This window comes from Rattus norvegicus, chromosome 5, assembly GCF_021556685.1.
Source record: "Rattus norvegicus strain SHRSP/BbbUtx chromosome 5, alternate assembly SHRSP_T2T, whole genome shotgun sequence".
In the NCBI taxonomy this organism is placed as follows: Eukaryota; Metazoa; Chordata; class Mammalia; order Rodentia; family Muridae; genus Rattus; species Rattus norvegicus.
The window spans coordinates 33,557,852-33,814,644 of NC_141538.1; the positions used below are offsets into that span (position 1 = coordinate 33,557,852).

Genomic DNA, 256,793 nt, shown 5'->3' on the forward strand with positions numbered 1-256,793 from the left:
AGGGAAATTACACCCTAGAAAAAGCAAGAAAGCAATTTTCTTTAAACTAACCCAAAAGAATATAGCCACAGAAACATAATTCCACCTCAAACAACAAATAATAAGAAATAACTATCATTTGTCCCTAATATCTCATAGACTAACAGACTGGGTACATAAAGAGGAGCCAGCATTTTGTTGTGTACAGGAAACACACTTCACTGACAAAGACAGACACTTCCTCAGGGTAATAGCCTGGAAAACAATTTTCCAAGCAAATCGCCCCAAGGTAAAAGTAGCTATTCTAATGTCAAATAAAATCTACTTTCAACCAAAGTTACCAAAAAAGATGGGGAAGAACACTACATACGCATCAAATGAAAAATCTCCCAAGATGAACTCTCAATTCTGAATATCTATGCTCCAAATGCAAGGGAAACTACATTTATAAAAGAAACTTTACTAAAGCTCAAAGAACACATTGCGATACACACAATGATAGTGGGAGATTTTCACACCCCACTCTCATCAATGGACAGATCATGGAAACAGAAACTAACCAGAGACACAGTGAAGCTAAAAGAAGTTATGAATCAAATGGATTTAACAGATATTCATAGACCATTTCATTCTAAAACAAAATACCTTTTCAGCACCTCATGGTACCTTCTCCAAAACTGACCATATAATCTTAGGTCACAAAACAGGCCTCAGTAGATATACGATGATAGAAATAATCCCATGTATCCTATCAGATCACCCAGATTAAGGCTGGTCTTCAATAACAACAAAAACTACAGAAAGCCCATATACACATGGACGCTGAATAATGCTCTACTCAATGATAGCTTGGTCATTTTTAGAATTTAATGAAAATGAAGACACAACATATCTCAAGTGGTACTAAGAGGAAAATTTATAGGTCTGAGTGCCTCCAAAAATAAACTGGAGGGAGCATATACTAGCATCTTGACAGCACACTTGAAAGCGCTAGAACATAAAGAAGCAAATACACCCAAGAGGAGTAGGTGGCACGAAATAACCAACTTCAGGGGTGAAGTCAAGCAATTAGAAAGAATAGGAACTATTCAAAGAATCAGCGAAACCAGGAGCTGGGTCTTTGAGAAAATCAACAAATATATTAACCCTTTACCAAACTCAGGAAAGGTCACAGAGACAATATCTAAATTAACAAAATCCGAAATGAAAAGGGAGACATAACAGCAGAAACCAAGGAAATTCGAAATATTATTAGATTCTACTACAGTAGCCTATACTCAACAAAACTGGAAAAATCTCAATGAAGTGGACAAGTTTCTAGATAGATAACAGGTACCAAAGTTAAATTAGAATCAGATAAACCATCTAAGCAGTCCCAAAAGCCCTAAAGAAATAGAAGTAGTCCTTAAAAGTCTCCCCATCAAAAAAAGGCCAAGGACCACATGGATTTCATGTAGAATTCCATCAGACCTTCATAGAAGACCTCATACCAATGCTGTCCAAACTATTCCATTACATAGAAACAGAAGGAGCACTACCGAATTCCTTCTATGAAGCCACAATTACTCTTATACCTAAACCACACAAAGACCCAACAAAGAAGGAGAACTTCAGACCAATTTCCCTTATGAATATCGATGCAATAATACTCAATAAAATTCTCCCAAAACAAATCCAAGAACACATCAAAATGATCATCCATCATGATCAAGTAGGCTTCATCCTAGGTATACATGAATGGTTCACTATACAAAAATCCATCAAGGTAATCCACTGTGTAAACAAAATCAAAGGAAAAAAAAACACATGGTCATCTCATTAGATGCTGAGAAAGCATTTGACAAAGTTCAACATCCCTTCCTGTTAAAAGTTTGGAAAGATCAGGAATTCAAGGCCCATACCTAAGCAATAAAAAGCAAACCTGTAGCCAATACCAAACTAAAGGAGGGAAAGTTGAAGCAATCCCACTAAACTCAGGGACAAGACAAGATTGTCTACTTTCTCCCTGCATATTTAATATAGTAGTTGAAGTCCTGGCGAGAGCAATTAGACAACAAAATGAGGTGAAAGGGATACAAATTGGAAAGGAAGAAGTATCACTATTTGCAGATGCTGTGATAGTATACTTAAGTGACCCCAAAAATTACACCAGAGAACCCCCACAGATATTTTCATCAACTTTGCTGGATATGAAATTAACTCAAACAAGTCAGTAGCCTTTCTCTACTCAAAGGATAAACAGGCTGAGAAAGAAATTAGGAAAATGACATCCTTAGCAATAGTCATAAATATAAAACACCTTGTTGTGACTCTAATCAAGCATGTGAATGATCTGTATGACAAGAACTTCGAGTCTCTGAAGAAAGAATCTGAATATCTCAGAAGATGGAAAGACCTCCCATGCTCATAGATTGACAGGGTTAATATATTAATTATGGCCATCTTGCTGAAAGCAAACTACAGAATCTTTGCATTCCCCATGAAAATTCCAACTCAATTCTTCATAGAGTTAGAGCAATTTGAAAGTTCATTTGGGATAACAAAAAACTATTCTCAATAAAAGATCTTCTGTAGAAACCACAATCCCTAACTTCCAGCTGTATTACAGAGCAATAGTGATTAAAAACTGTATGGTATTGGTACAGAGATAGACAAATGGATCAATGGAATGGAATTGAAGACCCAGAAATGAACCCACACACGTATGGTCACTTGATCTTTGACAAAGGGGCCAAAACCATCCAGTGGGGGAAAAATATCATTTTCAACAAATGCTGTTTGTTCAACTGGTGTTCAGCATTTACAAGAATGCAAATTGATCCCCTGTTATCACCTTGTACAAGCTCAAGTCCAGGTGGATCAAGGACCTACTCAAAACCCAACACACTGAAACTCACAGAAGTGAAAGTGGGAAAGAGTCTCGATCACATGGGCACAGGAAGAAACTTCCTGAACAGAACACCATGGGCTTATGCTCTAAGATCAAGAATTGACAAATGGAATGTCATAAAATTACAAAGATTCTATAAGGCAAAGGACACTGTGAATAGGAGAAAACGGCAACCAACAGATTGAAAAAGATCCTTACCAATCCTACTTCTGATAGAGGGCTAGTATGCAGTATATACAAAGAACTCAAGAAGTTAGATTTAAGAGAATCAAATAACCCTTTCAAAAATTGGGCTACAGAGCTAATCAGAATTTCAGCAGAGGAATCTGAAATGACTGAGAAGCAGCAAAGGAAATCTTCAACATCCTTAGTCATCAGGGAAATGCAAATCAAATCAATGCTGAGATTCCACCTCAAGTCAGTCAGAATGCCTAAGATCAAAACCTCAGGTGACAGCAGATGCTGGCAATGATGTGGAGAAAGAGGAACACTCCTCCACTGTTGGTGGCATGACCACTTCCAATGAAGTGAGTCTGGCAGTTCCTCAGAAAATTGGTCATAGCTATCTGTATTTGAGGACCTAGCTATACCCCTCCTGGGCATATATCCAAAAGATGCTCCAATGTACACAACAAGGACACGTGCTCTACTATGTTTGTAGCAGCCTTATTTATAATAGCCAGAAGCTGGAAAGAACCCAGATGTCCTTCAACAGAGGAATGGATACAGAAAATGTGGTACATCTACACAATGGAATATTACTCAGCTATCAAAAACAACAACTTCATGAAATTCATAGACAAATGGATGGAACTAGAAAATATCATCCTGAGTGAGGTAACCCAGTCACAAAAACAAAACAAAACAAAACAAAACAGGGTATGCACTCACTGATAAGTGGATATTAGCCCAAAATTTTGAAATACTCAAGATACAATTCACAAATCACATGTATCTCAAGAAGGACGATGAAAGTTTGGATGCTTCTGTCATTCTTAGAACGTGGAAGCAAAGTATTCATAGGATAAAATTCAGAGACAAAGTTTGGAGCAGAGACTGAAGCAGAAACACCACCTACGACTGTCCTACCTGGGGATCCGCCCCATACACAGTCACCAAAACCAGATACTATTTTGTGTGCCAAGAAGTGCATGCTGACAGGAGCCTGATGTAGCTGTCTTCTGAGAGGCTGTGCCAGAGCCTGATGCTTGCAGCCAACCTTTTGACTGAACGTGGTCCCCTATGGATGAGTTACAGAAAGGAGTGTAGGAGCTGAGCTGGTTTGCTGCCTTATAAGTAGAACAAGAATATCAACCAACCAGACCCCTCAGACCTCCCTGGGACTAAACCACCATCCCAAGACTACACTACATGTGGCTCCAGCCACATATGTAGCAAAGGACGGCCTTGTCGGGCATCACTGGGAGGAGAGGCTCTTTGATCCTGTGACGGCTCAACGCTCCAGTGTAGGGCAATGTCAGGGCTGGCAACTAGAAAGGAATGGGTTAGTGGGTGGGGGAGCACCTTCATAGAAGCAGGGCAAGGGTGATGGGATAGCTGGTTTCTGGAAGGGAAACTGGGAAAGGGGATAACATTTGAAATTGAAATAAAAAGTCCAATAATGAAAAAGAAAATCTGAAAAAACCTTAATAAATAAAAAATATAAATGAATAAAACCAAAAAAATCTTCATCATTTGACCCAGTCACAACATAAACAATATAATACTTGCCTTTTGATCTGCTTTAGGGAAAGTATATGTCTGTACTCTAAACACTAAGGAAAAAATAACAAAGCGTTACTTCTGGATGATGAGCGAGAAATGATGTAAACATTTTTATATACTTTAATAGTTGAGAATTTCAAATTTTTAAAATTTGGATCCGTATCCAGTCAGTAACTATGGCATGAACTTACCAACATGTGCTAACTTTCATCTAGGTTTTTATACCTATTAAAGCTTGGTATTAATTGCCACAAATCTGCCACGAATTCTAAATTGCTAGACTGTGTGCCCTATATATCACTTCTTTTTGTGTGTGCAGCATACTTCTCTGTGCCCAGTGAGCCTGGGATTGATTGCAAAGATCGACTCCTAGTGCCTAGTCAGCAAAGAACTCTATTGCCCCCTGCTGCTCATCGTGCTAAAGATCCCATTTGTTCATAGAGGGGAACATGAACTTTTGATATTTTCTTTTATAAAGTATTTGAGAGAGAGAGAGAGAGAGAGAGAGAGAGAGAGAGAGAGAGAGAGAGAGAGAGAGAGAGAGAGAGAGAGAGTGTGTGTGTGTTCATGTGTCATGGTGCATGTGATGGGGTCAGAGGACAACTTTTGGAAGTCATTGGTCAGTGGACCTGCTCATGAGATCCGAGCCATCTTACCACTCCTGATTAGGTTCTTCTGAACATCTTTTGTGAACATATCTGTTATTTTAGGAGAAAAGTAAAGAATTTAATAATGACACGGCCAAATACTGTTCTAGCATCTCAAAATATGCTGTGTATTTACAGGAGCAAAGGAGGGGAACATGCTCCTTTCAGTTTTACAGAGACATGCTCTCCCAGAGTCCTTCAAAGGCTGATTTTAAGTCAATCTTCACTCAAAGCAATCACTATGTTTCTGGATTGCTCTTTTTAAAATACTGCACACCAGATTGATCCCCCACCCCACCCCAGTGCGTGTGAATATTTATATATGTGTGTTTATGTATTTGTATGTGTGTATATATATGTAAGTGCACACATTAAATGTTCACCACACCCATGAGATTCTGAAGAAGTTAAGCTGTTGAAAACCACTAAGTATTGTCCCAGTTGGCATCAGTCTGTCTGTTTTCAAAGCTCACCTGTTTTCTGCTGTTTGAGAGTTTACTGTGCTTCATGTTCTAGATAATGACTTTTGGGTCAAGGGGTTGGGGATTTTGCTCAGTGGTAGAGTACTTGCCTAGCAAGCGCAAGGCCGGGAGTTCGGTCTCCAGCTCCGAAAAAAAAAGAAAAAAAATGACTTTTGGGTCTTATGTCCTCTTTTATCAAAATTAATGGGAATGTTTATCAAAAATAGCTTATCCAATATAATAAAGCTCAAGAATCTATGATTTTCAAATATATAATCACATCAAATTTAAATCATTTATTTAACATATATTTTCTTTTAATAACTAACAAATAATGGAAAGACTGAGTCTATAGTTATATAAAATAAATATGCAAATAAAACATTTACTGACATAAAAATGAATTTTATTTTGAAACACAAAGATTTACCATTTATTAAACTGATGAAAGTGAGTTTCATATTAATGAGATGGATGTGCTTACTTTACATAAAAATTAAAACTTGAATATTTGATAATGCATGACACAGAGCACCAACATTTTCAGCCGATAATGTCTATAACTGTCAATACCGACAACAGAATGCTGCTTTGCAGAAATACATAGTAAAACATGGCAGAAATATGTTTAGAGTCATTTCAAAACTCTCCAATTTTAAAAAATATTGGTGTGTGTGTGTGTGTGTGTGTGCAGGAGTGTATCACAGAATGGTGTCAGGTGTCTTGCTCTCTCACTCTCCACCTTATCCCTTTCAGAAAGGGTCTCTCACTCAATATGGAATTTGTATATTTTGTTCAGCTGGCTGGCCAGCAAGTGCCAGCAATGAATGCTTCTATCCCCTCCCCTACTCCCCTCCCCCCAGTGCCCCAGTGCCCCAGTGCCCCAGTGCCCCAGTGCCCCAGTGCCCCAGTGCCCCAGTGCCCCAGTGTCCCAGTGTAGGGGTAAAGGAACACTTGTCAACTCCTGGCTTCTATGTGACTCCCAAGGATCTAAACTTGGGCACTTATGTTTACAAAATCCACTAAGTCACCTCAGCAGCCTGAGAATAATCTTCTCTACAACTCTATTCAGCAACTCAGAACTTAAAATAAAAAAAATTATACTGCAATATAATTAAACATACATTTATTGTATGCACGTTCCCTAGCTATTGTATACATAAGAGCAGAAAACTTTTATATTACTTTTATGGGTATGTGTTTGTGTGTAGGTATGTGTATCTTAGTGCCTGTGTTTGGCCAGAAGTGTCAGATAAGAAGCTGAAGTTACAGGCAATTGCGAATCACCTGCCGTGGGTGGTGCGGACTGAACCCAGGTCTTCTGCAAGAGCAGTACATGTTAACTGCTGAACTGTCTCTCCAGTTCCCCAAAGCAGAACACTTTTAAGGGCAGTAAAAGAACTACAATCCAAAGCATACAACAATCTAGATCATTGACACGTGTGGCTTTAGGGCATGCAGAGTGCGGAGTTTACATGGCCGTGCTCAGAACTGAGGCTACCAGACGCACCTCAGATAAATGCTTCATTGTGAAAGAATTCTTGGTCATTGTGCATTCAAAATCCTTTTGCTGTTGCCAATTGTTATTCAATTAAATGAGTAATATTTTTATTGCTCCCAAATTTCAATGATTCAGGTACCGTGGCTTTCTTCTGAAATGTGCAAGTCTTTCTTAAAGTTTCTTAAACTGGTCTATTTTTCTTAATTCTCCAATATTCAATGCTTATGAAATACATGTGTGCATAATGCTTATGCAATACTAGTGTCCATTTTCTATATAATTTTTGATATTACATACTAAACGTCCCATTAAAATCTCATCTGTGTAAGTCTCAGCTTAACTCATTTACTTTCCCAAGCCTCCCTCTTGTAGTCCATACATGTATACATATATTTCATACTGCTGACTCAGTTCATCCTGGGTCAGAAACCCAAGACGTCCTTTCCTGTCCAAACTGCCAACAAACTGTACTATTTCTCCCTCAGGATCTCTCTCTCTCCTTCTCTCTATAACTAGATAACATATACTATTCATATATGTAATATTAAATATAATACATATCTTTCATCCTTAATGCAGACCTATTTCTTCCTGTAGCGTTGGTAAATGTCTACAAATGGCCTATGTTTCTGTGTCTGACACTACCCACACCTACCCTCTGTACCACCGTTAGATCGATCTTTTAAATAATCAAGTTTGATCTTGTCATTTGCCTGAAAGCCGTAAAAATGTCACTTAAGAGATCCACCTTTAAATAAAGGCTCAGAATCTGATTTTAATCACCTCTTGTTAAGTTTTCCTCTTTGTCCATCTCTGCTTACTCTGCACTAAAAGTATTGCCTTCTTTGTATTTTCATTTTTCTTCCAGGTAACCGAAACAACGGAGGTATTACCTTCCCAGAAAAAACTTTTGCATAGGCCTGAGCGTCATGTGAACCATCTTTCTACTGTACTCCTGAATGTTCTCTTCCAGTGCTTTGTGCCCATTTGTATTAAGTCCTGTGAGGGCTGTCTGTATCCTGCCATCGCCCTGTGTCTGTTTCTCCGTCTCTTTGTCTCTGTCTCTCTCCCTCTGCTCCCCACCCCTCCCCTCCCCTCCCCTCCCCTCCTCTCTCTCTCTCTCTCTCTCTCTCTCTCTCTCTCTCTCTCTCTCTCACACACACACACACACACACACACACACACACACACACACACACACAGTCTTCCATCACAGGCATATGGACATCCTGAGGTGAAGGCGACAGTGAAAAAACCTCACAAGAGAAAGAAGATGGGAAGAATGGATTTGGATTCAAATTGACTTTCATTAGCTAATTTTCATCCTTTCATCTGCGAAGTGTAATATTATCAACTGAGATGTGGAATCACCTAGGCAACAAACCTCTGGGTATGTCTGTGAGGGAGTTTCTAGCCTGGGTTGAGGCTGAGAAAAGCCTGCAGGACTGAATGAACAGTGCGAAGCGAGCTGGTATTCACCTCTGCTTCTTAGGACCAGCAGCCTCATGCTCTTGCCACACCTTCACCATCTTAGACTATACCCTCGACCTGTGAGCCAAAACTGACCCTCCCGTTAGTTTTTCGTGGTGTTTTTTGTTTGTATTTTGGACACAGCATCAGAAAAGAAAGTAATATAGTGAAAATGTGTATTCCTGATGGCTGAACACCATTTTCCCACCATCATCCTAGTGGACAACTGGAATCCACCAGACCAATGAGGTAGAGCTGCTACCAACAGTCCCTTACAACAGGAAAACAAAGGATTTGGGTGCCTGCTCCGGAGCTTGGGTCACAGACAGGGCTTTCCTCAGACCCAGCCTCTCCCACTGCGTCTGCCTCCCTCACAGAGGCGGGCTGGCTCCCACCCCTCCGCTCCACCGCACAGCGCAGACCGTCTGCCCAGAGGTCCCGCGAGGAGTGTGGACTGAGGACCTCCGAGCCTGAGGCGGTTCTCGAGGGCGCCCCATCGAGGGCGAGCTCGCCCGTCCGCACCCGCGGGACGTCGCAGCTCCCCGTGCGCGCGCCGCGCTCAGCGCCCCGCAGCCCCTGGACCGGGCGCGCGCCGCCGGTTTAACGGTCCTGCCCTCGGGGCCCCGCCCGCCCAGGCCCGCGCCCGCGCCCCGCCCCCAGCCGGCTGCCGCGGCGACCCAGGCCGCGAGGCGACGCGCGGCGGGAGCCGTTCCCCGACGGCAGCCGGGCGCTCGGCCGCCGTGTCTGGGCTGAGCGCCGCGACGCCGCGCCGGAAACCCTCCTGGGTCTTGAGGCGGTAGGTGAGGGGAGGCCGCCCGCACAGCCGGGGCACCGGGTGGGCTGCGGGACCGCGGGGGAGCGGGCAGGAGGGGCGGAGGCAGGGAAGCCTCGGCTGCCTCTCTCTTGCCCGCTCGCCCGCAGGTGCCCACCAGTGCCCGCCACTGAGACTGTCCCCACTGACGCCACGCACACCTGTTGCCTGGGCAGCTTGTCTCAGCGAAGCCTTAAATTGTGTCTTTTACTGAAAGATGCTCAAAAAAGAAAAACAACGAACCAAACCAAACCCCTCTTTTAGCCCCCCTCTCCAGGCTTTTTAGAGAAGGTACGAACACTGTGATGCTACGTTTAGCTGTTGGGTAGTTTTTTTTTTAAACCAAATAGGCCAATTAGATTTATGGAATATATATATCTATGCGTTTTCACTATCTAATAATGGATTCTGGAGCCGTTCATTTATATTTTGTTACTTTTTTGGCTACTTTTTCAGGACAGGATTTTTTTGTTTTTGTTTTTTGTTTGTTTCTTAATAAGCCGCGTTCGGTTTTAAGGAATACTTTGAAGTGTAGAATTTTTGAAGTAGGAAATTGAACTTTAATCTTAACGGGTTTTCATATGAGAAATATACAGAAGGTAAATAAAAGGGATCCTTTAAAAAATGTACTAGAACCCTGTATAACTTATTTCGGTAGCGTTGGGAGTAGACTCCAGGACTTCACAGATCCTAGGGAAGCATCTTACCACTGAGTTACATCCTTAGCCTCAAAAAGCCAAGAATTTTAAAGGGATATGTTAAATTTTGTACTCAGTGTATCCAGCCCTGCCTGGCCTCTCATTCACTCTGATGCTGAGGATGAGTTTGAATTCCCAAGTGCTGTGATTTTAGATGTGAGCCATCATACCAGGTTTTATGCAGTTCTGGGGATCCAACCCAGGGCTTCATACGTGATAGGCAAGTAATATACCATTTGAGCCACACACCCAGCCCTATATCTCTTCAACTCCACATTATGCTTAGTATGAAGAAAACATGGCATACTCTAATATTCTAAGAAAAAAATATAAATTTTGGAAATGGAAAATGTTAGCATCCCCATTTTTTCCACTGAGACTTTAACTTATAAATGTCTCCTAGTTAATTTCTCATCAATACATAAAATACTTGCATGTAAAGTGGAGTCAAACGTCTGAATAAAGAAATGACTTCAGAGATGGGTGAATTTTGTAGTCCAATCCTCACTTCTTAGGTAACAACGTAGAATTGGGTTTCTGAATCTCATGGTTCTTATCTGTAAGGTGGGACTAATGACTTTGAACAGTTCACGTAAAGCTCTGTGTTAAATGAAGTAACATTTGCAAGGTATTAGGATGTAGTAACAGCTAAAAATGGTGTTTTAATTTAAAGCATCTATGCTCAGTCAGTATGGACTGCATACAAATTATTCAACTTATGTGCTTATTTTACTAAATTTTAGAAAATTCTAGTTAGTTTGTGATTTCAGAATGAATGAGAACAACTTCTGCAAAACAGAAAAGGAACCTGGGATAGTTAGTATTGGTATATAAGGAATAGCAACTTCAAGGTTCCCGACTAATGTCCCTAAAGGTAGTTTACTGATTTCACTCGGGAGCAGCTTCTCCTTCAAGAGAATGCATTTTTGAAACTTGAAAGAAACTTTAGCAACCATTTGAATATATTTTGAAATGTTATGCTAAATGGCCTTAAAAAAAATCTAGGTCACAAACTGTATTTGCCTCTTAAAAGACAGCTTTCTCATGGGTCTGCCCGTGCTATTCAGCGTGATCAGTGAGTGAGATTCTGTTTCTTATGCAAGTCCTGTCTTTTATAAAGCTTTTAAGCTCCCAGATGAAACAGGCATTAAAATCTGAAGTGATTTTATTCACAGACTTAGTAGTTCAGCTAAGCCTCTATTAATTTTTAACTAAATGGAGTCTTCACTTGATCAGCATCTTTTAGCTCAGTTTGATATGATTACTTGTAAATACTTAACCCTTTAATTAACAAAATGATGAGAGTGTACTGTGCAGTGTGATTTCTAACTCATTTCCTGCAGTGTCAGAGTTTCTGTGCAAGCAGCATTTACTTTGCAGAGAAAACATATTAAAAAGTATGTGTGGAATGTATTTTTTTTTAAATTTTTTTGACTGCTATGAGTTAATAATGTGGGGAGACCTAGGTGTTCCCTTTCCTACTGCCAACTGAAAGGTAGGTGTCACTAAAAGGCTTTCCTTTTATGTTTATTGTTTTGTCAAATCTGTAACTCCCCAGCTCTTGGAATCCCCTGGGTTGAATAGTGTGGATTTGCCTTGCTCAGCAGCTGGAAGAGACTTCAGTCCACAGCTCAGTTTCAGCTGAGCCATGGAAAACAAGGAACTGTGTGCCAAGGTCTTCTATTCTTTTGCACTCCCATTCACTAGTGCATATGTGAAACAGGGTGGAAAGTTACTGTGTGGTGTTATGAGAGTCCTCATCAGAATGGTTAGGATAAACATTAGGTAAAGAAACATATATTATCAAAAATTCACAACAGAGGGCTTTTGATAATTTTTTAAAAATATTCCACATAGAAAATAGTATATAGTTTTTTGCTTCCTGTTAAGTCACTGTTGTGTTATTAACAAATACAATGTTGACTTGTCAGCTGTGTAGCAGTTCTCAAAACAGTGGGCTTCAACACCTTTGGCAAACACTTGTCTTCAAAAATATTGACATTATGATGAAAACAGTAGCAAAACAACAGTTATGAAATAGCAACAAAAATAGTTTTATAGTTGAGAGTCACCACAACTTGTACTAAAGGGTCAGAACCTTAGGAAGGTTGAGAACCACTGTTTAGATGGTTAATTGTTTCATTAAAACTATTAGTTAGTAGACATAAGAAAGCAAGGTAGATACTGAGAGGTGTACTGGTTGGCTTATCCCCACATTTCAGGAAAAATTGACTCTGAGGTTAGTGGGCACAACTGACTTGGAGGGATTATCTGCATTATTGTGATGTTAGAATTTTGTATCCCAGGGACTTGTAAATAAGAGAAAGCATTTTGGAACAAAACAGTGGGTAGTAATCATAGGTATACTTGAGGAAATGTAAATAGGGCTTACAATTTGCTTAAGGTCATAATTACTTTTAGATGACCAGTATATAAAGCTAAGCAAGGTCCTACTTTTGTCTTATTTTGACACACCTAGAATTTAGGAGGCTGTGCACCATGAATTTAGTTATAATGAGAAAGTCTTAGACTTACTTGGCTTGCTTAGTAAAACTATGTTGTAGATAGCAGGGTGAAAAGACAATTGAAGTCTAGATTTTTGTGATCTCAGCCAATTAATGGTATATTCAAATAAGCATTTACCGTATTTACATGATATATTTCAGCAAAAGGAATAGATGAATACAGTGGGAGCTAATGGGAAAGGAAGGTAAGGAAAGTGGGCTTGTTTCACTTTTGACTACTTATTAGAACATAGACAGCTTTTAAAACACTGCTTTGCTTTAAGCCATGTGTTAAGCATCAAGGATACTCTGTAAGGAAATAGCAGCACCTTGACTTTGGTCTGGAAAGACGAATAACCCTGCGAGATAAGAGTAACAGGGAGGGAAAGCATCTAGAGGCATAGCTGGATTTCTGTCCTGGTGAAACAGAGTAACAGCCATTCAACAACCTCCTGAATCTCCATGATCGAGGAGGCCTTGTTCACGTTCCATGCATCCTGAAAGGGTGAACTGGAATTGATTAGCTGGTGGCGGACTGGGAGTGGAGGAGCCCTTGGAGGGGAATAGAGCATTGTATCCCTGAACATGTGTATGACATTCTCAAAGACTAAACGGAAACTTTAGTTAACAGGTAGATGCAGTGTGTAATAAGTACTACATCAGAACAGGTAGCAGGGCTGCTTTGGGAAAATAGGAAAAGGCTTCTTACCAGGAAATTGTGGGATGCTTAGAAGGTTGACGCCACAGTTAGACTCTAGAGCAGTGGTTCTGAACCTTCCTAATGCTGCAGCCCTTTAATACAGTTCCTCGGGTTGTGATGACCCCCAAGCACAAATTATTTCGTTGCTGCTTCATAACTGTAATTTTGCTACTGTTAAGAATTGTAAATATCTGAGATGCAGGATATTTGATATGTGACCTTTGTGAAAGGGTCATTCTACTATCACAAGGGGCGCGTAACCCACCACTTGAGAACCACTGTTCTACATAAAGTATTGTCTCTAGCATGGGTAAAGCCTAGCTATCATTTCAGTTTGTTGACCTTAGGTCATGACACTGTTTCTCCACACTTAACTATAAAATGAGAATGACAGATTACCTTTTACTGTATTGTGTAATAGCAGTATTCTAAGTGATTTATGTAAGTTATATTTGTATTTAAAGCAAACCTAGAAGGTAAGATGGTTATTATCTACTGTCTATAGCTAGGTTAGATGTATGGTATAAATCTAGGCATGCTTACATAAAAATGGTTAATTTTGAGTCATGGGCCAAGTACCCCATGATAACTTTGAATTTAACTAGGTGGCCCAATGTGGTCTCTAATTTGCAATCTTCCTGCCTTAGCTTTCTGAGTGGTAGGTTACTATGCTTGTTCTGTGAGTGTCCTCAGTTACAGAGTTGTTTGTAATAATAATGTGTACGTCAGTGGTTTATTGTACATGCTATGGATATAAACACTTTCTATTATTATTAAGACCTGGACCTGGTGGGCAGTATTTTTGTTTTATTTTGGTAGGTGCTAGGGACTTAACCTAAATCCTTGCATACAGGAGAGAATATTACCCTTGTGGTATATTTTAAGGTATTTTTAAGTGTTTTATTTCTCAGACAGGATCTTGCTTAGTTGCTTAGGTTGGCCTTAGAATTCTCCTGCCTCACCGTCCAACAGGTAGTGATTACAGTAGGCCTTCAGGCCTGGACCGCTAGTCATGCATTCATGTTTTTATAGCTTGCTTGTATATAAAGGGACCTCAGTTCAAAAGATGCCAATATTTATTTACTTGCTCAAAGAATAGCTTGTTTTATCCACTTTTTATTTTGTAGGGGATATTGAGTGAATAAATGTTTTTTCATTAAGAAAAAACTGTTTTTCACTTTTGTCTAGAATGGAAGAAAAAGTTATAGTACTCTACAGTTTCCTCTAAGTGTCAGAATGTGCACCTATTCTAGGTGTCCCAAGGTGGGGAGCATTCATATCTGTTTAAAAGATGGTCAAGGGGTAGTGGGAAAATTGATGAAAATGTGTGAGATATCTTTTGGAAGAAAAATGGATAGGAATCAGAGTGACTAAAACTGAAGGTATGTTTAATAAAGGGGTATTTAAGGGAGTTGGTAATGACGTTAAGGAATTCAGGAAGAAGATTTTTGATACTGCAGTACTTAAACTCATTTTGGAGGTGTTTGGTTGATGTCCCAATGATAATGTAGAAATCACAAGAGCAGTAGATGATGAGGAAAGCAGGACTAGAGTTTAGGACATAAAGGCTAAAGGCACATTACATCACCACATGCCTGTGGGTAGCTGGAGACATGAACACAGAAGACCAAAGCGCAATTTAATCATCCATGATTCACCATTAAAGAACAGGAGCGGGTCGATAAAGTGGTTAGAAGACGCAGCAGTACCTTAAAGCTGGACTGTATAACTGTGGTGTAAGCAATATAGAAGTTGGTTGTTGAATATTTTAAATGGGTTTCATTTCTGTTTCCACTTAAATACTTTCAAATGAGTATTGTGCTTGTTCGCATATATACAAAGGTATAAACACTCTTAATTATTTTGCCTAAAAGATAAAAATGTGTTTTTCCTTATTAAAGTATGGAACCTCAAGGTCTTTATGACAATGGAAACAAAAAAATTGATTGGCAAACCGCTTCAACCAGCAAGACCTGTTCGTCATCTCTCTTCTCCTCCAGGTAAATGACGGAGTATTTAATTCTTTTAAGTATTAACTTATTAACAGCTAATTAGTCTTTTATAAAGTAATTATTTGAGGTGGATTTTAAAAGGAGTAATAAAAGTTAATGATGTCTTCTGGTGGAGAGGTTATTAGGTCATAAGTTTTACTGACCAGGCACGGAAGAGGGAGGGTAAGTCGAAAGTAGCTGGTTTTTGCTTTTTTTTTTTTTCAGTGTTTCTTTGTATAGTTAACTAGTCTCTGGTCAAAGTGACAGCCTTCCAATAAGTTATTTTTACCTTGTGATTCTTGTTAGTGAATAGTAGAATTAGTCTTGTGAAACACACAGAGCAGCAACAGTCTTAGCAACAGTGCCTGGAGTTACTGTGTTGGACATGGAATGCCAGCAGGAGTTATAGATGTGCCCGAGCAAGTGTTCCAGAAGTCTAAATAACACTGACTATGTAAAAGTAAGCCTGGCCTCATGGCTCAGGCCTGTAATCCAACTGCTCAAAAGTTAAGGCGAGAAGATTGCAGTCAAGGTTTATTCGGGCCATAGAGACAGTTCAAATCTAAATGGGTAATTTATGATAACCATGATGGGACTTCTGGGACCAACATGGCAGAAAGAGAGAAGTGTTTCCTGCAAGTTGTGCTCTGACCTATACATGTATGTGTGTATATACATACACATATATATACACATACATATATATATATACACACACATACATACATTCATGTACATGCACACACTAAATAGACTAATAACATTAAAAATACAAACTGGCTAGAGATATAACTCAGAATAATGCTTGCCTGACACAGGCAAGGTCCTGGGTTCATTCCCTGCTCAACCCCGCTCCCAATTTTAAATAGTTTTCTTTCTTTTTACAAACCTGTGCTTTGGACACAACCTTGTAATATATGACTCCTTATTGCCCCAGTGACTTCTGTGGTGTAAATTCAGTGGGACACATAAAAACTACCTTAAAATACCTTCAGTCTAATCTGCCCCATTGACTTAATGGACTGGTTAATAAAGGAAAAACATGCTCCTTTTATTTCTATAAAAATGAAGTAGAAAATGTAGACATACTACCACCCTCTTCCAACCTGGTTCCTAAGGAAAATCATCCGTACTTAGTCATGTTCCCTTTCAACATCGTCCTCTGTGCCTTAGCAGTGACAGGGAACTTAATGGCTCTTCCTGGAGCACAGCTTTGGACCCCATGTGCAGGTGCTGCATCCTCTGTGTACTGGAAAGTGTTGAGAGGCAGAGCTTCAGGTTATCACAGGGTGAATGATGGGAAGCCATGGGCAGCTTCTGTCTGCAGTCTCCCCATCCCCATTTTGCAGATTCTCCTGACCCCTTCCCTTCAAGGCTGTGCTGTGAACAGGAAGGATCACAGGGTGCCGGATCTCTAACAGAAGTAGAACGCATTTAAGATGCAGACAGTGAGTCTGAGGCTTGGTAGATAGAAAGCTAACATACACAAATCAGTCAATTTAGGCTTTCTGAGCACAGCTCTGTACTTTGCACAACTCAGGTCCCCAGAAGAGTTTTCTTTTTCCTCAAATGCAGATTAAATATTTACTTGCTTTATGAATACTTCCCGGTACCCCCAACCAAATATGGCACCTCAGTGATTTCTCTGAAGCTCACAGTAAGTAGTTTACTGTGTGGAATTATACAATAGTTACTACTTGTAAGCTCGTGTTTTCCACCACAAACTCTTGTCATGTTTATTTGCCCATCTCTTAATCAGCTGGATGTCAGAACATTGAGTAAATACTTGTCGAATAATGAACCATCATAAAGTTTGTAACAGTGTCAAAGATGTAACAAACACAGATGCTTTTTAAACTGTGGGATGTCATTTATTGTGTGTGTGAATATTTAAAATAAACTTCCCCTCTCGTAACAGGACCAGTGTTCCCTTTCAACTTTCAGAATGAATATCCATGCAACACTCAGTGCTTACAAAGTGGAGTTGGCAGAGTAAGTCTTAGATATTATAGCAGATTGGGCCAGGAAGCAGCTTGGTGGTACAGTACATACAGTACATGCTTATCAGTGTGTGCGTGTGCGTGTGTGTGTGTGTGTGTGTGTGTGTGATATGTACACACACATTATAGACTGTAAAATGACATTGCTAGGTGGCTGTCCGCATGACCTTATGTTCAGTGCATTCTACATTAAAACATGTTGATTATTTTATCCATATATTAAGGATTGCATGCCACCTACATATTTCTAACTCCGCATTTTAAAATGTAAGCATTTTCCTATATTTGTTTAAAAATTTAAAAACAAAAGTCTGACAATTCAAAAATCTTGTTTATCTTCCTAAAATTATTTTCCTTTTCTTCCTACCCTTCTCAGAGCTGACTATTCTGGTTATTATTTTTCTTTGTTTTAAATTTAACATTTTTCCTATCATAGAAGTATTTTAACTGCTTTTTTAGTTTTTTTTTACATTATGTTAAAAAATTAAATACATTGTGATCCTTAGTGCAATTTTTTTCTAGGCTATGGCCCTTCCCAAGTGACAACTTATTTCCTAATAGTCGTCGTAGTAGTAGTTGTTCTCATGAAGATACTTCCAGAAAGAAGCCATGGGTGATATTAATGTTAGCATCATTAGCAGCCTAGGCAACTGTTTAATAAACAGAGCAGCTGTGGGCAGCTAAGGGAGAGAGATACCTCAGCTTCCATGACCATAGAACATTTTCTTTTGCTAGAAAGACAGATGTTTCAATTTTATAGTGAAGGTTAGAATGAGTCTCTACCGCATTTTCACTGTTTTGAGTGTGAAAGGCTCTTTGTGGTAAGCACAGACAGCAGCAGTGTACAGGAGGAGAACTACTGTGTTAAACAGTGCTCTTCCTTCAGGGTATTATCAGCTGAGGGGAGCTATCTGTGGACTGCATGGGGCTCTGTTACCTTAGCGGGGGTTATATCCTGTTATCAGAGGTAACATTTTTTCCTTGCTGAGTGTTTATAAATGTTATCTTTTGTTGTTTTTCATTGTTTTCTCTGTGCATGAGAACTGGGATGTCTCCTCATGGGTTGTGTTTGACCCATGTAGTTTTATACCTGTGAGTGTGTGTTTTACAGCCCACCGAGTTTAGTTAGTGTTGCTTGCATGTGTGGGACGTGGGGTTGCTTACTGGGTCATGAACACCTTTCCAGAAGCTAAGCCTCCAAAGGGAAATAACTTCCTCTCTTTCAGCTACCATTGGTTGCTAATCTTGTCTAGGACCACTCTGCAAGCCATTCTAGAATGTTGAAGGGCTCAGTCTTGTGCAGGTCTTGTACAGATAACCATAGTTTCTGTGAGTTCATGTGTACACCATATCTGGAAGAAAGTATTTCATAATACTCCTTGCCATCACAGTCTCTTGTCCTGTTCACCCCCTCTTGGAGGATATTCCCAGAGTCTTGAGGTGCAGGGAAAATACTGGTGTCCCAGTTAGGGCCAGGAAGTCAACATTCATTTTGTCCAGTGATGACTCACTGAGTTAACTACCCCCCATTGTACCAGAATGTGCTTAGTTAAGTGCGTACCAGTCACGCCACTGTTTCACTAATGATGACTTCTTGACCGGCATGTCCTATTACATAGCTATGCAGTGTTTGTGCCTGGGCAAGACCGAGGAGGAGAGGAATGCTTCTGTGCAGTGCTATTAGGGGTGAAGACACAAATATTTAGAAAGTAGTTGAACAGGTCCATGTATGTCCAAAGCAACAGTAGTAAATTATCCCTGTAGAGCACGCTACTTCACAGGCCATGGTTCAGCCAGGTTTATAATAGCAGGTATGAATTCTCTCCTGTGAAGTGGGCCTGAAGTCTTATGAGCTTAGTTAACTATGCAGTATGCATGCCACTTTTCACTACGGGTCGCGTCTTGACTGGCAGGTCACTATTATCTAGCATACAGGATTTTATCAGTGGGTAAGACCACTGATGATTAGTTCCACAGTAGTCTGTATACTATCTTTTGGCACTTTAAAAAGCTAGCCAGTGGGAGTTATTAGTTTAGCTCCAGCTTGATGTTTGTGTTCTGCAACCTGATGTGAGGTTTCAGTAGGGCCGTACTATCTACTTATTCTGGATAACCAAGGACGATGGCAATAATTGTATTGTTTAGGGAAACTCTGGGGCTCCCCTGTGCAGCCCCTCATAGGGAGATGTGAGCTGATTGACTTGGAACTCTGTTTCCCTCTGTAGCCCAGGCTGCTCTTGAACTCAAAACCCTCGAAGCTCTGCTACCTGAGTGCGGGGAGTGTAAGTGTGTAGCAGGAGACCAGCTGTCTGTTGTTCATGTTAAAAAGCAAACTTTTCATTATGGCTTATCGTCAGCTTCAAGTATGCCTTGATATTTCAGGCCTTAGAAAAATATCTCTGGGTAGTAAAGAAAAAGTTACATAAGCATTTCAAACCCAGTTTAAAACTGCATTTTCTTCCTCAACAGTGTAAGACGAATGGAATGCAAGCCTTTTCTCAAGGTCTCAATGAGCAGCAGCAACACCAGTCTCCAGTTAAAAAAGGTACACTTCTGCCCAAGTCCCCACTTCAGTCACAGAGCCTCAGAGGTCGCGTAAGGGTCACTCTCTTTGCTCTTTGCCTGCGGAAGAATTGCATTATCTTTTTAGGTTTAGTTTTTGGTATTAACAATTATGTTGGTTTTTGTGCACCAAAGGAGACACTAGAATAACAGTGGTTCCAATGAGATGGGAGGTTATTTACACATTTTATCAAATTTCATTGTGGTGGTCTCTTTTTTGATTTAATGTGTTTGTGTTCTCCCCCAACCCTTCTCTCCCTTCATTTTGAGTGCTAACCCTTGTCAGGTACTGGATACCAGGTTTTCTGGTATTTTCCCTGGGCTGGAACATTTTTTTCTCACTTTCTACTTTCAGTGCTCAGCGTTTAATTCGATTGTGTCTGACTCGTGTTTTCTATTTCTTTGTATTTTAGGATTAGATGTAAAAAACAAGTGTCGGCTTTTAAGAATATTTGCCCGTTTCCTTTAGAGTTTGATACTTTTATAACTTTTGGGGTTTTGATCAATTTTTAGTTAGTTTATGGATATAGTGGGAGATTAGAGTCCAGTTTCATTCTTTTTCATGTAGCTATTCAGTATTAAAAACACCTTTTCCTCATTGAATAGCTTTGGAACCTTCATTGGAATTGGGTGTCTTGGGTGTTAACCTTTACCTGTGAACTCTCGGTTCTAATCCTTTATCCTATATCTTTACCCTATGCTGGTACTCCATGCTGGATACTGCTGCTTTGTAGTAAGTTGTCATATTTGGAAGTAGGAACCATCTAACACGGTTGTTTTTCAGGGTAGTTTAGGCTGTCTGGGGCTCATTGACATTCTGTGGTCTCTGTTGGATCAGATTCTATATTTGTGTAACAGGCTTTTAAAATCTTGGTAGATCATTTGGGAGGGATATTACCACTTTGAAATACTGTGCGTTTGTAGCAGGGCAGTGGTGGTTCATGTCTTTAATCCCAGCACTGGGGAGGCAGAGGCAGGACTATCTCTTCGAGTTCTAGGTCAGCCTAGTCTACAGAGTGAGTTCCAGGATAGCTAGGACCACACAGAGACCCTTGTCTCAAAAACTAAAAAAGAAAGAAAAACAACCAAGGAAACAAACAGGACCACCATGTGTTTGTTTCAGCTGCTATCTTTTGTCCTGTTTATCAAACAGCTTAGCATTTACTGGGATTATAAAGCTGAAAGAAAGCTGCTCCTGCCCGTGATCTACTTGTCATTCCGTGCATGAAGAGCTTGGGCATTCCACACTTGAATCTTTTCTGTAATATCACTAGAGATTTCCCTTGATGGCCACATTGTCACCTTTTCATTTCCTGTCTCTTTGCTCAGTACATTCTTCAGAAGATTTAAGAAGAAGGGTTTTAAATAGATGATTTTTTTTGAGTTTGTTTGAAAATAGCTCTATTTCACTTTCACACTTGACTAAATAGAAAGTTTTAGTTGAAGATGAGCTCTCAAACATGCACTCTTTAATAAGGTAGACAAAATTTGAGCTATTCTCAGTTTACATGAACAACTAGAAAAGACAGATCTGTAGAAACAAACCAGACAAAAGGAGGATTTTCTCTTTGTGAAAACTTAGGGCCTTCCAATGTGGAGTATGTTTGTGCATTTCTCTGGTAGTTTTTCTCCATTCCATTTTCCTCCTAATTCCTTTTCTAAAGCTCTTACTAGATTTTGTTGGCTCTCTAGATTTTGTTTATTCTTAGTCATTCTCTACTGTTTGAACCAACCCTCCACCCTGCCTTGTTAATAGCTCTCTTTTATTTTTATTTTTTTCCTGTGATTACGCCATCCGCAGTTTGAAGTTGCTAATCCGTAGTTCTCAGCCACTAGCCATTCCCATCACAGAAAGCTTCCCAGTGCCTCTTTTTACACAGCCCTGTCAGCAAACAGCAGCTGTGCAGTCTCTTCCTCCCATCTTATTATCCAAATTTAAATTCCTCTTGTCTCACATATAGCCATTCCTTAGGAGCTTTACCCAGAGATGCACTTTAGATATTATAGAAGTCACATTTGTAGGTGTGTGACTTGTACCCTAGGTAAATTGCAAAACTGTGTAAGCATCCCTACATCCACCATAAAGCACACTCACTTGTCACACACTTGCCTCTGTGCCCACAGTCTTCCCATACTCAACTTCAGGTAGATAATAATAATCGCTGTTGTTCTCTAGTGTGATTTTTTTTTCTTGAAAAGTAGTTGACAGGAATTCTATTGTATGGCTATACATCTTATTTATTCTTTTTTCCTTTTGCCTTAAACTTTTGATTATTGTTGTTATTTATTGTTCATATAAAAGAAGTTACAGGTTTTTTGTTTTTTTTTTTAATTTCACTGGGGTAGAAGCTGGACTGATAGACCATAGAAGAGACCTTGTAGTTAGATGAATCTGTGAAATCCAGTTGCTTGGCATTCATCATTATTATTATTTTAGTTATTTAGTTTATTTAGTTATTATTTCTGATAAAATCTAATTTTCAAATAGACCCATTAAAGAAAGTTTAACCCATGTCCAAACATTTGTATATCCATTTCATCCATGTTAAATGTTGGTAGAAAGTTGCTCATCCTACCTTTTATATCTGTAGAATCTCTGGTAAGAACTCTACTATTCTTTCAGACACTGGTCATTTGTAGATTTTTTTGTTCATTTATATACTTAGATATTATTAAATTTTGTTTTTATTCTTGGAGAACCAGCTTTGTCTTTAATTATTTATGTTGTTCTTTGGTGATTGTAAATTTCCTTCTCTTACTTTACATTTAGTTTGTTCCATCTGCCCACCCCTAGCATTTTAGTATAGCTTATTAGGTCATTATTGCATATATTTATTTTCTTACTGGTACAGTTATGTGGGATTTGTCTACAACAAACCTGTTGTTGAGATTCATTTCTCAGTATAATGGTAAGAGTTGAGAGGTGTTTAAAATGGTTTAATGTCAGTCTCTCTAACATGTTCACGCCTCCTATGCTTGCATACTTCCTTGGATGTTAAGATGCAGCCAACCCTCCCTCCCTCCCTCCCTTCTTCCCTTCCTTCCTTCCTCCCTCCTGCCCTCCCTCCCTCCCTCCCTCCCTTCCCCCTCCCTCCCTCCCTCCCTCCCTTCCTTCCTACTTTCCTACATGCCATGGTGTTTGGATTTTCCAGCCACTAGAATTCTGAGCTTCTTTTCTTTCTGTATCACCTAATTGTTACAAGAACACAGAAACAGCAGAACATTTCTTTACATACATATGATTTGTATTCTGTACAATGTGCTTTGATCATATTCACGTTCCTCTCTGAACTCCTCCTACGTCCACCCTCATTCACTAATGAATATAATTCTGTGACCCTTTACTTTTTAAAACCCATTAGGACAAATTTATGGTACCCAAATATTCTTGGATATGTAGAATTCCCCTGTACTGTGGCCAATGTATCAGTAGCTACTCTCTGAGAAAACTGACTCTCCCTCTCCCATCAATTGCCAAGAGCTCCTTAGCTAACGAAGGGACTTCCTCCTCAGCTCCCCTTCCCATGCTGGGATTAGTTTGGCTGGAGCTTGCATAGGTCTTGTACATGTTGTCCTAACCGCTCTGAGTTCATATCATCCTTTCTGCTCTTCTGTGGCTAGGAGACTCTTTCCCCATAGTCACCTCAACCTCTGACTTTTACATTCATTCTGCTTCCTCCTTTTCAGTGATCTCCGAGACTTTGGAAGAGGGGGTGGAGTATATCTGTTCCACTTAGGGCTGTTCATTCTGCAGTCTCTGATTCAATATACCATGGCCAGTTGCGATTCTCTGTGTTCAGCATCATCTACAGTGAATAGATGGAGATTGAGAAATGAATTTATCCCAGCCATCGGCAGCCTGTTTAGCACTATGTTCACTTGGCAGAATAAAAGTAGTAGCATTGGGCATGGCCCTTTGGAATTGGATAACCAATTGGGATGTTCCTCTCTGGGAAGTCTATTTCTCCAGCTCTCAGCATTTCTTCTGTACTAGTAGTTCTTTGTCTAGGGCCAAAGCCTTTCCTTTATCAATGTTAGCATGTCTAATGGTATTGTCCTTCAACTTTTTAAAGGAGTGGTTTCTCTGTTATGGCTTATGACTTGTAGTCTTGGGATGATAATTGTGCCAAGAAGACGGCACTTCATCTTGTAGAACAGGCCTTCAATGCAATCTTAACATGATTTTTATCTCCCATTACGTTTATGGCACTATGGCACAGAAGGCATGTCTTGTCATCACTGTGTGTCCCAAGGTTTAGTGTCAGGTAGTGTTCACAGCACCATCTGGCACTAGGAATCCTAGCCAGTAGACTGAAGCTTCTAGATCATTCCAGCTTGATTACTCCATGTTCTATGACTGAAGTATGTGGTATGTTCAGCAGTAGGGTTGTCCAAAACTTTTGATGTAATAAGGAATTGTTCTCATTGAAGCAATGCTAAAGCCATATTCTATACATTTTAGAAAGATTTATGAATTTTAAATTTATGTATGTGATTTTTTTTCTGAGTATGTGTATGTGGACCAAAGGTGTACCTGATGCCTGTGGAAGCAAGAAGAGGTCAGATTCCCAGGAACTGGAATTGCAATTAATTGGGTGCCACCAAGTGGGTTCTGGGAATTGAACTCAGGTCCTCTGAAAGAGGAGCAAGGCTCTCAACCTTTGAGCCAGCTTTCCAGCCCCACGCTATACATTTTGAATGCTGTGTTTGAATTGTTTAATTAATTTTAATTCCCTTATTATTGTATCTTATGAATGTTTAATGAAATATATGATTTGAGTTCTTAGATATTTGAGATTTTCTAGGTATTATAGGTGTATAATTTAATTTTATTAAATAATGTATTTTATATGATTTAAAGTCTTTCATTTATTAAGATTTGGTTTTGGTCTATATATAATTGCTATCTGTATATTATAACAGGTATATTAAAAATGAACTTGTGTTTTGTAGGTGTGATCTCTATAATAACTAGTTAGATAAAATATTTCAAAATGCTACTTTTTGTGTTTAATTTTCTTAGTTTTGGAAGGAGAGTTTTATAATATTGTTGTCTAATTTCCCCAATTTACTTCCGTTAACATTGTTTAATGTCTTTTAAAATATCTATTACACAAAACATTAAAAATTATCTTTTTGCCTGACCGAGAAGGTAGCCATGTCAGTTTTCTTATTTCTAATCTTGCTGTGATAGATTTTATATATATATATATATATATATATATATATATATATATATATATATATTATACAAGTATTTGTGTTGAATATGTCCTTTGCAGGCAGAACAGTGTTTGGATGTTTTTTTAAACCTAGAGTCAACTTGTATCCATTTATGGAATGCATTACAAAGGAGTCAGAGGACTATGGCCTTTGGGTCAAATGTTTGTTTTAGAAGCAAAATTGTTTGAAACAGAGCCACACTCTTCATTTATGTATCATCTGTGGTGCTTTTGTGCTATGATGCAGAATCAAATATTGTAACAGATTGTAGGACTCGATCATCTCAAATATTCTCTAGGTGGCCCTTCATATGAGAAGTTTGCTTGTTTTATTAGGCTATTCACAGTTGATGTGATTGTGGATATTAGTTGACCTATTATTTTATTGCTTGTTTCTGTTGATAACAAATGAATTTTTATTCCATTTTATCTTTCTTGCATACTTATAGATGGTTTTGTGTTTTTTATTTTTATTTCTTTTTTTTTTTTCGGAGCTGAGGACCGAACCCAGGCCTCGTGCTTGCTAGGCAAGCGCTCTACCACTGAGCTAAATCCCCAGCCCCTATTTTTATTTCTTGAATGGATTCCTAGTTACCATTTCTTTTCTGAGTATAATCTAGGGACTACAATACCCAACTTTTTACTTGTTTTTAATATTGTACCATTTCAAGCCTATGGTGACGTGATATGTTCCTACATGCAGGTCACTCTACCTATACCTTAGAAACACACATGACTGCATTCGTACTTGAGCAGTGACACACATTTAATTTGCTGCCATGTAGAGGAAACAGCAGGAGTCTGCGAACTTTGCTGGCTGTTCTCCTTTCCTTTGAGCTTCCATTTGGAAGGGAAAAGTTTGCATCTTGGATCATTTCTCTTCTCCTTGAATGACTTCCTTTTAACATTTCTTGCTGATCATATCTGCTGGTAAATTCATTTAGTTTCCCTTATTAGAGAGTGTTAGTAGTGTTTACCCCTTCACCGATAAGGAGTTCCTCAATTCTTTTCTCTTGGTTCCTTTAGAATATTGAAACCATTGCCTTCAGCCTCAGCATATTGTCAGTTCTGGTGCAGTGATTGGATGTTTCTGAGGAGAAATTGGCAGTATTTCAATAGTTAGTTGCCGTAAAGATAGGGACCCTGTTTTGGATCTCCTGACTATCATAGATTCTCAACTTTCCTAAATCTGAATAGTATTGTTTTATAATTATGTTTAAATTTTAATATCTACAGAGAGAATTAAATACAGCAGAGATTTCTTGTTGAAGCTTTCAAGTGTTTCCATCTGCAGAAAAAAACCAGACTTTCTGCCTGATCATCCCATTGTACTTCAGAAACCAGTGAGTGTTCCTCACTTCCTTATTGCAAAATTGTATTCAGGTATTTGTCTTCAATGTTTTAACTTTATTATTATTATTATTATTATTATTATTATTATTATTATAAGAAACTCTGTATCATAAGGTAGTGATAGGAAAAAGATCTAAATGTACACATAAAATAAATAATAAAATAATCTACTCAAGAAATAGGACAGAATTTTGATTGTGATTTTCTGAATGCAAAACTCTTCTGATGGTAGATTATGAAAGTATCATCCTGCAATCTAAAAGTTCTATCTTAGTTTTCACCTAACTTCTACAATCTACCTGGAATTTATTTTATAACATATTATGAAGTGGGAATTGCTTTAATTTTTTAAGTATAGATATCTAGTCATCCTACCAATATTTAAAGAACGGATAGTGCCCTGACACCTTGAAGAAAAGTGTGCTTGACCATTTATTCTGTTTAATTAGTCTTTTTAAACAGGATATTCCTGCTATCTTTTTGCCATTGATATTTTCATGCCAAACCACCAAGTATATCAAAGCAGACACAGTAATATGTACTACACTTTGCTAGATGCTTATAGGTGAGGACATGGGTGTCCATACCATACTTGAGTTTAAGTTGTTGCTCTATTGTATATTGCTATTTCAAGCTTGGAAAGTGACTTACCTTGAACCTTAATTTTTGCAATTGAAGATAATGATGATTTCTGTGTGGTTAGTATTAAACTAAATAACATATTAAAATATAAATAATGTATCTATCAGTCATTCTGCATTCACTGACATCTGTTCTTTTTGGTCTCTAATAATCCTGGCTTTTTTTTTCAGTCTGCATCTTTCCTTTTTTTCTTTATCCAGTCATTGCCCCCTGTTGTGGTTCACCCTCCCACAGTTCCTAATCCCATTCCTCCTCCTCCTTGGGTTACCTCACTCAGGATGATATTTTCTAGTTCCATCCATTTGCCTGCAAAATTCGTGAAGTTGTCAGATTAATAGCTGAGTAGAATTCCACTGTATAAACGAACCACCTTTTCTGCATCATTCTTTCACTGAGGGACAGTTGGGTTCTTTCCAGCTTCTACCTGTAACAAGGCTGCTGTGAACATAGTGGAGCACATGTCCTTGTTACATATTGGAGCATCTTGGGGATATGACCAGTATAGCTGGTTCTTTAGGCAGAACTATGTCCAATTTTCTGAGGAACCTCCAGACTGATTTCCAGAGTGGTTGTAACAGTTTGCAATCCCACCAGCAATGGAGGAGTGTTCCTCTTTCTCCACATCCTCACCAACATCTGCTGTCACCTGAGGTTTTTATCTTATCTGTTCTGATTGGTGAAGTGGAATCTCAGAGTCATTTCGATTTGTATTTCCCTGATGACTAAGGATGCTGAACACTTCTTTAGGTGCTTCTCAGCCTTTTGAGATGCGCCAGTTGAGAATGCTTTGTTTAGCTCTGTACCCATTTTTAAATTGTTTTATTTGGTTTTCTGGAGTTTAACTTCTTGAGTTCTTTGAATATATAGGATATTAGCCCTTCATTGATGTAGGATTGATAAAGATCTTTCCCAACCTGTAGGTTGCTGTTTTGTCCTATTGACCGTGCCCTTAGCCTTACAGAAATTTTCAGTTTTATAAGATCCCATTTGTCAATTGTTGATCTTAGAAAAATTTCCCATGTCGATGTGGTCAAGGTTCTTTTCCACTTTCTCTTCTATTAGATTCAATTGTATCTGGTTTATGTGGAGGTCTCGATCTATTTGGACTTGAACTTTGTACAAGGAGATAAAAATGGATCAATTTGCATTCTTCTACATTAAGACTGCCAGTTAGGCCAGCACCATTTGTTGGAAATGTCTTTTTTCTACCATATGGTTTTGGCTCTTTGTCAAATATCAAGTGATCAAATGTGTGTGGGTTTATTTATGAGTCTTCAGTTCTCTTCTATTGATCTATCTGCCTGTCTCTGTACCAATACCATACAATTTTTATGACTATTTCTCTGAAATACAGCTTGAGGTGAGGGATGGTGATTACCCTAGAAGTTCTTTTATTGTTGAGAATAGTTTTTGGTATCTTCAGTTATTTGTTATTCCAGATGAAGTTGAGAATTGCTTTTTCTATCTCTGTGAAGAATTGAGTTGGAATTTTGATGGGGATTGCATCGATTCTGTAGATTGCTTTCAGTAAGATGTCTAATTTTTACTATGTTAATCCTGCCAATCCATGAGCATGGGAAATCTTCCCATTGTCTTGAGGTTTTCTTTGATTTCTTTCTTCAGAGAATTGAAGTTCTTTTCATACAGATCTTTTATTTGCTTAGTTAGAGTCAAATCAAGATATTTTATATTTGTGACTATTGTGAAAGGTGTTGTTTCCCTAATTTTTTCTCAGCCCATCTATCCTTTGTATAGAGGAAGGATTCTGATTTGTTTGAATTTTATATCTGGGCACTTTATTGAAGTTGTTTTTAAGGTTTAGGAGTTCTCTGGTGGAATTTTTCGGTGTCCCTTAAGTATACTATCATATCATTTACAAATAGTGATATTTTGACTTCTTCCTTTCCAATTTGTATCCTTTTGTTGTCTGATTGCTTTGGCTAGGACTTCAAGTACTACATTGAATAGGTAGGGAGAGAGTGGGCAGCCTTGTCTTGTTTCTGATTTTAGTGGGATTGCTTCAAGTTTTTCTTCAATTAATTTGATGTTGGCTGTTGGTTTGCTGTATATGGCTTTTACTATGTTTAGATATGTACCTTGAATTCCTGATCTTCCCAAGACTTTTGCCATGAATGTATGTTGTATTTTGTCAAAGGCTTTCTCAGCATCTAATGAGATGATCATGTGGTTTTTTTTTCTTTTTGAGTTTGTTTATATAGTGGATTATGTTGACAGATTTCCAAATATTGAACCATCCCTGCATCCCTGGGATGAAGCCTACTTGATCTTGATGATCAAGGTTTTTTTGTACGTTCTTGGATTCGGTTTGTGAGAATTTTATTGAGTATTTTTTCATCTATATTCATAAGCAAAATTAGTCTGAAGTTCTCTTTGTTGGGTCTTTGTGTGTTTAGGTATCAGAGTAACTGTGGCTTCACAGATCAAACTGGATAGCGCTCCTTCTGTTTGTATTCTGTGGAATAGTTTGAGCAGTATTGGTATGAGGTCTTCTAGGAAGGTCTGATAGAATTCTGCACTAAAACCATCTGGCCCTGGGCTTTTTTTGGTTGGGAAACTCTTAATGACTGCTTTTATTCCCTTAGGAGTTATGAGATTGTTTAGTTTTTCTGGTCCTGATTTAACTTTAGTACCTGGTTTTGTCTGGAAAATCATCCATTCCATCTACATTTTCCAGTTTTCTTGAGTATAGGATTTTGTAGTAGGATCTGATGAGTTTTTGTATTTACTCAGTTTTTGTTGTTTTGTCTCCCTTTTCATTTCTGATTTTGTTAATTTGGATACTGTCTTTGTGCACTTTAGTTAGTTTGGCTAAGGGTTTAATCTAACTTGTTGATTTTCTCAAAAAAGAAGCTCATAGTTTTGTTGATTCTTTGTATAGTTTTTTTTTTTTTTACTTGTTTGATTTCAGCCCTGAATTTGGTTATTTCCTGCTGTCTACTCCTCATGGGTAGTGTTTGCTTCTTTTTGTTCTAGAGCTTTCAGATGTGCTGTTCAGTTGCTAATGTAGGATCTCTCCAATTTCTTAATTAAGTCACTCAGTGCTATGAATTTTGCTCTTACCAATGCTTTGGTTGCGTCCCATAAGTTTGGGTATGCTGTGTTTTCATTTTTGTTAATTTCTAAAAGGTATTTATTTCTTCCCTGACCAAGTTATCATTGAGTAGAGAGTTGTTCAGGTTTCATGAGTTTGTGTGTTTTCTGTTGTTTTGGCTGTTATTGAAGACCAGCCTTTGTCTCGGGTGATCTGATAGAACACACCAGATCAATTCAATTTTCTTGTATTTGTTGAGGCTTATTTTGTGGCCAATTATATGGTCAGTTTTGGAGAAGGTTCCAGGAGGTGCTGAGAAGAAGGTATATTGTTTTGTATTAGGAAGAAATGTTCTGTATATATATCTGTTAAATCCATTTGGTTCATAACTTCTGTTGGTTTCACTCTGTTTATTTTCTGATTTTACTATATGTCCATTGGCGAACGTCAGGTGTTGAAGTCTCCTACTATTATTGTGTGAGGTACAGTGTATACTTTGAGATTTAGTAATTTTTCTTTTACAAATATGGGAGCCCTTGCATTTGGAGCATATATGTTAAGAACTGAGAGATCATCTTGATGGATTTTTCCTTTGATAAGTATGAAATGTCTTTCCCCATCTCCTTTCATAACTTTTGGTTGAAAGTCTATTTTATTGGATATTAGAATGGCTACTCTAGATGTTTTTTTTTGGGACCATTCGCTTAGAAAATTTTGTTCTAGTCTTTTACTTTGTGGTAGTGTCTATCTTTGTCACTGAGGTATATTTCCTGTATGCAGCAAAATGCTGGGTCCTGTTTATGTATGCAGTCTGTTAGCCTATGTCTTTTTATTGGGGAATTGAGTCCACTGATGTTGCGAGATGTTCTTTCTTAATAAAGAAGCAATGGTTGCTGCTGCTTCCTGTTTTTTTTTGTTTTGTTTTGTTTTTTTGGTTGTTTTTTGTTTTGTTTTGTTTTGTTTTTTTGTTGCTGTTAGAGGTGGAATTATGTTTGTCTGGTTCACTCCTTTTTTGGTTTGTTGTGATAAGATTAATTTCTTGCTTTTTCTTGAGTGTAGTTTTCCTCCTTGTGTTGGAGTTTTACCTTATCTTTTATAGAGCTGGATTTGTGTAAAGATATTGTGTAAATTTGTTTTTGTCATGGAATATCTTGGTTTCTCCATCTATGGATCTATGGTAATTGAGAGTTTTTCTGGGTGAAGTAGCCTGGGCTGGCATTTGTGTTCTCTGAGGGTCTGTATGACATCTGCCTGGGGTCTTCTGGCTTTCCTAGTCTCTGGTGAGAAGTCTGGTGTGATTCTGATAGGTCTGCCTTTGTATGTTACTTGACATTTTTCCCTTACTGCTTTTCATATTCTTTCTTTGTTCTGTATATTTATTGATTTGATTATTATGTGACAAGAGGATTTTCTTTTCTAATCTAGTTGGTGTTCTGTAGGCTTCTTGTACATTCTATGGCCATCTCTATCTTTAGGTTCAGGAATTCTTCTATGATTTTATTTAAGATGTTTTTTGGCCCTTTGAATCTTTGTTCTCTTCAATACCTATCATCCTTAGGTTTGATCTTCTCATTGTGTCCTGAATTTCCTGTATGTTTTGGGTTAGGAGCTTTTTGAACTTTGTATTTTCTTTGACTGTTGTGTCAGTGTCTTCTATGGTATCTTCTATGCCTGAGAATCTCTCTACTATGCCTTGTATTTTGTTGGTGATATTTGCATCTGTGACTCCTGTTCTCTCTTCTAGGTTTTCTATCTTCAGCCTTATCTCTCTTTGTGATTTCTTTATTGTTTCTAATTTTTTTTCAATTTCTTCACCTGTTTGATTGTGTTCTCCTGTATTTCTTTAAGGGAGTTATTTATGTCCTCCTTAACGTCCTCTATGATCTTCATGAAATTGGATTTTAGGTCATTATCTTGCTTTTTAGGCATGTTAGTATATCTAGGGCTTGCTGTGGTGGGATATCTGGGTTCTGATGGTGCCAGTTTGCATTGGGTTCTGTTGCTTATGTTCTTTTACTTGCCTCTTGCCATCTGGTTATCCCTGGTGCTAACTGGCCTGGGTGTCTCAGACTCTGTGACTTGTGCTGTGGTAAAAATTAAAAAAGTGGCAGAACTGGTTCCTGCACATTCTCACTAGGCACAGATCCACAGAAGCCACATGCTCCAGATGTTTCTCTGCCAGCTGTTTTCATACACTGTCCCCTTGGCGGGTAAAATTAAAGCTCTAGACACTTGTAGTTTAACAATTAGATTTATATGTTAAGTACTCCACAGTACATCCACATAATAAATTCACTGCCAATTAATAAAGATAGAAGCCGCCCACCTAGACAAGATAAGATTGACCTAGACCACCCAGATCGGGATCATCTTCCTTCCTGTCTCCATCTTGATTTCTCCTGCTTCCTCCTCCTCCTCCCTCCTTCCTAGATTTTCCCCGCCTGCCCTTCCTTCTTGTCCAATGATAGGCTTCGCCTTATCTTGGACCTGCTTTGCTGCATAATGACATCATCCTACTACCTGGGTTAGAGCTGCCCTCCTTGGAAGCAGGTAGTGCTTTCTGGTGAGAGTGGGTGTCTTGTGTCCCTGGTGACTGCAGACCTTCTGAGAGGCAGATTGGCAGAGGGTGTGGGAGGGTGTCGGGTAGATGGTCTGGCCGGGGTGGAGAAGTGGACTGGAAGGAAGGTGGAGTTTGGCAGGTTGGGTAGGTCCCACGTCATCTGGCTTCTCTGCGTGTCCCAGCTGGTGTGAGGATTGGGGTGAAATTCTCATCTGTGTCCCTCGTTAGTGTAGACCCCTGGGAGGCTGTGGGCTGTGGGCTGTGGGCTGTGGGAGGTTATTGTCCAGCTGATCTGTCTCAGGTAGGGAAGCAGATCAGAAGCTTACTTTGGCATTTTTTTGATTGTTTTCAAAATCATTACTTTCTTTAGGTAAAAGTAATGATAATTTTAGGATGAGATTTGGAACATCATTCTGCTGAGAAAAGCTCCCCTGTGGCCTATAGAATACTATCATCTTTTCCCAATTTTAAATCTTGAAAATCCTTACCATTTCTGCTGTCATGCATGGGGCTGGGCCAGTAGTTCAGTGGGCTGGAGGAGTTGCAGTCATAAGGACCTCAGTTTGAATTTCCAAAACCCATATTAAAAGCTAGGTGTGGGTGTGTATGGAAATAGGAAGGTCCTTGAGGCTTGCTGACTGTCAGCCAATTCCGTGTTCAATGACACATCTTATCTCAAGAGAGTAAGGAGGAAGTCACAGAGCAGAAACCTGGCCTGCCCACTTGGTCTGTATGCATGTGTATCTGTGCTTCAGTTGGCACACACATACCAATCCCCATTGTAAGTAAATATATTCCTTTGGTTATAAGTAAACGTATTCATATTATTTCTATCAATATTCCATAATTGAAACTTCTTAGCTGCCTCCAGCCAGTTAAACATTTCTATTTTGTCTGTCGTGTATGTGTATGGAGGTGCACACTGCATATGTGTAGAGGTCAGAAAACAGCATCGCAGGGGTCACTGTTCTTCCCATCACACAGATCCTGGGAAGCAAGCTCAGGTCGTCAGGGTTAGTGGCAAGACCTTTACCCACTGAACCATCTCACTAGCCCATTAGCCATTTTTTTTGGAAATTACTTAAAAAAGGAATATTTGGCAAAGAAAAGGGTATTAGATACTTGAATTTTCTCACTTTTTTGAACGTCTAAGGGAACATATAACTTCTTGGTCTGTAAGAATAAATATATATTTCAATTATAGACAAAACACAATTGCTATTTCAGGCTTAAATAATTCATTGACACTTTATTTTGCTAATAAAAGCGTGGCACACTTATTTTGAATAAACATATTAGAATTGTTTACTTTTGCTTTATACATTAACAACATAAAACTAGGCACCACAGAAACAGAACAACCAACTTGGAATACAACTTACTATTTTTAAGAATGGATTACACAGGCTTACTGAAACACAAATGTATTTGATAGTTTCAGTCACTTTAATAGTTTCTATAGTAACATGCATTTAGATAGAAGATTCATAGTGTTTGGTTGAATAAGCTAATTTGTGAAAACAGTATTCAGTTAGACTAATTGATAAATTGTCTTTCTTCTATATTACAGGAAAACAACCAAAGTTTTAAGTAGCATTTTAAGAACAGATGAATTTGAAGATAAAGAATTATTCATTTTATATTTTGGACACCTGCCAATGAAGTGGACCTAGTAACAATAACTAATGGACTGTGACGATTCAATTTATTTTTACTTTTGATGGTTGGCTATTTGGCTTCTCATAAAAGGAGAAAGAGATATTTTAAAGTATAAAGAATTTTTCTAATCAGTTTCAGCTTTGCAGGCAGCTCCTGCAAAAATTGGGAAGGAACACTCGAAAGTAGGGATGTTGTTGGCGAAGTGGGAAGACTGTATTATAATTTGCATGCTACTTGCAATTCTTGTTTTTCACCACTTGTAATAATGGAATGGAAATGTAAGCTGTAAAGATTCTCAAATATAAAATATTTGCTACGATGTATATATGGTACAGACTTTTTGTTGCCCTTAACGTCAGTCACTAGGCCTTTTTCCCACCGACTGCACACGAACACTTGACCAGGTCATTATGATATCTAGAGAGCCCAGAATCATTCCGGTGTTCAAAATAGTTGTCTATAGCAGGGGTATGGTAGACCTTCAGAAACACGATTGATTCACTGGGTTCTTAATATGCTCTTAGGTTCATACTTACTAGCAGAGATTAACACTTTGAAAAGGTCCTTGGTGAAACAGAGGTTTAATAGTAGCTGATACTTAGTGTTGTTCATCAGACTATATGATTGAGAGTCAAGCAGTGGGAAAGTAAACTTGAAATTGTCTCTAGAAGAGGAAAAATTCAGGTTGCAAATAATTGAGGCCTAGTAAGTCTTAATTCTGTCATTCCTCATAAAGAATTTGGAGGCCTAAGCTTTTAATTCCTAGGAATTTAATGCAGTAAACTGCATGTAATGTGTAAGTAAATACAAACTCACTACTTCTATTCGTTTGTGTCTTGGGATCACGGGAAAGTCAGTCAAGGCCACTGTTCATCAGGAACTGAATGGGAAGTTCTAAAGCCAGTGCCTCTGTTTCTGCTGTGGGAATGCTTGCTGTCCAGATTAGTCCACAGTAGATGTCCCAGCTCGGCCTTTTGGTAGATTCTTGTTCGTTACTTGGATCCTCAGAGAAAGGATTTTTAATAGGAAAGAAAAAACCCTTCATTAAGCATGAATTTATTGCTTGTTTGAAAATGAGATATTTATTCTATAGCACAATTGTTGTGTGTTTATGTGTGCCTGTGTGTGTGTGTGTGCGTGTGTGTGTGTAAAAGTTGCCAGTGTCTAGCAACAATGAAATTTTACATAGATTTATGAGGACTGAATATACAAACTTCCATAAACTATTTTGAGATGGTATTCTCATCTCATAGTTATGAAATGAAATTTTCATTCTAGCTATTTCTCGAGGTTTTACAACTGTCAAAAATAGCATACTATTTTACATGTATTTTCCTTTAAGACCCAGAGCTTCATAGGCATTTGTATGAGCATACCATGGTAATAGTTGTGCGTTTATTTTCGTAGCAGAGTCTATAACAAGAGCTTATAGGGAAGAGTTGATAAGATGTATAGTTTATCTTAGTTGCCTTAGTAAAAGTTTACAAGATAGGTGTATTCAGTTGTAAACTTCTTTGCTTGTTTTAAATTTCTTTATTCAGTTGAGTTGAAGTTTTAGTTTTAAAGTACTGAATTTACAAATCTTCATTTAATTTCAAGTGTTCATTTCTAATAAGAATGGTTATTTATATGGATCATATACCAAAGCCTTCTGACATAAACTTTAATTTCCCCAAAGTAAAGCTTTCCTCTTTGCTCAATAATGTTTAGCTTATATATGAGAATTATACTTACAAATAAAGGTTTTACATCAGTAAATGTCCTAAGTTGCTATAGATTGTCCACTTGTAAAATGTCAGTTTACAACATGACACATAGGCACAGCTTCTGTAGGCTAGAGCCTAGGTTGTTTTATGCATTTATTTATGTTAATGTTAAAGGAATTATAAAGCGAATAGTTGGAGGACCATATGGATCTTATGGAAGAAGAATGTTTCTCTCACAGAAAAAATGTGTTACTGAAAAAGTCACAAAGCACAGATGTGTAATCCTTTAGAGCAGTGGGTTTCAGCCTGTGGGTTGCGACTTCTTGGGGGTAGCATAGCAGATATCCTGCATATCAGATATTTACATTATGATTCATAACAGTAGCAAGATTACAGTTATGAAGTAGCAATGAAATAATTTTATGGTTGGGGGTCAGCACAATATGAGGAAAGTATTAATGGGTCACGGCATTAGGAACATTGAGAACCACTGCTATAGAGCACATGCCAGTTTATAAACTCTGGCCTATGATATGATGTTCTAGAAGTTCTCACTGATAATTTTTACCGTAATTATCACATTTTATTACTTTATTTATAGACCATTTTTATATATTCAGATTTTGCTATAATGGTTGATTACAATGTAGCAAATCAATTCCTGCCAAATATCAAGAGTAACAACTGAGCATAGTTACAGAATAAACTTTATGTAAGTGTGCTAACAACACAGTGAACAAAAGTGTGCAACTGATTGACAACCACAGAGAACCTTCCGGTTTCCGCTGTAGATAGGAATGAACACTTGCACTTGGAACACTGAAGACATTGTGTGGGGCATCTAATTGTTGTTCAGGATCCACCATGAAGCTGAAAGAAGAAAAAAAATAATAATGAGAATATGTGGTTTTAGGCCAGGAAAGTCCAAATTGTACAGACCATTTTCTTTACCTTCAGTCTGCAGAATTGTTTTTCTCGTTTTTAATTTTAGATGCTTTCGGATATTGAGTTATTCCTGTGTAATTATACTGTGGGCTTTTGTACTTTGTTGTCTAAGACTTTTTTATTACATATGAATATGCATAATATATTCATCTTTGTAACAAGATTATAAACACTCTGATGTTGCAATCTACCTAATCCTAGCAGTCGTTAGGAAAAAACATAACCTCTACATAGGTTTTAGTCTAAGCAAATGATTGTATTATAAATATTTTTAATAAATTTAGATGTAAACATTAGAAATGTGTGCACCAATGAATATAAACACCCAAGCATAGTCAATGACAAAGAAATAGTCCCTCCTGGCAAATCTCAGTAAAAAGCAGATGGGAAGGAGTAAACTTGGTTTCGGGAGTTAAATTGCTTGCACTCGGACCTTACTTACTTTGAGTACCTTTTTCCCTTCATGGCAAGGATATTCCAGGTCTTTAGCTGAGGACTTTACACTCTTGCTGTCTGCATGGCGTCTGACGGACTTGCATGACTGTATTTCAGCACGTGTCGTTGGACTTTTGAATTTAAAGTTTCAAAGGGATAGACTTTGGTTGGTTGCTATATTTGTGTCTGAATGGTATCTGGCTTGCTTGAAATATGTCTTCTGTTTTTCTAAACATCATAGCTGCTCCTTTCAGATTTTAGACTTAAATTTGTGCAGACAGTGGTTTTGATTACATTTCTAACCGCCACTGTGGTATAACATACAAAATGCACAAAAAACTGGTCAATAACTGGTACTAGAAGTGGAATGGCCATTTCAACAATACATAATGCCTAATTCCAGATTTCGGTTCAGGAGAGCGTTCATGTAAACACATCTGAGAAACTTTAAAATAGGTTGGGATACTCCAGTGCTTTGTTTGAGGTAGCTTTTAATTTGCTAACTTTTCTTTATGTTCTGTTAAGTTCCACTTGTCATTGTTGAGATTATGTATAATAGGCAAATAAATGCAAACTGGGACAGAAATTAAATAGCATAAAGTTCAGCATCTGAGATGGTGGATGTGCTAAGACAGTGGATGGAGTAATGCTTGTATCAGCGATGGGATAGTTCATCACATCAGAAATTCACCAAAATAATGAAGCCGGACCAGCAAACTTACTAGGTTATTTCACATTTAAAGTGCTCACCATAGCATTTCTTCCACCTTCTTATTAACACAAGATCCCGTTTTTGTATTATTTTTCTACTCTATTTTTGCTCATGTATTTTCTAGCCTGGATAGACTCGAACCCAATAAGAACAAAGAGTGCTTTCACCTTTTAAAACCAGTGGGTTCAGTATTGGGAGAATTGAAAATGGATCTGATGGCAGACACAAAAATATTAATATGAGACCTTGCAGATTTGCATCTCTACTGCCCATGCACATGTGACATGGAAAGCCATCTCTTCTCAACACCCGTGCGTGTGTGACACAGAAGGTCTTCATCGCTTCTGTCGGAACAGTTTGACTCGTTCGTGTCATGTGGTACCCGTGCAGCATTAAAGACAAGCTGAGGCAAATGCTAACTGTTTCCCCACACCTTTCAACAAAGGCTTATGTAGCCGGTCATATGTGCAGCATTTATTTGAATTGTAGGCAGAGCCTATTCAGAGCAGCAAATCTAAGCTTTGCACAGTAGTTAGCCTAGTAGCTGCCTCAGTCTCTTCCCTTCAGCTGGATGCCATACTTCCCGGGCCTTCCCCAACTATGGCCACTTGAATTGTACCCTGAGTCAAACTTCAAAACTTGAGAAAACTGAACCATGTGAATGGCTTTTTTCATTTGAGGATTAAGCCAGTTATACAGTGAGAGAAACTTTACATATGTCTCCCCAGGAAACCCTGCTAGCACAGTAAAGCTGCCCTCCCTGCCTTAGACTGTGAGAATCGCTAAACAGAAAGCTATCCCATCTGGTCACCTGTCTCCTCAACCAGCTGCAGCTCCAGAATTGGTTGCCTCGCCATCCACCTGTTCCTCAGTGCACCAAAATCTACTTGTTTCAAATCCCTCCCTCTCCATTAAGACACTTCCCTCAAGTAGTGATCTTGTCCGTTCCAATTTCCTTTGCCACTGTTTGAGGCATGTCACTACCAGTGCTCCGAGGAGCCAAGGTAGTTTTGCATTCTGCTCTGATCTTATCCTGTCTGTTTAGGTTCTCCTCCCTTGAATGGCGTCCTCATTCTCCTTAATAAAACAGGCTCTTCTTCTTCTGCAGATCTTTGTAGAAAGGCGTTTCTCCAGGCCTCTCTCAGATACTCAGTTATCTGCACATGTCCCCACTTAGAATTCATCTTGGAATTCTGCAGCTGGATCTGTAGCTGGAATCTCAGCAGACTCTTGGTGTGGGTGCTTTTCTTCCCTGGCCTAGGTCATCGTCCTGCTCGGTCAGTTCCCACTCCATGATGGCTATTTCTGTCTCAGCTGTCAGTTACTTCCGATTGGAATATGTTGTTATCCATTTTAAAAAAACCTCCAAGAACTCTAACTTGCTGTTATATCTACTTAAAATACACTTCGTCTTCAAGTTGAGAAAGGTAACTTTAAGTCTATAAAGCATGTGTTGCCTCTAGTGATAACTATTTTGCGCCTTGAACTGTGTTTTATTTTTATGTAAATGTGTGCTCTTTGTAAATATGTATTTACACAGCACACATATCGACTTATGTACATATAGTTTAAATTGGATAGACAGCCTTTGTCCTTAGAAACTGTTTTTATTCTGCAGTCAGTTAGCTCCAAGCAAAATGCATAGAACTAATAGTGCCAATAACTAGGTTAAGTATCCCAGGAACCCCACAGTCACATTATTACTACATTCATTATTACTCAATAAATATATTCATAGTAACTGAGTCAGTAGGTAGATATCACATGAATTTTCTCAGTAATCATAAGCTTTTCCTAGATATTTTTTTAGACAATTTCATTCCAAACATGTCTCCTCCTGTTCTTTCTCCCACTCACAAAAATAATTTTCATAATTATCACAATAGTTTTCTAACATAATTCTAACTTTCATCCTATGATCACTTATTCCAAATTGTATTCAGCATACCAGATTGCAATAGGAGATCATTTGAATTTTTTTAATGTTTATGGGTTGACTTACACTTAAATTTTGCTAAAATTGTGGTGACCAACTAACTACCAGCACTAGGTTTAATGTAGCTAGAAATGAAAAGCCATTAAGGACAAAAGGCAATAAAATACTTCTCCCCCTCTCCATATTGGAAATAAAGGAACAGTAAAGAAGGCACCATTGATTAAGTGTGGGGGGTCATGCAATCTTATGAAACAGAGCAAACAGAAGCATGCTCCAGGAGAGTTACCAGGAACGAGCATAGTAGATGTGAGCTCTGGAGTTTCCAAGAAATCCACGTTGCTTCTTTGGAACGTCTTGCTGTAATTTGTCTGGAGGTGGCTGCAAAATGATCGCAGGTTAAGGTGGTATGTTTTTTATTTAAAACCTTCCTAAGAGAGTACAGCAGAGAGCAAATTCAGCTGGGATGTCAAGATTTGGAGTGGTTTGAACTAAATGCCCAGATAGAGTCTGCTTTTGATGTTTATTCAACTTCAATGGAATCTAAAGAGTCGTCGTTGTCATGAGAAACTTAGATAAAAGGCATTTAGGATAAGCATATAAGACGTGCTACAATGGGAGGTAGGCTAAATTCCAGGAGAGATGGACAATGAAAACAACTTGATATGTTCATATTTAAAGAATAGGACATCTAGGAACAGGAACTGTGAATTTTCCATGATTGGAGATGAGATGGGATGTAAACTATCTTTTAAAAGGCCGGAATGCTTGGAGTGGCCATCAGGGTCCCTGCCTGAGGTGCTGTGGTTGCCACTGGGTCTCCATTACTGCACAATATGTGTCAGTTATTTACCACCGGGCAAGCACTCTGCTGCACCCCAGGACTGCCCCTTGAAGCCACAAAAACATCAATGTAAGGTGAAATAGGAATCAGTTGAATTTCCCAGCCTTCGCTTACCTTTATTACCATGTTTAGCACTCCCATATTTACCACTGATTATTGGAGAGCAATATTTTCTGTACTACCTAAAACCATCAGGAATTGTTGATGTGATAGAATAAAGAGTTCCTTCATGTCATTTTAAAATTGCACACGTGTTAATTTACTAGACTGTATTAAAGCATTGGAATATTTTCAAGTGTATGAGTTGAGTTACACTTAAATTTTGCTAAAATTGTGATGACCAACTAGCTGCCAGTACTAGGTTTATTGTAGCGAGAAACAAATGGTCATTAAGGACAAAAGACAGTAAAATATTTCTTCCTCTCCACAAATTGTCAAAAAAGGAACAGGAAAGAAACCATTATTGATAAAAGTGTGGGAGATGATGAAACAAATAAGCACTAAGGACAAAATACCATAAACTACCTCACACCTCCAGTTTGAACTATGCTGGCTCCTGGTAACTCCCCTGGACCATGATCTATGTGCCCATGTGCTTTCTGCCTTCTCTCTCTCATTTTAAAAGATAGCATGATGTCCCACACTTTATCGATTTTTTTTAAAAAAATTTTTCCTCTCAAAGTTGGTTTGTAAGCTTTTCTAGTCTTTTATTCCTTTATTGGTAATGTTTTAAGGATATTTGGAAACATCTTGGCCACTGTGAATAGTTTAAATTTAAATGAAACAAAATGATATTCACTGAGTTTATAGTTCATGAAGTGTCATGCCCTATCGCTTCTCCTCCTTAAGACACCCGTGACCCTGTTGTCTTAGGGTTTTTATTGCTGTGAAGAGACACCATGACGATGGCAACTCTTATAAGGGAAAACATTTAAATGGGGTTGGTTTGCAGTTCAGAGATTTAGTTCCTTATTGACATGGTGAGAAGCATGGTGCCATGCAGACAGACATGATGCTGTAGAAAGAGCTGATAGAGAGCTACATCTTGGTCCATAGGCAGCAGAAGACCGTCTGTCACACTGGGCATAGCTTGAGCATGTAAGACAGCAAAGCCTGCCCCCACAGTGATACACTTCCTCCAACACCGCAACTCCTATTAGTGCCACTCCTATGATCCAAGCATTCAAACCTATGAGCCTCTGGGGGGCATTTATTCAAAGCACCACGTTTGTCTAATTCTGTTTCACCACGAGCATCAGTAAAATGCAAATACTCAAGGCAGGGTGAATATACAAAACTGTGAAATAAATTCTGAGGACTATAGGATTCACTGTAACAAAGGAAGGAAAGTTTTAAGATGAAGTAAACACCTCAGACCTCGCGGTGCAGGTCTGGAATCATGGCTACTCTGGGCTGAAGCAAAAGCATTTCAAATTCAAGACCTGAGTGGGCTACAGAGTAAGTGCAAGATCATTCTGGACAACTTAATGGATCTGGTTTCAAAGCATAAACTTACAAGGAAGATGGGACATAACAGTGATGGAGTGCTTATCCAGAATGCTCAATGGTTCAATCTCCAGCACCAAATAAAGCTTTTTCAACAATCTAACCATTTCATTGTGTACATCGCCACGCCCATACTCAGTAAAACAAGTAATATTTTCTTCAGAACTTACCGGTTCCACACACTGCTATTCTCCCAGAACTCATAAATCATGTAGCGAGATTCATTTGAAAGCTTCTGTATAGAGATACTGAAATAGAAAAGGCATGATTGAACCCTGGAATTAGAGAAGCAAGTGGATGGGTAGGGGAGATGACTTGGCAAAGCATAAATAGCAAGTCCTAAGATCTTCATTTTAAGCTGTCTGTTTTCTCTATGAATAATGTGGAACCAATCAAGGAAGCCTCAGGCTTCCACTGTGTACATGAGTACCCACACATGTGCTAACACACATACCATGAGCACTGCACGTGCACACACACACACATACATACACACACAAACATACACACACACAATTTCTAATCTGTATATGTAATATACAACAATGTTACCTATATGTATAAAAAACAAAGTAGCCTAAGCCAGGAAGAATATCAAATGACTTTATCATGAACTGAATAATTCAGGGTATCTATTTTGGCATACAATTTTAGTTTGAACACTTATTCAAAGTTCTTAGTTGTATATTTTGTGTTTTATAAATATCTTCATTTCTGATGCCCATGTAGGTCAGAAAAGGACATATTCCCCTGAAACTAGGGTAATTATTGTGAGCCACCATGTGGATATTTCAAATCCAACCTGGGTCCTCTAGGAGAGCAGCCAGTGCTCTTAACCACTGTGTCAGGAGCCATAATGGGACAAGCTAATAAACTAGCAGGTGATCTTCCTGAGATGGCCTGCTTCTGATTATTATATAATTGCAACAAGTTTGCCCTTACAAAGCAAGGCCATAAGGGAATTCATTTTAGGAAAAATTCCTACTATTAATATGCTTTTTCTGTTATTTTTAAACATATCTGACAATCACTAAGTAATAACCCACCCCTTTGGAGCAGATCTCTGCAGATCTGTGAAGATGTGCTGTCTTGTAGTGATGCTATATAAATAGATGACTTTAGTCAAGTCTTAATGATGACCCTATAAGAATTCCTAAAATTATATCAATGATTAGTAAGCTCTTTTACAGTTGGACTGCTATTAAGTCCTTTTCTGATAGTCAAAACTGCAATGAGAACTCTGCCAGTCTCCCAAGTGTCACCAGTTAATTGCTCTTAGTAACCAGAATTTCTCCTACTCAGAGCACATTCCAAGAGGTTGTAAAAAACTAACCAAAAGTCATAAAAAGGCAACTAATGCTTTATTTTAGGTGCTAGGAAAGAAGATAAAATATTGACTGGGTATATCTATACAAAACTTCACTAATAACTTAGTTATGGTTTTAAACCTTCGTGAACCTGTGGAGCTGTGACAGGTGATGGATGTTTAGCCAGATAATTACTCCTGATGGATATGCGTGCAAACATTCTCTGTTGTAAACTATTTCAATTTATGATTTGAGTTTTTTGTGTGAATCTGTGATGAACTTTGTAACATGTGATCATGTGCTCTAAAAGATGTATAAATATGAGGACAAAAAGAGATTTTTTTCCCTTGGGAGAATATTTTTGCCTTTCCCCGCTTAGAGTAGAATTTTTACCCTTTTTCCACTTAGGTTCTTTCTGATTTTCCCCTTAGATAACTTTCATAGGGAACTTTTTACAACTTAGTAATAAATTCTATAATTACTTTTTTAAGTGTCCCTTTTTCTTCCTTAGACTTCCTACTAGCAGGCTGAAAGTGAGGGCTGCACAGTTCCTGCAGAGATAGAACAACAGCTGTTTACTTAATCCTCTGTGGTTCAGGACGAGGTGCTAAGTGCCAGAAGCTGCAGTTTTCTGGCCTCAGAGGAACACAGAAAGCAGGTCAGCTTCAGTAGTATAGTAACTTAGATAAGTAAACTTTTTATTATACAGCAACTCTAAATATCTCGTAAGACAAAGGCTTACCCTCAGCCAACGCTCTTACCCGTCCACTGCTTCAAGGAGAATGGACAAGAGCACTGACTCCACTCTAGAGGTTCTGAGTTCAAATCCCAGAAACCACATGGTAGCTCACAACCATGTGTAGTGAGATTTGATGCCCTTTTCTGGTGTGTCTGAAGACAGTTACAATATACTTATATAATAAATAAATCTTAAAAAAAAAAAAAAGGGAACGAAGACCTCCCGGCAGCACTGAGCATCTCTCCAGCCCCCATTCAAAAATGTTACTAAGCATCTCTCATGCCAGCATTTACTAAAAATTCTTAGTTTTAAAAATATCCCGCTGATGGCAGTGTACGCATAGTAGAGGACAGCCATACAAAGCCTAGAGAAAAGATGAACAAGTAGTGAAATAGCTTAGATGAGGAAGAGACACGTCAACATCAGAACAAAGGAACAGGGACATATTCACGAGGTTCATGAGCTTGTGTAAGAAAAGACAGCCCTGAGATGCATGTCAAACAATTCTTAATGACGTCTCTTTAGTCTAATACTTCACAATGTATCTAAGGCTCTACCAATGAAATAATCAATGCAGATTTAGGATTCGCCTTTTTGTGACCACCAGGTGGCAGTAACTTCACAAAGGAATTTTAATCTATTTTCGTTTTAAAAGATCCTGCTCATGGCAGTGTGGAGCATGCATAAAAGGTATTTTGTTTCCTTTATTCTTGTAGTGTTGTATTTTTTTAAAATAGCTTTTAAAATATAATTTGGTTCCTTGGGCATGATGTGCTAATATTACTAGTTCAATTTAAGAATTTCCTGAATAAATGTTTGCTATATGGTAATAATTTATTATGACAGAGAGTTTGCAATTTTCTTACCCCAGGAATTCATGGTAAGCTTTGTGACTTTTTCCATAAACCTCCAAAGTGACTTGCAAACTGATATGCATATATATGCTTTTCTGGGAAGAGAAATCTCTAGCTTATTACTGTCTTGAAGGTGTCCCTAATGTTCAACTATAACCCAATAGTATATTGGGCAAATTTCAATTCTGTTTTCTTTAGGATAAAGGTTAAAACACACACCCTCGTATTTCAGGCCCTCATTAATTGCCTCTTGCAAACTAGTTATTGATATTAGTCATTATATTAAAAGCCCAGAAATGGTGCTTTAAAAATATTACACTTTCTGGACTAGCACAGGAAGGCCTATAAATTTGTAATTCCAGACTTTGAAAGACAGTTGGAGGAGGATCTTAAGTTTGAGGTTAACTTTGGCTAACTGGTGTGATATCCCTCAAACAGTCGTTGAAGGTATATGTCATTGGTAGACATATCCCCAGTATTGCCCTCTTAATGAAATTCACATCTCAGCACAATGCCCAAGTTTGTGAAAGACTGGGGTAGAGGATTAGGTAAGAAGGATATCATGGGGTGATAGGGTAAAGAATGTCTGAACAGAACTACCACTCATTATGTGTGCTACCTTTGAACCATTACTTAATCTCAGTTTACCCCTCTGTGAAATGGTTCTATAAGGAATGGAGGGGAGGCCCTGTTACTCTTGGCTTCCTTCCTTCTCTGAGTGCCTTAACCACCAGGGCCAAACCCGTGGGTAAAAAAAGATGTAAGAGGAGAGACACTCTCCACATTTCTACATACAGAGGTCTGTGTTTGGTCACCATATTTTATCTTTCCATTCAGATTAATGATTAATGATACTTCAGTGCACCCCATTAGTTCTTAAAGGAATCTCAAGCGTGAGTCTTAGAATACAATCCAGACATGGTTCCTGGGGCCCTGGCATTGGAAATATGAACATATCTAAATTCTAGAGTTTTGCAGCCGAGAGTAGCCTTAGAGATCACTTAGTTCTCACAACAACAACAGCAACAACAACAACAACCCTGTAGTATTTTAGGACAAGAATATGATTTAATTTGCTCACTACCTTAATGAGTAAAGATTCTGTTTCCAATGTTAGATCATAAAAATCTAACTTTTTTTTAAGGTAGGGCTGTCTTATGCTTGGTGTTGAGGCCTATTCTGAGAGCACACCGTGTATTCCATTTATCCCACTTCTGGCTCTCTTACAAAAGGTGCCGAACATTCTTAACTGCAGAGAGAGTGGGCAGCTTATACTAATATATCGTTTACAGCAACTTACATGAATGATCTGTCTGAGTTTTTCCTCCAAATATATATGTATATATATATATATATATATATATATATATATATATATATTTGTGTGTGTGTGTGTGTGTGTGTGTGTATACAAGCATGCACACCAGGGTGGGTGGTGTGTGGAAGTCAGAAAGAAGCTGTAGAAATCAGTTCTCGTACTCCACCACATAGATCTCATTAAACTCAGGTCAATGATGACAAACACCTTAGTCACCTGTTAGCCTTCATCAAAATCTTTAAAAGTACGATTGGCAGAGTGTTATAACCCAGCCTCTGTCCGACCACAGACTTCTGCATTTTTTGGTGAATACTCAGAGCGAGTTCTAATTCAGTTGCCTGAGCTTAACAAGATTATTACTGATATGACTGGAACCGGAAGGATCTTGTGTTTGTACTCTACCCCTAGTTAGCCACAAAGAGTTTGGGAATCTTTAACTCAACTATTTTTAACAAGAACTATTTTTGTCAAGAACTATTTCTTGTCAAACTATTTTTGACAAGAGAGATTAAGCATGCAGTTTTGAGTGAAGTTTGGGCAAGTTTTTATTTATTTATTTATTTTTAACACACTAGAGCTGTCTTTTTTTCTCTAAGCTGGATGCAATATATTCCTGTAATGATTCCCGTGAAACTAACTAAGAAAATGAATGCAAAATTGCTAATCTTCTAAGGCTCCACCCCATGGCAGCACTCTGTGTCTTGTGTGGTGAGGCTTAGCAAAGCATGATGGGAGATGAATCTTTGCTAATTCATGGCGCTTCACCAGCTCAGCACTCGGCAGCTGTGGAGGGTACACAGGATCACAGTGGCGGACATTAGTGGAATTTGATGATTCGTCAACACTTGGAGAACGGAACTGATTAACTTGTACATCTGAAAAGCTGAATTAAATGGGCGAAGTCTCTCCCACAGGTGTTCCACCACTGTGGTCATTTTCTGATACTCACTACATCCGTATACATCCTGACAACCCCTGCAAAATAAATTAGCTGCAGAATCTGCATGAAGTGGATAGATGAAGAACCACTAAGAAACAGCAGTGTTCAAAAAGGGGCAAGCTTGGGTGTCTCTCTTTGCCTCTGTGCACAGCAGGAATAGTTCTCCCTGATTCTGCACGATTTGCGCCAACCATCACAGATCTGCTAACTCTCTACCCCTCCCACAGAAGGTTCCTTCTCTCTGGTGCTACCTGCACCCAGGTTCCACTGCATAGGAAAATAATGTTTCAGAATCTTGAAAACTTTTGTGCCTTTTTAATGAATATAAAAGATCTAAACAATCCCTGGGAATTTGGCACAGACTTTTCTCCTATCTTTGCCAGTTCAAAAAGCGTTTACTGAGTTCAACCTTCTTCAATCGCATAGGTTCCTCCTTTTGTATTTTCAAAGCAGTTTTATTTTTAAACGAGTAGGCTTTAAAAAAACTACATACACCCCTGCCTTGGCAAATCTCTAAATCTTCTAAGAGTGAAAATGCTTTTATTTGTGCTCTTATGATCTTGATATGAAGTATATAGCAATCAAGGAAGTGCAGCATTTCCTAGTGTCTGTTACAAAGGCCATGCTGGGAGGTTGTGAGGAGTTAATGATGCTCACACCGCAGAGATGGGAGGTTAGCCAGGAAGAAGGCATTGGTGACTCCAGCTCATATTTCAGCCCTCAGTGGATGGAACATACTATATTGGGCAGTTCATACATAAACATTTCATGAGATTCGTGGGTATGTCCTAGTGTGTGTGTGTGTGTGTGTGTGTGTCTGTGTGTGTGTGTGTGTGTGTGTGTGCATGTGTGCATGCGTGCATGCATGTGTGTGTGTGTGTGTGTGTGTGTTTACTAGGGATTGAATCCAGAGCCTTATACAGCTGGGTAAACATTTTACCTCTGAGGTACATTCCTAATACTTTCTGTGTTTGAGACAAGGTCTCACTAAAATTGCCCAGGTTGGACTTAAACTCATTCTGTCATTTAGGCAGTCTCTCAACTATTTATCTTCCTGTCTTAAGTAGCTGGGACCACAGGACTGTGTGAGCAGGACTGCCTCCATGAGGTTCTTGATGATGAAAAGTGAAGTTTACGGTTAGTGAGAATTCCCAAGACACAAAGCTATGTATACCTAGCTTTAATTCCTGTTTAATTCTAGCTTTCTTCCAAGACCTGAAAGGTAGGTTTCATCATAAATAAAAATTAACTAACCATGAGAAAGAAGAGCAAAACAGAAACGTAATGCATGTGTTTTTATGAAGACAGTTGTACATCACACTAACACACCTCTGTTAATGTTTAAAGGACATTAAGGGAATGCAGTTGAAATAAAAGGAAGGGCAGATGTTGTGGAAGTTTTCTGAGCACAGGTAGGTTTGGGCCTGTTCTGTGGACTTCTGACACAGCATGAGGGACCAGCTGGGTGTATATTTATGGAGCAGCCTGGCCAGGTCTGATGCATGTTAAGAAGGAATAAACCCTGCTGGATTATTGACCGATGACTGTGTATATGGGTTTCCAGGTCTGAAGGCAGGGTAGTCATAAAGTCTAGACAAATAGCTATCATTTGACAGTGACTTGGAGGGCACTGAAAAGTTCTCATGACAGGAATTCTACCATTATTTGTGGAAAATGATTCCAGTACTGGCTTATTGGACCGGCTGTATCAAGAAACTATAGATGGATGTAGTATAGTGTGTTCTATTACTCTTTACATAACAGCTGAGAGGAAGCCATGAAGTAAAGCGAGAAAATAAATGCTGCCACTGCTTCTGTGAAATAACCAAGGTCTGAGAGCATAATTTTGGAGAGCCTTTCCATTCCCACAATGGTGGAAATGGTCATTAGTCCACAGGGCAATCAAGGCCAGACCCCCATGAGTGGAAGCCTTGTCTGGAGAGATGATTTTCAACCAGCGCTGGTTGCTGTGTGCAGAAGGGGAGATTTCAATCTATTTGAAACCTTTCTCATTCACAGTTTATTTCCATTTTATTTCCCTCAGTGTGCCAAATGATTAAATCAACTTTGGTTCAAAGATCAAACAAAATATTCTGCTTAACTCTGTAAATGTCATAACCTAGAGGGCTGGACTGCTATGTAGAATTTAACATGAGGATTTGGAAATGCTTGTATAAGGGAGGGCTACTGGTTTCTTTGAATTAATTTTATACTCTGTCAATTTGCTGAAGTTGTTTATCAGCTGAAGGAGTTCTCTGGTGGAATTTTGGGGGTCCCTTTTACGTATACTATCGTATCATCTGCGAATAGGGAAACTTTGACTTCATCCTTTCCAATTTGTATCCTCTAATTGTCTTATTGCTCTAGCTAGAACTTCAAGTCTACATTGAAGAGTACTCTGGAACCTTGCCCCTCACCTGACCTCCCTCTTTTGCAAACAGTGTAAGGCTGGTGGTGGGGGAGGGCCTGGCTTGTACTCACCGCAGGCACCCACTTTGCGCTGAAGCGCTCTCCACGTAGTGCTTCAGAGCAAGCTGGAATTCTTCCAGATCCTCTTCTGTCACAGACATCTGGCGCTGCACAAGCATGATGTGCTGAGGAGGAAAGGGAGGTTATCATCTCACAACCACATGGCTGCCATCCAGAAACTAACCGGGGAAAGATGAGACTCTTCTATACTTGAAGTGATACAGAAGCCTGAAACTATGGAGCAACAGAAGCTAAAGAAAGTGCCCTCTGCACTGAGACATTTCCTCTTTAAAAGCAAGACAGGCAACTAGAATCATGGAGGGGCTTTCAACACCACTTCTCTGTGAGGCAGAGGTAGCAGACCATAGGCACCAGTATCTTAAAAACTTCCCGAAGTGTCTCTGATGGAGCATCACTGCCCCAAAGTTACCAAGTTTTAAAAAGAAGCTCTATCATTCTCTGCATAGCTCAGCTTCTTGGATATTTTGTGACATCGGATAATGGACAACTACTACAAACTTGCCTTTTAAAAATGTGAGCTTACTGATGCATTTCTCATGCTGCACCAGTGATTAAAAAGCTATTGTGACAAGCATTAATATTAATTGGGGGTTTCTAACCTGCCTTAGATAATTCAGTTCCCACATAAAAGACAAAACTCTTATATTTATAATAAGCTTTAACAGCACTAGGGCTGGGCAACCTCTATGGCTATTTTGTTTACTTCCCTGTAAATAACCCCAGGATATGACTTGGCTACGCTCAGCTTGGGCTGCTTATTCCAACTGGACAACCCTCTTGGACAGTCCTCAGGATCCCTTACCACAAGGCATCTTCCTTTCTCTCCACCTTTTCTTTGTTGTAGTGGTCCTGCTTCAGATCCCAAGCCCAGGAACTGAAGCCTTGCCTACCTTGTCTTCTGCCCAGCTACGAGCTGTAGGCATCTTTATTGACCAATCAGGGAAAACTCGAGGAGCAAGGTTATATAGCATCACTTGGTTTATGTGAGGATCTCCTCGTTCCTGAGGGCATCCAGACCTTGGGGGCCAGTGTTTAATGTTATAATATATAGCGACAGACCAAACCTCAATGGGCTATCGTATTTTCCCCATTTACAACATGTGCTGGTCAGAGCACCGCAACCCTGTGTGATGTTTCATACCATCAACATCACCAGATCTAGAATCACCTAAGAGACATACCTCTGTGTATGGTCAGGGAAGGAATTTCTGTATTGGTTTAATTTAGCTGGTAGGATCTAACTTAACAGTAGTGGGCACCATTCTCTGAGCTGTGGTCCTCTCGTACTGAATAAAGTGAAAGCAGGCTGAGTACCAACATTTAGTCTGTGCATCCTGACTATGAATACAGTATAACCCGCTGGCCCCACATCCAGCTGGTTACTTCTCTGACATGGTGCGGTGTACGCTCAAAGGCCAACTAAATAACAAGGTCTTCCTTCCTTGAGTTGCTTTTGTCAAATATTTTGCCACAGCAACAAAGAAATTTTGCTAACATACCCATTTAATAGCTTACAAGGGGATGGCTACAAATTGCTTTCCCCAACAAATCTCATTACCATTATAACAATTATAGTTTCAAGACTTCCCTAGAGCTCTGTGTGCCTCTCAGGGAAGTATGGGTCTCAATATTAGTCCCTTTTTTCTTCTGCAAGGATTGAGAGAAAAATTCAGAAAGTATGAAGAGAAGCCTCCCAAAATTGCAAAAACAAATTTAAAGGACAACTCACAAGAATTATACGAAATATAAGCAAAACGTGCCCAATACTGTCAATCATGTAGCATAGAGACTATAGATCAACCCCTGATCCTCTGTTTCCTATTCCTTTTAATTTCTCAGTGCTTGTTAAATAGCTACCATTTGTCAAACACTGATTGTACTGTAGGAACTATGATAGGCACTAAATATATCTAGTTGTCGTGGTTTGAATAAGAATTGCCCCTATAGGCTCATGTAGAGTCATCAAGGGGAGTGGCCCCATTTGAAAGGATTAGGATTAGAAAATGTGTCTTTACTGAAATGGGTGTGACACTGTTGGAGGAAGCGTGCCACTGGGGGTGGCTTTTGACCAATCAGACTTCCCTCCTACCTTCTCCTCTCCTTCTCCCCGCACCACATATGTCACACCGCATGCAGTCAGGCTCCCTGCCTGATGATAGTGGATTAAGACTGAAACTGTAAGCAAGCCCTCAATTAAATGGTTTCTCTTTATTAAAGTTGACTTGGTCATGGTGTGTCACCTCAGCAGTAGAAGAATAACTAACATACCAACAAATGCTTTTTATTTTATGATAGTAAATACTGCATGCTGAGTTTTGAGTTGCAGTGATGGATAAAGACTTATTCTTGGGCTGGAGAGATGGCTCAGCGGTTAAGAGCACCCGACTACTCTTCTAGAGGTCCTGAGTTCAATTCCCAGCAACCACATGGTGGCTCACAACCATCTGTAAAGAGATCTGATGCCCTCTTCTGGTGTGTCTGAAGACAGCTACAGCGTACTTATATATAATAAATGAATAAATCTTTAAAAAAAAAGACTTATTCTTAGGACTACGTTCAGTAGTAGAGCACCAGTCAAGCATGCATAGATCCTAGTTCACTCCCCAATGCCTCATGCACACACACACACACACACACACACACACACACACACACACAGAGAGAGAGAGAGAGAGAGAGAGAGAGAGAGAGAGAGAGAGAGAGATCACTTCTTGTCTTTGAAGGGCTTAGAAAAATAATAAGACAAAAATCTATGTCAAGGCAATGATACTAGCTCACACAAGAAGTTGACTGTATATAAGTTTATAATAAGTCTAAGCTTTTTGAGGAAAGAGCGTTGCATTGGTAACAAAACATTAAACTCTTCAGCTGTTCTGCTCTTAGAACTATATTTGAGTCCACAAGTATACAAGAACACTCAACAGGCTATGAATATTATGTTCCTCCCCAGCTCCCCAGGAAGGAGAGGTTCTTCAGTTGGCTTTTGCAAATGATCACAGAGGTTAATGGCCCAGGAAGAGATTTTTCACAGAATCAACTGAACTGCAAGGCTATTCCAGGAATTGACACTCAGTGTCTAATCATAGAATTTCCTGGCTGAAAAGTGTCTCTCAGCTTGAATTCATTGTCGTAATCAAGCAGTAAAGGCTGTGTGCTTCTCATCCACCTACCTCATTTATGCCTTTATGGCCCAGTTTGATCTCTGTCTTTCTGTCTCTCTCTCTCTCTCTCTCTCTCTTTCCTTTTAGTTTACTTTATCTGCAATCATGTTTGTCAGACCTCCGTAGAACAATTCCTAACAAAGAGGACTTATTGATATGCACAGATCCCAGATTGTGAGCTAAGATTATTGCTGTGAAGAGACACTATGACCGAGGCAACTCTTAAAATGGCTGGCTTAGAGTTTCAGAGGTTCAGTCCACTATCATGATGGCAGGAAGCATGGCAGCCTTCAGGCCGACATGGTGCTGGAGGAGGAGCTGAGAGGTCTACATCTTGATCTGAAGGTAGCCAGAAGGAGACTGTCTTCTGCAGGCAGCCATGAGGAGGCTCTCTTCTACACTGGGCATAACCCGAGCATAGGAAATCTCAAAACCTACTCTACACAGTGACATCGTTCATCCTATAAGGCCACATCTACTCCAACAAGACAACACCTCCTAATAGTGCCACTTCCCATGGGCCAAGCATATTCAAAGCACCACAGGCTGAACTATAGACAGCGTTAGGTCATCTCCTTTGTAGGGGGGCTGCATGTGTTGTTTTAAAAGTGCAGGTGCAGATTAGATGGTCAGACCCATGGTGCTCACTCCTTGTTTTCCAGGCACCCTCTGGGACTCTCAGTAACACCTTCTTCTGCACTTGGGTGCAACCACTTGTTGCTTTATTTTTAGTTGTAAGATTCAAACAGAACTGCTAAGTACCACATTTGGCCTAAAGTTATGAGGATATGGGCTATCATATTCTTTTGTTTGTTTGTTTCTGTTGGTAGGAGGAAGACCTAGCTTGGGAACAAGAAATAAGAGATTATGGGTGGACCCTGAATCACTGTGTGGACTTTTTACTGGAAAACACAGCATTTTAAAAATTGTATTGGAACAATCCTATAAAGTTGATGCATTTTCTCCCAATAATAGCCATCTTGAGTTCAACAATCCAACTCTCTGGGTCAGAGATCAGGAATGAAAAGGAGCAAACCTGTGACTAGCTCCCAGGATTTTGGATGAGTACTCAGCTCTTTGTATGATTCTCCCAGGAACTTGGTTTAGTATTAATAATGCAATAAAATTGATTTCCAACTATATGGACATGTTCTTTTGTAGACTTTTTGCAAGGACTTCTGGGTCAGGCATTTCTCAGGGGCTATCTTAGATAGAGGTGTGAACTCTAGACCTCTATGTACCTGTTTCTTTACAATTCTTTGAGTTTGAAAGCAATCCTTACATGACTCAGAGTATGTCAGGATGAATGCTGGAATCGGCCAGAGGCCTTCACTACTCCAGAACTACAAGCCCATTTGAATGTAACTACACCCCCCCCCCCCAAAGTCCAGGTTTTATCTCCCTCACCAGGGACCTGGTTAAGCTTTCTAACTGGCTCTGGCTACCTAAATGTTGTAGAGGTGACTGCATTACAATTTCAAATAAGGACGCAAGGAACTATTGGTTCTCTCTCTCTCTCTCTCTCTCTCTCTCTCTCTCTCTCTCTCTCGTCTCTGAGATTGTCATGTGAACAAGACTTGGCAGAGCAGGGTCAGCAAAGGTTTTCTGTAAACAAACAGCAAATATCTCAAACTTTGTGTGTTACTTGGTTGTTGTTGCAACGATTCAAATGTGATATCGTGTGACCACAGCTATAGACTACAGCAGTGATTTTCAACCTTCCTAATGCCATGGTCCTTGAATACAGTTCCTCATGTTGTGGTGACTCTCAACCACAAAATTATTTTCTCACTACTTCATAACTGTAATTTTGCTACTTATAAATCACAATGTAAATATTTGATATGCAGGAGGATATTTGATAGGTGACCCCCAAAGGGGTCACGAACTGCTGAGCTACATAAACAAATGGGGAAGGCTCAATTTTTTTAATATATTTTTTTAAAGATTTATTTTATTTATATGAGTACACTGTAACTGTCTTCAGACACACCAGAAGACGGCATTGGATCCCATTACAGATGGTTGTGAGCCACCATGTGGTTGCTGGGAATTGAACTCAGGACCTCTGGAAGAGCAGTCAGTGCTCTTAACCGCTGAGCCATCTCTCCAGCCCCAGGGAAGGCTCAATTTCAATGCAGCTTTATGCATAAAAGCGGATGATATACTGTGAATTAAGCCCACAAGGAGTAGTTCTGAATCTCTACATGTGTGAATGGCTCGCCCAACACCAGCGAAACTGATGCACAGTTGGCCTTAGACACCTAAAAGAAGCCATGAGGTCCCAAGACCCATGTCACTGATCCCATCTGAATTCCTTACCCAAAAAGTTGTGGTTGTTTCAAGTTGTGTTTACTTAGATGGCTCCTAGAATAAGCATCTACTGTTGGCCATTCTACTTAACATGTCCTGCTCATTACAATTGTACCGGGAGTATGTTCTCAGAAGTAAAATGTTTTCTTTTACATTGTAACTAAATCTTTATTTTTACCTTTTTTTTCTTTCATTTATTGAACATATTTTTTTCTTTTCTTTTCTAAATCACACAATATATCCTGATTGCAGCTTCCCTTCTCCCTGCTCCTACCAGTTTTTCCCAGTTCCTCCCCACTTCCTTTCCCATTTGCCCCCTCCTTCTGCCTCTTAGTGGAAAACAAACAGGTTTCTAAGGGATAGTAATAAAATATGACAAAATACAATGTAATAAGATACAACAAAACTATCACATTAGAATTGGACCAGGCAAACAGAAGGAAAAGAGTGCAAAGGGACAAAGCAGAGACCTTTTCATTCACATTCTTAGGAATTGCATTTAAAATGTTAAACTGGAAGCCATAGTATAAGCAGGGAGCCCTGGTGCAGACTGGTGCAGGCCCTGTGCATGCTGCCTTAATCCCTGTGAGTTCATGTGAGCTTTAACGTGTAGATTTAGGAGGCTTTTTTTTATTTTGATGTTCGCTATCCCCACTGGCTCTTCGTCTTTGTTCCCCTAGATTATTAGATCATGTCCCCTTATGAAAATGCATACTTTTTTTTATAATATCCTTTATCACATTACTGATTCTAGTTTAAAGAACTGTTCCCTTCTCATCTGCTTTCTGACAAATAGTATTCACAAATTTACTTCTGGAACTTTCACTAGACTGACACATAGATGGTCCTTCAGTTTTGTTTTTTTTTTGTTTTTGGTCAGCTGATTAAAATGAAAGATGCTTTTGCACAAAAAGTGGTCTATCATGACTGCCCTCCAAAAGACTCAACGAGCAGCTGAAAGAGTCAGATGCGGATGTTTGCACCCAACCAATGGACAGAAGCCCTGTGGTTGAATCAGGGAAAAGCTGGAAGAAGCTGAGGAGGAGGGCAACCCTGGAGAGAGACCAGCAGTCTCAACTAACCTGGATCCCCAAGATCTCTCAGACACGGGGACCACCAACCAGGCAGCATGCACCAGCTGATAAGAGGCCCCTAACACATATACAGCAGAAGAATGCCGGGTCTGCGTTCAGTCAGAGAAGATTCACCTTACCCTCAAGAGATTGGAGGCCCTGAGGAGTGGGGAGGTCTGGTGGGTGAGGTGGGGTCTAGGGGGTGGGGATATCCGAGTGGAGATGGAGGGAGGAGGTATGGAGTGTGGAACAGTCAGAGGGTGGGACAGGACGGGGATAAAATCTGGAGTGTAAAAAAAAAGATTAAATGAAATTTAAAAAAATGAAAAATGCTTTTGCTTTTAGCAAATGACTGTTAGTGAATTTTTAAAAATGAATTCCATGTATTTACTCATTCTAGAGTTGAGGTACCCTTAAAAACTCTAGAGTACTGAACAGTTGTGAAGTTTTCTTCAGTTTCTACTATCTTGCTCTCTCTCTCTCTTCTTTCTCAAGAGTCAGTTAAATACCCTTTGAATTGACTTCACTCTTACTGGCTATGAGTCCTTAAACAAGTTATTTGTTTTTCTTGTCTGGATACATAAGATTGAAATAGAGGCACTTGTATCATAAAAAACAAAAATAAACAAACCACAACAACAGCAACAAAAAAAACCCCAAACCAAATCAAACCAAAAACAAACAAAAACTGTATGAAAACAACACTAGAGTCTCGTGACCTCAGTTTTTTTTAAGCACAGAACTATTCCTGAAATGTGCTTTTCTACTCCCCTACCTGTAGCAGACAGGGGTGAGCTAACTTCAGCTGTGTTTATTCATGTGCCTCTATGGAAACACACATTTTTGCCACGTGAAACTTGTCCTTGTGATTGTGCACTTTACTCAGGTCACTCTTCTTAACTGTTAGAGTGTATAAATTGCTTGATGCTCTGAATAAACTCGCCTATTGCATGAAACTTTAGTCTGATTCAATTTTAGGCCTGCTTTCCCAGGTTCACATCACCAGCTAGAGCAGAAACCAGTACACCAATAAATAACCAACAACCAACTAAAAAAAAAAAAAAAAAACAAACCACTAAAAATACCTTACTTCTCTTACTTTGGGATGATGGGGGAAATGGGTTTTAGGATGAATGAATGAATGAATGAATGAATGAATGAATGAATGACACATCTTGGATTTATCATGATGTAATGGTTAGCTGCTCAGAAAGTTAGATACAATAATGTCTAGATTTTCTATGTTTAAATAAGCCTGCCAAATACTCTCATGATGGAAAAAAAAAACCTCTATTCTCATGATGGAAAAATTTCAAACAAACAAACGAACAAACAAAAAAAATCACCTGTTACTAAGCCACTAACTAAACACTATACATGGACTGAGCCTGGACTCTGACCTCATAGGTAGCAATGAATATCCTAGTAAGAGCACCAGTGGAAGGGGAAGCCCTGGGTCCTGCTAAGACTGAACCCCCAGTGAACTAGACTGGTGGGGGGAGGGCGGCAGTGGGGGGAGGGTTGGGAGGGGAACACCCATAAGGAAGGGGAGGGGGAGGGGGATGTTTGCCCGGAAACCGGGAAAGGGAATAACACTCGAAATGTATATAAGAAATACTCAAGTTAATAAAAAAAAAAATCACCTGTTAATCCACAGCCTTCTACTGCAGTGGTACGAAATATTAGCAATCAGGCACCTCCTCCACCAGCCCGAGGGGAACCCCCACCCCACCCCCAAACAATGTTAGCAATCAGGCACCTCCCAGGCCAGCCAAGGGGACCCTGTGACAATGTTAGCAGTCAGGCACATTTCTGGCCGTCAGGAGGGACTTGTTGACAAGACGTGTCATCACTAGCTGCCCAGAGGCAAAACATTCCCATAGTTGCCCTGTCTTAGCTCCTCCTGAGCATGCACCACGTTGCCCGATTAAACGCCACGTCCAGAATACAGCAAACACAGAGGCGTATGCCAGTAGCAAACCACTGAATTGAGAATAGGACCCCCGTTGAAGGAATCAGAGAAAGAACTGGAAGAGCTTGAAGGGGCTCGAGACCCCATATGTACAACAATGCCAAGCAACCAGAGCTTCCAGGGACTAAGCCACTACCTAAAGACTATACATGGACTGACCGTGGACTCTGACCTCATAGGTAGCAATGAATATCCTAGTAAGAGCACCAGTGGAAGGGGAAGCCCTGGGTCCTGCTAAGACTGAACCCCCAGTGAACTAGACTATGGGGGGAGGGCGGCAATGGGGGGAGGGTTGGGAGGGGAACACCCATAAGGAAGGGGAGGGGGAGGGGGATGTTTGCCCGGAAACCGGGAAAGGGAATAACACTCGAAATGTATATAAGAAATACTCAAGTTAATAAAAGAAAAAAAAAAAAAGCCGCGTTTTTCCTTCCCCTACCCCTTCTTCCTTTCCTCCTCCCAGAGGCAGCCTCTGTGTCCCCCCTCTCCACTCCCTTTAACAAACCTCCCATATGAGACCTATTGCCTCGTGTATTATTGTCAGAATCTGCTGCTTAGCTCCGTCAAGAAATCTGAGAGATACTGCATTGACAGTGCTACTAGCGTAACACTGAGTGTAAGTTCAGTGTTGAACTTCAGCAGTTCGGCTGTAAACTTAGCTCTCTCTGCACCTTATTTTGTTCAACTATGAAATGAGTCTGATAGTATAGCCCCATGTGGCTATCTTGAAGATTAATGATTTGATCTCTTAGTATTTCACAGATCCCCAGATTTAAACTAAATGCTGGAGATACCGTGATATACAAGGACTAGGTTTCAGCTTAGGTCTTTACCACAATCAACCTAGTGGTGTTTACCACATTTCTTTATGGTAACATCTGAATGCTGTCCTTCTCTGCCTCATATTCAATAATGCAATAATGCAATAAGCCACTGTCTCATATGTGCATAAAAACTTCATTTTTGCACCTTGTACATGACAAGTTATTCACACGAGCAACTAGGGCTTAATGTGAAGCATTAGGTCCTCACGAATCCAAGTTAGCCAAGCAAAAGAAGACCTTTAAGCAAAGAGCGAAGGAGCTTATTTGGGAATTGTGATTGTTCTGAAATCTCTATGAGAACCGTGTTCCTGGAGTTTAGTAACTAGTAACAAATGACAGCCTTATCTTAATGTTTTTTGCATGCCATGAAATTTTTCTTCTTATTGGAAGCAACAACTAATACTTAGGATAATAAATGCCATGGTAAATCTAGAAGAGGTGAAATGTGTCCCTTCATCCCTTAAGTTTCAATTTAGCATTGAGGTACTAGATTTTGAGGAAAGTAAGTTTTGTCTTCACAGTGTTTCTGAAAAATTGAGATGGAAACCACTCACAGGTTTAGTGTTCTCTTCAATAACTTCTTCTTCCAGGGGTTCAAGTTTCAGATCCTTCAGTCAGAGGAAGAAAAGGCAGAGAAAAAGGAAAAGATGCCAATTAGCTAACAAAATCAACCAGCATAAAACCATATGTTTTGTTCCATGGCTTATATCAAGCCCAGAGAACTTTCTTATTTGAAGGGAGATAGACCCATTCTCATTTTAAAAATTGAGCTGTTCTAATAAAGCGATATTACATCATAATTAAAAGTCCGTTCTAAGGAGCTATTTATGATATGTCCAAGTTGTTACTGCTTTCACTTCAGTGATGTCATCAGACATCAAGGGGGATGGGAGTAGAAATGCATTCAGAGGAGGGATAAAGTTAGCATGTCTAGCTTCACTGGCTACTGCCTTTATTGTGAGTATTATCACATCTTTCCCTTCCTTGGGAGGTCATTATAAATATTTGTCTACTGTAATAATGTTTTTATGTTACAGCATAAGCTTTTCTTACTAAAATTGGAGAATTGAAAAATAAATGAAAATACTATTAATATTTGTTAAAAATAAAGATTTTTAAAAATTTAAAGTTCTCTCTCTCTCTGTGTGTGTGTGTGTGTGTGTGTGTGTGCGTGTAGTCATGTGCACACCACAGTGTATGTCTTTCACACTCAGTTTTAAAGTAGCATCCTTTACACAGACTTTCTCAGACCACTCTGTTTAAGTATGTAAGCTTTGCATCTACTCACATAGCTGACTTCTGAGTTCAGCTGAAGTTCATGATCTGGCTTTTGTTTCTTAGATTCTTTCATATATTTTTGTCTGTCTTTTTAGAGACCAAGTTGATTTACCTGTTTTAAGCATCTCTGCACTGCTATCGCCAGATGTTGCCAGGTACACAGTAGGTAGCCATTGCAGAATTAAAGAGTAGCTGAATGATGGCATTCATGGGTGCTCCTGGTACCCATGGCTCTGGGTATTTGAACTGAGGCTCTCATTTTTGCATGGCGAACATTTTACAGCTATAGCCATCCCTTGGCCCTGAAAGTATTTTTGTATAGATTCATGGGTATACCTTCAGTACATCCCCATTTTCCACTATTACTTGTGGAGATGAGAAAGGGCCAAACAAAATCCCAAAAAATTGAGAGGAATCACAAATATTACTAACCTCCAACCCCTTGAATGGAATTATGTTTAGTTTATAGTCTAGGAAGGATTATCATAAATACTTAGGAGACGGGGGAAATGTATGTTCTGCCTCAGGTACATTTCCTTTTAACAGGGAGATCAAATCCAATGCTAACAACCACAGGAAACAAGGGAGTCAGCAGTGAAATGACATGCACTTAGCCATGGCTTGGCAATTGGATAGTTTTCTCTGGAAACCTAATTCAGCACAGTACAGAATAAGTCACACAAGAAAACTGAACCGTACTGCTCCACTACTCGTTAAGACAGCTCACGCTGAGCACCACACAGCTGGAGGCCCAGGCTTTCAGCAAGTCTCTCGGATGCTGCTCTCACAATAAAACCATTTCATGGGAGAAGAGAGAGACAAAAGTCCAGGAAAGAAAGGGATGTGACAACACTTTGATTTAAAACAGGGAGAAAGGTATTGCTAAAGTTTAAGCCATTTCAGGAAAAAAGAACCGTACACATTTCATACAGCAAGAAGAGACAGTTTTGCTTGGAACTTCAAAGCTCCTTCAAAAAGAGATATTTGTTCTATAAAAGAATCTACACTTATTTAACACAGGCACACTTGTCTTTCCATTGGTTTGTTTTCTTTCAAAACAGGGTCTTGTATTTCTAGGGCTTCCAAAATCAGAAAATTAATATTCATGGCCACTAGTTTTCCTTTAGTCCCAGTTGTCAATTCAGTTCTCATAAGAGGAAAGAGGAAAGTTGATAGTTTATAATTTATGTTTGCTACAGTAGGAGACCAATGTCAACGAAGACTGAGCTATCCAAGGTTGCTTCCCTCTGATTTGGCTATTCCTGTACAGAGAGAACATTGTTTCTAGCAACCTTCCCTATCTTTAGTCCTCGAGTTTTCGCCTTTGTGGTGCTAGCTGTAAGACCTGACCTGCTAGCCTGACCTCTCTTACTGGCAATTAAAGATACCTTTTTCTTTTGTACACTGAAGTTGATGCACCCAGAAAGTCAGCTGCCCAGAAAGCAGTGAGGTGCTCATGGCACCTCAAAAATGGCCTATCACTTGTCTCCCCCGTTTCTGTGAGTGCTCTCTGATGGGCTGAAATCCTCTGCCAGTTATGTCCCTTTCCCCCATACCTCTCTATCTGGTGGTGCTCTTAACTCCACTTCTAATCTCCTAAGGCTTTCATTTCCATTCACTTACTTAGTATGGCTCCATCTCTGAGTTCAGGTACACAAAGCAGAAACTGATATCATTGTCGGAGATGACTTCTTCAGCTCTCAGCCACGTCTTTTCTTGTTTTAATCTGTTTTGATCTTGATTTAACAAAGTGTGTTATCTTTCTGCATGGTTTTCTATAAAAAGAACTTATGTCTTCGTCTATAAGTTAAAAAATAATAAATGTGTCTGGTTGTTCTCCATACCAAACCCAAACATCTGTTACTTGATGCCCATCATGATCAGGCACCAATTCGCCATGTTCTCACTGCTTCCCTAAGTGAAAGACTCAGCTAAGGTTCTCCACTTGTGTGTTTTCACTGCCTTCTCCTATTGATTTCTTCTTTGTCTACTAAAACTTTACTTCAAATAAAATGTTCGTTTGTTAGTCAATCAACATTTATTCCAAAACTTTTCTTTCCCATGAATTACCTTTTCTCCTATCAATGCAGTGGTGTGAGATTGTTAGAATGATCCCCTCCCTTTCTTTCAGATGCTATCATGTGACCCTAACAACACCAACAAACAGCCTGAGTCTGGGAGGAGAGGGTGTGTCTAATGTATTAGCAAAATAGTAAAATGCTGTGACCTTCAGGGCAGCCCATAAGGCTGTGGAAAAGAACTCTGAAAACATGAGTTCAAAAAAAGATAATTTCTCAACTGTGTAAAAATGTAAGGGTGGAATAGGAATTGTATAAGGAGCTTCATAGACCTAAAGGAACAGAGGCAGCTGCACCATGAGCCAGCTTCTCAGAAAGATACTAAGGAATGAAATAAAGAGATTTAGAGAGTGGTGATCCTACCAAGCTAAGTTTACCAAGGTGGGCAGGTCTCTGAGTTCTTTTGCAATGTTAAAAAAAAAAAAAACAACAAAACGTACTTGCTGTCCTTTTTCCAAGAGTCAAGAGGCTAAGGTCAAGAGGGTTAAGAAGGAATCTGGAGGGGTTGGGGATTTAGCTCAGTGGTAGAGCGCTTGCCTAGGAAGCGCAAGGCCCTGGGTTCGGTCCCCAGCTCCGAATAAAAGAACCAAAAAAAAAAAAAAAAAAAAAAGAAGGAATCTGGAATAAATGACTGAATTGATATATAAAGATAAAAGACCAAGCTTTTGGTCTGCATGAGATGAGCCAGCATAGAGTGATAGCAGTTCATTTTTAGAATTTTTCATAGCTCATTAGAATTTTTTTTCTAACAGAATTTCTTGTTAGAATTCCCAAGAATTACTTAGAAAGTAAACATTCTTTCAGAATGTTTTCTAGCAGCAATCCAGAGAAGGCTATCTGAGGAGGGAACACAACTCTTTCGGAATGTTCCCTGGCTTATGACTTTGATCTGAAAACCCAAGAAATACTTTTAGAAATTTTCTAACAGGATTTCTGACTTGGTTGGAAAATCCAAGAATTTTTAGTAACAGCTTTTCTGACTTTGGTTGGAAAATCCATGAACTATCCAGAGAGCTTTTAGGAAAAAAATTCTAGTAAGAGAGAGCTGTCTCAAGAGAGAGCTGTCTTGAGCAGACCACAGAGCCAAGAGCTACCTACAGAGTGCTGTCTAAGGAGCCATAGCAGAACATTTGCCATAAGCTTGTAACCCACAATTTGACCTGGAGTCCTTTGTCTCACCTCTCTCAACATCCTTTCCTCAGAATCACTCTCCAAGCCAAGGCTGCTCTTTGGCACACATCTCAGAATATCTTGATTTTGTAAGCATTTCCATACGCTTCTAGAAACTTCTCAATCTTATTAATTTAGAAAGATGATTTCTATTACTTACAATTAAATTCTTAATTGGGTCATGATCATTTTAAAAGCATAATTTACACCCTTTCTGAAAAGTTGCCTTTACCCTCAAAACTGTACAAGCATAGTAACAATGTATTGTTACTATATTACTATATATTGTTACAATGTTACCACACTTGATATAAACTGAATAGCTCCACAAAACTATCTTATTTATGCCTCTTTTTGATGGTGGCACAGCTTTTAATACTGGCAGCTGGGAGGCAGAGGCAGGAAAATCTCAGGTGAATCTCTGAGTTTGAGACCAGCCTGATCTACAAAGTGAGTCCAGGGCTACACAGAGAAACCTGGTCTTGAAAACCAAACCAAACCAAACCAAACCAAACCAAACCAAACCAAACCAAACCAAACCAACCAAACCAAACCAAACCAAACCAAACCAAACCAAACCAACCAAACCAAACCAAACCAAACCAAACCACACCAAACCAAACCAAACCACATCACACCAAACCAAACCAAACCCCACCAAAATGATATGCTACTTAGAAACATCAATGTAGCTCCAAAGATGTCTTCATCATAGTCCTGATTATTAGAAAGGCTTAACACTAAAATTGTCAATTAGTATGTTGATATCTAGAAGTTGAGCGAAGAATAACCCTGCTCCCTAATTAAATTAAAAGAGTCCCAAGACCTCGCTTGTATGTCTTTATGAGATTGATTAGCATCATCCAAGCATAAGCTAAAGACTTCATTTAATTATCAGCCTTGGACCTTATTTTAAATGTAACTCTGAGTTTTCCTATTTATGTCCTATTTATTTCAATAAGCGAACAAATAACTAATCAGATAACAAGGCCTCGTAACTACCAACCAGACATCCACAGAGTCAATTAGATAATGAACGCTATTTTACCCATGAGGCAGCCATGGACGGATATTCAGGAAGTGAGGAAACTGGATCAGGACGGGGTGAAGGGAGGGAGGGGGAGGGAGGGAGGGAGAGCGGGGGAGAGGGAGGTACCTACCTTCTTTTCCAGTCTATCAATTAATTTCTGGAGTCTGTTTATCTGGGTCATCCACTGATTGTCTTCTTCTAACAATGCTTGGCAGGAAAGCACAAAGACAGAATGTTAAATTTTGAGAGTGTTGAGTGCTTAGTTATCTAAACTTCCACCCTGAAGGAAGAATACAGTGCCACTGACTTTTAAACACAGTCCTAAAAAGGAATCCCACAAGTGATTTCTAAATACTCAACTCATAGAAATCCCTGTATCATTGGCTTTGTTCACAAGCCTCTCCTGCTTCTTTAAAAAGTTTCTTTTTTAAAAAAAATATTGTGTACAATACTAGCCCAGGAAGCTCAAGAGAACAGATCTTGCTGAGCCCTTTTTATGATCTGGTAAGATCCTTTTCTTTGGAAAAAGAAGGAAAGCCATGATTCTTAACTCATCTGTAAGGCAGGGGCAGGAATAGATCAAATCAGACCCTTGATTTGGAGCTCTGATGCAAAAGAAGTGTAAGAGCAAGGTAGCTGGTACGCCCTTTCCCACTGACTAACCTGGAAATACATGGACACTTTACTCATGTCTTAAAGGTATACAGTAGAGTACAAACTGGAGCCTGTTGTTCTATATTCATGTATATGAAATATACTCACTATATATATGAATATAGTATGTATATATACTTCATACGTGAATATGTATAAATGTAGATATATATGTGCATAGATACAGATCTGTATATCTGGTACCATGTAATACATACACTGGCAACATGTCATGTGCTGTTTCAGCTCACTGAGAAGTAGGATTGCCCTCCCTCCTCATTTCAGCCCCAGCCATGTCCGTTTCAAAAGTGTCCTCCAAGGCTCCTTGTGTGGGGATGAGCAGGCTCTCTAACTGCAGCAGGGAGGAACTAGAACAACTCGAGTGTAAACACATTATGCCCTTGAGAGGTGCTAGCAGGTAAAGCATTGCCAACAAGTGTTCTTATTGTTTCCCCATGATAGAGGAGTGCCTGTAGTGAAAAAGAAAAGCCAGAACCTCAGATATGGGACGCATATCCACGAAGAGAAAGCTCAATCGTGAACTCCACTTGATGGCCTCAGCTTCCCAGTCTGATGAGCTTATCTTTAGATGTTGCTATTTGTTCTTTTACTTGGAAGCTTGGAAAAGGGAGTACTCTACTGGGACTATCCATAAGCAACTCCAGCTGGCTGCCACAACAAGGCTCCTTCAGTCAGTTTCTGTGGGACGTCATGAGAGCTCAACTTGATAATATTCTCTCTTCTATCTCCCCTCTCTGTCTGTCTCTGTCTATCTTTGTCTTTATTCTTTTACTTGTTATTTACTTGATAAGCTCATTCAATTGAAATCAAATATGGCTGTAATAGATCATTCTCTGGACTGTAGAGAAAAACACCACCTTAAACTGTGTAAACAGTGCTTGTAATAACATTGTAACTACTATTATGGAAAGATGTAACCGAAGATATTATGGTCTGAAACCTTGACTGAGCATCCTAACTTCCTATGTGCTGATGACAGCTCATTCAAGATGTCTTACAAGTGCTTGTCAAAGTTACAATCATTACTTTTTCTTCAAATGAGGGGAAAATTGAATTCACAGCTCTAAGTCTTTGCTTTAGCAGAGAAAGAAATGGAGTCAGGCCTTAAATTATAAAAGACACTTTTTCCATGTAGAAATAGCAGAGTAAATCCCATTAATCTTTAAGATTGCAAAAGTAAAGCACAGTGATTTGTATCAAAACATACTTTTATATCTGTCTTTTCAGAGGAAGAAATGCACTAACAAGTTATAAAATAAAGAAACCAAAAATATTGGCACTGCATCAAGGAAGTGGTATTAGAAATAGATGTAAAGAAAACACATTAGATACAAAACCCAGTATGTTTACTTTCAGTATATGTGCTGCCGAAGTGAGCACAATATGTTTACTTTTTAATTTGCAAATTAAGTAGCATATTTCTAAGCTGACTTATTGCCTACAAAGATTTAAGAAAAATCAAAGTCCCTGGGAACTATAGCTTCACCTATGCCTTCCCATCTAAGCACTAACCAGGTCTCATCCTACTTAGCGTCTAAGATTAAAAGTGATTGATACATTCAGGATAGCATGGCCATAACTAATTTCTACATTTTTTTCTAAAATATAATCACTTCTATCTGCCTGCCTGCCTGCCTATCTATCTATCTATCTATCTATCTATCTATCTATCTATCTATCTATCTATTATCTATCTATCTATCTATCTATCTATCTATCTATCTATCTATCTATCTTCTATCTATCTATCTATTATCTATCTATCTATCTATCTATCTATCTACCTATCTATTATCTATCTATCTATCTATCTATCTATCTATCTATCTTCTATCTATCTATCTATTATCTATCTATCTATCTACCTATCTATTATCTATCTATCTATCTATCTATCTATCTATCTATTATCTATCTATCTATCTATCTATCTATCTATCTATTATCTATCTATCTATCTATCTATCTATCTATCTATCTATCTATCTATTATCTATCTATCTATCTATTATCTATCTGTCTATTATCTATCTATCTATCTAGTATCTATCTATCTATCTATCAATCTATCCATCTATCCATCTATCTAGGCATGTATGTAAAAGCTGACAACCTGTGGGAAAGCTACGGGGTTTGACTTTCTACCATGTGGACTCTGGAGAACAGGGCATCAAGCTTGGCAGCAAACACATTTTCTCCTGGAGGCATCTCACTAGCTCTGTGCTTTCTAAATGGTTAAAATGGAAATACTACAATCTCTGTTTGGCCTTGGGAATCCAGCCCTGCCATGTTCCAGCCGTGGAAGCAGTCTGGAATCTGGTTGCTAACTCCTTGCTCTTTCTGCACAGCACCTGTGCAAGTCTTGCAGGGGCAACTATGTATAGCTCTTGCTCCAATGAGGCACATAGTTTTCCTCATAGTATGATGAGTAGGATTGGCATGACTCATTCGGCCAATGGAAAGTTTGAACTACTAACACTGTAGTTCAAATGTATTTATATAATTTTGGTCTGGCTGCTTGTACTTCTGACATTTACCAGGAGGGAAACATGTTACCCTAGGAGCACAGAACTTAGCCAAGGGCCTGGCCAATAGTGTCCAAACCACAGCCAATCATACTCATGAGGCCTACTCACGAGGAAGAGGAAAATATTTGTGGTAACTATTGAGATTTTGGGTTTCTTTGACAATAAAAATGGGCCAACAATCCATTTGATGATAGACAAATCTTTTTCTATTGTGAGCATTGATTTTTTTTCTGGGTGAGCTGGAAGAATGTGGCCACACATTCATTGTGTAAGGATTTGGGGTAGAATAAGACTGTTCAAAAGTGCACTTCAACATCTTCAGTCAAATGGAATGCGCTTAAATGTTAAACTGGTGTGTTCAAGTGCAGATGCGCTTGTATACACTCATATTTACAATAATTACCTGAATATTGGGCAAACATGAGCTGGCATATTTCAGAACAATTTATGATAACTGTAAATGTTATAGTTAACATGTAACACTCAAAGAACTACTAGTCAGAATTAGCCTGACAAGCTTCTTCAGAAGCCCCGACTATGGCTAATCCTAAGACATTCCTCGATGAGTTTATGATACAGCCCTCAGGAGACTTGGACAGGGCGAAGGTATGAGGTGGAGAAGCAAGTTCAGAACTAGGGTGCCCTACAGTGCAAGTGTCTTGGGAATTGGCTGCTGGAGTGCTTTCTGCTGTGTCCATCCCTCTGTGAACTATCGAGACACATCTGCTAGGATCTCATAGGACTGGCAAGAGGTTGCCTCCCCACTTCCTAATGCTCGGCCCCTCTTCTGTTTCACAAGTGTTTGGTAAAAGGGAAGCATTCCAGGCTTCTGTTTTTAATCTATCCACTTGATGAGGAAGAGCGTCGAAGTCTGCCTTACCTGGGCTGCTGACATTGAACTGTGGGCTGTTGGGGGAGAAACTGTTGTGTCTCTGGACTCGGCGGCTGGATCGCTTTCCAGGCCATTGAATGGACAAGACTTCTGGCTTGGATGGTCCTTGCCTGAAACAAGAGTCAACATTGAACTTTACTGTCAGAGCTTCAGTATCTTCTCCTAGGATGAGATCCTAAAGAATCAACTGCTAGGGATTCCTGGGATATTTAACGGTGACATGGGAGGAATACCGCCTGCACATATGCACTGGATAGCCGGGCTCATTGTTATTACAATATTCAGATGAAAAGATGAGAATGTTCTGGATTTTCATTATTCTTAAAATTAAGCCCAAGTAAAACTGAGTTTGTAACCTAATCTGCCTTTCTATCCTTGGCCAAGTCTTTAATAGAACTAAAATGTGTGTTTATGATGTATAGTGTTTTGCATCAATTTGAGAATGCCTATGGAGTTTTCTTTGCTTAATTAATATTTTACACTTTTGTTCCACTCTACTAAAAATTCACACATTGTAAAAAGCTAAATGACTGAATGTGCCTCCACTCCATTTTCATAGACATTTATTAGCAAGTATTTATTGTGCCACTTATCTTCCTATCAGAACTCGACATTCTTTTTTTTTTTAAATGTATTAAATGATTATGGAGAATTTTATCGGCAGTTTAATCCCAAGTTAAAAGTATCTTTACTTCTTTTTTTTTTTACTTTTTTTTTTTACTTTTTTTTTTTTATTAACTTGAGTATTTCTTATATACATTTCGAGTGTTATTCCCTTTCCCGGTATCCGGGCAAACATCCCCCTCCCCCCTCCCCTTCCTTATGGGTGTTCCCCTCCCCATCCTCCCCACACTGCCGCCCTCCCCCCAACAATCTAGTTCACTGGGGGTTCAGTCTTAGCAGGACCCAGGGCTTCCCCTTCCACTGGTGCTCTTACTAGGATATTCATTGCTACCTATGGGGTCAGAGTCCAGGGTCAGTCCATGTATAGTCTTTAGGTAGTGGCTTAGTCCCTGGAAGCTCTGGTTGCTTGGCATTGTTGTACTTTTGGGGTCTCGAGCCCCTTCAAGCTCTTCCAGTTCTTAAATCATTATATCTGCACTTTTAATTTAGGTGTTCTATTAGTGTTCCTATGTGAAATGATCAAGCTGGTGATAATACACGGAGAGGTTGTGAAGAACTTCCAAGAAGGAAGTTTAGATGAAGTGATGGAACAAAGTTTGCCTTTTTTCCTTGGTTGGCATGAAGAACATGGTTGTTGGAACTTAAACTATCTTCAGTCATGTGGCAAACGTGAGAACGGAAGACACATGCTTACAATGTGAAAAGGATAGTCTCTGAACTATCCTAGAGATGCTGCACTGGACTTAGGTTGGCCTACGAGTTCTCTAACTAGAGAAATCCCTTGAGCATCTGACCCACTTTCTATATATTTATTTTCCACTATAGGCAGTCAACTATAACACTCATTTGCCTTTGTGAGAATGAGTTCTTAATTATCTTTTACTAGCAAAGATTCTGTTAGCTTTTATCTTGCATTACTTTTCTTATGGTTGTTTCATTTGCCATAAGGTAGATTTATTACAAAGTTCTTTGTGAAATAGATGCTAGCCGAGACTTCAAATCACCATAGATGGGAGAAAAAAGGACATTCCATACAAAAAATCAAATTTACTCTTGGGCATATACCCAAAAGATGCCCCAACATATAAAAAAGACACGTGCTCCACTATGTTCATCGCAGCCTTATTTATAATAGCCAGAAGCTGGAAAGAACCCAGATGCCCTTCAACATAGGAATGGATACAGAAAATGTGGTACATCTACACAATGGAATATTACTCAGCTATCAAAAACAACGAGTTTATGAAATTCGTAGGCAAATGGTTGGAACTGGAAAATATCATCCTGAGTGAGGTAACCCAATCACAGAAAAACACACATGGTATGCACTCATTGATAAGTGGCTATTAGCCCAAATGCTTGAATTACCCTAGATCCCTAGAACAAATGAAACTCAGGACGGATGATCAAAATGTGAATGCTTCACTCCTTCTTTAAAAGGGGAACAAGAATACCCTTGGCAGGGAAGAGAGAGGCAAAGATTAAAACAGAGACTGAAGGAACACCCATTCAGAGCCTGCCCCACATGTGGCCCATACATATACAGCCACCCAATTAGACAAGATGGATGAAGCAAAGAAGTGCAGACCGACAGGAGCCGGATGTAGATCGCTCCTGAGAGACACAACCAGAATACAGCAAATACAGAGGCGAATGCCAGCAGTAAACCACTGAACTGAGAATAGGACCCCCGTTGAAGGAATCAGAGAAAGAACTGGAAGACCTTGAAGGGGCTCGAGACCCCATATGTACAACAATGCCAAGCAACCAGAGCTTCCAGGGACTAAGCCACTACCTAAAGACTATACATGGACTGACCCTGGACTCTGACCTCATAGGTAGCAATTAATATCCTAGTAAGAGCACCAGTGGAAGGGGAAGCCCTGGGTCCTGCTAAGACTGAACCCCCAGTGAACTAGACTGTTGGGGGGAGGGCGGCAATGGGGGGAGGGTTGGGAGGAGAACACCCATAAGGAAGTTTGCCCGGAAACCGGGAAAGGGAATAACACTCGAAATGTATATAAGAAATACTCAAGTTAATAAAAAAAATAAAAAAAAAATTAAAATTAAAAAAAAATCAAATTTAAGCAATACCTACTATTCCAGCCCTACAGAAGGTGCTAGAAGGAAAATTCCAACCTAAAGAGGTTAATCACAAGAAAACACAAGGAAGAAATAACCTAGGCCAGCAAAACAAAAGAAGGACAACACACGCACACACACACACACACACACACACACACACACACACACACACACACACACACCACAAAAAATAAAAGGAATCAACAAACACTGCTCATTGATATCTCTCAACATCAGTGGTCTCAATTTTCTTTCTTTCTTTTTTAGTTTGCGATTCCTGCAGGTATTTTATACATTCAAAATTAGAATTAATGACATTTTAGGTATAAATTCATTCATTTAAAATATCAGCATTAAACTCCTTATAATTATAAAACAATCTTTTTAGAATCTACATTTTTAAAAAAATTTATTTTTCTTTGATTGGATATTTTTAATTTACATTTTAAATGTTATTCCCTTTCCCAGTTTCCTGGCCATAAGCCTCCTATCACATCCCCCTTCCCTTCTTCTATGAGGGTGTTCCCTTCCCAGTTTACTCTCCTCCTTCCCACTCCCCGACATTCCCCTACACTGGGGGTTCAAACTTGGCAGGACCAAGGGCTTCTCCTTCCATTGGTGCCCAAAAAAGGCCATCCTCTGCTACATATGCAGCTGGATCCATGGGTCAGTCCATGTATAGTCTTTGGGTAGTAGTTTAGTCCCTGGGAACTCTGGGTGGTTGGCATTGTTGTTCTTATGGGGTTGCAGCCCCTTCAGCTCTTTCAATCCTTTCTCTAATTCCTCCAAATGGGGGTCCTGTTCTCAAAGAATGGATGTGAAAACAGGATCCATCTTTTTGAGGCCAAGATATATATCTTAAAATCAAGGATAGATATCATCTTCTGGTGAAGGAATAGAAAAAGATATTTGAAGCAAATAGATCTATGAAGTAAGCTATTGGAAGCCATTGTAGTCATTTTAATATCTGACAAAATAGACTTCAATCAAAACTAATCAGAAGAGATCACCAAAGGAAAAATCTACCAAGAGGACATTGCAATCCTTAACATCTATTCCCCAAACACAAGTATACACAACTTCAAAACCATCAATAAAAACAACAATAACAACAACACGAAACCAAGAAACAAACAAGACAAAAGCATCACTATAGCGAAAATCACACATTGACCTTCACAGAGATAGTGGATAACTTCAATATCCAACTCTTGCTAATAGAGTCTTATCATCATTATCCAAACAAAAAACAAAAATACGCAAGCCAGCAACCACCCCCAAAAACTGAAAAACAACAAATCCCCCAAACAACAATAGCTAAAAACAAAAACCAGCATAAAAACCCAATTGTAAACAGAAAAAATGATAGAATTCATTGTAAGCCAAATAGATCTAACAGATCTTTACAGAAAATTTCACTCAAACACACCTCATGAAACTTTCTCCAGAATTGATGACACACTTCGTCACAAAGCAAGTCTCAACACACACAAGGAATTTCAAACACTTTGCATACTATCTGACCATATATATCTTGGCCTCAAAAAGATGGATCCTGTTTTCACATCCATTCTTTGAGAAGAGAACCCCCATTTGGAGGAATTAGAGAAAGGATTGAAAGAGCTGAAGGGGCTGCAACTCCATAAGAACAACAATGCCAATCATGAGTGCATTAAAGCTGGATATCAACAACAACAGAAACATTAGAAAGTTTACAAACTCATTAAAACTAAACAACTCATTACTGAATGAAAAATTGGTCAAGACAGATATTAAAAAATTAAAGACTTTTTAGAATTGGATGAAAAAGAATATACAACTTATCCAAAGATATGGAACACAGTGAAGGTAGTTTTAAGAGGAGAATTTATAGCATTAAGAATGATTGCAAGCTGGTACAACCACTCTGGAAGTCAGTCAGGTGGTTCCTCAGAAAATTAGACATAGTACTACCCGAGGACCCAGCTATATCACTTCTGGGCATTTACCTAAAAGATGCTCCAACATATAACAAGGACACATGCTTCACTATGTTCATAGCAACCTTATTTATAATAGCCAGAAGCTGGAAAGAATCCAGATCCCCTTCAACAGAGGAATGGGTAAAAAATGTGGTACATTTATTTACACAATGGAGTACTACTCAGCTATTAAAAAACAATGACTTCATGAAATTCTTAGGTAAATGGATGGAACTAGAAAATATCATCCTGAGTGAGGTAACCCAATTACAAAAGAACACCCATGGTATGCACTCACTGATAAGTGGATATTAGCCCAAAAGCTCTAATTACTGAAGATACAATTCTCAGACCACATGAAGCTCAAGCGGAAGGAAGATCAAAGCATGGATGCTTCAGTCCTTCTTAGAAGGGAGAACAAAATACTCACAGGAGAAAATACATAGACAAAGTTTGGAGCAGACTGAAGGAAAGGCCATCCAGAGACTGCCCCACTTCTGGGATCCAATCCATATACATACAGCCACCAAACCCAGACAATATTGCTGATGCCAAGAAGTTCATACTTACAAAATCCTGATATAGCTGACCCCTGAGAGGCTCTGCCAGAGCATGACAAATACAGAGGCAGATGCTCAGAGCTAACCATTAGACTGAGAATGGGGTTCCCAATGGAAGAGTTAGAGAAAGGACTGAAATAGCTGAAGGGGTTTGCAACCCTATAGGAAGAACAACAATATCAACCAACCAGACACCCCAGAGCTTCCAGGGCCTAAACCACCAACCAAGAAGTACACCTGAAGCACCCATGGCTCTAGCCATATATGTAACAGATATGGGGAATAGATGTTAAGAATTGCACATATAATGCTTTATCTGGCATCAGTGGGAGGAGAGGCCCTTAGTCCTGTGAAGGCTTGATGCATAGTGTAGGGGAATGCCAGAGCAGGGAGGCAGGAGGGAGTAGGTGGGTGGGTAGGGGAGCACCCTCATAGAAGCAGGGGGAGGTGGATGGGATAGGGGGCTTTTGGGAGGGGAAACCTGGAAAGGGGATAACATTTGAAATGTAAATAAGGAAAATATCCAATAAAAGAAAAGAAAAAAATAGAGGGATCTTATACTAGTAACTTAACAGGATTCCTTCAAGCTCTAGAACAAAAAGAAGAAATCACAACCGAAAAGAGTAGATGGCAAGAAATAATCAAACTCAAGAGAGAAATCAATAAAACACAAACAAACAAGAAACAGTACAAAACACCAATGAAACAGTTTATTCTTCTAGAAAATTAATAAGATCAACAAACCCTTATCCAAACTAACTAAGAGATAAAGAAAAAATATCTAAATTAACAAATTTAGAAATGAAAAGGGACTCATAATAACAGGCACTAAGGAAATCCAGAGAATCTTAAGGACATACTTTGAAAACCTGTGCTCCACCAATTTGGGAAATCTTAAAAAAAAGATAATATTCTCATTAGATACCACTTACCAAAGTGAAATCAATATTAGATAAGCCATTTAAACGTACCTAAAACATCCAATGAAATAGAAACAGTAATTAAAAGGTCTAGGAATAGATGATTTTCACAAAGAATTTTATGAGGCTACAGTTTCTGATACCCAAAATCACATTAAAACCTAAGAAAAAAGAGGGCCGCAGGCCATTTAAAAAAAATGAACATAGATGCAAAAAAAATCACAATAAAGTACTTGCAAACTGAATCCAAGAACATATCAAGAAAAACATCTACTATGATCAAGTAGGTTTCTTCCCAGAATCGCAGGGATGGTTCAGCATGAGTGAGTTCATAAATGCAATCTACCACAAAACCGAACAGAAAGAGAAAACACACATGATCATTTCATTAAATGCAGAAAAGGCCTTTGACAAAATCACACACTCCTCAATGATAAAAGTTGTGGAGAGATTAGGAATACAAGGGACATAATAGCAACAGTTTACAGCAGGCCCATAGCCAACTTCAACTTAAATAGAGAAAAATACAAAGCAATCCCATCAAAATCAGGAAAAAGATAAGGTTTTCCACTTTCCATACCTACTCAATATAGTAATTAAATTCTTACCTAGAACAATAAGACAGTTGAAGGAGATCAAGGGGATACAAAATGTAAAGGTTGAAGTGAAAGTTTTTTATATATATAAAACTTTGAAGATAATAAGATTCATTAATCAATGGAATCACTTTATATCTTGAAGACCAAGATATACAGTGTACACAGTTATGGATACCTAAATTTTGATAAGGAGGCTAGAAACACACACTGGGGAAAAAAGCATGTTAAATAAATGGATCTATTCAAACAAGATGGCTGCATGTAGAAGAATCCAGACACTCATCATCCTGCAAACTTCGCTCCCAGTGCGTTACAGACCGCAATATAAAACGAGATACACTGAATCTGTTAGAAGAGAAAGTAGAGGATAACTTTGAACTCATTGGTACAGGAGAAGGCTTTATGAACAGAACACCATTAACACAGGCACCAAAACTAATAATTAATAAACGGGACTTAATGAAACTGAAAAGCTTCTGTAAAGCAAGGGTCACTGCCACTGAGACAAAGTAGCGACCTACAGAATGGGAAAACTACACATCTGATAGAGGACTAATATTTAAAATATATAAAGAACTCTAGAAACTAGATATCAACCTCCCCCACAAATAATCAAATTAAAATGGAGCTCAGATCTAAACAGAATTCTCAAAAAGAATGGCTTGGATGACTGAGAAAGACTTTAAGAAAGGTTTAACATCCTTACCATTAAAGAAATACAAGTCAAAACTACTTTGATATTTTGTCTTATACCAGTCAGACTGTCTAGGATCAATAAAACAAATGACACCCCTGCTGGCAACAATATGGAATAGGGGGAAAATTTGGCCATTTCTAGTGGGAGTGCAAACTCATACAGACATTATGGAAATCACTGGGGTGGTTTGCCAGGAAGATGGGAATCAATCTACCTCAAGGTCCAGTTGTACCACTCTTGGGCATGTACCCAAAGGATGCTTAATCCTACCTCAGAGACACTTGGTCAGTTAAGTTCATTGCTGCTCTAATCATAATACCTAGAAATTGGAAACAACCTAGATCACCCTCAAGAGAAATAGGGGTAAAGAAAATGTGGTACACTTATGCAAGGGAGCATTACTCAGTGGTTGAAAAAGAAATCATAGAATTTTAAGGTAAATGGATGGAATTAGAAAAAAATGAGTAACTGAATGAGTAACTAAGATCTAGAAAGACAAATACAGTATGTATTTGCTTATATGTGGACATTAGCTATTAAGTCTAAGCTAACTGTTGCACAGTCCAGAGAACCACAGGGGTTTACAGTAAGGGATCTGGGGTTGTAGACAGATAGATCTTCCTAAGATAAGGAAAGAGAATAGAGAGTTATAGATGAGTGGAGTTGCTGGAATAAGATGTTAAGTGGGAAGGTAGTGAGAGTTGGGTGGAGAGAGTGATAAGAGAAGGAATACAGGGAAGACAGCTAAAATTAAAGACTAGTTGAGTGGTAGCATGGATACCCAAACACTAGAAGCTTCCAATATATCTAATATATAGTAAGTATATTATATACAAGAAGGGGATCTAAATGAATTTGCCAAATAATGGGGGGCAACATAGCACCATCTGGATAGCATTTGTCACAAAATGTGATTCTAGTATTGGGATTGGGTTCCATCTAATTGAGTAGTTGGCCAAAAAGATCCAATGGAAATTTCCAAACAGCCCAGGTGGATCCCAAGACTATAGGTTGCTCTCCACAATCTGATGGGGAGGCTCCATTGCTAAAGACAACACCCAGACAACTCACTGGACATGGAAACATCAAGCTGTTGCCTATGTAGAGACCTTACTTACATGTCCTACTGTCTCTTGTAAAGGAAGATACTCTGCACTCGACCCAAAGAGAAATATCAACCCAATCACAAGATGTTTGATTTATAATGAGTTCCTGCCTACAAGAAATGCTAGGGTAAGGGTGGCACAAAGCTTGTGGGAGTAACCAACCAATCTCTGAGTGACAGATGTCTCACTCTGTGAGATGGAAACTATTTCTGGTACTGCTTCGGTGACCAAGAACCTGAAACTCGATAGTCTAGGGTCCTAAGGTAAAACCAAATTCTACTGTTCTTTAAAATAAATGATTCCTAATGACATTCTACTATTCTCATAGATCAGTGCATTTTTCAGCCATTACCAGAAGCTCCCTCCTTCATCAGATGGGAACAAATACAGAGAGACCCACAGCCAGACATTATGAGAAGACTGAGAGAATTTTCTAGACCAGATGTCTCCATCAAACCCCTCCCATCAGGCCTCAGGGAACCCCATGGAAGAGGAGGCAGAAAGAGTTTAAGAACCAGAGGAGATGGAGGACATCAAGGAAACAAAGTTCTCAAAATGAACGTGAGTAAAGCTCAGATGAACTCACAGAGACTAAGGAAGCACGCACAGGTCCTGCACTGGTCAGAAACAGGGCCTCTGCCTAAATATGAACGCTTCCAGTTTACTGTTTTTATGGGAATCTTGAGTGTGCAAACGATTGGTCTTGTGTGTGTGTGTGTGTGTGTGTGTGTGTGTGTGCCTTCTTTTGGGTTCTCTTCCTCTGATTTGTTTTTTCGTCCCATTCCAATGTGTTAGTTTTTGTTTTATTTTATTAAGAGCAAAAGATTGAGAGTGAGACAGACAGACAGACACACAGACACACACACACAGACACACACACACACACACAGAGAGAGAGAGAGAGAGAGAGAGAGAGAGAGAGAGAAAGAGAGAGAGAGAGAGCGAGCTCTGCATTCTAATTCCCAAAGCAAATCCTTTATCCTCTCCAGATGTCCTGCATTTTCCTCCCATAGAATGTCTGGGCACTTCATTGTCTGTAATATTCTGAAATGTCATATTGCATTCCTTAGTGTTAGATTATTTCTTTAAAAAATCACTACAATGAGTTCTTAGTCTAATTTACCAGGCTGAAGACTCACACTCTTGCTCTGAAAGCTTTCCTTGAATTATTCTTTTGATAATTATTCTCCCTTGTTCTTTTCCTAGAACATCTATTTTACAAACGTAAGATCTTTTAAACTTACTCTCTAGTTGCCTCATCATATATTTCCTTTCTTGCTACTTTGTAAAGATTTTATTATAATTTTATATTAAAATATTCCCTACAGAATTTCACTTTTACAATCACAAGTTTGGACGTTTGAGTCAAAGCTCCGTTATCTGTTGCAGATTCTACTTCCTTTAGTAATAAGTTTGCCTTTTGATGGGTCTAGTTCTTTTGATTTTTTTTTCTGTTCTCAGAATTGTTTTATGATGGTTAAAGAAACTACATTTTTGCTAGGATCCATTTTGGTATCTTAGAGCTGCTTGTTTCTGATGTAAGCTCCTAAAAGACAACTTGCTGACAGGCCCAACCCTTGAGCTCCATCAGCAACCACAGCTTGTTCTTGCTATGACTAACTGCTGGTTTTGGCCTCTGTAAAACTTGCATGTGCAGACATTCAAGGACTATTTTGAGGTCCATTTGACCAACTAATCTTGGCAGAGCAGAACAGCTCTTGTGGTTTCTCCTTTAAAGGTCATTTTGTCACCTGCTTTTGTACTTCATGTCTCTGATTTGGGTTAGAGACCATGGACCTGCTAGGAGTTTTAATGAATCTGGAAAACTATAATCTGGATTAAGTTCAATGGTGGTCCCAAAGTCTGTAACAGTTTCTGTTTCTTCTGGGTTTGTTTTGTGTTTGCTTTGTGCTTTCTGTTGCTCCACGACTCCCTCTACATTCCAGAGTGAGGCCTTACAAGGTTGGCATTTTTGTTTGCGTTGCCATTAGCCAAGTCACATCTTTCCATTGGAGTCTTTAAGTCTATTCATAGGTATGACTCTGCCTTTCTCTTAGATTAATCAGATCTTCCACCAATGTGTCTCCTAACTGAACATTTTGAGCCCCAATGTCTGTGATCTGGAAACGGCATACAAAGGGTGTTTAGATGTCCTGAAAGGCCTTCACTTAGCATCTCATCATCAACTTTGGACCCTGCTCCTGTTGTACTTGGTTCACATGTGTTGACTTCTGAGGTTCTCCAGACTGGAAGGCAACAATCACTGCAAACCTCTGGTGGGGATTGCCATAATACACCAGTCTCAGTTTCAGCTCGCGGCCAGTTCTATGTGGCTCCATCGACCCTCCAGCATTTCAGGGTCTTTGGTCTCACCACAGCATACATTGCTCTCACACGGTCTGTGAGCACTGCTTTCCCACAGCTTTTAAATGACTCTACATTCTTTTTTGAAGATTTCAAGTGTTTGGGTTGGGTCTGGGGTGGGGTTTCTCTTCCCTTTACTGTCTGTGTGTTCAAGCCTTCTTTATCCAGGCTTTAAAATGTCAGTTTTGAAAGCGTAGAGAACAGCAACAAAAACACTCAGATGCATCTAGTTTCCAATATTTTACTTTCCCTATGGATTTTCCTACAGCATAAGCCCTGTGCTTTGGTGACACAGCAACAGAGCTGCTTTTCTCTGATCAAGCTAGGGGATCATAAGCCATAGGGAGTGTAGGATGTCATACAGGTGAGGGTGGGTACAGGATAGAACAAGGCCTGTCATTGGACAAGAAGGAAGGATGGGCAGGAGAAAAGTTTTAGGGAGAAGGAGGAGACTGGATTGGATGGGAGACTGGAGGAGACGAGAGAGTAGCTGTGGAGAGAACATGGAAGCTGATGTTAATATTCCACTCTGTGAATTTACAAGTTGTTTTGAATATTCTTTCTTTTTTTCTTTTTTTTTCTTTTCTTTTATTTTCGGGGCTGGGGACCGAACCCAGGACCTTGTGCTTCCTAGGTAAGCGCTCTACCACTGAGCCAAATCCCTAACCCCTGTTATGAATATTCTTAAGGGATGGATATGTACAGGGCTTTGTATGTTTAGGTGGGCAATTATATCTTATCAATTGGATCAGAGGTTATTGTGTTGTGTGTTCTTTCTTGTGGAGAATTGAGTTTGGAGAGTGTGTGGCAGCAGAGACACTGGGCCGCCATGGAGTTGGGATGTGTGTTTCTGGCAAGATATCTATCTACCAGATAGATATCTTGGGGCACTGTGGTGCCAGACCCAGTGGGGGTAAAAGACAGCATTTCATTTTTTATAATTTTACAGCTACAAGGGAGTATTTGTAATTACTTGTGGGTGAAACTAAACACCTTTTCTTTCTTCTATACTGGACAATGATCAAAAAGTAAAGAAATGACTTCCAAGCCCAGAGGGAATCATTTTTATCTCTGCTTATAGAAGAAACTTGGAAGACAGATCAAACTTGAGGATTCCATTTTACAAAGGAAATCCACACACAATTGAACTGTGTTTAGGAAATGAAGCTTGTGAGAAGGAGGGTTGATGCAATAGCCCAGGGGTCCTCTCGAGGGTACCTTTCACATCACACAATCATTTCTCTTGCCACTGGCTATTAGGCTCTTTCAAAAGACAGGGAATTAAAGTGGCTCCCACTTATCCAGTTTGCCTGAGCAGATACAGAGATGGTATGAAATGCCATCCAAGAATCTCACATCTCTGACATTCTAGCTGTGTATATCCCAGTCTCTGAAATTGCCATTTTCACATGAATGGGCACAGACATTATGCTCAGCCCAGCATGTCTGACTCATTATTGCAGGATGAACGATGTTGTGTGATTCTGTTGGGGCTTCTAGAAGGAAGAGATATTTTCTCTAGATTTCATCCTTCTCAACAAGTCCGTATCCCTTGCTTTCACAAGTATTAAATTCTAAAGTAATATGGATGTTGAAGGGGAAGAAAATGGTTATGACTCTGGGGATTTTAATGAAAACTATAGCTTACAACTCTTAACTATGTAAGGTATCATTCAATTCTCTTTTGTGATATTGAAAACTGAGGAGTTTGGTAAATCCTTTACTTGGTTTTTTCCCCCACACAAATATGTACTATAGATAGCTGTTAGACTAATTCTCTTTAAGCCTTGGTTTCATTAGGTTGCTCTTTTTTAAACCTCTGACACCAACCTATCATATAATTAATTTCCAATGCATCTGGCTAGCTTTTAAGATCTTCCAGATAGCAGATGGATTGGCCTCCTCACTGTTCGCACCCTGCTGCTCTTCTGTTGGGTTCACTCCCATTCATTTGGCTCCACTTGTTTAACACATAGGCAATGTGAAGGCCCTGGCATGCAGAAATGCAAAGACTAATGGAGAAGAGTAAGTGAAAGTCTGAGCTAATTACGTAGGAATACAAGGCACAACTAGAATACTCAGTGGGAGACATGGAAGCTTTATAGGCAAAGAATTGTGAAGTATCAAAAAGAATGCTCGGAAACGCTAGCTAGATGACAGGTATCCAACATGGGGTAGGCTAGAACACACTCCTCTAATATAGAATATCATCTTGCGCCCCAGAGTTCTTCTAAAGACTCAGTTCAAGGCATCTCAGTCTAGAGAGCTTTGCCAGGGCTGTTTTAAATGATATCCTGGGACAGAACAGCCTCCCTCTTACTGTTATCCTGACACTGGTACTGGTCCTGGGACCTCTGCTCATGTTGGCCTTTGGTGACAGCAGGTAGGAAAGTGTGACCCTCAGAAAGAAGACATAGCCTTCTAGGTTAGGACTAATAAATGCTTCCTTTTGAACCACCAGAAACTTCATAACAGATATAATGGGCACTGACCCACAGTGGTCTAATTTTTCCTCCATATTTAAAAAATTAATTTATTCAGAAACTCCTGAGAGTATCTCAGAATGGCGTTGGGCTTGGATATCCCTGGATGCTGTAGTCAAATTCCATATCGCAGCATTTTTCACACTGTCAACAGACCTGTAACAGATCCCACTATTCCCACAGTTTTAGAGCTATAAATCTGGAAGTAAAAGGTTCATTAATTCTCCAATGTCTTCTATTTTTCTTAAACTCTGTATTATTTGGTTCCTTCCCATTAAACACAGCTGCTATGCAGCTTCTGAATGCAGGCACGAGTTGAAAGCAATCCTAACACAAGAAAATAATTGTTGTTCATTAAGCATTTACTGTGGGTGTGTGATGCTGGGCGAGGCCTATGCTTGCGGGAAATAACTATAGAAGGGAAAAAGAGAACCCCGAGAAACAACTTGACACCTAGGAGTTCTAATCCATGCAGGATCACAGGCCCCAAGCCTCACTCCAATACCTGGCCTAACTGGGACCCCACCCCCAGGAGCCTGAGGACACAGGTACTCCCACCCAGTCAGAGGGTTCCTTGTAATTTGTACTGGTACCTGGGGACCCCGAAGCAAGAGATAGCTAGAACCCGAGGAGTTCTGACACACTCAGGAATACAGGCTCACAGGAGGGACAGGCTGCAGAAACAGCAAGACCAGTTAATACCAGATATAGCCAGATGGCAGAGGCGAGTGCAAGAACATAAGCAACAGAAATCAAGACTACTTGCCACTATTAGAGTCCAGTTCTCAGCCTGCACCCAGTGTTGACCATGTAACACAATTCTCTGTACCTAGGTCCCGTGCGGGAGAGAGCTGGATTCGCAGAAGTGCAGACAATCTTGAGAGCACAGGTGAGACCACCACATCTGCTCACATTCCTGACCCAAGAGGAACCTGCCTGGAGTTCACTGGACAAATGAACCTAGGAGCAGTCTGGGACAGAATCCTTGGAGTTTCCCTGGGACACAGTTCTCTGTACCCAGATCCCATTGAGAGAAAACCAGTCTCCAGGAGTGCTGACACACAGGCTTACAGGAGTTTCAAGCCACTGTCAGAGACAGCAAGACCAGCTAACACCATAGATAACCAGATGGGGGGAAGCAAGGGCAAGAACCTAAGCATCAGGAACCAAGGCCACTTGGCATCATCAGAACTGAGTTCCCCCGCCAATGTAAGCCCTGCATACCCCAACATACCAGGAAAGCAATATTCTAACTTAAAATCACATGATTTTTAAATTCATGATGATGTTAGAGGACTTTAAGAAGGACATAAATAACTACCTTAAGGAAACACAGGACAACACAGGTAAACAGATAGAGCCCTTAAAGATGAAACACAAAAATCCCTTTAAGAATTGTAGGAAAAGAAATCCAAACAGGTGAAGGCATTGAGCAAAACCATCAAGGATCTAAAAATGAAAATAGAAACAATAAAGAAATCACAAAGGGAGACAACCCCAGAGATAGAAAACCTAGGAAAAACATCAGGAGTCATAGACACAAGCATTGCCAACAGAATGTAAGAGATACAAGAGAGAATCTTATGGGATGAAGATACTATAGAAAACATTGACACAACCATCAAAGAAAATGTAAAATACAAAAAGCTCCTAACCCAAAACATCTAGGAAATCTAGGACACAATGACAAGATCAAACTTAAGGATAATAGGTATAGAAGAGAGTGAAGATTCCCAATTTAAAGGGCCAGTAGATATCTTCAACAAAATTATAGAAGAAAACTTTCCTAACCTAAAGAAAGAGATGCCCATTAACATATAAGAAGCCTACAGAACTCCAAATATATTGGACCACAAAAATTCCTCTGGTCACATAATTGTTGAAACACCAAATGCACAAAACAAAGAAAGAATATTAAAAGCAGTAAGGGAAAAAGGTCAAGTAACATATAAAGGCAGACCTATCAGAATTATACCAGACTTCTCAACAGAGATTATGAAAGCCAGAAGATACTGGGCAGATGCCATGCACACCCTAAGAGAACACAAATGCCAGACCAAACTATGATATCCAGCAAAACTCTCAATTAACATAGATGGAGAAGCCAAGATATTCCATGGCAAAACTTAATTTACACAATATCTTTCCACAAATCCAGCCCTACAAAGTATAATAGATGAAAAACTTCAATACAAGGAGAGAAACTATACCCTAGAAAAAGCAAGAAAGTAATCTAATTTGAACTAACCCAGAAGAAGATATGCACACAAACATAATTTCTCCTCTAACAACACTAACAACAAGACCCAGGAAAAAACAATCATTGGTCCCTAATATCTCTCAACACCAATGGAATCAATTCCCCAATAAAAAGACATAGACTAACAGACTGAATACGTAAAGAGGACCCAGCATTTTACTGCATACAGAGAACACACTTCAATAAAAAAACAAAAAACAAAACAGACACTACCTCAGAGTAAAAGGCTGGAAAACAATTTTACAAGCTAATGGTCCAAAGAAAAAAGCTGGAGCAGCCATTCTAATATTGAATAAAATAGCTTTCAACCAATCAAAAGTTATTAAAAATAATAGGGAAGAACACTTCATATTCATCAAAGGAAAAATTCACCAAGATAAACTCTCAATCCTGAATACCTATGCTCCAAATACAAGGGCACTTACATTAATAAAGAAACCTTACTGAAGCTCAAAGCACATATTGTAACTCATACAACAATAGTGGGAGACTTCAACACCCCACTCATTAATGGACAGAACATGGAAACAGAAACAAAACAAGAGACACAGAGCAAATAACAGAAGTTATGAACCAAAGAGATTTTACAGATATCTATAGAACATTTCGTCCTAAAACAAAAGAATATACTTTTTTCTCAGCACCTCATGGTACCTTCTTTAAAATTGACCATATAATTGGTCACAAAACAGGCCTCAACAGATATAAGAAAATAGAAATAATACTATGCATCCTATGAGATCACCATGGACTAAGGTTGGTCTTCAGTACCAACAAAAACAACAGAAAGTCCACATACACATAAAAGCCTGAACAGTGCTCTACTCAATGACAACTTGGTCAAGAAAGAAGTAAAGAAAGAAATCAAAGACTTTTTAGAATTTAATGAAAATGAAGGCACAGCATATCCAAACTAATGGGATGCAATGAAAGTGGTACTAAGAGGAAAACTCATAGCTCTGAGTGCCTCCACAAAGAAACTGGAGACAGCATACATCAGCAGCTTGACAGCACACCTAAAAGCACTAAAACAAAAAGAAGTAAATACACCAAAGAGGAGAACATGGCAGGAAATAATCAAACTCAGAGCTGAAATCAACCAAGTAGAAACAAAAGAACTATACAAAGAATCAATAAAACAGGAGCTGGTTCTTTGAGAAAATCGACAAGATAGATAAACCCTTAGCTAGACTAACCAAAGGGCACACAGAGAGTATCCAAACTGACAAAATCAGAAATGAAAAGGGAGACATAACAACAGAATCTGAGTAAACTAAAAAAAATAATCAGATCCTACTACAAAAGCCTATACTCAACAAAACTGGAAAATCTGGATGAAATAGACAATTTTCTAGACAGATATGAGGTATCAAAGTTAAGTGGATCAGATAAACCATCTAAACAGTCACATATCCTCTGAAGTTATAGAAGCAGTCATTAAAAGTCTCCCAACTAAAAAAAGCCCAGGACCAGATGGGTTTAGTGCAGAATTCTATCAGACTTTCATAGAAAACCTAATACCACTACTGTCCAAACTATTTCATAAAATAGAAACAGAAGGAACACTACCCAATTCCTTCTATGAAGCCACCATTTCCTGTATACCTGAACCACACAAAGACCCAACAAAGAAAGAGAACTTAAGATCAATCTCCCTTATTAATATTATCGCAAAAGTACTCAATAAGGTTCATGCAAACCAAATCCAAGAACACACCAAAATGACCATCCATCAAGGTCAAGTTGGCCTCATCCAGCAATGCAGTGATGGTTCAATATATGGAAATCCATCAACACAATCCACTATATGAACAATCTCAAAGAAAAAAACACGTGATCATCTCATTAGATGCTGAGAAAGCATTTGACAAAATTCAACACCCATTCATTATAAAAGTCTTAGGAAGATCAGGAATTCAAGGCCCATACCTAAACATAGTAAAAGTAATATACAGCAAAACAGTAGCCAACATCAAACTAAATGGAGAGAAACTTGACACAATCCCACTAAAATCAGGGACTAGACAAGGCTGCCCACTATCTCCCTACCTATTCAATATAGTACTTGAGGTACTAGAGAGAGCAATCAGGCAACAAAAGGAGGTCAAATCAATACAAATTGGAAAGGAAGAAGTCAAAATGTCACTATTTGCAGATGATATGATAGGATACTTAAGTGACCCCAAAAATTCCACCAGAGAACACCTAAACCTGATTAACAACTTCAGCAAAGTGTCTGGGTATAAAATTAACTCAAACAAATCCTTCTTCTACTCAAAGGATAAATAGGCTAAGAAACAAAGTAGGGAAATGACAGTCTTCACAAAAGTCTCTTGTGTGACTCTAACCAAGCAAGAGAAAGATTTGTATGACAAGAACTTCAAGTCTCTGAAGAAAGAAATTGAAGAAGATCTCAGAAGTTGGAAAGATCATCCTAGACCATGGATTGACAGGATTAATATAGTAAAAATGGCCATTTTGCTAAAAGCAATCTACAGATTCAATGCAATTCCAGTCAAAAATTCCAACTCAATTCTTTATACAATTAGAAAGCTCAATTTGTAAATTCATTTGGAAAAGCAAAAATCCCAGGATATCAAAAACTATTCTCAACAATAAAAAAAACTTCTGGGGGAATCACCATACCTAACCTCCAGCTGTACTACAGAGCAATCATGATAAAAACTGCATGATATTGGTACAGAGACAGGCAGGTAGATCAGTGGAATAGAATTGAAGTCCCAGAAATGAATCTACACACGTATGGTCACTTGATCTTTGACAAAAAAACTAAAACTATCAAATGAAAAAAAAAGACAGCATTTTCACCAAAAAAAGCTGGTTCAACTGGAGGTCAGCATGGAGAAGAAAGCAAATTGATCCATTCTTATCTCATTCTACAAAGTGATCAAAATGGATGACAGACCTCCATAGAAAATGAGATACAGTGAAACTAATAGAAGAGAAAGTGGGCAAAAGCCTCGAACACATAGGCACAGGGGAAATTCTTCTGAAAAGAACACCAATGGCTTATGCTCTAAGATCAAGAATTGACGAATGGGACCTCATAAAATTGCAAAACTTCTGTAAGGCAAAGGACACTGTCAATAGGACAAAATGACAATCAGCAGATTGGGAAAAGGTTTTTACCAATCTTACATCTGATAGAGGGCTAATATCTAATATATTTAAAGAACTCAAGAAGGTAGACTCCAGAGAATCAAATAATCCTCCGAAAAACTGGGGTTCAGAGCTAAACAAAGAATGCATCTGAGGAATATCAAATGGCTGAGAAGGACCTAAAGAAATGTTCAACATCCTTAGTCATCAGGGAAATGCAAATCAAAACAACCCTGAAATACCTGGTCACACCAGTCAGAATGGCTATGATCAAAAACTCAGGTTTCAACAGATGCTAGCAAGGATGAGGAGAAAGGGGAACACTCCTCCATTGTTGCTGGGATTGCAAGTTGGTACAACCATTCTGGAAATCAGTCTGGTAGTTCCTCAGAAAATTGGACGTTGAACTGCCTGAGCATCCAGCTATAACACTCCTAGGCATACACCTAAATGATCCTCCAACATATAACAAGGACACATACTCCACTATGTTCATCGCAGCCTTATTTATAATAGTTAGAAGCTGGAAAGAACCCAGATGCCCTTCAACAGAGGAATGGATACAGAAAATGTGGTACATCTACACAATGGAATATTACTCAGCTATCAAAAACAACGACTTTATGAAATTCGTAGGCAAATGGTTGGAACTGGAAAATATCATCCTGAGTGAGGTAACCCAGTCACTAAAAACATACAAGATGTGCATTCACTGATAAGTGAACATTATCCCAAAAGCTTGGAATACTTATGAGAAATTCAGAGATCATATGAAACTCAAGAAGAAGGAAGACTAAGATATGTAAGCTTCATTCCATCTTAGAATGAAGAACAAAATGCTCATGGGAGGAAATACAGGGACAAAGAGTGGAGTAGGGCTTGAAGAAAAGGTCATCCAGAGACTGTTCTACCTGGGGATGCATCCCATATACAGCCACCAAACCTAGGTACTGTTGCTGATGCCAAGAAGTGCTTGCTGACAGGAGCCAGATATGAGCGTCTCCTGAGATGCTCTTCCAGATTCCTATTAATACAGATCTAGACGGTTGTAGCTAACCATTGGACTGAACAAGGGGAGCTTTTGCTAGAGAAAAGACTGAAGGAGCCGACAGAGTTTGCAACCCCACAGGAAGAACAACAATATCACCAACCAGACCACATCAGAGCTTCCAGGTACTAAACGACCAACTAATGAGTACACATGGAGGGGGACCTCTGACTCCAGCCACATATGTGGCAGAGGATTAAATTGTACAGCATTAATAGGATGAAAAGCCCTTGGTCCTGTGAATGCTCGTTTCCCCAATATAGGGTAATGCCAGGGCATTGTGGTTGGAATTGGTGGCTGGGAGCGTGAGCATCCTCATAGAAGTAGGGGGAAGGAGGAGGGAGTATGGGAGAGTGGGAAAAGGGGATAACATTTGAAATGTAAAAACATGAAATAGCTAAGAAAAATAAAATAAAATAAATAGAAGAAGCCTACAGAATTCCAAATAGATTGGACCAGAAAAGATATTCCTTCCATAATAATTACATAATAATTAAAACATCAAATGCACAAAACAAAGAAAGAATATTTAAAGTTGTAAGGGAATAAAGTCAAGTAACATATAAAGGCAGACTTATGAGAATTATACCAGACTTCTCAACAGAGACTCTAAACGTCATCTTGAGTATATGTCATACTGACCCTAAGAGAACAAAAATGCCAGCCCAGGCTACTATATCTAGCAAAAACGCTTAATTATTATAGATGGAGAAACCATGATATTCCACGGTGAAACCAAATTTACACAATATCTTTCCAGTAAACCAGTCCTATAGTGGATAATAGAAGGAAAAGTAGAACACAAAGAGAGAAACTACATCCAAGATAAAAACAATACATTAATTTTCTCGACACAAACCAAAAAGAAAAGAGCCACAGAAATATAATTCCACCTCTAACAACAAAAATAGCAAGACGCAACAATCATTGGTTTTTAATATCTCTCAACATCTATGGACTCAATTCCCTAAGAAAAAGACAGGCTAACAGACTGGATTTGTAAAGAGGATGTAGCATTTTGCTGCATACAGGAAAGATACCTCAGTGACAAAGATAGACACTGTCTTGGAGTAAAAGATTGGAAAAAATTTCCAAGCATATGGTCTCAAGAAATTCAACTGGAGTAGCCAGCCATTCTAATATCCAATAAAATACACTTCAAGCAAAAGTTATTGAAAGAGAAAGGGAAGGGCACTTCATAGTCACCAAAGGAAAAATCCAACAGGATGACCTCTCAATTCTGAAAATCTATTTCCCAAATACAAGGGCACCCACATTTGTAAAAGAAATGTCACTAATGCCTAAAACAAACATTGAACCTCACCCAAAAATATTGGGAGACTTCAACATCCAACTCTCACTAATGGAAACAGAAACAAAACAGAGACACAGTAAAACTAATAGAACTTATGAACCAAATGGATTTAACAGACATCTACAAAATATTCATCCTAAAACAAACAAACAAAAAATAATACCTTTTCAGCATCTCATGGTACCTTCTCAAAAGTCTACCTCAATTGGAGGTCCCGTGGATCTGTGCCTTGCTTCAACAGTGTTTGTACAGAACAGACCTGGGGACTCCCACCTTATTAGCTTCCAGCCATCTTACAAGTCTCTCCAGTCACAGCCTCCAGGACCATCTCCTTGCTGCCTTTGGCTCCTAGGACCAGTCAGCACTGTCTTCGAGGTTAGTCCCAAACTCCGGATCAGCCATGACCTCTCAGATTCGTCAGAATTATTCCACCAAAGTGGAAGCTGCCACGAATCACCTGGTCAACTTGCACCTGTGGACCTCCTACATATACCTCTCTCTGGGCTTCTTTTTTGATCCGGATAACATGGCTTTGGAGGGTGTAGGCCACTTCTTCCAGGGAATTGGCTGAGGAGAAGCACAAGGGTGCCAAGCACCTCCTCAAGTGGCAGAACCTCTCGGGGGCCATTCATTCTTCCAGGATGTGCAGACTTCATCTCAAGATGAATGGGGTAAAACCCAGGAGGCCATGGAAGCTGCCTTAGCTCTGGAGAAGAACCTGAACCAGGCCCTCTTGGATCTGCATGTCCTGGGTTCTGCCTGCACAGACCCTCGCTTGTGTGACTTCTTGGAAAGCCACTTCCTGGATAAGGAGGTGAAGCTCATTAAGAAGATAGGCAAGCACCTGGCCAATCTCTGTAAGCTGGCAGGATTACAACCAGCTCAGACAGTTGTAGCACAGGCATCTCTGGATGAATATCTCTTTGAGCGCCTCACAGTCAAGCATGACTAGGAGGCCTCTGCACCTTCAAAGGGGCTCACTCCTCTGCTTTGCACCAGCTGCCTCAGGACCTCCACCTGAATGACCCTCTAAAGCCACTAGGCAGCTTTGTAAGTTCCCTGGAGCCTCTCCTAAGTCTTGGACCAGGTAAACAGAAAAAAAATTGACCATACGATAACACAAAACAAGCCTCAACAGAGGCAAGAACATTGAATTAATCCAATGCATCCTATTGGATCACCGTAAACTGAGGCTGGTTTTCAATAACAACAAAAACACCAGAAAGTCCACATACTCATGGAAAATGAACAAATCTCTACTTAATGATAACTTTTTAGAATTTAATGAAAATGAAGACACGGCATACCCAAAATATGGGACACAATGAAAGCGGTGCTAAAAGGAAAACTCATAGCTCTGAGTGTCCTCCAAAAGAAACTGGAGAGAGCATTCACTAGCAGCTTGACAGCACACCTAAAAGCTCTAGAATAAGAAGAAACAAACACACTCAAGAGGTTTAGATAGCAGGAAATAATCAAACTCAGGGCTGGAATCAACCAAATAGAAACAAAGAGAACTATACAAAAAGTCCACTAAACTAGAACTTGGTTCTTTGAGAAAATTAACAAGATAGAAAAATCTTTAGCCAAACTAACTGGAGGGCACAGAGACAGAATCCAAATTAACAAAATCAAAAATGAAAAGAAAGACATAACAGAAACTGAGGAAATTCAAAAACTCATCAGATCCTACTACAAAAGCCTATACTCAACAAAACTGGAAAATTTAGATGAAATTGATGATTTTCTAGACAGATATGAGGTACCAAAGTTAAATGAGGACCAGATAAACTATCCCAAAACTCTTAAGGAAATAGAAGCAGTCATTAAAAGTCCCTCAATCAAAAAGGACTAGGGGCAGTTGATTTTAGTGCAGAATTCTATCAGACCTTCAAAGAAGACCTAGTACCAATACTTCTCAAACTGTTCTACAAAATAGAAACAGAAAGAACACTACCTACTTTGTTTTGTGAAATCATAGTTACTCTGATACCTAAACTACACAAATACCCACAAAAAGAGAGAACTTCACACCAATTTCCCTTATGAATATTAATGCAAAAATACTCAATAAAATCTCTCAAACTGAATCCAAGAACACATCCAAATGATTATTCACCATGATCAAGTAGGCTTCATCCCATGAAGACAGGGATAGTTCAATATATGGAAATTCACCAACATAATCCACTATATAAACAAATTTAAAAAATCCACATGATCATCTCATTAGATGCTGAGAAAGCATTTGGCAAAATATAACACCCCCTCATGTTAAAAGTCTTGGAAAGATCAGGAATTCAAAACACATACCTAAACATAATAAAAGCAATTTACAGCAAATCAACAGTCAACATTAAATTAAATGGAGAGAAACTTGAAACAATCCCACTAAAATCAGGGACAAGACAAGGCTGCCCACTCTCCTCCTATTTATTCAACATAGTGCTTGAAGTTCTAACTAGAGCAGTTAGAAAACAAAAGAATGTCAAAAAGATATAAATTGGAAAAAAACAAAGTCAAAATATCACTATTTGCAGATGATATGATAGTATAATTAATTCTACCAGAGAACTTCTACAGCTGATAAACAACTTTAGCAAAGTGGCTAGATATAAAACTAATTCAAAGAAATCAGTAGCCTTCCTCTACTCAAAGAATAGATGGGATGAGAAAGAAATTAGGGAAACAACACACTTCACAAACAGTCACAAATAATATAAAATATTTTGGGTTAACTCTAACCAAGCAAGTGACAGACCTGTATGACAATACCTTAAAGTCTCTGAAAAAAATTGAAAACCTTGGAGGATGGAAAGATCTCCTACATCTATAGACTGACAGAATTAACATAGTTAAAGTGACCATCTTATAAAAAGCAATCTACAGATTTAATGCAATCATCATTAAAATTCCAACTCAATTCTTCACAGAGATAGAAACAGCAATTCTCTACTTCACTTGGAATAACAAAAAACTCAGCATAGAGAAAAACAATGCTTAATAATAAAGGAATTTCTGCATGAATCACCATCTCTGACCTCAAGCTGTTCTACAGCGCAATAGTAATTAAAAAACACAACTGCATTGTATTGGTAGATAGACAGGTAGATCAATGGAATAGAATTGAAGACTCAGAAATGAACACACACACTTAAGTCACTTGATCTTTGATAAAGAAGCCAAAACCATCCAGTGGCACTTGCTCGACTGGCAGTCTGAATGTAAAAGTATGCAAATTGATTTATTTTTATCTCCTACAAGGCTTAAGTTCAAATGGATCAAGGATCTTCACATAAAACCAGAAATGCTGAATCAAATGGAAGAGAATTTGGAAAATAGCCTTGAACACATGGGCACAGAGGAAATTTTCCTGAACAGAACACCAATGGCTCAGGTTTGAAGATCAACTATAGACAAAGGAGACCTCATAAATTGATAAGCTTCTGTAAGGCAAAGGATGCTGTCCATAGGACAGAATAGCAATGTACAGATTATGAAAATATTTTACCAATGCTCTATCAAATAGAGGGCAAATATCCAAAATATGCAAAGAAATCAAGAAGTTATAATACAGAGAACCAAATACCCCTATTTAAAAAATGAGAAAAAGAGCTAAACAAAGAATTCTCAGCTGAGAAATCTCAAATGGCTGAGAAGTACCTAAAGATATGTTTAACATGCTTATTCATCACAGAGATGAAGAAATGTTTAACATCCTTAGTAATCAGGGAAATGCAAATTAAAATGACCCTGAGTTTCTACCTCACACCAATCAGAATGGCTAAGATCAAAAGCTCAGGTGACAGCAGATGCTGATGAGGATGTGGAGAAAGAGGAACACTCCTCCATTGTTGGTGGGATTGCACGCTGGTATAGTCACTTTAAAAATCATCCTGGCAGTTCCTCCAAAAATTGGAAATATTTCTACCTTTAGACCCAGCTATACCATTACTGGACATATACCTCAAAAAATGCTCCAACACACAAGGACACATTCTTTACTATGTTCATAGAAGCCTTATTTATAATAGCCAGAAGATGGAAACAACTCAGATGTCCCTCATCAGAAGAATGGATACAGAAAATGTGGTACATTTACACAATGAAGTATTACTCCACTATTAAAAACAATGACTTCAGGGGCACTCGAGCGGAAGGTCCCCTACACTCCAGACACCGCCCAGACCTGAAGAGACCTGGTCAACAGTTCTCTGCACCCAAATTCCATGGGAGGGAGAGCTAAACCTTCAGGGGGCAGACACACCTGGGAAGCCAGAAGAGACTACACTCTGCCCACATTTCTGAATCCAGAGGAAAACACCTAATGCCATCTGGGACCTCGGTGCACGGGGGCTCAGGGAAAAGGCTTCGCAGGCCCTCCTGGTTGCTGGCTCACAGAGAGCTCAAAAGCAGCCCCCCCACGAGCAACTTGAGAAGAGGGACCACAGGTAAGACCAACTTTTCTGCTCCAAGCAACCTGCCTGGTGGACTCAGGACACAGGCCCACAGGAACAGCTGAAGACCAGTAGACAGGAAAGACTACACGCCCGAAAGCAGAACACTCTGTGCTCATAACTGGCTGAAAGAAAACAGGAAAACAGGTCTACAGCACTCCTGACACACAGGCCTATAGGACAGTCTAGCCACTGTCTGAAATAGCAGAACAAGGTAGCACCAGAGACAACCTGATGGCGAGAGGCAAGAGCAGGAACCCAAGCAACAGAAACCAAGACTACATGGCATCATCAGAGCCCAATTCTCCCACCAAAGCAAACATGGAATATTCAAACACACCAGAAAAGCAAGATCTAGTTTCAAAATCATATTTGATCATGATGCTGGAGGACTTCAAGAAAGACATGAAGAACTCCCTTAGAGAAACACAGAAAAACATAAATAAACAAGTAGAAGCCTACAGAGAAGAATCACAAAAATCCCTGAAAGAATTCCAGGAAAACATAAATAAACAAGTAGAAGCCTACAGAGAGGAATCACAAAAATCCCTGAAAGAATTCCAGGAAAACACAATCAAACAGTTGAACGAATTAAAAATGGAAATAGAAGCAATAAAGAAACCACAAAGGGAAACAATCCTGGATATAGAAAACCAAAGCAGAAGACAAGGAGCCATAGATATAAGCATCACCAACAGAATACAAGAGATAGAAGAGAGAATCTCAGGAGCAGAAGATTCCATAGAAATCACAGACATAACGGTCAAAGATAATGTAAAATGGAAAAAGCTACTGGTCCAAAACATACAGGAAATCCAGGACTCAATGAGAAGATCAAACCTAAGGATAATAGGTATAAAAGAGAGTGAAGACTCCCAGCTCAAAGGACCAGTAAATGTGTTCAACAAAATCATAGAAGAAAACTTCCCTAACCTGAAGAAAGAGATGCCCATAGGCATACAAGAAGAATACAGAACTCCAAATAGATTGGACCAGAAAAGAAACTCCTCCCATCACATAATAGTCAAAACATCAAATGTACAAAACAAAGAGAGAAAATTAAAAGCAGTAAGGGAAAAAGGTCAAGTAACATATAAAGGCAGACGTATCAGAATCACACCAGACTTCTGAGCAGACTATGAAAGCCAGAAGATCCTGGACAGATGTCATACAGACCCTAAGAGAACACAAATGCCAGTCCAGGTTACTGTATCCTGCAAAACTCTCAAGTAATATAGATCAAGAAACCAAGATATTCCATGAGAAAACCAAATTTACACAATATCTTTCTACAAATCCAGCACAACAAAGGATAATAAATGGTAAAGCCCAATATGAGGAGGCAAGCTACACCCTAGAAGAAGCAAGAAACTAATCGTCTTGGCAACAAAACAAAGAGAAGAAAAGCACACAACCATAATCTCACATCCAAATATGAATGTAACAGGAAGCAATAATCACTATTCCTTAATATGTCTCAAATCAATGGTCTCAGTTCTCCAATAAAAAGACATAGATTAACAAACTGGATACACAACGAGGACCCTGCATTCTGCTGCCTACAGGAAACACACCTCAGAGACAAAGACAGACACTACCTCAGAGTGAAAGGCTGGAAAACAACTTTCCAAGCAAATGGTCGGAAGAAGCAAGCTGGAGTAGCCATTCTAATATCAAATAAAATCAATTTTCAACTAAAAGTCATCAAAAAAGATAAGGAAGGACACTTCATATTTATCAAAGGAAAAATCCACCAAGATGAACTCTCAATCCTAAATATCTATGCCCCAAATACAAGGGCACCTACATACATAAAAGAAACCTTACTAAAGCTCAAAGCACACATTGCACCTCACACAAAAATAGTAGGAGATTTCAATACCCCACTCTCATCAATGGACAGATCATGGAAACAGAAATTAAACAGAGACGTAGACAGACTAAGAGAAGTCATGAACCAAATGGACGTAACAGATATTTATAGAACATTCTATCCTAAAGCAAAAGGATATACCTTCTTCTCAGCTCCTCATGGTACTTTCTCCAAAATTGACCATATAATTGGTCAAAAAACGGGCCTCAACAGGTACAGAAAGATAGAAATAATCCCATGTGTGCTATCAGACCACAACAGCCTAAAACTGGTCTTCAATAACAATAAGGGAAGAAGGCCTACATATACGTGGAAGTTGAACAATGCTCTACTCAATGATAACCTGGTCAAGGAAGAAATAAAGAAAGAAATTAAAAACTTTTTAGAATTTAATGAAAATGAAGGTACAACATACCCAAACTTATGGGACACAATGAAAGCTGTGCTAAGAGGAAAACTCATAGCGCTGAGTGCCTGCAGAAAGAAACAGGAAAGAGCATATGTCAGCAGCTTGACAGCACACCTAAAAGCTCTAGAACAAAAAGAAGCAAATACACCCAGGAGGAGTAGAAGGCAGGAAATAATCAAACTCAGAGCTGAAATCAACCAAGTAGAAACAAAAAGGACCATAGAAAGAATCAAACCAAAAGTTGGTTCTTTGAGAAAATCAACAAGATAGATAAACCCTTAGCCAGACTAACGAGAGGACACAGAGAGTGTGTCCAAATTAACAAAATCAGAAATGAAAAGGGAGACATAACTACAGATTCAGAGGAAATTCAAAAAATCATCAGATCTTACTATAAAAGCCTATATTCAACAAAACTTGAAAATCTTCAGGAAATGGACAATTTCCTAGACAGACACCAGGTACCGAAGTTAAATCAGGAACAGATAAACCAGTTAAACAACCCCATAACTCCTAAGGAAATAGAAGCAGTCATTAAAGGTCTCCCAACCAAAAAGAGCCCAGGTCCAGACGGGTTTAGTGCAGAATTCTATCAGACCTTCATAGAAGACCTCATACCAATATTATCCAAACTATTCCACAAAATTGAAACAGATGGAGCACTACCGAATTCCTTCTATGAAGCCACAATTACTCTTATACCTAAACCACACAAAGACCCAACAAAGAAAGAGAACTTCAGACCAATTTCCCTTATGAATATCAACGCAAAAATACTCAATAAAATTCTGGCAAACCGAATTCAAGAGCACATCAAAACAATCATCCACCATGATCAAGTAGGCTTCATCCCAGGCATGCAGGGATGGTTTAATATATGGAAAACCATCAACGTGATCCATTATATAAACAAACTGAAAGAACAAAACCACATGATCATTTCATTAGATGCTGAGAAAGCATTTGACAAAATTCAACACCCCTTCATGATAAAAGTCCTGGAAAGAATAGGAAATCAAGGCCCATACCTAAACATAGTAAAAGCCATATACAGCAAACCAGTTGCAAACATTAAACTAAATGGAGAGAAACTTGAAGCAATCCTACTAAAATCAGGGACTAGTCAAGGCTGCCCACTCTCTCCCTATTTATTCAATATAGTTCTTGAAGTTCTAGCCAGAGCAATCAGACAACAAAAGGAGGTCAAGGGGATACAGATCGGAAAAGAAGAAGTCAAAATATCACTATTTGCAGATGATATGATAGTATATTTAAGTGATCCCAAAAGTCACACCACAGAACTACTAAAGCTGATACACAACTTCAGCAAAGTGGCTGGGTATAAAATTAACTCAAATAAATCAGTTGCCTTCCTCTATACAAAAGAGAAACAAGCCGAGAAAGAAATTAGGGAAACGACACCCTTCATAATAGACCCAAATAATATAAAGTACCTCGGTGTGACTTTAACCAAGCAAGTAAAAGATGTGTACAATAAGAACTTCAAGACACTGAAGAAAGAAATTGAAGAAGACCTCAGAAGATGGAAAGATCTCCCATGATCATGGATTGGCAGGATTACTATAGTAAAAATGGCCATTTTACCAAAAGCGATCTACAGATTCAATGCAATCCCCATCAAAATACCAATCCAATTCTTCAAAGAGTTAGACAGAACAATTTGCAAATTCATCTGAAATAACAAAAAAACCAGGATAGCTAAAACTATCCTCAACAATAAAAGGACTTCAGGGGGAATCACTATCCCTGAACTCAAGCCGTATTACAGAGCAATAGTGATAAAAACTGCATGGTATTGGTACAGAGACAGACAGATAGACCAATGGAATAGAATTGAGGACCCAGAAATGAACCCACACGCCTATGGTCACTTGATTTTTGACAAAGGAGCCAAAACCATCCAATGGAAAAAAGATAGCATTTTCAGCAAATGGTGCTGGTTCAACTGGAGGGCAACATGTAGAAGAATGCAGATCGATCCATGCTTATCACCCTGTACAAAGCTTAAGAGCAAGTGGATCAAGGACCTCCACATCAAACCAGACACACTCAAACTAATAGAAGAAAAACTAGGGAAGCATCTGGAACACATGGGCACTGGAAAAAATTTCCTGAACAAAACACCAATGGCTTATGCTCTAAGATCAAGAATCGACAAATGGGATCTCAAAAACTGCAAAGCTTCTGTAAGGCAAAGGACACTGTGGTTAGGACAAAATGGCAACCAACAGATTGGGAAAAGATCTTTACCAATCCTACAACAGAGGCCTTATATCCAAAATATACAAAGAACTCAAGAAGTTAGACCGCAGGGAGACAAATAACCCTATTAAAAATGGGGTTCAGAGCTAAACAAAGAATTCACAGCTGAGGAATGCCAAATGGCTGAGAAACACCTAAAGAAATGTTCAACATCTTTAGTCATAAGGGAAATGCAAATCAAAACAACCCTGAGATTTCACCTCACACCAGTGAGAATGGCTAAGATCAAAAACTCAGGTGACAGCAGATGCTGGCGAGGATGTGGAGAAAGAGGAACACTCCTCCATTGTTGGTGGGATTGCAGACTGGTACAACCATTCTGGAAATCAGTTTGGAGGTTCCTCAGAAAATTAGACCTTGAACTGCCTGAGGATCCAGCTATACCTCTCTTGGACGTATACCCACAAGATGCCCCAACATATAAAAAAGACACATGCTCCACTATGTTCATAGCAGCCTTATTTATAATAGCCAGAAGCTGGAAAGAACCCGGATGCCCTTCAACAGAGGAATGGATACAGAAAATGTGGTGCATCTACACAATGGAATATTACTCAGGTATCAAAACAATGACTTTATGAAATTCGTAGGCAAATGGTTGGAACTGGAAAATATCATCCTGAGTGAGGTAACCCAATCACAGAAAAACACCCATGGTATGTAGTCATTGATAAGTGGCTATTAGCCCAAATGCTTGAATTACCCTAGATGCCTAGAACAAATGAAACTCAAGACGGATGATCAAAATGTGAATGCTTCACTCCTTCTTTAAAAGGGGAACAAGAATACCCTTGGCAGGGAAGAGAGAGGCAAAGATTAAAGCAGACACAGAAGGAACACCCATTCAGAGCCTGCCCCACATGTGGCCCATACATATACAGCCATCCAACTAGACAAGAGGAATGAAGCAAAGAAGTGCAGGCCGACAGGAGCCGGATGTAGATCGCTCCTGAGAGACACAGCCAAAATTCAGCAAATACATGGGTGAATGCCAGCAGCAAACCACTGAACTGAGAATAGGATCCTCGTTGAAGGAATCAGAGAAAGAACTGGAAGAGCTTGAAGGGGCTCGAGACCCCATATGTACAACAATGCCAAGCAACCAGAGCTTCCAGGGACTAAGCCACTACCTAAAGACTATACATGGGCTGACCCTGGACTCTGACCTCATAGGTACCAATGAATATCCTAGTAAGAGCACCAGTGGAAGGGGAAGCCCTGCGTCCTGCTAAGACTGAACCCCCAGTGAACTAGATTCTTGGGGGGAGAGCGGCAATGGGGGGAGGATTGGGAGGGGAACACCCATAAAGAAGGGGAGGGGGAGGGATTAGGGGGATGTTTGCCCGGAAATTGGGGAAGGGAATAACACTTGAAATGTATATAAGAAATACTCAAGCTAATAATAAAAAAAATAAATAAAAAAATTAAAAAAAGAAATACCCAATTTAATAAAGATAAAAAATTTTAAAAAAATTGATGAAGCTAAAATTGCATAAGGAAATGGACTGGATATATGTCTCTCCTGAGACACACATCCAGAGCATGTCCAATACAGAGGTTAATGCTAGCAGAAACACAACCCAACTGAGAACAGGACCCCCTTGCGGGGAATTAGAGGAAGTATTGAAAGAGTTGAATGGGCTTGCAACCCCATATAAACAGCAATACCAACCAACCAGAGCTTCCAGGGACTAAACCACTACCCAAAGACTATACATGGACTGACTCACAGCTCCAACTGCATATGTAGCAGAGAATAGCCTTGTTGGGGCACCAGTGGAAGGGAAAGCCCTTGGTCTTGCCAAGGTTGGACCCCCTGTGCAGAGGAATATGGGGGAGGGCAATTAGGGGGATGTATAGGGGAAATATCCGTATGAGGTTGGGGGAGAGAAGGGAATTCGGGTTTATGGACAGGAAACCAGGAAGGGGAATAACCTTTGAAAAGTAAGTAACGAAATATATAATAAAAAATTAAAAAGAGGAGGAGGAGGAGGAAGAGGAAGAGGAGGAGCAATAGGAGGAGGAATAGGAGGGGGAGGAGGAAGAAGAGGAGGAGGAGGAGGAGGAAGAAGAGGAGGAAGAGGAAGAGGAGGAAGAGGAGGAAGAGGAGGAAGAATAGGAGGAGGAGGAAGAGGAGGAGGAAGAGGGGGAGGAGGAGAAAGAAGAGGAGGAGGAAGAGGAGGAAGAGGAGGAGGAGGAGGAAGAGGAGGAAGAGGAGGAAGAGGAGGAGGAAGGATAGGAGGAGAAAGTGGAAGAGGAGGAGGAGGAGGAAGAGGAGGAGGAGGGGGAGGAGGAGGAGGAGGGAGAAGAGGAGTAGGAGGAGGAGGAGGGGGAGGAATCCAATGTGGTGGCTGCCCACATACAGATTCCTTAAAGTAAACCTATTTTGGGACCAATGGTTACCTTTGAGTCTCTGGTCAGTGCATTTAATTCTAATATTTGATTCCAAAACAGGAGGTGAGGTTTTCTTTTATTCAATGCAAGTAGTCTAGAGAGGTTCTTGGCATATCTTAAAAATATTAATTCATCTTTCTCTAGAAAAACCCTGCAATTGTCTTCCTACACATATAGCATCATTGGAGATAGGGAAACATTAACTACCTTTCTTGACGGGTTTGCTCTTCAGTAGTTTCCATGGCACATTCCAGAGAGTTCTGGAGAGACTGCAACTGATTCAAGGTTTCCTTCAACAAAAATCGAGTGACAAATTGTTCCAAATTGGAGGCTTCTTGGTAGTCCTGTTTGTTACAAAACAAATGTAATTAGAAGTTTGCTGTTTAGTAGAGACAAACTTTCAGGAAAAGATTTTTCCCCTAAGTACCCATCAGTCTTAGACTAATCCTGAAAGGGAAAATGGAGAAGAAAGAGTTATCAGCCCAGAAGTCTGTGGTAGGTCTCTGTCCACCTGCCAGAGGCTAAACTTAAAACTGACTAGACCATATAACAACTCACTGCACCAAGTTTAGCAAAAGGACAAACCTTTAGCATTATTAAGTAATATATTAACTATTAGATTAATTTATAGATATCCATTGGAAAAGAAAAGGTTTTCATAAAAATGTTAAAATATAACATTTGTAATGTGATGACTTGCTTTGTTCCGTTTCATGTAAATAGTAACTACACCATCATGTATTTTCTTTTTTTCACCCACAAAATATAATCCTGCTTCAACAAATGCTTTAATTATTCTTGATATGCTTATCACACTTGATCTGTATTTCAGGGAAGACAGAAAAGTTAGGTGTAATTATTTTAAAATCTGGAAAGTTCTAGACTTGGAATATTTGAAGTTTATTCAATTTCTTCGGTCTGCTCATCAATGTTAAAGACTCTCTGCGGCTAACTTCTATCACAAGAGTTCCATGTCTTCCACCAGCCATAGGCTGACTTGGACATAGCAGTTGCCACTTGCTTCTTGTGGCAGATGAGTGAACTCTAGATTAGTGGTGCTCAACCTTCCTAATGCTCTGACCCTTTAATACAGTTCCTCACGTTGTGGTGACCCCAACCACAAAATTATTTTAATTGCTACTTGCAGAAGTAGGGCAGGAAAGATTGTACGAGCCAGGGAAGTCAAAAACACCACAAAATAACTGCCCACAGAATAAACTACCCAGGGTTCATAGGGGCTCTCAGAGACTGAAGCAACAATCAAGCTAGGTCCTCTACATATATGTTGTGTAGCTTGGTGTTCTCATGGGACTCCTAACAGTTGAAGTGGGGTTATCTCTGACTCTTCTACCTGCTTTGGAGACCCCTTCCCTTCTTTTGGCTTGCTTTATCCAGCCGTCCATTCTTGATATGAGGGTTTGTGCCTTGCCTTACTGCAACTTGATATGCCAAGTTTGGTTGGTATCCCTAGGCCTGTTCTTTTCTGAAGGGAAATAGAGGAGTGGATGAAGGTAAGGGATGTGGGAGGGAAGGACTGGGAGGAAAGGGAGGAGAAGAAACTGAAGTGAGAATGTAATATGTGAAAGAAGAATAAAAGAAGATGAGGAGACAGAGGAAGAAGCAGAAAAAAGCAGAAGCAGAAACAGAAGCAGCAGCAGCAGCAGGAACAAGAAGAAGAAGAAGGAGAAGGAGAAGAAGGAGGAGAAGGAGAGAGAAGAAGAAGAAGAAGAAGAAGAAGAAGAAGAGGAAGAAGAAGAAGAGGAGGAGGAGGAGGAAGAGGAAGAGGAGGAGGAGGAGAAGGAGGAGGAGGAGAAGGAAGAGGAGGAGGAGGGTGAGAAGGAGGAGGAGGGGAGGAGGAGGAGGAGGGGAGGAGGAGGAGGAGGGGGAGAAAGAGGAGGAGGAGGAGGGGGAGAAAGAGGAGGAGGAGGAGGGGGAGGAGGAGGAGGAGGAGAAGGAGGAGGAGGAGGAGGAGGAGGAGGAGGAGGAGGAGGAGAAGAAGAAGAAGAAGAAGAAGAAGAAGAAGAAGAAGAAGAAGAAGAAGAAGAAGAAGAAGAAGAAGAAGAAGAAGAAGAAGAAGAAGAAGATAGCAGCCATGTTAGCAGGAATGAAATGGCAACAGAGTCTCCTTTACAAGTTACAAAAAAACAACTAAATTTGAGGTTTTAGCTTCTTGGTGCTATGGCTCAATATCCCTCACAGGCAGGCTTTGAATGTCTGTTTCCCAATTGGTAGAGTTACTTTAAGATGTCAGGCAACCTTTGGGAGATGAGGACCAAGTTGGAGCCGAGGGAAGTATGTCGCTAGTGATGGGCCTTAAAGGTTATATCTGCTTCCTGGTTCTGGTCACTACCTGCTTCTTGGTTCACTGTAATGTGACGCTTCAGCCACATGCTAACAGTGCCACAGACTTCCTTCTTGGCTGTGTCTTCCCTACTCTCTCATGAGCTAAAATAAATCTTTCCCTCTTAAATTGTCTCTGTCAGATAGTCTGGTCACAGTGACACGGCCGTAACTAATTCTGGTGGGAGGGTATACTTCAATTCAGCCAATGACAATACTTATTTGCTTCTGTCTCTAAACAATGTGATTTTTTTTATGGTGTAAAATATAAAACCAAAAGGAGTAAAATCATGAGTCATGATGTTCTGGGGAATTAGCAGGTATGGCTTCAAACTCAAACAAAAGAAGTTTAGTTATTTAACCTTTTGGGAAGTCACCCTCCTCACTTACAAATCAGGCTAAGTAAGTCCAGTGTGTTTTACAAATTGAAAATATTCTGTGCTTCTATATCAGTTCTAAATTATAAAGTATTTGCTGGTGTCTTCCTGATATAGATTACCTCATTTTTTCCAGTTCATAGAATAACCCCATAGAAAATTTTATTTAGCAAATCTTCAATCAGTATTTTGTAAAGCGCATTTTCTCTTAGTTGAAAATGTTTTTTATCCACCAACCAGGAAGCCTTACTTAGGAATTCCAAACTGTCCTTAAACCTTACTTAATAAAATTAGCATAAAATGTAATGTCCCATGCTTACAATAGACACAAGAACCCTGGATCAGTTGAATCGAGTTAAAGTACACAAAATACCTCACTTGATTTCAGTGGCTGCCAAGTTTTGCAGCCAAAGCTTCACAGAATTCTTTCCTTTTTAAATTCTACAGTCAAGGAGAGCTTTTCCCCATTGATCTGGAAAGCATATTCATGGAATAAGGGCTGTGTTTGATTCTCACCCTGCAGTTGTTTCCATTTTACCAACACATGCTTTAAAAAAATAAAATTTATTACAGCGAATACAGGACACAATTGCATAGTCAGAGATTATGGCAGTCATCTGCATCTCCGTAAACTCTGACTAATCCTGAACAGGAGGCAGGTTCGCACCCATTTGCAGATAGCGCCAAGCAGGGAAGAAACAATACACTGTAGTGAGCGATGGCCACAGTTTTGGCATTGTTTTCTTTTCATTCAAATGCTAAATATTTGTCACTGTCATGTCAGAGCTTGAAAAAGAAGAGTTTCGATTTTTGTTTGCTCATTTTGGTTTTTTGTGTTAGACAATGTCATCACTTGTGTCATTGCTTTTTTTTTTAAAGCTTCTTAGACATAGAGAATGGCAAATACGTATGATCAAGGTAAATAATCATTTAATATATAAGTGCTGTGATTTAGAGTTAAGTGTCTACCCTAACCTTTTATTATGTTGATATTGTGTTTCTATATATAAAGACTGCAATGAATTTAGATACTTTAAAAACACATATATGATGACATTTTCATCAATTCACGACCCCCTCTCCCATTTCCCTCTTTTATCTGCTTTATACCTCATTTGGACCAACATATCCTCCTTCTAATTTCATGTCTTTAAAAACTCCATGAGGTTTAAAAAGGTTGCTTGCATGTGCATAGGTGTGGGGCTATTACTGGATCATGGCAACTTGCCAGTGGCTACACCCTCTGAACAAAAGCGAGTCACCATTGTCTGTCACTGTCTTCTGCTCTGGATGGGGCCTCAAATGCTCCTCCATCACTGTGCTGGACTGTGGACAGGCTGGATCCTGTGCAGGCACCTGTGGTTACTGTGACTCGAGTGTGACGGCATGCCATGTCTGGAAGCTATTGTTTCAGAGACTGTCTCCTTATTCCCTGACTCTTACGTTCTTTCTGCCCTGTCTTACCTGAGGTTCCCCAAGCCTTGGGGAACACGTATGTTATGGAGGTTCTGTCTAGGACTGACCATAAAGCTAGTCATTTAAGGAAAATTAAAATCCAACTACTGTAGCTTTCCTATCATTGCTACACCATAACAATACAGGCCTTATTTTGTACACACTCTTCCACGGCCCCCTGGGGACACTCTATGATAACATCATGAAGTGTTCTGAGATGGACGAGAATATCAGATGGAAATGTTGAGAGCTTGACATTGACAAGGACAGTAAGTGAGATTAGCCTTTTGGAGATTGGGACTTTAAATCCGTTACTAAGAGCTGCTGTTATGTGCCACTCCTAGGTCTGAGGAGAACCAGCAACTTGTCTTCTATTAAGATTTTAAGCTAATTCTTTTTAGCATATAAAGTAATATATCTTATGACGGCATTTTCATACCCGCTCCCTACTGCTATTCCCTCTCCCTCCCCCTCAGTACCCTACCTTCTGTTTTCACGTTTCATATAATTCTAGAATCTTCTCTCTCAACCTCTCAATCCCTTCATATTTCACTCTTTCCTGTATGGTCTTCTTTCTAGCTTTGTCTCTCTGTCTCTCTCACACACACACAGTCATGTACACACACTCATGCACATGCACACATGTGTGCACACAAATACACACATGTAAATCTATGTTATGCATATGGCATAGAACACACAGTATTTGTCTTAAAGTAGGGCTACCTTGTGATCACTCCTGGGCATGTACCCAACTGATTCTGAGTCTTTATACTGTGCTACACCATTCACAACAGTCAGGAAATAGAGCTGGTTGAGATGTTCACCAACAGATAAATGGACAAGGAATACAATACATATACACAATGGAATTTCATTCAGCCCCCAGAAAAAATGAAATTATGGTAGCAGGAGATCATTAATTTAAAGGTCAGCTAAGTTAAAGGAAACCTTGCTGTGTAACATTTCTATTAGTCCTCCCAGGCCAAGCTCACTGTCTCCATGGTCTTTACTGACTTGGAACCATTACTTATTTTCACGCAATCCTTTTCCCTTTTCTTTGTTCCTGGAACATATTTTCTCTACTTGGTGGATACGGTTTACCATTTTATATTGAAATCTCTGTCAAGCCCTTAGGTGTAATGATTGTATCTTTCTCATTTGCTTCCCGAGTGTTCAGAATAGCTCCTGGCTCAACTGGCTGCCCCAGAAATGCCTAAAGAGTATGAGACAAACAGGACACTGCACTAGGCCCCGGGGAACAGAAGGAACGTCTGAACCCTGGGTGTTCTGGATGCTTGCAGTCCTCCTGTACACGCGTGGCCCTTGCTGTTTGTACACGCCACTGCCTGCTTTGCCTGGCCATGTGGATCTTCTATAAAGGGAAAATACAGCTTTGCTCTCAGCAGACTGTTTGTCCTCATTTCAGTTTTCGGCCCATTTGTTAGCCTTCTCTCCTTTCTTTCCTCTGGAGCCCGTGCTCTGAGACTGCAGACCCAGGTGGCTCACATCCAGCCTTCTTCCTTTCTCCCACATACACGCAGATGTTCCTTTGGAAGGCAGTGGGAAAGAAGCAGATGGAAAACTAAATAGATAACAAGTTGGAAAATGTCAAAGCCTGGAACTCTCATCCTCAACAAATGTATTGATCGTGGCGAACAAAAAGGGATCTTTGCCTGATTGTCTCCCCAGAAGACTGGAGTGGTGGGATTTGGCACACATTCATTTGAGCAGTGTTTGAGGAACAAAGAAAGCAACTTCCAAGAATCTATGAAGCATGGGATAGCCTATGTCTGAATACCGAGTGTCTAGTTCTTCCTTGTTTCCAGATATTGTTCAGTCTCCCTATTAAAAGGGCTATGGAGAAAGAAAAACTGACAGTGTTTCTCAGATCCAAATAACATTTACTCGAGTCATTGGTAATTGTCACATAAATCGAATCATTAGGTAGACATTGTTAGCCACAGACACTTAAAATTTCCAGTTTTGCCTCTGGAAAGTGAAAATGGCGGTATCTGGTATCTCAGTTCTAGTTTGCCCCAGTGTTAGCAAGTCCTGCACATCTGCATGAGAGAAGAGTGGAAAGCCCAGTTATTAACCCCGTAGGGGTCATCTCGGTTAAGCAGAGCAGTTAGACCACCAGACTTGCTTGTTTGTATTTGCTCTCTTTGAAACTTAATCAAGGGGCTGGAGAGATGGCTCAGAGGTTAAGAACATCGACTGCTCTTCCAGAGGTCCTGAGTTCAATTCCCAGCAACCACATGGTGGCTCACAACCATCTGTAATGGGATCCGATGCCCTCTTCTGGTGTGTCTGAAGACAAATATAGTGTACTCATATACATAAAATAAATAAATAAATCTTAAAAAAAAGAAACTTAATCAAGTTAGTAGAACCCAGTCACAATGTTTCCTTGAGGACATCAGACAGTATCGCAGTTGGCATGGCTACTGCTATCTGCCTCTGAAACAAGGCTCCACAGTCCACACTGCTTTCGTGTGAGACATTTTATTTTCAGACACTGTTCAATCTTCCTCTCTATTAGAAAGGTTACAGAGAAATGAAAGCTGGTGGTATTTCCGAGATCTGAATAATGTTTACTCAAGTCATGGATAACTGTTACATAAATTGAATCATTAGGTGAAAAATTGTTAGCTGTTTATACAGCTTTGAAGGGAGGAAAAAGAAGGGGAAATTATTTTGTTATAGCATAATCTCAAAAATAAATTCTAAAACAAAACAAAATGGGGAGTCTCTGAAGATGGACTCATGAGGTCTATTCGGTGCTTGTGCAATTTGATGGCGGTGAGAACTTATAAAAGATGTCCTATCTTTCGAAGTTCTCATAATGGTTAAGAATACTTACCACAGGTTGCTTCAGTGGTCATGAAAAAAGCCACGGGAAGCACAAGATATGTTGTCTAGCTCATAGATTTTGCTAAATGTTTAATATTTCTATTAATAACCATGAAGAAGGATGTCACAAATTATAAGGAACCCAACTTTCCTGCCTTCTTAAGCAACGTGGGCCCAATTTCTCCATCTAGGTTCAGTCCCTGTTCAGTGTCACAGAAGTTGGAAACCAGAACACACGGCTACGAGTATTGGGGAAGATGGAAAGCCTAAGTTAGAAGGAATAAAAAAATTAAATTACCATGCATAATACCTAAATAATAACAAGGAAAGGAGAAATGATTTAACAATAAAAATTAGCCAAGAAAAGAAACAAAAGGTTATGAATAGAAGTGATTTATATGGAAGACAGAATAGTCAGCCTAACAACAATGTATGAGTCCAGCAGAGGAAGAGAGCACCCAATTCTAGGGTTTAAGAGTGATTCCCTTAGAGGGTGGTGGTGGTGTACACCTTTATTCCAGCACTCAAGAGGCAGAGGCAGGCAGATATCTATGAGTTGGGAGCCAGTCTGGTCTACATAGTGAGTTTCAGGACAGCCAAAGCTATAGAGAGAAACTATGTATCAAAAATCAAAACAAAGCAAACAAGCAAATCAGAGAAAAAAAAGAATATGTCTAGGAACTATGCAAGCAGCCACAGAGCCTTTTTAAATGAAAAGTCTGCCTGGGTTCATAGAACACATGAAATCGGCAGGTGGCAGAATCTGGCCAGGCCTGGACCTTGCTCCTTCTGACTTCGCCATTCAGTGTCAAAGGCTGCTGCTATCAAAACACATGACCCACAGCTTGCGAGAATTGATGAAAGGCACTATCAGGCCCCACCTTATCAAGTGAACGATAGTCTTGGCCAAGCATTTGAAGCAAACACTGAGTTCAGAGGATCATAACTAGGAACTAGTAAGGCCTGAACTGAGTGCACCGTTCAGCTGATCTGCTATAGATACATTGAGAAAGTAAACAGATAAAATAGATTTGGGTAACCTGCAAGGTAAAAGTGGTGTAGTTTCCTGGACTGGGCATCCATCCAGGTGATAAAGTCGCAGTGAAACTCAAGCATGTGATGACCGTAGCAAGCAGTTGCTGGTTATGGTCAGGGAAGGCAGGAGTGTGACGGGGCCAGAGCATGTGCAAAGGGTCCTGCAGTTGCTGGTAGCTTTCTGTTTCTCAATCTGGGGAGGCGAGGAGTTATTTCCAGAGTGTTTGCCTTAAAATCACCAGGCTCTCCGCTTGATTAGTTCTGCTTTCCTATTTTTGTTTCATCCAATAATAAAAAGGTCAAGGTCTGTGTGAGAACCAATCTGGTGGAGATAAACTATCGTCATATATTTGAACAGCTGTGGGAATAGACAGATATAGGCTTTATGTAAAATATGGGACTTCTTGGCAGGCAGTAGGGCAAGAAAGTGTGTAAACACTTCTAAATCAGTAATTTCTATCGCTCCTCATATGCTATCTCTTCAATGACTAGCCTACATTTCTCTGAAGTGTAACACAGTACCAAATGCTGCTTTTTTGTACAAAGACTGCTGGCCTATATTCATACATGTGTTAGGCCCCACTTATGTTTGTTGATTATAAAATATTACCTTGTTTTCTGGTAAATAAAATGCCATCTACCTTATTGCTCACACATTTTTTTCCCTCTGGGTTGTCATTTTGAGCTCGCAGACCAAGTAAGTATAAGACAAGGCTGAATCAAACATAACCTCAAGGGCAACAGCCTCTTCTTCGACTCCTGGTAATCAGCACTATGTCAGATGGATACTGCTATTTTAATCATGGTGCTATAATGTCTTCAGTTAACATGTCCAAATCACCGAGTTGCCAGACAGAAATATATTTTCAAAATATCACATTTAATCTTTTTTGTTTTCAAGGCAAATTATTCTTCTCTTTGATCTGAATGAGCATTGAGACAGAACAAATAATTGAATATTAAAACATTGTGGTCATTCTTCAACACCATGGTGCGGGCAGAATATATTTTAAGCACCTGAGAACCTGCCAAGTTTTGAATCTCCCTTCTTCCCATGGCCTGTCTGTGGTTAGAATACTAGTGTATTTCACTAAAGTTTTATTCACAAAAAATAATAGCCCCAAGAATGATTAACTTCTCCAAATGATAAATAGCCAATAAATGATTTGGCCCAGTAGGACTTTGAACAAAACAAAATACATGGTACCTTATATATAAAACATTATTAGTTATAAGATGCCATATTACTTTGGTCTCTTTAGATTGTACCAGTAAACAGTATGCTAAACTGGAAAACAAGGGTTAGAGTCAGAAAATGACAGTCCCCGTATTTCACTGGTGACCAATACGAGAGACCTGCATACAAATCTTTCATTTTCAAAGTGAGTCATACACAGGTTGAAGAGACATGCACAGGAGAGGAGGACACGGGCATGCTTTCTCTGCTGCCCACTTTTAAAAGGCATCTAATTAAAACACATCTTATTGATGATTTCAGTATACTGTTGTCTCAGGAACCAGCAGAAGCCGAAGGGTCTTGAGGGTCAAGCTACCAACAAGGGCACTGCCTCAAGAAAGCTTTTCGGGCTGTGAATAAATAACTCAAATGGAAAGCAAACATTTTCTAGATTTCAGTGGAACTTCTGTTCAAACAGAGGGAGCAAAGAAAGAAGCAAACTGTCCCAAGCACATTGCTCTTCTGTAAAGAGACTGCAGGCTTACCAACCTTGGAGATTTTTCTCAGAAGAGTTATAGCTTTTAGGCAACAGTTTATCAAAATCAATAGTATGTCGAATGTCTCCAGATCATCGTACATTCGTCTACTAATTTTACTTCCTAGTTTCATATTTGACACAGGCTTTCTGTGTGGAATCAAGCAACTAAAAACGTTATTGCTAAAAGGCAAACCTCAGACAGGGGTAAGGAATGCAAGATCCGAGTGCCTACCAATATATTTTTCATCACTGATACCAAGTTTCAAAATTATTTAGAATTATTAAGGCAAATTTACACTATCGAAAAATTCAAGAAACTGATGACAGAAGATTGATTCAGTTACCATATAAATAAGAAAAACTGTGTTTCAAGGTTGCACTTTGAGCTCCAGGCTCAGATTATTACAGGGAAGATGATGAGACACCGGTGAAACCTCCATGGTAACTTGATTATTTCCTACAAAACTATTCATTTTAATCACAGGCTCACATATTGCTCCTTTGCCATGGCAACAGGTAGAGACTCATGTGCCCAGGAGATTATGCTGATGTTCTTCATTATGTTCTGAAGAGGCCCCGCTTCACGTTAGTGATGAGACTGCAGTGAGCTAATTGGAGTGTTTCTATCTAGGTCTGAGTAATGTTTTCTGACCCTCGTGGATGATAGGATATTAAGCTAGGTGACAGACTGGACCATATTGTTTTCTGAAATCTATGAACTGGGCATATCTGGCTTGGTTTTCATCCAGAATGAGCTGACTCTGTGTTCACCAGTTCCCACAGATCTGGGCAGGAAAAGGGAAATCTTTATCTTTTTGTCCCACAACAGAATGTCCTCCCCTGTCTCCTATTTTCTCTTGTTATAGATCCTCAGTAGAGATCAGCACAGGGGACCTGTCATACAGAGTATGGGCATTCTACTGTGGCACACTGCCATTTCCCACGAGTCTGAACTTTCTTATTTCAGTATGTGAGGGCCAGTGCTCCTGGAGAAACTACCAATTTACTTAAGGAAATGAAGATACTAATTCTAATAATGCAAATGCAGCAACACTCATTAAACCCCTGAAGAAAGAAAAGTGAAAGGTTTAATTATTGTGCTCAGAGAAGACAGCTCAGAATACCTTGTTTACCAACAGTGTGTGTGTGTGTGTGTATGTGTGAGTGTGTGTGTGTGTGTGTGTGTGTGTGTGTATGTGTGCATGTGTATATGCACAGATGAGCATGAATGTGAAGAAGGCCAAAGGATGATGTTGAGTATCTTCCTCAATTGCTTTTCTGTCTTTTCTTGGGTGGTGGTCTCTCACTAAGCCTGTAGTTCACTGATTCAGCTAGACTGGCTAGCCAGTGAGCCCTAGGGATTGTTTTGTTTTGTTTTCCCTCCATCTTTATTAAATTGGGTATTTCTTACTTACATTTCAATTGTTAGCCCCTTTCCCGGTTTCCAGGCCAACATCCCTCTAACCCCTTCCCCTTCCCTTCTATATTGGTGTTCCCCTCCCCATCCTCCCCCCATTACCGCCCTCCCCCCAATAATCACGTTCACTGGGGGTTCAGTCTTAGCAGGACCAAGGGCTTCCCCTTCCACTGGTGCTCTTACTAGAATATTCATTGCTACCTATGAGGTTGGAGCCCAGGGTCAGTCCATGTATAGTCTTTGGGTAGTGGCTTAGTCCCTGGAAGCTCTGATTGGTTGGCATTGTTGTTCATATGGGGTCTCAAGCCCCTTCAAGCTGTTTCAGTCCTTCTCTGAATCCTTCAATGGGGGTCCTGTTCTCAGTTCCGTGGTTTGCTGCTGGCATTTGCCTATGTATTTGCTGTATTCTGGCTGTGTCTCTCAGGAGAGATCTACATCCGGTTCCTGTCAGCCTGCACTTCTTTGCTTCATCCATCTTATCTAGTTTGGTGGCTGTATATGTATGGGCCACATGTGGGGCAGGCTCTGAATGGGCATTCCTTCAGTCTCTGTTCTAAACTTTGCCTCCCTAGGGATCTTTTTGCCTTTGCTTCCCAAGAGCTGGAATGACAGGTACAAGCCTTTGTGCTCAGCTTTTTAATGTGGGTATTGGAACTCTGAACTCAAGCTTCATGAAACAACAACTGATCTATCTCCTCAGCCCTTAGCAATGCTTGCTATCACACTCATGGTGCACACAACACACACACACACACACACACACACACACACACACACACACACACACATTTCATCTTTTTTGGATATTTTTATTTACATTTCACATGTTATCCCTTTTCCCCATTTCCCCTTCAGAAATGCGCTATCTCCCCCTGCTTCTATGAGGGTGCTCTGACACCCACCCACCAACCTCCTGCCCTGACATTCCTCTACACTGGGACATTGATACTTGACAGGACCAAGGGCCTCTCCTCCCATTGATGCCCAACAATGCTATCCTCTGCTACCTATGAGGCCTGGAGCCATGAGTCCATTCCTGTGTACTCTTGGGATGGTGGGTTAGTCCCTGGAAGCTCTGGGGGGGGGGTCTGGCTAGTTGATATTGTTGTTCTTCTTATGGGGGCTGCAAATCCTTTGGGTTCCTTCAATCATTTCTTTAACTCCTACATTGCGGACCCCATTCTCAGTTCAATGGTTGACTGCAAGCATTTGCCTCTGTATTTGTCAGGCTCTGGCATAGCCTCTCAGGAGACAGCTACATCAGGCCCTGTCAGCATGCATTTCTTGGCATCCCCAATATTGTTTGGGTTTAGTGGCTCTATATGGGCTGGATGCCCAGGTGCAGCAGGCTCTGAATGGCCTTCCCTCCAGTCTCTGCTCCACACTTTGTCTCCATATTTCCTGTTGTAAGTATTTTTGTTCCCCCTTCTAAGGACTGAAGCATCCACACTTTGGTCTTCCTTCTTCTTGAGCTGCATGTGGTCTGTGGATTGTATTTTGGGTAATCTGAGCTTTGGAGCTAATATTCAGTTATTGGTGAGCATATACCATGTTTTCTTTTGTGTTTGGGTTACCTGACTCAGGATGATATTTTCTAGTTCCATCCATTTGCCTAGCAATTTCGTGAAGTCATTGTTTTTGATAGCTGAGTAATATTCCATTGTGTAGATGTACCACATTTTCTGTATCCATTCCTCTGTTGAAGGACATCCAGGTTCTTTCCAGCTTCTGGCTATTATAAATAAGGCTGCTACAAACATAGTGGAGAATATGTCTTTGTTATATGTTGGGGCATCTTTTGGGTATATGCCCAGGAGAGGTATAGCTGGGTCCTCAGGTAGTGCAATCTCCAATTTTCTGAGGAACCTCCAGACTGATTTCTAGAGTGCAATCCCACTAAAAATAGAGGAGTATTCTTTCCTCACATCCTCACCAGCATCTTCTGTCACCTGAGTTTTTGATCCATTCTGACTGGTGTGAGGTAGAATCTCAGGGTTGTTTTGATTTGCATTTCCCTGATGACCAAGGATGTTGAACATTTCTATAGGTGTTTCTCAGCCACTGAATATTCCACAGTTGAGAATTCTTTGTTTAGCTTGAAGAAATTCCACTAAAATCAAGGACTAGACAAGGCTGCCCACTCTCTCCTTACTTATTCAATATAGTACTCAAAGTCCTAGCCTGAGCAATTAGACAACAAAAGGAGGTCAAAGTGATATAAACTGTCAAGAACAAAGTCAAAATATCACTATTTGCAGATGATTTGACAGTATAATTAAGTGACTACCAGAAAATTGCACCAGAGAGCTACAGCTGATAAACAATTTCAGTGAAGTGGCTGGATATTAAATTAACTCAAACAAATCAGTAGCCTTCTAATCAAAGAAAAACAGACTGAGAAAGAATATAGGGAAATGACACCCTTCTTTTTTTTTCTATTAACTTGAGTATATCTTATATACATTTCAAGTGTTATTCCCTTTCCCGGTTTCCGGGCAAATATCCCCCCCTCCCCTTCCTTACGGGTGTTCCCCTCCCAACCCTCCCCCCATTGCCGCCCTCCCCCCATAGTCTAGTTCACTGGGGGTTCAGTCTTAGCAGGACCCAGGGCTTCCCCTTCCACTGGTGCTCTGACTAGGATATTCATTGCTACCTATGGGGTCAGAGTCCAGGGTCAGTCCATGTATAGTCTTTAGGTAGTGGCTTAGTCCCTGGAAGCTCTGGTTGCTTGGCATTGTTGTACTTTTGGGGTCTCGAGCCCCTTCAAGCTCTTCCAGTTCTTTCTATGATTCCTTCAATAGGGGACCTATTCTCAGTTCAGTGGTTTGCTGCTGGCATTCGCCTCTGTATTTGCTGTATTCTGGCTGTGTCTCTCAGGAGCGATCTACATCCGGCTCCTGTCAGTCTGCACTTCTTTGCTTCATCCATCTTGTCTAATTGGGTGGCTGTATATGTATGGGCCACATGTGGGGCAGGCTCTGAATGGGTGTTCCTTCAGTCTCTGTTTTAATCTTTGCCTCTCCCTTCCCTGCCAAGGGTATTCTTTTTCCTCATTTAAAGAAGGAGTGAAGCATTCACATTTTGATCATCCGTCTTGAGTTTCGTTTGTTCTAGGGATCTAGGGAAATTCAAGCATTTGGGCTAATAGCCACTTATCAATGAGTGCATACCATGTATGTCTTTCTGTGATTGGGAAAATATCACTCAGGATGATATTTTCCAGTTCCAACCATTTGCCTACGAATTTCATAAACTCGTTGTTTTTGATAGCTGAGTAATATTCCATTGTGTAGATGTACCACATTTTCTGTATCCATTCCTCTGTTGAAGGGCATCTGGGTTCTTTCCAGCTTCTGGCTATTATAAATAAGGCTGCGATGAACATAGTGGAGCACGTGTCTCTTTTATATGTTGAGGCATCTTTTGGGTATATGCCCAAGAGAGGTATAGCTGGATCCTCAGGCAGTTCAATGTCCAATTTTCTGAGGAACCTCCAGACTGATTTCCAGAATGGTTTTACCAGTCTGCAATCCCACCAACAATGGAGGAGTGTTCCTCTTTCTCCACATCCTCGCCAGCATCTGCTGTCACCTGAGTTTTTGATCTTAGCCATTCTCACTGGTGTGAGGTGAAATCTCAGGGTTGTTTTGATTTGCATTTCCCTTATGACTAAAGATGTTGAACATTTCTTTAGGTGTTTCTCAGCCATTTGGCATTCCTCAGCTGTGAATTCTTTGTTTAGCTCTGAACCCCATTTTTAATAGGGTTATTTGTTTCCCTGCGTTCTAACTTTTTGAGTTCTTTGTATATTTTGGATATAAGGCCTCTATCTGTTGTAGGATTGGTAAAGATCTTTTCCCAATCTGTTGGTTGCCGTTTTGTCCTAACCACCGTGTCCTTTGCCTTACAGAAGCTTTGCAGTTTTATGAGATCCCATTTGTCGATTCTTGATCTTAGAGCATAAGCCATTGGTGTTTTGTTCAGGAAATTTTTTCCAGTGCCCATGTGTTCCAGATGCTTCCCTAGTTTTTCTTCTATTAGTTTGAGTGTGTCTGGTTTGATGTGGAGGTCCTTGATCCACTTGGATTTAAGCTTTGTACAGGGTGATAAGCATGGATCGATCTGCATTCTTCTACATGTTGCCCTCCACTTGAACCAGCACCATTTGCTGAAAATGCTATCTTTTTTCCATTGGATGGTTTTGGCTCCTTTGTCAAAAATCAAGTGACCATAGGTGTGTGGGTTCATTTCTGGGTCCTCAATTCTATTCCATTGGTCTATCTGTCTGTCTCTGTACCAATACCATGCAGTTTTTATCACTATTGCTCTGTAATACTGCTTGAGTTCAGGGATAGTGATTCCCCCTGAAGTCCTTTTATTGTTGAGGATAGCTTTAGCTATCCTGGGTTTTTTGTTATTCCAGATGAATTTGCAAATTTTTCTGTCTAACTCTTTGAAGAATTGGTTTGGTATTTTGATGGGGATTGCATTGAATCTGTAGATTGCTTTTGGTAAAATGGCCATTTTTACTATATTAATCCTGCCAATCCATGAGCATGGGAGATCTTTCCATCTTCTGAGGTCTTCTTCAATTTCTTTCTTCAGTGTCTTGAAGTTCTTATTGTACAGATCTTTTACTTGCTTGGTTAAAGTCACACCGAGGTACTTTATATTATTTGGGTCTATTATGAAGGGTGTCATTTCCCTAATTTCTTTCTCGGCTTGTTTCTCTTTTGTATAGAGGAAGGCAACTGATTTATTTGAGTTAATTTTATACCCAGCCACTTTGCTGAAGTTGTTTATCAGCTTTAGTAGTTCTCTGGTGGAACTTTTGGGATCACTTAAATATACTATCATGTCATCTGCAAATAGTGATATTTTGACCTCTTCTTTTCCGATCTGTATCCCCTTGATCTCCTTTTGTTTTCTGATTGCTCTGGCTAGAACTTCAAGAACTATATTGAATAAGTAGGGAGAGAGTGGGCAGCCTTGTCTAGTCCCTGATTTTAGTGGGATTGCTTCAAGTTTCTCTCCATTTAGTTTAATGTTAGCAACTGGTTTGCTGTATATGGCTTTTACTATGTTTAGGTATGGGCCTTGAATTCCTATTCTTTCCAGGACTTTTATCATGAAGGGGTGTTGAATTTTGTCAAATGCTTTCTCAGCATCTAATGAAATGATCATGTGGTTCTGTTCTTTCAGTTTGTTTATATAATGGATCACGTTGATGGTTTTCCGTATATTAAACCATCCCTGCATGCCTGGGATGAAGCCTACTTGATCATGGTGGATGATTGTTTTGATGTGCTCTTGAATTCTGTTTGCCAGAATTTTATTGAGTATTTTTGCGTCGATATTCATAAGGGAAATTGGTCTGAAGTTCTCTTTCTTTGTTGTGTCTTTGTGTGGTTTAGGTATAAGAGTAATTGTGGCTTCGTAGAAGGAATTCGGTAGTGCTCCATCTGTTTAAATTTTGTGGAATAGTTTGGATAATATTGGTATGAGGTCTTCTATGAAGGTTTGATAGAATTCTGCACTAAACCCGTCTGGACCTGGGCTCTTTTTGGTTGGGAGACCTTTAATGACTGCTTCTATTTCCTTAGGAGTTATGGGGTTGTTTAACTGGTTTATCTGTTCCTGATTTCACTTCGATACCTGGTATCTGTCTAGGAAATTGTCCATTTCCTAAAGATTTTCAAGTTTTGTTGAATATAGGTTTTTATAGTAAGATCTGATGATTTTTTGAATTTCCTCTGAATCTGTTGTTATGTCTCCCTTTTCATTTCTGATTTTTTTTTAATTTGGACGCACTCTCTGTGTCCTCTCGTTAGTCTGGCTAAGGGTTTATCTATCTTGTTGATTTTCTCAAAGAACCAACTTTTGGTTCTGTTGATTCTTTCTATGGTCCTTTTTGTTTCTACTTGGTTGATTTCGGCTCTGAGTTTGATTATTTCCTGCCTTCTACTCCTCCTGGGTGTATTTGCTTCTTTTTGTTCTAGAGCTTTTAGGTGTGCTGTCAAGCTGCTGACATATGCTCTTTCCTGTTTCTTTCTGCAGGCACTCAGCGCTATGAGTTTTCCTCTTAGCACAGCTTTCATTGTGTCCCATAAGTTTGGGTATGTTGTACCTTCATTTTCATTAAATTCTAAAAAGTTTTTAATTTCTTTCTTTATTTCTTCCTTGACCAGGTTATCATTGAGTAGAGCATTGTTCAATTTCCACGTATATGTGGGCATTCTTCCCTTATTGTTATTGAAGACCAGTTTTAGGCTGTGGTGGTCCGATAGCACGCATGGGATTATTTCTATCTTTCTGTACCTGTTGAGGCCCGTTTTTTGACCAATTATATGGTCAATTTTGGAGAAAGTACCATGAGGAGCTGAGAAGAAGGTATATCCTTTTGCTTTAGGATAGAATGTTCTATAAATATCCGTTAAGTCCATTTGGCTCATGACTTCTCTTAGTCTGTCGACATCACTGTTTAATTTCTGTTTCCATGATCTGTCCATTGATGAGAGTGGGGTGTTGAAATCTCCCACTATTATTGTGTGAGGTGCAATGTGTGTTTTGAGCTTTAGTAAGGTTTCTTTTACGTATGTAGGTGCCCTTGTATTTGGGGCATAGATATTTAGGATTGAGAGTTCATCTTGGTGGATTTTTCCTTTGATGAATATGAAGTGTCCTTCCTTATCTTTTTTGATGACTTTTAATTGAAAATTGATTTTATTTGATATTAGAATGGCTACTCCAGCTTGCTTCTTCTGACCATTTGCTTGGAAAGTTGTTTTCCAGCCTTTCACTCTGAGGTAGTGTCTGTCTTTGTCTCTGAGGTGTGTTTCCTGTAGGCAGCAGAATGCAGGGTCCTCGTTGAGTATCCAGTTTGTTAATCTATGTCTTTTTATTGGGGAGTTGAGGCCATTGATATTGAGAGATATTAAGGAATAGTGATTATTGCTTCCCGTTATATTCATATTTGGATGTGAGGTTATGTTTGTGTGCTTTCATTCTCTTTGTTTTGTTGCCAAGACGATTAGTTTCTTGCTTCTTCTAGGGTATAGCTTGCCTCCTTATGTTGGGCTTTACCATTTATTATCCTTTGTAGTGCTGGATTTGTAGAAAGATATTGTGTAAATTTGGTTTTGTCATGGAATATCTTGGTTTCTCCATCAATGTTAATTGAGAGTTTTGCTGGATACAGTAACCTGGGCTGGCATTTGTGTTCTCTTAGGGTCTGTATAACATCAGTCCAGGATCTTCTGGCCTTCATAGTTTCTGGCGAGAAGTCTGGTGTGATTCTGATAGGTCTCCCTTTATATGTTACTTGACCTTTTTCCCTTACTGCTTTTAATATTCTTTCTTTATTTTGTGCGTTTGGTGTTTTGACAATTATGTGACGGGAGGTGTTTCTTTTCTGGTCCAATCTATTTGGAGTTCTGTAGGCTTCTTGTATGTCTATGGGTATCTCTTTTTTTAGGTTAGGGAAGTTTTCTTCTATGATTTTGTTGAAGATATTTACTGGTCCTTTGAGCTGGGAGTCTTCACTCTCTTCTATACCTATTATCCTTAGGTTTGATCTTCTCATTGAGTCCTGGATTTCCTGTATGTTTTGGACCAGTAGATTTTTCCGCTTTACATTATCTTTGACAGTTGAGTCAATGATTTCTATGGAATCTTCTGCTCCTGAGATTCTCTCTTCCATCTCTTGTATTCTGTTGGTGAAGCTTGTATCTACAGCTCCTTGTCTCTTCTTTTGGTTTTCTATATCCAGGGTTGTTTCCATGTGTTCTTTCTTGATTGCTTCTATTTCCATTTTTAATTCCTTCAACTGTTTGATTGTGTTTTCCTGGAATTCTTTCAGGGATTTTTGTGTCTCCTCTCTATGCGCTTCTACTTGTTTATTTATGTTTTCCTGGAATTCTTTCAGGGATTTTTGTGTCTCCTCTCTATGGGCTTCTACTTGTTTATTTATGTTTTCCTGGAATTCTTTCAGGGATTTTTGTGTCTCCTCTCTATGGGCTTCTACTTGTTTATTTATGTTTTCCTGGAATTCTTTCAGGCATTTTTGCGATTCCTCTCTGTAGGCTTCTACTTGTTCTCTAAGGGAGTCTTCACGTCTTTCTTGAAGTCCTCTAGCATCATGGTCAAAAATGATTTTGAAACTAGATCTTGCTTTTCTGGTGTGTTTGGATATTCCATGTTTGTTTTGATGGGAGAATTGGGCTCCGATGGTGCCATGTAGTCTTGGTTTCTGTTGCTTGGGTTCCTGCGCTTGCCTCTTGCCATCAGATTATCTCTAGTGTTACTTTGTTCTGCCATTTCTGACAGTGGCTAGACTGTCCTATAAACCTGTGTGTCAGGAGTGCTGTAGACCTGTTTTCCTCTTTCAGTCAGTTATGGGGACAGAGTGTTCTGCTTTCGGGCATGTAGTTTTTCCTCTCTACAGGTCTTCAGCTGTTCCTGTGGGCCTGTGTCTTGACTTCACCAGGCAGCTTTCTATCAGCAGAAAATTTGGTCTTACCTGTGGTCCCGAGGCTCAAGTTCGCTCGTGGGGTGCTGCCCAGGGGCTCTCTGCAGCTGCAGCAACCAGGAAGACCTGTGCCACCCCTTCCGGGAGCTTCAGTGCACCAGGGTTCCAGATTGTCTTTGGCTTTTTCCTCTGGCGTCCGAGATGTGTGTGCAGAGAGCAGTTTCTTCTGGTTTCCCAGGCTTGTCTGCCTCTCTGAAGGTTTAGCTCTCCCTCCCACGGGATTTGGGTGCAGAGAACTGTTTATCCCGTCTGTTTCCTTCAGTTCCGGCGGTGTCTCCTCAGGTTCCGGCGGTGTCTCCGACACCCTTCTTAATAGTAACAAATAATACAAAATTATATTGGTGTAACTCTAACCAAGCAAATGAATAATCTGTATGGCAAGAACTTCAAGTATCTGAAGAAAGAAATTGAAGATCTCAGAAGATGGAAAGATCTCCTATGTGCATGGATTGGAAGGATTAATGTAGTAAAAATAGAATTAAAAAGAACAATTTTCAAATTCCTTTGGAATAATAAAAACCCAGGATAGAGAAAGGTATTCTCAACAATAAACGACCTTCTGAGGGAACCTGTATAGTATTGGTACAGAGACAGGCAGGTAGATCAATGGAATAGAATTGAAGACCCAGAAATGAATCCACACACCTATGGTCACCTGATCACAGGTCACAAAGGAGCTAAAACTATCCAGTGGAAAAAACAGCATTTTCAACAAATAGTGCTGGTTCAATTGGAGGTCAGAAGAATGCAAATTGATCCATTCTAACACCCTGTACAAAGCTCAAGTCCAAGTGAATCAAGGACCCCCACATCAAACCAGATACACTCAAACTAATAGAAGAAGAAGTGGGGAAGAGTCTCAAACACATAGGCACAGGGGAAAATTTCCTGAACAAAACACCAATGGCTTATGCTGTAAGATCAAGAATAGACAAATGGGACCTCATAAAATTGCAAAGCTTCTGTAAGGCAAAGACACTGTCATTAGGACAAAACCACACATTTCGTCTTTGGTCACATATTTATTTCAATATTAGTAGTGAGCATAAAAACCCACTTGAATTATGGGTTTCTTAGTGAGAAAGAAAGCCAGTCTAGATCAAGGGTGTCAAGGAACAAGACACCCTTATAAAAATACAAAATTTCATATAATATTATAAACATCAAAAAATAAGATTTGAGAGTGTCACAGACCACGTAGGCCCACATCTTGGTGTTGGTTTTGTTGTATCTCTAACCGTTTTTGTGTCCCTTCTGTCTTAACATTTTTCACCTTCCTCCAGCTCAGATAACTTGGAGTTCCATTCTATTACACATAGCAAGTCCTTGTCTACCCCCTGTTTCACACTAACTATGTATTCCCTAGAGGCTCTTATAATGGAAATTCATTTCCAAAGTCTTGTGTCACTAGACATGTGGACTTTGGAAGGTGATCAGGAGTATAAGGGACCATGAGGGTGAGTCCCTTTACAATGCAACAAGAAGGCCCTTGTCAGATGCAGGGTACTGTGCTACAGAACAATGAGCAAAATAAACTTCTATTCTTTAGAAATAACTCAGGTGTAGGTGCATTGTATAGTAAATGAAGAAAGACTATGTGTCTTAAGGTTTTACTGTTGTGAGCAGACTCCATGACCAAAGCAAGTCTTATAAATGACAACATTCAATTAAGGCTGGCTTACAGGTTCAGAGGTTCAGTCCATGATTATCAAGGCAGGTACATGGCAACATCCAGGCAGGCATGGTACAGCAGGATCTGAGAGTTCTATATCTTCACCTGAAGGGTGTTAGCAGAATACTGGCTTCCAGGCAACTAGGATGAGGGTCTTATAGCCCATACTCACAATGACACACCTACTCCAACAAGACTATACCTACTCCAACAGGGCCATACGTTTTAATAGTGCCACTCCCTGGGCCAAGTATGTACAAACCATAACACTATGATAACTTGTTCAATGACCAGTACTCCAGTTCTTTCTCTTATCAGGGTTATTTATGTTTTCATTGAAAAGTTTAAAGAATAGATTCTCTTTTTTGTCTTTTGCACACTTTCTTTTTCTTTTTTTTTTAAGTTGGGTATTTTTTATTTACATTTCAAATGTTATTCTCTTTCCCGGTTTCCAATTCATAAGCCCCCTATCCCATCACCCCTCCCCCTGCTTCTATAAGGGCATTCCTCATCCCAAGCTACCCCTTTCCCTCCTTAACATCCCCCTATACTGGGGGTCCAGCCGTGGCAGGACCAAGGGCCTCTCCTCCCCTGTTGCTCAACAAGGCCATTCTTTGCTACACATGCAGCCGGAGCCATGGGTCTGCCCATGTGTACTCTTTGGGTAGTGGTTTAGTCCCTGGGAGCTCTGGTTGGTTGGTATTGTTGTTCTTATGGGTTTGCAAGCCCCTTCAGCTCCTTCAATCCTTTCTCTAATTCCTCCAATCAGGATCCTGTTCTTAGTTCATTGGTTTGCTGCTAGCATTCCCCTCTGTGTTTGTCATGCTCTGGTTGAGCCTCTCAGGAGACAACTATATCAGGCTCCTGTCAGCATGCACTTCCTGGCTTCATCAATATTGTCTAGTTTTGGTGGCTGTATATATACATATATGGACTGGATCCCCATGTGTGGCAGGCTCTGAATGATCATTCTTTTAGTCTCTGCTCCAAACTTTGTCTCCATATCTCCTCCTATGAATCTTTTGTTCCCCCTTTTAAGAAGGACTGAAGCATCCAACTTTGGTTGTCCTTAAAGAATAGATTCTTAAGGACTAAAAAATCTTTCATGGAGAAGAAAGAGCAAGCAGCTCTTGTATGTGGTCGTGTACTGAATCTAAAGGAGAAAGTGACCTGAGAACCAGCATTTCTCACTCCCTGCCTTCCAGCTGTGCATTTAATGTGAGCTGTTGGCTCAAGTTCCTCCCAGCTTAATGGACTATACTCTAAAACCATGAACCAAAATAAGCCTCATTTTTTTCTTAAGTTGATTTTGTCAGGTAGTTTATCACAACTAACTAATACTCTTCTCAAAGAACAATTGTGGCCATCCACATGCTTCAAGAGAGAAAATGCTGGAAGAGTTCCTTTTGGTCTCTAGCTGCCCCACTGAGTCCACATTCCAAGACCTATCCTTCACCAATAACTAAGGCATGATGCAGGCTCCTACTCAAGGTCACTTCTGCCTGATGTACACTCTTCTTATGGTCTAGTCAAATTGTTTCCACAGGACCTTCCTTCTTGCACATCGCCCATCACTCTCAGGTAGTAGGTATGCACTCCAGTTGGAATGCTCTGACATGCCCACAGTCCTGATTCCTCCCTTCTTTCCTTTCCACAGGAGTTCAGGCTCTTCTTTCCATAAATCTCTCATGTTCATAATTCTATCTTGGCTTCAGTGCCCCACAAGAAATGAAATATTGTGGAATGTGAACAAAGAGTTGATGAAACTAGATTATACCCACTCCTTGTCTGAGGGAGTGATTTTTGGTAGTCCAACTTTAGTTGGACTGAAAGACTGATGAAGATAATGATGTATATTCCATGAAGGACATGTGTCAGATGCTTAGGAAATAGCTTATACTTTTACCAAGTACACTTTATGTACACATAGGCAAGAGGAGAGGCCAGGAATTTTGGATCAGGGAGCATGGTCCACTCAGCCGGCTCAGTCAAGTATTCTCTGTGAGTGTCTATTTCTTTTTGAAGTTATAGGACTCCTGGGGACTTTCAGTCCTAGCTGGTTTTAATCTTTGTAGGCTTTGTGGTTTTACAGATATTATAAGTTTTGGTCTCAATGAAGCAGGAGAATATTGATCTCCATCCACCTTCGACTCTACAGTTAGGCTGTGCTTTTCATTTGTATATAGGATCCATGTGATGGTGGAGTAAAGATGGGTGGTGAGAGTCATCAGGACTGTGGAGTGATCTTTAATCATGGAACAAATAGGCGTGTGTGATTATGGGCTCTTCTTCCTTAGATTAGCAACTTTCTGAAACAATACTGAGGGCATATTATTTACACACTAAGAAGAAACAAGCTAAAACTAGAAAATCCACAGAAAATTGTGGAGAATTAAGAATTTAATGTTATGAGATAAAAAACAGGAAGTTGGGGCACACGCCTTTAATTCTAGTTCTTGGGAGCTAGAAGTGGGCACATTTCTGAGTTTGATACAAGTCTGGGCTTCAGTGTTAGTTCCAAGACAGCCAGGGCTACATACAGAAACCATGTCTTAAAAACTAAAAGAAAACAACACAAAAATTTGTAATGAGAGGATAACTAATCATATCCTAAAGCAACAACCAAAATAAAATAAATCATTCTTTAATGTAACTGGTTAGTTCCAAAGCCATCTGAACTACCTTTCCATAGCTTACAGAAAGTAGCTACTAATTTCTGTGAGTGTCCTAAGCCAGCAAATGGAAGCACTTCTAATTCACTATGGTCAGCATGCCAGTACACTTAGCAGGAACATAATTAGCTATCTTTCAAGGGTGTCATTTTTGAAAGGGTATTGAATCCATCCACATCTCCCCTAGAGTCCAGGAGCTAATACTTGCTTACTTGTGCATACTGTAATTCTGATGCTCTTTGAAATGTAATAAAATTCCCAAAGAATTAGTAGTTCTATTTGTTTCACTTTTTGAACCTCAGATAGCATGCATTTATGTACTGTTGAGTAACATAATCTGAGAGTTGAACAATTAATTGGAAGATCTATTACAGCACCATATATAATAACATATCTGTTATAATTAGGCATTTAAAAAGAACCCACTAGGGCTAAAGAATGCCAAAGTTCAGAATTTTTCATAGTGTACAGAGATAATACTGAAAGCATATCAGATATTCTATAATACACAATATGTAGACTTAAATTGTGACAACAAAATTGATGTTTTTCCCACTAAAACACTCTACATTGCTTCCAGATGGACTTAGAGCCTGTGTTTATCAAGCAGCAACAAAATCAAAGCCTTCTATATTTAGAAGTTCTGGACAAGGAGTTGTGGGAGTGGAGTGAATGCTCTCCTGAAGACTGGCTGGAAGAGCCCCTACCAAGATGATGAGAGGAAGAGCAAATCTAAAACTGTAGCAAGAAATTGCAGCAGGGTACATTTATTGCTGCCTTCTACCTGTCAAATATGTGATTCATCTACAAAGTATCTCCCAAGCTCTACAAACCATACAGTGCTTTATCTAAAATGAGCAAGGCAATGGAGAACTACCCTCCTACTAAACATCGATTAGCTCACTGAGATGTTACTGTGTATCTGCCTTGAAGGAGACAAAGACTCCTGGAGTGGAGAATATGAATTAAGGGAAAGAAACAGTGCCACATACTTTTTTTGCTCAGTGCTGCACTCTGTAAAAAGATAATATTGTATTAGATATTGTAGGGGCTGCTGAGGGTCTTATAAATTCATGCTCTAATTCCTTTTTATCAGATTGATAATCACTTGTCATATCAGCTGAAAAAAATCCTGCCAAAATGGTCAAGACAAAGGTATTAAAATACATTTCTATCACATGCACTTGATTACAGAATGATTTGTTCACTGTTGATTCCTTTAAATAGCTAGCACCAGTAACACACAGGGACTGCTCCTTGTGAGTGAGAGACATTGAATTAAGGAAGCTCTCAGCCACCACATACAAGACCTTTGATTGTTTGATTATTGCTCTCCAGAAGACATCTGTGTTTCCTGTGGGTTGAGCCTGGTTTTGATGTTTGCCTTTTGGAATTTAGAGGCATAGGATTCTACTTAAGGAGCTATTTATAAAGTGGTTATTTAGGTCCCACATACTGCCTTTGTGTTTCCAAGTGTGTTGTAGGAGTGTATGCTCTGTCACTCAGATGTTCTGTTTTGATCACCTTAATAAGAAAATGCCTGACTAGAAGCTGTGCTTTCATTTCAAATTTTCCTATACCTTTGTGAATTAATTTCTGTTGAGTTTGATAATTTTTTTATTGACAGACATCTCTGCCTCCACACAATTCTCTATGTCTCTGCTATAAATAACTGCTTGATCAATCATCCAGGGAGAATTCTCAACTTTTATTAGAGAAGCTTCTATTTGCATTAGATAGTGATTCATACAGAGAACCACAAGTGTTCAATGTGCAGAGAGCAAGAGACCATGGAGCACTCGTTCATAAATGGGACATCTGCATAACACCGTTTGCTCCCAAGATTCAGGGCTCATTGCAGACATGGTTGAAAGGTTTTAAGAACCAGAAGCATAAATTCCAACAAAAGAGTATTTTTTAGACACAAGGGACCAGTGAGACCAGACACAAGAGACATATGAACTGACACTGACTGTGACTGCATGCACAAGACCTGAACAAGACAGAGCCAGACAAAATTCTAGCAGGAAAAAGGGAGAGGGTCAGGAAGTGTAACTTCTAGCAGATGAGTCAGGCAAATGATGGCTGGTGGGAGAGGGAAAGACGCTTTTCTTCTAGGTTCCTGAGAGGTTATTCATACTCCCATAGCTGACCTTACACCCATATACACTCTGGTAGCAACTATGAATGAATTCTGTGAGGTTTTTTCAAAGAGAATACCTGGAAGGTAAGGGAGTAGTGGTGGGGGGATTGGGGAAGAGGTGGAAGGAAGGGAATGAGGGGTAAACTTGATCATAACATATTATATAAAGTTAGGAGATTCTCAGTCATAAGAATGAATACTCATATCTTTATAAAAGATCAATCTACGTTTCCAAACATTTCAGTAACTAAGTTTGAAAGTTAGGAATGCTCTTAATGGTAAAGAGATAACTAATCTGTTTTAACTCTATTATGGGATATATGTAGTCATCTATATCTATATCTATATCTATATATATATCTTTAGGAAGAAAGTAGTATTGTCTACATATGGTGAAGGAAGAAATGGACACTAGCAATTTAGCATAGGTATACATTAACAAGTATTGGATCAAGGAATAAAATTAAGTTTAATTTTTAATGTAATTTTTAAAAATGTTGTTCTTTCCAGAGGCATCATTACATGTGTGTCCTATGCTATTTATACAGCTTGGAAATACTTTTCCATATGTTACTGTACAGGAATAGGAAACTATACAGAACCCAAAGGAAGAGCCAAGGACGGAGAAGTAGGTTCCATCTAGTATAATGGCACACACATCTTTTTATAAACTAAAAGAACCAGGCTCTGTTTAGCATTACCACTGTTAAAGACATCATCAGGGAAAAAAGACAAAACTCTGAAGAATATATAACTAAACACCTTTTGTGATTTTATGCTATATATGTTTGTGCTCTTTAGATGATCAGCATGAGAATGAGGAATCCAAAAATATCGTTCACCTGCACCTGCCATATTCTTCCACATTATAATCTTCGTTGCAGCTCTCAAAACGTCAGAACAAAAGATCACAAACTGAAGATATGTCATAGTCAAACCTTCTCAAAGGCAAGTTCAACATAATGGACTAAGGAAAAAAAACCCAACTGTGAGAAAACTTGATGCTGACCTACAATTTTAAAAATAGCATCCTTTACAAAAATACTAAATTGTATGAGTGCTCTGATTAAAACTGTAAAACCAATTTTATTTCCCAGATCCCCTAGGCTCTTTGCAAAATGCACCTGGCCCCTTGCAGGTGACTGATTGTGTCCTGCACCAGTGGAATCCGGATAGACTGTGGAGAGCACAGTTTTACCTCATGAGTTGTTAAATTTGGAAAGAGTAATCCGTGGCTCAAGGCGAACAATTATTCCATAGATTTCAAAGAGTGTTTAATGGAAATTCTATGACTTTGTCCCTTTTCAGCTTTTCCCCGGTTCCTTGGAATCACAGCCATTTTGACTCTTCAATTCTCTAAGAATTGGAACCTGGTCACAGAACTCCTTTCTTTCCTTCCACTTTATTCATAAGCATCAGTGAGCTGCCATATCTTTTGTTCTCCCAAAGGCCAATACTTGTTTTTAAGATCGTTTGAATGGCTGACTAGCCCTCGCAGTAATTGTTGATGCTATAATGAGATATGACACTTTGTGTTAGTGACATAATAAATACCTGAGATAATCAGCCAATAGGTAGAAAAGATTAATTTTGGCTTACAGTCTGAGAGCCTCAATTTGACAGGTCAGATGCTTTTACAAATCTATCTAGTGAAGGAAAAGGAGCATATGGAAGAACAAAACCAGCCAACTCTTGGCTTGGAGACAAGGAACAGAAAGAGGAAGGAGTTCGGATCATCCATTATTCCCTGAAGTCTGTCCCCCCAATGACTTAAAGACTTCTCATGAGGCACTCCTTAATAAGGATATTTTCATCATATCCTAGTAGTCTGAGGACCAATTCTTTAATATATAGACCTTTGGAGGGGGCATTCTAGGTCTAAATTATAATATACATTAATTGAAAGGACAAAGATTGAGAAATTGTAATGAGAATATGTGCAAGGAACTTGAGAGTAAACAATCCTTCTTTAGAAGACAAAGAAAGGTTTCCCAGGTGTGATTTCTGCCCTTGGTTGCCAATTTGACTACATCTGGAGTTAACTAAAACCTTTGTGACTGGGATATATCTATGAGGAATTTTTCTTAATTATTTGAAGTGGGAAGATCTGCTTTTAATCTGGCTATTTTGAGGTGGGACGCTCCACCTTCAATCTGTATTACACCTTCTGGTGGCAGTTATTATCAAGGACATAGAAGAAGGAGATTTTAGGTATTTTCCAGCTTGTTCTCATGTTCACTGGCAAGTTAGTTTCTTCACTGCCATTAGAGCCTACTCCTTTGGTATGCCTGTATATACTGTATACCAACTGTACAGCTTCAAGGACTAAACAACTACTGGATTCTTGGATTTTCCATTGCTAGACAACAATTGTTGGACTAACTGGATCACAGCCTTTAAACCATTCTAATAAATCTGGTATGTAACATATCTATGACGTGTATATGTATGTGCGTGTATGTTCATTCTATCTAGTTCTTTGTATTCCATTCTATCAGTTCTATTCCTCTAGAATAAGGCACCAGGGTGAATTAATATTTACTCTACATTTCATAGGATTGCCAAGGCAGGACCAGACAGAAGAGAAGCAAGTAAAATTCCGAGGTTCTAAGAATGGCAGAGGAGTGCCACCCATGAAGAAGGAGCACTGAATTACAAAAGAACGGAGGCTGACATAACACAGAAAGGACTTGCAAGAGGTTGAACTCAGCATATAAGCAAGGGTACGAGATGTAAATGGAGGGGCCAGAATTGAGTGCTCTTTGTGCGCTCTAGGAAGAGAATCCTGAGAATACTGGGTAACCATTGCACAGTTTAGACAGATAAATGTAAGTCCTACTTTTGGAAGAATTTTTCATTCTAATGAATATATATATATTATATATATTATATATATTTATATATATATTTTATATATATATATATATTTTCTCACCAGAAGAGAAATAATTCATTAATGTCTGTTAATCAATGTAATTATTATATTGCCTGTGCTTCATCCTCGGAGCTTTCCAGGTTTTTTTGTTTTGTTTTGTTTTTTCTCCCCAGAGCTGGGGACGGAACCCAGGGCCTTGCGCTTGCTAGGAAAGCGCTCTACCACTGAGCTAAATCCCCAACCCCCAGCTTTCTAGTTTTTATTCTGTGATGGCAAGAGATACTCAAATATTCATTTGGCAACAGTATCCAAGATGTATACTTTTCTAGGAATAAAATTGTGTAGCTTAATGAAATATTAATATTAATCTGTCCACACAGTTTTCTATACTTTCTATAAGTAATTTTATGGGCTGGGAACGTAGTTCAGTGGTAGAGAGCATATGCCACGAATACATGAGACTCTAGGTTCTGTCAATCCCTAGCAGTAAAAAAAAATCCTTTAAATTTGTAATGTAACAAGGTGGCTCACAACCATCTGTAATGGGATCCGACGCCCTCTTCTGGCCTGCACATGTACATGCAGGTGGAATGCTGCATACATAATAAATAAATCTTAAAAAAAAAAAATTTGTAATGTAAAAGCACACACAAAAAAATTGACCAAAGCCGGGTGGTAGTGGCAGAGCATGCCTTTAATTCCAGCATTTCTGAGGCAGAGGCAGGAGGATCTCTGAGTTCAAGGACAGCCTGTCTTACAGAGCTAACTTCCAGGGTTACATAGAGAAACTCTGTCTAGAAAAAAAAATCAAAGTTTTCAGATCTTTACTCATTTAAAATCAACTCTGAAACTGCCTGCAGCGGTGTGTGCCCTGCAGCTCCAGCTCACACCAAGCCGAGAGGGAAGGAGCACAGGCGTTCGTGTCAGCCTGAGCAACATAGCAAACCCTGTGATAGTAACAACTTTCACACCCTCAGAGCTGGCTCAGCATTTAAGGGCACTGGGTGTCCTTTCTGTAAATGTAGATTCAATTTCAGCTCACAGGTGGTCATGCACAGCCATCTGAAACTCCTGCTCAAAAATATTCAACTCCCTCTTCTGACCTCTGTGGGCACTGCACTCAAGTTATACATAGGCGTACATGCAGACAAAGCATCATGCATATTATATTTTTAAAAATTAAACTAAATGATAATTTTCCAAAGGATGGAAAGATTTATCTAGAAAGGTAGCATTGTATTTCCTTTTCTCTAAAAATGTAATGTCTGACTTCATGAAGACAAGGATTCTCAACTATTTCTGCATTATCACGTAGCTTACGGTCTCTTATGAAGACAGCAGTTTTCATTTGTGGGAATAAAAAAGACATGTAACTATATGATTAGGAAAGACAGTTTGACAAAGGATCGTTTAGGAGTCCTTCCCAAAGGGCCAATACCTACCTGGCCAAACATGGGAGTTCACATTGGAACTTAAAAAGCTGAGGCAGAAGGATTACCATGAGGTCAAGACCAGCTTGGGCTACAGAATGAGAGTCTGTTAAAATAAAGTCTATTCCTGCCTCTGTTACAAGCATTGTGTGTCATTGAGATGGGTGCCAACTGCACTTGGAATCTCGAGTGACACAAAGGTGTTTAGTGTAAATGCAGGAGTTCTAGGCCCGAGTCCACCTTATATGCTCCACCCAAGTAGTTTCCACACTTCAGCTTTATCCTCCTCCCAAGTTTACTCAGGCTGTCCCTCTTTAAGCTAAACTACTCCTGGCATAACCTGTGCCTTGCCTCCCATCCACAGATGAGGCAGGGCTGGAAAGTGAATGAGGTTTTAGGTAAGACTCAGGAATAACGGGAGGGAGCCTATGTACACACCTAGATGTCCTTCCTTTCAGCCCTTTCTTCTGCAGTCCCGTCTTAACGATGCTTTCTTCCCTAGCTCCCAGTCTTCCATATGCCGGACTTTGTATTTTGGGTGGCCCATGGTAGAGAATGACAGGGAGCACCTTCATTTGCCCTTATCTAGAAAATCAGCAGGTATACGATAGAAAATTAAATATCTGTCCATAACGTTTACACATCACTATCAGAGCCCTTTTTAGCAATATAAATAATTTCCTAACAAAAAGGGGATAGTAAAATCAATGGTTTTATTTTTCAGATATAAGCAGAAACTTTTGATTGTTAACATGTTCAGGAATCTCTAAGGAAATGTTTCATAATAGGCCTATCCTGAAACCTTCCTATTTACATAGTTATAACTGATAAATGGTTCTCTGTATTCTTATGAGGAGCCTCTCACAAGAATGTCTCTTGTGTATGTACAAATAAAGCCTCCATCTCTAATTAACCAGAAGGTACAGTGGGGGTTTCTTGTATGTAGAGCACATGCCAGGGAGATGTTCCAGTAGGAAGGACTGTCATCAGCAATAACTTGCATTTTTTTTAAACTGTGAAAATGTTTGTGTAAATAATGTTCTCAAAGATTTCCTTAAAGATAATCATCTGATGAATCTTTTTACTTGAAAATTCGAAAGTTGTAAAGTTGCTAATGTGTAGACTCCTTATTGCAGGTTGATTCTGAGAATAAACTGCCAAGGGAAGCAAAACTTAAAGTGAACATCTCAGGAGAATACAGTTTGACCCAGTCATTGCTCCAGAACCGTCATGGTCAGTTGTCTTATCTTGCAGATGAGATAGACAGAGAAATACTGTCTGATGGTTAGATTACTATGCACTGTCAAAGCTAAAATAATCTTCCTTCATCACGACTCATTCAGTACACCTCATGACGTCTCCATTCGTTGACAATGTAGTACTATGTATTTATTTTAGTGCCTTAATATATTTTTGATGTATTTTGCTAATGGTAAACTGAAATGTCTCTTAAAGATAAAATGCTGTTCATTGAAAGGATCTGTTAAGTAATTTACACTTGTTCTACAGTAGTAACGGTGAATGCTTTTGTCATTTTTTAATTTGGCCAAGTCCTGCAGTTTGAGAATCAATGATTATTTGATCTAATGATTATTAGATGCCCTTTCCTTAACCAATGTTGTTTTCATTTCATACTCAGAAATGTGAAAAGTGATATTGTAGGAGCTGTCCAATGGTTGTTATTTATTCTTATGGCCTAGCATGCAGGCTTGTTTATAGCGCTGACTCCCTTGTACTTCCCTGCCTCAGAACTAACCACTTCAGTAAAGAGATGCTCATCACACTGGATCCTCAGTCAGAAGTGGCTTACTCATTACATGTATATCTGGCTCTTTGCCAATTGTCTTAAATTGTTTTGGCACAGACAATTCATACTCATTATAGGAAATTATATAATATAGATATTCTAAAGATAATCTCAGTATGAATTGATTTGGGATCTAGATAGCTGTACACACACACACACACACACACACACACACACACACACACAAGTAGAATCAGTTATTTTTTTTAACATACTCAACTATATTCAACCATGACAGAGTTTTGGAAATGTGCATCTCCTTGAAAAGGAGCTCCTCTGGGCAATGGTGGTGTGCACCTTTAATCCCAGGGTTTGGAGGCAATGGCTCTCTGAGGTTGGTTAGCCTGGTCTACAGATCGAGTTCCAGGCCAGGGCTACAATGAGAAAACCTGTCTCTAAGAAAGGAGGGCCCTACCACACCCAATATGAGCATGTTCTTACTACGTGCTATGGTTCATCTATAGGAGTATCACTTTAAAATGAGATTTTTTTCCTGTTATTGTTATTTATATATCCCAATACAAGTGTTTTATATTTGTTCTTCACACTTGGGAGGACATGTTTACCTTGTCGAATGTAGTGATTTTTTGCAGCACAGTGTTTTTTGTTTTACTGTAGTGCAGCTTGTGCTTGTGTCCTAAGGAGGATTGTGTCTAATCTAATATGTATAGTAACCTCTTGTTGCCAGACTTGCGGTCACAACCTGTGCCCCCAACAAACCAGGTTGAGTCACCCACCTTCTACACACCATTTCAGAGCCAAGTGAATAGTGAAAGGGGAGAAGGAAGGTGTCTGCAGTGTGAACACAGTTGGGTTCAAGAACTCGACAAACCATCCCTTAACACTGGACGTCCAGGACCACAGAAAGGACTGCGGGAGCCTAGTTGCAGTACTATTCTGCTCTCAGAGTAGACTTTTTATAGGAAAAACAGGTTCTAAAGCTTAAAGGGCAAAGAAGGGAGCAGTGACTTACTAGGCAAAGTGTTCTCAGCTCACCTTTGGGCAGATTGGTCCTAAGTGAGGTAAAGGGGTAGTGGAGAGGGGTGAACAGGGAATTTCAGAACATTGACATAACTGAGCATGGGCATTATAATAACCTATTGGCTTATTAGTAGCATTCTTCAATGTCAGCCACAAAAACCACAGTGAGCTCATATGTAGGTGCAGGAAGGACTGCCCAGTGGTCCCCTCTGACACAAGATATTTTAGACATAACAGTTCATATTGACCTTTGATTTGATGGCTATGTAAAGCTTTATGGAATTAAGATTCAAACCTCATATAGAACATTCAAAATATACAGAACAAAACAGGGAAAAAAAGAATTTTTCATTCTAATGAATATATATATTATATATATATTTATATATATTTTATATATATATATATATTTTCTCACCAGAAGAGAAATAATTCATTAATGTCTGTTGGAAAGAATCTAGTGACTTGGACTTGTTCTGTGAAAGATAGCCTATGTAGTACGTTAAGAGGGAGAGAGTAGATGGGAGCAATTTTTTAAAAAGATGAGTTCATCAGCATTGGATGGTTGATTCAACCTCAAGGGATAAAAGAAAGAAAAGAATGTTTAAAAGATCCAAAGGGAACAAAAACATGAAAATTACTCTTTTACTTGAGTGCTATTCACGAATTAATTCTAGAATTGAAGTTGATCTGTATTATAAAATCATGCACAAAAAATTACACAGAAAAAAATGGATAGCTGTGATAGTTAGTGATCCAATGTTTTCAAAAAGAGATTATAATCTCAAGTATTTACTTTAAATTACTATTATGGCCCATATTTGAATGACTCAGAAGGTGTATTGGTTAGATTTTTTTTCTTGCCTTGGTATAGTCAAATATCCATCACAGACAACTTAAAAGAAAAATAGTTTCAGTTCATCACGATAGGGAAGATGTCACACAGAGCAGTTTAGATCATACTGGGTCAGGGGGTGGGGAGACTGTTCCCAAGCATCTGCCTCTCAGTACTCTGAGCTGAAAACTAAGCACTCAGAGTATGAACCTGCTTGGGACATTTTATACTCAGATCATAGTAGTTTACCCCAGTCCCCAGTGACCCTTGGCCTAGTCTACTTTCAAACGTCTCCCCAAAATCTTATTAGTTTCTGCATTATTTAAACTTCTAAATTCAGTGTTTCTTCTGAGACTCAAAGTAAACTATTTGATGTTAGCACCATAAAGTTAATTAAAACAGTTCCAGATTTCCAAGATACTATGGCACATATGTTCACAGTGCAAAAATGAGGAATGGAAAGAAAAAAGAAATGCAAGAAAAAAAGGGACTTGTTCTCAGAAGGACTAATACTGAATTATGCGGTTCCATCCAGTGCCCAGAGCATGCAATGATATAGTATGAGTTCTAATGTGTTTAGACAACCCTGTCCCCATGGCCTTACTGCTGTTAGAACCTGTTAGCCTTTCTCCTGAGAGACTATATTTGTTGCCTGGAACCTTGTTGTGAGAAATTCCTCATTCTTATTATCACCACAGTTTTGGGTTTTTGTTCCAGCACAGACTTCACCTTCCCTGTTTCACACATCGTGTTCTTGAGGGTTAACCACAGGGAATCCTCCTGACAGATATTACCTAAACTCGCAAGATCCAGCAAAGATCCTGGTGACAGCCTCTATAATATTGTAACGCTTGTATTCTGTATGCCTTCAAAACCAGCATGGCTGTGAATGACTTCACACTCTGTTGTCTGTTTGAACAATGGCAGGACCCTCCTGGACCAGAGCTCTAGTAGTCTCCCAGTACCTGGGTGAATGAACCAAAAATACTTCTGCAGTTCTTGGAAAGCAAGATACCCAAGAAGCAATCTTTTTTTCTGAAGGAGTCCTCTTTAAAAGGAGTCTGCGATTTTCACCCTTCCGCCTGTACCAAGAGGGGTCCTGAGAGCTTCTTCAAAGGTAACTTTCCTATTATTTCAGCCCAAAGTGGTAGACCTCTTTTTCACAGAGTTCGCTTATTTAACAACGACAAAGCATTTTCTCCTTAATGTTCAATTTACTGCATGCTTTTCATGCCCTTTGGTGCTGAATTTTGCTCTCTGCAGTTTTTGCTGCAACCCTAGATAAAGGCAGTCAGCAATGACCACAGCCTGAATGCTATTCTATATTGAAACCTGAATGACCTAATGAGTTAGTCCATTGACTTCTAGTTCAACCTCATTTGAATTCTTAGGGCATGGGCAAGATGTAGAAAAACTGTTTAACAGAATGCAATGTTGAATGACTTATACTCAGTCCCATCAGGAATCCCATAGCATACATTACTATCAGTATTCATTCCAGTCTCTTAGTGCCCATCAAAACCACACCCATTTAACTGAGCTTACAGAACTCTAAGGTATCTTCCATGTATATACTCAAATTTCCAGTTGCTTCAGTAGTCCAGCTCTAAAATCCTAAGAATCACTTAGGCAGGTTTAGTCACAGAAATGACGTCGCTTCTCTGGTACTAATGTGGTACATCAGTTAGTTTTTTCATTTCTGTGATAAAAATACACGACATAGAAATCTGTGGGAGAAAAGTACTCATAAGTTTCAGTGTATCATGGTGGAGAGGGTGTGGCAGAGTAAAGTAGTTCACATCACAGCCAGACCAGGAAGGAAGCCTAAAGAATGAGTAGGTACAATATAGCACCAAAAGCTCATGCCCTCTGACCTTTCATCTAAGTTCTACATCTAAAGATTCTAGAGTTTATCTAAATAGAAACATGGAGTGGCACTGAGTCTCTTAGGGATGTTTCAGGTTCAAATCACAACAGAAGGTAACGCATTTCTCTACCACAAGAGAGGTAACACATACTCACTAACCTTCCTACCAGCCAAACTCCTTCCAGTTGAAACATTAGTAATCAAAATGATATGGAAGCGCATATGATTATGGGAGGAAAGACTAATAACTATGTAAGTTGATGCTCCTGACCAAATAAAGAAAAGTCTTTGCAGAAATATGTTCTGAACATTTAACGAAATTGCTCCTATGTTGTAAGCAAATATTCTTGGGTTTTATCTATGCTCTGTGCTTGAATCATGTGAAAATAAACTCAAGGGCAATGCAGTCCTAGCAGCCTTGGCTTCCTGCTTCTTGATTTACTTATAGTTGCTAATAACCTAAAATCAACCAGATCAACGACGACATTCCTCATTAAAGTTTTTCTACATATCAATAAGTAGTTCTTATTGGAAGTAGTGGGGAAAACCCCATCTCTAGCATTCATTGAAATACCTAGAAGAACACATACATGAACAGAGAAATGTGACAAACTATGCACAGACAGGCTTCTCAAGAAGAAAGGAGAAAAATATTATGACTGAAGCAAACATCCTCAGTTTTGGAGATGACAGGAAACAAGCAAGAATATGGAAAGGGCAAAATAATGTGGATACTTATGCACACACACACACAATGAAAAATAAACAAGCCAGCAAGTAATAAATAAATAAATGTAATTATCTACATTTAGAGAATAATACCTTTCTTGTGATCATAATTGATGCCTGTCAGTTCTGAGAAATACAGTGCCAAGCAATTTTTGAATCTCTTTCCCTGCTTTTTTTTTTCTCTTCAGGCAAAAGAAATGAGTCACATCAAATGTGATTCTCTTGACAGATGAATAGCAAGTTGTGTTGTGTAGCCCCATGACAGTTCTTATTTGCCTTTCTTTCAAAGATTAATTCTTTTGGAAAAGGTCTATAAATTCACTCCAACAGCTGTAGTTCAGAAATATAGCCTTCAGCAAGATAAGCCAGATGTTTGTGTTAAAATAGTGTACTGTGTACACATCACCTTACCGAGTAGAAATAAACTTTCTTTTTATGTATTTATTTATGTATTTATGTATGTATTTATTTATGTATTTACTCATTTGTTCATTTCATGTAAGTTAGCACATTGTGGTTTCCTTCAGATACACCAGAAGAGGGCATCAGATCTCATTACAGCCACCATATGGTTGCGGGGAATTGAATCAGGACTTCCGGAAGAGCAGTCAGTGCTCTTAACCACTGAGCCATTTCTCCAGCCCTAGAAATAAACGTTTTACTAAGAACATATGTGTTGTAGTTAGCGATTTTAGGTAGATAATTTTTAAAAATCCACATTAAAGGAAATACTGATTCAAAAATCTTAAGTCTAGGATCTAAAATAAAATAATTTCTTATAGTTTCTTGTTATTGACTGAGGGGAAAGCAAGAAGCAGAGGGTTAGAAATATTGGGAAGATTATCAAATAATATAATGTGTTGGTATCAGGAACTGCTTTTGCCTCCAGCAGTGATGTCACCTGAGCATCTGTTGCCATGGCAATGGCCATACATTCCCAGCATACCTTTGGTTCAGCTTCACCTTCACCTGGGAGCAGTTACATCACATTTCAAATAAAAGGCAGACCTTTGCTTCCCCCTTCCTCTTTTCTTTCTCTCTCTTCTCCCTCTCCTCCACCCTCTTGTCTCCGCCATCCCAATAAACCTCTCCAAGTGGAACCATGTTGGCCTGGTGTGGTTTGTCCAAATGCAAGCTGCAATTTCCATCCCAACACAGTGTAATCACAGAATGTGATTTTTTGAGGGGGGGGGTCTCCCTGCTTTCGGGGGTGTCAGTGGGCTTCTGTCACAGTTGTACGAATTTGTTGGCATTTTGTACTGTCGTCTACAGGCTGGGGATCAAATCTAGGGTATTTTGAGTGCTAGAGGAGCTCGGAATCCTGAGCTGTACTGCTAGGACTCTGCTGAGCTATCCTAAATCATGTCAACTCAAGATGTTTTCCAAGATCACTGCCTGCCATTTATATACATCAAGAAACAGTGAATAGAATGAAACTTTGTAAATTTGCACACTGCACTCTGGTTCCACCCATTCCAAATGACAACTTTTCTGTGAATGGGAGAGTGCTTGTAGCAGAGCCAGCCTTGAAAAGTGTCTCTTTAAAAGGTCAAAGAAATGTCACCATTCACTGACTCTCCTATCTGCCCTTCATTAAAATTCTGCACATTCTTTGGTGCTCATGGAAGACTCTAATTTGTGGTCACTCAGGTGATACTGGTCTCTCCTCATTTAACATCAAGTATATATTTATTATTTGCATTGATGCATTAGCAATTAATTTAATGCATATTTTTATTTTGTTCAGGTTTTGCTATTTTTTGTCTTCTAAATTAAAATATATGAAAAAATCCACCGAAGTTTTAAAGATGTTTGATATGTAATATTTAGTTAGTAGGTTAAATTCTAAAAAAACTGTACCTGGTTTGTACAATGCTCTAAAGGAGAGACAATGTATTATTGTCTTATAGAATAACAATGCATATAAACTGTCTTAAGGTTTTACTGCTGTGAACAGACACCATGACCAAGGCAAGTCTTATAAAGGACAACATTTAACTGGGGCTGACTTACATGTTCAGAGGTTCTGTCCATTATCATCAAGGTGGGAACATGGCAGCATCCAGACAAGCATGGTACAGAAGGAGCTGAGTTCTATATCTTCATCTGAAACCTGCTAGTGGAAAACTGATTTCAAGGTAGCGAGGGTGAGGATATTAAAGCCTATTGCCACAGTGACCACACCTTCGAATAGTGCCACTCCCTGGGCTGAGTGATATACAAATCATCACATCAATTTTAAAGTTTTTTTATTAGCAAAGTGGAGGAAGACATAAGAAGTGACAGACTGTAGAGACTAGTTGGTTTTCATGGAAGACACACAGGGCTATGGTGGCAACAGATCTCAGGGCTTAAGCCTAGAACAGTAACAAAAGAAGCTAACCCCTCTTCACTGATGGCATATCTACTCAAGAGAGTGGCCAGCAAAGTTGCTGAGGGCACTTATGAAAGTCATTCACAAAAACACTGTTCATGAGATACCAAATAGAAATGCTTTATGGACTGATCTAAGAAATCATTTGAATCTTTATTAAATATTTTTATAGTATAAATACTATAAAAATTTAGTAAGAGAGAAAAGTCAGGTTCAATAAACAGAAATGCATTGTGATGGTTTGTGTATGCTCAGCCCAGAGAGTGGCACTATTAAAAGATATGGCCTTGTTGGAGTAGGTGTGTCACTGTGGGCATGGGTTTAATGCCCTCATCTGAGCTGCCTGGAAGCCAATATTCTGCTAGCAGCCTTCAGATATAGAACTCTCACTTCCTCCTGTACTATGTTTGCCTGGATGTTGTCGTGTTCCTGCTTTGATGATAACGACTTGAACTTCTGAACCAGTAAGCCAGCCCCAATTAAATGTTGTCCTTATAAGAGTTGCCTTGGTCATGGTGTCTGTTCACAGCAGTAAAACCCTAAGACATGCATGTACTTTAAAAAGTACACAGATGAAATATAAATGGTTCTCTTGAAATATTACAAAGTTTGAGATTCGTACACATTTTATCAACTCTAATTAAATGCATTTATAAAGAGTAAAAGCCAGCTACAAAATTTATATAACAATGGCAAAACAGAGGGGGAAATCTTAAGAATAGAAAAACAAAGGATGATTGGGATTTTCACATTTTTAAATGTGTTAAGTATCTGAAAGTTAACTGCTCTTCAGCTATGTTAGCAGACACAGTTTTGTCAATGGAACAAGATAGTCGAATCTCACACAAAGTTAGTGTGTGAAAATATTTACTGATGTTGCCTTGGCATTTGTTATGAAAAGATGAAGGAATGAGCATCTGGTTTCTGTCTATACTCAGAGGTGATACTGTGCCACAGCTCTCTGGACCCAGATACTGCCAGGAGAGAGATGGTCTCCTAGGAGTGCTGACACAGCTGAGAGCTCAGGTAAGACTACCACTTCTCCTCAGAGTATCCTGCCCAGAGTCCTCAGAACAAGGAACCAAGGAGTAGTCTGGGATAGGATCTTTCCAGTTTGCAAACTGCACCCGGAGCAGACCTTGTGCCAGAGCTCTCAGTACACAAATCCTTCCAGGAGAGCTGACATACAGGCTTACAGGAGTTTTAATACAATGTCAGAGATAGCAAGACCAGCTAACACCAGAGAAAACCAGATGGCAAGAGGAAAGTGCAAGAACCTAAGCAACAGAAACCAAGCACACTTGGCATTATCAGAAGCCAGTTCTCCCACCACAGTAAGTCCTGGATATGCCAACACACTGAAAAAGAAAGATTATGAATTAAAATCACATCTAGTGATGATGTTGTTGGACTTTAAGAAGGACATAAATAACTCCCATAAAGAAATACAGGACAACACAGGAAACAGGTAAAAGCCCTTAAAGAGGAAACACAAAAAACAACCAAACGGTTGAAGAAATTGGACAAAACCATTCAGGATCTAAAAATGGAAATGGAAACAATAAAGAAATCACAAAAGGAGAAAACCCTGGTGATAGAAAACCTAAGAAAGAGATCAAGAGTCATAGACGCAAGTGTCACCAACAGAATACAAGAGATAGATGAGAGAATCTCATGGGCAGAAGATATCATAGAAAACATTGACACAACTGTCAAAGAAAATGTAAAACGCAAAAAGCTCCTAACCCCAAACATCCAGGAAATCCAGGATACAATGAGAAGACCAAACCTAAGGATAATAGGTGTAGAGGAGAGTGAAGATGCCTAACTTAAAGGGTCAGTAAATATCTTTAACAAACTTATAGAAGAAAACTTCCCTAACCTAAAGAAAGAGATTCCCATAAGTATACAAGAAGCCTGCAGAACTCCAAATAGATTGGACCAGAAACAAAATTCCTCCTGTCACATAATAGTGAAAACAACAAATGCACTAAAAAAAGAAAGAAAGAATATTAAAAGCAGTAAGAGAAAAAGGTAAAGTAACAAATAAATGCAGACCTATCAGAATTATTCTCAACATACACTGTGAAAGATGCTTGGCAGATGTCATGAAGACCCTAAGAGAACACAAATGCAAACCAAGGCTACTATATTCAGTAAAATTCTCAATTACCATAGATGGAGAAACCAAGATAACCCATGAGAAAACCAAATTTACACAGTATCTTTCCACAAATCCAACCCTACAAAGAATAATACATGGAAAACTCCAATATAAGGAGGGAAACTATAGCCCAGAAAAAAAGCAAGAAAGAAATCTAATTTCAACTAACCCAAAAGAATATAGCCACAAAAACATAATTCTACTTCTAACAACAAAAAATAACAGGAAACAACAATCATTGGTTCCTAATATCTTTCAACATCAATGGACTCAATTTCCCAATAAAAAGGCATAGACTAACAGACTGGATGCATGAACACGACCCAACATTTTGCTGCATACTGGAAACACATCTTAGAGACAAAGACAGACACTTCTCAGAATAAAAGGCTGAGAAAAAAAATCCAAGCAAATAGTCCAAAGAAACAAGCTGGAGTAGCCATTCTAATATTGAATAAAATTGACTTTCAACCAAAAGTTATCAAAAAAGTTAAGGAAGGGCACTTCATACTCATCAAAAGAAAAATCTACCAAAATGAACTCTCAATTCTGAAATCCATGCTCCAAGTCAAAGGGCACACAATTCATAAAAGAAACTTTACTAAAGCTCAAAGCACAAATTGTACCTCACACAATAATAGTGGGAGACTTCAACACCCCACACTCATCAAAGGACAGCTCATGCAAACAGAAACTAAACAGAGACACTGTGAAACTAACAGAAGTTATGAACCAAATAGATTTAACAGATATCTATAGAACGTTTCATTTTAAAAACAAAAGAATACACCTTCTTCTCAGCACCTCATGGTACCTTCTCCAAACTGACCATATAATTAGTCACAAAACAGGCTTCAACAGATACAAGAAGATTAAGATAATCCCATGCATCCTGTCAGATCACCATGGACTAAGACTGGTCTTCAATAACAACAACAAAAACGACAGAAAGCCCACATACATATGGAAGCTGAACAGTGCTCTACTCATTGATAACTTAGTCAAGGAAGAAATAAAGAAAAAAAGTAAAGACTTTTTAGAATTTAACGAAAATGAAGTCCCATCATATCCAAAATTATGGGACACAATGAAAGCAGTGCTAAGAGGAAAACTCATAGGTCTGAGTGTCTCCAAAAAGAACCTGGAGAGAACATACACTAGCAGCTTGACAGCACACCTGAAAGCTGTAGAACAAAAAGAAGTGAATCCACCCAGGAGTAGTAGAAGGCAGGAAATACTCAAACTCAGGGCTGAAATCAACCGTGTAGAAACAAAAAGGACTGTACAAAGAATCCAGAAAACCAGGTGTTGGTTCTTTGAGAAAATAAACAAGATGGATAAATAAACCCTTAGCCAGACTAACCAGAGGGCACAGAGAGTATATCCAAATAAACAAAATCAGAAATGAAATGAGAAACATAACAACAGAAACAGAGGAAATTAAAAAAAATTATCAGATCCTCCTACAAAAGACTATACTCAACAAAACTGAAAAATCTGGATGAAATGAACAATTTTCCAAACAGCTATCAGGTGCCAAAGTTAAATCAGGATCAGATAAACCATCTAAACCATCCCATAACCCATAAAGAAATAGAAAGGGTCATTAAAAGTCTCCCAATCAAAAACAAAACAAAACAAAACAAAACAAAACAAAAAACCCAGGACCTGATGGGTTTAGTGCATAATTCTATTAGATCTTCCAAGAAGACCTATTACCAATGCTCTCCAAACTGTTCCAGAAAATAGAAACGAAGTCATACTGCCCAATTTGATCTATGAAGCCACAGTTAGACTCATACCTAAAAAACACAAAAACTCTACAAAGAAAGAGAACTTCAGACCAATTTTCCTTATGAATATTGATGCCAAAATACTCAATAAGATTCTCAAAAACTGAATCCAAGAACATATCAAACTGATCATCCATCAGGATCAATTAGGTTTCATCCCAGGGATGCAGAAATGGTTCGGTATATGGAAATCTATCAATGTAATCCACTGTATAAACAAACTCAAAGAAAAAAACCACATCATCATCTCATTAGATGCTGAGAAAGCATCTTGACAAAAATTTGACACCTCTTTATGATAAAGGTCTTGGGAAGATCAGGAATTCAAGGCCCTTACCTAAACATAGTAAAAGTTATATACAGCAAACCATAGCGAACATAAGTTAAATGGAGAAAAACTTGAAACAATCCCACTAAAATCAGGGACTAGACAAGACTGTGCATTCTCTCCCTACCTATTCAATCAAAAGATCACTATTTACAGATGATATGATAGTGTACTTAAGTGACCCCAAAAGTTCCACCAGAGAACTACTTAATCTGATAAACAACTTCAGCAAAGTGTTGGGGTATAAAATTAACTCAAACAAATCAGTAGCCTTCCTCTACTCAAAGGATTAACAGGCCGAGAAAGAAATTAGGGAAACTACACCCTTCACAATAGTCCCAAATAATATAAAATATTTTGGTGTGACTCTAACCAAGCAAGTGAAAGATCTGTGTGACAGGAACTTCAAGTCTCTGAAGAATTGAAGATCTCAGAAGATGGAAAGCTCTCCCATGCTCATGGATTGGCAGGATTAATATAGTAAAAATGGTCCCTTTTCTGAGAACAATCTACAGATTCAATGCAGTCCTCATCAGTCTTCCAATTCAATTCTTCACAGAGTTAGAAAGAGCAATTTGCACATTCATTTGGAATATCAAAAAAAAACAGTATAGGGAAAACTATTCTCAACAGTAAAAGAACTTCTGGGAGAATCGCCATCCCTGACCTCAAGCTATACTACAGAACAATTGTGATAAAAACTGCATGGTATTGGTACAAAGACAGGCAGGTAGTTCAATGGAATAGAATTGAAGACCCAGAAATGAATCCACAAACCTATCCACAAAACTTCATCTTTGACAAAGGAACTAAAACCATCCACTGGTAAAGAGATTGCATTTTCAACAAATGGTGTTGGTTCAACTGGAGGTCAGCGTGTAGAAGGCAAATTGATTCATTCTTTTCTCCTTGTACATAGCTCAAGTCCAAGTGGATCCAGGACTTCTACATAAAACACATACACTAAAACTAATAGAACAGAAAGTGGGGAAAAGCCTCAAACACACAGGCACAGGGGAAATTATCCTAAATGGAAGACCAGTAGTTTATGCTCTAAGATCAAGAATTGACAAATGGGACCTCATAAAATTGCAAAGCTTTTGTAATACAAAGGATACTGTCAATAGGACAAAAGAGCAACCAACAGATTGGGAAAAGATTTTTACCAATCCTATGTCTGACAGAGGGCTAATAGCCAATGTATACAACGAACTCAAAAAGTTAGCCACCAGAGAATCAAATAACGCTTTTTAATAATGGGGTACAGAGCTAAACAAAGAATGCTCAACTGAGGAATATTGAATGGCTGAGAAGTACCTAAAGAAATGTTCAACTTTCTTAGTCAGTGGGGAAATGCAAATCAAGCAACTCTGAGATTCTACCTCACACCAGTGAGAATGGCTCATGTCAAAAACTCAGGTGACAGCAGATGCTGGTGAGGATGTGAGAAAAGAGGAACACTCCTCCATTGTTGGCGGGATTGCCAGCTGGTACAATCACTCTTGAAATCAGTCTGGTGGTTCCTCAAGAAAATCGAACATATTACTACCTGAAGATCCAGCTATACCACTCCTGGGCATATATCCAAAAGATGCCCCAACATATGCCCCACTATGTTCATAGCAGCCTTATTTATAATAGCCAGAAGCTAGAAAGAACCCAGATGTCTTTCAACAGAGGAATTGATACAGAAAATGTGGTACATCTACACAATGGAATATTACTCAGCTATCAAAAACAATGACTTTATGAAATTCATAGGCAAATAAATGGAACAAGAAAATATCATCCTATGTGAGGTAACCAAGTCACAAAAGAACACACATGGTATGCACTCACTGATAAGTGGATATTATCCCAAAAGCTTGGAATGCCAAAGAAAAAAAATTCAAAGATCATATGAAACTCAAGAAAAAGGAAGGCCAAAATGTGGATGCTTTATTCCTTCTTAGATTGGGGGAACAAAATACTCATAGGAAATACAGGGACAAAGAGTAGAGCAGGGAGTGAAGAAACTGCCCCACTTAGAGATCCATCCCATATGCTGTCCCCAAACTCAGTCACTATTGCTTATGCCAAGAAGTGCTTGCTGACAGGAGCCAGATATGGGTGTCTCCAGAGAGGCTCTGCCAGAGCTCAACTGATACAGATGAGAATGGTTGCAGCTAACCGTTGGACTGAGCAAGGGGAACCACAAATGAGGAGTTAGAGAAAATTCTGAAGGAGCTGAAGGGGTTTGCAACACCATTGGAAGAACAACAATATCAACCAACCAAACCCCACCAGAGCTCCCACGGAGTAAACCACCAACCAAAGAGTACATATGCAGGGACTCATGACTCCAACCACATATGTGACAGAGAATGGCATTGTCTGGAATCAATGGGAGGAAAAGCCCTTGGTCCCATGAAGGTTTGTTTCCCCAATGTAGAGTAATGCCAGGGCGTTGAGGTTGGAGTGGGGGGGTGGGAATGGGAGCGCCCTCACAGTAGCAGCTTAAGGGGGGAAAGGAGTATGGGAGAGAGGAGAAAGAGGATAGCATTTGAAATGTAAATACATATAATGTCCAAGAAAAATAAATTTATAAAGAAATCAAAAAATAAATAAAAATTAATTATAAAGAAGAGAAAAGAGTGATGCACATTAAAGAATACTGAAAACTCTAAATAACTATGAAAAGGCTGATTTGTCTATTTTTTTCCCTAGGCCCCATTGTTTCTAAGTATATTTGAACATATGCATGTGTAGCTGCTTGTCTATATGTGTGCCCCCTGTGTAAAAATGCCTATGCAGCTAGAAGTGGGTGCTGGGATCCCTGGAACACAGACAGTTATAAGCTGTGTTAAGTGGGTGCTGGGAACTGAACTTAGGTCCTCTACAAGCATAGCAAGTGCTCTTAGCCACAGAGCCATCTCCTCAGCACCCTCAAGTTGCAGTATAATTAAAAAAGAGCATGACCGGTTCCCACAAGTTCCTACTCTGTGTGGATCTGCGCACGCTCTAGTTGTTTCTCTGTCAGCTGTTTTCACATACTGTCCTCTTGGGGGGTTGTTACCAAGCCTGAGACTCACATTGCGTTCTGTGGGCCATGCTAATGTGGCCTTATGCCATGCTAGTCCCAAGCATTTTATAGCCTAGCATGGCTTCCTGTCACGGACTCTGATCACACTCCCAACAACCCAGTGAAATCATTACTCAGCAAAATATAACCCAATAACCAGATTGATATGTTAAATACTCAATGTACAATATATCCACACAATTAACTTACAACCAATTGATAAGGATATAAACCACCTACCTAGATAAGAAATTTACCTATAGAAATCCATCCCTTAAGAATTATTCGTAACAATCTGTATCTACATAGAGATGCATGGCGAGGACTGTTTATATCTGCCTCCATTCTGCTTCTCCCTCTCTGCTCCTCCTTCTCCTTCTAAAACCTCTCTCTATTCTGAGGTGAATGCCAGCAGCAAATCATTGAACTGAGAATAGGGTCCCCATTGGAGGAATTAGAGAAGGGACTGAAGGAGCTGAAGGGGCTTGCAACTCCATAAGAACAACAATATCAACCTCCATAGCTCTCAGGGACTAAACCACCATCCAAAGAGTACACATGGACAGACCCATGGCTCCAGCTCCATATGTAGCAGAGGATGGCCTTGTTGGGCACCAATGGGAGTAGAAGCCCTTGGTCCTGCCAAGGCTGGCCACCCCCCCCACCAGTGTAGGGGAATGTCGGGGCGGGGGAGGAAGGAAGGGAGGTGGTTGGGGAGGGGAACACCCTTGTAGAAGAAGGGGAGGAGGATGGGGTGGGGGACTTATGGCTGGGAAACTGGGAAGGGGAATGACATTTGAAATGTTAATAAAAATTTCCAATAAAAAAAAGTAATAAAACCTCTGTTCAGCCTGTAGGTTGATGTCATTATGTAGGTGAAGGCAGGTACAGGATAAGAAAGAGGCCTGTCATTGGACGAGAAGGATGGATGGGCAGGAGAAAAGTTTTAGAGAGGAAGGAGACCTGAGCGAGAAGTGGGGAACAGCCCAGAGAACATGGAGGCGGATGTTAATATTTCTCTCTGCACATTTACAGGTTGTTATGACTATTTTAAAGAGGTAGATGTGTATAGGATTTTGTGCTGTTTAGATGGGCAATTATATCTTATCAATTGGATCAGAGGTTATTGTGTGGTGTGTTTTTCATGTGGCGACTTAAGTTCAAGAGAGTGTGTGGTAGGGGGACACACTGGGTCCACCACGGAATTGGGATGTGTATGCCTGGCGTGGTGGCAACCTGCTTTGGGAACTAGATGGTAGAGAGATTTCTTCTAGGCTCAGAGAGTAGCCATTGGCAGTGTGAGATGGGATGGAGCTTAGCAGGAGAGACGCTTTGTTGACTAAGATGAAAATATCCCACAGATGCCATGTATGCCATGGTCCCTATGGTACCAGCACTAATGCAGGATAAAAAAAACTATTTTATATTATACCACAACACCTGCCTCCCTTTCTTCTCATCCAACAACAGGCCTCATTTTATCTTATACCTGCCTTTACCTACATAATGACGTCAACCTACACCCTCATCTCCATCTTCCTCATAGGCACTCAAACATTGTGTTGGCAGCAAAGATGAGCCAGTAGCATTCATCTGGTAACTTGACTATAGTAAGTCACATCAGCCACCAGAATAGGGGCTGGCTTCAGCAGTGGCGAGAAAGTGCCAGGGTTACCAAAGGAGAGGCAATCCAAGTCCCGAGGCAGCCCAGCCTTGGCTATGAGCTCTGTTCTCTACCCTCTCAGCCATTGCCTTGCAGATGCTCTGTATGGGTTAATTACTTAGGTCTCCTCACAAATGGTATCAGTAAGTTCAACACTCTTCTCACCTTCACATCACCTCACATTTGTTTGCTCACCTCAGGTTTGTTCCCCTTTGTACAGTGCCAGGTAGTGGGGTCTTCTGCCAAGAACTGCTTAGTTTTTGGGTCAGCAGTTATGCACTTTTTCAGGTTGGCAAAGACCTCTAATGAGAGGACTGTGCCATATACAATTTAATTGAATAGTTTAGTGTTACCTTTTGCCAACTATTGGGCAGAAGTCTGCACAGAAGGTTCTAAAGCTTAGACCTGGGTCAGACCTTCTCTTGCTGCACTCAATCTGTGGCCTTGAGACCCTTCTACCTTGTTTCCCATGACCTCCTTACTACACCAATTTGCATGAAAAAGAGGGAGGAACCAATGGGTTGTCAAATAAGCTGTTTGGAAATTATTTTACCATAAAGTCCAAGAATTAACTTCCATTTTACTCTAAAAACCCATGTAAAATGTCACAACAACAAAGGATGGATATGCCTGTCTCCTGTGAGCCTAAAGGTACTTTAGTATTTGACGCACCGCTTGAGTCCTATTTTGCCTGAAAAGAGCGGTATTTTTTTTATGATAAATCTTAGAATCATGAATATTTATTCATTTTTGTACTGATAATAAAACTCAGAATACATCATAATATTTAAATATTGAGAGAAACACATGTCTCAGAGAAGCTCAGATGCTAAGTACTAGGGAAATTGGAATACCAGAAGTAGGGAAAGTTTGAAGTAAAGGTGTCCAGAGTTGCTAAAGAAAGCGAACCCCAAAGGCAGATATAAGAACCAAGAATGACAGAGGTCTGACTCTTCTAGAAACCAGGACTCATAGCCCCAAATAGTAAAGATATACTGTAAGATATCCTTGCTTAATACATAGGCGAATGCCAGCAGCAAATCACTGATCTGAGAACGGGACCCCTGTTGAAGGAATCAGAGAAAGGACTGGAAGAGCTTGAAGGGGCTCGAGACCCCTTATGAACAACAATGCCAACCAACCAGAGCTTCCAGGGACTAAGCCACTACCTAAAGACTATACATGCACTGACCCTGAACTCTGACCTCATAGGTAGCAATGAATATCCTAGTAAGAGCACCAGTGGAAGGGGAAGCCCTTGGTCCTGCTAAGACTGAACCCCCAGTGAATGTGATTGTTGGGGGGAGGGCGGTAACGGGGGAAGGATGGGGAGGGGAACACCCATAAAGAAGAGGAGGGGTAGGGGTTAGGGGGATGTTGGCCCGGAAACCGAGAAGGGGAATAACAATCGAAATGTAAATAAGAAATACTCAAGTTAATAAAGATAAAAAAGATATCCTTGCTTAAAATTGATTTCTAAATGAAAAATTAGAAAAAAGTAGGGTTTAAAAACTCTTATTCTTCATTTTAGCTTTGAAGAACCTCCTAAGCGTTATCAATACCAACACATGACAAACTTTGGCTTCATCATAATTCTACAGTGACCATGGTACAGTGTATCTGTCCTGACTCACTTCCTGGGGTTGGGGGTCTTGAGTTAAACAGTCAGAACCCATTTATCTCTTCTCTGATATGGCAAGCAGATTTACTGCCAGTGAAGATACCACAAATGACTTGTAGTTCACTTTTCTTAAAAGCCTGGAATGTCAGCCCTTCCCACGGAGGAAGGATTTTTTTCATCTGGATAAAAATATACCAGGCTTCTAAAAGAGAAATGCTGGCTGTCAGTTAGCCGACTTCCCCATGCTGGCAACACAGGGGAGATAACGGTTCGCCAGTGCCTTGAAAGGTGTTGGAATGTCTGCCTTTCATACCCATCTTTAAGCTACCATACTAAGATATGATGTCTAATTTTATTTTCTACTGTTTCACTTTTTCTTTTAGAAAAAGATGTTTTCATAGATTAAGAAGTATTATATAAATGAAACACGGGTTAAGGGTCAATGTCAAAAAAAATTCTACTTAAGAGATGAAAATAAAAGATTGGCTTTGCTTTAAATGTCACAAGGTTTCATTGTATTAACACAAGAAAAAGAACAGGATTTTAGTGCATGCTTGTATAAAAATAAAAAAGATTATATGCTCATTTTACCCTATTTTAAAAAACAACTTTGAAGGCTTCTAGAACTTAGAATCTTTTTTTTCTCCATCTTTACTAAATTGGGTATTTCTTATTTACATTTCAATTGTTATTCCCTTTCCTGGTTTCCAGGCCAACATCCTCCTAACCCTCCCCCCTTTTATATTGGTGTTCCTCCCCCCATCCTCCCCACAACATCCCATTCACTGGGGGTTCAGTCTTTTTTTTCTACAAGGAATTGAAGTTTTTAGCTTTTTTACTGTATGGATGCTCCTTTAACTACATTTATTTAATACTGGAAGAAAATTTCAATTGTGAGGATCTTTTCAGGGCTTAGAGCAACTGTGTCAAGTAAAATAAATAAACAAATAAAGACATTTCTTTTGTTTTCTGCAGAAACATTTTTAATTACATAGTTACTCAAAATTATTCATTGATATGGTCAATAGCCACAAACAAGTGGATCTGGTAATGGAGGTGAAACTTTGTAGACAGGGTAGCAAGACAAGATTTTAATGAGGCCACTAAAGATGAGACCTAAAGAATGAAAAGGAAAGGCACTTTGTGTTAGCCGATTTTCTCACTGCTCTATCTATCTAATAAGAATTGACTTATGAGAGAATGTTTCTATTTTGACTCACAGGTTGAACAGGTACTGTCTACCATGCAGGAGAAAGCACAGTGGTGGGCAGCTTCACAGTATCAGAAGTGAGCTGCTGGGGCTCTTTGCCTTTTTGTATCTTGGCAGAACAAGAAGTGAAGAGCAGACAGGAAGTGGAACAGGGCTAGAAAACCTCAAGGTCTGCCCCCCTTGGCCAACTTCTCCAGGCTGGCTTTACCTCCTAAAACTGCTACCACTTTCCAAAGCAGCGAAGTCACCTGGGAATTGAATGTTCAAACACATAATCTTGGGGGCATATTCCACATTCAAAGCACAATATGTGTCAAACAGATTTTTATTCATTTATTTGTAGTACTGGGAACCGAACTTATGATCTCATGGTTCAATTGCTCTATAAACAAGTGCTCTAGAGATACGCCCTAACCACACCCTTTTTCTATTCCTTAGTATTTTTGAGCCAGGGATTTGCTATGTTGCTTAGGCTAGCTGTAGTGTGTTTCCTAGGCAAGCACTGAACTTGGCAACTTCTTGTTGGCACCTTTTAAGTAGCCTACAGTAAGAGGCCCATCATAGATTTTAAAATGACCGTGTTTGGAGATAAACTAACCAAGGGCAAAAGTTAACTGGCTCTGGTGCTGTGTGGGGTGGGGCATGCTGGATGGGGGAGGGGGAATGAGCCAACCCTGAGGGCACAGTGAGGAGTATGGGAGAGTAGGAAGGAGAGCTGACCCTGCCTCCTGTCCATAGCAGCACTGAGTGGCCTAGCTGCAGCCGTGCTAAAGAGCTCAACATGGTGGTTCCCATAAGGGAAGCCCGTGGTCTGACCATCACAGCTACTATATAGACCCAGATTGAGGGCGCCGAGTTGACCCACCCAGTAATCTATATCATTTTTTGAACAGTTGGGAAGCAAGAAAGGGCCAGTCCTGTTGATCCAAAGTAGTAGGGTCTCCAGGATAGAGAGCAACAACAAAATCATAAGGAAGAGTCCCAGTGAGCATCCAATATCGATGGTGTCACAAAATCCAGAGATCTTGATCCAGACTACTGACTCATTGCAAGGGACAGTTGCAAGGGAAGATGTGTGGACAGAGGGATGTACTGTGAGGCACACTGTGACATATTACAGCTTCCACGATGAGATGTTTCTATGATTTGGGGTGTGTGTGTGTGTGTGTGTGTGTGTGTGTGTACTGTCTGGTGGTGGGCGGGTCTCTGTTTGTCTATAGCGCATCTGTGCTGAAGGGTAGAGGGCAGGTCTATGAACATCTTCTTTCCCTGCCTGCACCATGTATCATGGCAGAAAACAGGTCTGTCTTTCTCCTCTCATGCTGTGCTGCCTGGATTTGATTTAATTTGATTTGATTTTTAAATACCCCAGGCATAAAACAGCTTTACCCACCAAGCCAGGCATCAAGCTCGGATGAAGATATACTGCCTTCCCTTCTGCCCCTGACTGATATAAGAACAGCATCACCAACAAAGTATCTCTCTGCTCATTGCTGGGGTTGGGGATTAATGTTTTCAAAAATGTGATTTTCCTGCATAATTCTTATGTTAACTCTTTTCTGTCTTTTTTTTTTCTCTTTCCCTCCTAGTTGCATCTCGGCCCTCTATAAGAAGTCTGGTGAGTCCTCTCCACAGGTTGCATCTTTAGCAGTAGGTGGATCAGGAACAAGTTGGTCAGTATTAGAGGACAGGAAATCTTTCCAGACTGTACCCTTCATGACGCTTCAGTTTTGTCATTCTGTACTGTTGGCATTTTTGAAAGAAGAGTCTTCCTGTCTGCCTGGAGAAAATAGGGCCAAGACTCAGAGAGTTTAGTGAGAAGAAAACTGGATGCATTTTCATTTATGATGCAAACTTTTAATTAATCTGTCACCTATGTCTAGTATGGCCCAGACCGTATCTAATATTATGCCCTTGAAATAACTGCAAATTCCAACCTTGCTTGACTAAAAGTCTTTGTTGAGCAGAGGATGGGAATCTCAAGATCCAAGTGCTTCTTACATAAATTCCCAGCAAGTCACTCTGTGTCAGCCCAACCACTACTCTCCCTGTTGTGGCAGCTGCCACCACGGGTTCCTTAGCTTTATCTTCCCTGCTTAAACCTGTGGCTTTTCCCCAGTGGATCAAGGTGTTCAGTGCCCCTTCTGTCTGGACCTTGCCCTGTCCCACAACCACTTTGCTGTTTCCTGTAAGCATCTGAATTTTGAAGATGCTTTTTCATGTGGTTTCTCCAGTTGTATAAATTTGTTGTCTTTATTCAGAAATTCTGGGTATGCTTTAAAAAACATCTTACCTGCCCTGCCTTTTAAATACTAATGTGTCACTTGATTCACAGACAGTTAAAAATTTAATTCTCACCTCTTAATTTCTACATAGCAGTCAGTATTTAATTACTCGCTGCAGTTTAAAATATTTTTCTTCTACTCGTAAACATTGCAAGTTCCTGGCTTGTCTTAAAACGTCCCACCCCATCCCCAGCCTTCCTGGATCCTTCTCTTCTGATCACCATCAAAAGCTGTGCTCTTAGACTGAACCCCCAGTGAACTAGACTGTTGGGGGGAGGGCAGCAATGGGGGGAGGGTTGGGAGGGGCACACCCATAAGGAAGGGGAGGTGGGAGGGGGATGTTTGCCCGGAAACCGGGAAAGGGAATAACACTTGAAATGTATATAAGAAATACTCAAGTTAATAATAAAAAGAAAAAAAAAGCTGTGCTCTTATTGGACAGGATTAGATTCTCTCCTTATTTTAGTTTCGCCCCTGTGTCTAGATGACACCATTCAACTCTTATTGCAACTCCAGCACCAGATGTTACTTACGAGAAATAGATTCTTTCTCCAGTGGTTTAATTGTCTTCTTTTAGACACCACCCAGGTCTAAAAGCTTATCCTGTTACGTTCCCACACTTGGTTTTCTTTCAACATTCTGTCTTGGTAAAGTCACTACCCAAGTAACCAAGCTAACGAATAGATTTATCTTGAGACATTCCCCTCCCTGATTCCATGGGACTCTATATTTTGCCAAATTCTACAGGTATTGTGGCAAACACAAGTGCACGCTTCTTTCTAGTCTTGGTATTTACCCTCAATTTGTCCTTCAAATACAAGCATCTCTCACCAGAACTGGTTAACCAGCCTTCTTATCCACCTTCCTGATTCTGTGCCCTCGAATTGTTGTCTCAATTACACACTGATTATCATGTGCTCTTTCCAAAAGACTGAATGAGCTTTCATATCTCTGCTTGAAATACTCTCTTATTTGCATCTTGGATGTAGGCTTACGTCCTTAGCTTTGGTGACATCATGGAAGATGTCACCCTTCCCTAATCCAGCTTCATCTTCAATTGTGTCAAGCTCTTATTTTTCCAAACTTTTAGGCTTACTGTTCATGTTTATTTCTTTGCGTGCCCTGGGCCACTTCTGACACTGTATGTGCTGTTATCTCTCTCTTGTCGAATAACTAAGAGCTTGATTTCTAAATCCTCAGATATCTCTTTCAGTGTGAACTAAGTTTGCATCCTTGGTTCCTCTCTGTTACATAATAATGTATTTACATACATGTATTACCACTACATTAAGAATTTCCAGAATAGCTTTGGGTATCTTTGTATCCTCAGCACAAAATATTATCCAGTGCACAGTTAATACTTGCGAATGTACTGTGAGGAAAGAATATAGTCAATATAAAAAAAAATGAACCATCACTGATAGAAGCACTCTGCACTTTCGTGATAAATTGAGAAACACATTTGAGTTTCAAGAAAATATTTTTCAAGGAAGATATTGTTCTAGAGAGCAACCATTGACACTGCCTTACTTTCTTTGTCTTGCCCATTGCTTTCAGGATGGAGAGATTCAGGTCTTCAAGTGCAGCCAGAACATTCTCATATTCACCCAAGTGCTGAGAAAAATATTCTGGAAGATGAAAGTATTAAAATAAATTTATGTTGTGGTTTATATAATCATAAAACAAAAATCATATAAACAACTGATAATTTACTTCATAAATTAGTAAGCAAATGCTGGCCTTACATAAATAATAACTGAAAATCTTTCAAATGAAACTAGATACTAATTTTATCAGAAAAGTAAAACAGAAAAAAATAGAAACCTAGCTGATTATAATTACCCACAAAAATGTTCTTTCTTACAAAAAAGGGGGTGGGGGAGAACATGAGTCAGAGTGTGATGGCAAGGTTGAGTTAATAAAATGTCCTTCTTATCAGTTGATTATTACAGATCCCACTAAGATAGCAATTTGAGGAAAAATGTAAAAATGTTCTTGTTTCTTCTAGGAAACATTTAGGAAGTTTAGCTTTTCCTCAAGGTTTGATGTTGCAAATCAAAAAGGAGGCCAGCTGCAGCTCTCCCCGTGGGCATGCTTCTGTCATGTATAAAAGCAACTTGTGACTTCAGAGATTTATTTCAATGGAGCAAAAGGCATGTTTATCACATTTTTTCATTTCTAGGAATGAGTAATGCCTTGGAAATTATGAGTAAGATGAAAACAGGGAACACAAAATAATTTCAACTTGGTTGAAATGTAATACAGATAATGGGAAACTTCATTTACAGAACTCAGATTTCTACACTTGATCTTAGCCAAAAGGCCGAGAAGCGATAGAACTCAGATTTCTAGGTTCAGGGACATCCAATTGTAACATAATTTTGTATATTAGAAGGAGCAGAACTTTTATTGACTATGTAAATAGTCTTTATCACTCCCGTGAACTATCTATTGATGAACTACTATTATTATTATATTTCTATAATACCATAACACTTAGGAATTATATTAAAATGATATAAACTAACATACAGATTTCAATTAGTGGGGCATACAGCAACATGATCTATAGGTACATTTAAGTCCGGGAAGTAGCATTCCAAGGAACTTCCTAGAAACTGAGATTATTATTAAAGACTCATCTACTACATCAGATTGGGTTTTGAGTTAAGGACTAGAAATCAACGTTTTCTGCAGATTCTGCAGAATATGAAATGAAAATTAAATTTAAGATGGTTATGTACAATGGTTAGGTAAAACATTTTGGAAAAAAAAAAGTGACATCCTACAGCTTTTCTCAAAGACTTTACCTGGATGTGATGTTGATGATTAGGGAGAGATAGTGAGGTTTCAAGAGACAAGGACAAGGATCATTGTCAGGAGGGATTTCATCATAGACTAAGGAACATGAATCAGCCAAGAGTGGAATGAATGGAAGAGTAGAAAATGGCTAGACTTGGACTAATCTCATATTCCTGTCACTACAACTCCTATTTATTTATTAAATCACAATGTCAGAATTTTGCTTTTGCCTTTGCCATTACTTGATATCATTGGAGAAATGTAGGCTTGGAACAGATATTGATCACTTGAAACACTTGTCTTTGGGTAACAAGAGAAAATAGAACCTACTTTTATTGAAATACACAATGGATTTGCATTTCCATGGATTTGCAGAAAAAGTAGTCATACAGCATTTATAGGAAACCTAGAATCAGTTTTTCTCAGTTGATGTGGAGGACTTTTGAAAAGCAGTCCCGACACTGGCTGGATGCATCAATGGAAGAATAGAATGCAATTCATAAACAGATACTTTAAGAACATCATTTCCACAAAGCGAATCATCTTCCCATGCAGAGTCAGCACGGCACCCTCACTAACAAAACAAGAGGTTGGTTTCTCCATTCCCCACTGCATGGTATTAGTAGTGCTGTTTTCCATTTTATTTTGTGACTTCCAAGGTAGATCTGGTATAAGAACAAAAGGACCCATGGCTAATGCATCAGAGTAGAAAATTGTCTCAGAAAGCATTCTCTTGTGCGTAAATGGCTTCCATTGTGAGTACCTTGCTAACACCTCTGTGCTTGTAAACCAGGCAGAAAAGGAAGTAAATGAGATGAGAGATAAGGTTTGAACCCCTGTAATCTGAAGGATACAATCAGACAAATATGTCCAGAAATGATTATTCTAAGGTAATTGGTTGATTACTGTGGGTGAGTAGACCAGAAAACCCTTAAAAGAAAAATGCACTTTGAAGAAACATACATAATCAAAATTCACCAGTGATGTTTCAGTTGGTATACCCACGTGATAGAACATTATTAATTAAAATATTATTTAAATGTTATTCTCATAAATTAGACTGCAAAGATATTTTAAAGTAATATTTTAATAGATTTTGAGTTTTAGTTCCATAATTGAATTAACTGATGAATAAAACAAAAGCTTAATAAAGCTAGCATCTAGGTACCTAGAATCTGTAATTGGTTTCTAGGAGAAAGTGTATGAAATCTCCTTTCTATGTCAATCAAGCCTCACCCCTCCCACACCGACAGGAAACTTGTACGAGATGTGACCTGACATATTTCACTTGCCGGCACTGAAACGTTGGCTGTGATTAAAATCCAACTTAAATATTTTATATTCACAAAATAATGGGAAATGAAGCTGCAATTTAGAAATAAAAATACATATTCTAGAGCAGAGCAGAGTATTATAACACAATCATGAATATAAGCACTGGATTTAAAAATGTAAATAAATTCTGTTATCAAAGCCCAATCAGTTCCCTTGCTACACACTGTGGGGAAGGGCAGCATTCTAATTCTCCAGTACATACAGGGTACAGGACCAATCAAGTTTTGTTATTACAGAGAAAGGCAAGCAGAATCAAGGACGGATGATTAAGTGTAAACTCACTGTTGTGCTTTAGCATTTGGTAGTTTTAGGAGGTGACAGAGACTTGTAAGATATGCCTTAAGGATAGATAAACAGCAGAGTAATTGGAGAGGAGCCACTAAATGTTTTTGTCTTAAGACTTATTAATAATAATGGTTTTTCTTTCACTTGGCTCATCTTACTCAGGCAAAGTCAATCGAATATAAAAGGAATTACCTGAACAATTGGAGGGAATGGTTACTTTGGTGCGCTGTACCTAGACATCTGAAAGAGACAGGTCTCTCCCTTCACAAAATGATCTACGTGGTTGTCTTAGCCCTCCCGAATATCACACTCTTCAACAGAAGGGGTTGTCTACACAGGAGGATGGACTACAACTTGAGTAGGGGCTGTCTACACAGGAGGATGGACCACAGCTTGAGTGGGTACTGTCTACACAGGTGGATGGGCTACAGCTTGAGTGGGTACTGTCTACACAGGAGGATGGGCTACAGCTTGAGTGGGGACTGTCTACACAGGAGGATGGACCACAGCTTGAGTGGGGACTGTCTACACAGGAGGATGGACCACAGCTTGAATGGGGACTGTCTACACAGGAGGATGGATTAGAGCTTGACCTTCAACGGCTTTGCTGTTTACCACACATTTTAATGTCATGTCTATGGAAACCCCTTTGTCTGCTTAGCACAGTAATTGCCATGCAGAGTGGGAGCCCCCTGTGACTGTGTGTGAAGACAGGGCAGGGTTCCCCAAATGTCACAAAAGCCTAACCTTCTGGGATGCCAAAATGCCTTCTTTATGAACCAGATCTAGTTTCTTCAGTTGGATTCTTGTCCCTGAATGGGGAGGGACATTGTGCAAGTATTATTTGGGAAGTGTAGTGTTTAATGGCCACTGAGACCTTTGAAACCTCCTGACCTGTAAGTATTATTTGTTTCGCTTAGTTACTGCCTTGAAACTACAATGTGACACTTTATCCTGACGAAATCTTTCAATGTTGATCCGCCAGGTTGACAAAACAGAAACTAACCAATCCTAAATAACATAAAATGTCCATTTGGATGACTGCGGTTGAGCTCTAAAATTGTAAAATTTCTACAGTAGCTAGGAAACATTTGTGATTTCAATGAGAAGTCCTAGAAAATGTTTTCTTTAAACTATCTAAATGTTTCAGGCTGCCTAGACAATAAAATCATACTGTGCAAAGGTTTTATCTAACATATTTATCTTAAAATGCAAAATATAAAACTTTCCATATTCATATATATACATATATATATATATATTTCAAGTTTAGTAGTTTCATAATGCTCTGCTCTCATACCAAATAAAGTTCAGATCATTTATTTTCCCATATTTTTAATCTCTGATTTCTGTTCCCAACCACAAAAATAACAGAGCTAAATGAAAAGGCTGGCAGACTAAGCATTCGAGAATATTTTCTTTCTGCACTTGTGCTTTTCTCTTTTTTTAAAAGTGCATTTAAGTCTCTAGAATGATTGCACAGATACAGAACAATGTTATTTTTATATGTCAAGGATACAATTTAAAGACTGCACAACGATAATAAAGCAAATGGAGAAGTCACATTAAGCTAGCGAAGACTAAGCCTTCTATAAAACCATTGCACAATCCCAATTGTCTATTCACAAGCAAATTAACTAGGTCCAACTGTTTAAGAACCATGCACATGGGAGCCAAATTCAAGGATACAGAAAAATCCCCGGTGACTCAGACTCATGCTTTAAACTCCCTACTCCAGGACTTTTAACTCCAAGGTGTGAGAAATATCACATCACATCTTCCCCCTTCCTAAATCAAACTAGCAACACTTTGATTAGTCTTAAAGATACTTACCACATAGTTCTTCTGTGTCAAGATTGCTGAAAAGAGAGAAAGAAAGGTATTATTTCTTTGATAACATTTTTTTTCATTTATCTTTTCTCCAGTGCTGAGAATTGATAAATTCAAATACTTGGATAAAACGTTAGGTAATATAATATACTACTGTCAGAAGAATAATGCCATGACCATGACCTTGGACTGAGGACCCCGAGGTAGAGATATGAAAAGATACTCTAGTCAATCACCTCATATACGCTATGCAAGTGATTACTCCTAGCCTTTCCTTGAACTTTCTAAACACTTAAATACAGTTACTCTCCAATTCACATAATTGTTTAATAAATGTATGTAGCTAGATAGTTCTCTCCTCCATTTTACATTGTAAAGTAGTTGCAGATTATTAGTAATTATATCAGAGTCTGTCTTGAACAAATAATTTTGTATTTGTGTTTTTTCTTTCAGCCTACTAGAAAAATAACCTACAGTGGGAAAGAACATTAGCCCTGGAGCCAGAATGCTTGGGCCCAAATCTTGACTCTATAATTTACTGACTCTGCGATCTTGATACTTATTAGTCAGTAGATCATTATAACTAATCAGGTTTTGAGAAACAGGAGAAGTATAAAAATATTAGCAATGATAAATGAGAATTTAACAATAACATAATTGTAATTCCTGTTTTTTAAATGAAGAGGACAAGAGACATACCTTTTAAAGATCTAAAATACATGATGATTAACTAAGAACAAGAGTTTGAAAATTCTTAGAATATGCACTTGTCACATTGTTAAATTTCAAAGACTTCATAGGGAAGTCTTCCTTTAGGTTATAGGAAGGGACACCAGACAGGGGAGACACTGTCACAGCATTTCATAAGAGCCCTATCATTCCTTATTATGTAACTGATTCAAATTTTATTATGTGACACTGAATATTCTATCTTATATTTGGATATTTTGATATTTCAATGCATGTTTTTTTTTTAATTAGGCTTGCTACCTGACAGATTAGGTAGGGTTTGTTGTATTGGTTTTGTTGTGGGTGACTCATTACTCATCTGTTTATTCTATGAACATGTATTGCGACATGTTAGACATTATTCTTTTTTTTTTTAACTTGAGTATTTCTTTTTTTTTTTTTTATTAACTTGAGTATTTCTTATATACATTTCGAGTGTTATTCCCTTTCCCGGTTTCCGGGCCAACATCTCCCTAACCGCTCCCCCTCCCCTTCTTTATGGGTGTTCCCCTCCCCATCCTCCCCCCATTGCCGCCCTCTCTCCAACAATCACGTTCACTGGGGGTTCAGTCTTTTTTTTTTTTATTAACTTGAGTATTTCTTATATACATTTGAAGTGTTATTCCCTTTCCCGGTTTCCGGGCAAACATCCCCCTAATCCCTCCCCCTCCCCTTCTCTATGGGTGTTCCCCTCCCCATCCTCCCCCCATTGCTGCCCTCCCCCCATAGTCTAGTTCAATGGGGGTTCAGTCTTAGCAGGACCCAGGGCTTCCCCCTCCACTGGTGCTCTTACTAGGATATTCATTGCTACCTATGAGGTCAGAGTCCAGGGTCAGTCCATGTATAGTCTTTAGGTAGTGGCTTAGTCCCTGGAAGCTCTGGTTGCTTGACATTGTTGTACTTTTTGGGTCTCGAGCCCCTTCAAGCTCTTCCAGTTCTTTCTCTGATTCCTTCAACGGGGGACCTATTCTCAGTTCAGTGGTTTGCTGCTGGCATTCGCCTCTGTATTTGCTGTATTCTGGCTGTGTCTCTCAGGAGCAATCTACATCCGGCTCCTGTCGGTCTGCACTTCTTTGCTTCATCCATCTTGTCTAATTGGGTGGCTGTATATGTATGGGCCACATGTGGGGCAGGCTCTGAACGGGTGTTCCTTCAGTCTCTGTTTTAATCTTTGCCTCTCCCTTCCCTGCCAAGGGTATTCTTTTTCCTCATTTAAAGAAGGAGTGAAGCATTCACATTTTGATCATCCGTCTTGAGTTTCATTTGTTCTAGGCATCTAGGGTAATTCAAGCATTTGGGCTAATAGCCGCTTATCAGTGATTGCATACCATGTATGTCTTTCTGTGATTGGGTTAGCTCACTCAGGATGATATTTTCCAGTTCCAACCATTTGCCTACGAATTTCATAAAGTCGTTGTTTTTGATAGCTGAGTAATATTCCATTGTGTAGATGTACCACATTTTCTGTATCCATTCCTCTGTTGAAGGGCATCTGGGTTCTTTCCAGCTTCTGGCCATTATAAATAAGGCTGCTATGAACATAGTGGAGCATGTGTCTTTTTTATATGTTGGAGCATCTTGTGGGTATATGCCCAAGAGAGGTATAGCTGGATCCTCAGGCAGTTCAATGTCCAATTTTCTGAGGAACCTCCAGACTGATTTCCAGAATGGTTGTACCAGTCTGCAATCCCACCAACAATGGAGGAGTGTTCCTCTTTCTCCGCATCCTCGCCAGCATCTGCTGTCACCTGAGTTTTTGATTAGCCATTCTCACTGGTATGAGGTGAAATCTCAGGGTTGTTTTGATTTGCATTTCCCTTATGACTAAAGATGTTGAACATTTCTTTAGGTGTTTCTCAGCCATTCGGCATTCCTCAGCTGTGAATTCTTTGTTTAGCTCTGAACCTCATTTTTTAATAGGGTTATTTGTTTCCCTGCGGTCTAACTTCTTGAGTTCTTTGTATATTTTGGATGTAAGGCCTCTATCTGTTGTAGGATTGGTAAAGATCTTTTCCCAATCAGTTGGTTGCCGTTTTATCCTAACCACAGTGTCCTTTGCCTTACAGAAGCTTTGCAGTTTTATGAGATCCCATTTGTCGATTCTTGATCTTAGAGCATAAGCCATTGGTGTTTTGTTCAGGAAATTTTTTCCAGTGCCCATGTGTTCCAGATGCTTCCTTAGTTTTTCTTCTATTAGTTTGAGTGTGTCTGGTTTGATGTGGAGATCCTTGATCCACTTGGACTTAAGCTTTGTACAGGGTGATAAGCATGGATCAATCTGCATTCTTCTATATGTTGACTTCCAGTTGGACCAGCACCATTTGCTGAAAATGCTATCTGTTTTCCATTGGATGGTTTTGGCTCCTTTGTCAAAAATCAAGTGACCATAGGTGTGTGGGTTCATTTTTGGGTCTTCAATCCTGTTCCACTGGTCTATCTGTCTGTCTCTGTACCAATACCATGCAGTTTTTATCACTATTGCTCTGTAATACTGCTTGAGTTCAGGGATAGTGATTCCCCCTGAAGTCCTTTTATTGTTGAGGATAGTTTTAGCTATCCTGTTTTTTCTGTTATTCCAGATGAATTTGCAAATTGTTCTGTCTAACTCTTTGAAGAATTGGATTGGTATTTTGATGGGGATTGCATTGAATCTGTAGATTGCTTTTGGTAAAATGGCCATTTTTACTATATTAATCCTGCCAATCCATGAGCATGGGAGATCTTTCCATCTTCTGAGGTCTTCTTCAATTTCCTTCTTCAGAGTCTTGAAGTTCTTATTGTACAAATCTTTTACTTGCTTGGTTAAAGTCACACCGAGGTACTTTATATTATTTGGGTCTATTATGAAGGGTGTCGTTTCCCTAATTTCTTTCTAGGCTTGTTTCTCTTTTGTGTAGAGGAAGGCTACTGATTTATTTGAGTTAATTTTATACCCAGCCACTTTGCTGAAGTTGTTTATCAGCTTTAGTAGTTCTCTGGTGGAACTTTTGGGATCACTTAAATATACTATCATATCATCTGCAAATAGTGATATTTTGACTTCTTCTTTTCCGATCTGTATCCCCTTGACCTCCTTTTGTTGTCTAATTGCTCTGGCTAGAACTTCAAGAACTATATTGAAGAAGTAGGGAGAGAGTGGGCAGCCTTGTCTAGTCCCTGATTTTAGTGGGATTGCTTCAAGTTTCTCTCCATTTAGTTTAATGTTAGCAACTGGTTTGCTGTATATGGCTTTTACTATGTTTAGGTATGGGCCTTGAATTCCTATTCTTTCCAGGACTTTTATCATGAAGGGGTGTTGAATTTTGTCAAATGCTTTCTCAGCATCTAATGAAATGATCATGTGGTTTTGTTCTTTCAGTTTGTTTATATAGTGGATCACATTGATGGTTTTCCGTATATTAAACCATCCCCGCATGCGTGGGATGAAGCCTACTTGACCATGGTGGATGATTGTTTTGATGTGCTCTTGGATTCGGTTTGCCAGAATTTTATTGAGTATTTTTGCGTCGATATTCATAAGGGAAATTGGTCTGAAGTTCTCTTTCTTTGTTGTGTCTTTGTGTGGTTTAGGTATAAGAGTAATTGTGGCTTCATAGAAGGAATTCGGTAGTGCTCCATCTGTTTCAATTTTGTGGAATAGTTTGGATACTATTGGTATGAGGTCTTCTATGAAGGTCTGATAGAATTCTGCACTAAACCCGTCTGGACCTGGGCTCTTTTTGGTTGGGAGACCTTTAATGACTGCTTCTATTTCCTTAGGAGTTATCGGGTTGTTTAACTGGTTTATCTGTTCCTGATTTAACTTCGGTACCTGGTATCTGTCTAGGAAATTGTCCATTTCCTGCAGATTTTCAAGTTTTGTTGAATATAGGCTTTTATAGTAAGATCTGATGATTTTTTGAATTTCCTCTGAATCTGTAGTTATGTCTCCCTTTTCATTTCTGATTTTGTTAATTTGGACACACTCTCTGTGTCCTCTCGTTAGTCTGGCTAAGGGTTTATCTATCTTGTTCATTTTCGCAAAGAACCAACTTTTGGTTCTGTTGATTCTTTCTATGGTCCTTTTTGTTTCTACTTGGTTGATTTCAGCTCTGAGTTTGATTATTTCCTGCCTTCTACTCCTCCTGGGTGTATTTGCTTCTTTTTGTTCTAGAGCTTTTAGGTGTGCTGTCAAGCTGCTGACATATGCTCTTTCCTGTTTCTTTCTGCAGGCACTCAGCGCTATGAGTTTTCCTCTTACCACAGCTTTCATTGTGTCCCATAAGTTTGGGTATGTTGTACCTTCATTTTCATTAATTCTAAAAAGTTTTTAATTTCTTTCTTTATTTCTTCCTTCACCAGGTTATCGTTGAGTAGAGCATTGTTCAATTTCCACGTATATGTGGGCATTCTTCCCTTATTGTTATTGAAGACCAGTTTTAGGCCGTGGTGGTCTGATAGCATGCATGGGATTATTTCTATCTTTCTATACCTGTTGAGGCCTTTTTTTTGATCAATTATATGGTCAATTTTGGAGAAAGTACCATGAGGAGCTGAGGAGAAGGTATATTCTTTTGCTTTAGGATAGAATGTTCTATAAATATCTGTTAAGTCCATTTGGCTCATGACTTCTCTTAGTCTGTCCACGTCTCTGTTTAATTTCTGTTTCCATGATCTGTCCATTGATGAGAGTGGAGTGTTGAAATCTCCTACTATTATTGTGTGAGGTGCAATGTGTGTTTTGAGCTTTAATAAGGTTTCTTTTACGTATGGAGGTGCCCTTGTATTTGGGGCATAGATATTTAGGATTGAGAGTTCATCTTGGTGGATTTTCCCTTTGATGAATATGAAGTGTCCTTCCTTATCTTTTTTGATGAATTTTAATTGAAAATTGATTTTATTTGATATTAGAATGGCTACTCCAGCTTGCTTCTTCTGACCATTTGCTTGGAAAATTGTTTTCCAGCCTTTCACTCTGAGGTAGTGTCTGTCTTTTTCTCTGAGGTGTGTTTCCTGTAGGCAGCAGAATGCAGGGTCCTCGTTGCGTATCCAGTTTGTTAATCTATGTCTTTTTATTGGGGAGTTGAGGCCATTGATGTTGAGAGATATTAAGGAATAGTGCTTATTGCTTCCCGTTATATTCATATTTGGACGTGAGGTTATGTTTGTGTGCTTTTCTTCTCTTTGTTTTGTTGCCAAGACGATTAGTTTCTTGCTTCTTCTAGGGTATAGCTTGCCTCCTTATGTTGGGCTTTACCATTTATTATCCTTTGTAGTGCTGGATTTGTGGAAAGATATTGTGTAAATTTGGTTTTGTCATGGAATATCTTGGTTTCTCCATCTATGTTAATCGAGAGTTTTGCAGGATACAGTAACCTGGGTAGGCATTTGTGTTCTCTTAGGGTCTGTATGACATCTGTCCAGGATCTTCTGGCTTTCATAGTTTCTGGCAAAAAGTCTGGTGTGATTTTGATAGGTCTGCCTTTATATGTTACTTGACCTTTTTCCCTTACTGCTTTTAATATTCTTTCTTTATTTTGTGCATTTGGTGTTTTGACTCTTATGTGACGTGAGGTGTTTCTTTTCTGGTCCAATCTATTTGGAGTTCTGTAGGCTTCTTGTATGCCTATGGGTATCTCATTTTTTAGGTTAGGGAAGTTTTCTTCTATGATTTCGTTGAAGATATTTACTGGTCCTTTGAGCTGGGAGTCTTCACTCTCTTCTATACCTATTATCCTTAGGTTTGATCTTCTCATTGAATCCTGGATTTCCTGTATGTTTTGGACCAGTAGCTTTTTGCGATTTACATTATCTTTGACTGTTGAGTCAATGATTTCTATGGAATCTTCTGCTCCTGAGATTCTTTATTCCATCTCTTGTATTCTGTTGGTGATGCTTGTATCTACAGCTCCTTGTCTCTTCTTTTGGTTTTCTATATCCAGGGTTGTTTCCATGTGTTCTTTCTTGATTGCTTCTATTTCCATTTTTAATTCCTTCAACTGTTTGATTGTGTTTTCCTGGAATTTTTTCAGGGATTTTTGTGATTCCTCTCTGTAGGCTTCTACTTGTTCTCTAAGGGAGTTCTTCACGTCTTTCTTGAAGTCCTCCAGCATCATGATCAGATATGATTTTGAAACTAGATCTTGCTTTTCTCCTGTGTTTGGATATTCCGTGTTTGCTTTGGTGGGAGAATTGGGCTCCGATGATGCCATGTAGTCTTGGTTTCTGTTGCTTGGGTTCCTGCGCTTGCCTCTCGCCATCCGATTATCTCCAGTGTTACTTTGTTCTGCTATTTCTGACAGTGGCTAGACTGTCCTATAAGCCTGTGTGTCAGGAGTGCTGTAGACCTGTTTTCCTGTTTTCTTTCAGCCAGTTATGGGGACAGAGTGTTCTGCTTTCCAGCGTGTAGTTTTTCCTCTCTACAGGTCTTCAGCTGTTCCTGTGGGCCTGTGTCTTGAGTTCACCAGGCAGGTCACTTGCAGCAGAAAAGTTGGTCTTACCTGTGATTCCGAGGCTCAAGTTTGCTCGTGGGGTGCTTCTTATGAGCTCTCTGTGGGGGCATCAACCAGGAAGATCTGCACCGCCCTTTCCGGGAGCTTTCGTGCACCAGGGTTCCAGATCGCGTTTGGTGTTTTCCTCTGGCATCAGAGATGTGTGCAGAGTGCAGTCTCTTCTGGTTTCCCAGGCGTGTCTGCCTCTCTGAAGGTTCAGCTCTCCCTCCCATGGTATTTGGGTGCAGAGAACTGTTTATCTGGCAGGTCCCTTCTGGTTCTCACGGTGTCTCAGACGCAGCAGTCCTGCTGCTCCTGGGCCCTCCTCTACGGGAACCCAGAGGCCATATACAGTTTCCTCTTGGGCCAGGGATGTGAGCAGGGGTGGGCAGTGTTGGTGGTCTCTTCTGCTCTGCTGCCTCAGGAGTGCCCAACTGACCAGGCGGCGAGGTCTGTCTCCCACGGGGTTTTGGAGCAGAGAGCTGCTGCTGGCAGGGATCCGCCGGTTTGGGACTCCCCCCTCTAAATACCGGAAGTGCCTGGTTCTAGAAGAATTTTGCCTCTGTGTGTCCTGAGTTCACCAGGCAGGTCGCTTGCAGCAGAAAAGTTGGTCTTACCTGTGGTCCTGAGGCTCAAGTTTGCTCGTGGGGTGCTGCCTACGAGCTCTCCGTGGCAGCAGCAACCAGGAAGATCTGTGCCCGGGGGTTCAGTCTTAGCAGGACCCAGGGCTTCCCCTTACACTGGTGATCTTACTAGGATATTCAATGCTACCTATGAGGTCAGAGTCCAGGGTCAGTCCATGTATAGTCTTTAGGTAGTGGCTTAGTCCCTGGAAGCTCTGGTTGCTTGGCATTGTTGTTCATATGGGGTCTTGAGCCCCTTCAAGCTTTCCAGTTCTTTCTCTGATTCCTTCAACAGGGGTCCTGTTCTCAGTTCAGTGGTTTGCTGCTGGCATTCGCCTCTGTATTTGCTGTATTCTGGCTGTGTCTCTCAGGAGAGATCTACATCCGGCTCCTGTCTGCCTGCACTTCTTTGCTTCATCCATCTTGGTTAGACATTATTCTAACTGCCACTGATACCTGAGGTTGCAATAGATTCAATTAATTCAAAATGAATATTTGAGATTTCTAGTCTCTTGGAGCTCAACTCAATAGTAGACTCATAGTTTAAACGAGATGGCACATAAGTTTAGTCCAAGCACTCAGGAGGCAGAGGCAGGCAGATCTCTGTCTAATCAAGTCCAATCTGGTGTACATAGGGAGTTTCAGGACAGCCAAAACTACATAGTGAGATGATGTTTTAAACACACAGAAAGAGGTAGACTCATATAGCAAATAAGTAAATTATAATTAATCAGCTGATTTGGGAGAACTGGAGAACTTGACTGAGGAATCTAAGAATGTATGGCAGGGTACTACAATTATGCTAAAATTCAAAGATTACATACAAGTAGAAAAAGTAGATAAACAAGTGTTATGTGAAGTGGAAATTTCTGGTTTTACCAGAGAGCCAGTTGTGTCATTGGTGTTCTTCTGGAAACTGACTTATGAGAGGATGTTTTGCTGAAGTAGACACATGAGAAGATGTTTCACTGAGAATGGACATGTAGTGTTTCTCTGGAAGCTGCATGGTGAAAGGGCATGTGATATTTTGCTGGAGTGAACCCTTGAGAGGACACATGATCTTTGGAAAGAGTATAACTATAACCCCACAGACAGTGGATGACACTCTGGCATTAGTTGGCCTTGCTGGTCTTCATTGGGCTTCACTGAAGCTGGTCTTCACTGATGACACTCTTGCGTTGGATTTCCTTGCTTTCTTCTCTGATCTTCACTTGTCATGACTTTGTAGAGAGAAATGCACCAAAGAACTTCTGACTGCTTTTTGCCATTTCAGTGGACTTGTACGGATTGGCGGAGCATAGCACTTTGTTCTGGATTGAGCCACTACTGCTGATTCGTGTTTGGTGTTTTGCTAGTGAACTGCACTACTGACAACAAAGATTGGAATCACTCCAAGGAACTACTTCTAAACAAGTCCATGTCCCCCTTGTCCTATTGGCCAACTTCCTCCCCTCCCTTTGGTCAGTTGGTTATGAGGTAGGTAGGTTGAAACATTTAAGAACCCTTATTAAAGTAGGTTTTGAAAAATATAAGCCTACAGTTATGCTGATTAAAAATCTTTTTTTGCAATAAAAGTTAATAGTGTGAATAGAAATTCATTTGATTTTAGAGAACTAAGCTATTCCTTTGACTGAAATGTAGGTCATCAGTGAGGAAATGGGGCTGAAAAAAATGAAAGGTCTAACACGACAATTTGTGAAGTTCCTCCTCACTTTCTTATCAGTTTGAAGTCACAGAACATCCTAATGGTGAGTAGCCTGACTAGATTATACTGACAGACTGGTTTCTATTAGCTAGTAGGGAAAGGAAAGCAAACAGCAGAACCTTGTTTGCAAGTTACTGAAGTGGCCAGGGCTGGCTCATCTGGCTGGAGCATAGAACCCAGAGGATGCACAGCTCCATTTGTGTGGAGGGACAAGAGGATATCTTTGTATTACATTTAATCCTAACCTTTACTTCTTTTGTATATCTTAGTTATATGACATCTGGGCAAGTATGTCTGTAAATCCATATCTGCATTATAGACTAGAATACAGTATTCCTTAAGATACATTTCTTAATACAATTTTTCAGAGCTCTCATCTCCCTATATTAACTAATAAGGGAGTGTGGTCAGTAGCAATTCTGTCTACTACTGATAGGGAGAGATGAGGAGATGGGTAGTAAAAGGTACTGATAGTTGGGAAAGGTTTTGAAGAGAAACCAACAGAATGTTTTAAAGCATATAGGATTCAGTGTGTGTTATCTCAGACATTTTATAGTATCACTATAGGATATGCGATTTTCCCAAAGTCTTAATGTTTTTATAGAACTTCAGTCTTGAAAGGGACATTAAAGGACAATAGTTTTATATTTGTTTTCCTCAGAATGGTGCACAGGTTGATAACGAGATTTATTTTGAATTTCCAAAAGATAAATAGCTCCAATCTATTATTGAAAATTAAATTGCTTGGAATATAGCATAGAGTGGAGCCATTAGAAATAATAAACACAGGAACCCTGCTTGTTCTGTATTGCAAAACTCTGCTTGTCAAGTGTTGCAGTGTTTGTGGCTCTGACATGCCTGTATTCCGTTGTTTTTGTGTCATGCTGTTAGTACTGGGTATGAAGCCAGAGTTCTCTTTGCCGCAGGCTTATGTGGATAAATTATAGTAGGACTTGTTTCAAACTGTGATCTATTCAGCCCTGTAGTAATACGGGATTTTGAAGGACTCATAAGTTACAGATGAGTCTAGAGTGTATCTGACAGCATTTTCCTCCTTCTTTCTATGTTTATTGCAAACGTCCAGTGGTATTTTAGCAACAGCATCTGATTAAATTGAGGAAGAGAAAGGATCAGGGGGATGGGGAGAAAGCCAGATGAAAACAATGAACACTTGTAAAGCAGTGCCCATTCTTATAGACAGCCATTGAGAAGAGTACGAACTCGAGAATGCGCCTCATCTTGCTACCAGAGAGGGGGAAAAAACTCACAGATACTCATAGCCACCTGATTGGCAATGATGACATAAAAACAAAGAAACCAAATGTGCATCAGATGAATAAATAGCTTTGTAAACTGTGTTATCACAGATCCATTAAATGTAACTGAAGAGTTCTCAATATCATGGAAAACTTTAACTCAAGGTCCACAGTTCTCAGTTTAGGTTATGCTCCTGAACAATTTTATATTCAGATCAACACTCTCCTCCTCTTACTATCTCTTCTAGGTATATTTGGCTTATCTCCAAACTAAGGAACCATGAGGATCATGTTCAGGGAGTCTATGCTCACAAATATGAACAAAGGATTGTGACTGTCTTATTAGAAGACCACCATTCTAAATTCCTCCTTTGCTGTTTCTGATTATATTCATTTTGTATTTTCCTATAATAGCCTCCCTTTCAGATCTACAGTTTCATATCCTATATGTATTTGCTGCAATCATTAAATCCCAGGTTCATACAAGAGTCTGAACTCACCTAATAGTGAAGCCAGTTAAACTCAGACTTTTTCATACATAAACATGTCTCATATATGGGAGATTAGCCGGAGTAAGAAAAGCACATATTTCTCAAGCTACAAGTTATTGATTTACTCATCCATGATATACTAATTATTTTCTCTGTGCATGTAGTGAGCTAGTTTGTATCATCAAAATACTTACCTCTTGCACTCAGTAGTCTTTATAGGAACAAAGACTCAGAAGTCTTTGTAGATTCAATCAAATTAAGATGGGGGCAATGATGCATTACTGTGTATGCTAGGTGATTCCTTCTTTAGATGAGAAGAGGAAGAAAAATTTGGATATTGAGACACAGACACAGAGAGAACTTGTTAAGAGTCAGGCTGAGATTGGAACTGTTGTGCTACAAGCTAAGAAATGTCAACATTTTCCAGCAACCACGACAAGCCGGAAGAAATGAGGAAAGGCTCCCCTCTTAAGACTGGAGAGAACAAGGTCTTGCTGAGCTGTTATGCTGAACTTTCAGCTTTTAGAATGGTGAGAGAATAAATTCCTGTACCTTTAAGCCACTCACCTTATGGCATTTTTCCTAGCAGCCCTAGGAAACTGTTAGGCCTGTCTGAATGTCCTATGTGGGGTTCAAGTAGTCATGCACATCAAATAGCATCATAGTTTGGTCTCTGTTTTCCTTTATTGTGTATTGAAGACTCCATGAACTCAAGAGATACTTTAAGTTTGGAGCTATCTCATTGCATCATGGTGAGAAATGTAAACAGAGCTGCTAACATGCACGGTGCGGTGAGCATTAGCTATATTCGCGTTGAGCACCTTCCAGGGCACTTCATCCTCCACCAGGACCCGGTGACTTATGTGCCACTTTCTCACTGTACAAGTGAAGTGTAGTCTCTTGTTAGAAATACCCATCCTATCCCATGCGTCAGTCATGCCCAGATTCAGGCCCAGGTAACTTGAGAGCTCTCAACCTGTCAAATGAGAATCTGACTCCTGGTTAGACATCTGGAGTCAGCTTCTTACAAGTCCAGTCAGCTACAGCAGGGAAGGCAGGTGAGGGTTAGAGTAGCTGTTTAAGACTATTCATTGAGACTGTTGATGAAAATGTACCAGTTGTCTGACTTACCACAGAAATCTAGGCGTCATTCACTGAATATTCAAATACAGAGTATTTGAGTGTTTCCAGAGTAACTTCCACCACACTGAGACTCCCTTATTCCCCTGTTGAATGCTAGAGGTTTAAATGATGGTTTTTGGACTAAATCCATCAATTCAGACACAAATGGAGGCATAGGGACTGCAATGGAACATGATGGTCAGAACAACGATGAGAAACCGGTGTTTCAGACACTAAGGAGTAGAAAGCCATTAAACTCAGACATTAAAGAAAAAGTACAGTGAGGTCTGGAGAGGGACAGTTTACGGTTCACAGTTAGGACTTTTGGCAATGGTCAGCACAAGATTTCAAATCCTCATCTGAAGCCTAGAGCCTTGGAAATAGCAGGAAATAGAATCACAGCACTTAGAAATGAGGCACCAAAGTATAATCAATGGACACAGTGTCTTTCCATCTAGATGAGCACAGATCCCAAACATGTACACAGAAAACCCAAGACGGTGGAGTGAAGAAAGATTCATTACCCAGGCTTATCTCCAAAAAAGGAACCATGAGGATCATGTTCAGGGAGCCTATACTCACAAAGAGACTAAATTTGCTCAGTTTAAAGTCATTGTTTAAGAAATAAAGGTCAAGGTCATGAAATGCATTTTCAAATACCAAATACTGGACAGGCATGTCTCTGGCTGTACTCAGCTTGCAACAAAAGGTTCATCTGAAATAAAGAGAAGGGCACCATGAGAAGGAGCCCTACCCTGACACTGTTAATGATATTCTGCTATATTTGCAGACAGAAGTCAAGCATAACTGTCATCAGAGAAGTTTCACCCAGTAACTGATGGAAACAGATACAGAGATCCATTGCCAAACATTACACAGAGAACCTTGTTGGACAGTGGGAGGAAGGATTGTAGGACCCAGAGAGGTCAAGGACACCACAAGAAAGCATATATAACCAAATAACCTGTGCCCAGAGCAGCTCAAAGAGACTGAACTGTCAATCAGGGAGAGTACATGGGACTGACCTAGGCCCTCTGCACACATGTAACGGTTAGGTACCTTGGTCTTCATATGGAACTTCTAATAGTGGGAGCAGGGGCTGTCTCTGACTCTGTAGCTTGCCTTTGGGACCCTTTTTCCCTACAGGGCTGCCTAGTGAAGCCTCAATAGGAGTAGATAGGCTAGTGTTACGACTTGATATGCAAAGGCTGGTTGATATTCATGGGAAGCCTTCTCTTTATGAAAAGAAAAAGAGGAGTGGATGGCAGTGGGAACTGGGAGAAGAAAAAGGGGAAATGAAGTAGGGAAGTAAAGTAAATAAATTGATTAATAATAATATTTTTCCCATTGAACATACAGTCATAGGCTAAGTATTTTCTTATATTTAATAAAATTCTTATCTTAAAAAAAAGAGAAGGGCACTTTATAGTTAGTCCAGTAAAGTTTGTCCTAAAAAAGTGCTTGCCTTTCTAAAGCTAACAAAAAACAAGAAATAAGATGTGACGAAGGAGACAGAGGGAGGAGGCCACAGAGAGAGGAGAGTCAGTATACTTGCAGGAGACTGGAAGACCAAAGAAAAGGAGGAGCAGAGGCAGAGGCACAGTTTAGAACAGTAGGAAGCATTTTCTTTCTGAATGTGTTTTCTTGGGATAGAAATTTAGTTGGTTAATGTTCCAGCCTGCCTTTTAGTTTAGACATTTCTCAATCTGGCTGAACCTAGGAACTCCCTGGGGAGTTTACAGACATACAGATTTGCAGGCTTGACCCTCAGAGAATGTGCTCAGCACCTTGTCAAAGTATTACCAGTTTCTACCTCTCAACACAAAGAAGCACTTCCCAATCAGTGGACAATAAAGAATATACCCTGTTCTGTAAGCAGGGCTTAAATGTGTTATAATTATATACTCTGTTCATCTAAGCCTGTTAATTATATACACAGCAATATACTCTGTTACTCCTTTGTTCAGCTCCATGGAGAACTAAATTACATCCAGCAGGGGGCGAGACCTGATTATGTAAAAGGTCACTTGCTGAGTATCAATAGAATTTGCCTTTGCTCTCTCTAACAGGGACCTCTGTGGCTAATAAAAACCCTGGCTTTTGTGAATGTTCTCCAGAGGACAGAGGACTGCTGTTAAGGTCTCTCTGCATCTTTTTTCTTAGGGCTTATTCTCTTCTATTCCTTAGGTAGTGATAATTCTTAGTTCCTCAGGCTTGGATTCTGTCTTCTCACTCAGACTCTGGTTTAGTTTGTGTAGCCACCTTTTGGACTTTTTCACCTGAATATTCTACTGTGATCTATACCAGTGCTTCTCAAATGTTTTCTGATGCTACAGTCACTCAAAGAGCTTGCTAAAATGTAAGTCACCAGGGTCCCATGCCCAGAACCTCCTCACCAAGCAGGTTATCTTGTGCTTTCTATAATTGTGCTGCTAACTCTGGGGCAATTGCTGCAGCGGTCGATGTCACCAAGTGCTGCTGAGCTCGGCATCATTTTTCTTCGTCCAAGTCTGATGCTCTCAAAAGCCAGGCACTCTGACCCACAAGCCCCAACTGTCAGACAACGCATTCCTGCCTCACTGGCGCTAACTGTTTCTTAGCATACAACGAGTTTTCTCAATGTATTCAATTATTCACAGACTGACTTTAGACTTTACCTTTAAATATTCAACCCAAAATTCAAGATATTTTCTTCAAAACTATGACTTCCAAATACCTTTTTAGGCACAAGGTTAAAAATTGCATCTTGACTGTCATTTAAATGTTGTAGATGAGGCCAATAAAATGGGTCCAGCCTTTAGAGATTTCTTCTGTAATATTAGTTCACATTCGGAAAACCAAACAGAAAACAAACAACTTGAATTCCCAAATAGACAATAAGTTAACCACAGGAAGGAAGCAAAGAGAAAGAGAAATTTAAAAATGCCAGGCACTATTTTTATTAAAATGTGCTGTCCAAGTGTTGAACCATACAATAACTGACAAGCTAAAGTTTAACACTGGACTCATACCAGCTAGAATTTTGTCTAATTGGCTGATTGACAGTTATTTCCTTCCAGACTGACAAAGCTGTCCCATGGCTGATGTCCTCAGAGGACATGTAATATATGGCTTTCCACCCACTCTCTACTTCTCTTTTCTGTTTTGCTTCACTGCTTTTTCTATGCTGCTCAACACCTCCCACATCCAACCTGTATCAGCTTCCAGAATCTCTGGGGAGCTCATTTCCCCTTTTTATTTTTCTGATTGCCTTCTATATTATCTCTTCACCTCCCGCCACTTCCCATCCATCGTGGTTTTCAAGTAGAGGGACTCATCTGTATGATGCAGCGAACACCTCTTACTACTTCTATTTACCCCATCTATTCTGAAACATACTTAACCTATCTTTGGGGAACTTGCACTCAACTACATGTTTCTGGAAGGACTGGTGATCAGAATACGCTGACTTAGTTAATTTTCTTGCTATTGTGACAGGATGTCTGATATAAGTAACTTAAAAAGAGGGAAAGTTGACCCGCGGATCCCGGCCCGCAGCAGCTCTCTGCCCCCAGACCCTGTGAGAGAGAGACCCAACCGCCTGGTCAGGTGGGCACTCCTGAGGCTGCAGAGCAGAAGAGACCACCAACACTGCCCACCCCTGCCCACATCCCTGGCCCAAGAGGAAACTGTATAAGGCCTCTGGGCTCCCGTGGGGGAGGGCCCAGGAGCAGCAGGACCCCTGCCTGAGACACCGCCGGAACCTGAAAGAAACAGACCGGATAAACAGTTCTCTGCACCCAAATCCCGTGGGAGGGAGAGCTAAACCTTCAGAGAGGCAGACAAGCCTGGGAAACCAGAAGAGACTGCTCTCTGCACACACATCTCGGACGCCAGAGGAAAAAGCCAAAGACCATCTGGAACCCTGGTGCACTGAAGCTCCCGGAAACGGCGGCACAGGTCTTCCTGGTTGCTGCCGCTGCAGAGAGCCCGTGGGCAGCACCCCACGAGCGAACTTGAGCCCCGGGACCACAGGTAAGACCAACTTTTCTGCTGCAAGAAAGCTGCCTGGTGAGCGTGGGACACACAGAAGCAGAATTCCTCTAGGACCGGGCACGTTCTGTGTTTACCGGAAGTCCCACACCCGCGGATCCCGGCCTGCAGCAGCTCTCTGCCCCCAGACCCTGTGAGAGAGAGACCCAACCGCCTGGTCAGGTGGGCACTCCTGAGGCTGCAGAGCGGAAGAGACCACCAACACTGCTCACCCCTGCCCACATCCCTGGCCCAAGAGGAAACTGTATAAGGCCTCTGGGCTCCCGTGGGGGAGGGCCCAGAAGCGGCAGGACCCATGCCTGAGACGCCACCGGAACCTGAGGGAAACAGACCGCATAAACAGTTCTCTGCACCCAAATCCCGTAGGAGGGAGAGCTGAACCTTCAGAGAGGCAGACAAGCCTGGGAAACCAGAAGAGACTGCTCTCTGCACACACATCTCGGACGCCAGAGGAAAAAGCCAAAGACCATCTGGAACCCTGGTGCACTGAAGCTCCCGGAAGGGGCGGCACAGGTCTTCCTGGTTGCTGCCGCTGCAGAGAGCCCGTGGGCAGCACCCCACGAGCGAACTTGAGCCTCAGGACGACAGGTAGGACACACTTTTCTGCTGCAAGAAAGCTGCCTGGTGAACTCAAGACATAGGCCCACAGGAACAGCTGAAGACCTGTAGAGAGGAAAAACTACACGCCGGAAAGCAGAACACTCTGTCCCCATAACTGACTGAAAGAGAGGAAAACAGGTCTACAGCACTCCTGACACACAGGCTTATAGGACAGTCTAGCCACTGTCAGAAATAGCAGAACAAAGTAACACTAGAGATAATCTGATGGCGACAGGCAAGCGCAGGAACCCAAGCAACAGAAACCAAGACTACATGGCACCATCGGAGCCCAATTCTCCCATCAAAACAAACATGAAATATCCAAACACACCAGAAAAGCAAGATCTAGTTTCAAAATCATTTTTGATCATGATGCTGGAGGACTTCAAGAAAGACGTGAAGAACTCCCTTAGAGAACAAGTAGAAGCCTACAGAGAGGAATCGCAAAAATGCCTGAAAGAATCGCAAAAATCCCTGAAAGAATTCCAGGAAAACATAAATAAACAAGTAGAAGCCCATAGAGAGGAGACACAAAAATCCCTGAAAGAATTCCAGGAAAACACAATCAAACAGTTGAAGGAATTAAAAATGGAAATAGAAGCAATCAAGAAAGAACACATGGAAACAACCCTGGATATAGAAAACCAAAAGAAGAGACAAGGAGCTGTAGATACAAGCTTCACCAACAGAATACAAGAGATGGAAGAGAGAATCTCAGGAGCAGAAGATTCCATAGAAGTCATTGACTCAACTGTCAAAGATAATGTAAAGCGGAAAAAGCTACTGGTCCAAAACATATAGGAAATCCAGGACTCAATGAGAAGATCAAACCTAAGGATAATAGGTATAGAAGAGAGTGAAGACTCCCAGCTCAAAGGACCAGTAAATATCTTCAACAAAATCATAGAAGAAAACTTCCCTAACCTAAAAAAAGAGATACCCATAGACATACAAGAAGCCTACAGAACTCCAAATAGATTGGACCAGAAAAGAAACACCTCCCGTCACATAATTGTCAAAACACCAAACGCACAAAATAAAGAAAGAATATTAAAAGCAGTAAGGGAAAAAGGTCAAGTAACATATAAAGGCAGACCTATCAGAATCACACCAGACTTCTCGCCAGAAACTATGAAGGCCAGAAGATCCTGGACTGATGTCATACAGACCCTAAGAGAACACAAATGCCAGTCCAGGTTACTGTATCCAGCAAAACTCTCAATTAACATTGATGGAGAAACCAAGATATTCCATGACAAAACCAAATTTACACAATATCTTTCTACAAATCCAGCACTACAAAGGATAATAAATGGTAAAGCCCAACATAAGGAGGCAAGCTATACCCCAGAAGAAGCAAGAAACTAATCGTCTTGGCAACAAAACAAAGAGAATGAAAGCACACAAACATAACCTCACATCCAAATATGAATATAACGGGAAGCAATAATCACTATTCTTTAATATCTCTCAATATCAATGGCCTCAACTCCCCAATAAAAAGACATAGATTAACAAACTGGATACGCAACGAGGACCCTGCATTCTGCTGCCTACAGGAAACACACCTCAGAGAAAAAGACAGACACTACCTCAGAGTGAAAGGCTGGAAAACAACTTTCCAAGCAAATGGTCAGAAGAAGCAAGCTGGAGTAGCCATTCTAATATCAAATAAAATCAATTTCCAACTAAAAGTCATCAAAAAAGATAAGGAAGGACACTTCATATTCATCAAAGGAAAAATCCACCAAGATGAACTCTCAATCCTAAATATCTATGCCCCAAATACAAGGGCACCTACATATGTAAAAGAAACCTTACTAAAGCTCAAAACACACATTGCACCTCACACAATAATAGTGGGAGATTTCAACACCCCACTCTCATCAATGGACAGATCATGGAAACAGAAATTAAACACTGATGTCGACAGACTAAGAGAAGTCATGAGCCAAATGGACTTAACGGATATTTATAGAACATTCTATCCTAAAGCAAAAGGATATACCTTCTTCTCAGCTCCTCATGGTACTTTCTCCAAAATTGACCATATAATTGGTCAAAAAACGGGCCTCAACAGGTACAGAAAAATAGAAATAATCCCATGCGTGCTATCGGACCACCACGGCCTAAAACTGGTCTTCAATAACAATAAGGGAAGAATGCCCACATATACGTGGAAATTGAACAATGCTCTACTCAATGATAACCTGGTCAAGGAAGAAATAAAGAAGGAAATTAAAAACTTTTTAGAATTTAATGAAAATGAAGGTACAACATACCCAAACTTATGGGACACAATGAAAGCTGTGCTAAGAGGAAAACTCATAGCGCTGAGTGCCTGCAGAAAGAAACAGGAAAGAGCATATGTCAGCAGCTCTAAAAGCTCTAGAACAAAAAGAAGCAAATACACCCAGGAGGAGTAGAAGGCAGGAAATAATCAAACTCAGAGCTGAAATCAACCAAGTAGAAACAAAAAGGACCATAGAAAGAATCAACAGAACCAAAAGTTGGTTCTTTGCGAAAATGAACAAGATAGATAAACCCTTAGCCAGACTAACGAGAGGACACAGAGAGTGTGTCCAAATTAACAAAATCAGAAATGAAAAGGGAGACATAACTACAGATTCAGAGGAAATTCAAAAAATCATCAGATCTTACTATAAAAACGTATATTCAACAAAACTTGAAAATCTTCAGGAAATGGACAATTTCCTAGACAGATACCAGGTATCGAAGTTAAATCAGGAACAGATAAACCAGTTAAACAACCCCATAACTCCTAAGGAAATAGAAGCAGTCATTAAAGGTCTCCCAAAAAAAAAAAGAGCCCAGGTCCAGACGGGTTTAGTGCAGAATTCTATCAAACCTTCATAGAAGACCTCATACCAATATTATCCAAACTATTCCACAAAATTGAAACAGATGGAACACTACCGAATTCCTTCTACGAAGGCACAATTACTCTTATACCTAAACCACACAAAGACACAACAAAGAAAGAGAACTTCAGACCAATTTCCCTTATGAATATCGACGCAAAAATACTCAATAAAATTCTGGCAAACCGAATTCAAGAGCACATCAAAACAATCATCCACCATGATCAAGTAGGCTTCATCCCAGGCATGCAGGGATGGTTTAATATACGGAAAACCATCAACGTGATCCATTATATAAACAAACTGAAAGAACAGAACCACATGATCATTTCATTAGATGCTGAGAAAGCATTTGACAAAATTCAACACCCCTTCATGATAAAAGTCCTGGAAAGAATAGGAATTCAAGGCCCATACCTAAACATAGTAAAAGCCATATACAGCAAACCAGTTGCTAACATTAAACTAAATGGAGAGAAACTTGAAGCAATCCCACTAAAATCAGGGACTAGACAAGGCTGCCCACTCTCTCCCTACTTATTCAATATAGTTCTTGAAGTTCTAGCCAGAGCAATCAGACAACAAAAGGAGATCAAGGGGATACAGATCGGAAAAGAAGAAGTCAAAATATCACTATTTGCAGATGACATGATAGTATATTTAAGTGATCCCAAAAGTCCCACCAGTGAACTACTAAAGCTGATAAACAACTTCAGCAAAGTGGCTGGGTATAAAATTAACTCAAATAAATCAGTTGCCTTCCTCTATACAAAAGAGAAACAAGCCGAGAGAGAAATTAGGGAAACGACACCCTTCATAATAGACCCAAATAATATAAAGTTCCTCGGTGTGACTTTAACCAAGCAAGTAAAAGATCTGTACAATAAGAACTTCAAGACTCTGAAGAAGGAAATTGAAGAAGACCTCAGAAGATGGAAAGATCTCCCATGCTCATGGATTGGCAGGATTAATATTGTAAAAATGGCCATTTTACCAAAAGCAATCTACAGATTCAATGCAATCCCCATCAAAATACCAATCCATTTCTTCAAAGAGTTAGACAGAACAATTTGCAAATTCATCTGGAATAACAAAAAACCCAGGATAGCTAAAGCTATCCTCAACAATAAAAGGACTTCAGGGGGAATCACTATCCCTGAACTCAAGCAGTATTACAGAGCAATAGTGATAAAAACTGCATGGTATTGGTACAGAGACAGACAGATAGACCAATGGAATAGAATTGAAGACCCAGAAATGAACCCACACACCTATGGTCACTAGATTTTTGACAAAGGAGCCAAAACCATCCAATGGAAAAAAGATAGCATTTTCAGCAAATGGTGCTGGTTCAACTGGAGGGCAACATGTAGAAGAATGCAGATCGATCCATGCTTATCACCCTGTACAAAGCTTAAGTCCAAGTGGATCAAGGACCTCCACATCAAACCAGACACACTCAAACTAATAGAAGAAAAACTAGGGAAGCATCTGGAACACATGGGCACTGGAAAAAATTTCCTGAACAAAACACCAATGGATTATGCTCTAAGATCAAGAATCGACAAATGGGATCTCATAAAACTGCAAAGCTTCTGTAAGGCAAAGGACACTGTGGTTAGGACAAAACGGCAACCAACAGATTGGGAAAAGATCTTTACCAATCCTACAACAGATAGAGGCCTTATATCCAAAATATACAAAGAACTCAAGAAGTTAGACCGCAGGGAAACAAATAACCCTATTAAAAAATGGGGTTCAGAGCTAAACAAAGAATTCACAGCTGAGGAATGCCGAATGGCTGAGAAACACCTAAAGAAATGTTCAACATCTTTAGTCATAAGGGAAATGCAAATCAAAACAACCCTGAGACTTCACCTCACACCAGTGAGAATGGCTAAGATCAAAAACTCAGGTGACAGCAGATGCTGGCGAGGATGAGGAGAAAGAGGAACACTCCTCCATTGTTGGTGAGATTGCAGACTGGTACAACCATTCTGGAAATCAGTCTGGAGGTTCCTCAGAAAATTGGACATTGAACTGCCTGAGGATCCAGCTATACCTCTCTTGGGCATATACCCAAAAGATGCCTCAACATATAAAAGAGACACGTGCTCCACTATGTTCATCGCAGCCTTACTTATAATAGCCAGAAAATGGAAAGAACCCAGATGCCCTTCAACAGAGGAATGGATACAGAAAATGTGGTACATCTACACAATGGAATATTACTCAGCTATCAAAAACAACGAGTTTATGAAATTCGTAGGCAAATGGTTGGAACTGGAAAATATCATCCTGAGTGAGCTAACCCAATCACAGAAAGACATACATGGTATGCACTCATTGATAAGTGGCTATTAGCCCAAATGCTTGAATTACCCTAGATCCCTAGAACAAACGAAACTCAAGACGGATGATCAAAATGTGAATTCTTCACTCCTTCTTTAAATGAGGAAAAAGAATACCCTTGGCAGGGAAGGGAGAGGCAAAGATTAAAACAGAGACTGAAGGAACACCCATTCAGAGCCTGCCCCACATGTGGCCCATACATATACAGCCACCCAATTAGACAAGATGGATGAAGCAAAGAAGTGCAGACCGACAGGAGCCGGATGTAGATCGCTCCTGAGAGACACAGCCAGAATACAGCAAATACAGAGGCGAATGCCAGCAGCAAACCACTGAACTGAGAATAGGTCCCCCGTTGAAGGAATCAGAGAAAGAACTGGAAGAGCTTGAAGGGGCTCGAGACCCCAAAAGTACAACAATGCCAAGCAACCAGAGCTTCCAGGGACTAAGCCACTACCTAAAGACTATACATGGACTGACCCTGGACTCTGACCCCATAGGTAGCAATGAATATCCTAGTAAGAGCACCAGTGGAAGGGGAAGCCCTGGGTCCTGCTAAGACTGAACCCCCAGTGAACTAGACTATGGGGGGAGGGCGGCAATGGGGGGAGGGTTGGGAGGGGAACACCCATAAGGAAGGGGAGGGGGGAGGGAGACGTTTGCCCGGAAACCGGGAAAGGGAATAACACTTGAAATGTATATAAGAAATACTCAAGTTAATAAAAAAAATTTTTTTAAAAATTAAATAAAAATTAAAAAAAAGAGGGAAAGTTACAGGCACCAGTTGTAACTTTAATTTTTTAATTCTCATTTTTAATGATGCTTTTTAAACACTTTAACATCCCTTCTAGCCCACCACCCACCAGAGGTAGTAGAAAAGAAAGAATATGGGGGAAGTGGACTTTTTTACAAATGGTTCTTTAGAGCAACACCCATCTACGTTGTCTGGAAATCGACATTTCAGTTCACAGGTAAGTAACAACAGGTCAGTCCACCAGCAAACACTTCATGGATATACCAGCAGTCTAATTTGGTAATGTCAAGATAGCAGCAGCAGTGGCATGACCTAACAGGAAGAGCTAGACCTGAACCTCAGCACAAGTCAGCAGGAGTGACCAGCAGGAATGTCAGGAGAAGTTCTCTTGCTCTTTCGGCAAAGTGAAGATCAACAAAGACGTGAGACCAACAAGCACTGTACAGTAGCTCTACCAGCAGGCCAAACTCAGCCCTGTCACAGTCCATTGGGCCTATTTATACTTCCTCCAAACATCACATATCCTCTATGTTCTTGCCTTAGCATGTGGGTCTGTCTCAGCTGACATCATCCTGCCAACCAGCCTGAGTCCTGACTCGAGGAAGCAGCAAGAAACTGCAGTGTGCCACCAGAAGTTTTTTGGTGTGTTTCTCTCTATGGAGTCCCAATAAACGGATCTCAACTACACAGTGTAAGGTAGACCAATACATGTGTGTCATGTGTATCTTCACGTGCTTGCTTTAGCAAAACTTCCTTCCTCCTGTGTCTGCTTCAGCAAAAAGTTCCTTCATCAGTTGGCTTTAATCTTTACCTGTGTCTGCTGCAAGGAAATGTTCCTTCCCTTGCTTGCTTTAGCAAACTGCCATCCAACACAACTGAACTCCAAACAACCCTTAGGTTTCCACTTCAGTCAAAGGCATATGTACCAATGTCTTCTGTTTTTTTGGTTGCAATAAATGCTCCCAAATTGAGAACATGGCACAGTACTATCCTATTGACTATTTCTTTAGGATTTTATGTACGTATGGTGATCAGAGGAAGATCTTAAAGTAGCTTAGGTGAGATATGGACTCCACACTGTATAAAGTCAATCTCCATCTGCCCCGCATGGTGTAGCCCTCTTTGTGGTTGAATAGAGCAATCCTAAGACCACGTGAGAGCTAAGATAGAAGTGGCACAGTATGAGTGGATACACAAGAACAGTGACGTGGGGATCTTGGTGACAAGCTTCACGTCAAGAGTTGAGTCCAGGAAATCATGTACCACCACCACCCACTACCATATACTCATACTTCTCTCTCTTATCCAAGCTATTTTGAGTTGAGCTTCTGTCATCTGTATCTAAAAGAAGAGGGACTAAAACAGGAAATTCTTAACCACTGGGAATTTGCAAGAGATAAATTAATCTTTCCTAGGAATTTAAGCGTAGGCCTTTCTTTTGTTTAGCTTTCTCTGCTGCTTAGTAAATTCTGTCTGCCACCTTTTCTTTCTTCCTTTCCCCCTCCATGAGAGCATTAACCCCATCCCTCCGCCTGGATCTCTTTAGAGGCCTCACACAGCTCCAGAGAAGAGCTGTTCATGCTCTCTGGTAAAGAACGGGATGCTTACACTTTGAATTCCTGCCAGACTGATATCTTAGTAAAAAAAAAGTATAAAAATAAATAACTAGATCATTTACTTGGATGTTGTGGGAGTGACAAATTCCTACAAGATTTCTATGACGCTCTTAGGCTCTCTCCTTGTTTTCATGTGGACAAATATGAGTTTGTGGATTGGCATTAGTCTATGACCCTTCCCTTGGGTTCACCCACATGGGTAGTTGCAGGAGTTCAGTTGGGTTTTAATACTCCTGCTTTAAACTATGTCCACTGGGGAATAAAAACCCGTTCCTGTTTCTGGGACTGTTGTGAATAATTTGAATATCTACCATTCAGATAATTCTTGACCTGAATAGATATTTAAGAAGTTCAATTTTTAACAAAAAAGTGGAAAACTCTAGGTCTTAAAGATTAAAAAGAATAATATCAGGAAAGTACTTATTATGTCTATATTCTTCTATCTTTCTGCCATTTCATAAAATAATGCATCACATCATGTGCATTGGTATAACAAAACGTTTAACTAATAAGAAGGTTCAAGAAAATGAGGGAGTCTAAGAATTAAATGTCAGAAAACTCAAGTATACAGTTTTGTGAACATACATAAAAGCCTGAGAAAATTGTCCTAATTTGCTGTGACTGGGAATGCTCAAATCTTTTCAAAAAAATAAAAAGAATTCAGAGAAATAAAAAAGTTGCTTTGGTGAGTAGGAAAATTATGTGTTGGGAGCATTTAAATACCTTTTTATGTGATAAAAATTGTCAAACATAATTCTGAGCCTGGCATACTTCATAAAATTTTTGATCTTTATTTCTCCTAATATTTCCAAAAAAATCTAAACTTCTGGGCTTATTGCAAAATACTAGTTTCCTTTTGAGCATTCAGTCTTTGTCATCAGGCAGACAATACAAAGAAATGAAATAAAAATGTTCCAAAAAAAATTCCACTGTTCAGTACAATAGAAAAAGATAAAATAAAGAGTAGGAAGTGAATTTTCCTTTAAAATCTTTCTTAAAATTAGCATTATATTTCTATAAAAATTAGTTCAAGATTTTTATATAGATCCAAGGAGAATTGATTTTTTAATATAAATTTTGAGGATATTAGCTAAGGTCAAAGCAACAAAATTGAAGCACAAAAGTAAAAATCACAACATGTTGATTATAAATGGACAGGATGGAAATTATTGCCCAGAACCAAGATACATCCTGGTTGGCTCAGATTTCTCAAGGTCTAATTAGCAAATTTAGAGATAGCTTGGACTTTGTAGACTGAAGGAGGAAGGTTGAGAAGAAATCCCACATTACACACTTTGCATGTATCTTTATTCTATTGCTAAATAGAATTTTACCAATTAATTTATCTGCTTAAGGTACCATTAGATTGTAATTGTATATTACTCAAGACTTTCTCGAAGGAAATAGAAGTACATAGGTTGGCATATGCTGAACAATATGTTCCTTTAACAGATAACTTGGGAGTTTTTGGATTGCCCCCAAAATGTCTTATGTCAGTAATATTTCTAAGACTAATAATACTTCAAATTTCTATTTCCTTTGCCATTGGTATCTCCATTTTGCCTGACAGAACAGAAAGTGCATGTGCATTGTATGATATTCATGGGGTGAAGTCACCTTCTGTGGAAAGGGTGCTTTCCCCCCACCTTCTCTACTCCGAGTGGTGGCTCTTTCCCCAAAGAAAATTATGCCTTAGCAATCTCAGAAGATGAGAATTCTTAGTCAGTTGTCATGTGACAGCCTCGCCTTTACTCTTAACCTTCTGAAACAGTTACCTGTCATCAGGAGGGGCTGGTATAGCAAGGCCTACGCCATTCTATTTCTAACTGATAATTTATACATACGACAGGAAAAGAGGATAAATGTATGACGTGATTATAGTCTTTGTATCTTATCCCACCTCACAAAAAATTTTCCACTCCTTCCCTTTCCAAAAAGCTCAAGAGACAAGGAACAGATGGAGTAGAATATCACTCTGCTCACCAATGTTCATTACCTAAGGGGCCAGAAGTTTCTGCTTGTGGATTGTTCTAAGAGAGCAACTTTGCCACGTTTTCTCTCCCAGGACTAGCTAGGCCTCTTTTTTTTTCTTTTTTCTTTTCTTTTCGGAGCTGGGGACCAAACCCAGGGCCTTCCGCTTGCTAGGCAAGCGCTCTACCACTGAGCTAAATATCCAACCCCTAGCTAGGCCTCTTTATGGCAGTGGTTCTGACTCTTTCTTTAGAGACACAGAAACAGCTCTGGCTAAGACTTTCTATCACAAAAATATAGGAAGACAGTAGAGGTGAAATTTGACTAACATCTAATTTGACCTTAAACCAAACTAAACAAATCTGGAGAAATGCAGTCAGACTGACCATTGGCATCTTCTAAGAATACCTCTATTTCTGCCTCACAAGCTTATAAAAACAATGTATTGATTATTAGAGATTGGAAAGGAAGAAAAGTCTACCCTTGATGTTCAAAGAAAAACATGTTTTCCAAGGAAGCTAACTCTAATGATGCACGTCTATATTCCCTGCAGTACTGGGGAGTACTAGCAGACATTTAGGTCATAAAGCATTTAATGACATTCTGGCTATAAAATGAGTTTGAAGCTAAAGTGGGCTATGGGAAAAGAACAAAACATGTTCCCTGGGAGCCATCGTCTTTTCTGGTCCACACACACACTATCTAATATCACTTTTCCCATATTTTTATTTTCTTCCCTCCATTTTGTGAGGATGACTAGGAGTTCAAGAATTTTCAAGTCACTTGACAATTGTTCTGACATATTTAGTTACTCTTACCTCTGAGAGTTTTGTCGCATTAAATTAATGCTGTCTCATAGTCTTCTTTCTAACTTGGAGAGTTCAGTTTCAAAAGCAAATCAGTGTAGTATAAACACAGAAACAATATCAACATAATCACCAACCATAGTGATTCCATTAGAGGTTTTGTTTGATAAAAGCAAATCTGGAGTTTTAAAGATGTATTTTAAAGATGTATTAAAGTACTTAAAGATGTATTTTAAAATCTATTATAGCAATGCCAAGTCAGAAAAACAATTCAAACAATGCTGTAACTTCAAACTCTTGGTCTGTTGTCCTCAGTCTGGTATACAATCAACATTCAAGTAAGAAGTGGAGAAAAAAATCGGTAAAAATTATAAAAAACTAAGCAACAAAACCAAACAAAATCTACAACTTGGTTCTCCTCCGCCCCAAGTGGTACATTTTATTTCTGAATTACTTAAAACTAAATTTCATTTCTTGACACTTTTGCTAATAAAGTAAATTTCAAAATCCCTCTTGAGCCTTTTTTAGGGCTGGTAGAACTATTGAATTTTAACAAACTAGAGATCAAGTTAAGTTCACAGATTAAATCTATTATGACATAATTACTGCACTTTTCATTTGGATGACAATGCCCTATTTGTTATTTTTTTCTCCTTCTGAAGGATCAAGTTTCATCTCCTGAAGGACAGTCACTGAGAAACAGTTGCTTCTGCCATTCCAATACTAATAGCAGCTGTGTTGGAACAGCGGGCCAGGGAAGACCCTGCATGCCAGTGGGAAAAATACAGACAGCTACACTGGGAAATTGTTAGCCCGAAAGATCTCTGTTGAAATGCAAGTTGGCAACACTGGGGGAGTCATCCCGGTGCAGAGAGGTGGGCTTATGTAACTCACTTGAAAATCACACTCCGTCTCTGCTGTTCTGTGGCGCATTAACGCTGGCATGAAGGTAATTAGGTACCATTCTGCGGTAATTAAGGATATGCCATTTTTATTCATTTAGCTCGCCCTGCTCTCTGCTTCACAGAATTTAAGATGTACCAGGTGGCATTCCATTCGGGAAAGCCCTGTGGGGTCGCAGCAACTCAAAGGAGGATGCGAGTGTCGCTCTGCTTGCTTATGAGAGCCACTTAAAGGAAAACCCACTTCAAAAAGCAAGAAAACGGATGATAACAAAACAAAAATATCCAGCTGTTCAGAGAAATACCCGTTGCTCATTTTATGAAACTTTTCCCCAGTCTATAGACCGCTGATTTTGTATAAAGACAAAGAGGTATATAAATTTCTTGAAAAATGTCTTTCTGTATGTAACAGTGATTAGTAAGAAGAGTGGTCATGAATTTGAAAGAGAGCTAGGAGAGCTATATTGGAAGGCTGGGAGGGAGGGAGCAGAACAGGGAAATGATGTGATTATTTTATACTCTAATAAATTAAAGAAATATTTTTTTAAATCAAGTATAGTTATTGTGTGTTTACTCGGCGACCAATGTTTCCTTGGCAATTGTGTTGGTTGGCTTTAATTGCTTACTAGAAGCAATCTATAGTCTCTGTGAAGAGTCTCAATGCGCGATTGTCTAGGTCAGATTGACCAGTGGGCTTGTTCGTTGGAGATATTCTTGATCACATTAATTGAAGTGGGAAGACCCCCTTGTGTGGCATCATTTGCTGGGCAGAGAATCCTAACTGTAGAGTGCATACATGTGTTAATCCACCATTTCCTGCTCTTGACAGTGGATATATGGTGGGCAGTTCATTCATATTCCTGCTACTGTGCCTTCCTTTCTCCAATAGACTATAACCAACAATTTCAAGCCAAAATAAATAATTTCTCTTCCCAAGTTACTTTTTAGGGCATTTTTTCTTACAGAAACAGGAATCGAAACTAAGCGTCAGATAGTCCTTTCAAGTTACATGGCTTTGATTTAGATATATGGTGCTGTATCTTCTGGTCTAAACATTAATGTTTTCAATGATAGAATGTGTAGTCTAAGGGTACAAAACAATGTACTCTGATACATGAAGCAATGCTTTTAAGAACATCCATACTATGCTTCACAGAGGAAGCATTGTAAGAATATGAACTGGAGCTGGTGAGGTGGCTCAGTGGGTAAAGGAATTTAAAATTGAGGCTGATTGTTGGAGTTCAATCGTTGGGACCTTCATGGGTGAAAGAAGAGAAAGTTGCATTCTGACATTTATATGTGTGGATACATCTGACAACATGAAACAGACACATGTTAAAAAAAATCTCTATTCAAAATTATGAATCGTCTTAGTTAGAGTTTTCCTGCTAAGGTTGAACAGATATTTGCTTAAGTGAAATGGGGGAAATTACAGAGTTCAGTGTGGACACTGCCCCTGTGGTTTGGCCATCTCCCTATGGCATGGGATGGTGTTGACGCATTAAGAGCCCGTTCTCTAATGGCACACAGCTGGGCCTGTAAAAATTATCAAAAATGTTTCCATGCTCCACACTAAGAAAGCAATATTGAAAATCTTCTCTTTGTGATCTTGATAATTAGAGCTGTTTTGAAACTTAAAGAAAAAAAAAAGGAGAAGGAAAGTGTTTGCCCACAACCCTCTTGGATATCAAGGGGACAGGATTAGTAAGCACATTCATCAACGAAAAGACACTGAGTAGCAGTGCAAACTTTCCATGTGTTTGCAGCCAAGGCTCTTTTCCAAGCACCTACAACCACTACTCAAGTCATTTCTGTTTTTTAATCAACTTTAATAAAACTCCTACACCAAACAATTCATGAAAAATAAGTAATTTCCCAAGATCTATGAAAAAAATCCTTTGGCTACCTAACTGGCAGCCCTCTCTTTGCATAGTTTGGTGTTATGGAAAATGCCCTCTGTCAGAAAGCCTCCAGGTATGGTTAAAAAGTACGAACAGTCCTCAGAGAAGAGAAAGCCCAGGACTTATTTGATGAGCAAAGAACTCCAGAGACAAGCTGTTCCAGCCCCCATAAAACAAACAGGGAACAGCAACCAGTAAGCCCTCCCACACTGTCCCTTGAGAACTGCTGAAAGTTTTCTTCTATTTTCCAAGACGTTAAGGTGCAGCTAAATCAATCTGCCCTTCTCTCATATACTGTCTCTTAGGGATGAGAAGCAAGGAAATGTTCAAAAAGAAACATCTCATTTACTTGTTACACATACAGATTTCATGTTAGATAGAACTTTAAGCCCCAGGGCAAGGCTGTCCTCTAAAATCGGAGGTAAATAGACCTTTCTGAGTTCTGAATTAGCTGCATAACTCCCTGTGTAACTCTAGGGAGCTAGGGACTGTGTAGTCCTTCAATTTCCTGCTCAGGCCAGCAGACTTTCACCATTAAGATTCAGAATGCTGTTCTCCATTCTCAGACCTGGCCACTCCACATTCCTATGTAGAAAGGATCTTTCTGTCAAGCCTGAAAGTCAGCCCACTAAGCTGCTTTACCGTCTCAAGTTGTCGTTATTGCTCATCTAAACAGTATAGGCAGAGAGGCAGAGTCTCAAACAAGAATACCAGCTCTGAACTCCCCTTTCAGGAGAGTTTAATTGTTCTGCAATACTATTCTAACCACCATCTACTTTTCTATTATGCAAATCTATGTTCTCAAAGAAAGCCCATGTTACAAGGTATTGTTGCACCCAGAAGACAGGATGGATGGAGTGTCTATCAACTGCCTCTCCTTTGTAAAACTCTTTACAAATGAAAAGATTAATCCTACAGGGCTCTCTACCTAAGATAGGTCATTGGTCACTTCTCTAGGAGTTTATTGCTCATTTTATTGTCTTTAGTACCTCTTGAAACATTAGATGTCTGGTGATTGGACATAGCCGTGGGCTCCTAAACATCACCCATATCCCTAAGAGGGTTAGTGTGCAGAGAACAAAGCCAGTGACTTGACTTCCAAACCACCACACTTTCCCAGGTTTCGAACCCAGGAGGCAGCACCAAGCAGCTACACACGTACCCGTTGGTTGTGTGCTCACAGGTACCTACTGACACTGGCTAAACAAACTTCATCTATTTATGTAGCTCCTCCCTTGGCTGGTAGACTAAACTGCTTAACATTTGTTCCTGTGCTTTCACAATTCTCCTTCCAGAACATATTATTAGCTGCACTTAATATTCAATGAGAGTAGAGCCTTGGAAAACTTTCTTGACCAGAAACAGAATGAAGATTGCTGCTGCTCTGGCAGACTGCAAGGCAGTGTACGAAGGCAGATTCAATGAGCACTTGGGCAGGGTCTGGTGTGACTTCGGGATAGTTCTCAGCTTCATTGTGACTCACAATTTCCTCATGTGCAAAATGGCTCCATTAGGAATGTGCTTTGGAGATTGATTATTTTTTTTTTAAATATAGATTCTCACCATGAATTTCATCATGGCTGGCCTGAAACTTCATACATAGACCAGGATGGCCTTGAACTCACAGCGATCTGTTTGCATTTGCTTCTCAGGTGCTGAGATTAAAGGTAGGGATCACCATGCCTGACTTTCAAGATTAAACAAATTAATGAATGAAAGCTGCTTAGATAGGAACATAGTAGACAATGCATAAATACTGACCATTAATACCTTTTTAATAATGCAGAGTAATCACCATCATGATCTTTCTAGATCAGATATGTTTAAACTGACTTAGAAAGATGAGAAATATAGATCCTTCAAGAGGGTTCCACAGGCGGCCCTTAGTCACACACAGCTGCAGTATCCTCTTAACTGTCGTGCTGCCTCCAGACATGTCACCTTTCCTCAATTCTCTTCAGTTTGAAGATGTCTGCTGTTCATTTGAGACAGCTTCAGGTTCAAGACTCATCCCAGGATCTCCATTGAAGAAAGGGTAGAAATCTGAACGTCCTGCTGGTGCCGAAGCTCCTTTCCAGTCAGGATTTGCTGGTCAAGTGACCACCTCATCATCTTGAATTTGAGCCTTCAGACATGTTACATGTTTGGTCTTCAGCATTCTGCACACTCTCTTGGTCAAGGGCACACACACATGCCCTTCTCTTCGATTGAACTCCGCTCTCATCTCTTACCACACTCATTTCTTTGCCTCTCTTCGTTAATACACAGTGCTAACTCAGCCAGGAAGCTGAGGTTTTGAGAATCTCTTTAGACTAAGTCAGTGAGCCAACTCCCTCAAAAACACTGCATTTATCTGTTAGGAGAAACCATTTTTTGTTATGTTTTAATAAAAAAACCCACAGATTATACTCTGGTTATATGCTTCCCTTCCCTAACTCCTCTCAGGACCCCCCTCACCAAACTTTGTACTCACTCAACTTCATGTTCTCTCTCCCTCTCTCTCTCTTTCTCAAGCAAAAAATTAAAATAAAACAAGCAAACAAATAAAAAAAAACCCAAACAAAATTAAACCAAACCAACGAAAAATGCACAAAAAACCATGGAATCCATTTTGTGTTGCCCAACTCTTCCTAGCATGGTGCTTGCCCTGAAATGTGGTTGATATACACAGTGTCTCTGCACTGGAGAAAATGATTTTGTTTTTCCCAGAAAACTATCAATTGCTAATAGCTTCCAGATTAGGGTTGGGACTTTATGTCCATGTCCCCTTCTCAACACTGGAATGTTGTTTCCAGAACATGGTTTTATGCCTAATCTACAAAAGGATAAAATTCTAGTTCATCAGTACACTCCCAAGACCAAACAAAATATCTGGCACTTAATAAGCACTGAGTAAGTCATTGCTGGAAGATGGCGAGCTCTGCTTGTATGGGCAAGACAGAGCTGCTTTCATGATTAGTACATAAGAGAACATTGAGTTTGCATTAAATGTTTCTTCTCTCCTTAAGGACCTGAGTGTTCTCCCTCAGAATCCTCTAGAATGTTTAATAGACGTGTGGGGTACTCTCTAACAATATCACACTAGTTTTCCTATAGCAGGACTAATGTGATTTGAAAACCACTGATGATTTTTAACCTAGAATGAAGATAGGTCGTGATTCTTTTATGTTTTCACACAAAACATTAAAAGTTTCATACTACAATTTAACCATTCTTTCCCACTTCTCATGAAAATGAAAACTGTAATATTTATGATATTTTATAGTAGATGTCCAGAATTAATGTTGCTCAGGTTAAGAAACGTTGTTACAATGGCTGTAAATAATAAACCAGGTAAACATTTCCTATGTAGTCTGTTACCATGGAAAAAGATATTCCTTCACAGGCTTTAAAATTCAGATTACCTTTTTCACTTCAAGGAAAAAAACACAACAGAATGCAGTGGAGATGAATTCCACATAAGATGAATTAGACGTGTAACATGACGTCTGAGTCACAAGTCCTTCTCTGGAGGCTCAGAAACTATCATAGAAGAGGATGCAGAAATATGTTAAGAACCACAGAGGTTAGATGACTGTGAAGACACAAAGTTCCAAGACACAGCAGAGTATTTGCACATATGAACTCATGGTGGCTGTTTCAGCAATCACAAGACCAACACAAGAACAAGCCAGACAAAATGCTAGAGGAGAGAAGTGAAAGTCCCAGCCCTATCTGATGAGCTACTGGCAACTGTTGGCTGCTAGGAGAGGATGACTCAATTTTCTTCAGGGATGATGCTTCCTAAGAGGCTACCCATGCTCCAGTAAATTATCCAACATCTATACAAATATGGGCAGTGATAAGTGGACTTGGTGTGTTTGTGTGGGACGGTGGGGGCAGCATGCCCAAGTATTTTTATTGGAATAGATATCTCTGGAGATACCTTTTAAAATCGCTAATTTCAATGCATTTTCATAAATCATTAAAGGGACAATAGAAACAAATTGAAATATACAATGTGGTAGCCTCAGATCCAAAATTGAGAACTCAGAATCCAGGTAGGAATTCACAGGAATTAGATTTAATAACAAACAACAAATCTGATTCTGGATACCTCTTTTTAGCTTTTCTCATTTAAAAAAATGCAGTACATATTTAATTTTTTACTACGAATTTAAAAAATATTGTGTTATAGGAGGGAATTAAACATATTAGACATAGTTTTGCTATTATTATATATAGCGTTAAACAAATACCAAGTGATAGTAGACAGTATTATCTCCATTTATTTTCTAGATCACAGAGAAGAGTTTGATCATTTTTTAAGTGATGGAATTCTATAGTCTTCCCTTAAACAACTGACCATTGGACAAAGTAAACAGGTGACCTCCCTGAGATCAAGGAACTATACAAGCATTTCTCACTGTCTGGAAATACTCCTTAAAAGTTAGTTCCTCGTGATTGTTGGGGGGAGGGTGGTAATGGGGGGAGGATGGGGAGGGGAAGTCCATATAGAAGAGGAGGGAGAGGGGCTAGGGGGATGTTGGCCCGGAAACTGGGAAGGGGAATAACAATCGAAATGTAAATAAGAAATACCCAAGTTAATAAAGATAAAGATAAGAAAAATAAAAAAAAGTTAGTTCCTCATAAATAACTTTCAGACAATATAATTTTTTAAGGGACAGATTGTTTCAACATAAGAATTTGTAAGAAAGTTATGCATAGCCATGCTAAATTATATCTCATCATTAAAATTAAACACTGTGAAAATTGTGGGTTAACGTCATACATGGATGGAGATAGCAAGAGGTGAGGGTTTCTTCCCATACTTTGCTATCATGGGAAGTAGAAGCCATGAGCAAGGATGGAACAAGAGTCATTGTGTGTGTGTGTGTGTGTGTGTGTGTGTGTGTGTGTGTGTGTTGTTTGAAAAACAATTTCCTGTTCATAAGTGGATGTCAGCTTCCTTTAAATATGAAGAAATATTTATTCACTTATGTATAACACATAGCATGTGTTATCTTCTGTAGGCATTGAATAAATAAATGAATAAGTAGAGAATAAATGACTAATTTCATGGAATCTGCAAACTCAACCAGAATAATTGTTATCAAATTTGACACTCTGGATTTTCACAGTGGAAAGGAAAAAAAAACTCAGCAAAAAGAAATTCTTCATTGTGGTCTCAAGTAAGTCTTTATGCTTTTCAACCCCACAGCAATTAAGATGGGAAAATAAAGAAAATTAGGTGTGCAAGTCATTGAACTCTATGGTCCCACGGAGGTAGATTTCTAATCATGCTGAATTGCTTTATGTTTAATCTAAAGTTGATTAAAAATAGAATCTCTGAAATCATAAAAATGAAATTAAACCCTTAAAGCCATTAGTGAACAAGACAAGAACAATAATGTTCACCCGAGGCTGGTACCCAGCCTTCATCTGACTAGATTCTGTGATAAGTGCTAAAAGCTTTTGTTATGTAGTATAGCTTTTTCTTACTGAGAAACCTTTTAAGGCCAAATGAGAGTGCAATATTCTATGTAGTATGCACTGCTTCCTAAGAAGATATTTTTACATATAAATGAAGAACCACTAATACTGTCAAAAATAAATTATTCATTTGTACATATCTGTGTCTGCTAAAATATGGGATTAATTCACATTTATACTTTAAATTATATCTCACAAGTTTTAATCCATAAGAATAAAATATTACTTTTTGAGGGAAATAACTTTGAAAGTAATTTTAATTCTGTCTGAAGGAAAATTAATCATTTACTGGACCCCAAACAAAAAAAAGACCTTATATGATAGATTCTGCATTACTCCTTGTATATAATCTACAGGGTCTATATGCTAAAATTGTCACAAATATACAAATTTGTGTCAAAAATTTCTTATTCCTAATAAACATATTATGTTTATGTGTCAATCAATTAACTATTAAATTTAGTACAGTAATTATAAGAAATAGAAAACAATGGTTCCCATTTTAGAAATTGTAATTAGATTTGGAGACAATATTAACAAACTAATGAAACAACTATTTAAAAATATTATGTAATTAGATGGTGCTTTAAGAATGCATAAATTACAATTATAAAACTTGAAAGAAAGATTCAGGAAAGCTAAAAGGTTAATGAATACATCTTGATTGTCTTCATTGTACTGTTATTTTGGGCAGCTATTTATATCCTGTCAATAATTTTTGCCAAATAGCTTCTTATATTGGGTTCTTTCTTTTGACAATGAAATTAAGAACCAACGAACAGAATAATCTCAATGTTTCAACGCTAGACAACGGAAAATTTGAGCTCCATTGAGAATGCAGAACAGAAAATTAAGTCTAACAAGGAAAATTGGGATAAAGTTTCATGAAACATAAAAGTTTCATGAAACAGGTATATATAATCATATAAAGTTGGTAGGTAATATGCATAAAGTCATATTTTAGGTGGTAAATAAACTGGTTATGGAGTAGAATATGAATCAATAGTAGAAGGGCAGAAAGACAAATGCAGTTTTCCATGATTGAATTTGACTATATAGCTAAAAGCCATGTTAAGCAGACACCACTATGATTATATCAAAGTGACAGGGTCCCAGGTGCTCTATGCTCTAAACTGAGATTTTCTGCATTACTTCAGTTCATTTTACAACAATGCTATTTATATTCTCTTAATCATGGATAAAGATTCCTTTGCTATGATCTAAAAGAATATCTTGGGCTGAGTAATTAATAAAAGACAGAAATTTATTATCCTAGTTCTTAAGACATTGAAGTCCAAGATCAATCCACCAGCAGATTGGAAGGGGTAACAAGCTCCCTCAGGCAATTCTTAGAAAGGTTTTCATCCTATTCAAGTGGACTCATGACTGCGTCACCTCCCAAAGTTCTCACAAACTCATTACATTACCTTGGACATTTGCATGTGGAGAGACAGACAACTGGGGACACTATTTTCAAAATATGCTATTTTGAAAACCTTTCTCTTCAGAAATAATGATTTGGGTTTTGCCTAAATAAGAATTTTTGAAAATATTATGTTTATAAAGATTGAAACTTTGTACTGAGATGATTATAGTGGTAAAGATTTTTTAAGAGCAAATTTTGTTTGTGTATTGGGTATGTGGGAAGAAATAGTACAAGAGGTAAGTACAATATGCTTTAAAATGATTGTTGTTCCATTTTTTACAGAATTTATTTCATGGATAATAGTAATGTTAGAAAAAGACAATATTTATATGAATAAATAATTTACCATGGAAAACTTTGTTTTGAGTAGTAATTGACTTCATTACACCATTAGCAACCGCACTGTGGCTTCTCATCATCTCAAAGAGGGAGTTCACTTAAGGCTAAGAGGAAGTTCAAGTTCTTCATGGGGAGTAATGGATGAGAACCAGAAGGTAATATCGAAATACTAAAAACGTTTGAAATTCAGCCTCTAGTACAGATGATTTAAGAAAACAGCAGAACTCTGCGCATTCCAAAGAACAATAAGGAAATAAAGTAAGGCAGAGTGAGCAAAGGAGGGTGGTGAAGAGGCTAAAAGTAGAAGCTGACTTCCAGTTATGAAGGAGGAAAAATGTGAGAAGAATGGAATTAATGTCCACAGGAAAAAAAAGAATGAGTCTTCGACAATGTAGCAACTCCTACACTGTAAAAACCCAACACAATAGACATAAAAAGAGAAGAGATAAAGGCAGCAATTAAAGTAATTGCCTTCTATACTGTACATCCAAATATATTCTATGGTGGGGAGCCAGCCATCTTTTCATTAGAATAAAACACTTCAAAGTGACTTTTAAGAAAGGCCTTGAAATATTTTGATTTCTGATATACAAAACAGCTAATAATGTTCTTGAGATGGCATGCCAATGGAAAGGGTTGCTTGTGTTTTTAAGTAGACCTTGGGCAATCCCACGCCTCTACCCAAGGTTTGCAAGCGACTTTGGCAAATGAGTTAACTCTCTGTCAATGATTAACTGCAGGCTGTGAATTGTAACACATTTTACAATGTTTCTGTTGAAATTAAACAAGACAATACAAATAAGTGTGTAGAATGTTGCTATCTAATAACTACATCTCCCTCTTCAATTATTAACTCTACCTATCCATTAGAAAATATTTTTTTAGAAATAAGTGTGCTGCCTTGAAACAAAATTTGACTTCATGAACATCTTTATCAAAGAAAATTGGAGCCAATTTATTTCCTAAATTATAACTAAAGATAAATCATTTTCATATAAATTTTCTTAAAATTATCTTCATTTAAATCTGCCAAGGTATGATAATCTTTTTATTGTAAAGTAGAATTTAGCTGATAATTTCATATTCTTCCATGTAGATACCTCAGTTCCTATCAATCTTGCAGATTGTAAAGAGACTTAGTTTACAGAGAAATAATGATGTTGCTGATAAAATCTTCACAAGAATAAACAGAGTTTCAAACCAATTCTCAGAAATGCATATCTTTATTTTTCTTTATCCTTCTCAGGTAAAGTAGAAAAATGATGTTCCAGGCTGGAGAGATGGCTCAGCGGCTAAGAGCACCGACTGCTCTTGCAGAGGCCCTGAGTTCAATTCCCAACAACCACATAGTGGCTCACAACCAACTGTGATGGGATCCGATGTCCTCTTCTGTGTGTCTGAAGACAGCTATGGTGTACTCATATATAGAGAATAAATAAATCTTTAAAAAAAAGAAAGAAAGAAAAATGATGTTCCAAGTACACAAATAGGGTTAAACAATTATGGAAGTGAAAACACACCCTAAAAAAGATGAATAAGAAAGAAATGTGTTGCTATGGGTTAGACCTAAAACAACCAGAACAAATAACTGGAGATTCGATAGGAAATTAAAGTGATTCATGGCTTTCAGTTTCTAAGACCATGGGCAAAAGTACACTTGCAAAGGATGTAATGAAGCAGTGTTTCTCCCAGTCATGCAAATAAGTGTTTCTACTCTCTAAATTATCAGGTAATTAAACTGGTATAAAATTCAAGAACATTTCAGTATCTACTGTAGAGGAATTTTAATCCAGCAACATGTGTGATCCTGCTGGAATGACACAGCTTTAATCCCTCTGGTTGACATATACATATGTCCTTAGTATACACCTTGAATCCCAAGCAATGAAGGTAAATTAGTTTGTAGAAGGAATCAGTCATATTTGAAAGTGATGTCTAATTGAGGGGTAGAAAAAGTGATGAATCAGAAAAAGATTTGACAGAATGAGTCAGAGTTAGGATACACCCAGCTCTCATAAGAACAGAGAGGAAAGAGGTTGCTTAAGAGCAGCACAGAGTAAGTCAGGAGAAAGGATATTTCAGTGCGTGCAGTTCAGTTGAGTTCAGGCAATGCAGTGGAGTTCATAGAGTTCAGAGTTTTCTAAGCAGAGTAATTCAGTCAGAAGCCAGAGAATCCAGTTTGAATCAGTCAGCTTGAAGAAGAGTTGAGTTAGAACCAGCCAGCCAAAGTTCAGAAAGAACTAGAAAGGGTGAGTGTATTTAGCAGTAAGTCCCTGAAAAGATGCTTATATCTGGAAAATAAAAGTTACTTTTACCTCTATAGTAGGTAGGATAATAAAGGACTAAGCGGATAAATACTAGATGTTAGTAAATTTGAGTTTTGGCAATCATTCTAAATACACAAAGGATCAGACAGACCCCAAGGCACAAAGGAGTGGAGTGATAAGCAAGGTTTGAAAAGTGCATAGGGAAATTGAGATACTAGACAGTCAAATCGATGAGAAAGTCTTGAGTGCGCAGGCCACTGAGGAGGGCAATACCATGAATACTTCAGTGAAGTCACAATGCTTGTTAGATCACAAAGATTTTCCTGAGTTTAGGCTTTTTCACTACAAGTAACTTCTGATTTTCTGCTGACCCAACTCTCAGAATTTTTCAAAAATTAAACTCTGAACCTCTTCTACTCTTCAATAGGGGATGGTTATATTTCCTCGAGATTATGAGATAATAAAGATTTTTGAAGCCACATAAGCATTTCTTTGATTTGTAGGAAACTCAAGTTATACCTCCTCAGAATCTCTCCTCCTCTATCCTGATGTAGCATCTGGGTTTCAGTTAATATTCTCTTTCCTCTGAAACAGTGATGAACTGTTCAAAGATGCCCATGATATCAAAGTAGGATAATGATCCAAAACCAGGAGGTTGTTGTAGCTGTTGTCAAAGAAAATCAGTCTCTCTGATAGTTTTCCAAACTGGCTTCTAGCCATCCTTGTGAGAGAAGTGTGAATAGAAAGGAAGATAAAACAATGACACCATGAGGAGTCCTAATACCACCAGGCAAGTACCTAGATGCCACACACTTAGTCACCTCTGGGTTCATCTGACACATCAATAAAGGTATAATTTCTTCAAGTCACCTTAACTTAGGCTTCTTTCACTCACAACCAACAAAGTCTTTCTTTTTATAGTATCATTTTCCTTACTGTGACTTTTTTCCAAATTGATCAAGAGAGATACTGAGGAATATCTGTTCAAAACCTAATTTCGCCTTGTTCTGAAGCTTTCAGAATCCTCTTAACTATACCATGTCACCGAAAACATTCCGAAGACTATGTTTCTTAAAGTCAGCTTACACATGCTGAGGTTTCAAAACAGAATACTTAGGGTTTGTCTAGTTTCTACAGGTCATGCATAGAAACAGATGCATGTGTTTGATGCTTGTGTCTCTTGGCCACTTTGGGTCATAAATGCCATTCTTCCAGGGCTCCTAAAGTGAATGTCTATTGAAATGTCACCCTGGATTATCCAGGCTTACCATTCAATTATGGACTTCCATGGTCATTTGTTCTTTTGGCATATAGCTCTATCATTTCCCTCTCTCTGGCTTCTTGCTTGTGTACTTTTAGTCACCCTATATTGTAATTAACATCTGTTATTATGGACTACTCTACTTTTCCAAGAACTAAGTTTGTGGTTTTGCTTCCTACATCCACTGTTCCAGTTGAAGTGGTATAAGCTGGGTTAATAAGATGTATTTTGCTCATGGCTAAAACAGCTATGAACTTTCTAATCAGAATGCCATGCACAACTGGCACAGACCCTTTGGACTGCCCTAATGCTAACTGTATGATACTGACCCTACCTTCTTTTTTTTTCCTCTACAAACTATATATCTCCTTGAGCAGCATGATGAATAACTCAAGGAAGACAGTAGCATTATCAACTAACTCATACTTTTAGGAAAACTGTCATGCATAAATATAGGATAAGCAGCTTCTTCTATTTCAGGAGGAGCATAACTCTGTCATCTGAAACAAATACTTTTGATATAATTACTCTCTAATTATTATGGGATTTTAATTTCATCGCGGATTTATGAAAGCTGCTTTCAAATGTTGAAAAGATGTGTCATAAAATATTCATATTCTGGATTGCCCTAAGGAACAGACTATGTGAATATTAGAAAAAATCATGTTAGTATAGGAAAGAATGTTTTATTTTTTTATATTAATTTTTTTCATCTTTATTACCTTGAGTATTTCTTATTTACATTTAGATTGTTATTCCGCTTCCAGGTTTCCGGGCGAACATCCCCCTAACCGCTCCCCCCACTTCTCTATGGGTGTTTCCCTCCCCATCCTTCCCCCATTACCACCCTCCCCGCAACAATCACATTCACTGGGGGTTCAGTCTTGGCAGGACCAAGGGCTTCCCCTTCCACTGGTGCTCTTACTAGGATATTCATTGCTACCTATGAGGTTGGAGCCCAGGGTCAGTCCATGTATAGTCTTTGGGTAGTGGCTTAGTCCCTGGAAGCTCTGGTTGCTTGGCATTGTTGTTCATATGGGGTCTCAAGCCCCTTCAAGCTGGAAAGCATGCTTTCAATTCCAGAGCTACCTCATTTTAGTAGTTGGTGATATTTCTGTCACTGTAGTGTCAGTGAGTTAACAAGCACAGAGTTGAAATATCGGTGCTCAGCATCCAAAAAACTATTTTAGTTTGGAACAAAGACTCTTTTCTCTGAGTTTCTCATCACGAGCCCCTCTCTAAAAGCCTAAAGTTACTCTTCTGTATGTTCACTTTTTGCATCACGAGCAAAACTTCCATCTGGTCTACCTTTTGGTCTACCCTGACAATCTGGAGCTCTTAAGTGCAGTTAACTGCCTGAACTGCTTTAAGGTTCTAGTGAATCTTTCTTCCATGCCTCTGCTATGACTAATTCCTCAAGGATTTATGCTAAATTTTCTTGCTTTTTTTCTAATTAGCTGCAAAATGTAGCTATCCTGGCTTTCTAGTGAGTGAAAATACTTTCTACAAGCTAGGAAAGATTCTTTCTGACTGAACAGTCTTACCTGTTTTCTTCTTATTCCCCCCACAGGTATAGTGACCCTCATTTAAGAGCACCTAACTAATTATAGATTTAGTTATTATTTTCCCCTATACTTAAATATTAAGTTTTATTTTGAATAAGTTTTATTTTGTCTTACAAGTTGAAAAAACATATGAGTGTCTAGAAAATACTTCCAGAGACTCAGGGGGTTGTAATAAAGAAGGCTTACTAGAATCACTAGGGTGATTAACATTCTTTCTTTTCTTAAAGAAGAAAGACTAAACACATCTCTCTTGAATACAGTTAACATGAAGGTTGAAATTAGGAAATTTTCAGTAAGATGGGATTGGAATTTTTAATTCATTTTGAAATATTGGTTTGTTCACGGTTACTTTAAGACATCAAAGCTCTCAATAATGTCCTTCTTTGTTAACATGTTTTTAAGCTCCCCATTCTCTTTTGTCAGACCGTATAATGCAAGTATATCTTTCCATACTTCATGAATTACTAATGCAACAATAATCCAGAAAGAAAAACATTGAGTGTTCAAACATAATGAAAAAAGCTATAAATGTAAGATATTAATTTTACAAAGTTTTAGAGAGTAGAAACTATCCAGCATGCTTTGGTCTAATGCAGCATCAGACAAGCAGAATGCTGCATAAGATTCATCTGAGAATGATATTCTTCTGAGTATTGAGCTCAAGCTCATGCAACATAGTTGGCCAGTGAATGTAAGCTACTTTCTTTACAAACAAGGGCCAGTGCATCCTTGGCTAGTATGAAAATGAATTTAAAAATCTCTCAACTAGGGTATTCAGTTTATAAGAATTTTATCTAATTTTGATAATTAATATACTTAATTATACTGTGTGGTAGAAACAAGCTAAAATCAAATTTCTATAAATGACTGCTTCTTATGACAAAGTAAATATTCAACCATCAGGTATTGGGAGGGACAAGGACCAGAAAGCTGCTATGAATGGGGTGGTAGTAAATTTCCTTGGTTTTCCCCCACCAATATTAATCAACTTCTCGTGGGTCAGGCTTTACTATTCATTAGATTGAAGTGGCTTGAGTGTTGAGCAGTATTAGTATTTGGGGCAATAGCATATGCTCTGAGAAAGTGAGTAGAAAGGAAAAAATAATTGGCATACATAGTAAAAACTTGGATCATGCAAGATAAAGGGTATTTTTTTAAGCTTAAAATAAAGCTCTGGAATTTCTATGTCAAAGCTTGAATTAATCTTTGTAGAAGATCAAAGCTTGACACTGACAACCTGTTTTAAGGAGGAATTTCATGAATATAATTCAGAGGTTTTCAACTAATATTCTTAATTTTAAATTGACTATACTTGCACCAGAAAACACACTGTTGTTGCTAATGCATATGATAGCCACTAATAGTAATACACACTTTTTAGACTTGAATAAATCATGGCACATCCCTGTTTTGAGTACTAAGTAATCTTTAATGTATCCAAAGTAATACAAACTATGAAAAATGTAAATTAAATGGCAAATCAAACCAGGAAAGTCAAGTGAAATTATTCTGCTTAACTTTATTAAATGTTCATTGAAAAATATTCAGGACGACAAATTCTATAACTAGAAATATTCCAAATATAGATATTTTAAAACTTAACATAGTAAAGGGGATAAGCAGAATGCTTGATGAAATGTTTGCATGACAATTTCCAACAGGATACCCAAGACATAAAGAGACCCTCTGCCTCCTCTGTATTCTTTCTCCCTATGTCTTCCTTCTGTGCATAAGTGTTCTTCCTCAGTACCGATTTAGTTTACTTAATATCTGAAATCTTCCTCCATCTCTGCCATTTTAGCTGCTCCCTCACAGAACAATGACTTAGAAGATGTTGCTGGAGCTCTTGATTAGATCAATTTTGTCTTGCATGTGTCAGAACACATGAAGCTCAAGAAGAAGAAAGACCAAAGTGTGGATGCTTCAGTCTTCCTTAGAAGGGGGAACAAAATACTCACAGGAGGAAATACAGAGAAAATGTGTGGGATCAGAGACTGAAGGAAAGGCCATTCAGAGACTGCCATGCATGGGGATCCATCCCACATGCAGTCACCAAACCCAGTCACTATTTGGGATGCCAAGAGGTTCATGCCAACAGGAGCCTGATGTAGTTTCTCCTGACAGGCTCTGTCAGAGACTGACAAATACAGAGGCAGATGCTCCAACCAATGGATTGAGAACGGCTTCCCCAATGGAGGAGTTAGAGAAAGGACTGAGGCAGTTGAGGGGTTTTGGAACCCCATAGGAAGGACAATAGTATCAACCAACTAGACACCCCAGTGCTCCCAGCGACTAAACCACCAACCAAAGAGTACACATGAAGCAACCCATGGCTCCAGCTTCATATGTAGCAGAGGATGACCTTGCGGAAGATCAGTGGGAAGAGAGATCCTTGGTCCTGTGAAAACTTGATGCCCTAGTGTAGTGAATGCCAGGGTGGGGAGGTGGGAGGAAGCGGTGGGTTGGTTGGGGAGCACTCTCATGAAGGCAGGGAGTAGGCAGATGGGATAGGGGGTTTTGGATGGGAAACCAGGAAGGGGATAACATTTGAAGTGTAGATAAAGAAAATAGCTGATAAGAAAACTTAGAATATAAGTGATCTCTTATCCAGACCATTCTTTACTCTTGGTGATTCCTCTCCATTTTTAGTTGAATAGTTGACACTTCTGCAAATAGAAGTGATCCCTATTTCCCTCATTCATCCAGAACTTTCTCCATGCCTTTTTTTGGCTGGAGTGTTCTTTCCACTTTCCTGCATATTTTACCTAAGCAGTTTCTACTTTTCTTATTGAATCTCAGTTCCTATACCTGCACTGATATAAAATGTCCTTCTATGTGATTCTCAAGTGTCCTACAAAAACATCAATCACAGGATTTTTGGTAGTATACTGAAATGATCAGTTACTGATTCAAGTACTATGTCTGACAACAAAAGACAAGGCATTTCCAAGACTATTTAAAATCTTGTTAAATTCTAGAACCTTACTGATTGTTTGAAAGATATTCAACCACTTGAGTGAACTTAATCTTTTAAGTTTTTAAATAGTTAACCTCAAGAAAATGTCTTTTCTTAGGTAAAGGCCCAGAGCATTTTTTTAGCAGACTAACTTATTGCCTGGGACCATGTCAATACTTTGCATAAAGCAGAATGCCATTGTCTAGATAGTAGGCACAGTGGTCAATCCCCAGGCACATGTGAACCCACATTCTTTCGTGTTAGTATTCTAAGATTGTGACTGTGGAAAATAAGGTGATTTGGTTCAGTTACCCTAAACAAGCAGCACATCTCTGTTGACATATATATATATATATATATATATATATATATATATATTTTCTTTAATAACTTGAGTATTTCTTATTTACATTTCGATTCTTATTCCCTTTCCTGGTTTCCGGGCCAACATCCCCCTAACCCCTCCTCCTCCCCTTCTATATAGGTGTTCCCCTCCCCACCATCCCCCCATTACTGCTGTCCCCCAACAATCACATTCACTGGGGGTTCAGTCTTAGCAGGACCAAGGGCTTCCCCTTCCACTGGTGTTCTTACTGGGCTATTCACTGCTACCTATGAGGTTGGAGCCCAGGGTCAGTCCATGTATAGTCTTTGGGTAGTGGCTTAGTCCCTGGAAGCTCTAGTTGCTTGGCATTGTTGTTCATATGGGGTCTCAAGCCCCTTCAAGCTCTTCCAGTCCTTTCTCTGATTCCTTCAACGGGCGTCCCGTTCTCAGTTCAGTGGTTTGCTGCTGGCATTCGCCTATGTATTTGCTGTATTCTGGCTATTGTTGACATATATTTTAAAGTCCTCATTATCTTATATTTTCAGCATGGTGGCGGGCATATGAACAGAATCTTCACAAATATTCTCCTACTTTAATAAAGGTATCTACATGCCAGGTAAATGAAAATAATCAATCACCCATGTGTCAACTCTTCAAAGCTGTTGTGTGCCCTGCCTTACCTGTAGCTCTCAGGTACCAGGGATTTGCAATTTGTAACTGCAGCGATTTCATATTAACATACTAATGCAATAATACCCAGAGGACGTTTTTAAACAAAGAAATTTTAGATTATACTAATCATGAACATTTTATTTATTTAGGAACAACAGACTAAAACTATTTATCATGTCCTCTTTGTTTTATATCCTATAAAGAGGGTACAATTCCAAAATAATATAGAGGGTTATTTTTAAAGATACCAAAGATGTAAAGGCACTTGCACTTTTAGGAAAGAATATTTCAGAATTAAACCTTACAGAAGGTCTCATCCCCTTCCCACTTCATGAGTGACTCATTCACATTCTCTCCCCCTCATTTCCGGAGTCCACTGATAAGAAATATTCCTTACTTGGTATTGTGTGTGTCAATGGTGTGGAAGAGCTCATGTAGTTCTTCTCCACTGAGAACTCCATCTGCAAAATACGCTTTAAATTCCTCAAAGGACAATTTTCCATCATCTGAAATTAGAACAAACAGAAGAGAAGCATATCACTCCAACCTTGTGCACTGATCTACTTTTGATTTTTAAAACTTAATTCTAGCATCTGTGCTTGTTTAGTTGTTCATTGCAAACAAACCTTAAAAAAGAAACAAAGAAGGAAACCTTTGAAATGTTAATAAAAAACCAATTAACTATCTCTTCATTGGACCTAGCACATTAATGCATGCACTGATATTTGTCTTCCTGGTTTTGAGTATTTTGGTTGTTTTTGTTTTGTTTTGTTTTTCTCCATGACAAATGTAACACTTAAGGAAATTTTTACCTAGCTATAGAAAATGAAATCCACACAGCAACATGAAAGGCCAAGAGGACATTTTGCTTTCATGATACCAAGCCTACACAGAATGTAGCAGACCGCAAGATAAATGCAAGATGCTTAACGAGTGTGCTTTGATTAAATATTTACACAAGATATGAGTTATTATAATTCAACAAACTATGTTTCTTGTTGTATTCACTCAACTAGTGACTGCTTTTACAGCCAAACACATTTCTTCTTTGAGACACAATAGTGATTCACAGTCAGAGTCTAATAAAGGACAAGATGTAAGCGTAAGTATCTTTGCACAGCTGGGATCAGTAAAATTCAATAAGAGACAGATGTACTTTAAAATTATGAGGATTAGGGTAATGGATTATTTTCATTTGGAAGAATGTGGGGTAGGGCTAGTACCATTTACACCTAACTTTGAACAAAAGCTCTGGATAAGCATAGATTTAAAAAAACCGCACATTATCAACTTGCTAAATATCTGTTCAGAGCACAGAAGCAACAAATTCGAAGGAATGAAGGGCCCCTAAGGGGGAGGCGCCATCCTTTTCTATGCATAGTCATTTGTCAGGTTTCTCAGAGAGGCTGCCAAATGACTTTAGGTGATGGAGTAAGCCTGTGTATTTATAATAGGGGAGCTCAGAGCTGAGGAAGAAGTTGCCTGGGATGATGACAAAAGTCCTCACAACAATACTGCAATAAACAAAATAGAATTCTGTCGTTGAATAAAAAGTATGATTTAGTAGGACTAGACTGTCAAGATTATTTAGAGAGCTTTCAACAGATGTCACTAAACTGCCCAAGGACTGTTTAAATGCTAACTCCAGAATACTGTTCAAGTATCAGAATGGCACGAAGATCTCAGAGTGGATTGGCAAGAGAGATGTTTTTTTTTTTTAACAATTTGTACAGCTTCTGCTTGCACTAAACCCAGAAGGTATTACTATAAAGAAAACAGCAGACTTGAATTACTTAATTCTTCGGGTAAAGACTTAAGGGTTGTGGTAGTTTTAAATTATTTTTTAATAATTAATTTCTTTGTTTACATCCCAAATTCTACTCTCCCTCCTGATCTGCCCTTACCAAGTCCTTCCTTCTCTGATTGGGTAGGATCCCCAGTGGGTATCTCCCAAGCCTGGCACATTTAGTCTCTGCCAGATTAGATGCATCCTCTCCCACTGAGGCCAGACAGGGAAGCCATGAAGACTGAGTTACCTATCTGCTACATACATGCAGAGTGAGTGGGGAGATGGCCGGGCACTTGTTGAGCTGGGGTATTTTTTAAAGATTCTGGTTTGTGAAATACAGATGCTTGAGAGATGTGAATTTTCATTTCATTTTGCCTTTTAGTTTAACAGGAACAAAACATCAAGCTTCCACTTAATTTTTGCTAACAGTTACAAAAGCAGATGTAGCCACACAGATGATAAAAATCTAGATCTGGATCAACCAAGCAAAGCACTCCTGTCCTAAGTGATACTTGAACCAGTCACACGCCGCCATGCAACCCAGAGTAGTTCACTGCAGGGAGAAACATCAATTCTCCAGCTCTCCTATTGTCTAGCCCTTGCATGTTTTCAGGTGAGCTGTGAACATTTAGCCCCATGTGCCTATCATCCAGCTGAATGTGCATCTTCTTACTTTGGTAAGGAAATAAATAAACCAGCAGGAGAAGAAAACTGTCTATAGATTAGGTCTAGGATCAAATGCAGAGGGACCTAACTGCAATGCCATCACCCAGGAGGCTAAGGCAAAAAAATCTAGTTTCCAAGGCTACAAAGTAAGGCCTGGCATAAAAACAAACAAATTAATTAAAGAGAAAAAATAGAAACGAACACACTGTTTTCTTCAGTGTTGCTGTGTTGTGCAATAAATATGACCCTATGTGATGACTATATGATGTGTCCGACAGTGAACCTTTCAGAGTACTTTATTGAGTTGAGCCAGGTCTTAGAACTGTGGCTGCCTGTGTTTCCTGTGGGTGGGGCAGGCCTCTGTATGCTGTTTTATAATTAGGGAGAAAGAGTTCAAGCAGCAATGCATGTGCCATACAATGAAAGCTTTAACTAGCAAGTGCCCTGATTAAAAAAAATATATATCACCCAAAAAGTTCCTATTGGAAACTATATTATATAATATATACAGGGAGAAAGTAAGCATTAAATTGCAGTCCTGGCTTGAAGGGTAGAAAGTATGTGTTGAAAGCTGTTTTTATTCTCATGTAAGATTCTTGAAAGTCTACATGACAGGCTGCCACATTGTAAAACAAGCATTTGCAAAGAATTCCTTTTGAGTAGTTCTAGACTAGTACTAAACTGTTAAAGCTTAATTGGCAGGGTGAAAAATCCCCTTGTGTGATTCTGTATCAATAAGGCAATTGTATTTTTATTAACATATTTCAACTTCAGTATTCCTGCTGAAACCTTCTTTTGAAATGGAACAAAACAATGAAAACTTGGCTTAAAATTGGCTCACAAAATAGGCATGACTTCTGAGGCCACTTTCCGCCAGGGACAAAGATGAAGTTTAACTGACAATAGACACAAGCTTTTTAAACCTTTCTTTTAGAATTGTGTGCTTCATGTCAGTTTATCCTGAACACTCGACCTTCCCAGCTTTATTTATTTTATTTTTCAATTAAATTTGGTTTTCTCAGCTTTATAAATACATGAAAATCTGATTGTTCTCCCTTTTACCATCTCCCATCTTTCTCTCATCTTTCATCTTCCCTGCCAAACTCCCTCTTCCTGGGTAATCACTTTCCCAATTCATGTCTTCTTATTTTGTGTGTCCCCCTGGGTGTGGCCGAGGCCACCTGTGTGACTTTGGCATTGTCACTCTCCATTGTGGAGTCTGGTGAGTATGCTGGTGGTTACACAAGACAGTGGCTATCAGTGGCCCACAATTCAACAGTAAGGGATGAAGCCCCTTAAGCCCCTCTCTAGTCCATGACTGACAGTTGGAAGAATCTTGTGCAAGCCAAGTGCAGGTAACCTCACCAACTAGGAGTTATGACCTTATTGTGAGTGCTGTGTCTAGAATATGACATTTTGTTGCCGTCTCCCTGATTTTTAGCTTTTGCATTCTTTTTTATCCCTATTTCTGCACTGTTTCTGGGGCCTTCCAAAGATTAGTATGTGAGTAGCCTTTGTCTAAGAATATAAACAGATACTTAGAAGGCACATTGACATTTTGTCTATTCAGCTAACCATTAGTAGTAATTTCCTTTTTATGGCCTGTGAATTTCTAACATCTAGGCTTTTCTTATTTATTAAAGGTTTTTTTTCATATAATATATTTTGATCATTCTTTTTCCTCAAGCAACTCCTCCTAGAATCTCCTTACACCTACCCACACAAGTCAGTCTCTCTCTCTCTCTCTCTCTCTCTCTCTCTCTCTCTCTCTCTCTCTCTCTCTGTGTGTGTGTGTGTGTGTGTGTGTGTGTGTGTGTGTGTGTGTGTGTGTGTGTTTTGGCCAACTGCTCCTGGGCATGGGGTCCACCCCAGTGACATTCCATTGGAGAAAACTGATTTCCCCTGTGCCAGTGGATATCATTTGCAAATAACTTCTTGGCTAGAGGTGGGACCTGATGTCTACTTCCTCCTCAGTGTTGGGACCCCATCTGACTTGAGGCTGTTCAGGTCTCGTATGTACTGCCAGAACATCTGTGAGTTCATGTGCACCAGTCCTCTTGTGTCTAGAAGACACTGTTTCTGTTATCTGTCACCTCTGATTATTACGGTCTTTGTCTCCTTTCCCCATATCTCTCCAAGCTATGAGAGCTTTAGGATTGAGAGCTCCAATGTCTTTCTCTTTCTTCATATTGTCCAACTGTGGGACACCATGTCATTTCCCATCTACTGCAAGAAGAAGCTTCTTTGATGAGGGATGAGCAAGGCACTGATCCATGGGCATAGCAATGTGTAATACACAGAGTTTTATCATGGCTTACAGCATCCAGCACAGGACCCTTCTGTGGGGCAAGGCTCATCTCTAAGTCAAGAGTAGATGGTTACCTCTAAAATGGTCTGCCACCACTGTACATGTAAGCACATATTACTTGGCAGGTTTGTGTTGTAGTTTATAGAGTTCATTCCTGAGTAAGACTGTTGATGCCTTCCTCCCTAGAAGCCTACTAGCAATTTTTGATACATTGAAAGCTAGCCAGAAACTCAATTCCCCAATTCCTTGCAGCCATGGTATGTGATATTGTCAACAATTGTGTTTTAGCATCTAGTTCTAGTGGTCAGCCAGAAAAGCAAAAACCTGTATTGTTTCGAGGACTCTGGGGGCTGTCCTGACCAACAAGCCCTATGGAGATGTCTAACATCTGGCCCTGGGACTTTTGTTTAGTATATTGGTTTTAGGAGCAGATTTATTTAGTCATGTTGGGTCTGTGTCTTCATATACTGGACATATAGTTTTTTCATCCCCTCCCTTCATTTTGGTAAACTGTCCTCTATTGCTTCAGCCATCTCACTGTTAAATGTTTGTATAGAGGGAGAAGTATGTCTTAGTTTATAATTATTTGGCCTTATATTCCAAATTTTACTAACTTTTTTGAGTGGAAGGCAATAGAATGTTGCTAAGAACACGGACCTTTAAAAAAAGTGTTCCTACTTTTATATATTATTGCATTTGAACATATTTTTGTGTTATTAAGTAGATTTTAACATACCTAAAGAAGCAAAACAGTATAAAATGTATACACTATGAAATCCCAATTCTCTCTTTTCTTCCTTTTAAAATATTTTGTTTGATTTTAAAAGTTTCATGTTTATGATTTCTTTAGGGAAATATAAACATTCTTATTTCTCTTCATTTATATTATGAAAGTAACACCCCAAATACACATTATATTTGTTTTACAGAACATTATGGTATTTGAATAGTCATGTTCAGTTTTTATTTTGAAGATTTTTTGAAAATGCACAGAAAATTGAAAGGGTTATTACAGTTAACCTTATATATTATCTGCATTTCCAAGGTTCTAACATTGGGCACTTTAACTTTTTGCTCATAACTTTTAATTCAACAGTTAATACTGTTCTTGCTCAGATAAATTAATGAATTGAGAGAGAACAGTCCAAAAACAAACGTTGAGTTTTAAATTTGAATTTCTATTTACTAGTAGAGCACCTTCATCCATTCATTGGTCCAATATTTATCAAAATCTGACTATGTGTTAAACACAGGTTTTGTGCTAAGACGACTGACAAGCCTGTATAGATCCTGTGACAGGCGGAGAACAAATGATCCTCAGCCACAGTATGACAAGAACAATTCCATGGGGACAGATAGAAAAGGGCATTTAGAAAGGGAAACTATTCTGATGAAAAGAAGGCTTTCAAGGGACACTTCTGTTTAGATACAAATGGAAGTTAGCAGATAGTGAAAAATCTCTACATAGGATCCTCTGGGCAGAGGAAATGCAAACAGCAAAACCATATGGACTAGAATCTATAAAATCTGAACACTCAATCAGAGTATATCTATCTGGAGGGAAGGAAAATCATTGTTAGATACACAGAAGTACAAGTATGAGACGTTATAAAAATCATGATACATGGTTTGACTTCATGCAAAGAGAAGTACAGAACCGTTGCCATATTTTTGAAAGCTAGATAACAGTAAACAGAATGGCGCTTAGAGATGAACTACAGGAGACAAAGCCCATTAGGATGACTAACCAGTCTGGGCAAAATTAAATGGGACAAGACTATGGCGGTGACGGTGAAAACAGAGAAATATAGAGGGTTTTAATCTGTTTAGGAAAGAGAGAGAATATAGAAGGGCGATAACATAAGGCAGTAAGCAAGGAAAGAAATAACTCAATGGTGATATGTAATTTCCAGGACAGAGAAAGGGATGGGTATCATATTGCTGTTCATGGAAAGACAGACACAGATTAAAAACTGGACTAAAACAGGTGAAAAGCTATCTTCTGCCATGAGGTTAAAGGAACATGTGAATCAGACAGGTGTGTGGGAAGAGTATGGGAGGGGATGGGATGGGATGGAGGCTGGAAGGGGATGGGGATGGGAGGGGAGGGGGGATGGGAACGGTGGTGTTGGGGGGGATGGGTGGTGGGTGAGGATGAGGGGTGTGGGGGGGGGAGGGCATTCCACATGATTAGTCTCTTCCCACCTGACAGAGACGCAGACCATTGCAAACAGTTGTTTAAGATATCTTAATTTATTTTCTTAACTAACCAAAACTGACATTTCTTTATCAAAAATAAAAAAGAAAGCTAAGGGTTGGGGAGAAAAGAACAATGAAAGAAAGAAGTAAAGCAAGCTAGCTATTTCAACAGTTGTTCAATGTCTCCTTCAGTTCACAACCACACCCACAACAACAAATAGAGCCCTGAGCTCAGCCTTGGTGCTCCTCTGTGGAAATTTCAATCTAGTTTTTATGGTCATTGAAAATAATTTCGCCAATTTTTATTAACTTGCATTTATGTGTTACTTTAACATTTTAAAAAACTTTAACTATTTTGGATTATCAAAGTTTAACAAATCTTGATCACTGTCAACAATAGCTGTGGACTCTGGTATAAAGAAAAAAAACAAGAGCATGTGGGAAGGACTAGCTGTGTTGGGCCAAAAGGACTGCATATGATTTCAGGGGATCCAAGAAGAACAGAGACTCTCTAGCTCATATATAATTGATATGAAAGTATGTCAGATTAAATTAAAGAATGGTAAGGACAAAGAGGAAATTTAGGAAGGAGGAAAGCAGCAAGATAAACACTCTTGGAGGATCTCAGGTAAGAAGTACAGACTGATGGGCTTACCAAAACATGAAAGGGTGTATGAAAGTATTTAACATGTTTAAAGATATGACATAGGATTGTCTATCCTGTAAGTTACTCCTCAACAGTGAAAGTGAAGTCGAGATTTTTTACAAGCAATCATAAGCCTAAGAACTGATTGCCACTAGACTGGCCCTGCAAGAAATGTTAGAAAATATTCTTTAGGGAGACAGAAAAAGGGATCGGCAATAGACGTAGAGTCATGTAAAATGCACCATAAAATACAGCATCCTGTGCGTCTCACTCTAGTGACTCTGAGAGATAACTGCATGAAGCAATAACACCAAAACACGTCCACGATCACAGCAGCACTGGAAGGTGAAATGAATTGCATCAGTTTCATAAGAAACGCCTTGACCCAAATGCTTGAATTACCCTAGATCCCTAGAACAAACAAAACTCAAGACGGATGATCAAAAGGTGAATGCTTCACTCCTTCTTTAAATGAGGAAAAAGAATACCCTTGGCAGGGAAGGGAGAGGCAAAGATTAAAACAGAGACTGAAGGAACACCCATTCAGAGCCTGCCCCACATGTGGCCCATACATATACAGCCACCAATTAGACAAGATGGATGAAGCAAAGAAGTGCAGACCGACAGGAGCCGGATGTAGATTGCTCCTGAGAGACACAGCCAGAATACAGCAAATACAGAGGCGAATGCCAGCAGCAAACCACTGAACTGAGAATAGGACCCCCGTTGAAGGAATCAGAGAAAGAACTGGAAGAGTTTGAAGGGGCTCGAGACACCATATGAACAACAATGCCAAGCAACCAGAGCTTCCAGGGACTAAGCCACTACCTAAAGACTATACATGGACTGACCCTGGACTCTGACCTCATAGGTAGCAATGAATATCCTAGTAAGAGCACCAGTGGAAGGGGAAGCCCTGGGTCCTGCTAAGACTGAACCCCCAGTGAACATGATTGTTGGGGGGAGGGCGGCAATGGGGGGAGGGTTGGGAGGGGAACACCCATAAGGAAGGGGAGGGGGGAGGGGGATGTTTGCCCGGAAACCGGGAAAGGGAATAACACTTGAAATGTATATAAGAAATACTCAAGTTAATAAAAAAAAAAGAAAGAAAGAAACGCCTTGAAAAATTGGGCATATTTGTTAAAAGAAGACTGTATTAGCTATGTGGGCCTATAGTGTTATTCAAAGTATTACTTAAAAAATGTAATACCATTCAGAGAGAGGGGCAGAGAGAGAGACAGACAGAGACAGACAGAGACAGACAGACAGACAGAGACAGACACAGAAACAGAGAGAGGAGGAAGAACATGCAGTTGGGAAGAAACAGTAGTAGGTGGGACAAGGGAGGCTATACTGGGTGGGATATGGGGTGGAGTTAGTTAAAACTTTTATATGCATATGTAAATAATCACATTCTGACTGGGTTTAAGGCCTGTTCCACAAAATGAAACCTATACCTTCCATCATTATTGGAGCCAAGACAGGTTAAGCAGGCCAAAGGCCTGATGGCAGAACCAACTACTATTACTCTGCTAAATGGGCTAAGTTTAAACTGACCCCTAATGACCTACTGCTACACCCAGAGATTGACACATCTCTCCACTTTCACTGGAGAGGCATCTTTATGTAGTAGATGGAAATTATTTTTAGTTTGGTTTCTATTACTGTGATAAAACACCATGAGCGAAAAAAGTTTGGGTTGGCGGTGGAAGGGGTATCTGACTTATAGGGCCATCAGATGAGGCCAAGTCACAAACTCAAGGTAAGAACACAGAGGCAAAAACTGAAGCAGACCTCGTGGTTTGCCCAGCCTACTTTTCTATATAATGAGAAAAATCTAAGCTGAGCCCTTCCACATCAATTATTAATCAAGAAAATGCCCAATAGACTTTCAGGTAATCAGACAAAGGCATTTTTTCAATCAAGGTTCCTCTTCGCAGATAATTCCAGCTCAGTGGTTCTCAACCTTCCTAATGCTGCAACCCTTTAATACAGATTGTCATGTTGTGGTGACCCCCAACTATAAAGTTATTTTCATTGTATCTTGAAGTTGCATGTATTGAGCATCATTTCTTCAGAGTTAGCCATATTTATTTTTGAGGCAGGCTCTCTCATTGACCTAGAACTCAAAAAATAGGCTAAGCCCATGCTTTTCTCTGCTTCCCCCACTGGTGGAATTACAAACACAAATCACCATATAAACATAGATCACCTAGATCTTTTTTACATGGGTTCTGAGGATTGAACTTGGTACTCATATGTGTAAGATGTCCTTTCCTAGTTAACTTTAAGTGGCTGTCATATTGAAGTGGCTAGAGTCACCTGAGAAGGAAGTCTTAATTTAGGAATTGCCTACATCAATTAACCTGTGAGCATGTCTGTGCGTTGTTAATTGGCTTATGAGGGCCAAGCACCAATGTGGGCAGCACCATTCTCTAGGAAGATGGTCCCAGGCCATATAGGAAACTTAGCAAGGCATGAGTATTTCACAGCATATAAAAGATATTAGGACACAAGGCAAGTGCTCGATCAACAGAGCTATCTCCTAGTCCTCAAGAACTTTCCACTCCATATTTTATTGAATGTGTCCATTATGAAATCCTCATAGAACATTTTTTCCTTCTTAGGAAAAATTTCCAGGATATAGAAAAACTCTGGAAAACCCAAGAAGGTAAAATGGCTGACATGAACTCACAGCACATCTCCTGGAACACATTCCTAGAAGCCAGTCTTTAAAGCTAGTGTCAGATCTATGGAGGGCCCAAGTGCCTATGCAGACAGATCCTGCTTCTTCCCTAAATAGCCAATATCCTGACTGGTTTTTGTCATCTACTTGTTTACCATCTGAGCAGAGGAAAGCTCAACTGAGAAAATGACTCCAGCAGATTAGTCTGTGTGCATGTCTGTGGGGAAATTGTCTTGATTGATGATTGACATGGGAGGGACAAGCCCACTGTGGGTGGCTTCATTCCTATGCAGGTAGGGCTGGATAATATAAGAAGGCTAGCAGAGACCAAGAGAGGAAGTAAGCCAATAAGCAGTATTTCTTCATGGTTCTTGCTCTGTTCCTGATTTATTTCCTATCTGACTTTTCTCAAAAATATAACTTGGAAGTATGATATAAAGGTACTCTTTCCTCCCAAATTGTTTTTCATTTCTTTATTATAACAAGAGAAAGCAAATTAGGAAAGCTACCAAATATTTAGAGACTTTTCCAGGAAATGCATTTATTATATAAGAATATTTTAGAGTTGTGCTGGGAATATTAAAAAAGTAAACTGAGATAAAAAGTATATATTACTAGAAAAAGAAGACATTTAATGTCATTTCTATTGAGAACTAACAATAATGTTTCATGTGGGATCAGAATAAACCAAAGTTTAAGTTACTGAAGCTTTCAGGTAACGATGAATGAAGCATTTGTTACAGGAACATTCAATTATTTGCAGAGGATGTGGATTCAAAATTAACAGCATAATGTATACTCTATTTATAGACAAATTTTACTCACATGCAAAAAATATTTTATGCAGATGTAAGAGAAAGAAGTACATCTCAGAGTTGACTTGCTTTCTCTACCCTCCACCTCACGGTTATCCCAGCTAATCAACTCTGGTTTTCCTTCAAGGAAGAAGCTGTCATTTCTGCTTCATCAGAAGCAATTTCTTTTTTGTTTTTGTTAGAAACAGTGATTTTCACATGAGAGGTCACTACTCCACTTTCACTAGAATGTAGCTTTATGTACCCTACCTGTTCTACTCCATTTTGTCTCTCTGTCTCTATATGTGCATGTGTCTGAACGTCTTTGTCTCTGTCCCTCTTTCTCTTTGTGTGTGTGTGTGTGTGTGTGTGTGTGTGTGTGTGTGTGTGTGTGTGTGTGTGTGTGTTATCATGTATGGACATGTTGCTAGTTGGTCAATTAGAGAAAATGACAAGATCTTTGCAAAATCATCAAGGAACCAAAAGGTCTTTTTGACCTATTGAGCAGGTAGCAAATGGTTTAGGAATTAGCTTGTCATCTCTGGTAAAAACAAAACAAAACAAAACAAAACCTACCTACAAGGAAACCAAGCAGAGGGAAACTAGAGGGAGGTCGGTGGGGGAAACAGACAGAAAGATAGACAGACAGACAGACACACACACACACACACACACACAGAGAGAGAGAGAGAGAGAGAGAGAGAGAGAGAGAGCAAGAGAGAGAAAGAGAGGAGAGAGAGAACACATTTGGTTAGAGTCACTTGAGAAGGGAGTATTAATTTATTAATTGGGAGATTGTCTCCATCAGATTATCTAGGGAACATGCCTGTGGGTTGTTAATTGGCTTATAAAAATTCATATCTTTAGGACCTACAGAGAATTAGTAAAGGAATCTGACATGTTTTGATTATTCACAATATTAAACACCATCTATGGGGATTTACTTTTCTTACTCTTCCCAATTACCGTGGAAATCAAGTCTTCTGATTCCTACCTAATAAGCAAGAAAATAAGCTCAAAGAGATTAATTGTCCAACATCACAGTCTAATAAATGTATCGTAAAGTTTCTATATCCGTTTCTCTTTGTATTCTCAACAACTACTGTTTGGCACACGAAGGACATGGATTAAAATACCTAGTGCACATGTAAATGATGAAACAAAGACATCAAGGTTTACATTTGTCCTCTGTGGTTCCATATCTCTGTCATATCATGCATCTTCAAACATAGTAAAAGGATAATTCCATGTTTTCTTTCTTCTGTTCTTAAATTACTTTGAATTACTCAGTATTATTCATTTATTATAGAAGGTCAATATTTCTGCTCTGAATAAAGCAATTCTGCTGCAGAAAATGAGCCATAGCAAGTGAACTGCCCTAGTTAGGTGCTAAGACGCTTAGGTTGGAAGGGACTCTAGACACAAACTTTATTTACACCCCTCTGTCCTTGAATTTTGTCTCACATTACTCATGGATAAAACTGGAATTATGATAGCACCCTCCCTGTGGAATCTCATGAAAATTGTCTAGTGTTTGGTATGAAAAAATGCTTTACTAAGTTATTGACTATTATTAGTATAACAATTTCACTTGATGTATGGACTAATATTCTCAAGATTATAGGAAACTTGGTAACAGACTATTAAATTTCAGAGTTTTATAAAACCATTTATGTGTGATTTAAAGTGTCATGGGAATCACAGAAACATCACAGGTGTTCATCAGAACTCTCATAAATAAAAGTGATACACTGTCTCAATGAATTAAGCTCTTAATATGAGGCCTGTGTCAAGCAGTCTCACTACCTAACTAGATACCTATGCCAGAAAGCAGAAATGTGTTTCACACTCCAAGTGCCAAGCACAAGGTATGTGCTGTCAAATTCCTTCATCTTTCCCACTAACCCTTCAATTAATTAACAACTCTTTGCTAATTATAAGTCAAAAATTTCACATTCACTTTGTCATCGCTGTTCTCGAAGCACTGATCTATTGACGTCTTCAATGGCTCTACTACGGTGGGTTTTACAGTGTGCTAAGTGCTATTTCAGAGTCTGGGTGAGAGTGGGACATGTGGGTCAAGAGGTCATTGGTGTTGACCATGGACCTGACAGGACTGCTCATGAGTTACATGCAGACCTACTAGACACCAGGGAACGTGGAAGTGGTTGAAGCTTTTGGCTGGAGTCACTGCTAATTGGTGGCCCTGTCCTCAGACAGTAGAGGCTGCTGAGGAGCCGGGTGTTAGAATTAGATGTTACACTGTATCTTACATAGAGGCATTTCTCTCCGTTGAGATTTCTTCCTTTCATCTAACTCTAGCCTCTGGCCAGTGGACATAAAGCTAACCCACATACTAGGCCAAACAGAATTCAGAGAGGGATGAATGGGAAAGATCAGCTTGATTGTGGTACAGTTGTTGATGATGGAATGGTACAACTGTTCAATATATACTTCTACAACTTGAAAAGGTTTCTTGCTTCCTCACAGTTTTTATGGCTCATCTCTTGCTTCTTCCCTTCCGTGGAACCACTTGTCCCACTAAATCCTCAGTAGAATGAACCAAACTTTTTCTCAATATTCCAGGCAAAATTTGTGTGATCTCCATTCATAGCATCACAACTGTTTCATAGTGTTTATGACATGCTTACAAGTCAGGTGTTACATATGTTACCAAGCATGGTGACATGCACTGTCCCTGTGCTCAGAAAGAAGATGTATGCATATTCCCTTCATATAACGATATACGTTCATAGAGACCAAGGGAATGCATTCACAGACTAGCTTTACAATGTGGTAAGAATATGAGATATGTGACGCTATAGATGGGAACATGAAAGAATTGGGTAAAGTCTTAGTACTTATGAAGTTTATATTTCTCACTTGTGACATCTTTATGCTATTTCAATTTCAACAGTCCCACAAGGGAAACATATGAGTATAACTACCCTATGTTTTCAGGTGTCAAAAGGACTTGACAAATTGACTCTTATTTGTAAATAATTCATATGCTGTCTTAGTTGTGGTTACTATTACTGTGGGAAAACACCATGACCAAAAGCAAGTTGGGGAGGAAAGGGTTTATTCGCCTTATACTTCCAGATCATAGTCTATTATTAGAGGAAATCAGTCAGGAACTCAGGCAGGGCTGGAACCTGGTGGCAGGAGCTAATGCAGAGGCCATGAAAGAATGATGCTTTATTGACTTACTCCTCATGACTGCTTTCTTATAGGACCTGGGACCACCAGCCCAGGATGGCACTACCCACCATAGGTTGGGTCCTCACCCATCAAACTACTACTCAATAAAATATGTTACAGCTGTATCTTACACAGAGGCATTTCTCTCAGTTGAGATTTCTTCCTTTCATCTAACTCTAGCCTCTGGCCAGTTGACATAAAGCTAACCCACATACTAGGCTAAACAGAATTCAGAGAAGGATGAATAGAAAGATCAGCTTGAGTGGAAACCAATGGCTTGAAAATTGTTTCAAGCAGACAGAGCTAGGGATGTATGTACACAGGAAGATGGCTGATCTGGAGTTTAGTGTCCTTAAGCTATAACAAGTGGAGGCAAGCAGGTAGGTAGGTAACAGCCTGCTGTAGAGTCCAGGCTTTATCCTGTGGACAATGAGAAGCAAATGGAGAATTAGAATCCACAAATAGAAAGATCACTCCATTGTAGACCCCAGTGAAGATTTCTACCAGAGCATTCATTATAATGTATAATTTGATTCTAACTCAAATGTACTTCCCTCTCAAGAATATGAACTTAAACTGTATAATCAGCTGTCTCTAGCTATATAATCAGCTGATCCCCAGACTCCTGTCTTAGGATCAAATGTCTGCAAATTGTGAGAGAAATCAGTTGAAGCAGTTGTCTTGTGCTGTGCCTTCTCGGCAACAGAAGCCTCCACCCACAGGTCAGGCATAATGTCCAGCGGGAGGAAACATTATGATCCAAACCTGAGTGAAACCCAGATTCCATTTGCTAAGGTCTCGACCTGACATAAGAATCTAATTCACAATGTAAAGAAGAAATAAAAATCCCATGAGGTCTTTTTTATAAGATTGCCCAGCAATGTTTCAAGGACACCACTAGTGAATAATTTCCCCAAACCTGGGATTTTGACAACTGGCTGTCTCACTGGAATGGCATGCTCTGAAGAAGTACACTGTCATCATATGGCCAACTTAATATTCTAGATCTTTGCTATCTGGTAAGTGCCATCATGGTCTCTTATGTAGATCCTCTTCTGAGTCACCCATTCCACATCACCCTTTTGCCAGCTTGAAAGCAATTAGAGAAGTCTGTGCAGCAATCCTCTAACAGGAGTTAAGATGACTTCTGAGGACTGTGAGGTGAGGGACTAGGAGTTAGGTAAATTTCCCCATAGGCAGACAGATAGGGAGAGAGGAACACTAGGTAATAAAGATGGTGAACCTACAAAATGGCTGGCTTCTCCCTTGGCCTCCTAACCTGAGACAAGAGTCTGACAGTTTAAAAAAAAAAGGTCTGTGAACTGTGCCTTCTGCCAGTAGGCCCCTTGCTTGATGACTGCTTTATCAAGTTCAAGTCTGAACCAGGACATGATTATGTAACAGATGGGAGCCAATCAGCCATCTTGTCGCTCTTTGAACTGATCACCCTAAATCAGGGAAGGACAACCCTTCAGAGACTTTTAAAGCCCCAGATCTCAGGTAGAAGTTAAATTTTGGTTTCCCAAGCCCAGTGTCCTGCCCCTGTTTTGTAGAGAGGCTTTTCTCTGTGTATGTCTGCTGCATGTGTGTGTTCCCTTAGCTCTTTCTTTACTAGCAAACAAACAGCAAGCAAACAAAACAAAACAAAAACCACTATTTTAACTAAACTCTGTTCTCTGGTGTCTCTCTCTCTCTCTCTCTCTCTCTCTCTCTCTCTCTCTCTCTCTCTCTCTCTCTCTCATGCATGCACCAGAGCCACTATCTTTGCTTCCATTTTGTGGGATAAGAAGCTAAGGAAGCTGTTGGGGTCACATCAGAAAGTGGAACAAAGGTTTGGGTCTAGGTAATCTGACTACAGGTCATAAGCTTAACCGCTATGCTACATCCCTCTGGGATCTAGGAGGATTAAAGAAAACGGCTAAGGTAAATTGCATGCACATGTAAGGTTGGATCCAGGCTTTAGGATAGATGCTACGCTCTGTATACTTCAGGCTCTGCTGTCATAGCTGGGCCTGACTTCTGAGCATTTAGTGGCCGTTTATTGGGGTCACAAGTCTGAGTCTAGATTCCTTATGTGATATCTGATAGATCCTGCTATGTAACGATCAGTAACTCCCTGATTTTCCACTTATGGGGGGAAAAAGTACCACATTTGTATATGTGAAACTGCTTTTCACTTCAGAAAAGGTACTGTAGAAGTAAAGATTTTGTTTGCTCTTGTTTTGCTATAAAAGAAAAATCTCCTTTCAGTCAGAAACTGCAATGTTCCTCCCAGTGCTGTGAGCTGCTCCTAATAGGGTCCTTCTTAGGGCATAGATTAAGTGAATTATTGCTAATAGACATGGATTTTGCTTCCAGGGTGGTAGGCGTCTACTTGACTTTCTATTACGCCTGAGAAAAATCATGGGCACAGAGTTATTTGAGAGTTCTTCTCAAATGATCTTATTCTAAGTTTCACATACATTTTATGAAATGATTGAGGCATTATGAAATAAAATTCAACTTTGCATTAATATTAATCTCTGGGCATACATATCAATCTTTCCATTTTATTTGGGGCTGCATCTCTAATTACAAGTAAGAAGGGTTTGGGAGCTCCTTAGGGTTGAGGAACAATTGTCTGGATGTCTCACATTTGATCCCATGTTTCAGAAGATTATAGACTGCCCTAAGGCTCTGGGGTGATATGTGAAAATCTCACCTCTCTGTAAAGAAGTCCTGTATGCTGAACCTTGGTTTTAGTCTCTACTTATCTTATTCTCATAGGAGAATAGAATAAACCAAGATTTGTGTGATGAACTTGAATGTCTTTTTATTGCTTCTCATATTATTATGATATATATTATTATTATATATTGATTAATCAGTACTCGCTGACCAGAACTCAATGCAGTCTTTAAAATATACAAATGGAACATAAGCTGTTGCCCAGGATGGTTCTTGCTAATGCTATTTTCTGGAGATTTGCTAGTCATTTAGCAAATCTTTTCTTTTTTTAGGCTTTCCAATGAAACACATAAATTAAATGTTACTATTACTTATTACAAAAACAGCACATCAGACCTTTGTAGACCTGTTACATTGTAATACACACACACACACACACACACACACACACACACCACAAACACACACACACACACACACACACACACACACACACACACACACACACTGAATAAGTCAATTTGGAGTAAGAAAGGTCTCCAGTTCTATGCTGTTAGCTTAGTTAGTTGATTCAGTCCATTATAAAATGTTAGAAACAATAGCTAGAAATATGAGCTACTAGTACCTAGATTGAAATTAATGCTTCATGCTGGCGGTAAATTGTCATCAGTAGTCTTGCTAAGCTGCAGACCATGTGTGTAGCAGCATTAAGGCAGGCAACATGAGTTCACTGGAGAAACAGCGGCAAATCTATCAAGGAAGTAACCCACCACCATCTGATTGGATTTAGTGTGTGCTCTACACAAAGCATTTCACATATGGTACTGAAAACAGGACCAGTAGGCCATGGGTGGGGTAGGGAGTCATAGGCTTTAGTGGCAAAGCTGCTACTGTTGGCTTGCTAAATGATCGTGATGTGTCTGTCAAATTATATTCCAGTGTTGCCATCACCTTGGGTCAAAGAAGCATCTTTTTGACAGTAGTGACGCTTAATAGATTATAGCACTGAGAATACATGATTTTGGAAGTCCCCTCATAAGTGAGACACCTATATTATCATGTTCTCCTCCACCTCACTCTGCCACAAGGTTCAGGGAACCTACCAGAAGATGTGGAAAGAACAAAAATGGAAGCATCAGATGAAGATGGGGACAGCAATTTGGTCCTCTGATTTTTGATAGTTACACATCTATTGTACTCCTGAATTCATAGCAGGTGTGAAAACACATGCAAGGTCTGCTCAAGATTGGACCTGTTATTACCCTGTGGTGAAATTTGGAAGGGTAGGTTCCAGTCTTCTTTGAGAATGAATAAGAAGTTACTAATTCATGAGGGAAAGACATTTTCTTCACATACGTTCTTGTGATCAAACTTAATGAAACTCTTTAGGTCACCAAAAGCAAAGGAAGAAGAAGAAAAGACATGAAAGAAAAACAGGAGAAAATTGGGAAAAAATAGAGAAAGGATTAGTGAAACAGGAGAGGGTGTGTGTGTGTGTGTGTGTGTGTGTGTGTATGTGTGTGTGTGTGTGTGTGTCTGTATGTGTCTATATGTGTATGTGTATGTATGTGTGTACATACATGTGTATGTGTGTATGTATGAATGTGTTATTCACTATGAAATACTGTAATGAAATATTGTGTATCGGAAAAATATAATAATAAAAAGCAAAATGCTTCAAAAGTATAATCTCAATTGATTCTCAAGACAGCTTTGAAAGAGCTATCATTAACCCACTTCACAGATCTGGAGACAGAGAGGAGGTCAATGACTTGTTCAGTATCGTGAACCTGGACAGAGAAAGAGTCAAGATACTCGGACTCTTTTTTGATCTTCTTATGTTCTTTCTACGACCTCAAGCAATCTACTTGGTGGGCTTCTCAGAATGATTCCAGTCAATGTATATTAAGAACTTAGGATTGGTACTAGGCCACAATAATCAACCAAAACTTTTAGTCATTATTAATAATTGATATAAATAGCTAAATAGCAGGGCACAGCTTGATTAAATAATTCATATAATTCAGTTTCTTCCTCAGGTTTCAAGGTCAAATTGTTGATGATGCCACTCCTACAAATATTCACAACTCTTTACTTAGAACCTATGTCATGGTAGGCAGTTTGCTCAGTCTTAAGAGCCTCAGACAGCTCTGTCCTCACAGACTTAGAGTAACTAAAAGCCAGAGAACTACACCATAGAGCAATTCACCAGAGATCAGCCATTACCTAGAGGTCAAAACCACCATTTATCTACCCTAACTATTTGCTGACAAGAACAGCAGTGGGTCTGAGCAAGTGCATATCAACAAGAGGAACTGGATGTCACTATTCACTGCTAGAAGCCTTTTTATTTTACATTTTACTAAGCTAAAGAAAATCTTTTGGCCCAGACACAGAGCAATAAACACAGTATGATCTTAGTTATATGTGGAAACTGAAAAATGTCAAACCCATAGAAACAGAGAGTAGAGTGGCAGTTGCTATGTACTGGATGTAGGAGAAATGGGGTGCTGTTGTTAGAAAGATAGACTTTCCAGTCATAAAATGAGCAAGTTCTGGGACCTGCTGTGTACTATGGGTGGTGATGAATGCATTAATCAATTTGCTGCAAACCACTGCACATCGAATACACATAACCCTACATCAAATTATATATCATTAGTACATGCAATCCTACTAATTGTTAGTTAAATTTCCTTAAATAAAAATTATAAATATTTTCAAACATTTGAAAAATATCCATGCACTGTTTTCATTGTTATTCAGCCCAGGTGTGAGGAAGCTTCTCCAGAGTTTGTGCATTTCTGTGTTTAATTTGGGGCTTTTCAGATCAAAGCACTAATATCTCCCCCAAGCAATACCATTTCCAAGTCTGTCTTTCTGCTTAGGATCCTAGCCTGTGATTTAAAAACAACAACCAGACCAAAAAATATCTCACCAAGACATCGTTATTATAGCTAATCCCTAATCATGCAGTTTCTCCCATTTATCCTGCAGCTTCTCTTTTATGTCACATCGAGTCCAAATGCTAATTCTGTCCTCTGGCAGGCTAATTCCCATTCTGCTTATTGCTCCTCCTTCCTTTCGTTATTACAGCAATAATTAAGCTGTTCACAAGGGTCCCTGTCACGTGAGAGTCCGCTCCCAGGAGAGCAAATACACTTAACTGCTGTTTATTTGCAAACACAGAATACAATGAACATGTGGTCCAGAAAGGTGGTTACTTCTGTATCTTCATATTTGCACTCGATCTTTCCCGCTCTGCTTTTCTTTTTCACTTCAGCACGCCTGGTAAATAGCTTTGTATTTTCTCTCCGCCAAATCCCACTACTGGGGACATTACTGAAATGTCACCAATTGCTTCATATAGTGAAGGCATCATGACACCAAAGGGGCTCATAACTTGGAAATTAAGTTGCTACTGTGTGTCAGACACTCCCCCAGAGCTTTTATTTACATAGATCACCTCATTGATTATTTACAAAGATTCCTGGCATCTGTAGAGTGACCAGGTGGAATAACTGTGTTTTAAGCCCAGATGTGCCGTATTCTAAACATCCCCTAACTTTACACCAAGAGTCAGGGTCAAGAATAAGGCAGGGCCAGCAGCAAACCACTGAACTGAGAACGGGACCCCCATTGAAGGAATCAGAGAAAGGACTGGAAGAGCTTGAAGGGGCTCGAGCCCCCATATGAGCAACAATGCCAACCAACCAGAGCTTCCAGGGACTAAGCCACTACCTAAAGACTATACATGGACTGACCCTGGACTCCAACCTCATAGGTAGCAATGAATATCCTAATAAGAGCACCAGTGGAAGGGGAAGCCCTTGGTGCTGCCAAGGCTGGACCCCCAGTGAACGGGATTGTTGGGGGGAGGGCGGTAATGGGGGGAGGATGGGGAGGGGAACAACTATCTAGAAGGAGAGGGGGAGGGGTCAGGAGGATGTTGGCCCGGAAACCCGGAAGGGGAATAACAATAGAAATGTAAATAAGAAATACTCAAGTTAATATAGATGGAAAAAAAAAGAGAATAAGGCAGAGCGAAGGTAGAGGGGAGTGAGCAGATCGAAGCGATGTATATCATCCAGAGTATTTTCACTACTAATTTGTTAAACGACTGTCTACAGGTATAAAATACATCACATGGTGGTGATGCAGAAGACAGATTTCTGCCCTAGAGAAGCAAGCTTGACTAAGGGAACTAGAATCTCTAAGGATCAACGTCAGCCCTCCACTATATTGATCTATATATGTGGAAGTTAGGAACTCAGACAATGGGCAGGGCCCTGCAGCATAGGGGCGGCTTCCTAGACTTTTGCAGTATGCAAATATGTGGACATTCAGAAGCTCCTGATAAGCAGAGGTTAAGGCAGGCGAGTATTGTGGAGTTGGGCTAATGGAGAAGGGCTCAGGCGACTGTGTGGCTCCGAAGACTGCAGCGTAAATGCAAGCAGAGACTGCGAGGCAGGAGCTGGGGAAAGGTGGTTATGATCACTTGGTAGAACCCAGCAGTATGAACAGGGGTAGGGAACAGGAAGGAATCACTTTCAGGGGAGGAGATGTTGGAAATGAAGGGTACAGAGCTGACAGGACACGTGACTACGCTGCATAGCATGCACTGTGGGGTCACTACGGTCGTTACATTTATTCTCATGCATTTATTTGTTACGAATATGGAGTATGGTAACTGGATTTACTATGATTATGGAGTATGATAGTTTTCATAGAAAGAGGAATGATAGACGTAAAGGTAATATCAGGCCTTAATCAGAGTCTTGAGGTCCCAGGAAACAAAAGATACCACCCGAAAGAACACGGAGCTTCAGGAGCCAGGGAGCCAGGTATATCAGAACAGGCAGAAGCTGAAACACAAGGCAGCCGCCAGGAAGATGAGTGTGCCCCTCTGACGTATATCAGTGCCACTGGGGCCAGATATTAAGCAAAGGGCTAAAGCATCAGATAGGAAGGCAAATATGAAATATCCTCACTTCCTTCTTCACGAGCAGTAACACAAGCGAGCAAAGGGCAGCCTTGATTTGGTAACATGACAATTGCTACATCATGATTTAAAGAGATATTCTGGTAGTCAGACGGAGGTTTATACGGTGAGACTGGGCATGCTTTCTCAGTGCTCCCTGGATGGGCGTTTGGGGTCGGGGAGAAAGGGGTGCAATGCTGGTAATGCTCCCCGGGATCTGTATTCTTACGCACAAACTAGATAACATGCTGTAATGGTCAGATCTGACTGCAATCTTTCCTTGAAACTAAGAAGTGAGATTGCAAGCGTGGGAAAGACACTTTTGTATCCTGAAACCGTTAAGCTGCTTTTAAGAGTAATATGCCTATCTTGAAGTACTTAAGTAGAACAAACTTAATAAGCTCTGATTCTGTGGAATGTAATTTCTAGCGGAATCAAGGAGTTAAAAAAAATACCCATAAATGGACTTAGCAGAGCTGCCTGTAAATTTTCAGGGCAAATTTTTATTTTTGGTTTGCTGCCTTTCACTTCTCTGCCTCTGTGAATGAGAGTTTCCCATGCTTCAGGTAAAGAGTAAGCTGTCCTGTTTCTGGGCAGCAATGCCACAATGCCTTCAGAACTTCTTCTGCCACTATGAAATTGGTGAGCCTAGATGCCGGTACCAAACGGATTTTCAAAAACCTCTGTAGCTTAGAACTCTAAGACAAAATACATACACCAGTACACGCACTGAATCTAGGCTGCTGTCGATATACTCTTTTTTCAAGCATTAAAGGGAGAAGTAACAGCCCACGTACAATGGGACTTCTGACTTCAAAGGCATAAATCCCATCTTGCTGTCAAATGTGAATTCATCTGCCAACTTTTCATGACTATCTGGAGACATAAACTTGATAAAAATTATGACTATTGCTAAAATCGCATTTTACGTGTCAATTTCTAGGGCTTTCCACTTCTCTGTTCTTCTTTATAAGACAGTCTAATATATAATGAATTAATAAATAGAAATTGTAGAATTTGGGTCTTACCATTTTTGTCTGCTCTCCTCAGTATCTGGAAAGAAAAGAAGAAAATTGTTATCCTCTTTTTCTGCTGTGCTGGGGCTTAACTCACTTGCCTAGCATATGTGCAGCCCTAGGCTGAGTTTCCAGGATTGGCAGAAGAAAAGAAAGAAATCTTTTGCAATGAATGCTACATTTACCCATAATTCATATATTGCTAAACAAATAAAACTCCTATGTTAAGTGAATGTTTTCCAACTGAGACCTTCCTTTTTAAATATTCCCTCATCTGGAGACAGCTCCAATGCTCATCAACAGGTTAAGTGATAAACCAAGTGTGACATCAGTATAATAAAGAAGTAGGTGGGCCATTTAAACATAATCAACCATCAAAAATAATTTACATATAAAACTCTGGTTGTTTCTTAACATGGTTAGGCTGAATAGAAAGCCTAAACCCAAAAACACAAAAGTCTTGGTATTTACAGGTTTTAGCTGCACGATAATATTTAGTGACAGAAAGTAGATCAAAGCTGTCTAACAACTGTCAAGTCTGAGAGCTATGGATTATAAATGTATATCAGAATACTATTGAGGATAATAAAAATGTTAAATCATCTCAAGCACAATTGTTTCACTGTAGAGGGCACAAGTGTTCACAGACTGGCACTGGAGAAACCAGGAATGTTAATCATGAAAGGTTGTCTCCTCAATGAAGGAAATGTTGTTAATAACATGGTGACCTTTGCTCTCTGTAGAACCAGGCCTTACCCAAATCCCCCAGAATGTTTATCCCATACTCTTCCTTCCTAGACCTTATTTTTAGTTTTGTTTCTCGTCAATTGAGCTCATCCTTAGGGGAGATGTCACATGAACGTTATAGTCTGCCCATCTCTATGCTATCTCAGAGACCACACCAGATCCCAGGCCCAGAAGCTGTAGAACCCGTCTTCATGCTAGAGATCACAGGACTTTGCAAAAGAGTTTTGAAGTAGTCATCCCTTAAGCTTTGTTGCACACATGGGAAGAATTGTTACCAGAAAACTTTTATCCAAATTGTACTATACTTAATTATGTCCAAAATAACCTAGCCTTGTGTCAAACTCTACAAGTTTGACTTCGCTTGGCTGACTATGTCATGGTGAACTGAGTTTTCATCCTTGTCTCTCTTCAGATTGTTTTGTTGCCAGCTGTGACATTTGCAGGAACCGTCACATTTCACATGTTAGAACTCAAAACACTTACATTTTAAATGTATGCACTTTAATGTAAATTAGTTGACATCTCAATAAAATTTGAAATAAAAGCAGAGCAGAAAAATAATAAATGACCAGTAGATAGGAGCCCACACATCTATTCTGTCTTCCTTGATATAGTAATAGTGTTAACATAGAACCTCTTTATGGTGTGTAGATGTACTGTGATTCTCTGGCCATCTGGTGTCCCTTACATGGTGGCAATGTTTTCTATTTGTTTTTCCTAGAACACTTAGTCTTTCCTGTACTCTTGGTTTCTATGCTTAAGGGCTAGGTAGAACATTGAGGTCTTATAGAGTATCACATCTGTTGTTTGATGTGTCAGGAACACCTTAGGGTCAGTCAATAACAAGCTGTACTTGAGCAGTTAGGAGAAAGATAGAATTTGCTTGTTTGGGACTTAAACATGGAAAAATATAGGCAAGGTGCTGCCCTTGGACATTGTGTTATACATGCTATGGGTTGAACTGTGCTGTTTTCCTGAAAACAGATGTTGAAGCTCAAGTTTCTTAGTACCTATGAATGGGACCTTATTTGAAATTGGGTCCTTCTTTGATATAATTAGACAATGATGAGGTATGGGGCCTAATGTGATAGCCTTCTAAAAAGACAACAATACAGGGACACTCTCAACACTCCAAGAATCTGTGTTCAGACACTTGGAAGAGCCAACTGGTGCTCTCTGAGCCCCTGGATAGTCTCTAAGGAGATAACTTGAGGTGCTTATTACAAAGGCCAATACTCCATTATATATTTAGACTTTGAACAGTTTTTGGATCTTTTATTTTTTCTGTTAGGAGCAATCCAATTAACCCCATGTGATGTAGGCAGTGGCAGAAATCTAACTAGTCAACATAATGTGTTGCATACACACCTGCAGAGAATGACCGTCTATGGTATTGAAATGCAAACTTTAATTACATGGAAAGAGCCCTTGAGGTTCTTTTCCCCCGAGTAAGCTTTAATTATAGCTAAATAACCAGAACAGTCTTCATTTTTGCATTGGTGCTTCTTGGTGAATGGTTTAAACATAGACAACTGTTTTCATTATTACTTTGGTTAGTTTTCTTTGTTCTATCACAGGAAAAGTGTCCTCCCTTCATTCTTTTGCCTTCACACAACTGAGGCATGAATAAATATACTCTTCCCTAAAATGTTTTAAATTATAAATACCAATATTATTTCTAACACATCTCATCCATGAAACGTTCCCAGCAACAGATGGGTACCACTCTAACTATCAAACATATATCGGTTCTCCATTTAACAAAATAAACTTCATCACTGTGAGAGGATGACTTTCAGTAGTGAGGGATCCACTTAGAATAAACTGATACAACATTCTTTTTCTAGCTTGGAGTGGTAACTGGTAGAAACTTTGAAGATCCTTTCTTCCATAAGAGCTTGTTCCTGTCTTCCAAAATTGAAAAGCTACAGCCAAGTCAGAGAAGCATGAAGCATATCTCATCCCTTGTCTTTGATTGACCTTGAGATTTGAGTTTTGACTTCTATTGTGTCTTCATGAGTGTGAAATGACTAGAGTAGAAGCAATCACACATCTAGCAGTGGACACAGGACTTCCATCACCACACCATGGAAACAACAACCAGGGGCAGTACTCAGGCTCTCAGAGATAAAATTAAGACAGAAGCTCATGTTATTAAGCTCCTGTAATTAAATATGGATAGAATTGCCACTTCTGCAAATTTTGCCTCAGAGCTCACAATATAAAAAGAAAATGCACTGCAGACGAGAATGAAGCTCAGTATGTAGTGTTACTACAGCCTGCTAATCTTAACAGCTGTCCTCACTAGGCATAGTAAATACATTTAATTATGTCCTGGGAAGAAGCTTAAATATGAACAATACTGTACTTCCCTATAATTTACAGATTATCATATAGCTTCCTTATTACCTCCAGATATTCTTTGATACCTGTAAGTGAAATTCCTTGTTTCTCACTTTAAGTTATTGAGGCCAGACATTGAATGTAAATGTTATCATGAAAGTATAAAACCATCACAATTCACTGGACTAACAGGGTCCCCAGAACAGGACTCAGGTTATGATTTAGGGTAAGATGAGTTGTCAGTCACTTGGTGGAATCCTGGAAAAATTGGATGTACTGCAGAATTTTGGAGTTTATATGGAGCATAAACTTATATATAGAAGAAAAGAACAAGGTTCACAGTCCTGGGCACACAATAGATAGTTTTGTGCAACACCATAGATTGCCCTCAGGGTCCAGGGAAGTTGGCACCTGAAAACACATGACTAAAGTGTAATTAATACATTCTATTCCATTCTTCTCAGTGTTGCCCAAGGTAAGCCCTGTGTGGAAAGATATAGCAAAAAAAGCCATCCTTGTCTAGCTTTTTGCTTGACATTTTCCAAAACATACAACCACATTCAAAAATCCCAGTGTGCGTGTGTGACAGACAAGACAAGAGATGTGTAGCAGGAGCAGAAATCAGGCATAGGCTCGTGATGTCAGAAAGCCCTTTCTGCTCTAACAATCCCCTATCTATGCCATCTCACACACAAATAAGTATGTGCAAGACTCAGAATCAAACACCTTTTAGAAGGAGAAGCTATTACTCAATGTTACCAAGTTCTGACCTCCCAGGCCTTTGCATGAGCACATACATAAATGGAGAGGGGAAAGATATCAAATTATAAAGTCATCACTTTCTATCTGACACTCTAGCTTTCATCCCACCTTATCAGCAAAATGGAGAAGGTCCTGTTCCTTCTCAAATAAAAGCAATGAGAGGCAGGAAGTATGGTTTAGAGGTAGAACACCTGCCTAGCATGCACAAGACCCTGGATCAGATGCCCAACGGCGAGCATAAGAAGATTCAAAGGAAATCTATTTAAGAAGGACAGTGCCATTGGATGATTAGAGCTGCAACCCATTTCTTTTAGAATTTCTCTTGCGTCAGGAGCAGAATCGAAGATTTTCCCCCGCTGAGAAGTAGCAGACTAGATTAATCAAAAGAGAACCTGACTACTCTAGGGACTCACATTTTAAATGGGACTTTATTCCCCATTATCTGGAATTAGGAAACTTGGGGAAGCATAGTAAGGCGGTGGAAAAGGAATGCAATTGACAGCCTTCTGATCCTTCTATGTTGCTGTATACTGGAACCTCTCCTGGTCCTCTCCCTTGTCTAGCAGGTGTGAGTGGGTCAATATGCCCAGCAGGAGTGTGCCAGCATGCGTGGGCAGCCAGCACTCGGAAAAGGCCTTCTTCTCACCCTCAGTAGGTATTCACAAATAGTTATGATGACGGGATATATAATTGTGACTCTTCAGGGAAAAAGAATGTAAATAGTCTTCATGCAGTTCCTTTGTGAATTGAGCCACAGCTATTCTCCTTAGGAATTCGTGAATACGAACATGGACATATCATAATACTTCATATATACATTCCATGTGTCCCTTTCCCCTTTGTTCTTTAGAGTGTCACCCCATAATGAAGACATGACACCTGCTGAGGAGTATAAAAGAGAAGGAAATAAAATACAATGACTCTACAAAATCTGATTTTCATGTTAAGTCAACCAGCTATCTTTAGTTTCTAACCAGCTTTCTGGGCCTAGCCGAATCCTCAATGGTATCTTCAAATGGGGTTTAAGCAGATTCCCTAAGAAGTCTAAAGATTTACTGTGTCAATGATACTTGTATATAAATAAAGCTGTTCTTATTGGGAGACTCACTTCTTCCCCCAAATTGGGAATTAACCTGTGAGGTGCAAGGTCCCCCCGTGGTTTCATGGCTCTTCAGATCTAAAATGGGAGGTACAGCTACCTGGTCCTTATGATTTGAATAGAATTCAAAAAGCGATCATTCTTAGCAGGGCTACTAGAATATGCTACATCTAATCAAATCGAATGACGTATTTATGTTTCACATTTTGTTTTTGCTAAAACCAACATGATCCAGACATGAATAATTCAGAGGTCTCGTCATGTCACACAATTCACCAGAGTGTTAAATTTTTCCACAAAATAACTCAGAAATGTGTAAACAACATATTTTCTATCCAAGAAAAGGAAGCCAACTGCAGCTAATCTTTTTTTAAAACCGTATTTCACAGAAAAACAGGCATGTTAATGCTTCTCTTGTGGAATCAGTTTTTTTTTCTTTGTTTTGTTTTTTTTTTTTCTTCCCAATTCTGGAACTAGACTTGAGAAGGTAAGGGAGCCAGCCCTGTTTATAGATGAAAGTTCCATCAGGACAGGGACCTTACCTTGATTGTAGAACTTGGGAACAACTGTACGTATATAATAAATGAGGTTTAAACTTTTGCTTTTAAAAATCTGCAGTTGAACACTTGAGCTTAGAGCGGTAAGTCTGCTGGGTGGCATTTTTTTTGTCTCATACAGTTTCATTTCATTTCTCAGCAGAGGATCAGCAGGACTTGTTAGAGGCATACGATAAAAGCACAAAGCAGTGCTTAGTGTCCTCAGAGGGCAGAGCAGATAGACCCAAGAGAACAGAGGTCCCACTTGACCTCAGAATTAACTTCTTGGAGGATTAGTTTTCTTCCTAATAATGGTCTGGATGAGAAAGGTCCTGATTCCCTCCTGATCCTGGGATTTGCCTGCGCACGTGTGCTACCTTAACTTTATATTGACCCAACCTAGCTCCTGGATATCAGGGAATGAAGACATAATTAGAATATCTAGAGCATAGACTGACCCTACATAGAGGCTGTTGGTTTTTTTTTTTTTTTAAGAAAAATAAACTATAACAACTTGGAGCAGCAAAAAGTGGAAATCGTGTTTTCATGGGGAGAAAATGGCTGACCCCCAAAGCCTAAATCTCGTGTTGGCACTGCCTGGTAATGTAAGGAGAAGGCTGCCTGGAGGTGGGGTTGAACATTCGATTAAGTATCTTAAACAAGTCTTAATTATTGATATGAATATCCCCTCAACATTCCAAAAGAAAGAGTCTACATAATTCATTCACGACGATTCGAGGACTCCTTGCCCCTCCCCCATTGTCTTCAAAATCCCTGACTGGCCATTATGATTATTGTATTTGATGTTCCCATATTTTCACCTTTCATAATCAAGTGTATTTGGCCTCTGGCCCACCTCCTACATCCTTGGACTTTAATAAGAAGAGATGGTTGAGAGAAGGGGAGGGGCAGAGACAAACAGGGCTCCTTGGTGCTTTGCCCCCTTCACATCATGCTAAGCAAGGAGCGGCTAGAACTGGCGCCACTGAGCGAGCCAGACACTACCTGGGGGAAGAGAGTGAATTTGACATGTGAGCAGCAGAAGCAAAGAGAGCCAGAACCCAGAAGGCAAGCCACCCAGGGACAGGAAAGCCAGGGAACCTAACAAGGCAACCGGGTGAGAAACAGAGAGCCAAAACATCGGGTACAAAGCAAAGCAGAATCAAGGAGCAAATAAGATCTAAAACTGCTATATTTATAGAGAGATAGAGATATTACAGCATAAGGGTAGAAAATAGCACAGAAGGAAAAGAATGGTCATGTTAGAGAAGCAAGTGAAGGAAGTCAATCCCCAAGCAAGGAACGGGACCAAGGGGAAAACCATCGAAAGCTAGAAGAGAAGGTTAATGATAGTAATTACAACTTAGGCACGGGGGAGCAGGATAATAGGGAAGGGAGCGGGCACCAAAAGGGAAAAAGAAAATCATTATCATAAAAGAGACCTTAGCTACTGTTGTAAAATAAAAAGGGAATACGTTCAAAGAAATTGTTTTTAGAAGCAGCTGGGAGCAGCTGGAGGAGCATCACAATGTCTAAGGCTGCCATCAGCGCTCCCCAGTACAAGGGAGAGTGCTTGCCAGCAAACTGGTCAGCAGGGATGAGTCCGGAATCAAGTCTTACACAGCCCAGTGGAGACTATCCAGCCCCCTAGAAGCCCTAGGTGCTGGGAAGTCGAACTTTTTGGGCTCCTTAACGCTGATAATCAAAGCAGCAGGTCTAGGGCAGCTCTTTACAAGTTGGATGACAGTTCTCCCGCTAGCATTTATTTGCCTAGTGTCCTCTGGTGGGGACAACGGACAGGAGCTAGTTTGGGTGGAGGTCTGATAGCACTGCCTGCGGGCAGCCGCTGCTCCCGACCCCTCCCCTCTCACAGGGGTGATGCCTAAGGCGCCCACCTACTACTTCATCTATACTTACGTCGAGGAAGATGGACATGCCCTTGGACAGCTGCAGGGCAGAGCTGAGCTCTTCTGAGGAGTTGTTGGAGGACGGCGAGGTCTCCCGGGAATCCTCCATCCTCAGCAACCCTGGCGCCGGCGGGCAGAGAACGGACTGGGCGGGTGGGATGCAGCGGTTCTGACCTGGTGCTGTCTCAGCTGCCGCCTCCCCGTGCCGCGCCACCGGGGTTGGATGCGAGTGGGTGTTCGCTCTGCGCGCACCTCCCTCTGCTCAGCGCGGACTCTCCTCCCTCTCCCGCCCCTAGGCTTCAGCACACTAGCTCTCTCGCCGCCCCCTTCCCGTGGCTGACTGCACCTCACTGGGGATCAGACTCATCCCTGCACTTAGCAACAATGTAACTCCCTTTGCCAGAGAGCATTGCCTAGCCTTGGCAAGCCTTTACTCACTTGCCAGAGGTAACCTTCTGGACCCTGCCCACCACAGGGCACTTTACCGGATAGACCAGATGGAGCTTTGTTTGAGCAGCAGAGGGGCGAGGTCAGAAGCACTAAGGGAAAACCATGAGCCTTAAGAAGGAATCTGAGTCTTGCTGATTCCATCTTTGATGGGAACAGAACTCTGTACCCTCCCCCCTCGCCAACTCCTCCCCACACCCAACCTGGTTCCTGATTCTATTCTGGAAGGGATGGCTAGTTTAGTTTGGAATTAAGGCACTGGGTTTGGCCATCTGCCTTAGTTGCTTTTTTTGTCTCGTGGTCTAGCAAATTGCTAAATCTTTAAAGTTTAGTTTTTATGAATCGGTAAAATGATCACCAGGGTGGTACTTATCTCACAGTTCCAATGCTTGCACACGTGACACTATCAGGTAGGTGGTGTAGGGAGGGGGAGGCAAGCCAGGCACATCACAGACAAAATGTAGGAAGATAACTCCTTGCACCAGTGATCCTGGCCGTGAGCTTCCAACACTGTGGATTCTGGTGTTTCCACCTCCCTAGCTCCAGGCTGCTCTGTTATCTAGTGTTTACGAAGAATGAGTTTAGTTAGTCTCAGCTCTGACCGAACGTGTGTCACTTAGAGTGTGTGTCAACTTCAAAATGTCCTATCAGATGAATTGTCATTCTTCCTGCAGGCTTTCTTTATGCCTAGACCTCAAAGATCGTGCTTTCTGAGCTAGGGTACAGAAAGGCCTTACAACAGCACCCTTCCAATGGTGCATTTATTCATTCTAGGAGTCAGGAACTTCTACAGAGGTATTTGTCGGTCTTAATCCACTATACTCTGAGAAAGCCAAGATATATGAAAAGCAATGTGTAAGTAGGCTTCTGACTGAGAGATCCAACTGAGCAGGGCCTTGATATCACCCATAGTTATCAACAGCAGAACTGTCAATAAAGATGCCTCTAATGGTTTCAGCCTCCAGCTCCTTGAGACCCCTCCCACCCCAGCTACATGAGTTGTCCCAGTCTAAACCCCAGGCTGCACAGATGCCCAGAAGGATCCCGAGACAGGAAGCGCTGTTCCCTACAGGACACAAGGGCACAATAAAATATTCGCTGCATTTTATAAATAAGTTTTGGGCATCAACTTGGAGCAAGTAGCCCAAATGAAAAAGTACCCCTCCCCACAAAGCAAAATGAAAACAAATTAAGGCCTGAGTTTCACTTCCTGATTCATGTTCACTAGCACATGATTGTCCATGGCCGTATTTTTTTTTCAGAGCTTCTCAAACAATCACAATGATCCCAGAATTAATAAGCACTTAAAGAAGAAGAGCTACAGAAATTAGGCAGAGGCTAGTGACCTCGGACCTGAAGAGTCCAGGGATGAAGCACTGAGCTTCATTAAGTCTAGGGTCAAAAACTTGATTAGGGGAGCTATTGATTGGAGCTGTGCTTTGAGGACTATTAATCTTGAATCTTCATGTATTTATACCTTATTAACTGTGAGTTTTCTTATCTGAACAACTAGCATAGGTCCTTTCCTTTGACAATTGCTTATCGAAACAAAATGAAGAATTATGAAAAAGTCTAGCCAACCTATCAAAGAAGTACTGATCCTTCAAATCACGCAGAAGCAAGCACGTGCTGACAATGAATGTTATGGAGTTTACAAAAACACCGCATTTGTTCTCACTGTTGACTTTTTGTCAGTAAGTACAGCCTACATCTGGGCTCTCTAACTCGTGTGGGTCTCTCTGCCCTCATATTCAGCCTTGTGAACTTAATATGTTTGTGCTAGTCCCATGGAAACAAGCCTAGGTGAAAAGACAGATTTTCTTTGATTAGAAATGAAAAACAGGAAAGTAATCTGTCACCTGTGTTCAAAACTAGAGAAGTAGCTGTAAGATTTCAGTGACGTCATCCTGCTTCCTTGGCTGACAATGCTTGACAGCCTATGTACCTGTGGCTGTCCTTGTTTCTTCTGAGGAGCTATTGAGAAGGAATGTAGGAAGGCTGGAGATAACCTAGTGATTACGAGTCCTTACTGCTCTCGAGAAGACCTAGGTTCAGTTCCCAGCACCCATGAGATGACTTACAGCAGTCTATAATTTCAGTTACCCACACCATGCAATGCATACATCTATAAGCATCTATAACACCCATAAGCATAAAATAGAAATAAATAAAAAGAATAAGAATGTATGGCTAGTGAGATTGCTTCATCAGTAAAAATACTGCCCATGAAATCCTGGCTGAGTTCAACACCGTAACTCATATAGAGGTAGGAAGAAGGGACTTCACAATTCTCCTCTACGGGGACTTCCTGGCAGTTGTGCCCACACATAAACACAACAAACACCACACATACACACACTCACACACACACATGCACACACATTATATACACATATCACATTCACACACATGCACATTCCACATACACATATGCACAAATACATATCATACATCACACACACACATACACATGAAGAAGTGCATATGTACATATGCACACACATCATTACATACACACATAATTCTGAAAGAAGAAATGTAAATCATTTATCAACCTACTGGTAATTATTTCTTTTAATGGCTTCCACAAGAATTGTATTATGCTATAGCTGACTTGCTTTCATGACAAGAATAATGGTTAAAGAAGGCTCCACAAGAAACATATGACAATTAGATTCTCATTCACAGCCAAATTCAATCGTCTTTACAAAGTGGTAACCGAACATATTTTTGGTTTTCTTTTCATCTAGACAGAGAGCATTTTGAAAACTGTTTTCACACATCGTTTTCCTGAAACACAGATGCTGTACTGCTGTGCATAGTATCAGTTGCAAACAGCAGACAGCTGACTGGAGGGAGGAAGTGTATCTTCTTCCCAACTTATTTGGAGTGAAGGCCTGGGAAGAAAGAAAGCAAAGGAGAAAGGAATGTAATTGAAGATTATAGCTCCCAGACTTGCTCTAAGACTGACATGAAGATATTTGGAGCATTTCAGCAGATGATGGCTATGTGGGAATGTATTGAATTTCAATCCATCTGTCTCGTGGAGGAACTATTATCTAAACCATTTCAGACTGCCGGGGATCTATTTTATTTATACTTTAAATCTAGGGAGCACTATCCTTCGGAGCAATGACTCAGGATCCTTCCGGTCTGGTTAATGGACATTCTGTTGCTTTGGAAACCTTAGAACCAAACCCATCTTTTATCTGGGGACCTAGACAGAGGGTTTATGTTCTGAAAACAGGCAGGACTCACATCTCCTGTACAATGGAAGATGATTCCTCTCATAGAACCCAGAGCAGATGTTGAAATGTAGGTTTAACTGACAGGATACTTAAATCCATATACAATCTAGGAAGGGACATTGTTAATTACAGTGGGTACACAGAAGTGAGGGTGGGGCAGCCACAATGCTGGAAGAGCCCTGCAGACAGTTCAATTTAAAGAAGGAATTTTGTGAATAAGATTTTTCCCGATTTCTTTCCTGATAATTCAATTACTGGGATTTAGAAAAACGACTGCTTTCACTGTGTTGATTTTGTATCCTGCTACTTAAGTTACAGTATCTGTGAGATGTAGGAGTTTTATGGTAAGAGTCAGGATCTTCTGAGTGTAGGATCATGCCATCGACAAATAGGGATAATTGACGTCTTCCGTTCCTGTCAGCATCCTTATTGCTTCTTCCTCTTGTTTTATTGCACTTGCTAAGACTTCAAGCACTGTGTTGGCTAGAAGTGGAAAGAATGGGCACTCTTGTCTTGTCCCTAATTAGTGGGAAATGTTTTCAGGTGTTAGACAATTAGAATAATATTGTCTATAACTTGTCATACATAGCCTTTCTTCTGCTCAAATGCATTCCTAGTTTCTTTAGAGCTGTTATCATGAATGGTTGCTAAATTTTGGCAAAGATCATTTCTTCATCTCTTCAGATATCCACGTTATGCCTGTCCCTGAGCATATGTGTATGCTATTTTTATTGACTTGGACATGTTGAACCATGCTGTGTCATTCAGTTTGCACCAATGTAATTGAAAAATTTTACACCTATATTGACCATGGACATTAGTATATATTTCTTTCCTTATTGGTGCTCTACTCCATTTGATATCAGGGTCATTATGTCTTCACAGAATGCCTTCAACAGTGTCACTTCCCTTTTGATCTGTGTGACAGTTTGAGGAACATTGTTGTTAGCATTGGTGGAGGATTCAGCAGTGACTCTAACTGGTCTTCTGCTTTACTTTATTGGAAGATTAGGGTTGTTTGCTTGTTTTGTTTCTAGTTTTGTTTTCCATTGCTTTAACTTTGTTTCTTTTAAAGACATTTTGTCTCACCTTATTCTAATTTTGCTGGGTCCTATGTACTTAGAAATGTAGTCAATTTAAAAATTTCCAGAATTTTTGCAAACGTGAGTTTTTAAAGTCTCCCCTAATGATCCTTTGTATTTTAATTGAATTTTCTGTTACATGTGTATTTTTTAGCTTCCCATTTTATTAGTTTGAGTCTTCTCTCTATTGGGGGGCTGGTATAGCTAAGAAACTGTCAATCTTGTTTCCTAATCGCTTGACAAAATAAGTATCTGATGATAGAAATAACTTCCAAAAACAACTTAAAATACTGAAGAAAGAAATTGAAGACTTCTTTAGAAAGACCTTCTATGCTCGTGGATTGGCAGACAATATTGTAAGGAGAGAAAGAGAGTAATGAATGAATTACTGAGTACAGGCTACAGACTCTAATCAATCCTCATTGAAATTTCAATCACATTCTTCACAGAAGCAAGAAAACAATTCTAGAATCCATGTGGAATTGTGTTCAACACAATGCCTTGAGCAGCCAATGTAGTTGTAAGCAGAAAACGACACTGGACACATCACGTACCTGTTGTCAAATTATACTACAGAAGCATATTAACAAGAAGTAGTATTACCATCACAAAAGCAGAAATGTAAACTGGTGAAACAGAGCCGAGCACCCAGAAATGGACCCATCCAAATACAGACACCTATTTTTTTCAAACCATACAGAGGGCAGTGATGGTTGAACTCTATCTCCAATAGAGATTCTGGGAAGATGCCCATTCACACAGAAGAACACAAATTCTGCACCTCTCATCCTGCACAAACATCCATTCAAAATTGAAACAGTTCTTCCTACCATGTTGGTAGCTAGAGAGGCCTGCTGGGAGCAAGACTTCTAAAGAATATGTCTGGAAGGCTTTGTGCAAAGACAGTTTTGCTGGCTGCAGATAAGGTCTCCGGAGATAGCATATGATTCTGCTTTAAAAATTGAAGGTGCTTATGCCTGAGATGAAACGTTTCTACTCAGGGGAGAGATGTGCTTACAAAACAGAAAACAGCACAGTGACTCCTGGAGGCAAACCAAACAAAACCACAGAAATCTGGGGAAAGGTATTTAGGGCCCATGGAAAGAGTGGCACGGTTCATACCAAATTGTGAAGCAACCTCTCTGCAAAGGCCATTAGACTCAGGATGAGGGTGATTGCTGTACCCCTCCTAGATTTAAACTAATAAAAAGCAGAGAAATAGAACTTTTTAAAAATGGATCAAAGAACTTAATAGAAGACTGAAACTTTGAGAGTGTTTGGGGAAACATTTCAAGGAACAAGCATAAGCAAGAATCTCTGAAAATGACAAATATCATAGGAAAAACCCCTAAGAATTAACTAATGGCATTCCATGACATTAAACATCTTCTGTACAACAAAAAAGTAATGATGAGAGTGAAGAGGCAGACTAAGAGTGGGAAAAAAATCTTTTATAAGTGTACAGTAGAAAACGAATTAATATCTTTATTATGACTACTAAAAATTAAATACTCAGAATAAATCACCAGCCAATGAAAATACTGATAAGCTGAAGAGAAAATTATTAAGAGGAAAAATACCAAAGAGTTCAAGCTACATGATCATCAGAGAAATAAAATTAAAACTACTCTGAGAGTCCACCTCACCCCAGTAGAGAAGCTAACACAGACGTAACAGCTGACAACAAAGGCTACTGAGGATGTTGGGGGAATAAACCCTTATTCACTTCTGGTAACTCGTGTAGTTATGGTAACTCGTGAGAATCAAAACCCATGGAGCCACTGTGGAAATCAATATGGAGGTTTTCCAAAAAGACTAAAAAGGAGAGTTGATTTCCATAGGATTCAGCAAAACTAGTCCTACATATATATCTGAAAGACTCTGAGTCAACATATCCGTGGGGATATTTGCACAATCAGGTATATTGATGCACTATTCAAATAACTAAGAAATAGATTTTCATGAATCGATGGTAGGGAAAAAAATCTGGTGCAAATGAATACAAGCGGAATTTAATTCAGCTCTAAGAAAAATTAAGTAATCATGACACCTGCAGAGGAATGGATGTAATGAGATTGTCATGGGAAGCAAAATAAAGCAGACTTAGAGGGCGAATATTGCATCCTTTCTCATATACATGGTGTCTGGGTTTCTGTGAGTGTGTGTGTGTGTGTGTGTGTGTGTGTGTGTGTGTGTGTGTGTGTGTGTGTGCGTGCGCATTTGCGTTTGTATTTGTGTGTATGTGGTACACATGTATGTTGTAAGGAGTATGGGAGGGAAGGAATAAATATTAAGAGAGGTGGAAAGAGGGAAACCTGAGGAGGGATGCATGTGTCATGAATACAATAAAGAGGACCGTTTATGAGGAAAGAGAAACAGCAACATGGTATGCAGAGGGGCTGCGAGGCAAGGGAGAGAAGGCAGTAGAACAAATGATAACGTTGTATAGGAAGGAAAACACAGAGTGAGGCCCAATACATTATATTCTCACTTTTAAAAATTCAAAGATGTAGCCTTATTTATAATAGCCAGAAAATGGAAAGAACCCAGATGCCCTTCAACAGAGGAATGGATACAGAAAATGTGGTACATCTACACAATGGAATATTACTCAGCTATCAAAAACAACGAGTTTATGAAATTCGTAGGCAAATGGTTGGAACTGGAAAATATCATCCTGAGTGAACTAACCCAATCACAGAAAGACATACATGGTATGCACTCATTGATAAGTGGCTATTAGCCCAAATGCTTGAATTACCCTAGATCCCTAGAACAAACGAAACTCAAGACGGATGATCAAAATGTGAATGCTTCACTCCTTCTTTAAATGAGGAAAAAGAATACCCTTGGCAGGGAAGGGAGAGGCAAAGATTAAAACAGAGACTGAAGGAACACCCATTCAGAGCCTGTCCCACATTTGGCCCATACATATACAGCCACCCAATTGGACTAGATGGATGAAGCAAAGAAGTGCAGACCGACAGGAGCCGGATGTAGATCGCTCCTGAGAGACACAGCCAGAATACAGCAAATACAGAGGCGAATGCCAGCAGCAAACCACTGAACTGAGAATAGGTCCCCTATTGAAGGAATCAGAGAAAGAACTGGAAGAGCTTGAAGGGGCTCGAGACCCCAAAAGTACAACAATGCCAAGCAACCAGAGCCTCCAGGGACTAAGCCACTACCTAAAGACTATACATGGACTGACCCTGGACTCTGACCCCATAGGTAGCAATGAATATACTAGTAAGAGCACCAGTGGAAGGGGAAGCCCTGGGTCCTGCTAAGACTGAACCCCCAGTGAACTAGTCTATGGGGGGAGGGCGGCAATGGTGGGAGGGTTGGGAGGGGAACACCCATAAGGAAGGGGAGGGGGGAGGGGGATGTTTGCCCGGAAACCGGGAAAGGGAATAACACTCGAAATGTATATAAGAAATACTCAAGTTAATAAAAAAAAAAAAAAAAAAAAGGAAAAAAAAATTCAAAGATGTTTTTACCTAAAATATAAAGAGTGAAACAAGAATTATGAGTCCAGCCACCCGTCCTCTATGTATCAGCAATGCTTTCCACAAACTTCCTGAAAGCTCTCTTCTCTTTCCTAAACTTTCTTTCACTTTATCTTCGTAATAAGTGTCTTTTTGTTTGTTTGTTTTGTTTTTAAGATTTGACTTAACAGAATTTAATTGCACGTATGTGTATGTGTGGGATGATTAGTCTTTGTGTAGAGAACAAAGGAAGGTATTAGGTTCTCCGGATGTGGAGTTATAGGTGATTGTATCTCCTGACATGAGTGTTGGAAACCAAATTCTATTCCTCCACAAAAGCAATTAGTGCCCTTAACCTCCGAGACATCTTTCCAACCCCTCAGTTATGGTTTTTGCAATTTTTTTTGCTAGAGTATATTAATTGTACAAAATAAAAGATTTCTGGATTGTGGAGATGATTCAGTAAAGTGGCTAAGGACCTTGTTCAGATCCCCAGAATTCGCATAATACACCTGGGCAGGGCAGGATGCCTATAAAATCCAGTGCCAAGGAGGAACAAAGATGCTGAGACTCCTGGAGTTCACTGACTGCCAAGCAGCTTCTCCGGATGCATGAACTCCAGGCACAATGAGAGAGCCGGTTTCAAGCAAGACCAAAGCAGAGAATGAATAAGGAAGACATTCAAAGTCAAACTCTGGCTTTACACACACTTACAAAGACATGTACATCCCTACAATAATGTTTGCATGTACACAAAATGAATAAGTATAATTAAAAGCATTCATATGTACATATAACATACTCTGGGCATATTTAATTGATCACTTAGCTTTTTGCTGTTTAAACTCTGAATACGAAATTCTGTTTAAATGTCTCCTGCTAAAGTGAGACAGACATGCTTAAACCACAAGGGGAAAAATGCTTCAAAAAATAAGTTCTCTTCAAATACACATTAAGTGTCTGCTTCTTTCCAGGCAACTGACAGCCATGGATGAAGAATGGCAAAAGCTTGTTCTTGGCAACAAGTCCACATGTCAGAGAAACACTCTTTCAGTTGACAATTGTCCTGCAGCGATATAGAGTACTGCTGGAGGATTGTGGGAAGGGTGGAGAGAAGACCGTGAAAGGCTCCTCTCCACATCAGAGCCTGTCCTCTGTAAAAGGAGAACTCAGGAACTTAAAGCATTAACTAATGATGACTACTTTGTTATAAGCCATTTTATCCTGGGGATAAAATTTTTCATTTCTGCCACTGTGTGAGTAAATTAAGCTTACATTTTATTGGCTTATTTGGTGTGCAGTTCTACTTTAGTAAATCAGAGAATTCTAAGCATTAACTCTGCATGTGGCTATGTTTAGAACACTCTTGTCTTCTTACTCATCTCTGGGTATGGCAGTTTGAGTCTAAACTGCCCCCAAGTCTTGTTCCCTTGATTGGTCAGCCCACAGGTTGTGGCACTATTCTGGTGATTATGGAACCGTTAGTAGACAAGGTCTGGCTAGCAGAAGTAGGTCATCAGAAGCAGACTTTTAACTGTTAAACTGGTCTCTGATCCTAGCCTGCTTCCCTGTCTTTTATCATATGTATACATCTTCTATCAAACACCCAGGGCACCATGAATTGAGCTGCTCTGATGTGTCACAGAACTGCCGCACAGTCTGAAGTCAAAATAAGTCTTTCCTTGTGTTTTTCAACAATACAGTATGGGCAAGCTTCCTTATCTGTAAAAGCAATAAAGAGGTATTATGTATACAAGGTTCAGACAAGGGAACTAGTCATTGCCAACCTCAGCAACCTTGTTGTAAAGACAATGAATCTTCACATGAGTCTTCACATTAGGAGGAGGAAGTGGTAGTGGTCACTGGCACTCTGACGGCATTGTCTCTACGCTGGGCACTACTGAATATGCCTCTTTCTTGAATCCTGAGCCAGGGTTTTGTGTGTTTGTTCATTACAATTCTTTTTTTCCCTCAGTTTTCTTCATGGGATCATATGGTTCTTCAAGGCTTCTAGCTGCTGTTCTCTGAATGGTTATTGTAATTTGCCTCTTGTCTTACTTAGGGTTTCCATTTCTGAGAAGAGGCACTAGGATGCTGGCAACGCTTACAAGGAAAAACATTTCATTGGGACTGGTCTGCAGTTTCAGAGGTTTAGTCCACCATCATTATCATGGTGAGAAGCTTGGCAATGTACAGGCAGACGTGGGCTGAAGAAGGAGCTGAGAGTTCTATATGTTGATCTGCAGGCAGCTGAAGGAGACTTTGTGCCATACTGAGTATAGCTTCAGCATATGAGACGTCAAAGTCACCCCCACACGGACACACCTCCTCCAACAAGGCCACACCTATTCCAACAAGACCAAAGTTCCTAGCAGTGCCACTCCCTATGGCCAAGACTTTAAACATAAGTCTATGGGGCCATTCCTAGCCATACTTCCATACCTCTCAGTATTATTGTTTTCTATATGCTGATTTTACCTAACCCTACAATTTCCATGGATCTGTAGGCTGATGACTATAGATTTTTTTATTTTTGTCTGGCTGTTACACCATTCCTTATGGATATTTCTTAAACATTTTGAGCTGTTCACATCTAAGAATATCATTATTTCTCTTAATTGTACTATGTTGCGTATTTTGTTGAAGACTATCACCCTTCCTAATTTATCCAAAAGAAAAACCCATGAATAATCTTAGACTATTTCTTCTGCTCCATCATCACTCTTATCTAATCAGTTGCAAGAGTTTTCTTCAGAATCCACCTTTTTCTTTCCACCCCTATTGCTACCACTTGAGACCAAAACCTGTCACCTCTCAGGAAGAGCAAAACCTTTCCTGCCTCTGTGGTTACCCAGGCACCAATCTGGTCTCTGAATCCATCCTTAAAACTTTCCACTGAGTCAGGCTTTAAAAAAAGAAATCTAAGAATGCACACACATACTTAAAATCGCTCAGAGGATCATCAGAGTCTGCAAAACAAAGATTATCTTAGTGCATCCTCTTTGTCATTCTTCTACCTTCTTCCCAAATTCAACCTTCCAGCAACCAAGAATTTCTAGAGCCGAATTCATGGTAAAGAAAAATGGCATCCACAAGAGCTGGGCTCCAACACCAGCCTCCAAGGCATAGTAATTAGCCTCTATTCTTTTTTTAACTCCCAAATAAAAATGGGATTAGGAGCTACTGTTCGGTGTTTAGATGAGGATACAGTTAAATAGTGCATGCAAGACATTTAGCATGGTGACTTGCACAAAAATAGTGACAAAAATGTGCTACTTTATCATATGAGAAGATTCTTAAGTTTTACCTACTTCCCCACTTTCCTAGACTGTTGTCCTTTGTATTGTGGAACACACATCTTCTTTAACCAGCCTGTTAATCACTTAGACATCTCCAAGACAGTCCTCTGCCCCTACATTCCCACCAAGGTGCAGAGCAGAGCTGATCTCCAGTCTTCCAGCTTCCACAGGTTCTATGAATTTCCATCTAATGTCTATTATATCTAGAGTTAAAAAATAATAGTTTAGTATCTCTCTGCCCTACTGAACTTGGGTGCAACAGAAAACAACTGAAACAGAGAACAAAAAATTTATCTTAGTTCTGATTATTTTTTTGCCTCAAAAAGTTATCATCTAGTTGATGGGAAGGAAATAAATTATGTGTGGGGAAGTTAGTGAAGCTCTTTGTATTAACATTAAAGCATGTACAATCATTGCCCAAACAGCATTATTTTTAGTACTCTTTTCCATCCTTATCTTTCTCTACTCAGTTTCTCCACACAATTCTATCTGTTTCATATTAGGACTTCCTGTGTTTTAAGTTGTGCTAATTGGCCCATTATCCAAGCAGCCTAGGAAAGACAAATACAGTTTCTATCATGCATAATCCCAGCTCTGTGTTCCCTGTGTTTCCAGAAATGCTTCAAGCTACAGAACCTCATTGATTCCTTGAATCCAATCTGTATTTAGTTGCTTTGTCAATCTGTCCTGATGTGGGATCACCTTTGAGGAATCTGAGATGGCAATCATGACTAGAATATTGGGTACTGGAAAAGTAGCCACTGCCCTTCACTGAACTCCACTGAGCCAAACCCTGAAGCCAGAGAGCAAGGCTTTGGCAAGCAAAAGAACCATGACATTTTGGAGAAGGTCAGCTGGCTTCCCTGTAGACACATACTGCACAGAAAGTAAGTGTGATCTATGGAGTCCATGTATTGTACACCCACAGTTTCCAGGAATTGGGCATGGGGTCACAGAGTGACATTTGGAACCCATTTACTGTATTCCAATTTGATTTAAAAATGAATATTTAAAGGAAGATATAAGTAATTATGTAAAGAGAATGTGACTGCCTGCAGATGTGTGTGTATATATCTGAGTTTGTACCTAGAGGTACAAAAGGAAGAAAATGCAAAATATTTTTATCCATTACATCTTAATGTAATATTTAAGAATAGAGTTTGTTTTCTAACATTTTATTATTTATAAAAATATGACTGTACACTACTTAGTATCTGAAATATTAGAAATTTATTTCACATAATGAGAGATGTTTAAATAGTGTATTGATCATATATAAGAAAAGATAATTTCCCTTTCTAAGTCCACTTGCATCTTGTCTCAAATATATATAATATATAATATATATTATATGATAAAGAGAATTTACTCTGAAGCAACAAAGCTGAAACATACCTCTAGGTCTGCCCAACATTACCCACACAGCCAGTCTTTTGTCTTTGTTCCAAGTCCTCACATTAGCCCCGTCCTCTCCCTCTCTTAGACTTTTCTACTATATCCCTTCCCCAGTGCATCTAACTGCTCTCACCTTCTCCATACCCACTTGTCTTGACATTATCAATGAAGCTCATGTATCAACCCTCCCAGAAAACCTCCCCACATCTATAAACCCATTTTGCAACTTGCTATGATTCCTAAAATACCTATGCCTTTGTCAATGTCTCAATAAAGTTCCTATCATTAACTCCTGTCAGTAATCCTAAGAAGAGTTTGATTTGCCTACACAAACCATCAATAATTGTATTTGCAGTTTGAAATGTTCAAATTTATCATTTTCTGTGACAGGAACAAACCATGTTTAATGTGATGACTCAGTTGTAAACAAAGACAGTTATACAATAAAAATATATCCCTAAAATACCAAAATTAAAGAAATAAAATGACAGTGGCTTTGAAGACAGTCTTTGAATCCATGTTGGTATTAGTTTTCTGCAACTGTAAGAAAATACTGAAATAACCAACTGGTTTATAGTTTTCAGGATTTTGTTCCATTTGCTTCATGGCCGTTGGCAGCACCATGCACTGTGGGAGAAGTGTGAGTGGAGGAATGTTCTCATGACAGCCAAGAAGCAAAACGAGAGGAAGAGACCAGGACTGAACCCACCCCCACAGATTCTCCCAAGAATATGCACCCTGGGGCCTGACTTTCCTCTCTTAGAGCCCACCTTTGAAGAATCACCACATTCTGATAGTACCAAGAGCTGCTGAATCATTCAACAAATGGACCTTTCGAGGATCAATGAAGAGGCCTACGATATCTTTTCCAAAGCAACCCTTTGTACAGTTTCCAGAGTCAAGTCCACCTCCTGCCAAGGTGGACTAAATAGAAGGGACAGCAGGTCAGAGGGGCCAGAATTTGAGAGTTGAAGACAGTAACTCTTTTCTACATTTTGGCATCTAGGAAGCACGAGGTAGCCCATCAGAGGAGACCAATGTAAACAAGGGTTGAGGTAGGAGAGCAACATTGTCCAACTTGACATTTGAGTAACTCACTGGAATTGTGAAAGTGACAACAGTCCGAGACTACCCACATATACCAAATAGTGATAAAAATCAGTAGGAATGATAGTTTTACAAAGGATCTCTGCCAGACACTACTCAAAGGAAATATACTTCTTAGAACTCATTGAACATTCATCCACTATGAGGTAGATATTATCATCATCATTATTATTATTATCCTCAATTTATTCACAGATTGAGAGAAATCTGAGTAATCTTCAGTTTGTGCAATGTGCAAAAGACTTGATGTCAGACAGATGACCCCAGCCACAGTGACTCTGTCATGTCTGTTGGATTCAGCATAGGTTACTGCTCTTCCCAAGCCCCTTGTCACCATCTCAGAAGCATATTAGTCTAGATATAAGGATCTTTGCCAGGGGGTTGTACACACCTGTTGGAAGAGTTCCCCATATTGACAAATTCTTCTACATTTGTCTTTTTTTTTTCAGAAAACACTCCTAAAACTTCTCTTTAGTGTAACTACATCTCTCCTGGGTAGCCTTTCCAGTCAGCCTTATAGAGATTGACTCAAATTATGCAGACGTGTCAGCCAATCATTGGTTGTAGGAAATGTAATCAATGCTTCCCTGTGGCTATGGTATCATCTGAGAAGGAAGACAACAGCAAACTCTTACCACAGCTGGACCTGTAAATCTTGGTAAAGGACACCTGATCTGAACACGAAGGGCATGGCCCAGAGCCTTTGTCCTGATTCCAGTACTGTGTATAAATGTATGTGAGTCCAACTTTAATAACATGTCCTGGTAAATTAGGATGTTACATATCACATCATAGAGCTCTGCCGTACTGAAAGCCAGTACGCAGCTTAAAGTACTTTTTCCTAAAAAAGGTGAGAAAATAAAGTATTAAAAACTACTCTAAAGCAGACTAGCCAGATTTCAAAAGATTCAGAGCAATGACCATGTCATCTCTGTAGCCAATAGGACACACTCATGCTTACACACACACACACACACACACACACACACACACACACACACACACACACACACGGAAAATAATTCCCCTTATCACACTGGATGTGGTTTTCAAATCCATTAATTAAAATAAAAAGGCTAAGTCCTCTCGAATAAAGAATTCAACTATACCATAGAAAACAGTAGTTACCAATTCTTCCCTCAAGGAGACCAGCAAATATGTGTGGCCTAATACAGAGCTCACCCATTTTGAAGGTTACTTAACATTATCCATAACTCAGGGCGACTCTACACCTGATCACACTCCCTCCACTGACACTGTGCGATCAATGAATGGTAGTCAGAAAGTAAACGGAACTACCTTGCAAGGCCACGCAGTTGAGCCAGTAACTTTACAGACTTGTCCTCTACTCCTTTTTCCAATACCTGAGGATAAAATAAGAAGAGACATACTTAGTGGCTGAAAGAATCTTCATTACTTTTCCCTTTTGCCTAGGGGAGAAGTGTTACCAGGACTGGAAAGGGAAACAGAGGTTCTGAACTCTTCCACCTTAGGGTCTAAACATACAATTTGGATGATAATGCCCCTCCAACCCCCAATCCATACACTGTTTAATAAAAACCCCAGCGTTAATCATGGGGAACATCTTTCAAGTTATTGGTCAGAGAAATCCAAGAGACTCCTAAAACAATATTGGCTATTGCAAATTTCCCTTGGCTGCTACCAGTCACCAAAGAAAAGGCCTTGTAGCTGAGGGCACCAAACACTTGGAACACAGGACATGGTGTAATCAAGCTGGATCTGATCTGCAAGCTTCTTCCCTTAGGACTAGCTTGTTGGCTATGTAAACTGCCAAGGGCAAGTAACAGCCAATAGTTCCACCCAGCTACAAAGCCTATGAACCACAACAGTGGCTGACTTAGCAATAGTGGCACTTTTTATCTTGGGGATGAAACCATCTAGTTATCTAATTGAATTTAAGGCCCTTCAACAAGAAGAAATATATGCCTGGTACTGTCAACCTGGCCTACTACCCTTGGCTGATGAGGCCATGGACACAAGAGGAGAATCTTCTTTCAGGAAACTACTTTCCTGAATAAGGATACTCTCTAACTACATTTGGAATACATATCCTTAAGTCCACAGAGAAGTGCAGCTTTTACCCCTCATCAAGCTTCTTTTTGCCAAAAACAGAAACCATTACAGAAAGCTGCAACTGGCCCAAATGTAGATAATTGACTGTGGGGTATCCAAGATCAATTGATAGATCTAATACACAGCCCCTATGCCTAAGGCTCAGAGAATGTCACAGAGGAGGGGACAGAAAGACTGTAAGGGCCAAAGGACTAGGACATCTGTAAGGTACTGTCTTCTAGATAGGACAGAGAAGTTGTACATATTAAATCTCAGCCAAACCTGCACAATAATACCAGTTGATATGGCAATGCTCCCGGAGAAATCTCTAAAGGCCCCATTGCTGGATAAAGAGTTTCATGCAATTAATGGCACCTGAGAGGGGAAAAAAATCAATATTCTTCAGGAAAAATACCTCTGATATGTTATCCAGTCTTGAGTGATGAGACCTAGACACATGTACATATTAGTGACACCAACGGGACTCAATAGGTTGTATAAATGCATACACAAATATATGTGTACATTTGCACATTTGTAAAATTAAAATCAAGGGGCTATACATTTGAGAGGAAATTAAGCTAATGGGAAGATTTGGAGGGAGGGAAAGGAAGAGAGAAAGTATATAAATATAGTTCTCATATATGAAATTTTCAAATAAATAACGCTTTTAAAAATACAAATGCAATATCACATATGAGCCAATTGTAGGACTGTTAATACTCAAAAGCTCAAAATGTGTAAAACATGGTCCTTCCTCCTGTCCTCATTTATTTCACTGGTGTATCTGCAAAAATGGAGTAAACTCTGGAGGAGACCGTGTCTACTGCAGTTAAAGCATTAACAAATAAGACAGCCTTGATTCCTTCTTGATTCTGTCCTTGTCCATTTTCATATTTGTACACTGGGCTCATCAAGAGCATAGTCATGAACATAATAATAGATGCTACATGGGCTAGTGAGATGGCTCAGAGAAGAAACACACTTGCCACGTGATGTTCATTTCCACATGGTGGAAGGAGAGGACCAACCCTTGCAAGTCTTCCTTAAATTCCATGTCAGCCCACGTGCCATAGCATGAGCATCTTCTCTCTCTCTCTCTCTCTCTCTCTCTCTCTCTCTCTCTCTCTCTCTCTCTCTCTCTCTCTGTCTCTCTCTCATACACACATACACACACATGCACCCACGCATGCATACATACTTTCTCTAAGTAAATGAAAGGTATTAAAAACTTAAACAGTCTTGCATGAAAAAGCATAGATGCACTTTCACTTACCCTTATTTGCTTAATGCACAGCTGAACATTTTATCAATAAAAAAGGTCAAATTTTTCTTTTTTAAAAAAGATTGATTTATTTATTATATATGAGTACACTGTGGCTGTCTTCAGACACACCAGAAGAGGGCATCGGATCTCTTTATAGATAGTTGCGAGCCACCATGTGGTTGCTGGGAATTGAACTCAGAACCTCTGGAAGAGCAGTCGGGGCTCTTAACCGCTGAGCTATCTCTCCAGCCCCTCAATTTTTTTCTTGAGCTCCTGGTATTTGTGTCACTCTTTAAAGGTAAAGAAAGAGAGTGGGCAGTAACTTAATTACATGTATGTTTTCTAAAGGATGACAGTTTGTGGGGTGGTAACAGCAGGGATTGCCTGTGCATAGCACAATCCATTTACTACTAACTGTTGCCTGTGCCTTGGACTACTAGCCGCCAGACCCTATCTGCCCTTTGGGGTTGGAGATGAGGTGGCACAGTCAACAACACAGACTCCAGGAGCAAATGAGAAATGCCACAGCAAGCTCTGTGAAAACAGCCGCAAGTTCCTTTAATACCCTCCACCCAAGTCCCATTGGTACCAAGAAAACATCTCTTCTAAACAGCAGTTCCCAATTGGTTGCATTGTCTGCTCTAGCAATCCTTGGTCTCTCAGGCAGTCCTCAATTAGGTTCTCCTGCAGAAGATGCTTTTGTAGCTGCACAGCCTCTGGCCTTTACACAGAGGTGGCCCCGCCATTCCTGCTACAATTATCACCAAAGCATATAATACTGCCTAGAATCATAATACTGCTTGTACAGTCAAGGCGGTTTAGCAGTAGGCATACAATGATAGGTTCCAGGGATCCTGAATTATTCCAGCTTGAATAGTATTCTACTGGCGTAAGATGTTGTTCTTCAAGATATGGTATATCCAGTGATTGGAAAATCCTTGCATGACCTTGTGTGCCCAGTAAATCATGAGTTTAGGAACTAAGGCTCAGAAGTGAAAAGAGCCCAGTAACATCCGACATAAATGATTTTCTTAGGAATTCATATTTTCCATCTTGGTAACATTAAGCTATATAGAATGATTCTAGTCCACAGATATGGAAAATTCCACCAGTAGAGTCAGTAAAATCTCACTAAATATAAACCTATTACTGCTGCCTGCTAAGTTTGGGATCATTCTAACAAAAGAAGAGACAAAAAATAGCTACTATGCAGATGATCAAGAGGAACTAAGATTCATATCCAATAATGGGAACAGACATACACCTCAGCTCTGGTGAAACCTCTATTCACACCTTCACACCCAGTTTTACTTGAAACGGTAAGTACAGTGACATAGCAGAGGCCTGGCCATC

The 256,793-nt window shown here is 39.5% G+C and overlaps 2 protein-coding genes and 1 pseudogene across 5 annotated transcripts; 1 reads left to right on the forward strand and 2 right to left on the reverse strand.

The window, feature by feature from the left end:
• Nucleotides 1-9,352: 9,352 nt before the first annotated feature.
• Nucleotides 9,353-36,202, forward strand: C5h8orf88 (similar to human chromosome 8 open reading frame 88). Of its 4 annotated transcripts, none has more exon segments than NM_001431989.1 (6): nt 9,353-9,775; nt 15,288-15,386; nt 17,296-17,369; nt 19,847-19,922; nt 26,398-26,504; nt 34,339-36,202. In NM_001431989.1, coding segments are annotated over 5 exon segments (360 nt in total). In that variant the 5' UTR covers nt 9,353-9,775; nt 15,288-15,307; the 3' UTR covers nt 34,363-36,202.
• Nucleotides 33,990-238,259, reverse strand: Necab1 (N-terminal EF-hand calcium binding protein 1). The gene is given in 13 exon segments (NM_022302.2): nt 33,990-37,003; nt 40,448-40,539; nt 42,679-42,756; nt 50,148-50,260; nt 60,054-60,107; nt 65,186-65,262; nt 69,139-69,260; nt 101,916-102,052; nt 156,471-156,568; nt 161,196-161,221; nt 208,085-208,193; nt 230,653-230,677; nt 238,045-238,259. Coding segments are annotated over 13 exon segments (1,059 nt in total). The 5' UTR covers nt 238,144-238,259; the 3' UTR covers nt 33,990-36,974.
• Nucleotides 157,145-157,275, reverse strand: LOC120103363 (U2 spliceosomal RNA; annotated as a pseudogene).
• Nucleotides 238,260-256,793: the final 18,534 nt, after the last annotated feature.